Genomic DNA, 243,793 nt, shown 5'->3' with positions numbered 1-243,793 from the left:
TTGGGCCCTGATTCAGGTTAACAAGATGCTAGTCCTGCAGTAAAGACCAGTGGCTACTAGTTTGGCCTCTTGAAATGGTCTGCCTCAAGTGTGAATCCCAGCTCTACTACCTAGCCATGTGACCTAGAGCAAGTTACCCTGAACTCTTTAGGCCTATTTCCCTGCTGTAAAATGGCAGAATGTTTACCAGGTTGCTTACATAATCCATGTAAAGTGCTTAGTATATACCCAGTACTCTGTAAATACTAATTTATGTTGTGACATGTCCCTTTTAATAATAGCTAACGAAAGTATCAGTGCTTATAACTAATGACCTGAAAACGTATTTGGAAAAAATGAATCCTTAATCCTAGGGATTCCCTGCACTGAACCCAAATCCAGACTATGTGTTACTGATTTGGGAACTTGTTTTCCTAGGATGTAGTGGTGGTTAAGGAAGTTGTGCCAGAGACTGATTCTGTATAAGCACGTATGCACATTTTCTTAACTTTGATTCCCTACTTTGGAACAATTATTATACTGTTCAACAACGATACCTTGAACTAACAGAATACAGATTTAATATGTCTATTGAAATACTTTAGTAGGAAAAATGTTAAACAGTTCTTAGACGTAAAGCATAAAAGCAAACTCAATGGTGAGTTTAAGGGGTAAAGCTATCAATCCGTTGAAAAAGAAACTATTTGCATAAAGGCAATTTCCTTTTTTTCTTTGAGACAGGGTCTCACTCTTTCCCAGGCTAGAGTGCAGTAGTGTGATCACAGCTCACTGCAGCCTTGAACTCGGGTTCAAGAGATCCTCTCACCTCAGCCACTCTGGTATCTACGACTACCCGCAGGTACCACCACTAGATAATTTTTTATTTTTATTTTTGTTGAGATGGGGATCTAGCTTTGTTGCTCAGGATGGTCTCAAATGATTGTCCAGCCTTGGCCTCCCCAAGTGCTGGGATTACAGGCATGAGCCACAATGCCTGGTCTGGTAATTTCCTTTGTGACACATACTGATGAGAAAAGTACAGAAACACAACTATCAACTTCCTGACCACATGAAACAGTCTTTATGGTATAAAAACACTTATTCTAAAAGAAAGATTATTTTTCAGATTTTTAGTGAGGTAGTATAATTATGCTATTAAGAGTATCTTTTATTTTGGCCTACAAATGAGTGTTAATAGACTAATTAAAAAAGATAAAAGTTGATGGGGGTTTGAGCATAAGAGTCTTAGAGTAGCACAGGTTAAAGAAAGAAGGCAGCTGCAATAAGACACGATCCTAAAGGCATGGGGAAGGAACAATGTCAACATGCAAAGGCTTAAACTCCCCTTTCTTTCTCAGCTAATTTTTACAAAGAGAACTTAATTCAAAATTCAATTCTAATACATAATATATATATAAAACCCAATTTGACAAAATGGAAAATCTTTCATGTCACAAATATGGTACTTAAGTATACTCAATAATTTACTAATGATTTATACTAACTGAAAAATATGGTATTCATCATTTAGAGTTTACTCAGTATTTCAACAAAGTTGCTAGTTTATATTAATAACTTATTATAAAAAACAACTAAGGGTAATTTTATTAATTTTTACCATAGAGTTCAGATAACTGGTATTGACAAGTATGGATAATGAAATAAAAATAAGCTCTTACAGCTAATGTGAAAAACTAATCTGTACTAAAACCAGCAGATTACATTCCCACAGACTGCAGAAATGATCTATTGTGCTATAAGGGTTGAGGACAGTGGGTAGGAGAGTAGGGACAATGTACCCACTCTCATTTTAGAGGCAAGATCATGCATATTATTAGAAGAGTGATTCACTGTAACACAACCATAACATTTCAAGTACATTATAGAATTTTCAATTAGATTTCTAAAATTTCAAGTAGAAAAAATTCCAAAATATTTTCAAATCAATATCAATATCCAAAAAGTTCAGTCCCCATTCAGAAACAGATAAACAGTATATTTATTAAATGAGTTAAGACAAATAAACTTTACAAATAGACAAATAATAAAAGGCTCAGTGGCTAAAATAGATGGTAAGCATCATTGAAAGAAATCAACACCATCACGGTATCTCAGTTGGCTTACACGTGTAAAAAGAAATTTTCAAAGAGCAATTTCACAGAAATGAAGCCAGTTTTTTTCTTATAAACAAATCACCAATTCTTGGTTCAAAACTGACATGTTATGAAAATTACCATATCACATATTTGTAAGATGACAAGGAGTAACTCATCTTCAAAGTGCAAGTAAGTCTATTTACAACCACAAAAAAGGCAATGATGAGGAGAAAAGGATTTTTAAAAAATATACAAAGATTAAAAACATTTGGGATGCAAAATTAAACAATTTTTTGGTTAGAGGATAAAAGAGAAAAAGTGATTGAATTACAGATTTCAGCTATACATACTATATAATGGGATCCAAGATCTTTAACAGCTTGCTTGCATTTTTTTCTACTTACATAATGCTCTGGAAATTTCTGGTAGAAATTACAGTGTCTCAAAGAGAGAAATACACACTAAGCATGTCTTGCTACTACTTCATGGATGTCATAAGACCCGTTTATGGATTAGAGTTGGTGTAGAAAGCCATTGCCTTGAGTTGAAAAATGAATACTGTAAAAGCTCAATACAAATCCTCCAAAGCACATGCACTTCTAAATCTTTTGGTAATTACATTCATATTTAAGCATAACCAAAATAAAAAAGAAAACTGAAAACATTCCCTTTTCTCTATTCCCTATGCCTTATAGGCTCTCCAGTTGATAGGGTCAATTTTTAGAGTTGAAAGGGTTCTTCAAGATAGTCCACCACCCTTATTTAGGGTAAATGATTTTCCCAAGATCATGCAGCACATTAATGGCAAAACCAAGACTAGAAACCAGGTCTTGACTCCTAGTCTAATATGCTTTCCAGCATATCATGCTACCTCTTTTTTACAGTATGATTCACTATAAATACCTGATGAATAAATGTACAATTAACAAATGCTGACAGAGCCAATGTGTTTCTAAGACCTGCAGAGGATTACTGCAAAGATTTGATGGTGAGAAAAAGATTTCCCCCACCCACCAAAAATATCAAGCACCATCAACTAAATGTTTCTTTGCTTGGTCAGCACTCTCAGTTATAGTAGCAGTCCTCATAAACTTTATGTCAGCCTGAGGATTGTGTATCTGGTGAAATCTGGGCCCTAACACATGCCAGTTTCTAAAGGGTAAGGACAGAGGCAAAAAAGGGAAGAAGGTAGACAAAGGAAAGAAAAAGAGAGCTAAAGAATCCAATTGGCTTAGAAGTGGGCATTCTAGCATATGGTTAATTATTGCATCTAAATATATCATTTTAGAACCATTTCATGTAATCTCATTTTACCTAATCTGTTATTTGGCCACTTAAGAATTAAAATAAATGTATCAAAGACAATGGTGGTCATTGTTATTATGTTTTTTTTACCTGTGAGACTATTTTAGACAAACTAAATTCAATGAAGAGCATGTCAAATGGCAAAATTGTGTTAATTTCCTTAATCTGATTCTATTAGATTACCAGCAAGGAATTAAAGCGGTACTTCATGGGGCTGTTACCATCTTGAAATGTATTCCAATTGTGGTCAAAGAGAACAGACTGATGCACTGTATATGCAAAATTGAGTAAAGAAGCTGAAATGTCTTTTAAAAAAACATTGCCATGAATTTATTTAATAAAAGGGCATATTTATTTATGTTTACAAACAAGTTTCAAAAACAAAAGGAAAACATGTATGCTTCTACTTATTAACCTTTTTCAAAATGCCAACAGCCCTCATGCTGTGTGAAGGTCTCTAAAGATTAGAAAAATCAATACAGTTCACTCACAGTTCACCAAGACATCACTGAACTAACATGTTTAGACAAAAACAAAAAGGACTAAGGTTCTCTTGTAGTTTGATAGTCTGATTTAATTTGATTTGCCTGAAATAACAAAAGCATTTCAAGCATCTTTCATTATGTAGTTGATGTCCTGCATTAAACAATCTACTAAATTCTGAACAAAAGGTTATTAGCAAGTTTTCAAAAATTTTAAAAATTAAACAGTTGCTTCAAAACCATTAAGTAGTAAATGTATTTAAGAAACTAATTAGGACAGATGTCATAACTTCATTAGAACACCACTGCTCATGTTTTTTTGTTTTGTTTTGTTTTTTTTTTTTTTTTTTAAACAAAGCATTAGTGTTATCTATTTGGCTATTAGTATTAGCAATTTATCTATAATATTTAACAAGGTAAATTGTAGGCAAAAATTTAGTACAGTTTCAATAGAAACACCCCTTTTTTTTTTCCTGAAAATACAGCAGTATTTGAAGGACTAATTTTTCTCTGCATCAGTTATAAGGAAGCTTCCCATCTATGAACAGGAACAAAAAAAGTATCTACAAACCTTGTAAACAGATCTGTATCATTTATAAACATAAATAATCCAAATTATTAACAGCCAACAGCAGAAATTAAACTATCAATTCAACGATCCAGGGCTCTTTGTCTTGCCCAGTTTTACTCCTCCCTCTCTCTCATCCAGGACTGAGATAAACTAAAGCTCTGCTAATACACTGTTCAGGACCATGCTTGGGTACTACTGATGATCCACGGGGTCACTTAAGCTGAGTTACTGTTTATCTGTCAGTTCATTTCTCCCACCCCCCAAAAAGCACCCTCAGTCTGGCAGAAAGCTTTGCTTTTTTTTTTTTAAAAAAATAAATCTACATTCGTACAAGTGTGTCTTCTGTTGAAGTCCAAAGACAAGAATACTAGCTTGTCCATCACAATATGTGAAAAGACCCAGTTTCAATTTGTTTCTTTACAATGCAGCTAGTGTGTTAACATTCAGCTTACAATCAGAGTGATGTTTCCAAACTATGTAGTGGGCTTCCTGGGGATGAAGAGGTAGCAGACTTGTTCATTTCTATTGTAAGGTGAATTCCACTGTCAACAGCATTGTTATTTTTGTTGGGAGAGGGTGGAGGACTGGAGTTACGTTTTGTAGGAGCATCATCTTCAGCATCAGTGTCATCAATAAGGGGGATATGAGGCTCTGAATCTTCTATCCTAAACTCAGGATGTGTCATAAAGTTGTGAATCGAACTTCTTGATTCCGGTTTTTCTAACCCTTCATATAAAGAACTACGAAATGCATTCACCACTCGAATCTGTAAATATCAGAAAACAGAGAAATATGTCAGTACGCTATTAACAACTTAAAAATGGTTCATTTATGAGTCTGAATCCACAAACAGCTAGGTATGAGTGAATCATATTTGCATGTAATGCAGTGGAACTTGCAATACACTGTAAAAAAATGAATATTTTAGTAAGACACTACAGAACAACAAAACCACATACTCTAAGAATTAAGAGGTAAAGAATTCAAAGTAATATTAAGAAAATCTCATTGTCATTGGCTAAAGATTTAATAGCCATTTTATAGGATTTTTTCCCTAAAAGAACAAATCAAACACAAAACAAAACAAAAACTTAACCATACACAAGCTTAGCTGATTTTTTAAATTAAAAAGAATGTATTTTGAAAACAACTCAAATAAGTTAAACAAAATCAAGCACAAAGGGTTACTATTTATCATGCTAGGAATTAGGGTGTCACCGACCATGAAAAAGCCAAGCAAATATAAGCTGAATGCCACAATGAACTCACATCTATCCCACTACTCCCTTAATTAAAAACAAAAATAAGAACAAAACCCAAATAAATGTCTATAAAATGCCATTAAACAGCTATAAATATTTGAGTATATGCCATTTGTCTATCATTTGTCTATAAAGTGTTAGTGTTTTTCTCTGTAACAGATTAAAACTTAAATCAATTACTACAGTTATCTGGAAAGAATACATCAAAAACAAAAACAAATCCTCTGGGATTCTTCTGTGAAAAATTTCCCAAGAAGACAAAGTGTTAAAAGTTTTCTAGTATTTTCACCCCTAAACAGATAGCTCAACAATTCACCTTCCTTGTCAGTCTGCTGTATAAATGAAAAAGATTAATGGCCAATCAAACTTAAAAACATCAGTGCACACACTGACATTAAGTGCTATTAACTCAAGCGTCATTCAGATTTAGAAAAAAAGACAAAATCCAACTAGTTGAGCATTTACTATGTATCAATTCAAATACAGTGTTTGCTTTGGCTTTGATTCTAATAAATCCTGTTTAGTAATAAAGACATCATCTACTCATTGTTAAGAGAAGTAAATAACACTTTTGACATTCTAGAAAAAAGATGTGGTCACCAAATTCATCTCATAAGACAGCAATAATCAATAAATTAATACATTTCTTCAAATGAACATGTGAATGCATTTAAAAAATGTAATGTAGAGTTTAGGGCCATGCACCCACATCTCACCTTCAAGTTGTCTTTCCTTATTTACCAAGCCCTATTTGTAAGCTGCTTTAGTCCATATTCACTTAGCCCTTTATATAGAGAGTACAGCATTGTCAGTTGAGAAATACAAAAGCAAAATGTCGGTGTAAATTCCAGCTCTGCCACTTACTCCTGAGGAACCTCGGTCAAACAGGTTTCTTCAACTATAAAATGGGAAACAGCAATGGTACTTGCCTTACGGGGTTGTTGTGGGAGATTAAATTCGTTAGCACACTACAAACTTAAAACAGTGTTAGGTCACAAGTATTGAGGCCAGGGCTTCTCGAACTTTAATGTGCATATAAATTAGTTGGGGATCTTGTTAAAATGCAGATTCTGATTCAGCAGGGGCCTGAAGTCCTGCATTTCTAACAACCTCCAAGGTGATGCTAAAGCTGCTGGTCCATGATCCACACTTGGAGCAGCAAGCATCTATTCTATGATGTCTTGCAACTTTACCATCTTTTATAATTCTATTCTATTTGATTGCTTGTACTTTAGTTCCTTAATTTGACTGATGAATAGCAGTAAATATTTTTCAACTTCTTTTATTGCTCTTGTTCCCCCCCTTCCCCTTTACTAAGATGTAGTGTTCTACATATGGAATGTAAACAATGTTTGCTAAATATAACGTTATAGTAATTCATTCAGTGTTTTATTGTGAAGTCTTAAAATTCACATTTTATACATGTGAACATTCAGCAAGTATCCTGAATGTCCTAATAACAAACTGTAAAGCTTAAAATGCAAAAAGATAACTTCCTAAAAAAAATTTGTTGGTATCAACAGCCCGTAGGCACAGAGGAGAATACAAATTAGAGGATCAGCCAGCAAACTTGATGGGTGATGAGAACTGTTCAAGACAATCCTGAAGATGTTGCTTATTTGATAAGGTTGCTGGTGCTGCTGCTACTGAAGATAGAACAACAGTTAAGCTTTCTGTGTATGTGTGTGTTTTCCCTCTGTTTTTCTTTGTAATCAGTCTGGGTATAAAAGTGAGCAGTGAAGAATCAGGGGGAAATAAATCTACTTTTTTAAACATGTTAAATTTGGAAAATATCTAGAACTCAGAAGTTAGAGATTTGAGAGTTAGTGAAGCTCTAAGAGGGGCAGAGTGTAAAGGTGAGGGCAACAAGTATATGTGCACACAATTACACACATACACCGGTAGCAGGCAAAGTCAGATTAAATCCCTTCTTAGCAAAACTTCAATTCTGCGAAGATTTTTCCTATCTGAAAGAATTTGTTGGCCGGGCACAGTGGCTCAAGCCTGTAATCCCAGCACTTTGGGGAGGCCGAGGCGGGCGGATCACGAGGTCAGGAGATCGAGATTGCCCTGGCTAACACGGTGAAACCCCGTCTCTACTAAAAACACACAAAAAATTAGCCCGGCGTGGTGGCGGGCACCTGTAGTCCCAGCTACTCGGGAGGCTGAGGCAGGAGAATGGCGTGAACCTCGGAGACGGGGCTTGCAGTGAGCGGAGATTGCGCCACTGCACTCCAGCCTGGGCGACAGAGCAAGACTCCGTCTCAAAAAAAAAAAAAATAATAATTTGTTGCACAATATTAGAGATTTTTTCTTTCTAACCACTTCATAAATAATAAAACTGAGCAACAGAGAGGATGGGTGGCTGACTTGTTAAGGAACTCTTAATTAGTGCTAAAGAGTCTTAAAACCTAGGTTTCTGGGCTCCCAATTCCAGGTTCCTTGGAAGTCAAGAGAAGACAAAAACATACGAACATTTACTTTATCACTAACTTCACTTGAATAAAACATTCCATAAGATTAGGGTTAATGCTTCCTTTGTCTGACACATCTATTTAAGCCACGACTGGTTAGTTTCAGCACCTTAATAGGTCAGCTCAGCAATGCTCGAAAGCAATTCAATTTTCAAAGAACAGTTCTCGAGATACATACAATAAAGCTCAGATTAACCAGGAATCATCGAATCAGATTTGTTTTACTTTCTACTTATAAAGAACATAAGAAAGCACTTTTGATCTAAGGCATGACACTGAGCTGGCTTACACCTGCTCTGATCTTTATTACTTTCTGTATGTAAAATTCTCACAGTACAGTAACTGTGAGGAAAATAATAATTTTGTGCACAATACTTTAGGTAGGAAGGAAACAATATTAATAATAATTCGATTTAAGTAGAAATATAAGAAAACTTAATTACAGGCTTTTGAAAATCCAAGCCTATTTATTTTATCCAGTTTTAAAATTCAATTCCTATTATTTATCTATTTAAACCTACTCTGTGGAGCATACTTATACCCCTCGAAATTATCAGAATTAAGAAAAATTCAGTCCTACTGAAAAATTCAATTCCTATGTCAAAAATATTCTGTAAAAGTAAATTATTCAACAGAGAAAAAAACAAAAATACCGCATGAAGCATATATGGTAAACAAAAAAACTGAAGTGATTATCATAATCATGAATTTTAAGAAACTGAAAATTATTATCAAGGTAAATAATATATGAAATGTAACAAATCCAAACAAGATCATGTACCTACAAAACCAATTTTTCTAAATACCATCCTAACTTTTGATAGCAGAAAATAACATTGTTTACTGCCCAAAACGTTGTACAGAAGAGAGAGCTCTAAAATACTAATCACAAGCCAATAAATCTTACCTTCTACAACAAATTGCCCACTTCTGAAATTTGTTTTCATTACTACTTTTCTATGTGCACTAACTTAAAGAATTGCAATGGTACAGTAAAAGATACTTTGCAACTAGAAACAAAATTCTACGATTGTTTTCCAAAGTTGGGTACTTGCATATTAAATTTTCTCAAAAGGAGACCCACTGATGTAATGTTCTTATCTATCTGGAACAGGGGTTGGTAAACTTTTTCTGTGAAGTGCCAGACAGTAAAATATTTTAGGTTTTGTGAGTCATACAGTCTGTCATAATTATACAACTCTGCCCTTATAGTGAAAAATCTGCCACAGGTAATACTTAAATGAATGGGCAATGCTCCATTCCAATAACAACTTATTTCCAAAAATAGGCAACAGGCTAGATTTGGCCCATAAGCTGTGGTTTGCTGATCCTTCACCTAGAAAACCAAATTTTCTCTCAATTTCTCATTTCCAGAAATGTGTATTTATTTATTCAGGAAAAAAAATCTACTAATGGCAAAAACGGGTGTTAGAATGATATACTTTATAAACAGAAAAAAACTACAGAATGTTTTCTCTAGAGACCTGTTAAGAGTGAAGATCTGACTAATAAATGAAGGGAAAAAGGTCTCTTCAGAGATGTTTGAGTCTAGCATTTGACAAAGTCAAAATGGATTATTTCTTCTATTTTAGCTAAGCAAGGTCACCCAATAAGGGTTAAAGAAATTTGACACCCATAGGTAGTTCTAAAACTATTCCATATTAGGGCAGAAACACAGTGATGAAATGAAATCTTTCATTAAATATATTAACATAATTCTATATTTTGGCTGATGTTCTGTACCACCTAAGACAATGCTCCACCAGCAAGGTTGAAAGATGTTTATGGTAACAGCAACATAATTACTGCAACTCTTGGTGTATAATGACAACTGTATTAACGAGATATGATTTAGTCCTTGGATAACTCCAAGAACATAGGACATAGCATAAAGAAGTAAACATCTCAAACCTTGATAAAGCAACAACTACAAACCTTCCTTTGCCACTCTCTTAAGTGCACCTTTACTTCCCTGAAGTATCAGCTCCCCTAGCCACATGGGCTCAGAAACTCAGAGGTTTCATATGTAACTGTGCATCAGAAAAAAAGAGCCTGGGGTGGATGTGCAGAGGTGTGTGCATATATGTGTCTGCCTGCCTGTCTTAGAACAGTTTACGATTGCTTTGATATTTAATATAAAGCTTGGAACACAATCAGACTGAGAAATATAATAAGTATAGTATACCTAAAGCCGTCTGATATCCCTCCCAAATGAAAAAAACAATTACTTAAAATATTGGTAAATAAAAACGAATGGGATACACATTACCCATGAGATAAACTTGTCGAAAAAGTTTAATATGAAGCTAATCTAATCAGTAGGAATCAATCAGACAAATCTGGAATGCAGAACTCTTCATAAGACAATTCACCTGGATTTTTCATAAGTCAATGTCATAAAAAATAAAGGCAGGGAATGAATATAGGTTGGAGACTAGACTCATAACACACATACTATCAATAATTATTTCTTGGATTAAAAAAGCTATAAAGGAAATTTTGGGGACAACTAGAGAAATCTGAATACTAACTGTCTGTTAGATAATATGGTATCAATGTTAAATTTCTTGGACAATAAAGTATGATTATATATGGGAATTCTTAGGTACATGCTGAAGTATTTAGGGATAAAACACTGTGGTATCTGCCATTTTCAAACGGCTCAGAAAAAAAGTTATATTAATATACAGATAAAGTAGTGTCATAAAATATTAAGTGGTAAATCCAGGTGAAAGATTTTCATGTATTAATTTTTCAACTTGTCTGTCAGTTTGAATTTTTCAAATTTAAAATTTTGAGGGAAGGGGGTCTATCAGGATAAAGTCTTAGTTTGGCTCCTTCTTGTGGGGTATAAACAGATGCTTACTTCCCATTTCAGCTTCCCTTAGTTTATTACTCTTTCAGTACCAGACTATTATTAATCCCTTAGTTTATTCCTCTTTTAGTACCGGATTATAATCACTGAGGCCTCATTTGGTGAATTCTGTCAAGGGTCATCTTGGCAGTCACCTCCTTCAGGCAATTTTTCTTGACTTTCCAGGGTTTAGCCTAAGGACCCTGTTAAGACAGTTTGTGTTTTACTGCCATGTAGAAATTTCCAATGATTTGTTTTTGTCCTTTACTAGGCTGCAGGTTCTGGAGGTTCCAGCATAGTTCTGACATATGGTAGGCCTTCCATAAAGGCTTGTGGAACATTTACCATCTAGGGCTAGGTGGTAAGGAGCTCTAGAGAGAGAGGCATAGTTTGAAATCCATAGATACAGGGAGGGAGAGGCATTTTTATCAGGCATAAGGCCAGGCAATTTATGGTTACCATTTTATTCAGGTAGGTAGTTTTTAAAAGGAAGAGTTCTAGCTGTCCCTGTATGTAAATTTAATATCTTAATGTTAGAGAGTCACTTGGAACACTTTGCTTTACATCATGTAGCCTCTGCTTATTAGCCGTAGACAAGTTATTTAAACTCTAAGGCAGTTTTCACACCTGTAAAACAGGGATAGTTCTTACTGTGCCTGTTTCACTATTTTTAAAAATATCAAATGAAAATATACTTAAGTAAATAGGGAACAAACAGGCATTAAGTGGAAAGTCTGCACTGTTTTCTACCTTAATTCATCCTCTCTGCAGCTTCTCAAGGTTCCTCTAGTCCTTTGCTGGCTGGAGACCAAATGGAAAAGATAGGCCTCTGTCTACTTCAAGGCTAACCTTAGGTATCTCCGTAAATTTTTGGGGTGAGGTTGGGTTTACATCTTTAATGCCTCCAATATATTGAAAATGCACCATGAATTCTCAGTAAGATTTATAGCTTGTAAGGCTTTTAGAAAGTTTGCTATTTACTAAAAACCTGAAAGAAAATGTTATTTTAGTCAATTATTGAAAATTACAACATTTATTGGTTCAACAATTAATCAATAGTATACTTTTCCTACTTCTACTGAAACTTAACAGAACATTTCTTATCTATGATGCAATTTTTAACTAAATTGACTATACAAATGGAAAAAAAACCACCCCAAACCATAAATACCACAGAAACTTTTTAAATTTACACAGTGATTTCCCCTGAAACCACCCCACAAGCAAAAAAAACAAACAACAACAAAAAAAATTCAAAGCAAGGCAAAGTTCAGGTTAAGAAGGCAAGCAACTGGCTATACATACTGAACACTTGTCTTCAGGCTACTAACTTACTTTCCAAATCAGACAAAAGTCAAAATGCTAAGTTTATTCTTAGCTTTGAAAATGTAATTTCCTGGTTCTGTTAGATGAGTTTCAAATCACATGCTTTTAGGAAACATGCAATATAAACATGTTTAAAGGCATATACTCAAAAATTTATAGTAGTTTCACAAGTTCTAAGCCACAGTTTTATTCCCCATATTAACTATCAGAGTTAGCAGAGACAAGCTCACAGATTGCATCTAATCTTTGGTTGCAATTGTTCCACCTGTTATCTAGCCCTCTAAGAAATAAAACAACAACGACAACACTTTGAGGTCTCAATCCACTTTACGAAAAGAAAGCTTTATGAAAAAGCCTGAACAATGAATTCAAACATTAAGGAGAAAATGAGAAACGTTAGGTGTGTGAAGTAGGAAATGTTAATTTCATGCACTTAGGAACACACACTCACACCCCACAGTAGTAGAAGCAGTAGAAGAGGAAAACACTACATGTGTAGGGGTAGAAATATTTGTTACATCATGATGCTGGCTGGCGATGGAGGGTTGCCGCCTTAGAGCCCCCTGAATGGAACTTCCACTCTGGAAAGCATTCACTACATCCATCTGCAAGGAATCAGAGATTGTGACAGCTTGCTCAGCAAGAGAGAGAGAGAACAAGAGAAAGGACCATTCCATCTATCAACATATAAAAAGAAAAAGGCACTTTTTACACAGCATATAGGCAAGAATAGCATTTTGAGATGAAGTGGGGGGTGGGGGAGCTAGGAAAAAAGGAGCTTAGGGGCATATAGACACATTCTTTCATAATCAGTTAAAAGTCTCACTCATTCCAGGCATCAGTATTACTTTTCAAGAGAATACAATTTGTGGGTTGGGAAGGCTAGAGAGGAAGTTTAAGGAGCACACTCGAACCTCCTCCCCAGGTCAAAAAAGCCCTGGCTCCCATCATCTCTCCTACCTCTCTACCAGGCCCATACCTGTGTTTGGATTCTGTTCAGACCTCTAAACCACAAGATTTGGCCACGCCGCAACTCCCTTTCAGCGTGATCAATCTCTTCAACGTCCTCTGCTAGTTCCTCCTCAGGTATTTCTTCCTTTTGTGTTCCATGACCAGCTTCTTTGAGGAATTTTAAACGGCTAGTTGGAATTGTTGAAATAAGCTACAACACAGGGGAATGAACTTAGAAATAAATCATATCAAGTAAAGGTAAGCTGATCAACTGTAATACTAAAGGTATTAAAAGTGGTGACAGTATCCGACTATCTTTACCAATGAAGTAATGGGATCCTGTTGATTAGTCTCTCTCCCAGAGCAAAATACATTCTTCTCTTAGCTAAACAAAAGATTTCAGTTTGAAGGATAAAAAGTTTTCCTAAATGGAAATTAACCTGATTACATTTTTCATATTTTCATCAGGACATTCAAGATAGTACATTGTAAAACCATGCTCTGATATTATGTATTTACTTAAAAAGTCCTATTTATTTCGAATACAATGAAAATGGCCGGTGGTCTTACTAGATGCAAAACACGCTTACATTTCATTAATGCTGTCAGAGTTCAATGAGAAAAAATGTATAAAATTTTTTAAAAAATCATTAAGGTTACACTGAAAATAGTTTTGTTGATTAAGTATTTTTTTTTAAATGCAACAGTTTAAAATTAGATTAGTACTGACTGATGACGCCAAACAAAAACAGATGCCCTAGAAAACACAAAGGATACAAGAAACACCAATACACATATATTAGCTTATGTGTTAACATCCATTCTCTAAGGCAGCAGTTGGGTTTATCAGGGAGAAACAAGCATGTAGTCAGCTACAGAATTCTGCTTGAAGAACTTCTAGTACACCCACCTCATTTCACCAAGGTGAAATAGGCTTCAAGGCACAAAAAGTGACTTGTTCATGGAGTGACTAGGAAGCTAGGTCTCCTGACCACCAAAGACAGTGCTTGTTCTACCATGGGACACTTAGTATGGGTCTTACTTAAAAGATGATCTCTATTAATGAGGTACTCAAAACAGATAAGAAAAGAAACCTCAGAATCTAGAAACATAGTTAAGAAAAAGAAGAGATAGAAAGATGTAAAGATTGGGCTAAATTTAAGGAAAACCTGAAAGTCTGGTTTCACTGATTTGCAGAATGACAATAAATTAGCTCATGCAAATTATATGCCATAATATATATTAACCTTCATCTATGAAAATGTTAGTATAGATTTTCTATAACTTAGTTTTATAGTAATGGGCTTAAAATGAAGAATGCATAAATCATGTCACATTTAAAAAACGACATGCATTTGCAAGTAAGCTGCCTATAGTAAATATGAGGTGTATCTCTTATTTCAGGCACTTTATTTTATATATACACTGTTAAAGCTATTGAATTCAAATTTAAAACATCATTTTGTGACCCCTTTTTCCAGGTAACATTACTTTTATAAAAACATTCTCTAAGGTCAGTTTTTCCTATGCTGCATGCTGGATTAAATTACAGAACAAAATGACAATGTATTTTTTTTTTTTTTTTTTTTTTTTTTTGAGATGAAGTCTCGCTCTTCTCTCCCAGGCTGGAGTGCAATGGCACGATTTTGGATCACTGCAACCTCCGCCTCCTGAGTTCAAGCGATTCTCCTGCCTCAGCCTCCCAAGTAGCTGGGATTATAGGTGTCTGCCACCATGCCCAGCTAATTTTTGTACTTTTAGTAGAGACGGGGTTTCACCATGTTGGCCAGGCTGGTCTCGAACTCCTTACCTCAGGTGATCCGCCCGCCTTGGCCTCCCAAAGTGCTGGGATTACAGGCGTGAGCCACCGCACCCGGCCATGTATTTTTTACATTTTTGTAAAAAATTTTTTTCTGAAAATGTAAAAATAGGTTACAGAGTAAAAGATACAGATATTAGCATCCTAAGCAGTTATAAATACATCATTTTTAACAACCGCTACAAAATTTCTTCTAAAAAACAAGTTAAAAAAACTACATAAAAAGTTAGGATAGTATTTTATAGTACAGGCATAATCATAATGAACAAGTGACATACTGGAACTAATACGACATTAAAAAAACTTATCTTTGAATCCCCTCTCTTTACTCACCACGTTAACGATTTAGAATCAAGTAATGAAACTGTTAAAGAAAATATACACTAGAAATTAAAAAAAAAAATCACTTTAGGTTTAAACAAAAACTGATGAAATTTTTACCTGGCCCCAGAGTAATGTTCCCATTCCTAGGAATATTGACCATAGCCACTGTTCTATTGAAAGTTCTGAACAACTGAAAGGTTTTCCACCAAACTGCACAATTATTATCTGGAGGAATAATCAAGAGTAAACTTACTTAAATCTTAAATTTTAAAATTCATATACTTAAAAAAATATCAAATTTATGTCCTCTAAAACAAGGTGAACAACCACTATTCTGATGAATTGTATTACATTAGTCACAACTGAAAATAAGACAACTGAAATAGATCTTTCCTCTTTCCCCTCCAGTCCACTTTCCCTCTTAAAAAAAAAAAAGACAACTGAAATAAAGTAAAATCTCTGCCCAATGTTTTTAATGCATGCGTATTTCATGTTTAAATTACGCTTACTAAAAAGTAAAATTCTTATGACCAAGAAGAATAACTTATACTGTTTCCAATATAACCCCAAGCAACTACATTCCCCTGTATTTAGTACAATTCTTCAAATAATTTATGCCTTTCTCAAAATATAGTACTCTTTTGTAGAAAAGACTGTACGCTACTGGAAAAATACGCAATATTAAAAAAATTCCACATAGCTGTTTATTTCTAGTTAACATTTAGACATACTAAAATAAATACAAACAGACTGTAAGAGAAGAAAGGCAACTTGGAAAGTTCTATGAAATATGGGCTAACTCAGGTGAGGTGATCTCAGATTTGCTCTCCTTTATGAAAAGAGTGAGGTCTGATGATGAATATAAAAAAATTCATAATACAGTGCTTATGTTTTGCTTGTTATTCTAAAAGGCCTAAAATAGTGTGCACGGAAATATTAAGAATTAACTGGGGTTGGGTGTGGTGACTCATACCTGTAATTCTAGCACTTTTGGAGGCTGAGGTGAGAGGATTGCTTGAGCCCAGGAGTTCAAGACCAGCCTAGGCAACATAGCAAGACCCCATCTTAATTAAATAATAAATAATTTTTTTAAAAAGAATCAATTAACAATATTCACCCTCCTGTGAGTCTGACAGGCCTCTCTTTGATATGGCAGTTAAGTAGTTCCCAAATATTAAAATCAAAAATAATTTTGGTAGTTAACATTTTAAAACCTTAAAGTTACAATTCCTTTCTTTTTAGCTCTACTTTATTCAAATTCAAGTGATTTTTACTTCTTGGTTCCACTATTTTTTAAGTTAATTTGTGCACTTGTACAGATAGATTTCCAACTGCTTTGTTAGTAGCCCAATTAGATTACAACTGATTTGACAATCAGGTCTGGATTTTAGTAGAGATATAAAACTGAAGTAATTTTCTTTTATAAATCAAGAAAACAATGAGCATGAAAACAGTTCAATATGTATTTGTACAAGTGGTCTTAATTTTTTTTAAAATTTAAACCTGATCTTTTTTTTGGTATAATGTGGGATGTAAAAAGAATACTAAAATGCTGGGAAACAATTAATGTGATTGGCTGACTTTGTTTCCTAAGAAATAATATCTTTCACTTTATAGTTGGAAGAAATAAAACTGTTTGTCTAGCTGGTTGTGGCATTTACTTCTGAGAACAGGAGATTCAGTTCCCATATTCTTTAACATATACCTTAAATCACCATGATACTATATATGTCACCAAGGCAGTAGTTCCACACATGTTCCACACAAGTGATTGCTAGAACAAGCTGTTTACCTAATGTCTCCCATTTAACAGGCAAATTTGAAACTATCTTTTCCAATTACCCACCTGTACCACAAAAGTGCCTAAAACAATTGTGCAGAAGATGGCATTGTTAAAGATTCCTTCAAATACATTTCTTTCACCATGAATTTTCCGGGCATTTATTTCGTTGAAAAGTTGCATCAGCACAAAGGTATTAAAAACAATAGTATAATGTTCTGAAGGAGGAGCATGCAAAGGAGCATTTCTTCCACTATCAATGTCAAAAAACTTTTCTCCTGAAAGAATGAGAAATGACTATTTTGTAATTATCATACCAAATAAGATTTCAAGTAGGTATACAAATTAAAACTTAGCTAGACCTTTTATTTGATCTGAAATGGCAGCATGGAAGGAACTGGAAGAAACCTCGGATTATCTAGTACAACTCTCTTGTTTATAGACAAGGAAACAGAAGCTCCCAAAACTATGGTGATAATCTCAGGATCACATATCTAAATTAGTGGAGAGCCAGGATAAGACATCAGGACTCTTTATTCTCCCCTACTATCTAGCTTACTGTCTCCCCAAGTTTACTAAGCACTCACTGATTAAGAAAAAATTAAAGATAAATGGGAAGTCAGGAATAGAATTTAGGCTCTTGAAAATTTATAACATTATAACATCTTGGATGATTAGCTTGGAAGAGAAACAATTAACTGAAGCTTTATTAGACACTGAATTCTTACCAGCAAATAAGAGTGTAAAGACTACTACAAGTTGATAGAATGCATGACCCAAAATATTCTTCATCATTGTACGTGAGATGAGAGGCTTATTTCTACCATAAGGTTTCCGAAGCAAGAGAGATTCAGTGGGTGGTTCCGTTGCCAGAGCCAGGGAAGCGAGTGTATCCATTATGAGGTTTACCCACAGCATCTGCACAGCCTTAAGCGGTGAGTCCTAGAAAAGATATGTTTCCTAATAGACATTCACAACTACTCAGGGGCTCAGCAATTCTCAGGAAGCCTTTAGGGTTTAAAAACTTGAGAAACAGAACAGGATTATATTTTTATATCAACTAACCTAAAATATTAAGCTTCAGCTTAAATATTAAGTATTTTTTAAAAGGCATTTAATATACTTTTTAAATTTAAAGTAAACAAGTTTTGATAGACAAGTCATCACCTACTTGAGTAATGCAGGCGCCCGTAAAAGCAACAATCACTGCTACTACATTAACAGTAAGTTGGAACTGAAGGAATTTTGAGATGCTGTCATAGACGTTTCGTCCCCACATAACTGCTTTAACAATGCTTGTAAAGTTGTCATCTGTGAGAATAATATCAGATGCTTCTTTAGCTACATCAGTTCCAGCAATACCCTATTAAAAAAAATTTTGTGAATTAGACTAAATGTTTTAAGTATAACTTTTGAATAGTCAAAAAATACACATTTAATAAACAAAAAGTTTACCATTATACCTAATAAATATTACTTAAATTTACACTAAAAGAAGGTAACAGAGTTATTCTAAGATATTACTAGGAAAGACATTCTGGTTTAGCAGAAATCAAACAAAGAATGATGTATTAAAAATAAGGTTCAAGTTGGGTTAAAAATGGAGGAATGAATGAAGACATTACCTAAGTTCCTTCCAAAAGCCAGACAAAAAGCCAAAAAAAAAAACCTCTTTTAATAAAAAGCAAACAAACTCTATGAAGACAAAGTTAGAGGAAAAGGAGATTCTACCAAAAAAAAAAAACAAAAAAAAACCCATAAAACCTTAGAGGCTAGAAAGCAGATAGCCGAATGGTAAGTAACTCAGCAGACACAAGAAAGCTGAATCCTAATCCAAGGGTAGAGAAAGTAGAAGTAGCCCCCTTTCCCCCCGACAACAGAACCCTCCTGTCAGCTCCGGACTTGGCAGATTTACGTGGCACTGGAAGTAGGGGTGAAGGTAGGAATAAAAAAAGGAAGATCTCTTGAAAGTCTACTGAAGACACATTTAGAAGCTTCAAACTAATAACAATGTCATCAACAGGAGAATGGGGTAATTAATAAATTGTGGATTAATAAAATGAGTGAACTACAACTATATTAACATAAATGACCTCACAAACATAATGCTGAATAAAGAAGATGAACTCAACACATAATGTATGATTCTTCTGTACAAAGTTCAAAAACAGGCAAAAGGAATAATCTTCAGGATACTGGTTTATCTTTGCAGAGAGATAAGGCAGTAATTAGAAGGGAGTAGGATTCACTAAAAAATTATCAAAAAGCTTAACCTCATGAACCTTGCCATCAGCTGAAAGCATTCCCCAAATTCATGTGTTGGAAACATAATCTCCAATCAACCAAGTGCAGACGTGGAAACTCAGAGGTGATATCATGATGAAGGCTCTGCCCTCATGTATGGATTAACGTCATTATTTTGGGAGTGGTTTCATTATCAAGAGTGACATCGTTATAAAGGTGAGTTTGACCCCCTCTTGCTTTTGTGCTCACTTGCGGTGTTCTCTTGCCCTTCTCCCATGACACAGCATGAAGGCCCCCACCAGATGCTGGCACCCTGGCTCTTGGATTTACTCACTTCCAGAACCTCAAGTCAAATAAACTTTTATTGTTCATGAATTATTAAGTCTTAGATATTCTGTTATCACAATACAAAATGGACTAAGACAAACCCTTTCTCAGGAAGCAGCTGGAAGAGATGACTCCACCAGATAAGGGAGTAAACCAAAGATGATGCCACCGAATTCATGAAGTACAAGATCCAACACAAAGGAGAGATAAAGAAAATCCTCAGGTATGGAGACCAAGAAGAGAGCTGTGCAGCAAGGCTAGCAAACAGCGAGTGCAGATTAAAGCACACTGAAAGATCCTGAGAGACGTATCTGTTAGAAACTAAAACTGGTAAGAGTGCTAAAGGTCTCTGATGTATGGAACAGAGAATTCGGGGATGAATTAGTTAAGTACATAAAAAAACTAAGCCAAAAAAATTCAAACAAACCAAATAAAAATTAAAAGCAAGCAAGTAAAAGACAACAAATTATAGGGAACATAAAAAGTTGTGTAAGGAAGGAAAAGTAATTACAGTAGACCACATAGATTCAGGTTGAAACAGCATTTACAGTCACAGTAAGGACTGAATATTGATTGAATCTAAATTATGATATAACTGCTGGCAGATGGGATAGGTAGTGAGCATGAAGGTATATAGGTTGAATGTGGTCTATATGCTTATGAAAGCACTAAGTCCTCATCTTCATTAATGAAAGTCAGTGGTTAAAGCCTTATATTAAAAAAATCAAAAAGCACCAGAATCATGTGATTTAGAGATATAAAGGTACATAACTAAGGAAAAGCAGCAGCTAAAACAGCTTCCTTTGGGAGCCAAAAATTTGGTATGTGGCAGGGGACCTGGTATTAGGTCTTATAGAACTACTTGACCTTTTAAATGCTGCGCATACATTGTTTTGATAAACACGAAGTTCAGATGAAATCTTTCTCAAAATACTCAATGAAGAAATAATCTTATTTTAGAATCTTAGTCTGCAGCTCCCAATGTGAATATTTTACTTTTAATGTCCCACTTTTTTTCTTTTTTTTTTTTTTTTTTGAGACAGAGTCTCGCTCTGTTGCCCAGGCTGGAGTGCAGTAGTGCGATCTTGGCTCACTGCAAGCTCTGCCTTCTGGGTTCACACCATTTTCCTGCCTCAGCCTCTGGAGTAGCTGAGATTACAGGCACACATCACCACACCCACTGTTTTGTATTTTTAGTAGAGACAGGGTTTTACCATGTTGGCAAGGCTGATCTCGAACTCCTGACCTCAAGAGATCCACCCGCCTCGGCCTCCCAAAGTGCTGGGATTACAGGTGTGAGCCACCATGTCTGGCCAATGTCCCATATATTTAACATACTTAAACTCCATGGGATTTTAAATGCAAATCTCACCATTCCCTTGCTCAAAATCCTTAAATTTCTAAAAATAACTCTAAGGTGTTAATTGGTATTCAAATAAAAATTAGTTCTATGATGAAACAAGTCTAGAAAACTTTCAATCACAAAAGGTTAAACTGCTTTTAAAAAATGAGCTTCTAGGAGTCATATGATATCGCATAGTGTCTCTCTAAACTTACTTCATCAGAAGTAGGCTTGGCAAATGTTCATCTATAGGAAAAGAGAAACAAAATTCCTTATCTTGGCATTCAAGGCCTTTTTAATGTGGCCCCCTGTGAATTCTTCTAGCTTCGTATCTCATTATAGCACCGCAACCTCTTCTAGTTAGATTGAACAACTTGTACATAATTTGCTGATGAATGAAGGCCTCTTGGTTCATCTCCTTCCCTCAGCTAAACTGGCACCTCTTCCAGAAAACCTTTCCCAGTCTCTACAGGCAGAGTCAAAGACTTCTGCCTGAGACACCTGTCACTGTCCTGTGATTATTTCCATGTGCTGTGAATTTTTAGGAGACAGCAACTCTTCACTTCTAATGTTTCTGGACTGGAATACTGAACACAGTCTCTTAATATTTGGAGTCCCGCATTAATCCAAATAAAATTTAAAATAAAAGTATTTTAATTACCTTAGGTTTTACTACCATAGATATATTTGATTATTGGATTACACCACGACATTCAGTCTTTGATGTTAGCAGTATGTCTATACATGGTTAACTAATTTTTGGCAAGAATAATAACATGTGACAAGGATTCTCTCCTTTGACCAAAACTTGCTATGTAGATAATTATTATAGTATGTTATTTAGGGAATCATGACAAGAAAAAGTCTGCACATGTTCACTACAGATGCAACCATCCATATTTTTGTCCTGAATATTTTCGATCCACAGTTGGTTGATTCTGCGGATGCAGAATCCATGGATACAAAGGGCCAAATGTACAAGCAGAACACACACTTTATCTATAGATCAACAAATCAAGGAAGTATGCTGTAAAATGCTGTATCTGCCTGAAAAATAGGAGATACATTTAGAAAGAAATTATGAACAGTGATTTCTTGTAACTAAAAAAAAAAACTCTAAGACAATATGTTTGTCTTTAAGTTTTAACTGTACAAATGCAAAACCAAAGTAAATTCAAGCTTAAACAAGAGTAGTTTCAAGTCCAAGCTACCAAGCACTTACAGTTTCTCTATGTTTTTAAACTAAATTTATTATTTGAGACAGTCTTGCTCTGTCACCTAGGCTGGAGTGCAGTGGTGCCATCTTGACTCACTGCAGCCTGCGCCTCCTGGGTTCAAGTGATTCTCATGCCTCAGCCTTCCAAGTAGCTGGGATTACAGGTGTGACCACCACACCCAGATAATTTTTGTATTTTTTTTTTTTTTTTTTTAAGTAGAGATGGGGTTTTGCCATGTTGGCCAGGCTGTTCTTGAACACCTCACCTTATGTGATCCACCCGCCTCAGCCTCCCAAAGTGCTGGGATTACAGGCGTGAGCCATCATGGCCAGCCTGTTTTTGAACTAAATTTAGACTTTCGATGTTATCATAAAAAAAAAAAAAAAAAAAAAAAAAAAAAAAAAAAAAAAAAAAAAAAAAAAAAGTGGTACAACTGGGCCTAAAACCGTCAGGAGCTTAAAAAACACTAACCAATCAGCCACTGTATTGTGTATTTGTTTGATTATATTTACCTGTATTTATTTAAAGCCCACTGTATCTGTCTTACATTCAAGTTTTGGGAAGAAAGCTTTTTTTATTTTAAAATTCATTTTACATAACTGCCTTTCTGGTCAGCTGTCAGAATGTAAATAGCACTAAGAATCCTGCTAAATGCTCAAGAGCAGCAGTGAGTGATCCTATGTTCCTAAAGGGAATGAGCCTGTTTGCCTAGAGCAAAAGGAAGAGCACTTAATTATTCCATAGACCTCTTCAGCTATGCTTCACATGTCTTCAGAAGCTCCTACCAATGCAGCTGCCAACCATTTAAATTTGGGATGGGGTAGGGCGGGGGATCTTTGGATTCACTGCTTTTGATTGAGGGAAATTTACCCATAATTTCCTTTCCTCATCTCTCTCACTCCTGTTGAAAGGCTGCCACCATGGTAGATCTTCTAAATTTCCATTTTAGCAGCAAAATATCAGGGGGACAAATTATGCAAATAAACATTTGTACACAAAAACAATCTCTCATCTGAAAACCTTAGGGCCAGATTGTGATTCAGAATTCAGTCTCTCATAGTTTGGAAAGATAATGAGACACATAACCTTATATCTCAATTTTCCCAAAAGAGCTTAGCACCCCATAAAAATCACATTAAAATCTCCACAATGGCTATGAATATTCACACTAAGTAGGACAAATAACAGCCTCACATCAGTTCAGAACAAATTTTGCAATCAAATGAGTCCACTGCAAAATTTAGGTTAAAAATTTCAGTTTCCTGATAGTTCTGGATTTGAGAATTGTGATTATGAACCAGTTATTTCCAAAAACAAAAATGAAACTCAAAGAAAATAAAATACTTAAATTGAGGACTTTGGGGAAAACAAGTAGGTAGACATTTTTCAATCAAAAAACATTATATATAAAAGATGGTATTCAATTACTGTTTAAATAACTGAAGATTAACTGAGTAGATGAATGGAAGAGTTTCAATTATATTTTTAATTTAAATACACACAACTGTTCTAAGCCTGTGTCCTGTGTAAAAGGGTTATTAAAAGGTTCAGGTAAGTTGACAGACATTAAAAAATTAACATAATACAAAGCCAACATACAATATTATTAAATTGTTCAAAAGAAACAATCTAGTCAGATTTCATGACATCAAATAAAGCTAATGCATAAACTAATTAGACTTCTAAACCAATTTAGGCTTATTAATTATCCCTCAAACTAATCTTGAGGGGCAGTGTTTAAAATCCATAGTAATTCAGTCAACAAACAAACAAACCAGTCAGTAAATTACGTTTGGATATTTGAATGAATAAATTCTTACCATTGCAAATCCAACATCTGCTTTCTTTAGTGCTGGGCCATCATTTGTACCATCACCAGTTACAGCTACAACCTGGCGTTGGTCTGAGACAGTGCTGTCAATTATACCTTAAATACAAGCAAATATTTGTGTTGTAAAAACATTACTCTTTAATAAGATGATTCTGAAGAATATCCTGACTAGTCGGTTTTATAGACTCAAGGTTAAAAATAAATAAACAAACATAAAAATGGAAATTGCTTAGATGTTGGGTGAGAACCTACTTCAGAAACTATGGGTATATTCAGAGCAATATCCTGTTTTAAACATTTAAGATAATCACTTAAGAACACAATTTACCTAAGGTATCAAAGGAAATGTATTTAGACTTTGTTAAAACAGATGATATCCATGACTCAATCTAATATTCAGTATCCATTACTATTTTGGGAAGCAGAGCACATTTCTGTATTAAGAAATTGTGAAATAACTGAAAAATCTACTTACCTTTAACCAGTGTATGCTTATCAGTAGGAGATGATCTTGCAAGTACTCGAAGCTTTGGCCAAATCTTGTCTATCCTCTCTTGCTCAATCTGTAAGTGTTTATCAAAGTTAAAATATGCCCATAGTTTCTTAAATCCTAATGAGCTATCTGGCATATTTATCAGTAGCTCTCAAAGTGTGGTCCACAGAACAATACTATCAGAAACTCCTGGGAACTTGTTAGAAACTCCTGGGAACTTGTTAGATCTTGGGCATGGACCCAGATCTATCTTAGTGAATACTGTGGGGCAGGCCCAGCAATCTGTGTTTTAATAATCTTGCTAGGTGACTCTGATGCATACTCAAGTTTAAAAGCCACTGTTTTTTATATATCATTATAAGACCAAATTTTAAAAATCCCCCCACTGCCTATGAAAATAGAACTTCCTTAATTTAGCATTAAGAAGTTCAGAGAGTTTGGGGTTCCCTAAAATATGCTCCATACCAGCCTTTCCAACCCATCTCCCATTACTCCCTTATACATATTGTACTTCTGAAATTGGCCTAGATTCACTGCCGCTACTTTCATATAGCATTCATAGCAAGAAATGCTTACTCTCTTTAGTACCAATTTATTACTTCTCTCTTTTATCCCTTAGGACACTAGTATTTTGCTTCCTAAGATATAGACTGCATTTATTTCATGCATGGTGCCTAACATAGTGCATATTCAATATGTGTTTGTTGAATTAAATTCCTAATATATTAAACATCTGTCAACCAAAAACAAAATATAATGAATCTTTACCTCTCCTTTTTCATTTCGTATTCTTCTGTTAAAATCTTTACCTTCTAGGCACAGAAAATCTTCCCCAGGATGTAAAATACCACATTTGGTAGCAATGGCCCGAGCAGTATTAATATTATCACCAGTGACCATCCGCACAGTAATTCCAGCCCTCTGACACTTTTTAATTGCATCTGGCACCTGGTTTACATTAAAAAAAAAATTACAAAGTTAATTTGGTATTTTTAGAGGGAAAAATATTTCACTGCACATAACTGCATTACTTTATAGTCTCCCAAATGATGACAATGATACAATGACTTAATAATGATTGATTTCATTTCCAATACTCAACATTTCTTGCACTATTTTCAATAATCTCTTTCCAATTCCACTGCCAGACTTAGCTCAGGCTTCATTTTCAGCTGTCATCTACTAATTTGTTTGCAGTATTTATTTACAGAAGGCTTTTTAAAGCACCCTTTCCCCTGGCAACCATTAGGCAATCTTTTCTGGTTGGCTTTCTACCTTTCTGGTTTTACTACCCAGATTACACCAGAGTAAAATGTTGGTATTCTTCGTTTAGGGTTAAGGGTGGCTCACAATCCATATCTTTTAAGGTGTTACCTTACCTACTCCCATACCTTCAATTTCCATCTAATTCCATCATATTCTAATGACTTTAGAATCCACATCCTGCCCCTACCTCACCATAAAAGGATTCATAGTTCCACCTGAAAAGTGGATATCGATGCAGGTGTCTAAAAGTGAAACCATGTTTCCTTTACCTATCTAGCAGAAACCTAAGAGTCACCTGTACCTCTTCTTTCAGCTCTCTTATCCTACATCCTTAGAAGCCAGTAAATCCTGTGGATTCTACCTCAAACTTGCCCTGCATCATGTCTCTGTTGCTTGTTGCCCAACCTACTGCAATGGCTTTTTAATTGGTACCCTGCCTTTAAGTTTGTTCCTCCTTTAAAACATATGATATACTTGGTAGAGTTTTTTATTTTATTTTTTAAACAGAAATACCCTTTCTTAAAATATATGCTGATTCCTCAGCTGTTATACACAAACCACAAAGTTCTCAGTATAACAGAATCACTGTTTGTGCCTGTGCTACTACAGTTCCTTTCACCTAGAAAATCTTTTCCTGCTTTTCTATAACCAGAAAATCCACATGGATCCTACTGGAGCAGGGGTTGCATATTAAAATGCCTACAGGATCATGGAGGTAACATACATGAAGAAAATATGCTGAAAATGACAAACTCCCGAGACAAATGCCTAATGAAAGAGCTATTTAGCTCTAGCCTATTTCTGCCATGATGGAATGAGAGCCCAATGTTAACAGAACCTGTAACTGCAAAAGAAAGAAACACAGATTTGTGCGTAATCTCTTCATACTTAATGTTTCTAACTCCCCCCGCCCAACAAAGATAACTTGACTGAAGGCTAACTTTGGACTGCAGCCTAGCTGTTTGTGAAGTCTATCCTAAATCCAGTGTAAATCTAAGTTATCTGGAGCTTTCTTGGTGTACCTAGACAAACCTGCACCTTCATCTTATACATACCTCTGTTACAGGTCATTAAGTCATACTATAGTTGTTGTTTACCTGAATCTTCAATGAGCTTCTTGAAGATAGGACCTTTACCTTATCTTTGCATCACCAATACCTAGTACACCTTTTGTTCATTTAACAAATAAGCACCAGGCATGTAACTGGAGCTAAGTATTTACTGAACTGCTGAATTAAATATCTTTGGGATAATAGCAAGGTACATTTTCTAAGGGGTGCACATTCCAGACAAGGTACTTTTTTTTCAAGATGGGTCTCACTCCATCACCCAGGATAAAGTGCAGGGGTACAATGTTGACTCACTGCAACCTCTGCCTCCCAGGCTCATGTGATCCTCCCACCTCAGCCTCCTGAGTAGCTGGGATCACAGGTACATGCCACCATGCACAGCTAATTTTTTGTATTTTTGGTGGAGATGGGGTTTCACCATGTTGCCCAGGCTGGTCTTGAACTCCTGAGCTCAGGCGATCCATCTGCCTCAGCCTCCCAAAGTAATGGGATTATAGGTGTGAGCCACCATGCCCAACCCAGGGTACCATGTTTTAAAACATGTATGCAATGTAATTAATTGCAATTTAAATACATATTTATCTGTAAGTTTTAAGATTTATATCATAGAAGTTATTTCCCTCTACCCAGTCAACTCTTAGTGATTCAAATCATTGGAGGGGGACATCATATGCATTTACTCAAACTAATATTTACTGAATGCCAGGCACTGAGCTTAGGTCCTAGTGCCAGAGTGATGAGCAAAAGGACAGGGCCTGCTTAAATTATTTTTTCAAAAAAATCAGTATTTGACACTAAAAACACTTGTCTGTTTTATAAATGTATATATCTCCTGTTATCTCATTTGAGATAAAATCTATCTTAAATTTTTATATCTAAGCAGTCCTTGATTAGGTAGTATCCCAGGATCATCTGGACAGGGAAACAATGAGTAAAAGGGAGAAATTGGTCTCAGGTTAAAACTACGTGGCAAATAATACATAAGAAAGGCACACTAACATTTATTAACTGCCTACTAATCATCAGATGCTTTCAGCTTAAAACTCACAAACTATCTCTACTATTAACATATAAGAAACTAAAGCAAGGCCAAGTACTTATACATATGTAATAAAAACTGGATTTGTTCTAGACATCTAATTATTCAAGAATCCCTCCACCAGAACTGCACTGTACAAAATAAACTCAGAGAAAGCTGTTTCATATTACATCGTCTCAATTTAGTATATAAATACCCATCTCATTTTGTGATACTGAAAAACAAGTGTCATTTACATGCTTTAAAAAAGACAAAACTCTCCATCAACTGCAATGCCAAGAGCATGATAATAGACTGATTTGTCTTTCAAAGAATGAAAGTTGCAGATACCCTGATTTCATGTTAAAGTTTAAACTGTAAGTCAATATATAGAACTTTGAAAAGCCAGGCACAGTAGGGCATGCCTGTAATTACAGTTATTCAGGAGGCTGAGGTGGGAGGCTGCTTGAGGCCAGGAGTTTGAGGCTGCACTGCACCATGATCTCCTGCCTGTGAAAAGCCACTGTACTCCAGCCTGGGCAACACAGGAAGACTCCTTCCTTAAAAAAAACAAAAACAAGACAAAATAAAAAAACAACCTTTGAATGATTCTCCTGTGACCACATGGCAAACATTACTCACCTGGCTATTTTATAAGCATTTGAAATTACAAAACCCCAAACCAAATTTATCTTAATCTCGCAACAGGCTGCTGTTTCTGGTTCTCTTATTACATTGGTAACCCTCTATCAGCTACCAAGTTATACAAGTTACAGACTGGTTCTCTAACTTGTATAGAGATAGTTAGCGACCACCTCCTTTATAAGACTTCTAATTGTGGCAACCTCTTAGTCATAAAAGCCTTCTTCCCTAGCTATACACTTTCTCTAAATATCTTGTTTCATCAGTGATTTCTTCAGACTAGCCCACTTTCAGGCTCTGAGGTCCAAATGCTTGACATACATTTGGATGTCTCAGATACCTCAATAATGTCAAAAACGGCATATCCAAACCCAACATATTACTTCCTACTGGTTCTATCCCCACTTACTTTGAAATCATTCCTTTCTTTCCATCTCCTATGCCACAACTGTAGGCCAAGCCATGATCATCTCTTGCCTGGGATCACTGTAATAATCTCATTAGCTTCCCTGCTTCTACTCTTCTTCATCTCTAATCCCTGTCTTACATGTACCCAAAATAGTATTTTTATAACATAAATCATGTCACTTCCCAGCCTGAATTTCAGAAAATTCAGAGCCCTCACAGCCCAGTAAGGCAAGAGATCATCTCGTCTCCCCTTTCTTCTTTACACTTATAGCCACACTGGGCTCTTTTCCACCTTTAAAATAGCTAAATACTTTTCTCACTCTCACTTGCATTTACATGGCAGACCCACTGTGAACCATCAGATTGCATCTCAAATGCCACATCCTCAGAAATTCTTAATGCAGTCTCTCTCCATTACTTTATTTCATTACACTGTGCATATCTTATATAGCCCTTTTGCACTTGTAATTGTCTTATTTAATATCATCCCCCCGATACGCCACCCTGCCACCCAGAATATCTTACGGCCTATGAGAACAGGGACCAAGTCTTATTCCTCCCAGAATTCATTTTTCACTTGACACGGTGTCCATGTATCTATCATTCTACCTACTTAGCTGTCTTCTTCCTCTAGAATATAAATCTCAAGCCTATTCTGGTCACTGCAGTATTTCCAGTTCCTAGAAGAGTGCTACACATTAGGTTTTGAATCAATTAGCTGATAAAGTCACTGAACAAAAGTGGTTTTCTGTTAGTGCTTTTACTTATATTGCTTTTTTGCTCAGAATGTACCTAACTGCTCGCTCTCTTTCTTGGTTTAGATAATACTTCCTCCTTCTTTAAGAATCAGATCAGGTAATTAACCTCTAGGAAGTCTTACCTGACCCCTCCAGTGGTCAATAAAGCACAGTAGTCTTTTAGGCATATGTGTTTTAGACAAAGCTGGTATTTTAACACACTAGGTCTATGCTCTATACATTCTCCATTTTTAAAAATGTATTTTTACACATGTCTAACGCTCTATACATTTTTGATTTTTAAAAATCTGCCAAATAAGAGTAATAATATGCATACCTCATACAGGTAGACATTTAAAAAAATTACTTGTAAAACACGTGGCTTAAGTATATGGCACACAGTGAGAACTCAATAAAAAGATGCTATTAGGCTAGGTTGAGAACTCCTGTTCTCTGCTCATATAACATGCTCTGTATATACCCAGCAAGGTACTAATATCCTGGATTGCAATAATCATGTGTTTGGTTCATCCCACATAAGACAGTAACTCCTTTGAGGCCGGGGATCAGATCTCAAAACTCTTAAGTCTCTAGTACCTTAGGATAGTGCCTGGCATACAGTAGTTGTTCAACAAACTTAAAAAAGGCGAAAAACCAAACAGCGAAAAAAAAATTAAAGAGGGAAATCAGCCTAGAGCTGCACGCCATCCAATATGACAACTACTAGCAAGATATTTTAATTTGAATTAAATAAAATTTAAAAATCCTGTCTTTCAGTTGCACTAGCCACTGAAAACTAGAAGTCAGTAGTCACACATGGCTAGTGGCTACTGTACTGAACAATATACAGAACATTTCTATTATCACAGAAAGCTCTACTAGACAATGCTAGTCTAGAGACTGTGAAAACAAATAATGGCACCTATTATTTAAGATAAATAATAACTGAAAATTCTGCCCACTGCAAGGCACTGTGCTAGGTTATGGTGCTATGAATACATAGGATCCCAAAGACAGGCTGTCTTTAAAAAGCATAAAAGCTAGCATATGTACCGTAGGTACTATTATTTCATTTATCTTGGGCTCACACAGAAAAAAAAGAATCACAAACACCAAGAATTTTACTAGAAAACTGGTTACAATTAAGGCCTAGGTCCTCTATAGTTATGAGATTCTGCACATGCAGAACACAGAATGTTTCACCACCTCAGGTCTCACAGGATCTTCAATCCCCACAACAGCAATGCATGTAAGGCCGGTGACAATATCATTTTCATTATCCCACTCTGGTTCTGGTTCTCCTGCTGGAAAATCTCTGAATGCAAGACATATGGTTCTCAAGCCTTCTGATGCCATCGGTTCAATCACAGTTTTTACAATATCATCACGGTCCCTTGGTCTGAACACTTTTGCCTCACCATTAGCACTCAAGATTTTGAAACACCTAAAAGGAAATGTTGAATCCAAACATCAATAATTTAAAAAAATAATGGTTAATGCCATTTAAGTGAAGTGGCAGGCCTAGAAATCATGGGATCTGATATCTGGAATTTAGAAAATTATATATAATTCATTTTTATAGACTTAAATTCACTTTTCACCCTCCCCTTTACAAAACAGAACTAATATGTATGGTTCTCATTTGATAGTTCTCCATTTATCAGTTACTCTAGAACTTCTCTAAACCTTCTCTTTTGGAAATGCAGTGCTTTCAAACTTTCATAAAGAATCCCTGGGTGGCAAAGGAGAATAAACTATATACTTCACCATTTTGGTACAGAATCAGACATTAGTTTGAAATAACACCAAAATCACAAATGTTTTCTTCTTTTAAGGTAAAAAGCCAAGTGTAGTCAACCCCTTACCTGAGATGTTGTTTCATCACCTATATTGTTTTAACCATGAAAGAAAAAAAATAACTTATTGTTAAAATAAGCATTCTATCAGAATGGGAGTTAATGCCAAAATAGTTATTTTCAGTGACACTACCTTTTCTTTCATTACGTAATGAATAAAAATCATACTATATACCTATTTAAAGTATGTTTTTCATAATGCCTCTCTATACTCCTCTCCCTTGATGATGCCATCTCTTCCTGCTTCTAGGGAGGTAATTCCCAAATCCCCATCTTCCGTTTTGTTTTTCAAAGCCTTCCATCACTGCTGAAAAATTCTACCCAGATGTTTTATCAGTACCTAAACCTTAATGGATGAAAGACTGGAAGCCGCCTCTTCACTGCCCATGTAATGTGCATCAACATTACCCTAATCATTTTGATATAAGTCTAAAATTTCACCTTAATACTTATTTTTCCTGATCATCTCTCACTATTAACTCCTAAGTCCTATACATTTCTCCTCTGAACAGCCTCCTCAATGTGTCCACTCCTTTTTATTTCTCCTGCTACTAATTTCTTCTGGTTCTTACTTCAAGCTACAAAGCTACAGCTATTGCCATAGCAATAGCCTTTTAATTGGTATCTGTCTCTAGTTGATTGTTTTTTTTTTTTCCCTCTAACCCACCTTGTTCCCTGATGCAAGAATTATCTTCAATCACAGCTTTGATGATTCTACTACTTGAAGAAAAAAATACTTCATTTGCGTTATCTGGCTTACTTCAATTTTAACTGCTCAGCCCAACATTTAAAAAGTCTCCACAACAAAATGCAAACATTACCGTGGGAACACTTGCTGTATGTTTACTGTCCACCAGGCTTCATGCTAGATAGTTGGTATGCATTATTTAAGTGCCACAGAGTTGGTGGTCATCACCCCCTTTCTCAGACAAGGAAAATGGAAGTAAGGGAAGAATCTGCCCCATATCCAGAAGCTAGTTAGTTGCAGAGAAAGAGTCAATGCCTGATCTGTTTTGATTAAAAAAAAATTCTCTCCTAAACCATCTATCTACTACCCAGCAAGCCAGGGATGAAACAGATTTCTAACCTTTTCAATGAAATCAGGTAACTGAGCATACTGTGGCAAGAAGAAAGCTGTACATGGCCTGTGTGTCACAAAAGCCCATCACTATTCAGCTGAACTATACAACCAGATATCCCTCTCCCCAATATGACCTGCATATTCCCATCTCCTTTCCTCTGCTGTGTTTTCTCCACCTTGAAGTTATCATTTCATACCAAAATCTATCTTAAATGCCACATCCCTACAGTGTGATCTCTCACCCAAAAACTTTGTACCAATTTATTATATGCTGCCTTCAGTTATTTATTTATATATTTGTCTCTTAAACTAATTGTAAAGTGTTCATTAATACTGGCTTATAATCCACATGTAAGCAAATTAAAAGTATATTTTAAACATTTACTTTAATATTTTAAATATTATAATTTCAAATGAGTTCCAATTTTCCCAACTTGCTCTTAACCAGTATTTTTTTTTTTAACCAGTTCTCTACTTCTTTAATGGAATTAAAGAAACCAAAATAATTTCACCACCTTTAATAACAAATAAACATCAGGGGAATTATATGTGAACATGTAATAACAAAATTAAAGCTACTGGTCTGTACAAGGACAGTAAGAAAAATTAGTATTCAAAATGACAGGAGATATTTAAATATGATACTGCAGCAGCATAAATATGATAAATCTCATTTTGATATAAATGGGGAATTTCCAAGATCCAGCTTTTATGCTTTGCTATTCTAAAAATTACTTCATAATTCTCCAGTAACCACAATGAGCACTGAAGATCTAAACTTGAGGCCAGGTGCGATGACTCACGTCTGTAATCCCAGCACTTTGGGAGGCCGACACAGGCAGATTACTTGAGGTCAGGAGTTCAAGACCAGCCTGGCCAACACTGTGAAACCCTGACTCTACTAAAAATACAAAAATTAGCCAGGCGTGGTGGCAGGTGCCTGTAATCCCAGTTACTTGGGAGGCTGAGGCAGGAGAATCCCTTGAACCCAGGGGTGGAGGGTGAAGTGAGCTGAGATCGCGCCACTGCCCTCCAGCCTGGGTGATACAGGGAAACTCCATCTTAAACAAACAAACAAAAAAAAACAAAAAAAAACCAAACAAAAAAAAAGACAGACATAAACTTGATTTTCTTCCCAGGAGGCTTTTCAAGATTCTACATATTAAATAACAAGTAAATCAACTTCTAAAAATAAACCATCAAAGTATACTTCATTAAACATACCAAATTGAATGTAATGGGCTTATTTTCCCTATAGCAAAACACTAAGAAATTAAGAGAAGCTAGAGTGTGAAAATGGCAGAATAGCAGGGGCAAATATCTGGATACCATAAAATATGCTAAAAAGCTCTGAGGTCCTATCAAATGCCTGATGTTCACAAAAAGACAACAACAACAACAACACAGTAGATACTCCATAAAGCAACTATAGTCAGTAATTTATTCATCCAAGCATTTTACTCTTACTTTTTCAGAATTATCTCAGATGCACCCTTGCTGAATATTCGATAACTTCCATCTGAATTTTTCAGGACAGTACTCATGGACTTCCTAACAGAATTGAAGGTATAGACTTTGTACAGTGCTTCTTCTGGTATTTCATTTCTAACATCCTGATAATCCCGTTTTAAATCCAAAAGAAGTCCCAACAAGGCACATTCAGTTTTATTACCAACGTGACGAGGTAATCCACCCTCTTTCTCTGGTGGCTATAAGAGAAAAAGGTTTAGTAGCTAGTATCTCATTTCTCTATGAACATTTAATTTATAATGTAAAAAAGAATGTGACATTCTAAAATAAAATTACAGAGCAACTGTCTAATATCAACATTTTAAAGAAGGATATAGAAAAGTAAGGTAGAAAGCAGCCTGGGGTGAGAATGACATGAATTCTAATCTCAGTCCTGCCAGTTAGCTATGTGAAATTTGACAATTACCCAACTGCTGTGGTCCTTGGCTTCAGCATCTGTAAAACAGGAGCACTTATGACCCCAAAATTAAGTGATATAAGATGTATAAAGTTTATAGTTGGTTCCTAACACAGAGTGGAACTTAATTTTAATTTCCTTTTCCTATTTTCACTTAACTTTTATACTAAATCATTCAAAATTAAATCTACTTCACCAATTTTTATGGCTTAAAAGTACATGCATTAAAATATTGTTCTCTTAAACGCAGTGAGAAGCTTCATTTCCTTCATAGTGCCTTCAGAAATACCACTTTACATAATTATCACAATGGTATTAAGGGCAGATGTGATCATCTTTACTCAGTAATTAAAGAAGGTAGCTCAGACTTTCAGCTAGTAAAAGGCAAAGCTAGATGTAGAACCAAGATCCCATAACTTTCCAATGCAATCATCCAATTCATGTATGTTTTCCCTAATGAACAGCTTGCAATATTATTTTTGTTAATGACTGCCATCCATAAATCACTAGAAGAGATTAAGTCAAACATAACATCGCATGCTTTCTGTTATAAATAAGATTTTTAAAACTTGTAAAGTTGAAAATTTTTTATTATATGGTAGCACAAGTCTAGAATTACTTTACTGCATTAGTTCTAAAAAGGTCTAAGGACCACCTTTTAGGTAGGAACTACTGAGAAACCAAACAGAGCACATGGCAACCATATATAAAACATGTTATTTTAAGTTGAAATTGGCTTCAAAATTTTCTCTAAGTTGAGAGCTGACCTCCTATAGTAAGACAGTTTGATCTTTCTCAAAAATGAGCTTAATAAGAATTTAAAATTAAATACATGCTCTGGTTATATGGGTCGAGAGTTTCTGAACACAGGAAATTCAAAATATAGGAGAAAAACATAAGTAAACAATGTTTATGTTGATCAGCAGACCTCACTCATAACACAAATTTAAAAACCATTATATAAATAAATATATGCCTTTTAAAAACTTAACACAGTTCAGTTTACATACAGTAATGGTGGGTCTGAAGACTTACATATAGTCTGATCATTATAGATTTAAAAATTAATTTTCATATATATAAATTATTTCAAAAACCTTACCAATATTTTTGATGTATAAGCACAATTCACAGAAATTCCTGTTACAAGATAGGACAAAATATTTGGTGGAATAGCTTCTGGTTCAGGAACCTTTTTATAATGTTTTTCATTTATGTAAGCTTGAACGACTGTCATTCTGTTCATTGTCAAAGTTCCTGTTTTATCTGAACAAATGGCTGTAGCATTTCCCATGGTTTCACAAGCATCCAGATGCCTTACTAAGTTATTATCTTTCATCATTTTCTACAGTGACAAAAAAAAAACAACTAGTTAAGCTGCATATAAAACCAATCACCTCATTACATTAAAATGATTATAAATTGTTTTAAAATTAGAACTAAAACTCCCAGCTTTCTATAAATACAATGTATAAAGTACCAATGTAATACTAAAAATTATTTTTAGCATATTTGACCTATTAAAATAAGCTAAACACAGTACTAGAGCTTTCTGGGGTTTCAATCATTTTGTTGCTGCATAACATAACCTAGTAAATCAATTCAGGTACCTACATCCGTACACAAATAACACTGAATATATGTCTCCAACGGTTTTTGCAAAATGTCCTCACATTACAAGAGCAATGACAATCTGTACTGTTAAGTACAGTGGTACTTATAGTAGTCTAACAGTATATTAAAGGATTAAGCCTCCTTATTAAGTGGAAAACAAAAGATTCTTACATCAGCGCCAAGGAAAAAATAGCCCTTAGCAGCTAAAATAAAGAGCTTGTGGGTATGTAGTTGATTTTTTTTTTATTATTAACTCTGATAGAGTTAACATATCAAAACTAGAATGAGTCATTTTTTAGCTATTCTATATGCTGGCAGACTTGGCATTTTCATCCTTAGCATCAAACTGTGTCTCACTTCTTTCTCTCATTTACAACAGAAAAGATCATTTCTAAAAAACCAACAGTTTTCACAGTAGTCTCACAGGGCATTTAAGTTAAAATACCTTATCATTAGTCCTCAGCACTTAATGTGGAATGGGTTAAAAACTATATGGAGTTATTTTACAAAGTGTTTTTTGTGATGACTAATATGCAAGATACTGCAAAAAAACTGGTTCCTTGAAAAAATATGTGAAAAAGGGATGTGTATTTCCTAAATTACTTGTGATTTACATATTAAAGATTAGAAAAATGAAGTTCTGCAGTAAAGAAACCATGTTCAGTTTTGTGAAACACTAACAGAGAATCCATAAAGACTATACCTGTGTGAAAAGAACAGTAATTGGTAACATTAGAGCTAGATAAACATCTAATAAAGGCTTAAAAAAGTAGTTAACTTGTTCTTATTAATTTTCTGTTCAAAAAACATAAGTCAATCCTACCAGTATCTTTCTAATCAATTGAAAAATTAGTATAATTAATGACTACTCAAAATGAACTAATGACAGTTCGGTAAAATGACTGTTCTATGTGTCAAAAACTTGTATTTACCCCAATATTTCAAATTACTTTAAAATATCAAAAAAGGACAAATAGATGATTATACTGTATCTTATCACTTCAATACATTTACCAATTTATTTTTGAAACGAAAGTTGTTAAATGCCTGAAAAGAAAATAAACTCAAACAGTAAGCAAAAAACATTCTTATCAAGACAGGTCTAATAATGAAGAATGCAAAGGTAGAAACGATGACTAATTAATTAGTATTGCTCACTGTCAGCAATGTTTCTTAAAGAGAACTAGTAATTAACATTTGAAAATTTACAAAAGCAGCATTCTTCGTTTGGTTATAATTTTTTACCTGCAAGATCATTTTGAAAAAAACAAAAAAAGTTCAAAACTGTCCAAGCTACATCTTTTTTTTAAAAATCCAATCCACCTTTTCCGTAAGACAGAAAATTGATAAAAATAAATTAATAATCTTCAAAAGGATTATTACTTTAAGGTAAACAGCAGTAAGCAAAGCCATCAAAGCTCATTTCTTAGCATTCTACTTGGAAAACAAGAAGGACTGAGCTACTGTAAATCAAGTGGTCAGAGGAAGGTGACATTTGAAGAGACCTGAATAAAGAAAGACAGCAGGTTACTCAAAGGAAGGAACAAGTGGGCCCTGAAGAAAGAATACAGTTGAGATGTTTGAAAATCATCAGGAAGGCTGGTGAGGCTGGGCCAGAAGAGAAGGGAATTGAGCACTGAGAGGTAAGCAAAGGCCAGATTGGCAGGGCCCTGCAGGCCATGGTAAGGAGTTTGCATTTTACTCTAATTGTCATGAGAACTGACTGAAAGGTTTCACACATAGAAATCATAATTTTTAACTTTTTTTTAATTTTTAGAAACATTAGCCTAACACGCTCACCTTAATTTTACAGATGGGAAAGAGGAGGTGACGTGACTTGGCAATACAACTATCACGTAGAGAAAATCATGCTAGAACTTTGCCCAGCAGAGTCGTGCTTAGTATTGTATCAAGGTTGACCTATGTGGAATGCACAGGTCTCCTACAGAGATATTCAACTGGTGGGAGGTACAGGGCATCAATGACAACATTTCTAGAGAAAATAGTGTATTTATGAAAGTCCTCACTTTCAGAAGCAGAAAAGGAGTAACTAGATGGGCATTTTCTATACCAGCCAAGGCTTTAAACATAACAACGTCTACTGAACTATTTTCTACTTACTTTGACTGAATAAGCCAGTGAGATCGTAACTGCAAGTGGAAGACCTTCTGGCACTGCGACCACTAAAACTGTAACTCCAATAATGAAGAACTTCACAAAGTATTGTATATAAATTGGTGTGCACTCAGCAAGCCATGGTCTTTTCTGAACCCAGAAGGTGTCAATGACAAAATATAATACTAGAATGATAACTGTGATGGCAGACATCAACAGACCTTTCAGAATAGAAATGAAAGAAAAATGTGATTATTAAATTTCCAGACACTACCACTGCCAGATATATATTAAACACTGTAAAGAGTTATAACTTGCTTGACAGTATTGAATTCCTCTGAGAAATTACTTCTTTCTTGCACCTAACTTATAACTTGACATTGTCAGATTTAATTTTTTGCTTCCAAGTACAGTCTTATCCCCAGGAGAACTGAGAGAAAAACACTTAGGATTCTTTCTTAGACTTAATTATATCTTTGGCCTTGTACTGAAACTAAGACAAAATAATACACAATGATAAGGAAGTATCCAAAGCTTAGAATAAACTGGTGCTTTACATGTTCAAGAGGCAAGCTCCCTAATGCTTAAAGAGAAACTGGTCTGATCAATGGGGGGACCTAGAATTAAATACTCAACCCATGTTTTAAAAAAATAACATTATAATAAATAAAATTATATAACACGAAGTATTATTTCTTCAATTTGTTTGCTCTATCCTTACTGCTTCATTAACTTAGTAAACCAAGAGTTAACCATGTATCTTGTGGGATACTCTGCTCTTTGACATGTGTATTAAAAATAGGGCAGCTGGCTGGGCACAGTGGCTCACGCCTGTAATCCCGGCACTTTGGGAAGTCGAGGTGGGTGGATCACCTGAGGTCAGGAATTCAAGACCAGCCGGACAAACATGGTGTAATCCCATCTCTACTAAAAATACAAAAATTAGCTGGGCATGGTGGTGCGTGCCTGTAATACCAGCTACTCAGGCTGAGGCAGGAGAACTGCCTCAACCCAGGAGGCAGAGGTTGCAGTGAGCCGAGATTGCACCACTGCACTCCAGCCTGGGTGACAGAGCAAGACTCTGTCTCCCACTCCCAACCACCCCCTCCAAAAAAAAGAGGCAGCTGGGCGCAGTGGCTCACGCTTGTAATCCCAGCACTTTGGGAAGCTGAGGTGGGAGGATCACTTGAGCCTAGGCATTTGAGACCAGCCTGGCCAACACGGTGAAACCCTGTTTCTACTAAAAATACAAAAATTAGCTGGGTGTAGTGGTGTGCATCTGTAGTCCCAGCTACTTAGGGGGCGGAGGCAGGAGGATAACCTGAGCCTTGGGATGTCAAGGGTTCAGTGAGTTATGATCATGCCACTGTATTCCAGCCTGGGTGACAGAGTAAGACCCTGTCTCAAAAAAAAAAAAAAAAAAAAAAAAGAAAAAAAAAGGTGTAAGTCCACATATCTGGTTCTAACATCCCAATCTAATGTCTACTAAGTGGATTTACCACCTCAAATCCACCTTTTCCCCCAACACTACATGAGTCAGTATTACCACTTGGCTACATATTACAAAGAGCAAATACTTGCTATTAGATAATAAGTGTACTGAGGACAGAAGCAAAAACGTCACTTTTCCCATCAGACTCCTAGAGAGCAGTAAAATGATGCAATTTAAGCAATTTTAATAATATATGCTTATTCATCCACACAGTGTTCTTCCAAAAAGATGCTACTGCTGGAGGTCATGCTGTTTCTAACCTCAGAGCTCTGCTTTTTCCCTTAAAGAATGGCTGTATTAACAGGTATTTTCTAGTGATGGCAGTAATACAGTAACTTCAGCTGCACTACAATGACTCCATTCAGGGCAGAACTTTAACATTAGAGACATAACTAAAAATTCTCATAACCAGTAAAAAGATGAGCAACATGTGTGATGAAATTTTATTAAAATATAATTAGTTCATCTTTACTGAATAACCTCACAGGTTGCCTTTTCTCCACTTAATGCAGAAATTCAGAGAAGAGTGCATAGGCTTGTAACTGGACAGACTTAGGCAGTAATCCTAACCCGACCACTTATTAGCAAATTATAAGTACCTATAGTAGTAACTCAAAGGGCCTGGTGCATTGTAGCTAGAACTGAAAATATTTCAAACTCCCCTTCTATTCACAAAGCAACAATTTCCAGCCTTAAGTGTATCAAAAGACAATTTTTAAGCAGAAAGCATATTTAAAAATAAAACACTTTATTTTCTTCTCTGTATCATACCTGCTTTGCCAATCTGAACAGCCAGTTTTGTAAGTTTCCCTTGTAAAACAGATTTTTCCTTTTTTGGCAAATTTGCTTTCTTTTTATCTTTTTCATCACCATCTCCACCTTCCTCACTCTTCAATGGCTGCATTTCCATGGCTGCACCATCCTGGGCTTTTGCTACATTTAAGAGCAAATAGAACTTCACTATACTTTAAAGGCACATATCACTATTAACATTTTAAAGAAATTTTAAAAATCAGTTTCTTACAGAAACCAGTAAAGGTATAAGCATTCAGCTTTGTGAGTGTGTGTGTGTGTGTCTACACAGAGAAAATAAGACAATAGTGACATTAGGTTGTGAAACTTTGTACCATATTTGAAAATGTTGTGCTAGGTAATGAGGATGAGGCATACAAGGTCCTTAAACTGAGAACTAAAGAATACTAAACTTCTTTTCCTGTGTGTTATGTTAGGTAACATCTAAACAACATAAATCCCTCCCCTACAATTTATGACCATAATGTAGAGATCATGTATAACCATATGTATATAGAAATATGCATATATGACTCTTAAATAAATGCAGTAACATTTATGCTATATATTTTGTTTCTTATGCATTTTTGCTACTATTTAATAACCAGTGTTCAAATACTTGAAATACTTAAGTTGAAAGTTAATCTACATAAATTTACCCTAATCCGAAAATCTAAAATACCCCAAAATCTGAAACTTTTTGAGCACTGACATGACACAAGTGGAAAATTCCACACCTGACCTCCTGTGATGGGGAATAGTCAAAACTCCATTTCATGCACAAAATTATTAAAAATGTTGTACAAAATTACCATCAGGCAATGTGTAGAAGGTGTATATGGCAATGTATAAATAAATTTCGTGTTTGGAGTTGGGTCTCATCCCCAAGATATCTCATTATGTACATGCAAATATTCTAAAATCCGAAAAAAAAAAAAAAACCCTGAAATCTGAAACACTTCTGGTCCCAGGCATTTCAGATAAGGGATACTCAACCTGTACCACAAATCGTACTTAAAATCTTACTAACATTGTAGTGACAACATGACTAAGACACCGGCAGGAAGAAAGGTTAACCCAAGATAACATATATTGTTGATTTTCCCTGCCACGTGTATCTTACTTTTGAATAAATATGGTATACAGTAGATTTTTGGATATAATGAAAACAAGCTCACTATACTTTTGTCCTCCTAAATTTACCTTTGTTGCGATTCTCAATAGCTCCATCTTGTTTCTTATCTGTAGGAACAAAATGGGAATTAAAGCTTTCCAAAAGAAATGAATACAGCCATGCTAAATTATGCAGAAGTAGTTCACATTTCTATAACAGTTGTTACACAATGGTGTGTGTGTCTACAGATTAGAAAACATTTGACTTGTGATGACCTGCTGGGTCAATCACTCCCTAAGTCTTACCTATGGGAGAATACCGCAAAATAATTTAGGGTGTCTATATTTGTTTTATTTTTCCATAAGACTTCACTATTTTATAAGCTGTAATAAACCTAAATATGATACAAAAGGTTTTAAAACTAAATACAAATATAACCCTAAGAAAGCAGAAAAGGGCAGAGGTGGAGAGGGAGAAAGAAGGGCAGAGGTGAAGAGGGAGGAGGAAGGGATGTTATAAAAAGACAATGGGCAGCCGGGTGTGGTGGCTCATGCCTGTAATCCCAGCACTTTGGGAGGCCAAGGCAGGTGGATCATCTGAGGTCGGGGGTTCAGGACCAGCCTGGCTAACATGGTGAAACCTCATCTCTACTAAAAATAAAAAATTAGCCGGGTGTGGTGGCATGCACCTGTAGTCCCAGCCAGTCAGGAGGTTGAGGCGGGAGAGCTGCTTGAACCCGGAAGGCGGAGGTTGCAGTGAGCCAAGATCATGCCATTGCACTCCAGCCTGGGAGATAGAGTGAGACTCCGTCTCAAAAAAACAAAAAAACAAACAAAACAAAACAAAACAAAAAAGACAACTGGCACACAGCAGAGTGTTGATGAGAGTGAGGACAAAAATTGTACGTACAAAAGATAGGAGAGGCAACTTAGTAAACTAACTAGAATACGAATGTATAGAATAAGCCAGTAAGACTACCAGGTAAGGTAGCTCTCCAAAATCAGCTTATAGTTGGAAAACACAGAAAGATGAGCATATCTGAAGCAATAAAGTAACGAAGGAAGGGACAGGCCTATTGTCTGGAGTAGGCACTACAATATTAAAAATGCCAAAGAGCAGCAGAACCATTCAGCCTATATTCTTCTAGCTTCTTTATCGAGGAGAACTATCTTCAAACGGAAAACATGGAACAAACATGGTCAAGAAGGAACAGAAGCTCAAGATTGATGAGGAGATAGTAAGATAATACCTAGCTAATTTTAATGAGCTCAAGTTTGGAGAGACCAGACGGCCACAGTCCAGGCCACTGAGGGAACTGAGACAGATTACCCTGGACTGCTTCTGAGTAATCGCTAAGGCAGTCAAGGGAATGGGAGAAGGGCTGGAGGTCCACAAAAGAAAAAATGTTGCCCTGTTCTTTTAAAAACAACAACAACAACAACAACAACAACAAAAGGGAGTCAACAAATTAGATGTTAATTTCCAGGGAATGTTCTTGACTAGATTAATAAAACCAGTGTATAAGAATCAGGGGGAAAAGGAGCTTACTGGAAAAGACACTGTGGAATAAAGTGAGGATGCAAACTTTCCTTCAGCGTTCAGTGACTTTCAACTCCTGTGGATTAGGATGGAGCGTGGCATAGAAGGGTAGACTCTTGAGCCAGAGAAGAGGGTGTGACCTGCCACTTACTAGCACTTTGATCTAGAGCAAATTACATAATCTCCATAAGCCTCAGTTTACTCTTCAGTAAAAAAATAATAATAGTCTTTACTTTGTACAGTTGTGAGGATTAATGAGACAGTGAATGTAAAACACTCAATAAATAGAATCATTATTGTGCTGGTTTTCAAACCGCGTTCTACTCAGCCTTAAGAAACCTATGGAAGCACATTGAGAACTAATTCAAGGAGGACATAGAAAAAAAACCTAGAATGGGGGGCTTGCCACCTGGATCTGCATCCAGAATTTTTCACATACATTTTTGTTTCGAAATAGAGATTTTATAGCTAACGGCAAAACTCAAAGAACAAAGCAAACCACTCAAATATTAAAAACACTGCTGTAGTTATAGCAAACCAGGATTTTAGCCAGGCAGTTATTTTAGAATGTTTCAAAATATTCATGTGAGAAACAACAATATGGGTTTACTATCCTAAATAACATCAAATAAATCTAAGTGGCTAAAGCACCGTAAAATGTTGTCAACCTAAAGGGAAAAGACTCCAGAGGGGTAATCCTGAGTGGGAAGGAAGGGTGGTACAGCAGACACTTAGAAGCAGGGTGGGGAGGGCTTTTTAAAAGTGGCATGCCCCTAACTAGGAGATTCTGAGATGTCTCTTGTGTATAACAGTTTCTTGTAAGATCCTTGCGGATAAATGGTATGTAAGATTATCAAGTTTGCTGATAACAGAACACTTGGAGGGACGGCAGATACAACGGACCAACATTTTAAAAAGATTTTGATATCTAATGATGGGCTGAATATAACAAAAGAAATGTAAGGTGTCAAAGTGAAGTCCTAGTCTTGTGTTCAAAAACCAAGCACATTAAGTATAGTAGAATAGAAACGTGAATAGTTGAAGAAGATTAAAAGAAAGCTCAGTGAAACCAAAATATAATATGGCTGATAAAGCTACTGCTAAAGTAGCAGAAAAAATCCGCCGTGAGAGTTCAATTCATTTTGCTGATCAGATGACAGGGGAAATTCTACACCTAGAGAATAAATGCAAGAATGCCAATGGAAGTATTCAAGTAGATGCTGAATTTCTCTGGCCATGGTAAAGGGGACTGATGTATTCTCTTAAGGCCCATGCTATTAAGTCTAAAAGAAAAATCTTCTTTTAACCTTTTGTGGAATTTTTCATACCAGAATCTCTTGAAAGAAGGTACTAGTTCTTACGAATTACTTGCCCTATTTCCAAATACCAATTATAGAAAATTGTTATTCTTACTTTTCTTTTCCTTTTTCTTCTCATCTTTCTTCTCTTCCTCTTCACCTCCAGCTCCAAGTAAGGTAAAGATAATTCCAGTTTGAGAATTTACACCTACAGCTGTAACTACCATTCTTCCAGAGCCTTCCATTACATGAGTACCTATAACCAAAAACATAGTTTGTTTTTAAAAATACTAATAGATTTCCTTGCTACCACCAAATTTCAAATTTCAGTAATATTGTTTTTAACAGCCTCAACATCTAGGAAAATATCTATAGATATATCTATATATCTATATCTATATCTATATCTATATATATTTTTTTTTTTTTTAAAGGCAGGGTCTTGGTCTGTCACCCAGGCTGGAGTGCAATGGTGTGAACATGGCTTACTACAGCCTGGATCTCCTCAGCTGAAGTAACCCTCCTGAGTAGCTGGGACCACAGGTACACTCTGCTAATTTTTTAAAAAAAATTTTCTAGAGACAGGGTCTCACTATAGTGCTCAGGTTGGTCTCAAACTCCTGGGCTCAAGCAATCCTCCTGTCTTGGCCACCCAAATTGTTGGGATTACAGATTTGAGCCACCATGTCTGGATCAATAAAATAAATTTAGTAAGACATTAAATAAAACTTATTTCTTGTGCTTAAGGTTTTAACTCTAATCAGTCATATCCAAGTTCAAAGCTCAATCTACTACTCACTTACCATGTAATATTAGGTAAATTGTAACAACTCAGTTCCCTGTCTGTACACTTCATAGAAATATGAGATTTACATTTCTCATATAAACCTATAAATGTCAAGTGCTTAGCATACTGCCTAGAATTTGTAGGGGTTCAATGAATGCTCATTAATTGTAACCTAAGGTATGAGGGACATTTCTCTGAGAAAAACACTGCTTATAAAGAAACAACATATGTATCAATAACAACCAATGTCACACTTCCCACACCCAACCTCATAACCTCTATCTAACACAAGCTTTCATTCCAGCCCGCCTTCATAACTGCAATAGCCCCCTACCTAGTCTCTGTGTCTTCCCAGTTCATCCTGAAATCCGTTTTAATCTTCCTAAAATGTGATTTCATCATATACTTCTCATGGCTGAAAAATTTCTGATTCTTTGTTGCCTACTGGATTGAGTCCAAAGTCCTCACCTTGAGAACGACCCAATCTTACAAACTTCCTCATCTGCTACTCTTAACATAAAATTTCATTACAGAAAACTAGGAATCAGAGATGGGAACATGGATTAAATTCTATGTCCCTCAAAACAATTTTGCAAGTTGACAGGCATTATTATTCTCATTTTCTAGAAACTTGCCCAAGGTTATACAACTTTTCTTTTTTTTTTTTTTTTTTTTTTTTTTTTTTGTAGAGACAGGGTATGTGTTGCCCAGGCTGATCTCAATAATTGTCTCCCGTCTTAGCCCCCAAAGTGCTGGAATTACAGGTGCGAGTCACCGTGCTCGGCCTGAAGGTTATACAACTATTAAATGTCAAGACAAAGATTCAGTCCAGCTCTGTCAGAGGATAAAGAGTGTATTCTTCTTTAGTTATAATGCTGATAAGTTTGCTTACGGTTCTCCAACTTGTACATCCACATCTCTATATCTTTCCTTATTCACTAAAAGGCTTCTAATCCCTCTATTCTAATCTTTTTGTTAGTTTTAAGCAGGCTTTAAAGCAACTTTTTTTTTTTACACTAAAGTCTTCTTTACAGTTATTGATTTGTATTTTATTTCCTCGTTTACAATCTTCTGGAGCAGCATCTACCATAATCTTATGAACCAAGTTTATGCTCAAGGATTATTTGCTAAGTACGCTCATAAAATATTTGTACTTACTCAAGTATTTAAGAAACTATATTTGGCTATTAATTACTGAGTAACTTATCCAATATTGTTTTTTAGGCCTTTGCTTTCTTGCTTTTAAAAATCCATATTGATTATTTCACTAGTTATTAGCTTCTTTGCCAGTGAAAGTGCAGGGAAAACAAGAAATATAATTCAAGATAGTGAAACAGTAAGTATTATGCATAACAGATAATTTATTTCTTTTAGCAACTCTGGTTTTCTCCAGATTCCAATTTTTTAGGTTCTATTTTGCCTTACCACAGGTAATCAGATGTTGGCAGTGAATGTGCTCAGGCAAAGTAAACAGTTTTAAGTCTTGGTCATATCCCCACCACTAACTGAATACTGCTTTTAAAAATCTAAACTTAAGAAGCCAAGAACAGCAGTCAGAGATGGCATCATGAGAGTAAATTTAAAAATAAATGCATGTCATGCTTTTTAGTACATTTTTGGAATAGGGAAATAAATGCAGAAAAACTTTCCCACCCATACTGCGATAAGGGACTCTACAAAGTTATTTCAGTCTTTTCTTAAATGTGGAAAATTTATAGAGTTCTCCTGGTATACTTGGTGTGTTAGGAACCTGAGTCTACATAAAGCTTACCAGTCATCTCTGTTAAAACAGAAAGGACCAAAGTTCAGTTAGAGGAAATCAACCTGAAGAGCTAAGCACTATGTAAATAAGTGAGATGTACATAAAAGTCCATGCAGTATACATAGCAAACAGGAGAGACTATCTTAGTTTGTTACACATTGTGGTCTGGTGAATCTGTGATGGTAAGGTATGATTAGATAGCTTCCCTCTCCTTTGGAAAGGTTATAGATTTTATTTGGTTAACATTAACTACAGTTCCTTAGAAGCATGGCAAGGTAAGTAGAAAGAGTTAACACATTACACTTAAATACATTATATTTATATATCCAAGCTCTTTCTGGCTATTTGGTATAAATGACAAGCACACCAATACAAAGAAAAATCCAAACGGTGTGAATGTTTTAAGTGGCACAGGATACTGAAGGTATACACATCTCAAGATTTTTTTTTTTTGATGAAACGTTAAGTCTATATTAGAATTGGAACTTTTATCCTATTTATAATGGTGTTTATCAATGTAATTACTCTGATTTTTTTGCAATAAGATTTTCTGGCCAATATAAATGTGTCTGGTTCTTTGCAATAAGCTTCTTTTGGCATGCATTTATAAATCTTAAAAAGTTACGGTTAAACTTAGGTTTTGCTCTAAAGTTGTGATTCTAACTTAACTGACCCTTGCGGATATCACAGGTTTGACACTGGTTTCAGCAGCAATCATCTGACAATGTATAAAATGTTGGCAATCTATCAACACCTGACAATGACAGAAGACTACATGTAGAAGGTTACATTCAGCTTTCCCAAAACTCTAGTATAAATTCAATCCAACAAGTACAGTTGTGATAGACAATTTCATAAATTCCATATAGAATACTGGGAAAATAAGAATAGGAACCTTAGAACCTAAAAGTTAAAAGAATTAATATGACTTGGGGGTCAATTTGTGATACTATAGCTTTCTCTCATTCAGTGTTTTGGAAGCAAACTTGTAATTTTTCCCACCACCCCTTCCATTTCATATTTACTTAGTTCAACTTAGTTCAAGCTATCACAATGAGGTTACTACAAGAGCCTCCCAAGCTGTCACCCTCCATTTCAAACAGTATCCTCACCTATCCTTCCCTTCTCCAAACCCAGAACATATCTTAACCATTTGCAAATTCAGTTCTGACTAGATGGAGGTGTGACTGCTAGATCTACTCTTGGTTAGTCATATAATACTAAATAGTTTATATCTCAAACTCATTCTTCAGCAGTTAAAGGAGCTGGATTAGGAAAACTTTAGGGATTTTACCAGTTCTCAAGAAAAAACAACCTGTCCTTTGTAGAGCATCACAGAGAATTCATTAATTTGCTTTAAACATATATTCATTCTTTAATTTTATACTTCAATAGGCATTAAAAATGGTCATGATACAGAATAACAGACCAACTCAAGAGGTATCATTAGGCCTATATTTCAGTTTTATCATTACACTAGCATGCATACTGAATCTCAAATCTCTTGATTTTTTGGACTCTGGTCCCTCATTTGTAAAATATAGCTCTGCATTCAAAGATTTCTAATGTTTTTGTCAGCTTACCAAAAAAAGTCTCCAAGGATTACAACAGTAGAAGGTAGCATAAAATACAGATTCGTCTTTATATTATTGACTCTTAGGAAAATGGTGTTTGCTGACAATGGTACATAGTTGCGAAAGAGGAAAGTGTTCAAAGATACAAAAGAAATTTTTACCTGACAGAAGTAAGGGATCCTTATCTAAAGACTTTTTAACATGATCTGATTCACCAGTCAATGAGCTTTCATCAATTTTAAGATCGTTGCCTTGAATAAGTATGCCGTCAGCTGGAAGAAGATCACCTAAAATAAAAAGCATGATATACTAAACTATAAACAAGATTACAGTAATTTTATGTTTATTGTCAGATGTATTGCTCTTTTTACTTACCATATTTCACTTGAGCAATATCTCCAACAGTAATGTCAGCTACAGGTATCTGAATGACCTGACCACCCCTGATGACAGTGAACTTCTGTTCTTGTTCAATTCGGCTCTGCAAACCTCTAAACTGTTTTTCCTTACTCCAGTCATTGAAAGCTGTTACTAACACCACACACACTACAGACAAGAGGATTGCAGCTCCTTCAATCCAACCAGTTTCACCTTCACCTTCTTCCTCCCCAACAGAAACTTCTCCACAAACTATTTGGAAAGAAAGAAAATACTTATCAAAAAGATTCTGAATTGATGACAACATACATATAGTAAGTCTAAATAATATTTTTGTGTTAATTATGTTTACTTTATCAATTTTACCTATAGCAATAAATACTTTATTAAATTCAAAGCATTCCATAAGAACTCTACGTCACTTTCAAGTTCCCTGCTTCTGTGATTCTCAATCTCAGGAGAGGGGGGCAGTCTAGGTAGGGAAGCAGTTAAGAAGTAAGGACACTGAAGGAGATGAAGTATCAGTCCTGAGGCAAGTTACTTAATTTTTGAGACTTGGTTTCTTCATCGTCAAATTATGATACCACCAGCTATTCCAGAGTTATTGTGAGGATTAAATGTGAGGATACTGGTAAAGTAGGTACAGCAGTGGCTAAGGCTTTCTTCACACTCAACCAAGGGCTAACCATATTAATTATTACATATGATAGATAAGATATACATGAAAAGTTAGTATTATGTGAAACCCATGAATCATGCTTATTTACTGTGTCATTTTTACTGAACTGTGATCAAAAATTGGCTTTTATAACATGAAAAGTTAAGCAAAGTGCTACTTGTTATTCCAACCATTTGAGCACATGCTAGGTGCCAGACACTATTTTAGGAGCTAGAAATACAGTAGTGAGTAAGACACACAAGCTCTCTCTCCTCATGGAATCCATACTCAGACTGGGGACGGTGTATGAAGAATTCAGATAATAATACACAAATAATTAATTTCACATATCGACAAGTGCCATGAAGAAAAACATAGTGATGTGTTACTAAATGAAGAAAGAGGGGTAACTGAGGTTCAGTGAGCAAGGAAGGCCTCTTTGAGGTATGCATGACATTTGAGCTACAAACCAAATGTTGGTAGAGAACTAGCCATATAAATCTAAGAAAAAAAAAATCCAGGGAGAGATTAAAGTCAGTACAAATGGCAGAATAGAGATCAGAAAAGGATGCAGGGTGGGAGGTGGGGAGTGGGGAGAGAATGAGCCAAAACTCTATAGTCAATAATGGTGAAGAATAACAGAACAGTGCTTTTTGACTTCAGGCTGTAATCTAGTTGTGAGTCCAAAATCAATTCAGTGGCTCATGACCAGCATTCTGAAAAATGAAACAAAACAAAACAGAAAGGATATGTGTGTAGTAAGGATAAGTATTATTTCCTGAAACGCTGATCACTTATAAATTCACATGAAGGAATACAGGCTTCTGGGTTGCTATGTGAAGTTATTTCTTTTTGAATTGAATTGAAATGTCTGAAAGCCATTGGTTCTCTTAAACAGACAAAGCAGGAGAATTATTGAGAAGAAAAGAATGAGTAAATAAATAACACTAGAAATGACTAAAGCATGTTCTAGCATGGTGAGCACAGACTGAAGAAAAAATCTGAGGTGTGAGGGTGCTGACTAAAAAGCAATCTGGGAGGGAAGACAGGGAATGAAGTTAAGATCAATCGGGGATGAAATGGAAGACTTGATGTGAACAGTTACAAAAAATATCCTGAGAACCACCAGCAGGATTCAACTGTGAGGTACAAGCAGGATAATCCAACAGAACCCCCTCCAACCCAAATACCAGAATTTCTATTTTAATTATTTTCAAGCTCAAGAAATCACCATGTGTCATTATGTATAATAACCAGTTAAGTGATTTTATGATTTACATTCTGTTTAACAGTCAAGGCTGTAAGAATGACTCTCCCCGCTCCATTCCTCCCTCTAGCCAGAAGACAGGAGATTAACTCTGAATTAGAGCAACTCTGGACTCAGGATCAGATGATAGAACACCATGCTGACCACTTTCACCAACTTGGAAACACAGCTAACATATTATCCAAGTGAAGCATTTTACTGGGTTTTGATGTCATTTATTACACAAAAAATGCAATACTTTACAATAGCATACAAAAACAACAGATTGACATCAGACAATGGAATTTACCAGTCATATTTTAACAAATACCTTTGCATAACTGGTGGGTAGGTATCATGAAAATGAGTATGATTTAGTAACTACACTTTTCCCACTTGGATTTATATAATGTGTTTCTTTTAGCTATGAGACATTAAAGCCAACTTCTGAAATTAATCAAACTTAGACCTAAATCAGGTTAACAATAATGTTTTATGGCTACAAGAAGAAAGCAAACATTAAATTTTCATTTTTTTTTTTTTTTTTTTTTTTTTTTTTTTTTTTTGAGACAGAGTCTCACTTTGTTGCTCAGGCTGGAGTGCAGCGGTGCCAATGTGGCTCACTGCAGCCTCAACAGCCTGGGCTCAAGCAATCTTTCTACCTCAGCCTCCCAAGTAGCTTAGACCACAAGGCGCATGCCACCACACTCAGCTCATTTTAAAAATTTTCTGTAGAGATGGGATCTCGCCACATTGCCCAGATTGGCCTCGAACTCCTGGCCTCTTGCCTCAGCCTCCCAAAGTGCTGGGATTACAGGTATGAGCCCCTGTGCCCAGCTTTATCTTTTACTTTCAGTTTCTATTTTTTCTATATGCTGAAAATATACAAATTATATATAGTTATAAATATAATAAATGCATCATTTGGAGGTATGTGCTCATTTTTTTCCTGATAGAGTAAATAACCAAAAAAGTTTAAAGACCAACACAACAGAGGTTAAGGAAGGGAAAGAATTATGGACAACTATACAATTTTCAGCTCTGAATCTGACATGGATATCCATCACTAAACTACTGAATATTTCAAAAGAGAACTTGAAACAAATTAATGACATATTTTATTTCATATATAGTTCTACTCTACATCATACAGGTAAGACCAAAATAATCTTGAAATAGTACAAAATATAAATCCTTTCCTACTGACAATGATTACAAATTTTTAGAGAAGTTACAGGGGAAAAAGGATCAAAGCTACAAAATGACTACAGCTTAGTTATATATATGTATAAATATATAAAGAACTTTAACAATGTTTTCAGTAAAGTCCAAGCTCAAATATAATAATAAAAACCTATATTATCAAAGGTGTTCTCTTGTAAATATATTCAACTGAGAGACAGGCACAGTCTAAATTCAGTCAATACTCTCTACCACAAGGCAAATATTCCATTTTAAAACCTCCTAGTTGAGCTATTCCTTGGGTGATGTATCAAGTTTGTACATTAATAGTATAGAGAAGTAGTTCTCAAAGTGCTGTCATGAAACCTGAAGGGGATTCCTATTTTCATAATTTGAAGGCATAATTATTGGTCTCATATTTCATTAATGTATAACATAATTTTCCAAAGATTACACTGCATGTGATAATGTGACATAATAAATACAGAAGCAGATAGGAGAACCGAGCTATCTTCAATTAAGCTGGGCATTAAAGAGATATGACACCACTCTTTATATTATTTCATTTAAAAATTCATTATTGGGGGAACACTTTTCATCAAAATGCTATCTATGTGAATATACAATAGATTATTATTTAAAAATGCATTGATAGATATTTTGTCCAGCTTTACTGCAGTATGATTGATAAAACTGCATATATTTAGGGTATACAACAAAATATTTTGATATACGTATATGCTGTGAAAAGACTACCACAATCAGTTAACATATCCATCACCTCATATAGTTACTTTTGTGGTGAGAACACATTAATATTCAAAAATTTTTCCATTTTAATTTAGAATATACTAAATATTTATAGGAATAATTCACATATCAAAAGCTCTTTGGAGTCCTCAGTACTTGAAGAGTTTAAAGAGGTCTTGAGACCAAAAAGTTTGAGAACTCCTGTTAAGTGCAGATACCAGTAACTATAGATTTATTTATGGTTTGGGCTATAGCATGTATTTTCACATCAAGTAATATTAGTAAGATATTTTGATCATTTAGATTTCTATGACTGTAGATTTACAAATAGATTCCTTTTAAGCAAGTTATCACACCTCAGTGTTGAGATGTAACAAGACAAAAAGATACACGTAGTGTACTAATAAATTATTTGTTAAAATGCAAGGCTGGGCACGGTGGCTCACGCCTGTAATCTGAGCACTTTGGGAGGCCAAGGCGGGCAGATCACCTGAGGTCAGGGGTTTGAGACCAGCCTGGCCAACATGGTGAAACCCCGTGTCTACTAAAAATACAAAAATTAGCCAGGCATGGTGATGCATGCCTATAGTCCCAGCTACTCAGGAGGCTGAGGTAGTAGAATCACTTGAACCTTGGAGGTGGAGGGTGCAGTGAGCCAAGATAGCGCCACTGCACTCCAGCCTGGGCGACAGAGCGAGACTCTGTCTCTCTCTCTCTCTATATATATAGTCTCTCTCTCTCTATTTTATATATATATATCTGTCTCTCTATATGTATTTTATATATATGTCTCAATATACATATTTTATTTTATATATATAATAAAAATAAAAAATAAAAAATGCAAATACTAAATAACTTTTCACCATGGAGCAAAAAAGTTTTTATATGTTTCATTAAGAACTTCTAGTGAACTCTGACTCTTTTAAAAGGGCCTTACAACACCGACAGCTCTAGATTATCTTCTCAGTTGGATTTTAATACCTGTATCTCCTTCAACAAATTTAGGGAAGGACCTGTCACTACATCTTACAAAGGAAGCAGTTTGAATTCCAAAAAGATTTGTCTTGGACTTTGCTGGTAATAAACTCCACTTCTTCAAAGTATTTTTCTTTTTTTTTCTAAGAAAACTAAAATGTTAAAGTAAAAAGCTTTTATTAATCTGCTAACTCAATTCTAGAAAACCAATACCCAATATTTGATAGTGACAGCTACCTAGGTGGAAAACTGACAAAAATTCAGCTGTATGTTGCTTAAGATGATATGACTCCCCTTTTCAGATAAACACATATATCTATCTATGCACTGTCATACCTTTACATGTATTAGTGCTCATAGACACACGGATACGTATTTAAAATCTTAAAGGATATACACATAAAAGGGTATAGCAGGAATCTCTAAGAAGTGGGATTTCCAGTGAATATTATTTCCTTTGGACTGTCTTTGCCCACCCCCATTATTTTTTTTAAACAGTAAAATAGGTACTACTTATTTAGTAAAAATAGAGAAAAGTTTAAAAAATAATTTAGCTCAACACTGACAAGAATATTGTCTAAGCCTCTTCTTATCTATAGTGATTTTCAACCAGAGGCAACTTTGCTCCCTATGGGACACACGGCAAAATCTGGAGACGTTTTTGGTTGCCTCCCTGGGGGTGGGGTGCAGGATGAATATGGCGACAAAGAATTTTGTTGCTCAAAATGTCAGTCTTGCTGCTTCTAAGAAACCTTGATCTATATTAATCTCAGATAAACTGGTTTATGTTGTGCCCAAATTTCTTTAAAGAGAAAGAATACAGTCTTACATGAGCCTTGGTACATCTTATAAATAATTACATAATTATTGATAGAGTTTGGATGTTTGTCCCCTCCAAATCTCATGCTGAAATATGATCCCTAGTGTTGAAAGCAGGGCCTAAGGGGAGGTGTTTGGATCATGAGGGTGGATCCCTCATGAATGGCTTGGTGCCCTCCCCATGGTGACTAGTTCACACAAGAGCTGGTCCTTGAAAAAGCCTGGCCCCTCCAGGCCACCTCTTGCTCCCTCTCTCTCCATGTGTTCTGCCTGCTCCTGCTTCGCCTTCTGCCATAACTGTAAGTTTTCTGAGGCCCTCACCAGAAGCAGATGCTGGCACCACGTTTCCTGTACAGCCTGCAGAACCTTTTCTTATAAGTTAGCCAGTCTCAGGTATTCTTATACAGCAATGCAAACAGACTAACATAATTACCTTACCCAACTTTTAGAGTTAGCAAGTATCTCTTCACAACTCAAAAGGGTATAGGAATGAAGCTTTCACAAAAATATTTCGGTGAATCAGCCTTTTGATACATAAAATACTACTGGTTTGTTTTATATTATAGCTACTTAAATATAGTAACCAAAATGCATGCTAGATTTCCTACCAGTTACAGAATCTACCAGCAGAACTATTAATTTTAAACAAATTTTTTAAAAGGCAGAAAAAGAAATTTAAAAGAGAAAGGGAAAGATAGGAGAAAAAAACATTGGTAGCTACAAGTTAAAGCAAATCTACCACGCTATAATGTATTTCTCTGTTGGTCAGGATACTCTGCACAGGTTGAGTATCCGTTTTCTGAAATACTTGGGGCAAAAAATGTTTTAATTTTTTCAGATTTGGGAATATGTGCATATACATAAAATCAGATATCTTCGGGATGGGACCCAAGTCTAAATATCAATTTATGTTTCATATATACCTTATACATACAGCCTAAAAGTAATTTTATACAATATTTAAAAAATAGTCTTGTATATGAGACAAAATTTGTGGTAAGTACTTATGTGTGGAATTTTTCCACTTGTGGCCTCATGTTGGTACTCAAAAATTTTGAATTTCAAAGCATTTCGGATTTTCATATTAGGGATGTTCAACCTATAGTATAATGGCAAGGAAATTTTCCATAATGGCAAGGAAATTATCCAAATGGTGTATATAGCAAAACACTTTAAGAACTTGACAAATAATGAATTTGGGAAGAGAATAGAATTTTGCTTTCATAATGACATTTTCCAAAAGAAACCAAAAATTAAAAACTGGAATTGTTTCATAGTATAGTGTTCTAAAAAACTTAAAAACTGTGATAGCAAAGACCACGTCATATACATGGCATAGGTCTGTGCCAGACACATAGTAAGCATATACGGATAGGTTATTTAACCTCTGTGCCTCACTGTAAAAGGGAAGGAGGCCGGGCGCGGTGGCTCACGCCTGTAATCCCAGCACTTTGGGAGGCCGAGGCGGGCGGATCACAAGGTCAAGAGATCGAGACCATCCTGGCTAACTCGGTGAAACCCTGTCTCTACTAAAAAATACAAAAAATTAGCCGGGCGTAGTGGCAGTCGCCTGTAGTCCCAGCTACTTGGGAGGTTGAGGCAGGAGAATGGCGTGAACCCAGGAGGCGGAGCTTGCAGTGAGCAGATATCACGCCACTGCACTCCAGCCTGGACGACAGAGCAAGACTCCGTCTCAAAAAAAAAAAAAAAAGGGAAGTAACACAGTCTAATTCACAGGGTTACTGTGAAAGTTATCTGAGATAATATAAAGTACTTAGAACAGAGCCTAGCACATAGCAAACATCAATAAATGCTGGCCAGCTATTATTATTGTGCATTAACTAAATGAATTAGTTAATCTGAACTAGCATCAGATATGTCTTTTTTCCCCCCATTTACTTACGTGCATTATCCCCTTCTGGAGGCTGATAAAAAGAAAGGCCCAATGATACTATGGCTGCAATTTCTAATATAATTAAAGTGACATCTTGTAATGCTTCCCATACTAATTGAAGAAAGGTTTTTGGCTTTTTAGGAGGTATAAAATTCTTTCCAAACACTGCTTCTCTTCTTTCTAAATCTGCAGGGTTTCCACTTAAACCTAATAAAAAGAAACAAGTTTCAGTGAACAGTTTTACTTCTTACAAATGAAAATATATAGTTTTATTCAAAATACCTTAACTCATCACTCTAGATTGTAATTCCTAAGACCCTACCAAAATGTTTACTTTCATGCTTTAAGTGTACAGAATTTAAATAACTGAAAAACATGTGCAGGTCTTTAAAAGAACACTTTAAGTAGATAAGTTAGGACTGGACTAAGAATTTTCACTTTCCCAACTGCTTAGTTTTGTTTTTTGTTTTGCTTGTTTGTTTTTTTGAGACAGAGTCTTGCTCTGTCACCCAGGCTGGCGTGCAGTGGCACAATCTTGGCTCGCTGCAACCTCTGCCTCCCAGATTCAAGCAATTCTCCTACCTCAGCTTCTTGAGTAGCTGGGACTATAGGTGCATGCCACCACACTCGGCTAATTTTTGTATTTTTAGTAGTGACAGGGTTTCACCATGTTGGCCGGGCTGGTCTTGAACTCCTGACCTAAGGTGATGCACCTGCCTCAGCCTCCCAAAGTGCTGGGATTACAAATGTGAGCCACCATGCCCGGCCAGAACTGCTTATTTCTGATCGTACTATCTTGTACCATCTTGTAGATGTTAGCAATCAGAACTGTTATGACAGTCTGATGGTTTTCATATTGGAGTTAAACATTTCCCTGACCTTAGGATATTGCCCCCACAAAACTGGGAAGTTTATATATAAAGATATATACATATACACACACAAACACATATATATACACATACATATATATTTGGTTTAGTTATTGCACCCTGGACAGCTGTGCAAGTCTGATTTTTTACTCTCATTTGCTGAGTAACAGTGAAAAGTTAATCTATCACAAGCTCTAAAAGCTTCTCTACTAAAATGTCTCTGTTATACTTCGATTGATAAAAGATTCACAAGTCACATAACAGGATACTTAGGATGATCTTTCTTAGAAGTAATAGGTGGTGCTATTGAATGTACCTATTGTCACTTAAGGTAAAAGGTATACTGTAGGAGGTATACTGTAGGATGTAACATTTATTGTCTGGAGTATGGAATTAGAAAGATATGAGGAGGTTAAAACAGAGCTAGTTGGATGAGCATCCATTTTGCCATTCCTTCACCCTACCCAGTAAGTCTTTAACCTTGTTGATCCTGTCAAACCCAGATATAGCCCAATTAGTTAATGCAAAGTGTATACACATGTACATTATTGTGGGAGTGTAACAATACAGACAGCAGTGACAAATGATATTTTTCCTTAGTCTAAGAACGCTAGAGAAGCCAGGCACAGTGGCTCACGCCTATAATCCCAACACTTCGGGAGGCCGAGGCGGGCAGATCACCTGAGGTTGGGAGTTCAAGACCAGCTTGCCCAACATGGCGAAATCCCGTCTCTACTAAAAACACAAAAATTAACCGGGTATGGTGGTGGGTTCCTGTAATCCCAGCTACTCAGGAGGCTGAGGCATGAGAATCACTTGAACCCAGGAGGCCGAGGTTGCAGTGAGCCAAGATCACGCCACTGAACTCCAGCCTGGAGGACAGAGCAAGACTCTGTTTCCGAAAAGAAAGAAAGAAAAAGAGTGCTAGAGAAGAAGGCAGAGATAACCAGGATAATATCATTTTTGACTTCTCATATTAAACCTAACTTCTATTTGTTTTTTTGGCAAGAGCTTATTCCAAGAGAACATCAAAGGAGGAAGACAGGAAAACAGTAGATTACTGTAAGGCTCTCAGCTTTAAGTGCTTTAACTATTAATCTCACTGCCCAGGCAGGCAAAGAGTAGAAGAGGGAATATAAATACATTATTAGAATAAATAATGAGAAATGAACATATAGCTTTAAAGTAATTATTTACTTCATGGAAGGATTCAACAAGATTCAAAGATTTCAAAAAATGATCTCACTAGCAACTATAACAGGGTCCATACTGGGTAATACAGAAAGTATTTTAGATTTCTCAGTTGAAAAAAAAAAGGAAAAAAAAAAAGACTTATCAGTTGAAAGCTTCCAAAGAGCTCTAATCTTTAAGACAGAGTCAATGGAAAGCAAAGCAGCAATGGACTGCAGTAATAAAGATGAGATTAGTCTATGGGTAGGTTTGTCTTGTCTTGTGTTTGAATGCTCTTACTAGCAAAAAGAAAAAAAAAATGGAGATAGTGGTTATATCAGCCTAACTCACACTGTATAAAGACTACCATTAATTGCATACATATGACATACCTGTAACAGCTGATAATTATCACCACGAAAAAATAATTGGCCAAATCTTAACTTATATTGGTTGTAACAGGAACCAATATTTTATGTTACCACTGAAAAGAACAGCCACAGAGCTAAAGGTAGCTTTAAAACGTATCTTGGAAAGAATATGGGAAGTAAAGGTCTTAAATGCTATTATAATTCCTCTAAACTACCAACACACACAAAAGCACACACCTAGGACACTATACCAATAAAACTATCTGGTATAGGAAGTAGAAGACCTAGGTTCCAGTTCACCTACTGAAATCTTGTGCAAGTCACTTAACTCTTTGGGAGTCAAGGGAGGGCACTAACATCAGTTGGCCAAACTTACAAGGTTGTTTTGAAGAACCAAAAGAGAAGGTATACACAGTTCATAAATCATAAACAGGGCAACTCTTAAGTTAAATAAGTGGACCACAAATTATAAACTGACTGAACACTATAGTTATTAATTCAATTTTGGGGACAATTAATTTCTATTAATAATAAACTTACACAATCTAAATACAATAAAACGAACAGTTTTGTAACAATAGTCTGTTTCCCAATAGATATTTACTGAATGTTTACTACTTCTAGGGACTGTTCTACATGCTGAGGAGTCAGTGAGAACAAGAACATTCAATAAGTTTATACTATCCTGGAGGCAGACAGTAGACAATTAAAATAACTACAGACAAGCACTATGAAGACAATAAAAAAGGGCCACTAGAACTCTCTTAGTGGGCTACATTACCCTTTCTAAGGAGCTGACATTTGGCTTCAGCCTGAACTTCCAGGGGTCAAGGGTGAGAAGACTTTCGAGCAGAACATTCCCAGCAGCGCAAAAGCAAATACAAAGGCCCAGAGATCAAAACAAGATTAGAAGATTTACTAGCCAGAAGCAAAGCCACTGTAGCTAAAACCCGGTGACCCTGGAGGAAAGAAGAGAGGGTCAAAATGGAAAAAGTGGCCAAAGGTAAGAACATGAGGGCTAGGGAGAGGAGAATGGCATTCTCACCTTAAAGTGCAATGAAAACCATTAAAGCAGAGTAGTGGTAACTAACCTGCATTTTAGAAAAATCACATAAATTGCTATCTGAAGGAAATTGAAGAGAGCAAGAGTGAAGGAAAAAGACCAGTTGGGAGGTTGCTGCTTATAAAGTATAGATGATGGTGCTTGAATTTGGGTTTTAGAAGTGGAGGCAGAAGGGGATAAGTGGATTTGCCAGGTATTTTGGAAGGAGATCAGACGACGTACTGAAGGACTGGATGTAGGATGAAAGGGAAAGAATGTTTTTGTTTTTGTTTTTTTTGCGAGGGGAGGGGTCTTCAAGCACTTAAGTGGGTGGATGGTAGTCATATTCCAAGACAGGCGATTTTGAGAATTGAAAAATTAGGAGGAAAGGGGAGGGAGGAGTTAATGGTTGTTTCATAGATTTAAACAAAACAAGTGGAGGTGTCTAGTAGACAGCTGGCTATCCATTTTCAGAACTCCAGGAGAAGTCTGAGCCAGAGTCATCAATATACAGATGATTCTGGAGCCACAAGCCCAATGAGAGCTCTCAGAAAGTTAAAGTAGACAAGAAGTGAGCTAGGCTGAGGCTACAGCATTGGAGCACCCAACACCGATGTTCAAATAGGGCAAGAGGAGCCCAAGGCACCTAAGAAGAAACAGCTAGTGAGGGAGGCAAGGAAGGCAGGGGAGGGGTGAACAAAACAAAACATGTTCAGGTAGTACTACAGAAGCCCAGAGACGAAAAGAGGTTTTAAAAAGATGATGTGGCTGACTATGACAAATGATGTTAAAAGGATAAGTAACAGACCAGAGAATGGAACACTGTCTTTCACTAGATAGAGGCTGATGACCTTGTAAGGAATATTCCAGTGCAATAGTGTGGAAGAAAGTCTGATTAGGAAAAAGCTGAACGGAGAGTGGGAATGAGCAAGTGGCAACAGTAAGTATAGCTAACTTTTTCCAAGAGTGTGATCCAGTGGGCAGAAATAAATCAGTGAAGATGAGTTCAAATGGGTTTTATTTGCATTTTGTTTTTTAAAAGTAGGGTGACAGACATTAAGACAAGTGACTTAATGACAATGATCAAGTGGAGAAAACAACACTGATGATACAGGAGACGAAGGGTAATACCACAGGTAAGCTTTCGAAGAGGCCAGAGGCCATGGAATTCAGGGCCGCAATGTTTGTCTAATACAGATGCAGGAAGAGGCTTCTACTGTAAGGAGGGAGAAAATAAAGTATGAGATATAGCTAAGCTGGTGGAACTGGCAAAGAAATTACTGGTCCTAGTTTTAAAAAATATAAATGATGATATCAAATTATTAGGAATAACTTGTAAGAAAATATAACAAGAACTCTTCTGCCTAATTGGCTCAGTTAATTGTAGTGTAGTGGCAATGAGGCCAAGGTCATGCATGGAATTGATCTTCTTATGGCCCAGTTAGCTTCACAAAGAGAAAATACAACCAAAACACATCAAAAGTAAACTCAGAATTACATGCTTTTGGGGTCTGACTCCATCATTGTTTGGAGTAATAAAAGTCTATATTTGATCTATGAGTAGATAATAGCTCAGAAGTACTGTCTTTATATTTGAAAAGAACATACTATGAAATAAGATGTCATTTATATTAAGATCTTAATGTTTTACAAGAAAATGTAGCATCCCAATTGTGGGGACTAATAAAATTATGTCCCAATTTAGGAAATACAGTGGGGGGGATTTACTGGAACGTTGGATGTAGATTTAACCGACAATCACAGCTAACACACAGCACATACTACAGTCTTATCAAATTATGTACTAGAAATTTTGTATTTGTGTATATATCATATGTATATGTGTGTCTGTATGTGTTTATATTACATGTACATCTATGTACGTCTGTGATATGGTAAGGATGTTTATCCCTTCCAAATCTCATGTTGAAATGTGATTCCAAATGTTGGAGGTAGGGCCTAGTGGGGTAATTGGATCATGGGGGCGAATCCTTCCTGAATGGTTCAGCATCATCCCCTTGGTAATAAGAGAGTTCTTGCTCAGTAGGTTCATGCAAGATCTGGTTAAGGGTCTGGGAACTCCTCCTTCTCTCACTCCCGCTCTCATCATGTAACGTGCCTGCTCCTGCTTCACCTTCTGCCATGAGTAAAAGCACTCTGAGACATCCCTAGAAGCCAGGCAGATGCCAGTGCCATGCTACCTGTATAGCCTGCAGAACTGTGAGCCCATTAAATCTCTTTTCTTTATAAATTACCCAGTCTCAAGTATTTCTTTATAGCAACACAAAAATGAACACACACAGAAAACTGGTACTGAGGTGTGGGACACCGCTATAAAGATACCTTAAAAAGTGGAAGCAGCTTTGTAGCTGGGTAACAGGCAGAGGCTGGAAGAGTTTGGAGGGCTTAGAAGACAGGGAGATGAGGGAAAGTCTGGAAACTTCTTAAAGACTGGTTAAATGGTTGTGACCAAAATGCTGAGAGAGACATAAACACTGAAGTCCAAGCTGACAAGTTCTTAGATGGAAATGAGAAACTTATTGGGAACTGGAACAAGGGTCACCTTTGTTATGCCTTAGCAAAGAACTTGGCTGTATTGTGTCCATGCCTGAGGGATCTGTGGAAGTTTGAACTTAAGAGTAATGACCTAGGGTATCTAGCACAAGACGTTTCTCAGCAGCAAAACATTCAAGAACTGGCATGACTGATTCTAACAGCCTACTATTAGCAGGAGCAAACGAATGACCTGAAGTTGGAACTTATAATTAAAAGCAAAGCAGAGGGTAAAGTCTGGAAAATGTGCAGCCTGGCCCTGTGGTAAAGAAGGAAAACAAGTGGGCTGTAGTGCAATCAATTTCTAGAGAGATTAGCATGACTAAAAGAGAGCTGAGTGTTAACAGATAAGGCAATGAGAAAAAGGCCTCAAAGGCATTTCAGAGATCTATGGGACAGCCCCTCCCATCACAGGCCCAGCAGCCTAGGCGGAAAGAATGCTTTCAAGGGCTAGGCCCAGGGTGCAGCTGTCCTGCTCAGCTTCAGGACACTGCTCCCGGCATCCTGGCTGCTCTGGCTCCAGCCTCAGCTCAGAGGGGCCCAGGAACAGCTTGGGCCACAGCTCTGGAGGGTGCAAGCCATAAGCCTTGGCAGTTCCTACGTGGTATTAAATTTGCAGATACTCAGAATGCAAGTGTGGAGGAGGCTTGGCAGTTTTCCCCTAGATTTCAAAGGAAATATCGGAAAGCCTTGGTGCCACAAGAGAAGCCTGCCTGGGGCAGAGCCCCCATAGTGAAACTCCACTAGGGCAGTGCCAAGGGGAATTGTAGGGTTGGAGCCCCCAGAAAGTCCCCCGGCTAGGGCACTGCTTAGTGGAGCTGTGGGAAGGGGGCCATTGTTTTCTAGATCCTAGAACAGTAGAGCCACTGGCAGTTTGCATCCCAAGCCTAGAAAAGCCTCAATCACTCAACTACAACCTAAGAGTAGCCACAGGGGCTGCACCTACCTTATAAAGCCACAGAGGCGGAGCTGCCCAAGGCCTTGGGACTTCACCCTTTCTATCAGTGTGCCCTAGATGCAGAATATGCAGTCAAAGAAGATTGTTTTGGAACTTTAATGACTGTCCTGCTGGGTTTCAGACTTGTCTACTACTCCTTTCTTTTGGCTGATTTTTCCCTTTTGAAATGGGAAGGTATACCCAATGCCTGTACCATGATTGCATCTTGGAGTAAATAGCTTGTTTTTGATCTCGCAGGCTCATAAATGGAAGGAACTCATCCCCAGATGAGATTTTGGACTTTGAACTTTTGAATTAATACTGGAATTACTTAAAACTTTGGGACACTATTGAGAAAGCATGATTGTATTTTGAAATGCGAGAAAGACATGAGATTTGGGGGGGCCGGGGTGGAATAATATGGTTTGGATGTCTGTTCCCTCCAAATTTCATGTTGAAATGTAATTCCAAATGTTGGAGGTGGGGTCTAGTGGGAGGTGATTAGATCATAGGGGCAGATTTCTCATGGACAGTTTAGCACCATCCCCTTGGTGATAAGTGAGTTCTTGCTCAGTTAGTTCACATGAGATCTGGCTGTTTAAAAGAGTCTGGGACCTCCCACTTGTTTCTCTTGCTCCCTCTCTCACCATATGATGTGCCTGCTTCCACTTTACTTTCTGCCATGAGTAAAAGCTCCCTGAGGACTCACCAGAAGCCAAGCAGATGCTGATGCCATGCTTCCTGTACAGCCTTGCAGAACCATGAGGCCAATTAAACCTCTTTTCTTTATAAATTACCCTGCCTCAGGTATTTCTTTACAGCAGTACGCAAATGGACTAACACAGTCTGTATCATAGTGGACCTATAGCAGCAGCCAAACTGACTTTTCTAAGTGTGGGACACAGGAAAATGTGCAGACCAAGAAAGTACATAAAAATTTATGTTTATGTTTATTCTTCTTGGAAAACAATCTAATATTCTCATAACTTTCTCAATTTCAAAAGAGGAGGCGATCCCTTCCCTAACTGCAAATTTAAGAGACACTGTTCTAAAGTCAAACTTACACATTCTTTCCCAAATGCCTACTATGTCACTGTGCACTAGGCATACAAAGGGAAATGACTCAGGATGCCTTTCCCTACCACTTGCCCTCAAAGAGCTCAGTTTGGTGGGGGAGACTGACAAGCAACCAGTTAAACACTCTGGGTTGTGTGTGTTTTGGGCTTTCAAACCTAAAGTGCAGGAGAAAATCCTGGACTGAATTTCAGCAACCACCACTTAAAAGCTTAGTGTCTCATTTGCTTTCTTGCCCTTTACAAGTCCATGAAGCCATGCCTCTTACGGAATACCACTTGGCACCTGCCTTTAACTTTTATGAATTCATTTATAAAAATGAATTCCTTTTTTAATGTAGAACTCTGAATAACAAACATGATCCTAGGGCTGGAGGCCTGTATACCAGAAACCCTATTATCAAAAAGTCTAGCATTCAATATAAAATATAACATAGATAACACAGGACCACAATGAGATGAAAGATACACCAAAAGCTAGTGTAAAAATATAAGGGTCAAGGAATGTGACTCAGAATATGAACAAGAAAGTCAATGCAGGAAAACAACAAAGATACAGAAGAAAAAAAAACTGTGAAGGTAATTTTATGCAGTTACGATGTTATAAGCAGGTTATTTTGGTATAAAAGTGCATTCTTGGATTCTGAAGACTGTAAGACAGATGCTTTCTCTAACAGAGCCAAAAATATGAAGTTATAAGCCTCAATTCCAGTTCACCTTGAAATTTACAGTTCCAATTTCTTTAGGAGTTAGGATGGTTAATCAGAACCACTGGGAAGTTTTTAATATGAAAATTACATCTGGTCAAAACACTTCCTATTGACCAGTATGCATATGATATTCTTCAAAACATATTGTTAGAAAACAAGTGATAAATGGGCAAGACAAACAGGAATCACATAAATACAATTTCTTGAATAGGGAACTCTTTTTGTTCTTGAGACAGGGTCTCACTCTTTTGTGGGATCACACACGGATCACTGCAGCCTTGACTCAGGCGATCCTCCCACACTCAAGCGATCCTCCCACACTCAAGCTATCCTCCCTCCTCAGCCTCCTGAGTAGCTGGGACCACACATGTGCCACCACTCCTGGCTCATTTTTTTAATGTTGCCCAGGCTGGTCTCAAATTCCTGGGTTCAAACGATCCTCCCACCTCAGCTTCCCAAAATGCTAGGATTACAGGTGTGAGCCACCATACCTGGCCAGGGTATGTTTTATAAATAAAGAACAAATTGATAAGCAGAACCTTAAACCAAAATTTTTTTCACTATGTAATTCCAAAAATGTTTTTCCCTATCAAAAATTACTATTGAGAAGAGGGAACACAGCTACCTCTTTCTTCATATTGCAACTTTTTTACAAGCTATGTGAACTGAGCTTTTGTAACAGGTAACATACAATGCAGTGGTTAAAGCATGGTCTCTGAAGCCAGAATAAGACTGGAGCCAGAGTGAGACTCTGGGTAAACTGCTTAACTTTTTTGTCCTGAGGGTTCTTTGGCTGTAAAATAGGATAAACTTGTTAAAACATTCTTTTAATATTTTCAAGTGCTAATAGCCAATATGGCACAAAAAGTGTTATCCATCATAAGGATAGCCTATCATTTTTGTGGTTATTGCTTAAGAAATGTCTTGGGTTGTTCCTCCATACTTGACAGAAATCCAATATTGACACCCCCAATATTTCTGATTTCCCTTCTCCATTCATTTTTTTTAAAAGTATCGCCAACACACTACACATTTCATTTAGTTGTCTTATGAACTGTCTCCCCATGTGAACATGTGAAAATTAGGCAGAGATATTTGTTTTATTCATGGATGTATACCCAGGGCCTGGAAAAATGCCCACTGCATGGCAGATGCTAATAAATACTACAAAATTTCAGCAATTCTAAGATGCACATATTGTTACATAAAGTCTCTAAAATTGTGATGATTTAATTATACACCTACAACTGCCTTCCAGTAACTGCCAGGCCCCACCACCTTTTTTAGGGGAAGTATATAAAACACAGGACAATCAATATCCCAAGTCTGAAGAAAGTGTATGTCAATGAATTAATCAATAAATGAATGAACTAAAGGGACAGGTAAGACAACTTCAGTTTTACCTAATTGAAATTCATGTACTTTGAAGAATCATTTTAATTCTCACTTTCCCTGACTATAAACAGGGTATTCTAACAAAGGACTACTTGCTGTCTAGTTCATTTCCTTGGACATACAAACTCCTAATTGCTTACTGCTGGTCATGTTTCAGTTATTACCACTTGTATACTTGATCAGTGACAAAACGCTTCTGAGTGAATTATTTCCACTAAGTTAAACTAAAACTATGAATATTCCTTTGGAAATAACATTCTTGTGAAGGCTGCTGCTGTTTTTTTTTTATTTTTGAGACAGGGTCTCCTTCTGTTACCCAGGCTGGGGTGCAGTGGTGCAATCATAGCTCACCACAGCCTCAAACTCCTGGGCTCAAGTGATCCACCTGCCTCAGCCTCCTGAATAGCAGAGATGCATGTGCCACCACAGTGGTTAATCTTTTTATTTGCAGAAATGGGGTTTTGCTATATTGCCTAGGCTCGTCCTGAACTCCTAGGTTCAAGAAAACCTCCAGCCTTGGCCTTTCAAAGTGTTGGGGTTACAGGTGTGAGCCGCCGCACTGCTGTTTTCATTTGTATTTTCAACTGCAAATATAAGTATAATGCTTAAAATGGCTTGCTTCACATTCTTTTTAAAATATTTCAAAAAAACAAATTGTGTATATATAAACAGTGAGGACAACAGTTTATACAAATTTTAGCAAATATTAAATTCACAATACTAGGAAGAATATGAGCAAAAACTTTCTACGAATTAAAGAGGGGATAATGCATGAATTTATCTAATAGTCCAAAGCAGCAACAATTCACATAGAATTTTGAGTGGTAAGTGGATATTTCTAGAGATTATCCATAGCTTCCAACATACTGTCAAAAGGGTACATAACTATCCCCTTCTCAAATTTTAAAAACCACTGTACTAGAGGCAAAATTTTCAGTTAACTTAACTTCACTAATTAAACCAATTTAAAAGGCACTGCTCCAAATAATACCGTGAAAGAAACTGTAGTGCAAACTAATGAGAAATCATGTCTATAAAAATGAGAAGCCATTCTCATTCTCAAAGGGTGGGGTATTCAGTTACCAGAAGACAAGAACTTTGATTAATAGAGAAATGCAAGGACCTGGTTAGGGGAAGTACAGTTGAGTGAAGATTTGAAACTAAAGTTCAATATTGCTTTTATGAACAAACTATGTTGTTATATTGAGGGCTCCTTAATGTTAGTGTCCCCTATCAACTTGATGATGATAAAACAATGAGATTTTTAATGGTTAAGCTGAATTAATAGATCTACCAGCTGAGAATAGCATACTAATGTACAAATCTCTAAGACACTATATAATATCTCAGAGTCGGTTTGCATAATGAACAATCTTCAAATTTTGTCAAATTACTGTCTATTAAAGTCCATGGGAACTGTTTCTGATACTCTTAGTTATACCTTAAGTATGCAATCAATTTTGTCAAATTATTGTCTATTCAAGTCCATGGGAACTGTTCCTGATACTCTTAGTTATACCTTAGATATGCAATATCATTTTAATGCATTAATAGTTGGGATCGATCTTGTAGTAATCAAACCCGACTACATTAAAATGGTATAGCATATCTAAGGTATAACTAAGAAGCTGGTGTTTCTAGTGGTTCCAATTTGAAAAGATCCAGAAAACCTTGAAGAGTTAACAGGTCTTGCAGGAAAAGAACATATTCCAAATAGTCTAAAAAAGCCCTGTTGGGACACGTGTGAATACTGACTGTGGCTTCCTCAAGATCATGCTACTTCAGAGAAATCAAAGTAACTACCTATCATTAAAATAATTAACAATTCACAATGAATTGCATAGGTTACACAGGTTTTAAAGAATTTTTAAATATAATTTAAAGTTATTTAATTTTGGAAAAGACTTTCTGCTATTACATTATATATTATCTAAGCAATAGCATGGCATAAAATGTTTCAGGAAAAATATTAAGAAAAATACTTTTGCTTAATTTCTCTAGAATTGGCTTTGGAATATATACTAATATACTTTAAAATTTTACATTAATAATTTCTCATCCTTAATAAAATAAATTGTAATCCCCATTCATCCTCATATGTATCCCTTCCCAACCCTGCCTTTACAATTTGGAATTGCTTTCCTGAAACGTCCTAACCTTTATTTTATGTTCAATCTGATTAATTTATAAAAGGCAATCTTCTGAAATTATTTCAAAGGCCATAATGCCAGAAAGTTATAATGAATTTTCCTTTTTGATTCTCAAAAAGAAAACCTGCCACAAATACAAATTTCTGAAACCAAAGGCTTCTGTGAACACAGGGATATTCAACATAATTCAAAGATTAAAAACTAGTTTCATTAAAGGAAATGTCTGTCAGGTGAAAAACTAACTTCCATCTTATCTATTTCATTTGCTTTAGGAACTCCTGAGCTAATTATTAAAGGTTAGGCTAAGCCTCATAAGCTAAAACCAACTCAGTCAACTACTGAGAGTGACAACTATTTCAAGCCACCCAGCAAAATGAAGGATAGTGATCCGAGAGTTTATTTCCACCAAATCCGTGGGAGGCATCCAAGCCTGGTTCCTTCCTCTATAGCTCAAGGGAAGACAATCTTTTTATCATGAACAGGCAGCAGTAGTATGTATAATGGAAGAAAATATTTCATCCCACCAATCTAAAACATATAAATTAATTTGCAACATTTATGTGTTAATATAAAAATACCTTAACTGTACTAATCTGATAACTAACCCATTTTTAATGTCACTATAATTATGTCATAATCTTACAATCGCCAAGATAATATAAGCATGCTTATTTATAAGCCAAATATATAGAACTCTTTGCACAAAGAACCAAAAACAAGCATAATAAAACTCACCTTCATTGGGAGATGTTTTCAATTTGGTGCAAATTCCATAGACGTCTCCATAGCTTTCCTGTATTTTTCGTAATGCGTCTGTGGACCTGAGCTCCATGAGAGCCCGCAGCTCTGCGAGCGTAATTCCAAAGTCTCCATCATGATTAGCTTCCTTCAAAGAGTTTTTCACACCACTGTATGCAACTGAGTTGTTTGCCATGTCGCCCATTACAAGTATAATATATCAGAAGGAAAATGTTTCCCAAAAGAATTTAATTTTCACTTGATGTATTTCCAAGATGAAAATCTTTTAAATATGAAAATCTTTCTTAAACCAAACACTCATTGTATGACTTTGTAAAGCAGCATCAGCAGCAACATTTCCCAGAGAAGTATCTTGACCTTTGGCCCATGACTAGTTTCTCCATATCAATCATGAGATATACACACCTGTAAGAAGAAAATATTTAAAAGTTAATAAAATCTATCTTAGAGTATTATGCACATAAGCATATTTTCTAAATGTCATCAGGTAGCTAAAGTACATTGTTTAATAATATAAATATTTTTGAACTCCAGTCTTGTGCTTTTAAAGTGTTTTGCATGATAAAAGATCAAAGTACAACTTTTAAATTAAATTGTATATCAAAAGACATTAGATTACATTATTAAATAAAACTGCACTTCACGACTGAATTTTATGATCCACTCAGCATTACTGTTATTGTTCCAAACACTATGCTAGTTGTTTTAAATTCATTCTCTCACTTAATCATTACAATTTAATCCCATGAGGTGCTACTCCTTCTTCTTCTACTGATAAGAGCAGACTTCAAGAAAGTGAGTTTTCTGCCCAGCTAACAAATGGCTGAAACGTCTGAGGTGGACTGTCTCCAAGCCGAAGTTCTTTTAACATTATACTTAGATCTCTCTCTCCAAGTCTTTCATATGGAATAGCCCCTGAAAGGACAAAAAGCATAACGGATCCTTTAATATTATTTCCTGTGATTCTCATTGGCCACTCTGTGACTCTACCATCTTCCGGCTGTCAAAAACTATACTCTATATGATTTGTCACATGTTACCACCTCAGGTTTTCCTTTGACCCCCATCTAAAGAAATTCTCTACTCTTTTGTTTTCCTTGCCCAGTCTTATTACCTGAATTTATCTTGTTCATTTGTTTATATGTTATTTTTTTTCCTCCATCTACAGTATTAGTTCTGAGGGCAGAGTTTGCCCATTACTACATCTTGAGAACCTAGAACTGTACCAGACACATGGTAGGCACTCAGTAAAAGTTTGAGGAATGAATACATGCATTACATTTATTTCTTCATCATACTTTCAAGTCCTCCTATTATACTAATCTGCCTAAAGATAAGCTCTCTTCTCCATACAATCACCTCAAAGTTAACATGCCCAACAATGGACTCATCTCATTCACTCATTGAACAGCTCTGCCACCACCATTATCCTTATCACCTCGGCTAGGAATCTTAAATCATCTTTGATTCCATCCTTTCCGGCTTCAGTCAGTTACTAAGTTAATTCTACCTTTGAAAAGTCTCTTCTGTATATAGCCCCTTTTCTTCCTGATCTTCAAGTTCCTCTATGCAAATTATAATCACTAACCCCTTGGTTCTTCCTCATTCTAATGTCTCACACATACAATGCCCTAAGCATTTTGCTGCCAAATTTAGTTTTTGAAATAGGCATCGTGCCACTAAATCTAAACCTACAAGATGAAAATGCAGTTCCACTGCTCATGACTGTCTGGCTCCATTTTACAGATTCAATGTCTTCCCACCTCAAGCAATCTACCTGCACTCCAAAATATTTTTAAAAATGTTTGATGATTAGAACTAGAAAAGATTAGAATGGCAAATGCAATAAATCTTCAGCTATGAAATTGCTATGAAGATGTCTGTAAGTCATGGTGTATGGTCCTCATACTTCAGCATACATCAGAATCACTGGGAGAATTGGTTAGATTGCTGGGCCCCACACCTCAAGCATCTTTAGATTCAGGGAGATTAAGGTGGGGCTCAATAATCTGCATTTCTAATAATTTTTGGGGTGATGCTGATGCTATCAGTCTAGTGAGCACACTTGTGACAACAACTGAACTGGAGAATGGGCTAAAAAGAATTCATATGAGTGAGTTGAGGATGGCTGGGTGAGAAAAGTTTGCTTGCCTTAGGTTTAACTTGCAAAGATGTGATAGTTATAGATTCTGCAAGACATTTTCTTGCATTGCCTCCTTCCTCCCACTTCACAAATCCTTATGCTTGTCTAATTATTACCAATTTTACTCATCTCCTAGGCAAAGTGGGTCCCCTCCTACGCACACATCAATTATTATAACAATCCAACTTGAAAAACTGGAGAGGGTGGTTATTTGATAATCTCCTTAGGTTTCTATATCCAGAATTTGTTGGCCTGAACATCACACTAACCTTAAAATAGATTATTATTTAACAAATAAAATAATTAAGAAGTCTGTGTGTTGAGGGCATGTTTGTTCATCTGTCCTCTGGTTTCCACAAAGAGGAATTTTCCTCAACAACTCCTGGCCTGCTACTCCATCAATCACCATGGACGTGAAATGACCTGCCTGATAGGAGATTTTCCTAGAGAAAATGATCTTTATTATGTAGCTTCTTCACCTCTGCCTTCTTTGGGGAGCCAGATAACTGTAGGACTCATGTATTCTGGTTTGAATTTTTAGGGGCAGACCCCAAGGTTTAAAAGCCTACTGGAGTGGAGGTAAATAATTGCTTAGTTCTGGGTTCAATACTAGAGCCTTGTTGTTGTCACACAAAAACCAAGTCATCCATTCCAGCTTTTATCAGTAATAAAACTGGTTTTTTTTATTCCTATGTGCCAATCTATCTTTTCTCTTCACAGAATTCAAACAGGAGAAAAGAATATTATTCATTGAATGCCTTTAAATTCCTCAACAATAAGGATACATAATACAGCTAAGACTGGAACTATTATCCACTATACAGCCTCCACGTTAGATCTTCACATTTAATAGGTCAAAATGGAAGTTTTTGTAGGTCACAAAATCGTGAAATAATACCAAATGTACCAATTTATACAATAAATCAGAACTGAAGGAGCACTGCTGTATTTGCCATTTGCCATCTCAGCATCCCTTTCCCTATCTTTCAGCAATAGCCTCACTTTTCATTTAGGAATCTGTGCTTCCCCAATGCTCAACAGAGTCTGAGCAGAGTTCTATCCCCATTCCCAGATATCCCCAGCAGCCATTCTGATCATCCGTTCTGGAATGTGCATGTGACCCAACAAGAGCCAATGGGTGGTAACAAGACTTCTGCTGTGACTCTGGGGCAAACGCTTGTTTATACTAATTGAACTTAAATCTGAGAGACACATGAAGAGCTACTGTGGTCATCTGGTACCACAAGGGAAAGCCTCTGAAAATGGATCCAACAGAGAGCATGTGGAGGGGAGAGAGGGGGAGAGAGAGAGAGAGAGAGAGAGAGAGAGAGAGCGAGCTAGCATGTGCCTGTCAATCCTGGACATCAATTGAGCCCCTGGGTCAATCAGTGACTAAAGTTTGTCCTATCACTGATCTTTTCCGTAATCTGTCAATAAATGCCCTTCAGGGGTTGAGTTTTCTATTACTTTGCAAGCCACAGAGTTTTGATAAGCACATGACTATTAATCATGCTCAATTCCCTCATTGTTTAAAGAAAAGGAAATCCAGACAAAAGCACCAAACGCAAATGAGCCACTTTCCCAAAGTGGACCTATTTGAATTACCAATCACCTACAAATTATACAGCAGGTTGTTGTCTATTTCTAGATCATCTATAGCTCCTTTTACTATTTTCTTCTTTACCTACTCTTCCATTCATCTAACTGGCTGGTTGACAAAAATACTAAGGACAACAAAAAAGTTTTGCTTTTCACTTGTTAGCTACAACATGACAATCAAGTTGAGACACAGGCTATTTGGGATTGATATACAACAGAAAGCAGAACATCTATTTTGCTTCTCTTTGTTCTCTAATAGAATTTTACCTTCTATTTGAAAAGTCTAAGGAAAAATGTTGTTAAGTGCAAGCTGAGGCCCAAGAAGAGGGAGATTTTAAAGAAAGCACATGTAGGCCTCCTGGCTTACAAAATTTATCCCAGAATAAATGTTGTCTCTGAACAAACCACTGTTGGTAGTCTTTGAGGTATTACAAAACACACACACACACCCCCATACACACACACACGTAGCTGAAGACTGGAGTTGGGCAAAAATGGTTACAATATTCAAAATGAACAATAAGGTAGATTTTTACTGACATATAATCTTTACTGTGAATGGGTAGGGCCTTAGAAAAAGACAAAAGGATGATTATACCCAGGTAGTTAGTAGAGCTCATAAAGAGGTTGGTTAATAATACAATTTCAATTTCTTCTTTCATAAGGTTACTTTATAGATCAAGGAAAAGTTGTGTGAAAGTTATCCAGACTTGGTCGGCGCGGTGGCTCATGCCTGTAATCCCAGCACTTTGGGAGGCCGAGGCAGGCGGATCACGAGGTCAGGAGATCAAGACCATCCCGGCTAACACGGTGAAACCCCGTCTCTACTAAAAAATACAAAAAATTAGCCGGGTCTGGTGGCGGGCGCCTGTAGTCCCAGCTACTCGGGAGGCTGAGGCAGGAGAATGGTGTGAACCCAGGAGGCAGAGCTTGCAGTGAGCTGAGATTGCGCCACTGCACTCCAGCCTGGGGACAAAGTGAGACTCAAAAAAAAAAAAAAAAAAAAAAAAAAAAAAAAGAAAGTTATCCAGACTCAACAATAAAAAATCAATTATTAGAAACACTAAATAAATATAAGAAAATAGCAAAGTAAATTAACAGATAAGACATGGAGTGCTAAAAATGATTATTAATATTGTACATCAGCATGAGATTTTTGCAGGCAAGACAGAAATATATGCTAATACAATTAAATATATTAGATACAAGAGGACCAATCTAGAAAGAGGTGTTTTCTTAACGCATTGTTGGGTTCCTAATTCCTGAATGATTCGAAATTTTTGTTAGAAATTTGAAGACCTAGAAGTAGTATTTATCCAATCTATAAGCAACTCAAAGCTAGGTAAAAATTGGCAATATGTTACACGACAGAATTGGGATCTGGACAAATGGGAATGAGAGGTTAAATTTAATTGGTATAAAAGTATGGCCTCTTACATTTAATTCCCAAAACATAACCGTACAAATATGGCATACAAGAAATGCAATAGCATATATGCAAAGACAAAAGTTCAGTTTATTCAAAGCTAAAAAATGCATTAATTTGGTGTTAATTAGCATGACTGATGTTAAGTGCCTTCCCTCACTCCCAAAGCATGTGTGTTCTCAGGCAGTAGGGACACGAACCTAATATCTAACAAAGGGAGGTAACAGACCTATTTTACTTTGCCTGGGACATACACACCTATTATGTAACAGGCTCATCTGTAAAATAAAGATACAAAAACAGTACACATCTTATTAAATGTGCAAATACATGTAAAACACTTTGAACTTACCTTGACACACAGTAAATGACAAATACATTTTAGCTATTTTTACTGTTCTTTAAGAATATTTGCAGATACATTCTGCAGAGAACAGCCTTCTCCCACCCCAGATGAGGAAGACCTCAAACGATTTCAGATGTGGAAGGTTTAATAAGATTTTTAAAACTAGAGGAAAAGAGAATCAGTATATGATGATATACTGAAATAATTTAAATGTTAAGTCAAATTTTGATTTATTAGTTTTACTACATGTCTCAGCAAAATTTTTAAATCCAAAACTAGTATTTACAAAGGGTCTTAATCCATGACTGGTTCTATATGAACACAAATTATTGATTTAGGGTTTTTAAAAAAAATCTTCTAAAGATAAAGACACTTTATTTTCATTCATTTGATGAGAATACAAAGTTTTAAGTTTCAAATTTTTAGTTCTTTGGTGTTTACAAGTCAATGTGTACCACCTCATAAATTAATATCAACTTTGACATAACTGTACACAATTAGAGCTTATTCCCTGGACCAAAATATACTAATATGATACCTTAATCAGAGTAATTACTCATTTTTTGGAGTGATTAAGCAAGTATTACTTTTTATAAAAGTTACTAAATCAAAATCAAAATAAAACACTATTTTAAAAAAGACTTGTCTGTTAAATCATGGTTACAAAGCAAAGAATTCTAGAATTTAACAGCTAAAGGGATGTTGGAGATCAAATCCAATAGTTCATTTTATGGCCATTAAAACCAAACACTCATAATCGTCTACTTCCAAAATGGATAAAGATACTTATAAAATAAAGCAAGCATTAAATACTCACAAAATCATTAAAAATGAGAGTAAATAGCTGAAATTTAAATCGCAGGATAAACAATACGCAAGTTTTAAGGAGGCTACTACTATCAGGGAAATAACTGGCACTGTACTTTAAAACTGGTACTGACACCCTGACCATTAGATGCACCATTTGACTGACAAAGAACGAAAAAATAATTTTTGACTACAGGCTTTCAAAAAAGAACTCAAGAGATCTCCATTTTCACTGTGTGTTTTTTTCTGTGTGTTTTTTTCTTTAACATAAAATCAATTCCACTTCCTTTGCACACAGACATAGTTACAGCAACAGCGATAGCTAGCCTACATAGCTATTTCTCACTGTGGTTGCTATTGGCATTTTGACAGTGACAGCTACCTCACGAGTTTAAAAATCCAGCCCTACCCCACCCAGTCCTCCTAGATATCAGCAGTGATTCTCAGTGTGGACAATCTGAAACTTAGCACTGCAAATGTCCTATAGGTTTGGATAGTATACTACATAACTGAGCCTAAATTTATGGTCCATTACACCGAAAAGTTATTAAAGGCAAAAAACCATGCTTTATCCATCTTTGATCTCCATATCTTATCGAGAGACTATGATCTTTCTCTTTTTTTAACACGAGACTGGAGTTTTATTATTACTCAGTCTTCCAAAAAGACTATGATCTTTTAACCTTCTTATATAATCACTTTCTGCAGAAAGACAATAACCTTTTACCCGATTCACATCCTAAAAATTTGAAGTCTTTCAACCATGATAATTTACTGTAAACTTAAATATAAGTGCTTGCATGTAATAACTCACTCTCATGGTGAAAAGAGCAGATGGTCTATTATTATACATATCAAAGAGACACTACAAGATTAACAATGGTAAAGAGTTTATTCTACAAAGTTTTGATACATTCAAATTATTTCATTAAAATGCTTTAAAGAAATCAAGGAATGACTCAAATTTAAATTTGCTCTTAAGTCACATTTTTCACTTTTTAAGGGGCTTAAAGAAAACATACACACTCACATAAAAGATCATTAAACCTATACTGCTTGTTTAGAAAAGTAATTTATATTAGGTGAGTAAAGAATAACATATAAACAAAAGTAAATTCACCAAACAGGATTTTAGTTTTATAGAGCTGATAAAGCAGAAAATAAGCATTATCTAAAATGCCTGATTTATTAGTCTCAAAGGATTCCTAAATACCATCACTGTGTCTGTGTTGACTACAATTAGTCCTACTCCCCTAAGTAACTTACTTATCTAGTAGACTCTTCCAGAGGCAGAGACTAAGTACAGTACTTTAAAGGGCAAGTTACAGCTGCTGTGTTATAAACTTGGCATAAACACTTTAGCGAATCTCTCAGGGTGGGAAACAACTAGATTAGAATAAGGAAGGCATTAATTTGTTCTTCTATTATAGCCTTTATCACACAGCTGCAATGATTTGTTTACCTCTCTGTCTTTCCCAATGAACTGTAACTCAAGGGAGAATCTGTGCCATTCATTTTTAACCCCAGCACTGTCTGGAACATAGTAGGTACTCTTGAACCATAAGCTAAAATAAATTTGAAAAACAGATTTTACAATGGAAGCAACCACAATTTAAATAGCAGAGCTAAACAAAACTTCCTAACACTTTGTTTAAAAGAATATGTTAGGTGTTAGATGAGTTAAGAGAAAGTCACAGCATTCAAGGAGTTTTCAAACCATGTTGGTATGCCAGATATATTACAGCTTTCCTTTAAATCCTTTTAGACAACAGAATAAGTTAAAGGATATTTCAGATTTTAAAATGAATTACACGCCTGCTACATGGCAATGTTTTTTAACCAGGGTCTTAGATTCTTGAGGGTATGCAAAGAAATAATACTGAATTATAATATTTCATACAGCCTGAAAGAAACAATACATTTATTTGAAAAATAATTTGTTAGGGTTACCCATGCTAAATAAAAATCTGCCAAATCAACATGGTAATAAAGTTGGCAAGTAGGTCTAAATAATAATGAAAACAATCTTACCCAGTAAATACCATTTGGTGAAAAAAACACTTAACTCCACATCTAACTATCATCAGTTCCAAAATTGGCTGTTTCTACACTATCTCCCACTCATAAATCAACCTATTACAATCTAGCTTCCTCTTTTATGCTGCGTTGAAACTCCTCTTCCAGGTGACCACTGACCTCTCGTGTTCTTAAATCTAATGGACATATTTAGCCCTAATCTAACCTACTAGCAACCTTTGCTACTGTTAACCACTCCCTGACTATTGAAATGTTCTGCTGCCTTCATTTCTCTGATGTTTGACTCTTATTCCCACTACACTGTCATCTCTAGCTGCTTGTTTTCACTTTCCACTGTTTGTCCCTTTTTTCGAAGAAGTCAAAGCAGTCAGTAGGGAGGGGTTGGATGGCACAGCAGCCTTTATAATTGCTTTCATCTGTTTTTAGTCAGCGGAAACGAGATTCGTTTATTGATAATAATAAAAATTTATTTGCATGTGCATTTACAGGGCCTATTTGTTTCTCTCATATTTCAGAATTCCACAATTCAATTAAAATGATGAAACCACACTGTAACAGTCTGGCTCACTTCAGTGAAAGTGTAAAAAAAAAACAAAAAAACACCCAGGTTTTCTTATCCTAAAGGCCCAAGCACAGCTCCTGTTTCCCACAGCCTTTAGTCTATAAAGAAATATGCCAGCCCAAAGCAGAAGAGGTGACTCGCCTCCCTCCCTGGGGCTGTTAGATAACTATTTTGGCTTTTGATAGCCGTCATTTTCAGTACAGATTATTCATTCATGCCAACAAAGTACTTAATTAAGCAGAGTATATGATAAAATTTTAATGTGAATGATCTCAAACACAGGTATCTTGAACTATAGAAATTTTTGGTCTATGGTCAAGTCAGTTGGTATCATCTTATCCCAAACATTTATGATACCTGTCTCTTGGGAGGTTGGTCTAATTTTGCAAGGTTATACTTATGAAACAAAAAACAATCCCTCTGAATTTACCAAAACCAGAACAAACTTAAAAGTTAACACACTAGAGATTAGTGGTTCTTAAACTTCAGCATGCATCAGAATCACCTCAATCACCTGTGAAAACACAGATTGCTGAGCCTCACTCAGTTGATGGAACACTTCATGAGACTGTCTAACAACTTCTCAGATATCAGTGATGCTAATGCTGCTGGTCTGGAGAGCTACTATTGACAGAAAGTGTAGCCTCAACCTTGACTAGGGAACAAACTGCTGGATTGTCCCCTTGATCCAAAAGTTTCCTCAAACAAATATAGGCAAATTACTCATGGTTCTTTATTATGCTATTTTTTTTTTTGAGACAGAGTCTCGCTCTGTCGCCAGGCTGGAGTGCAGTGCACTCGGCTTACTGCAACCTCCACCTCCTGGGTTCAAGCGATTCTTGTGCCTCAGGTGGGATTACAGGCATGCACCACCATATCCAGCTAATTTTTGTATTTTTAGTAGAGATAGGGTTTCCCCATGTTAGGATAGTCTCGATCTCCTGACTTCGTGATCCGCCCGTCTCGGCCTCCCAAAGTGCTGGGAGTACAGGCATGAGCCACCACACCCGGCCTATTATGCTATTCTTGATGTGCATGGATAACTGAAAGCAGACTACATTCTAAAAATATTACTTGAGTTGATTTTTTTGTGTGTTTTGATTTTTAGTACCAAGTATACTAATATTTTTCCATTTAAGCCTTATAATACACAAATATACATAAACACTGCAAATAATTTCTTTAATTCAAAAAATGTGGAGACTCATATTGATACATTCTGAACATATGTTAAATTACTTTGAACACCTAAAAAATATTAAATTTTTAAAAGTTTAACAGAGAAAGTTAGGTACCTACTTTCTCTTGTTCTACCACAAAATAAACTACTTTGTTTTCTCCTATTGTTCTATTTAGGCATTTTAGAAACCTTTCATCTTTACAGTAAGTTTCCTAGTAAAATAAGCTTTTGAAAAGCTCAAAAAATAGTTAATTTTATATAATCCTGTGCAGTTTACCAAATATAAGAACATACTATATCTCCAGTTAAATATGAGAACCAAATGTTCTATCATTTTCCAGTCTCGCTGGTGTTGAAATTTTCAGCTATAGTCAAAGAAGAGATTTCTAAATTAAAACTGTGTTTTTCCTTCTGTTCAGGAGCTAGGAGGCAACATGAACACTTGAATGTCACACCAGCTGCTCTGTCGGCCTACTCAGTTCTTAAGAGCTTCTATCCTGTCAATTCACAAGAACCTACACTTACATGCTTAAGGAAACAGGATGCTCATTATGTCACTGAAAGAGCTCACAAAAATAAAGTTGGCAATATTGAGGGAGGCATAACTCTTATCTGTAAATTTAACATGAGCTTTCTGTTTTCTTAATTAAAAACTCTAGATTTCAATAAGATTTATTCCAGTTCTTCGCCAACTGAATAGAGAACTAAGGGAAGAAGGCACTTTCCCATTTCTTTATCTCTTTTTATTTATATAGTTTCATAGTTGATGATCTTTTGCAATTTCCAGCTGTGATTATTAAAGAACAGTTCAGTAAATCAATACTCACTTTTGCAAAATATTTAAATAATCTGGTTGGAAAATAAGGTAAATTCTATTTTAAGAGGATATCAGACAAGAATTTATTTATGGTTAACTCACCAAAGTGCAAAGAATAGGGCAACAGCGATGTGCTGAACTGTAGCCCGCTCATCACAACATGTTGATGATCCTTCAAACTCTCTGGTTTCACACACTCCTGACCTTTCATTCTAAGACTTTCATCTGTATTCTCTACCTGCTATTCAAGAGGAGGCCACAAGTTAAACTTACCATCCCTCGGAATTGTTCTATTTTCAAAATTTCCTCTCCAGTGAACAACTTATCTCATTTTCTCTTCACTTCTACTGAATCTTGTGTATACATTCTGACCTTCAAGCTCAAAGGTAGTCAAGATCCTTTCTGATCAACACTTGCCTCCCTAAAAATGCTTACTTCTCAATGGTCAGCGACTCCAGTTTTGCTCTTATGTCTCACTTGCTCTTTATCCTCCTACCACCCATCTGGTTAATTAGCTACCCCTGAATAGACATACCATCTGGCTGAGCAATGTTGGTAAAAGTTTAAAAACTGAGTTCTTAGTTCCATCAGAATTTTTTCTCAGTCATATATGATCCACGGACACATCTCTAACTTCCTGTCATGTTCCTCTTTCAATTCCAAGCTTTCTTAAATTACTCCAGCTCTTTCCAGGGTCCTCAAGTCTGCTCCAAGACCTTGCTTCCTTGATTGCCACTGCAAGCTACCACCACTTCCATCCCCTTTCTCTTGGTTTCCTCAGACTAGCCAGTATTCAGATACATTCTACTACATAAAAGACCATTTTTCTCTACCCACCTCCCCGCCACAAAAAAAAACCAAAACAAAAAACAAAAAAACCCAAAAAACATGTCTCTCCTGGATTTTGATAACCCATCAGGCTATCCTTCTTTTTCTCCCTCCTTTTATCCCACTTCTTAAAAAGATCTATTCACAATGCTTCTTCCTAATGGTCCACTCTCACCTTGACCCTGACAAACTGAATCCATTCTTCTGTCCACACACTACTAAGATGGCTCTCTATGAAGAGCCATCTTCTATTAATGCTTCTATTAGCCATCATCTATTAATGATCTCAGGCTTTTTATCAGTCCTCATCCTCCTGTTAATTCTGTGTCATTTGACAGTACTGTTCCCTCCTGTCCATTGTATCACTTACTTATTCTCACAGGTCTCTAACCCATCCTCCTCTGCTCACATTCACCCCCTTTTAAAATCTTAACCACATCTTAAATGAGGGTATTACCCAGGGATCTATCCACAGGCCTCTTGGCAACTCATACCATATTATAGCCTACATCTACCACCTTGATCAAGTGCCAGGCCATGTTCTGTTAACAGACATTTCTATTTGAGTATCTTGCTGCACTTAAAATGCAATCACCAATATTAAACTTATCACTGTCCCCCAACACCTGTTGTTGTTCTCCAAAGTTCTTACCAGTCCCAAAGGTATCTGAGTAAACTCTATGTCGAAGGCTCTGTCTTCAAGGAGTTTACAGTCTAAATGAGGGAGAAAGACAAGCATACTAGAAAGTACAATTAAGTGTTGTACACTGCTAAAAGAAATCACAGATGATACAAACAAATGGAAAAACATTCCATGCTCATGGATTGGAAGAATCAGTATCGTTAAAATGGCCATACTGCTGAAAGCAATCTACAGATTCAGTGCTATTCCTATCAAACTACCAACGCCATTTTTCACAGAACTAGAAAAAATCATTCTAAAATTCATATGGAACCAAAAAAGAACCTGAATAGCCAAAACAAGAAAACAATTAAGTGCTGCAGAGAACATCACAAAAGATACGATGAACACAACGTGTTAGCCAGGTACGTGACTTCAAGAAGAGCTTCACTGTCTAGGATATATCTAAATTGAGGCAGAGTAGTGCACAGCTGGGGAAGGGGCTAAAAACTGCAGTGTGAATGGTAGTTTAATATAGCTGAACACAGGAAAACAAGAAGGCAACACAGAAAGAAGCTGCTACCATGATAAAAACGCATTACCTATTTGTACCTCCGGAGGTTTTCTTAAAACTTCATCTTCTCAAATACAACTTAAGCTTCCTGAGGGCAGAGCAGTAGCCACAACTCATGTTCTTTTATAGCCCCTACAGAGGCTAACAGATTGCTTCACTGTTTATTAGAATAAAATTTACATTGCAAAAGACTAATGCTATTAAAATCCTCAAGCTCTCCTAACAGAAAACTAAAATAAGATAACCAGCACACACATAAAAAAGAAACGTAACCAAAACTCTGGGTTATTTTTAGACTGAGGGAGAAAAAACAGAGTTTTCAAAAGCTCCTGACTTCCTAATTCTTTCTGGTAACTTTTTAATATAGGCAATTGAAATTATTTTAGAAGCCTAAAGAGAGATTTGCACCATCTTTTGAGAAGATGTTTCCATTCTACCAACTGCAAAAGGTAAAATGAATGAACCAGGGAGATAATAAGGAGGGATTACTTTCAAGATGGTGATAGAAGCTGCACAGCATCTAGCCTATAAACATTTCCCCTCTCACGAGGTTTTCAACAGATCATACATGTAGTAGATCAACAGAGGAGGTACTGATACTGACAGCTTCAGTATGGGTGTCATGTCCCAAATCAGCATCCCTTCTCTCATCCATTTGTTCCAATATACCTCTTAGATTTCCCATCTCCTTTTTTCTCTCTTTGGACAAGTTCCAAGTAACAGTCTCCTACTGTCATACTAAAGAGTTTTCCCTAATGAAAGCTAGTCAATTCCCTTTGCCTTTCTATTAACTTCTTCAAGGAAGAATTAAAATGCTCCTTCTACTCTGACTCCATGGCATGGAATTAAAATATGTATCTATGCTTCTATAATCTTTCTGAGCTTCTACAACACACTCAGTATGTACTGCATTTTCTTGTGTACATAGCTTTCTTCCTGATTAAACTGTAAGCTGAGGGCAGGATGGTCTTGTTCATTTCTGTATCTCCTAGTGACCACTCCAGCAACAGTACCTTGCCCACAGAAACTGCTCAACACAGGGTAACTTAACTGAACTGGAGAACATGTGGCAATGATATTGAAGACAAACAGATGTCCTTTAGCGAGGCCCATCTCAGGTGCCAGCAAAAAAGACTGTCAATCCCAAAGCAGCAAAGATTTTTTTCAGCACTCAAGAGGATGCCTGACCTGACACTAAATCATAACTAGGATGATGACAGGTCCACAGCTTTAGATTTCCTCCCAGTACTTTCTCGTACTAGCTGAGTGACCCTGAACAATTTACGTAGTGCTTCAGCTTCCTCGTTTGTAGAATATGGATATCACCCCCATCTCATAATTTTTGAGCAGATTAAACGAAATTACCATACAAAGTATCTTAGAATCATCCCAATGTCTTAGAGCTAGGGCCTGGCACTTAATAATAAACAGTCATGAACTGTATACTGTATATTATTAAATGTAATAACTATGGTAATAATAGTAATATTTTTGTTTCTAACAAACTATTTTGCATACATTATATAATGCTTAAGTTAGCTTGGTGATATAGAAGGCACATAATATATATTTGTTAAATAAACAAAAATATTCAGTTCAGTATATGAATGTGATGTCCTTATATACGATATCAAATAGTATTTAAGAATTAAAAAGCAAGAGGGATGTATTATGTATCTATAATTTTATAACTGCTGATCTCCAAACCAGAATTGTCGACTTTAAGAAGAAGAGAGTGACAACACCAGTGGGAGAAAAAAGTTTTCTTCTCACAATTAAAATCAGATGATTAACTGTTTAAGATTCTTAGAGATTTAAAAATAATGACTAGGAAACTAAATACCAAATTGGAAAACTCTTTGTGACACAATATTCAGGGGGAAAGCACAGAAATCTATCTACCCAAAGATAGATATAATCATGTAGAACTGACATACTGTAAATGGACAAGAACCAGAAACAGGAGGGGAAAAGGAGCTAATCTGTCAGAGGAGCAATCCAACAGATTCTTTTCTAAATAATAATAAAAATAATAAATACATTTAAAAATAAATAAGAAATAAATACAGACTATTTCCTAAATGCAATTGATGTTATGTGCACAAAATAAAACTGAAGTGTTTTTTTTTTTTTCAATTGTTACACATTCTGACTTTTTGTAGTTGTTGTTGTTTTGGTTTGTTTTTTTCAACTTTTATTTTAGATTCAGTGAGTACATGTGCAGGCTTATTACCTGGGTATACTGCCAGATGCTGAGGTTTGGAGTATGAAAGATCCCATCGTGCAAGTATTGAACAGAGTATCCAACAGGCATTCTGACTTTGATCTATCAGCATTACACTGAAATTCTAGTATAACAGAAGAAATCTGCCAATCCTGGTACTAATCCACAATATCCTTACCAAAGCTGTGAAGGTTTTAAAATTAATGCTTATGTCCTAGGATATCATAAACAGAATGTATACTGAGCAGCAAACTTTGGCTCAACAATCAAAAAAATTAATAATAAATGCAAAACGTAAACTATCGGTTAAGGAAGTACAAGTAATCATTCGCCTGGTTAATGCTGGTCTGAGCTAAATGTAAAGAGAAAAGGAAAAATGATACACTACACAAAAGACACATGCCCACATACAACAGAAGAACCTTCTTGGAACCTGATCACAGGGAAAGAAGTATAACAGTTCAGGCCTTACACATTAAAAAAAAAAAGGGGGTGAGGGGGCTCAGACCTCATCAACTGACTTAGAATAGGAACTGCTAGGATCATCTGAAAGGAATTAAAATTTAAAATCATTATACATTATATCGGGTTAAACCATATGACACTGCCATTTTTGTGGATGAAAACCAGTAGAGTATCAGCAATTTCATAAAGCTCAACCTAATAAAATGGATTGGGCAGAACATTCAAAATGGGCAACCTAAAAAGAGCAAAATGGAGCCCAGGACTCAAGATCCGAAATTAGGTAGACTGAATGAGTCAGTTTAACTCAAAGGGAGAAAAAAAGCATTTAACAGTCAGAAATGGGTTGGTCAAACACGAAAGCACAGGCAAAGGATAATCATTAGAAGAGGAAAAGAAAATCTGGCCTTTCTCATTCAAGCAGTATTTAGAAGGAAGAGTTTTCTACGTTCACAATGAGGTTACAGTAGTATTTGTATCCTAACTGAGGGATTAAAATGTTGACTACTTACCAGAGTTAAGAGGAGGACACCTGTGCCAGACATTGTATTTAGCAATTTACAGTATACTCTACATGGATCCTTTCACCTAATCTTCCCAATGCCCTATGAACAATGTAGTATTTAATATTATTACCCCCAATTGCCAGATGAGGTAACTAACTGGTCTTTGAGAAGTTAAGAAAAGCCTGAGTCCATCACACATTCCAAGCATACCGCTTGTTCTGCCTACATACTCACTAAGCAACCTCCTAATTATAACATGGTTTCCCATGTGGTAAATCTACAGGGAAGAGAATGTGCTAGCCAAGACCTGAGAGTCTGTTTCCCAAGGCAGTTTTTTTTTTTTTTTTTTTTTTTACTGTAAATTAATAGACATTCTGATTTTTATATCAAGCTCATGAACTCTGTAAATATGAGCCTGAGATAAAAAATTAGGTAACTGTAGAAATACTAGGCTTCAGGGTCTGCAAGTTTCAGACTCTTTACTATGGTAAACTAAGAGATGCAATCCCTATCCTGAGAGGTCCCTTTAGAGACAGCAAGTCTCCTTTACCCCAAGAGAGGAGATACCTCAGTATCATCATTAGCAATCTCTTCCTTTTTGAAATCTCTAGAGTAGAAAGAAGCAACAACGAAACGACAAAATTCTAATTCTGACTCTGCTGTGCTAGCACTTAATCCTAAGCAAATTGCTCTATCTCCCTTGGTTTCATTTTTCTCATGTATAAAATAGAGAAACTGGCTGGTGCGGTGGCTCATGCCTGCAATCCCAGCACTTTGAGAGGCTGAGGCAGGCAGATCACCTGAGGCCAGGAGTTCAAGAGCAGCCTGGTCAACATGGTGAAACCCTGTCTCTATTAAAACACTCAAATTAGCTGGGCATGGTGGTGGGCGCCTGTAATCCCAGCTATACAAGAGGCTGAGGTGGAAGGATTGCTTGAACCTGGGAGGGAGAGGCTGTGGTGGGCCGAGATCACGCCACTGCACTCCAGCACGGGTGACAGAATGAGACTCCCTCTCAAAAAATAAAAAAAAAAAAATTTTAAAAAAGGAAGAAAAAGAAACCGGGCCCTCTGATGTATGTATATTCCTTTCTATTCCTTTCTTATCTAGCATATATGGCTGCCTATCGCGTGAAATCGTCTTGCCTTGTACATGTCTCTTGCCTTCCGTGTACAATTCTAATTTTATATCTATTTCTCTGACCCTTCCTTCTCTGTGTCTCTGACTGGCTCCTCTATGTACTTTCTGCCTCTCTCCCACCCAACCACTATCTCCACACCCACCACAGTAGAGTCTGGAGTCTTCTGTTTTCATCTCACTGGCACTCAAACTTACGACTCTAGATTTCTATCTATAAACACTACCTGTACCCTTCATTACCCAACTACTGTGAATCATATTAAGTCTAGTGCGATATCTGCACACACTTGAGGTACTGAAATATTGTGCCTTGTCTGAAAGACCCACATGCAATTCAATAATGGGTTCAGGAATACAATTGGATATTTGTATTTTCCTTTCCAAGTTTAGCCTGTTTCCACTTAGCTGAATTTACAAAACTATAATTCTAAGCCTCATTTATCTTTCATCTCCAAAATCTTGACAGTAATCTTAGTCCTATCCTCAAACTGAAACACAAAAACTCTATTCCTATTAAGAACTTCCAAATTCCTCTAGACTAGACTTCCAAACTGGTGAGCTGGAGAAGCTATCTCATAGTATGTTAATAGTTGGGCTGTGAAAAAAGGTGTTTTGTGTTCAGTACAGTTAAATAGGTTTCCTTCAGCCGATACTTTTCGTAGCCTTGCATATTTGTGAACCTACAAGAGGGAAATATTATATGCAACATTTCCTGAACTTGTTTTTACCTACTTTTTTTTCCCACAGAGCACCTATTAATATCACTTCAAACTACTGTTTCACAGAATAATATATGCTGCTCTCATCTTTCCTATTTCAAAGTATCCATCACTTAAATATAAAAGCACTTCTGATTTCTCACTGTCTCCCAATATCCAATAAGTAGCTAAGTTCCTTTTTCTTCTCAACTTACCACATTCATCTTTTCTTTTTATTCCCTCTAAACCACAAAATTTCAGATCTGGTCATACATAACAATTACAAATCCTGTCCATAAAATATTAGATACACTGCTATCAACACTGTGAGGCTGCCATGAGGACTAAAAGACAACAAATATGACATCTTGCATACAATCTCCTTCATAAAGACCCAACATTTCTACCTGATGGTTGCAAAATGTTCTTTATTATGCCAAATTTTAATTTGAAGTGTATGGATTTTCATCTCCAAGATAAGGGCAGCAGTGGTGGGCAGCAGTGGTCTTATACATATCAGCTATGATTGAGGGCTGATGAGGTAATTAGGAAATGTTATGAATATGACATGAGTAAAACCAGTCGTAAGGGGCTGTCACAGCTAGCACTGGATCATCATTCCCTCTAAAATATAATCAGGAGATAAACATCAAGTAATAATTTACAGCTAGTTTTTTATTCGAGCATTTCAAGTTGGGTTTTTCTAGCTCTTTATACCTGTATACTGCATACCTCAATTAATTTATATGTTTCTGAAGAGGTGAAGACTGCCTTTCATGTCGTTTAACCTCTTACTGACGTGGGCAAGAAAAGACCAGGTATTCATATAATATTGCCTCATTCAAGGCTTATCTGCATGGTAGGTGTTGGGGACATAGTGGTGAGCAAGACACAATAATTCCTGTCTCCATGGAATTTATATTCCTTTGAAAGAGGTATCGATCAATCAATCAAACTACTAATTACACAATTTAATTACAATTGTGGTAAGTATATATTGGTTGATTCTTTTTTTAATCTTTTATTATTCATAGTTCAGTAAAAGAGGAAAAAAGTAGGCATGAAGTTCACACAGGGTTCAAAGCTGTGTCTGATTAGAGCCTTTTAGAATTGGCAAAAAAAAAGGAAAAGAATCTGGAGAAAGATAAGGATGGGTAAATGGGAAACGTCTGGTCACAAGGCAGTATTAGAAACAAATTCTTTGAACTTGTACCTATACTAGCAAACACATCTCAAAGTACTGCCTCTGGCTTGCTGCCAAATCTAAATGAAAAACCACCCAATTTTGAATGCTTACTATATGGAGAGCACTATGCTGCCAGTTTTACATACAGTGAATGATTATTAATGATGACGGTAACAATAGCTAACATTTCAACAGCGTTTTTGGTTTATTGTGTTCCTATGAGACTGGTATTAATCAGCTTTACATTTTACAATAGAGGAAACTGAAGTGAGGCAGGTTAAGAAATTTGTCCAAGTTCACACAACTATTAAGGGGCAGAGCTGGGGGGATTCACACCCAGTCAGTGTGGTTTGCTCCTCAGCACTCTGCCTTTGCATGTATGTTATGGAGGCATGGAACCACACCTCTCTGAAACAATCATCTATTTGGAAAAGCAATGCATAGAATTAAAAACAAAAAATAGACTACCAAGTAAATGTAAAATATTGTTCACATACTGAAAACACTAGCCTTTACATAAAGCGTACTTGCTTGAATCAGATATTTGAACACTTAAAATTGTCACATGCTAAGATTAACCAAAATCTGAAAAGCTCTTACAGGTATTCCAGAAACTCGAGATATTATGTATTAAGAAGCTGTCACCAAAATTCTTGGGAATTTTAATCCTGAAGTATCCTGTGTTTTAGGGATTTTTCATTATCATCAATGAAAATAATGATGATGAATTGTTAATGAAACCATTATCAACAATTTTCATTATCATCAATATTTAATAAAGCCCATTATGTGAAAGGCATCATATTACACTAAGGAAACACAAAGAGACTGAAAAAGGGAAAAGACTCCGTCTAGTTTACAATCCAAGAATTGTTCATTAAAAATGAACTAGAAAACCTCAATTTGTTCTAGCAATAAGCTTACACTTTTCACACGTAATGCGTAAATCTAACAGTATAGAGAGAATCACGTTATATAAATGTCAACTTACGTCTTTCAGAATCAAAATATTCAAGACAAGTTAATTAATCTATTCTAATGGATGACTACCTGTATTCTGAAAGCAGAATTACTGTAGTTCCTCAATCTTTAAAAATTATTATTTTGAATTTTGAGAACATGTCTTATTGCTATATTAGCAATGAGCCTAAGTATGTGGTCAAACACAAGTTAGGCACTTATATATTTGTTAAATGAATAAATGGCACTGCTAGAAAAACACAGAAATATAAAATCTGCACCCTCTCCATATATATTGCTGTCACGTAACTTACAATTGAAGCAATGAAGTGCTTTTACTACATTCCAAAAAAAAGTGACCACAACTCAAGTTCAGGACCACCAAAATATTTCACATGACTGATAAAACAGGTAAGAGAGGAGTCTTTTCTGGATTGCCCCAGGCACATTTATAATTCCAGTGATAGGTGTTCTGTTAACTTTCTGGGGAAAGATACTACTTTTACTGTAAAGTTTCCTGACAAGCCAGGAGTTATTTTTAGTATTATTATTTCAAAAACAAATAATAAAACATTCCCAGAAAATAACATTACTTAAAGAATATTTAACAAATCGATTTAGACTGGAAGAATTTCCTTTTAAACAACTTCAGGAATTTGTCATCAAATGTTTCCTCATTGGGGGAGGGGGTTAATTATGTCTGATACATAAAACACAAAATCCAAGCTAGGAGTTTGGGTGAGGTGGAGGTTAGGGAAAGAAGTGCAGTGATGGAGAACCTCCCAATCTTAGAGAACCTCCCAATCTCCTCTCTCCCATTGTAGGTGCTCCTGGGAGGCTCTGGGAAGTACAGATTACAAGGTTAAAACCGAAGGTGTTCAATTTACCCTCAACAATAAATAGTTTCTGAATTTACCTTGGATGTACAGAATCATGTAAGGTATTGCAAAAGAAATTACAGACAAGGTTTACACAATTGATGGTTGCTAGAATTACTGGTGATGTATTTCGTCAGACTTTGTGCAGCATCATATACAACTGCATATGCCTTAGAACACTCATCTTAAAGTCATAATTGTCTAGAAAAATAAATATTTTCTCCCTCTCTCTACATATATATATAAAATATGTATATTAGGTAGAGACAGGGTCTCACTACGTTGCCCAGGCTGATCTCCACCTCCTGGTAGCTGGTATTCCCAAGAAGCTGGGATTACAGGCATAAGCTACCACACCCAGCTATATTACAATTTTTAAATGAGAAGAATATTTCTACTATTGATGTGTATGTAGGTAATATCTGCTTTAACAGGATAATAAAGTAGTATGCAAAGTTTGGGGAATGCAGTCTTCCCTAAGTGAAGACACTTTTACTTAACTGAGTATAAAAATTGCAAATAGATACAGCTTATTCATTTTATAGCTGTGCCACACATATAAAACAAAACGTTCTGGCTCCACAGTCTTACAAGATAATTATCCTAAATTCTCATTGTTAAAAGAATAATTCCCAAATTTATAAAGCAGACTTTTTAGTTATTATTATATAACACAAACAAAAAAAGTGAGCCTTTTCTACACGGTGGCAAATCACATTCTTTCCTCAGAAGAAAACTCTGTAGGAACTAGTATGCAATTATGGACCAAAAAATTCAGAAGTCACTCTCTCAAAAATGAAAACCACCACCACCACCACCACCACCACCACCAAACAAAGAAACAAACAAAAACAATCACAGTGCTATTCTGAAAAGCATTTCGCAATTTTAAAGATTAACAACTACTTTGTATATGTGCAGGGATACACAAGGATCAGCAGACAGAAGCTTCCTTTGTCACTGCCAAATTATACTGAATACAGACCCTGTAGGATATTAAACACCTTGTATTTTACATGGATCTAGGGCCCAGCTTTTGAGACACTCCTAGGCAGAGCCCAGCTGTTTTAAGTGATTTATCCACAGGAGTTTAATTTCAATTGTATGCTGGGAAGTGGGAGGTAGTGATTATACCTTCTCCCAAATCTTTCTAGCACACTAATGAACATTTTAAGGAACAGTCTCCAACTGAGATTAATTTGTCCTTCAAATATTCTCCTCTTAATTCACTAATGGCAATATCTGATTCGCCACACTTTAAATGGAAGAACACAAGACCAAGCTTATAATGAAACTTACGATTTACTCATTTTACAATTGAAAATGCCACAGAACAAATGCACCCTCTCTGCATCCTCCTCTACTACCTTCAAAGGAAAACTGTACTGGAAGTAACATTATACTACTACTTACTTCCATAAAAATACATAAACTGGTTCCTTCAACTCTTTTCATTTGCTTATTTCTCCTGATACCAAGCCTCATACCAATGTTCATTTCTTCTTAACAGTATCATAAAATCAGGTGTGACTATTCAGAATTCCACCAGTAGTAGAATACCAATTAAATTATATGTTCATCCTTTTCACTCTTTAATCAAAAACCTAAAGGAAAGCATAAAAGACAAGTTTCAAATACCGTAACTAGAAGTTCACAGAATGGGACAAAGAAAGGAACAAATGACATTTTACAAATACTAAATCCCGCCTTTAGATTTCAGGGGGTTGGGAGCATGCAGGAATTATATATATATACATACACACACACACACACATATATACACAGAATGGAGAAATCATTTAAAAAAAATCCAGGGGTTTTAGTTCACTACAAACTAACCTAACTGGCCCCTATTTAACAAAAGATTTTTACACACTGACTACACATCCATGAATAACGAAGATAAAATGACTGGTGACCAAAAAACTAAAGATGCGTAACATACTGCCTTTCTTTTCCCTAAAAAAAAACCAATAACCCATACTTCAAACCATAGTGATTCCATAATAGAAATCAATCCCCTCGTGGAATACAGAAGGATTAAATGATATTTTTTGAAGTGGCCATTTGGCCTCCACTTCATGTTTTCTTCTTGTGGGTGTAGAGAGAACCTGTCAGTGAGTGACATTCAGAGGTGCTCAATGACTAATGAGCCTGCAGACTAAGCTTTATCTATTCTCAACACTATGCTGTTATTCATTTTATTCACCCTTCTGAAATGATCTCTTTGGCTCCTTGAGTTTTATGACTGTTTACTACTGCTGCTGGGGAAAATCAGAAGTAGTAAAGGCGGTCACACACAGAGTAAGATTTCACACACTTTCTCCATTACATTTAGACAATGGGATGCAGCTTCAAGACTAAGGATATACCTTCTGGCCATGGCAAATAGGAAGCTATTTTGCGTGTGTCTTACTAACAAAAATCAAGACTTGCCTTAAGAAGCAATTGAACCTGTATACTGCCAGAAAGGCTCAATTTCAGCCATGCAAAAGTCAAAATCGTTTTGACATAAATTTTTAAAATTTAAACAAACAACTCTGGAGGGCCATTTGCAACTTATTCTCCAAGAACTTCTCATTCGCACATTTACATGCATACTAGCTGCTAATCATTGTGGTGGTCAATATGCTAGGCATCCACAGTGTTCGTAAAGTTAGGTGTTTTACAGGAATAATATAAAGTTCCTCTGTTGCTGAAGCATCTAACTGGTAACAACTACATTTACATTTCCCATTTCATATTGTTACTTCCATGTTTTCTAGTTTGTACCTCTTGGTTTATACTCCAGAGTAGATCCAAAGCTACTTAAGGCATTAACAACAACAACAAAAATCACTATTTCAGGCTCTCAGAAAAAGGTAAACATTACAATAACTTTTAAGCCAAGCTTTTGAAAAAAAAAAAAAAAAGGACTTTTGAAGGTGGTCTAAGGCAGAGGTTGGCCAAAATCACCCACAGCCTGAGTTTGCACAGCCAAAGACTAAGAATTTTTATTTTATTATTTCACATTTTAAAGGCTTAAAAATGAAGAACACACAACAAAGACAGTCCTCAAAGCCTAAAATATTTAATATCTGACCCTTTACAAAAATACTGGCCTCTCCCTGGTCTAAGGCAACCAGTTGCTAAAATTAGCTCTAGATCCACATAATGGAACTAGTCTTTTAAAAATTCACTTCATACCACTGGAATCAGTCTCCAGGACCAAGACTTAAGAATCTTGATTTTAAAAAGCTCCTGTGGAACTTCTGAGCCAGGAGGATAATGGCAGTAGCCTGATCTCAATCTCTCTTCTCCCCAAAAAGCATGGTATCATAAGAAGTACAAATAAAACCACAAGTAGCCTCCAGTATGAATAGCAGATGGAGTACCACAAACTTCAAATTACCTGTAAGTAGAGAAATAAATGCCAAAATCCAACAAATCTCCCTCGGCCAATGCAAGTCTGAGGATACATCGTAGGAGAGGGGAGGCTTAAGACTCTATGACAAAAGAGAAAAAGGGACCAAAGGACATAGAGGAAGTACGGACAAAATCACCCACAGAAAAGAAAGTCCAACACACAGTGACAAGATACTAAATACTAGAATTTGATATTTCACAATATCAGCTATATAAGAGATTGAAAGGGAATAGCAGCGGAAATGGCAGGCACAATAAGGGGTTCTGGGGGAGAAGATAAACAGAGAAGGGAGGGGTCCCTTGGAGATATGGCAGTGAAGGAAAAGAAGAGAAAATTAAGGATCTTATAGAAACCAAAGAGAAAGACACATAAATTCCTGCCTCCTCTTCACCACCACCATTATCCATTAAAAAGATGTACTTCACTATTTTGACAATAGGCATTCTTAAACTAAGAACCTAGTTCACAAACTACCAAGGAATAAAAGAAAATAAAAATCAAGCCAACTCCATAGAAAAGGAACTGGAGGAAGAAAACAGAAAATGCAAATCACATTTCAGCTGATGAACATTCTCTCCACAAAACAATTACCGCTCGCCCCACACACACTCCACAAAATGGAAGAAAACTGTAAAGCAATACTTCGAATTGAATTAAATACTCAAGCATTTGCAGATATTAACAACAGAAACAAAAATCACCTGGAACCAAAAATTCAAAAACCAAAAAGAGAGATGAACACAAATCCAGGAAGAAATACAATAACATCTGATCATTCTCAGGGAGGAAAATGAAAGAAAAAAGACAAAATTATTTTGGAAATTAAGAATTACAAAATGCTCATTGGAGAATGGATTTCGAGTAGAAAATCTAGCAAGGGTCACTGAAGAAATTAAGAAAAATAAGAGAATGAAAATTATATTTTTTAAAAAAGGAGTAAGGGTCAAGAGGTAGTAGCTGAAACAGAAAACGTGCAAGAGATCCAACACTGTATAACTGGAGTCTTTTCAGAAACAATGGAACAGAACTAGTATTTAAAACCATAATTCAAGGAATCTTTCCAGATAGAAGAGGCAATCTAAACCAGCATAATGAAAGCATCCACTGTATATCTGGAAAATTGGACCGAGAACAAACTACTTCAAGACATGTACTAGTTTACTTTAAAGATTTAAAAAAATCCCCAGAGCATCAGAACAAAAAAAAAAAAAACATTACTTTAAAAAGTAAGAAAATGAGACTTCAAAAACAATATATAAAGAAAGATAACCGTGAAACAGCATTTTCAAGAAACTTCAGAATGTGGGAGCTGAGCTTTCCTTCAAGCATTAAGTATACAAAAAGAAAAACAAACAGTTTTGAATGTACAAGAACTCAGCAATACACTGGAGCATTCCTGAGGAATTTATTAGAGAGTGAAATTCATCCAACCAAGAGCTAATCTGGGAAGCTTCAGCAAAATGACTAATGGCAAGCATTTAATATATTTAATTGTAGGACTAAAACAAGAGTGGAACACGGTAAAAAGAAAAGAATGCATATGTTACACATATGCTGATAACGTAGGAAAAATGCACAGATATACGGAATAAAAGGACAGAAGAGGAAATCCCCCAAAATAAGAGATTAAAGACCTCTATGAAAATAAATCTTAAAACCTAAATGAAGTAATTTCTTAATACAGCTTACCAAAACTGACCATAACAGAGACAGATGAAACAGAAAATGTTGCAAAGAAAAATCTCTATAATTTTTTTTGTTTTTTTGAGACAGAGTCTCACTGTGTCACCCAGGCTGGAGTGCAGTGGCATGATCTCGGCTCACTGCAACCTCTGCCTCCCAGATTCAAGCGATTCTCGTGCCTCAGCCTCCTGAGTGGCTGGGATTACAGCCGTGTACCACCACGCCCAGCTAATGCAAGTTTCTTATGAAGCAAATAAAACACTGACATCTAAACCTAATAAAGTAAGAGAAAATTACAGACCAACATTACTTACAAAAATTGATGCTAGTATTTTAGTTAGGATTTCTGCAAATAGTCTCCAAATGGCATAAAGAAAAAATATGCCACGATCAAGTGGAATTTATACCAGGAATATATAGTCCAATATTAGAAAATCTGGTAAACAGAAATGAGTACTTTACATTATAAATTATATCCACCTCAGTCCTAAAGTCAATTATCTTAATTAATGGGGAAAACTAGAGGCATTTAATATACAAGGCAAAGGATGCCTGCTAGCTCCACTACTATTTAACATCATTCTAAAGATATCAGTAAAGAATAAGACAAAAGAAAACAACTAGAAACATAAGAATTAGGAAGGAAAAATGACCTCTACAGATGACATAATAGTAGACCTTGAATATCACGGACTGAGAGCCAATGAAAATTAATTCAATGAAACAACCGAGTAAAGTATAAAAATTAAAACATACATAAAATAGCCTTTATATACACAACTAATAACCAATTACAAAATATAACAGAAAACTCCACCACAATAGCAACCAAAAAAGATTAAAGACACTTAGGAATAAATTTAACAAGAAATGTTCAAAATCTATATAAAGAAAACTGTAAAAACACCTGAAATATAACATGGTAGACTTAAACAAAGAGAGACATTCTTTGTCATGATTAGGACTTCTCTAAGTCAATTTGTAAATTTAATGCAAGCCTAATAAAAACAACAAGCTTTTTCCTGAAACTAAACAAGCTGGCGTTTATAGGGAAAATGAAACACGCAAAAATAGCCAAGAAACCACAGCAAAGAATAAAGATGATGGAAATATTAGCTCTACCAGATACTAAAATACACTGTAAAGTCCCTATGAATAAAACAGTACAGAACTGATAGATAAAAAGACCAATGGACTGAAATAGAAAGTCCAGAAACAGATCTAACTACATACAGAAATAAATATATGACAATGGTAGTAGCTTAAATCATTTGTGAGGGAGAGGAAGCAAAGATGAACTTTTCCATAAACTGTGTTGGGACTACTGAACAGTCATTCAAAGATAAAATTAGATCAATTTCTTATATCACATAAGAATAAATTCCAAATGGAACAAAGCAATGAAACTACACAAGAATTAGAAGAAAACATAGGTGAACCACTCTGTAATCGGAGTATAGGGTAAGGTTTTATTATGACTTAAAAATCAGAGGCATTATATAAGCGTGATAAATTTGACCACAAAATTAAACTTCTGCATGGCAAAACACAACATAAGTTGTGTGACAGAAGTTAACAAATTTGAAGACAATATTAGCAATATCACAGAAAAAGGGCTACTTTCCCTAATACAGTAAATAAATGTTTTAAGTTGAGGGAAAAAAGAATCAAACATCCTAAAGAAGAATGATTGAAAGCCATAGACAATTCACCAAAATATAAAAATAGCCATTAAAAAATAAGAAAAAATGTTCAACTTCACTCAAAAGAGAAATGCAAATTAAAACTATGCTGAAAATATCCTCTGTCATCATTCACATTAATGAAAGTTCAAAAGCTGGAAAATACTGTTTGGCAAGGTTTGGGGGAAACAATCAATTCACCAGCAATGTACATAAAACGTCATATGGCAATTTTAAAACTTACTCACAATTTTTCTTTTACACAGCCATATGGAGAGGTGTAGTCTATGTCCCTACACTTGAATCTGGGCAGACTTAGTACTGCTTTGGCCAAAAGAATATCACAGAAGCAACATTATGGGACTTGAAGCCAGGTTAGCTTCTGTCTGATTGTCTTGGAATGCCCACTCTTCAGATATGCCCTATCAGAAATCAGGCTCCCAATTCCGTAAAGAAGCGTAAGCTACAAAGAGAGGCCATGTGTACGTGTCTGGTTGACAGTCTAAACTGAGCCAAATATCAGCAGTCATCCCAGCCTAGGCACCAGATATGAATGAAGAAATCAACATGTAATTCTAGCCCCTAAAGATTCTAGCCAGCTCCCGGTCATTTGAGACTTTCCAATGAAAGTTCCAGACAGTGTAGAGGAGAGAACAAGTCACCCTGATGTCCCCAACCCAAATTTCTGACTGAGGATCCAGGAGCATAATAAAACAATTGTTTTACACAATTAAGTTTGGGGTGGTCTGTTATGTAGTAACGGATTGCTATGGAAGGGAATCAGACAATAGCTAATAAAACTACATATTAATTTACCCTTCATTCCAGCAATCTCAATTCCAGGAATCCACTTCTAAGATAAACCTTAGCACTATGAAAATACAAATGAACCAAGTTTTTCATTGCAGCATTATTAATAAATTCAAAATGCTGGAAACTACTTAAACATCCTAACGTTTGGAATATGCAGAATGGCCAAATACCATAAAGCTGTAAAAAAGAATGAGCACAATGTCTACAAGTCAATATGGTGGAATCTCCAAGATATATCCATTGGGGGGAAAAAGGCAAAAGCAAAGTACAAAATACATGCTACTTTATGTGTAAGAAAGAAAAAATAAGAAAACATACATGTCTATTTTCGGAAAAGAAATACAGAAATAATAAATCAAAAAACATGAAAATTGGCTACTTACAAAAAGAGCAGGGACGGGAAAGTAGAAAAGGAAAGGACTGACTGTACATTTTTTGTGTAGGCAGATCTGAACTTTTAGAAGCACATTAATGTTCTACATATTCAAAATGTAAAATTGAAACAAATTGGGTTGGGGCAGAGGGCCAAGAATTAAATGTGCTAACGCTGGGAGCTACCATTCTCACTATGGAAGAATAAAGACAGAAATGGGATGAGTGGAAGGCAAGGAAGAACCCGGTAAACTGGACTGGAATTGGAGCTATCAGTATGAACTCATGTTTCATATATATTTATACATAGCCATACACACATATACAGACAACATACACATGCCTATCCACTTCTTAAAATACAAGAACCTCTGAAGGATTAGGGAAATAGTGGTCATTCAGACTACATAACAAATTAGAACTGTTTCAGCACTCAGCTAAAATCAGCCACACCAAGAAAAGAGTAATTTTTAAATGAAAAAAAGTGAGTTATTTTAGAGCAGGTAATGCAGAGCTTTATGTTTACTGTCTAAAACTTAATCTTTTCCTTTTGGTCCATTTGAGATTGGACAGGGGAGAGAAACTTGGCTTCTCTCCCTCTTGCCTATTAACCCATATTAATCTAAACAGGACCCCCATGTCTCATTTTACTAATACAAGCAATTTCATTTCCTTTTACAATTTCCTTGACCATTGTTTACAGTTGTATTTCTACAGAAAAATTCATTTCAATTTCTAAATCAACGAAGGAGAACTTCTGGAGCACAATCCAATTTTAGTAACTACCTATACTTTAAACTCAAAAAGTTTGTTGAAATTAAGTAAACTCTAAATTCCAAGCTTCAGGCCCCAGTCTACCTAATTTGTATTTCTCAATGTAGCCTCGGCCATTGCCATATTTTATTGTGACAGTCATTCATAGATGCAATTTAGCAGGATGATCAAGGGAGTGCCTCACCAAGAGTGGGACATTTGACCAAAAATCTAAATGAGGTGATAAGTAGTCTGGGAATTAAGTTCCTTAATAATAAAGCCTAGAGTCATTTTCCCTCTTGTAACAGACAACAGAAGTGCTTGCTTTTAACCTCCAATCAAAGTATCTCTTCAACTCACTGATTTGGGAAACGTAACTGTGGGTAAGCAAAATCAATGTTTCACCAACATGCCCACTGTGTCTTCTATTTCCCACTGCAATCCCTCTGGTCACTATCCTCCCTCCCCCATCATCAGGACAGTTTCCCTTATTTCAGGGGCTTTCTTCGACAACTTCTTTCAATCCAAACAGTAAATATGAAATCAGTGACTCTCAAAGTATGGTCCCCAGACTAGCAGTATCAGCATCACCATGGAGCTTGGCAGAAATGCAAATTCTCAGACCTGCTCCACCCGTCTTGTCTTAAGTCAGAAACTCTGGGGGTGTGGCCTCACCAAGCCTTCCAGGTGATTCTGGTGCATGCTAAAGTTTGAGAACCATGTTTTAGTTGACTAAAATTACATTTTAGTGTGAATTTCTTTGCTTTCTCTATTATGGACTGGATTGTGTCCCCCTAAAATTTCTATGTTAAAAGCCTTAAATTCCAATGTGACCATATTTGGCAATAAGGTCTTAAGAGGTAATTAAGCATTAAAAGAGGTCTTATGGGTGGGACCCTAATCCAATAGAACTGGTGTCCTTAAGAAGAGATACCAGGGAAAAGGCCATATGAGGACACAGCAAGGCCATCAGCAAGCCAAGGACAGAGGCCTCAGGAGAAAACTTACCTTGCTGATACCTTGATCTTGGAATTCCAACCTCCAGAACTATGAGAAAATAAATTTGTTGTTTAAGCCACCTCATCTGTAGCATTCTGTTATGGAGCCCTAGCAGACTAACAGATCCACTTTTGCTTCAGGCATTATTTAATTTTAATATACTTTTTATCTCCAGGTATGGAATGAAAACACTACCATTTTTAAAGAAAGAAAATTTTCTAAAATTTCCTTCAGCATGTGTTCTTCAAGGCAATCTTTCACCATTTTTAGATGATAGATTATTTTATACCCTAATCCCTTGAGAAGATAAACCAAAAGTATATCCAGCTTAAGCTGTTAGAAATGTATTTCCAAGTACTAAATAATGCTGTTCCAATATCTACAATCCATTGTAATTTGACTTACTCTTTACCCTAAGCAAAGACCAGACCCCCTTCTCAAATTCTTTCCCTCTCTTCTCCCCTACTACAAGAATGCCAGATACTGATATGCTTTTGCGTACACTCATTTTTATTTTACTTTGTAGTTAGAAATTTTAAAACCATAACTGTATTTTGCCTTTTATCCAATGTAACGGAACATATCATTAAACCTTCCAAAAAATTTCCCAAGGAAATTTTAGCAAAATTTGTTTTACAGTGAGTATACTCTTCATTAAGAAATACTACTGTAATAAATGAATGTTATGGCCAACCAATCATACTGATAAACAACCTAACTGGTCTAAGAGCACTCTCTGGACAAAGGCCATTTCCATGTTTCACTATGCCTACATCGGTGCATGGCATATTTATGTTCACTCTCAACATGAAATTACATGATTCATGTATATGGTGTATATACATGCATAGATGCACATAAATTTATATTAAAGTGACAATAAGTGTTATTACAGTGGCCACATACACATTAAGAGAAAACTGAGTATTAGTCCAGATAAAAATATATAGATCCTGTCTCTACCATATATCTATAATTCCTTTAATATAATACTCCTTCTGGGGTTACTAATACAGTTGACCCTCTCTATCTGTGGGTTCCGTATCCAACCGACCACGAATAGAAAATATTCGGGGGAAAAAAAGAGGATGTGTCTGAGCATTTACAGACATGTTTTTCTTGTCGTTATTCCTTGAACAATACAGCATAACAACTATTTACATAGCATTTAATTATGTTAGGTATTATAAGCAATCTAGAGATGATCTAAAGTACAGCCATGCACTGCATAACGTTTCGGTCAACAAGGACAAACCACAGATTTGATAACGGTCCCGTAAGATTATAATACCAATTTTTACTGTACCTTTTTTATGTTTAGATACACAAACATTTACTGTTGTGTTACACTGCCTACGATATTTAGTACAGTAACATGCTATATGGGTTTGCAGCCTAGAAGCAATAGGCCATGCCACATAGCTTAGGGGCTGCAGTAGGCTATACCATCTACATTTGTGTAGTACACTGTGTGACATTTGCACAATAACGAAATTGCAATGCATTTCTGTATATGGGAGGATGTGCGTAGGTTACATGCAAACATATTTTACGTGAGGTACTTGAACATCTGTGGGCTCTGCTATCTAGGTGGGTGGAGGTGGGGTGGTCCTGGAATCAATCCCCCATGGAGACTGAGGGACAACTGTACTTTCAACTTACTAGGCAGTAAGGCCAAGAAAGTGGTCAGATCATCTAGTGTCTTTCTCATTACAAGAAACATTAAGTTTTATTCCATACACTCTATTTACTAAAAGAGAAAGATACTAATATTTTGGGATTAAATTCAACATGGGATTAAAATAAATGCTGCTTAAACGGCAATGTTAGTATTTTACAACTTACAATAATATTTACTTTTTAAACGTTTAAATCAAACAAAATATATTTCATATATTTATTTAGGAACCATTAAAACATATCCAAGAATTCACTGGACTGTGAATTAGGAGGCAAAACTCATACAGTATGTGCAATATCACCTTTTCCATCAATTTAGTTATATGTAGAATGCTAAATCAGATAGTTATTTAAAAACAAAAATGAAAGTAAACTAAAACCAAGAACATATAAGAACACTCTCCTCCAAGTGAGGAGAGGAAAATCAAGACCACAGTGCTGACAAATCGAGAGCTCCTATGTAAGCACCCAAAGGCACTCACTTTCTTATAAATTAGACATCATTCCACACCAAGGCTCTCAGCAGGCAGGAATCTAACCCAAGGAGAAGATACAGCCTTCAGCCAAGGTCAGATTTTTGTCTGTTCACTGTGCCAGGTGATGAATTTACAGCACTTTATTTCATGTAACTGTTGAGGTCTCATCAATGTTACTCTTCATTACTGAGGATAACTGAGTGAACTATAAATAAAGCAGCAGTTCAAACTATTAAATGCACAAATGTTTTAGGTTATAAAATATCTGGAGACCCACATAAATTTTTTCACAACTATTATAAACTGCTGAATAGGGGAGTGAGCTCCAGGGATCAGGAGTCAGATTTCTAGCTCTGGACTGTACATTTTAATGAAACTATTTTATCCTAAGTCTTGCTCATTTAGCACTAACTATGATAAATAAATGGACAGACAATAAATTTCAATTTATATAGGACAGAGACTACCTGCTTTGGCCAATATTATCCCCAAAATTCAGCCTAGTATCTGAAACTATAGGTGACACTACATACAGCTGGCACTCAAATTCTTTGTTGAATGAATACTACTTTTGCCACGGTTTAGGAAAGCTGAACATTGAACAGTGGAACAGGCACTAAGGTGGGAGTCAGATCTGGGCTTTCATCCTTACTGTAGGATCTTAGGGCAGGTTGCTGTGTACCTGGGACTCAGTTTTCTCATCTGTAAAAGAAAGGGTTGGACCAGGTTTTCAAAGCAGTTTTCTAGCTCTAAAATTCTTTGTCTACCCCCAAATCCTCCTTGTGTCTCCCAGTCCAAGTATAAAATATTGGTTTTGCCATCCATAAGCTTAGGGTTAATCATATCTTTCGCTTATAGGTTCCTTTACCAAAAAATACACAGGAAGAAGCCTCAACCTTAGTTGTTATTTAGATTCATTATCAAATTCTCTTTGATAGTTCAGAACCTTAGTTCACCACATTCACTGACTTCGGTGAATCTAAAAACCACCTATTCTGATTGGCAATAAACAGATGTTCTTTAGATGTTGTTTCCAATGCTAGCACTCTTTTTAAAACTTATGTACAGTCTGTATTTCAGCTTCTCTTGTCAGGTCCTAACAGGGCTACAAAATAAAATACAAGCCACCCAGTTAAATTTAAATTTCAGATAATCAACAAATAATTTTTTAATTGTTGTATGTCCTATACAATACTTACGACACTCATACTAAAAAAATTATTCACTGGCAACTTGGTCCCGATTTCCTAGTGTCAAAAATTAACAGTTTCCAAAGAAATGTAATTTTATAATGCAGGTAAACACGAAATAAAACTTAAACTTTCTTTGATTCAGAAGGAAATTGGGTCTTCCAGCAGCTGAGTATAAACTCACTCTGGTCTCCCAACCTACCACACTTACAACATTGGAAATGAACTGTAAAATGGCGTTTCCATCTGGCCTGCCTTTCTGGCCCCAGACAAATGCACTAACAACCATCATGCCTCTGAGAGGGAATTTAAAAACATTAAATTCCCAATTTGCAGCTCCGGGGCTGCCTTATTCCACATCTGGCCCATATTTAATATGGCTTCTTACTCCTTATCTATTTGTTAATTTGCTATTTATTTGTAGACTTCTGTCTGTCTATTTTAAACACACATATTATAAACTAGTAAGGGACATACCTTTTGTATCCTCACCTTCATCTCCTATCCTTCCTCATACACATAGTACACACAAAGTCATGTATACAGAAGTTTAGCAAATATTTTCTGAATATCAAAAGTTTAGCAAATGTTTTCTAAATATTAAATGTCATTGTAGAATACTGTAAATACAGAAATTGTAATGGTCTGAATTGAATTCCTACTAATCCTAACACAAACCTAGAATTTAACTATTGAATAAATTCCTATAAATTGCTTTACTTTTCTACAGTTTAGGCATAAAATGTACAGAAACCCCAGTTATAAACTTTCTGTATGCTAGGATTCTTTGTGGTATTTACTGTATAGCTAAGATACTCTAAACCCTGTCCTATATGCTGCTTACTATGTGGTATGACTATAAAGCAGTAACAGATACTTCAAAATAAATACCAGAACATATATAGCCTAATAAATGTTTATTTTTCTACCAAGAATTAACTTAAATCATTCTAATAATGCTGCCATTGCTTAAAACATTTGCTCTCCTTTTTTGAAATTTCCTTTATACTCTGGGATACTTTTTAAAGAAAATATCCTCAATGACAGCAAATCTTTATTTTTTTGGAAGATTTATCATTAAGAGTAATTCTGTATAAAAGGCTTAATAAAGTGGGTAGCTCACACATTGTAAGTATAGGGACATTGGTAAAAATTATATCACAAATATTGTTATCAGAGGCAAGGCAATAAAGTGTCTTGCAATACAGGATCCCCTGAATCAACTCAGAATGTCAACAACTTAAGTCCAAAGAACTTGCTCATTCTTGTGAGTTGAATTAAACAGTTTTGCTTTAAAAAAAAAAAAACTAATAAACACGTATTTTACCATTTATTACTTACCACTTACTAATTTTGACATGAATGCTTTCTAAGATCTTGATTATTGTGTTTTTCTACTACAGACCTTAACTATTTTCCCCTGCTATCACTGGAAATACCACATTTAATCAACAATTACTATTTTCTCCTAAAACTTCTGGTAGTATAAATTCTCCCTTTAAAATCAGGATAATATCAAATCTTCACTGCTTGTCACTTTAAGTGTGTGGCACAATATTCCCACAACCTAAGGAGAACTGGATTTAAATCTAGCTTTTTTGCAGTCAATATTTAGAATCAATAAGAATAAACCAAATCCCTAGCCTCTTGTACATTTTCCATCAATCTTTGGGTAAATTAGGCAAGCACTTTAAGAATCATCCAAGAACATTTTAATTCCAAAAAGGAAAAACAATCTAGCTCTTGACATTATTTCAAACTTCTAGTAACATGTGAGAGGCTCAACTGTGTACAGCAGAAAGAGCAGTGGACTAGAGTTAGACAGCTGGGCCCACATGCCTTTCTGCCATTCAGCATTTGGGCATGTAAACTGACTCATTTCTCTGTCTATAGGGGAAAAAATCATCATCCTATTTAGAGGGCTATTATACAGATTAAATGATACCAACTGTTACATGCAACATGCTTCTGATACAATCAGTCCTCTTCTAAATAAAAAAGAAAATCAGATTCTTTATCCTTATGACCTCAAATAGTAAAGCCTATAAGCCAACTTCATTTTCTTTAAGGAAAGCAATGGTCTGAAGTCTGTGACTGTTATTAGTATAATACTCAAACTCTTCTCCATGTCAAAAACACTTATTTATTCACCAGAATTGGGTTATAAGATATTTGCCATAAGCTAAAACTTATCATTATAAAGACAAACCTTTATTAAATATTTTACATAAAAATCTTCTGTCAATGTACCACATAATTTATCCTAGACAATTTGTAAAAGTCAAACATAATTAACCAGAAAGTGATCACTCAGGATTATTACTCAGTTAAGACTTATAATACATGTCACATACTATGCTAGGTCCCAACAAAGAACTCAGTCTATCTAGAGAGACAGATTTGCAAACAGATAAACTTAAGAGCCATATTTCCGACTCAAATAATCATTCTTTCCGCTTCCCAGCATTCTTAGCCCACAAAACAGGAAATTCCACCCCTTTTTCCATGTTGAGTCTATGGGAATTTGAATCCCTAATTTTTGTTTAAAATATCTTTTAGAAGCCTATAATTAAGAAGTAACACTGAAACCAAAAGCTAGCTTATACACAGATTGCCTGTCACAAGTCAGGCAAAGCAATTAAAGAATTTGCCAACTCAGAAAACCACAGAATTTTCAAACTAAGAAAGGACGGTGTTTCCTTTTCATGCATTAGTACTCAGGGTCACTATTACATTAAGGACAAAAATAAAAATTAAAAACACAAAGACAATTAAAAAGCTGGGATTAACCAGTAGGAAATTCTAATGAAACCTATACACTTTAAGTTTCAAAATTATAGGTCAATGACAAAGCTGCTCAAGAGATTAAGATCACAGAACATAGGTTAAAAAAAAAAAAGAAACATGCTACCATGATGTTATTCTTAATCAATGGCCAAAATGATTTAGTTGACTTAAAACTCAGGCTAAGACTCAAATTTTTCTATACTGAAGAAAGTAAACTATGCCTAGACGACAGCAGATCCTTGAATAATATTTCATTTAACATGGTTTCATTATGACATTGATGAGAAAAAACAGAATCAATTCCAGGCTGGGATGACCGTGTGGAATCTTCGCTTTCTCCCTGCATCTGCATGGGTTTTCTCCAGGTATTCTGGTTTTCTCCCACATACTAAAGATGTGCTTCAGGGAGAGGTTCTGGTCACTCATGACCCTGAACTGGAATCAGCAGATCAGAGAAACGAATTAATAATTACAAATCATTATCAAATAAAAATTACTAAAGTACACAATAATCATACAAATGCTCTACAATAAATGATGTGGTATGAGAGCAATCTGCAAGCTTGCTGTGTTTATAATTGTTTTTGAACTTCGTGTGGTAGGAGGTGCTCCTTACAATTTTCACTTAGCAAACATTTATTCTTTGATTTAAACCACTACCTACCATGACCACTGTCACTCACTGATTCACCAAAAATTGGGTTACCTTGTTTTATTAATCTTTCTTAAATGTATATATGGAATTACACTTATTTCAATGTTTAATATCAGATATTTGCTAATGTTTTTATGACCAGAAATATACCGTAAGAACTTAACTCTTGTTTATATCGACTAGTCTATGGTAAAATTGGTTTTGTTACACATCATTTCACTTAATGTCGCAGTGTCCAAGAACCTATCGACCACACTGAGGATGTACTGTATGCTTCTGTCAGTAAAGTATTTCTGAATGTATACTTAATTTTTCATTTTACTCCCTACAACTAGTATTAAGCCAATAATTTATTTTCTAACTGTTATTTCAGAATTAAGTAAATACTGACTTAATATGAAATGATGGCAACACAGACAAGGAAATGACCGTGCCTAGGGAAGCTGCAGCAATGCCTTATCAAAGAACTGACCTTTAAAGTGAGTCTTGAATGAAGAGTCCTATTTTGTAATATTTAGGCAAGAGGAGTATGATTTACAAAGGCATAAACAATGAAAAGGTTGGGAATGTCTTTAATACAGGAAGAACTCCTGCTATGATACGAAGTAAACATTGTGACAGCAGGAATGGAGCAGTATAGAGGGCTGAGTTTAACTGGACACATGCATTTATTAAGTACTAACTTAATGAATAATCTAAATGACAAGCATCTAACTTTCTGGAGAGGACAGAAGAACTTTATGAAGGAGCTTCATAATGAGTCCTAAAAAAATGACTAGTTTGGATGAGGATATTCTAGATAGGAAGAGCAGCACACAGCCATTGCTTTTTAACCAAATTGTCCATGCCTATTAAGTTTTGTGAATTCTTATTTTTTACTTTAAAAACCTTCTTTTCCACCACTAAAATGTAAATTTTCAATTAGTTCCTATGATACTTGTGCTTGATCCTAAATAGTCTTTCTAGTTTCTGAAATTTGCTCTCTTTCATCTGCAGTGTGCTGGCAAATCAGTTATCAAAATGTATTTAAAATATGAATAAATACAGCAGGTAAACACTTAAAGTGGAGTAAGGTGCTGAGAGTCTTGATTCATGAACTTCTGGCGGCTTAGAGGGCTTTTCTGCCAATTTCCTGGTTCTCTACTTTGTTTTACATGGTTCAGGAAACTGGATAAATAATAGCCTTAGGCTGGGAGAAAAATTATCCTACACCTCTCTCCATTCTTCTTCTATTTCTGCTTTCTCTTTGATTCCTCCCCATTCCAGTTGCATTCCAGATAGCGATTAGTCCACTAAGTTACATTCCAGGACAAGAAGACTGGTTTCCACTGACCTCAAAATTAGAGGAATGTCATGGTACAATTAATTTGATACATTTCGCCCTTTTATACCCATAACTATTCTAAGTAATTAAGAATTACTTGAGTAGCCAAAAGAAATACTTGCACTGAATGTTCAAATACATATATATAGAAAGAGAGAGATGTGTATCTACTAACTAGATATTAAAAAGTTATATTCAACTACATAATCTGTCCTATTCTCTCTTCCTCTCATATCCCACTTGCAGCTGTCACCTTAATTTAAAAAAATCCCCAATGCCACTATAATCTATGACTTTTAATGACAACCTCAAACTCCTTCTGTGCATGTGCAGATCTAGATTAAACTATAATCTCTCAACATCCCCCAAACCACTCAAAGTTTCCTCCTTTCAACTCCCTAGGGTATCTGCTTACGGGGCGGGGGGGTTACCTGGTATCAAATACATTGGAGGGGCACGGCCAAAGAATCTGCTCAAAAGAGCTTTCCCTCCACTCGGGAATAAGGCCTTCAACCAATACAGTTCCCACTTGTGGAAACATTTAATTTAAATCTAGGGCCACAGGTATACTTCAGGACGGGAGACAGGAGGAGCAAGTCCGACATTATGAAAAACTGATAGCCTGGCTTGCTACCTAGGCTGTGTGCAGAAGTGCAGAAGTACAGAAGTACAAACAGAGCTCAGCACAACTTAGAAAACCCTCCAAATGTAATTGTGACAGAAGGCCAGAGATCACCATCAAGAATTCTAAGAACTGGCCAGGCGCAGTGGCTCATGCCTGTAATCCCAGCACTTTGGGAGGCCGAGGAAGGGGGATTGCTTGAGCCCAGGAGTTTGAGACCAGCCTGGGCAACATGGCGAAACCCTATCTCTACAAAAAGTACAAAAATTAGCCGAGCATGGTGGCACATGCCTATAGTCCCAGCTACCTGGGAGGCCAAGGTGGGAGGATCACCTAAGCCCAGAGAGATCGAGGCTGCAGTGAGCCATGATCATGCCATTGCACTCCAGCCTGGGCGACAAGAGCGAGATGCTGTTTCAACAAAAAAAAAAAAGAAAAGAATTATAAGAATAGGATACAATGGTAGCAAAACTACTGAAGTTTGAAGGTTTGACAGCAGATTCTAGAACGTTTTTCTTCTTTACTTGTATAAGAATAGCTGGAAACAATATACCCCTATTCATTATAGAAGAGATCACAGACCAGGAATGGGACATGTGCACACACTTACACTGGTTCTGGAAGCATACGGCACCTGATGAATCACTGCACAGAAAAGGAAACCAAGAAGGAACACCAGACACACTGAGCAAGGCTGACTTAAAGCTCTGCATAACAGTCTCTCCTCTCGGCAGGTCACAGTTGTTACTGTCTACCATAGCAATCATATAAATATTTTTTTAAAATAAAATATTTACCTCAAATCAGAAATTTTCTACTTGAAAAGAGAATTTAAAAAACGAAAAAAAAAAGTCATATATGATGTCACAGAAAGAGCCTGCCAAGATGCCTTTAAATTTCCCTAAAGTTCTACCTCGTTTACAATACTGAAACTTAACTTATTTGGACTAACTCTTTAGCTGTAGTTGTATTTAAGTTTAGATGTCAAACTTTTGAAGTTTTCTCCTCTATTAAAAAAAAAAAAATAGATACATTAATCTGTTAAGCAACATTTTACAAAAACATCTACTCACTGGCATTTTTAAATAATAATACCCATTTACATCGGCTGCTTCTTAGTATTCTATTATATTTAGTAAAGTCTATCCTGCTCTTTAGAAGCAGGGATAGTAAAATCCTTGTTTCACAAAAAAATTAAATTTATATAACATAGTTGTAAGAAAATATTTCCAATCTTTGTGTCATTTACCTGACATATCATTCAGCTCAAAGTTAAAAGAAACAGCATCTGTGATAAATTCTCACCCCAAGCACACTAGTTTCTATAAGATGCAGAAGTCCAGTGTCAGTGGATTCAAGCTCAAGACCAGACACAAGAGGCTCATTCAAGAATCATTAACAACCTCACAGGTATAAACAGGGCACTGTGCCAAGGGTGAGTGATAAAAAGATGAACAGTCCCTGCTCCCAAACTGAACAGCTCACAGAAGTGTCAAACATGTAAACAACAACATATGAATTCTTAAAAGTGCTATGGAAATTTGGAAAAGTAAAGCAGAGACCTAGAAATGAGTGGGACATACTATAGACACAGCAAGAAAAGACAGACTCCCCAAAATCTGACCAGCCTCAGAGAAAGGACACTGGAAGAAAATTTTAGTCATAAGATCACAAACTACCAAAATCCTTTAAATACAGTAATTACAGAGAAACAATCGTAAATGAAGACAAACATCTGCAAATAAAGATGCTCACTGAAGATTATTTAACAGAAAAGAATTAAAATCAAAACATCCAATAACGGGACTAGCCAGAGGATAGAACATTATTAAAATGATGTTAATGAAAAAATTTAATGACATGAGAAAATAATACAAAGTTTCTAAAAAGCACACAATTATACCTACATTATCTGAAGGATGTTAATAGGTAAGTTTTTCAAAAGATAAAAATTATTAGTGTTAAAACTAGCTATTTCTCAGATGGAGGATTATGAGTGATTTGTTTCACTTTTACATTGTCCTATTTTCCAAACATTATATAGTGTTAGATTTCTAATTGGTAAAAAGGTTATGTAAGTCACTGTATTTTAGGGTATCCCTTTAAAACTATTCATAGCCCTCTTCATCTCTTTCTATAGAGAATATCTTATCCATATATTACACAGAACCCACTCATTTAAATGGGTTAATACGTGTAAACTGCTTTGAACAGTACCAGCAGGTAGAAGGCAGCTACACAGGTGTTCATTTTATTCAATAATCTTACATTCCCTTTAGTCAAAGTAACTAGTGTGTTTTGGAGCTAGTCTATTTTTCATGGCATGTTAACAAAAGAACATTAGTTTTGTTTTTTTTTTCACCCTCTAAATTCTAACATCTCTTAAGAAATGACTGCTGTTTTCCCGAGATTCTACTTCCTTCAAAAAAAAAGCAAGAAGTAATTCAAATATCAAGTTCCTTAATAGGAACGCAGAAATTTAATGAGTGGAATGGAATTTGGCCTTATCCAGATGAAGAAACAGAAATCACACACCGGACTCTTATCAGGGAGTGGGCTATATGTAATTATTTGGAAAAAATGTCTTTATATGTCTTTATGAGCTTGGGGTATGGCGGGTCAGAATCCCAGGGGAAGACTCAAGAAACCAAACAAGGCAACCAATTGTTCTATATAATAAAGGAATGAGGAATCTGGATTTGCAAAGTAGAGGATGACTGGAGGGAGAAATTAAGGAAGGGGACCCTTGAGTTATCCATAGACTGTCTTCACTAAAGAAATGTTCCTTCATGTCCACATTGCTCACTTCTGCTTTTGTAAAAATGGATTATTTTACCCAAAGTAAAATTGAGCTGTGTATCTAAATTGCACAAGACTGTACAAAGACTGTACATCTCCTGTACAGGAGATGAATGACAGATGACATATCTGGGTTATCCACACATTTAAACTTATTTCATACATGTATTCATTTTCAGTTTTGACAAACTTATACATGCATAAGGTCTGTTTAGGAAAACAGATCCAAAAGGCTTTTTTTTTTTTTTTTTTTTTTAAATATTAGCAGTCCTCTTAGTTCCCCCCCACCCCCACCCTTTTTTAAAATATCAGCAGTCCTCTTAGTCCCCCATCCCATTTTCTACTCTGAAGCGACTAGGAACAGTACCCTCAAATCCTTCATCTCTACAAATAATGCTTACAAAGCTACTGCTTGCTTTTTCAGTTTCAGGCTTCATATATATCTTTCCCCCACCCCCCGAGATGGAGTCTCGCTCTGTTGCCCAGGCTGGAGTGCAGAGGCACAATCTCGGCTCACTACCTCCGCCTCCTGGGCTCAAGCAATTCTCCTGCCTCAGCCTCTAGTAGCGGTGATTACAGGCCCATGCCACTACGCCCGGCTAATTTTTGTATTTTTAGTAAAGACGGGGTTTCACCATTTTGGCCAGGCTGGTCTCGAACTCCTGACCTCAAGTGATCCACTCATATCTTTTATCACCATTCTTCTTCCCATCCCCAGTACAAACACAAATGCTTCCTAAAGTACTTTTATCAAGAACATATTAACAAATTACAACTCGATAATAGGAAGAGACTATACGTTACTGGAACCAAAATGTCCATCAACAGGCGAACGGACAAACTGTGGTGTATCTATACAGTGAATCCTCATCAGCAATAACAAGAACTATTAATATACACAACACGGATGAACCTCAATTATGGTGAGTGAATGTCAGACCAAAAAAGAACACATACTGTATGATTCCATGTACATAAAATGCCAGAACAGTCAAATTATTCTACAGCAACAGAAAGCAGATCAGGGGCTGCCTGAGGAAAGGAGGAGCTAGGGGAGGAGAAGGGAAGGAAGATAACGAGGCACAAAAAATTTAGGGGAATGATTACCTGACTGTGGAGGCGACTGTGGAAATATATACATGCCTCAGAACTCAAGTTTTTCACTTTAAGTGTAAAGTTTATTCTATGCCAATTATATCTTAGTAAGACTATAACAAATTTGTTTAATTATGAGAAAAAAAGGACACAAATAAGCTAAATAGAAGTTCTGGATTCAATATGGGTTTCACAGTAGGGTGAGCTGACCAGGACATTTTCTTTGGAGACGCAGACACAGCCAATGTCCGATTCTTGAGGTCTTTTACCTTGAGCTGGTCAGGTTAGATAAGACAAGACACTTCTATTCTGGCCAGAATTCTGAAAGCTGGGTGAGGGAAGAAGACTGGTGATCTTAACATAAACAGGTAAACACTCGGTTTTGAGTGTGGTACCCTGGTTTTCAACTGTGTTCCCAGTGTGCATCGCCTTCTCCAGAAAGTAAGCTTCCAGCCTTCTGCAAGGATGAAGGAAAAAGAGATCACAGACTACAGACAGAGGGAAAGATATCTGGGTATCAAATTCCTAAAATTTCAACCAGTTCTCCCGTTTTGCCCCCGTCCCCTCTTCACCAGGGGTACCATGTTTTCCCAGCTCTGAGCTCTCAGGGAATTCTATAAACTGACTTGTTTCTGGGCTTTTCTATTACTTAGAGTTCAGCTTTTTAAGTCTACTAAATCGACTCCTTCTAAAATTTTGGTGTGGGTTTCTCTTCTCCCTTGCGGATTTATGGCTTTTTAAAAAAAGAATTCCCTTATTCTCATTTTAGTATATGTTTGGCAAGGAGCAGAGTTAAATGCTAGTAATATGCCACTTGTTTAACTGAAATCTTAGATAATTTAGCTTTTCAATAAATGTATTTATCCTCATAAATCAAACACAGCGTATCACAGATGAAACGTCAAAATGATGACAAAGTAGTTAAAAGACAAAATTGGAAGGCAAACCTAACAGAATAAAGAAATAAATGGTTGAAAGTTTGGGGGGAGGGGGTAACCTGTTTTTGCTATACAAATTTTGTTAAAAGCCAAATTTCCAAGAGAGAAAAATCAAAATCCCCTGACTTTGTACTTTTTGAGGAGTTAAAGAAACCAAGTGATTTATCCAAGACAAGCGGGCTTTTTAGTGGTGAAGATAAATTTCACATTTAAATCTGGTGAGTCCTTAACATATCAGAGTAAAAAACCAAAACCAAAGGAGACACAGGCTCTGAGAAAGGTGGGTATTTCTAGCAAAAGAAATGCTGTCAGCAGGAGGACCGGAGGTGATCAAGTTCCAGCATTAAATTATGTACATAAAAACAGTAGTGCTTAAGCTCAAAGGCAGGGTCATCTATTTTTTGAGACAGAGACGGTCTCCCTCCGTCGCCCAGGCTGTAGTGCTGCGGCACAATCTCAGTTCACTGCAACCTCTACCTCCCGGAATCAAGCAATCCTCCTACCTCAGCCTCCCAAGTAGCTAGGACTACAGGCACACGACACCATGCCTATTTTTTTTTTTTTTTTAAGTAGAGATGAGGTTTTGTCATGTTGCCCAGGCTGGTCTCAGACCCCTGTGGTCAAGCAGTCCTCCTGCCTCAGCCTCCCAAAGGGCTGGGATTACAGGCAGGAGCCACTGCGCTCCGCCAAAGACAAGGTAACATAAATTTTACCCTAAATCCACTGTGCATGCAGAAAGGGGTTGACTGACGAATCCTTGTTTTTCTGAGACTCGACATGCAGACAGTTTGATGCTTCAGGAGCTCCCTTTCCTAGGCTTTGTCATATTTCTTTCCCATTCACTGACTGACCTTCCTTGTTTTCAGCCCTCTATTTGCACTGGTACCCTTTAACTCAGCAGTTCTCCGCTATGGTATTAGTTGTCAGGAGTGTCCATACTTAAGTACCTTAAGTTCATGAGTCACTTTTTAAGCAAACAAAAAAGAGTAGTTATAGCACTTACTTGCTTTTAAGCATGAATAGAGAAGAAAAAGACAGAAGTATAGCAAAGAAATTAAAAATCTCTTAGTATTAGAGGTATTAAAAAATCTAGATATTAGCAAGGGAGCATGGAGTATATGCCAGTATCATCCATCAGTGTCCCAGTAGAAAAACAACTTACTAATCTAACCAATTTCACTTTTGCTGATTCCATTCATCTCTACCTTCAGATTTCTTTTTATTTTCTTCACTACCAAAACCACTCCTGTGCTACTCTTTGACCAACAATTTTATTATGATTATTATTGCAATGTCAATTAAAGCAGGAGCAAGTCTTAGAACTCCCTCCACAATACCTTACCAACAATTAGACCTATAAAATTTAAAAGGTTGGGAGAATACTCAATAGCAGTGCACCTGTAAGGTCTCAGCTGTGCTAATCATAGGAAAATGAATAATTTTTGGAGAACAACTCTTATTTTTTCAAACATTTTAAAATATAACAGCTTACATACTAAAGATATATATATAGTTACTTAAATGTCTAAAATTACTACTCTATATATCACTCAGGCATTCAATAGAAATGATAAAGTCAAATACAGGCTTTCCTTCCTGACTTCCGGAAGGCAGCTGGAAGAATAATCCATTGCTATACTCTAACACAGACCATATACCTACTCTTCTTCCTGATGCCTGGTGATTCTGTAGCAGGTCATGAGCTAACAGTTTGCTCTCAGTTCATGGAACCGCAGCAATGATATGACGCTCAGTCTTTGGTCTGTCTAAATGTGCTCATTCTTCAAAACTCAGCATTACTCCACCCTTTCCCATTATCTCTCTTTGATTTTCTTGTCTGAAGTCCTCTGGGTTGTACACTTCCCAATTATTATCCTTTTGTCTTAGTAATTCATTTGGAGATAACATAAAAGAACTGAGATAAGATACAGGGTTCTATATGACAATATACAGAACTTTATCCAGCAAATGTTCAGGTACTATTTTTTTGGCATATTGGTTTAGGATTTAGACATTGTGTAGCTTCTGTTAAGGTAAAGCAGAGAAGGTTAAGGAAATTTTTCTGGGAGATTTTTAAAACCTTTTTACCTTTGGAATTTTAACTTTACTCAGATGGGTTCATAAGACAATGTTTTATTTCTGGAAGATAGCTACATACATTTCACAGAATGTTACCAGGACAGTAGAATTTAGCTTCTCTACAGGCAGGACTTTTCCACCTCTGAATTTCAATGTGGCAGTTAATTTGTTTTTTTTTTGCTTGGTAAACAGGTTCTCTGCTGTGTCACCCAGGCAGCCTCGAACTCCTGGCCTCAAGCGAACCTCCTGCCTCAGCCTCCCGAAGTGCTAGGACTTATAGGCATCAAACACAGCATCTGGCCCCTAAAGGTCCTACCAGGTGAGAGGAAAAACACATAGACATTCACAAAAAAAAGGATGAGGGACCACCAGACTCTAAAACCATCACACAGTGGACAGTCAGCAATACTACAGTATGCAACACAGCTCTCAACTCCAGGAAACACAATTCATTTTGTGTTGTATGTGAACAGCACCCCCTGGAGTTGTGCAAAGCAGTGATCCTGGTACACAAAGTTAACAAGGTGAGATGTTCCACTAAAGGGAGTTTTGTGAAAAGAGAGGACAAAACACTAAACACATTTAGATTCAGCCCTTATTAGCACATTGAAGTACCAGAGAAGTTCCAAACTGCATAAACCAGCACTTCCTGGAGTTTGGTTGTGCCTCTTTCCCCCAGGAAATCCCTATTAATATTTTTTTGGAACCAGCATTCTAAAACACAATTTAGAAAACACTGAGCTACTTTATAAAAGGCTTTCAGAGTCAAGTTGTGTTTCGATAAAGAGAAAAATTTAAAAAAATGAAAGTTTTAGTGAAGAAACTGTGGTTTAAAATAGGTTATTGAAAAACAAAATTCTGGCACAAATATGAAAGGTAGATTAAAGCAGCAGATCTGAGAGTTTTGAGAGTACGAGATTATTATTTAAAATCCTCCTGAGACAGAACTCACTCACAGGGTTAATATAATGAATAACAGATCCACATTGCTAATAAAAAAGTATTTAAAAAGCATCTTTTAAGTTAAACAGTCAAATCTTCTTTAAGACCTATTTTTTCAGAAAACATAAATTTGACTCCTAAATTTATCAGGTCTGTACAGCAGTCATGCCAGTTTACAGTTAGGCAGTGTAATCTCAGATTTCACAGTGTAAGCAAGCATTGGTCCATTCAAAACTACCTTTATTTGTTCCCTCAGAGGCCCAGGTGACAGTAGTATTAATACAAAAGCAGGTATCCCATATTTTAAGAAACCATATTGTTGGAAGTTACTATACTTAGAAATACCAAATATTCTTATAACTAAAAACACCACAACTATTTGGAATAGCTGACACTGTCCTAGGAAAAATTTAATAGAAAATAGCTTTTAAAAATATGGCAAAAAAAAAATGTGCCCATAGTTTATTTGGACTTCTCTGCCAAAAATATTTCTTAATTTAGATTACCATAAGCTTTAGTAAATTACAAGCTATGATTCCTAAATATACTTTAAGGTGTAGCCAACAAGACTAAGTTTTGGAACAAACAAAAACAGGTTCCCAACAGTCTTGAGATGAACCTGCTTTGAAATTAATTTTATTATAAAATATATTTTAAATGCAGATACAGGCTATTTGCTATATTGTTATAAATGAAGCAAAAAACAACTGCATTTCAAAACTGGTCTTAAAGAGGAAAATTATTAAAGGCAGGTAATTCACGTGGTATATGGTATTAGATAAAATAGTGCCAAAAGTCAGAGTAGATTGGTGAACTACACAAACTGTTATTTAACATTTAAGTGAGACAGCAGTAACTTCTGTTTTAATGCATCAAATAGTAAATTATCAATTAGTATGCTATCACTAATATTCTTGGAAGATCTACTTGCTGTTTTTGAAAGAGCAACTGCTTGTTAACTAAAATTAAAGAGAGCTATCTATCCACTAACTTATGTCCTTTTAGTCTGAAGGAATATCCAATCTTTTCTTCTAACAAAGAGCTAGACTAAAGGATAAACACACACTACTGTAAAGATACAGCATGCATTATTTTTATGAATATAAACCCTGGTGTCCAAGTCATTTGAAAATGGCAGACATTAAGACATGAAAATAAAAGAACATTCTCTAAGAGTTTACAGTGCTTAATAAGTAACTTAAGTAACCACAGATGGATCTTCTGAAAGACTGGGCATACACAGATAACAGAAATATTTTCAATTTATCAGTTCTAGGATTGTCACAAAAACCACTGACATCAACAAATCAAACTTAGCTACTGATTTAGATATCTCTACCACGTAACTTTAACTTAGTTATAAATGCAATGTCAATGTTTCTCAAAATGCAGACTACTCTAGCATTTGGCCCCACCTCAAATCTGCTGAATCAAAATTCCAGGGGCAATGCCAAGGAATCTGCACTTTCAGTAACTCCCCCAGGTGATTCTTCATGCACATTAATGCTGGAGAACCACACCTTTCTTGTGAGATTTATAATCAGGTTTTGGATTTCAGGAACTAAAACCTCCTCATTTGGAACCTTTTAAACTAAATTTCATTACAGAACAAATCAGTATTTCAAAGAGATTTAGGTAATAAACATGTTATAGTATAAAAACCAATGCATAAAAAGCTACAGCAGAAATTAAAAGAAGAAACTTTTAGTATAGCACATTTTATTTTTATTCAAGATTTAAGACACCCCTAGGCCAAACAGTTCTTTGAAATCAAAATTCCTAACTTAAAAAAAATCCACAATATTAAAAATACAGTATTTCAGATACGTTCACATTCACTCAGCTGTTAAGTAAATCAAAACACAAACTGTTTGTATTACACCAAATATAAATAATGATTAAATTTATAAAGCTCAACCCAAACAAACCCATTCATATTTCTCTATTAAATTTACTCTGATCAAAACTGATTTTCCATACATAACTTTCATAAACTTACATAAACGTGTATAATGAGAAGAGCAATGAGCAAAATCTAGAAGCCACCTAAAGTCCAGTTTGGAATAAAAAAGCTGCTAGCTATATAACCTTAGGGCCTAGACAAATCACTTTACCTACCAGAAAAAAAAGAACAACAAAAAAAGTACAACTGTCTACCTTACCACACAGGATTATTGTGAGAATCAAATGAGGTCATATGTAAATACATTCTGAAAACTGTAAAGTAGTTAATAACAATGCCTATGATTGCTGAAGACGGCAAAATTTGAGAGACACTATCTTTGGGTACCTGCTGTAAAATACACAAACTATCACCAGAAAAATTAAAATGTATATGCCACTAAAGAATGAATGAAGAACATAAAAATTGACCATTCAGATTTAATTAGATATTGGACACTATTGAGTATACAGCATTCTGAAAATTACAAATACAAAAATTCGATTCGATTACCTGTCCTATGTCCCCATTTATAACAGAACCATTTCTTGTGTTAAGATATAAATGAAATTTGATGGACCATGAGAGTTGGTAATTGTCAAAACTGGCCAGTACGTATATCATTCTCTCTACTTTCTCATGTTTGATAATTTCTATAATAAAAAATTTTAACAGGACAACAATTTATGTGGTATGTATAGATAACATTTCTAAAAGCTAAAAAGTGAATTTTTTGAAGTTATTTATCTTTATGAAAATTATTTCCATAACCACTGTATGTTATTTTCCTTGCAATGTCACCTCAGATTCTACCTAGTCCCAAATAAGCCACTATTAGTACCTTTATTACATATCACGACAGCTACTTGAAAATAATTATTCCCTTCCAACTGGTCAATACTCTTGCCCGAGATGCAAAAACTTAAATCTTTGTTTCTGCTTTCTGATCCTCAGTCCTTTTATTGATTTTTGCTCATTCATTACAAAATTCCAGAATAAAAAAGTGAAAACATCAATTTTACTGTATTCATGTGTAAAATGTAAGGGAAAAAAACCAAATATTATGTTGTTCAGTATTACAAAAGACCAATAGTTATAAGTGGCCGTTCCTTTTAAAACTCATTTCCCATGGTAAGAGACTGTTTCATCTGAAATGAAGTTAACATGTCTGTCAGACAAAGGAAATTAGTAAATCTCACTCTAAAATCAAGGATTCTATCAAAGTATATATAACAACATATAATTACTCTGCATGCATCAATCTAATAGCTCAAATAATGTCCTTTATCCTGGGGCCATATTCCGCAGTTTGACAGAGAACACACAGCAGTAAGGGCATAAAACACCTTCCATCTCAGAGTTTTTGGCTAATTTTAGTTAATAAAGACTTATCTACAGCTCAGTAGCCAACGCTTTACATTGTCTATAGAGAAATTGCAAGTGTTGAATGAAAACTTAAATGCAGATAGAGGGGCAGTAATATTTTGTGGTTTGTAAGACTATATGTAATAATATCCACATCTTAATTCATTACTTGGGAGCGAAATCCCTTTTCTCACGTTACATCAAAAAAGGAGCCTGTGCCTAAAGAGACAGTGATCCTTACACTTATGATTTGGGAAGGAAGGGAAGGGAAAGAAATCTCAGCTGTCACTATAGTATCTAAGTATTAAAATCTCCATTTATTTTTATATGAGATGCACCTGAGAGGAGCCATGTATACAAACCACTTTTTCTTAAACTTTGAATATAAGTATACCTGCTCGAAGTGTTCATCTGTATTATTTAAGAACAAGCAACTGTAAAACAGTAAAATCACAAAAGGTAAGTTGTTGGAAGACAACAAAAAAGAATTACTATATCTGATCCTGCGTGTTTCAGAATCTGTTAATAGGTCTACAGCTAAAAAATAAAATAAAATAAAATAAAATTGTAAAGCCACTGTCATACTGGTAGGTACCTTTATTTGGTGGCAATGGCTAGTTTAAACCACCTATTAAAAGCAGCTATTACTTTCCTTCTTTTACGAAGAAGATCCAGACCATCAATATTATTATAAACACAAATCAAAACTAGTTTGTCATCTCAGAATGCTAAAATCCCAAGCTTCAATTAAAAAAAAAAGATTTCCCATATAACTGCAGAAATTTCTCTCAAAAGAGAAATGAGAGAATACAGAAAAATGAAGACAATTCCCCCTTACACATCAAAATGCGGATGCCAATAATGACAGCTGCGATAAAAATCAAGAAGGCGTACCCCGAATTTTCACTTTAATAAAAGAAAATTACGAAATTTTAAATTAAAGGTGGCGCTCTGTCCTCAACTCACCCGAATGTGACTCACTTTTGCAGACTATATGGTAGGAAATAACAGTTATTTTTCAAAGATCTTTGCAGTTACACCCAAGCCAAAATCAGGACAGAGATCAACCCTTAATTACAGCAATTTAACTGTCTTATCTAAAGCAAGGTAAAAACTAAAACGTCCTCCTGAAATCATAGCTAAATAAGCCCATTTCATATACTAGCTATCAAAGATTCCCAATTAAAAAAAAGTTTCTATTTACTTCAAATTTGAACTTACCAGGAGGATAAAGAAAAAGAGAGGGGGAGGAGGAGGACCCAAATGAAACGCACAAGTACAAAAAGCAGATTCTCCTCCAATCCCTCTTAATTCCCCCAATCCACCACTGCCACACACAAGGACAGGGAATCTCGGGAAGGCTGGCATCGGGGCAAGTGGTGAAGGCCCTCCATTCACTCACGTGGGCCACCATCCAAAGGGTTACACACCCTCTGCCAGATGAGAGCCTCATACAAACCAGGCCCTTACAAGTACTTCTTATTATAAAATACACCCACGCTGAACAAGAGCCTTATTTTAAAATAAGACTGTCCTCAGGTGGGGGAAGTTAAACACAACAAAGGCTTCCATGTTGACAGGCAGACAAGTTCAGATATATGCATATACCTACACACGTATGAAAAAAATCCATGTAGCTAATTTATCACGAACAGCAATCGATACCAACAGAAGCCATTAGATTATTAATAAACCAAGAAAAGTAGCGGGTACAGAAGCGAAAGGTGGCTGTCTGCAGCGCTCTAACCCAAGGAAAGGGTAAATATCAGCCTGTCGAGGAGGGTCGAGCCCTCCAAGTATCTGCAGACCCCCTTAGCCCACCCGGACGCCCTGCCCTCCCCTCCGCGCCAAGCAGCGCACAGGGTGCGAGCACTCCCAGCGCTGCGAGTCCCGCAGAAAACTGGTGAATGAAATGCGCACAGAGACCGACCTGGCTGGTGACCGCGGCGCAGAACCAGGGGTCGCTAACCAGCTTAGCCACAGGATTCTCCCGCAGGATGGGATAAAGAGAGCACAGCCCCCACCCCACACCCCTGCCACTGAAACGCAGTCCTCCTACAGACTCCTTCCCCAAAAAGGGAGGTGGGGGCGCAGGCTTTTTTCTCTTAAACTAAGTGAATAAACACGAATCGGAAGCAAATGTGAACATCCTCGGGGGCCAGACGGAAGGCGTGAGGAGAAAGACCAGGCGGCTGTCCAACTCCCAAGGAATCACCGTCCTGACACGCCAACAATCAACCACCCGGGCCAGGGGCCGACTAGGGGCCCCCGCTCCCCTCCCGCAGTGCGTCTGGGGGGCCGAGGCCAAGGATTAGAGGGGTGACCCTCCCGGGGCGCGGGGAGAGGGAGTGCCGGGCACGGTGCCCTCAAGGTCACCACGCGCCGTGGCGGGGGCGACCGGTGGCGGGATGGGCTGTGGCGCGGCCGAGGCAGCTCCGTGAAGCCGAAGACCTGCGGGTGTAGACCAGAAGCCCCAACGAGCCCCATCCCTCGGGCCTGGAGCAGCGACTCCCAGACTGACCAGGCGCTGAGATGCACTGCGAGAAGCACGCTCACCTTTACAATCTCCCGGCAAGAGGCAACCTGCGAGGGGCCCCGACCGTCCCCGTCAGCTTCTCCCGAAACCCGCGCAACCCGCCGGGCACCCAGCTGTCAGGACCCCCGCCGCGACGCCCGACCTCCTTGCTCCGCCCGGCCTCCCCCGCAGGTGACCTGCCCCGCCGCCCCCGCCGCGGGCGGGCGGCGGCCGCCACTCACCTCGCCCGGCAGTGGGAACCATTTTCCGAGGGGGAAGAAAAAGCAGGCTGCAGGAGGGTCGCGGGGCGGTGAGGGACAGCGGGAAACGCAGAGGATGGGGGCTCCGTCCTCAGCGCGTCCGCAGCCGGCTCGCAGGACTCGGGGCGCCACGCGGAGGTGCAGCTGCACCTCGGGGATGGGGCGGCCAAGGAGCCGAGAGGTTCGGCGTCCACCAGCCGGGGCTCCCTACTCACGCTGCACTGCGAGGAGGCGGCGGCGGCGGCAGCGAAGGAGGAGGAGGCGGCGCCCGGCCGTCCCCGCCCAAAGCCCGGCAGCCACCGAGTGGCCGCCCGCGTCCCCGCAGGACCCGCCTCCTCGGCTCCGCAGAGCCGCACACAGGGCGCGCCGCGCTCGCTCGGCACGGGCAGCTCAGCCGGCCTCACGCCGCCGTCCGCAACAGCAGCCGCGGGCGGGGTGCAGCCACCTCCGTGAGCGCCGCAGCCCGCCCCACTCGGGGCGGGGCCCGCGGGCACCGGAGAGCGGACTGCCGAGCACGAGGGGGCTGCGCGCAGCTCCGGGCAGGGACCCCGTCTGCACCGGGTGGCCCGCAAGATTGCCGGGGTAGGCAGGGGGAGGAGAACGCTCACCCGTTCCGGTCTGGCGCTCCTTTCTCTCCACACCCACACGCCTCCCGCTCCACGCTGGCGGCGCAGCTGCTCCCGCTTCCACAGCCGCCACCGCCGCCGAAGCTCGCGCCGCCGCCGCTGCCGCCTTGGCTGAGCGCGGTCACGTGACGCGGTCCGCGGGGAGCCTGGGGGCGGGCGGGTGCGCGCGCGCGCGCGGAGGAACCGCGGCTCGGACCGGGACTGGGAGCTAAGCCGCACTGGGAGGGCGTTTAAGGGGAGGACCCGGCGAGCGCGCCCCCGGCTGGCGAGCGCGCGCCCGGCGATTAGAACTTGCCGCGCGGTGGGGAAAGGGTGGCCGGAGTGAGGGGCGGGGGTGGGGACTTGCGCCTCCGCACGCCCCTCCCTCTCTTCCTTCCCCTGAGCGCCTCGGCTGGCCGCTGCCCCCGCCCCCTCCAGCGCGCCCCTTCCCTCCTGCCGCAGCCTGCGATTGGCTGAGAGGCTCTGACGTCCGTGTTTCCATGACGTGTTAGTGCGGGAGGGAGCGGCGGGGGAGGAGGGGGTGGCTCAGGCGCGCGGGGAGGTGACTCCGTCAGTCACAGCTGCTGTTTCGGCGCGGGGCCGGGCCGCTGCCGCGACGTGTGGAGGCAGGAGAGTGATGATTGCCGCAGGAGAAGTGCGGGCGCCCTTCACCTGGGGCCCCTCCCGAACCGCCCCCGGGCCCATGCTCCTCCAGGGCCCAGGAGCGAGCCAGCGGGAGGGCGAGGGCGAGCGCTCCTGGCGAGGACAGATTAAGGCGAACCCCCAGTCAGCGGACATTTGAGCGGTTCCTCGCCGCGTCTCTGCCCCCACTCCAAACCGGACTCGACGCCTGTCCCGGGCCGTGACGCACGCACCCGACGACAAAAGTGCTTCTCGGCTCGCTCCCTCTTTGGGGAAGAGAGCTCACTCCCCATGCGGGCGCGGGGCACGCCATCTCTGTTCCTGCCGGTGGGGTCCGCAAACACCGGGGATCCCGGCTGCAGCGCCCAAAGGGTTAACGCAGGCGTTCGGCCAGTGCAAACCGGCCTCACAGGATCCGCGCTTAAAATCCGGGTGTTTTCATTTTGGGTTTGTTTCTTCTACTGTGCCAAGCTGGTGGTTCTCTTTTAATTCTCTTGTAACATCTCAACCCTGCACCCATCTTTCCTGAGGGGAAAAGGAAACGGGATAACTTGCGGTATTTCGATGCTCAAAGGTAACCGGCGGCTCTGCTCCAACCTTCAAGAGATTTTGCAAGTTGAAAAAAAAAAAAAAAAAACCATCCTTCGTAACATCTACTTAAAAGCAAGTTTTCCTTCTTGTACACACATATACACAGTAAAGATGTGTATCTTACCTAAGATACCGCGCTTCATCTTCATCTAATCTTTATTTGAACTCACCGTCGCCACTGGCCCAGAGACCTTGTCAGTGTTATTTTCAGTATCAGTTAATCAGAACAAAAATATAAGTTCTGCAATCTTCTTTCTCTTAATTCCAGAACTGGAAAATTAATATTTGTATAGCCTCCTCAAAAGCATACAGGCAATAGGAAGTATGGTATTATATTCACGATCTGTTGATAGAATTTGTTTTAAAATATTTTAAAAGATTAGACACAAAATGTGTAAAAGACATTTAAAAGTGAATAAATATAAATCAATGCTGTTGCAAATAATTTTTTTATCAGTTTATGTATCTCACTAGGCTAGACATTAACCAGCCTTCTGAGCTGTGCCCTTGATGTGTAAGATGAACAAACATTGGACAGAATGATAGCATTTTTCCTCTCTTCAGTCACTGATGGAGAATTGGTTAATGTGGTACAATAAATAGCCCTTCCTGAAACTATTTCAAATCTTTTTAACAGAAGAATAACCTAAATTTCACCTAATAAATTTCAGTATTATTTCCCCCTAAAATATCTTTCAAAACGATTCAGAGACATTTAAGAATCACTGGCTTTTTTCCAACGTTTCCTCCAAGGAAGTCACAATACAATGTTGAATTATGTATTCTACTTTAATCAAGAATTTGACATTAAAGTAATATGTGAATCATTGCTATAGTACACTAGCAAAATGGGTAATAGATTAAACTAGAATCTGTTCACTTTGTGGGTTTGTTCCAGTTCCAGATTATAAAATGAATGCTCTTAAAGTGTTGTGGTCATGAAACAATTATTGAGCATCTTTAAGAACACGATTCAATTAAATTTTCATTTATATCGATAAATCTATAAATGAAACATACGGAATATATATTCATGTATATCTATAAATGAAAACTTGTGTGTGTGTGTGTATCCCAGAACATATTTGTATGCATTTTAATGAAATGTGAGTCATATGCAATGACAAACTTTTACTGTCATAGTCAAGAAAATTGTACTGTAGTTTGGCTTTTATATTTTTGTTCTTCAAATAGGAAATAAAGGGTGAAAGCAATATAGAAATAACTGTTCACATTACATTAAGCAATTCAATTTTTTTCTCCCACAGGCTTAGTACTAAAGCCCCCTTCATACATATTTTTCAATGTAAAAATCAAGAAAATATTGCATTGCTTACTGTTTCCTTGAAAAAAAATTGAACTATCTGAAATCAAAGATGCCACTGTATGTAACAGTATTCTCTTAATCTTAGACCTAACTTATCCCATGCGTTTAACTGATGTAGAGATGTATCTATGCATAGGGAACAATATAATAATACAATTTACTGAGGAAATAATATTTTAAAGTTCTTTTAATATGCATTTTAGCTACAATGCAAAACTTATAAAAGTATTTAAATCCAGTCAGGTGCGGTGGCTCACGCCTGTAATTCCAGCACTTTGGGAGACGGAGGCAGGCAGATCACGAGGTCCGGAGACTGACACCATCCTGGCCAACATGGTGAAACCCCGTCTCTACTAAAAATACAAAAATTAGCTGGGCGTGGTGGCGCTTGCCTGTAATTCCAGCTACTCAGGAGGCTGAGGCAGGAGAATCGCTTGAACCAGGGAGTCCAAGGTTGCACCGAGCCGAGATCGCACCACTGCACTCCAGCCTGGCGACAGAGTGAGTCTCAGTCTCAAAAACAAAACAAAACAAAAAAGTATTTAAACCCTATGACAAGTTACTATTAGGGATGTTAACATTGCATTGAAGAGTGGCTGCAGATTCAAAATAATATATTTGGTATTTTTAAGGTATGCTCTTTTTCATAGAGTAAATCTAAACAACTGAGATATTTGCTGAAAAGTTGATCGATTCAAGATATATAACACATGAAGACAGTTTTCTAAAATCCTCAATGTAATTAAGTGTAAAGACAAAGAACTTTATTCTGTCACATGCATCTAGCAATAGGACGAAATAAAGACATATCAACTGCAGTGTATTTTAAAAAACATATTCTTTCCCCATAAACACATTTTACATATGTGAATGCGTCAGTCCTGATCATTACAGAATCCTAAAGAGGACTGATGAGTACAGGGAGGCAGAGAAGGAGGATATTAAATTCTTCATTTAAAATAGTTGTATATGTTCTCGAATTTCTATTAACCTGAATCACCAGAGAGAGGTGTCAAGAGAAAGATTACTTAGCTGAAACCCACAGAGAACTGTTATCTATTAGTAACAAATTAATTACATTTGCTGAATTAAATGGAGTATAATTATATGTAAGCCTAAAATAAGAATTTTCAAGTCACATAATGGAAAATTTTTATAGGTGAAAAATGCAAAATCGTTAGATGTCATTTGACAGGAATTATTAGTGCCTACATACAATGTACACTTCTAGGTATAACACATTTTTTTTAACCGTAAATGTTCTAACCCACATAGTATGGTCCTAAATCTAAATTCCAGAGAAGCGAAAAAGACAGCTCATACCTAAATGTTGAGGAAGTTTTTCTAAGGAAGATTTGGACTTGATTGGTGATGGAAGAGATATAGGATTTAAATTAATGCAAAAGATCCACAGTAGTAATGCCAGGAAACGTACCTGGGAACTAATAAGTTTACCACATTTATTTTTCTATCCTTTAATATTCAAGAAATGTGTTTACTACCTTTGATATCCCTCACCTCCCGAAGTGAAACTCGTTAATTTTCTCACTAATAGTGGTGAGTTATGATGTTTCATAATCATCAATAATGGTGAGTTATGATACAGGGTTATGAGGTTTGGGTGAGATATTTATATAAAGTTCTTAACATAGTGCTTGATGTATAGTATATGCTCAGTAAATGTCATAATTATCATTCATAAACATTATCTACTTTTTATTACTTAGAAGATATACCAACAGCAGCAAATGTTACTCATTTTTACTTGTTTGATGTATTAGGCCATTCTTGTGTTGCTATAAGGAAGTTTCTGAGGCTGGATAATTTAAAAAGAAAAGAGATTTAAATGGCTGACAGTTCTGCAGCGTGTACAAGCATGGCACTGGAATATACTCAGCTTCTGGGGAGGCCTCAGGGAGCTTTTACTCGTGGTGGAAGGTGAAGCAGGAGCAAGCACATCACATGGCCAGAGCAGGAGGAAGGAGAGAGGTGCTACACACCTTTAAACAACCAGATCTCTTGAGTACACACTATTGGGAGGACAGCACCAACCTATGAGGGATCTGCTCCCATGATCCAATCACGTCCCACAGGCCCCACCCCCAACACTGGAGATTACAATTCAACATGAGATTTTGAGGGGACAGTATTCAAACTATATCATTCCACCCTGACCCTGAAAATCTCATGGTCTTCTGGCACTGCAAAATATATTCATCTGTTGCCAATAGTCCACCAAAGTCTTAACTCATTCCAGCATGAACTCAATTAAAAGTCCCAAGTCCAAAAGCTCATCTGGAGATGAGTTCCTTCCACCTATGAGCCTGTAAAATCAAAGCAAGTTATTTTCTTTCAAGATACAGTGGGGGTATAGGCATTGGGTAAACACTCCCATTTGTAAAGGGAGAAACCAGCCATAAGAATGGGGCTACAAGGACCTACACAATGAAATCTAACAGAGCAGTCATTATATCTTAAAGCTTCAAAACAATTCCTTTCATTCCATGTCCTGCATTTAGGGCATACTGGCACAAGGGTTGGGCTCTCAAAGCACTGGGCAACTCCACCCCTGTGGCTTTGCAGGATTCAGCCACCATGGCTGTTCTCACGAGTTGGAATTGAGTGCTTGTGACTTTTCCAGGTGCAGGGTGCAAGCTGCCAGTGGATCTACCATTCTGGGGTCTGGAGGATGATGGCCACCTTCCCATAGCTATACTAGGTAGTTCCCCAGTGGGTACTCTGTGTGGGGAGTCAGATCCCACATTTCCCCTTGGCACTGCCCTAGTAGAAATTCTCTTTGAGGGCTCTGCCCCTGTGTCAGGCTTCTTCATGGGCACACAAGCTTTCTCATACATCCTCTAAAATCTAGGTGGAGGCTGCCAAGCCTCCTTCAGTCTTTCACTCTGTGTACCAACAGGCTTAACACCACATGGAAGCTGCCAAGGCTTATGGTGGAAAGCTTACACCCTTTGAAGCAGTGGTCTGAGCTCTATCTGGGTCCCTTTGAGCCAAGGCTGGAGCTGGAGCAGCCAGGATGCAAGAAGCAGTGTTCCAAGGCTGCACAACGCAGCAAAGTCCTGGATCTGGCACATAAAACCATTCTTTCTTCCTAGACCTCTGGGCCTGTGATGGGAGGGGATCCCTCGAAGATCTTTGAAATGCCTTTGAGGCCTTTTTCCAATTGTCTTGGCTATTAGCACTTGGCTCCCTTTTAGTCATGCTAATAACTCTAGCAACTGGTTGCTCCCCAGCCTCCTTGAATTCCTCTCCTGACAATGCTTTTTCTTTGCCACATAGCTAGGCTGCAAATTTTCTAAACTTTTATGCTCTGCTTCCCCTTTCAATATAACTTCCAACTTTAAGTCATTTATTTGCTCTTACACCCAAGGATAGGCTGTTAGAAGCAACCAAATAATTTCTTGAATGCTTTGCTGCTTAGAAATTTCTTCCACCAAATACCCTAAGTCATTACTTTTTAGTTCAAACTTCCACATACTAGGACATGAACAGAATTCAGCCAAGTTCTTTGCTAAGGCATAATATGGATGACCTTTGCTCCATTTCCCAACCATTTCTCATTTGCATCTGAGACCTAGTCAGCCTGCACTTCACTGTTCATATCACTATCAGAATCATAACCATTTAACCAGTCTCTAAGAAGTTCCAAACTTTCCCTCATCTTCCTGTCTTCTTCTGAGCTCTCCAAACTCTTCCAACCTCTGCCTATTACTGTATTCCAAAGCTGCTTCCACATTTTCAGGTATCTCTATAACAATGCCCTACTTCTCAGTACCAATTTTCTGTGTTGGCTTGTTCTTGCTTTGCTTTGAAGGCATACCAAAGACTTGGTAATTTATAAAGAAAAGAGGTTTAATTGGCTCACAAGTCTGCAGGTTGTACAGGAAGTATAGCACCAGTATCTGCTCAGCTTCTGGGGAGGCCTCAGGGAGCTTTAATTCATAGCAGAAGGTGAGGCAGGAGCAGATATGTCATATGACAAGAGCAGGAGTGAGAAGCAGAGGAGGTGTCACACACATTTAAACAACCAGATCTCATGAGTATTTACTACTGCGAGAACAGCACCAAGCCATGGAGATCTGCCCCCATGACCCAATTACTTCCCACCAGGCCACAACTCCAATGTCAGGAATTACAATTCAACATGAGATTTGGAGGGGACAACATGTAAACTGTGTCATTTGGTCAAGTACACTATTATCTTAGAATTATTATTTTTTGCATCCTGTGAGACAGACACTATTTGTGATACTTTTAAAGTGCACCAAATTTAGTCACTAATCATCACTTAATTTGACTGATAAAGTCTGTGCCTCTTCCTAGCAAACAAAATCTTAATCTGAATCAGTAAGACATGCTTTTGGCTGCAAGTAACCAAGAGCTAAACTAGTAGTGGCTTTAATGAATAGCAGTTTAATATTCTTAAAATTATGGTATGGTTGATTCAGCTGTTAAACATAGCCATCAAGGATCCAGGCTCAACCATCCCTGTTATATGATATCAATAAGACCATCAACAGGATTTTCTCACATTTGTGGTTTTCTAATGCTTATACTTTTATATAATTTTTCATTGTTGCCAATTTTTCTTCAAAACTCCACTTTTGAGGGTACACAAAAGAATCACCTTTATGAGTTTACCAATGCAGATTCCTGGGTCCCACTCCCAGAGCTTCTGATGGAGTCTGGACTAGAGCCAGCAGATCTGCATTTTTGACAGTCTCTTTAGCTGATTCTGATGCACCACATTGTCTGTATCCCTCCTCTGTTATAAGGTAGGAAAATGAAATGTCTTTTTAGGAGGCATTGGCAATAAGAGGATGGTTTATCTATTCATCTATACAAAGAAACTTATTAATCACTTATTACATGCTGATATGGTTTGGCTGTGTCCCCACCCAAATCTCATCTTGAATTGTAGTTTCCATAATCCCCATGTGTTGTGGGAGGGACCTGGTGGGAGGTAATTGAATCATGGGGGCAGTTTCCCCTGTGCTATTCTCTTGATAGTAAGTTTTCATGAGAGCTGATGGTTTTATAAGGGGCTTCCCACTTTGCTCGGTTCTCATTTTTCTCTACTTGCCACCATGTGAAGAAGGACATGTTTGCTTCCCTTTCTGCCATTATCATAAGTATCCTGAAGCCTTCCCAGCCATGCTGAACTGTGAGTCAATTAGATCTCTTTTCTTTATAAATTACCCAGTCTCATGTATGTCTTTATTAGCAGCGTGACAATGGACTAATACACATGCCATGCCTAACTGAAACTGGCACATAATGGGCACTTGAAATAAAGATTTGTCCCAAATGAATGAACAAACAAATGAACTATCACCTCCCTGATGATGAATTCTAAATTTATACCCACATCCTTGTTCCTTTATTCTGATGACCCGACAAACTTCTTCCAGGGTCAATTCTTTTTGTCTTTCAGATAAGAACAATGGAATGAAGCCAGTTCACCAATCATCAAAAGAAAGTCACTGAAAACAAATTTGTTGACCTATGTATTGTTGGTGTCAGAGGAAAAGGGGTCAAGCGAGGAAAGCTGAAAAGTGCTGGCGAGTGAGTGGAGAGTTAAAAGGAAGGTAAGATCTAGAACATATAGAGATAATTCACCATGAATAGAAAAGGAAACATCTCTTTCTCTGAGGCAGAAAAAAGGCAAAAAAAAATGTGAAGAAAGAGTAAAATTTGAAGTTTCAGGGGTGGATGACATAGGCACATAAATGTCAGTCTTAATATTCCTTATATAATTGTTGCTTATGATCATTAGCCAGAATTGAATGAGGCTAAGGACTGAAATGGGCAGATTAAAGAAACTGAAGGACGAGCAAAGGATAAAGAAAATGTTATCCAAGGCCCAGGTAAATAAATAGAGTACAATTTTATAGCAATATAGGTTTACATGATATTCTCTGGTGGCTCAAACTTGGGGCTCCCTTTATAGTTACAGCTATTAAGAGTTCAGGATATTCTGGTGCAGAGGGATGGAGTTGGGCACTGATTACCAGGCTGTATTACCAGACTGCTTATGAAGTCTTCTCAGGCTTCCATAATAAAATACCATAGACTTGGTGGCTAAAACAACAGGCATTTATTTTCTCACAGTTCTGAAGGCCGGATGTCCAAGATTATGGTGTCATCAGCATTGTTTTCTGGTGAGGTCTCTTTACCTGGCTTGCAAATGGCCACCTTCTGCCCTGTCCACACATAGCCTTTCCTTGGTGCAAGTGCATGGAGAGGTATCTCTTCCTCTTCTTATAAAGATGCCAGTTCTTTCAGATTAAAGACCCACTCTTGTGATGTCATTTAACCTTAATTACTGCCCTAAAGGCCCTATCTCCAAACAGTCACTTTGGAGATTAGGGCTTCAACATATACATTTTTGGAGGACAAAATTCAGTTCATAATGCAGACTCATTTGGTTAGTATTTTTCAAAATTCACATAACAAGGTCCTTCAGATCCACTGGATTAGATTTCCTGTATTATGCAACCCCACTCCTCAAATGTTTGTTTATGTATGTATGTGTGTGGTGTTATGTGTATGAATGCTGGGACAAATATATGAAACAATGTTAATAAACAACTGAGTACAAAAACAGAAGAAATATGCAGTGCTAGAAATAGAGAACTCAAAGGTAGAGTGAGTATACAATAAGCAGATATTAAGCCCAGGGGATTACCATACTCAGAAATAAGTCAGAAATGTGTAAGCATGGAGTTTTAAAGATAGGAGATGTGGCTGGATCTGAGTGAGGCAAGGAGCTGAAATTGAACCTTCATGTGCTATGGTCTAAATATTTATGTTGTCCCAAAATTCATATGTTGAAATCCTGACCACTAAGGTGATAGGATGAGGAGGTGGAACGTTTTAGGAGATAAGGCAGAGCTCACACAAATGGAATTAGTACCCTTTTAAAATATAGTAGACCCAAGGAAATTATTTTGCCCCTTCCACCATGTGAGGACACAGCTATAAGGCATTATCTATGATACCTGGAAGTGAGACCTCACCAGACACCAAAACTGCCTCCACCTGGATCTTTCACTTCCCAGCCTCCAGAACTGTGAGAAGTAAGTTTCTATTGTTTATGAGCTACCCAGTCTATGGTACTTTGTTGTAGCAGCCCAAATGGACCATGACACCACATAAAGCCAGAATCCTGCTTTATAGCTAGTGGTATGCTGGTACTACTTCCTACCAACTTACCTAGCTCAGGAAGTGTCACAAAAGCATCAGGGAATCTCATCTTCTTCCTAAGACTTTGGGAAAGAGGTACCAAAAACAAAAGACATAAAATAAATCTACCCTAGTCACATCACTGAGAAACTTCATGACACTAAAAGACAAAGAGAAGTCTTAGCAGCAACCAGACAGGATAAAACAAACAAAAACAATTTAGGATGACAGCCACCTTTGTATTGGCAATTGTAGATAGGCCAAGAGAAAAACGAATAAAATCTTTAAAGTTCTTAGGGAAATAACTGATATGGTTTGGCTGTGTCCCCACCCAAATCTCATCTTGCATTGTAACTCCCACAATTCCCACATGTCCTGGGAGGAACCCTGTTGGATGTAATTGAATCATGGGGGCGGGTCCTTCCTGTACTGTTCTTGTGATAGTGAATGGGTCTCATGAGATCTGATGGTTTTAAAAAACGAGAGTTTCTCTGCAAAAGCTCTCTCTTTGAGTGCCACCATCCACATAAGATTAACTTGCTCCTCCTTGCCTTCCACCATGATTGTGAGGCCTCCCCAGCCATGTGGAACTGTAAGTCCAATAAACCTCTTTGTTTTGTAAATTGCCCAGTCTTGGGTATGTCTTTATCAGCAGAGTGAAAATGGACTAATACAATAACTCTCCCAGAATGTATATTGAGGTAAAATATCATAGGAGTGAAGGTGAATTTAACATTTTCAGAAAAATACTAAGAACATACTTCTCACAAACCAAAAGAGCAGAGTTCCCATCCCAGCACTTTGGGAGGCCGAGGTGGGTGGATCGCCGAGGTCAGGAGTTTGAGACCAGCTTGCCCAACATGGCAAAACCCGTTTCTACCAAAAATACAAAAAATCAGCTGGGCGTGGTGGCGCATGCCTGTAATCCCAGCTACTTGGGAGGCTGAGGCAGGAGAATCACGTGAACCTGGGAGGTGGAGGTTGCAGTGAGCCAAGATCGTGCCACTGCACTCCAGCCTGGGCAACGAGCGAAATTCTATCTCAAAAAAAAAAAAAAAAAAAAAAAAGCAGAGTTCCCAAGAGAGTCGCTCCTTTTCATAAACATTTGAAGTTTCTGCGTACCCTGTTGGATGTCTGCATAGGCAGCAGATGTGTTGACCAATACCTGTTTTTAACTTAGGAGAGTAAAGAGAAATGGAGAGGGGAGCCAGAGTGAGAGGAAGAGTGGAAGGAGAGTCATCTTTTTGTCCCCACCATGTGGCTTGGTATAGATGCTGAAGTTTCCTTGTAAGACAGCTTGGAATGAAGCTGCCAGCCAGGTGAGAGCACCTATCAGGGGACTACAGGGTGTAGCTCCAGAGAAGAGAGTTAGAATGAGGAACAAGAGGTTGGTAAGAAGCCTATCTCATATGATAGGAGACAGCAGTAGAAGGCCTTGCTGAGCTCTTCCAGAAACTCCCATATAGACCCACAAAAAAGTCAGTGTTTGGTTGCCTGCCACATTAAAAGTATTGACAGCCAGAGGGGATTTCGACAGAGTCTAGCCAAGCAAAGGGACTGCCCTTTTCTTCTCCACCCTCCGTGCCCTCAACACTGGAAGAGCCACAGCTTCCAGAAGGGAAAGGGGAAGGGAGTAAAAGTGCAGATACTGAGTGAGCACTCTCCACCCCTCAATACACACAGACAGTGATGGGGGAGAGAACCTTTTACTCAGATAGAGATTTAAGATTTTAACAGTAGTAGACTAAAATTTCATTGATAGGCAGTAGAAGCTTTGCTGGCCTCTTCTAAAAACTCCCAGAAGAGTTCAAAGGTCCCAGAAAGTTAAAGACTCTGCTTCACATGTTGTTGAGGAACAGATGTGGAGTATTCATTGGATCATGGTTGAAATCAGTTGTTCAAGAAAAATACCTCATTGAGCTGAGCTTGAGGCCCTAACCAAATAGGTAGGCAAATGAATTCAGAGTAGGAATAAGCACATGAGCGAATTGGAAGACATGAAGCAATTACAGATCATAGATACACGAAACAGAGCTTAGGTAGCTTTCCAGGGAAGAGGGCTGATGTGACAGGTAAGGACATACTTGAGCCAGAGACAGGGCGGGAGAATCAATTTTAAAATTTTATATATAAAACTGCTAAATGATTAACACCATGAAAACCTGGCAATGAGCTATGTCTGGTCAGATGCACCTTCCTATTTCTACTCTCGAGACCTACAAATGCTGATTTCTTCATGACATTTCTTTATGGTAATGATGGAGAAACTTCTGGAGACAGCTTGTCACAGAATTAAGTTGTCCAACTTACTCTCCCCATCGGCTATTGTGAATTTCCTGGTTCCCTACCACCTGCCAGGTTCTGAGCATTTACTTCCTTTCCTCTTTTGGAGCCCGTATCCTCCAGGTCCGCTTTGTTTGCCGTGAACTCCAGTAACTACCCTCTTATTCTTCTTGCTTGCCCAATTGCTGGCCCAGTGATTAGACTTACTTCTCACATCTATTTATACTCACTTCTGCTTACTTGTTGCTTAGTTTCTGACCTCACTGGCTCGTCTTGAACTTTATTTATGCCTGTTTCTGAAAAAAGAAAAAGTCCTGATGACTGATTCCCTTACCTTGTCAAAATTCTCTACTCTGCTGAATTTCTGGCTTTTCCAGTTCCAAATTCTAGCCAATTTGTAATGCTTGGCTGTCCTTAATCACAATCACAGCATTAAGAGTTAACTGTATTTTTCTATTATCAATTTCATTTCTTATTTTATTCAACTAATTTGTTTTTTAAAAAGTACACATTTCTCAAATGCCTTGTTTCAATGTAAGCTATAGAAAGTCACTCTACTATCAAACACAAAGTTTACCAAGCAAAATTGCTTTTCCCAATATAGTCTTGTTTATAGGACTTCAAGAACACTTCTACCTAAATAATCTATCAAAAAGAATGAAGATTTAATCATTTTGATTTGGTCATAATAAGTTCTCTTTGGGCTCTTACTGATATAAATATATACCTTCTGTATTTGTGTTAACGTTTTGGAGGGTGGCCCTAGTCTAACTAAAAATTATATTTTTAGTTCTTTGATTTTCTCACATATTTTTTTTTTCAGATGCAATCGGGGCTCACTGCAACCTCTGCCTCCCAGGTTCAAGTGATTCTTCTGCCTCAGCCTCTCGAGTAGCTGGGACTACAGGTGCACACCACCTTGCCCAGCTAATTTTTGTATTTTTAGTAGGGACGGGGTTTCACCATGTTGGCCAGGATTGTCTCCATCTCTTGACCTCATGATCCACCCGCCTCGGCCTCCTGAAGTGCTGGGATTACAGGGGTGAGCCACCATGCCCCACCTATATATTGTTTTAATGCTTGTTTTGCATACATGTTTACATTTACATTTTGCATCACTTTCCAACAGTGATATAAATTCTCATTCTCCTTAATCATTTCTTTTTGTGTCTCTAAAAATGAAGTATTGGGCACTTAATATCCTCATATTTTTCTTAGTTCTGTGTCTTAGACATTTCTCCCAGATTTTTAGAACCTTTCACATTACTATTATAAATAGAAAAATAGTAAGATGCCTCCCTCATTTAACTCTTGTTTTTAATCTCCAAGAATTCAAGTGGTAAAACTAGGTATATTATATAAATGTGTATATATTCTTTGTGTTTGTTTTTTTTTACATTGGACATTTATCATTAAGTTTTTAAATATTAGGTATAGATAATTATCTGTATGTATGTATGTGTGTGTGTGTTTTTCTAATTCAAACAATACAGATATATATAGTGTAAAAAGTGAAAGATCCCTGTAATCATACCCCAGCATAACCAGGGTAAAAAGCTGTTATTTTTCCAGAGTGGTTCTTGCTGTGGGGACATACAAGGAAGTAGAGGATACAGCATACAGTGTCTGGACTTAGGGAACATATACATCTAGTGGTGCTGACAAGTCATGAAACAGCAAGAGAAAGAAGTCCAAAGAAAAACGTAAATATGTGACAGTGTAATACACGCTGTATCAATTCATGCTGAAGGAATTCAAGTTAATTGGAAAGAATATTATGAGAAAGGTGAATCTGAAACTTAGCTTTGAGAAGGAGGCAACATAATGTTAGAAAGAGCCTGAGCTTTGATGTAAGGATTCCAACTCCAGTTCTGAAATTTATCAGCTGTGTGATCTTGGGCAAGTTCCTTAACTGCTCTGATTTTTTAGTTCCTGTCTGTGTAAAATGAGGATAACCTTCTAAGGTTCTTGTGAGGTTGAAATTAATGTAGTTTTTCATGATAGATACTCAGTAAATAGGTGTTTAAATTCATTATTTACCCACATAATCTGCCACATTTGATATTGTCTTAATATTCTCTAGTGTGTATAAAAACAATATAATGTACGGAAAAATGTAGAAAACATAGTTATAATTTATACAGCCTCAAAGGGAATTTTTAAATTTTATCCATATTCATCATTTAAAAGGAGATTTAAAAAATTTAAAGAATTTTGAAATAGTAAAGAAATTGAGATTTAGGCTCTATCGATGTGACATATATTAGTCAAACTAATAAGTCAGATAACATTTTTTATCTTATAAGATCCTTCAATGTCTAGAAGATTGCCACAGTTTGTTATGTTAGGGTCAAATCAATGACTACACAGGCACGGCAAGAAAACTAACAAGTGTTTCTGAGTAATGATTATGGTCTTCCCTGAAAACAAAGACAAGCAATTCTTTAAGAAAGCTTAAAACGGACATTGAACTCTGAACCAGAGCCCAAATAATGAATATCAAGCTACCTCCTCAACAAGAAATGTTATCCCAGCAGTGCAGCTGTGAGCTAATTAAACAGCCCAGATCATTGTGCTAAACTTTAGTACTGCATTTAGAGAATTAATTCAGAGGACATGTTATTAAACTCTGGGGTTTATCAGAAGAAGGCAGCCTCTTTTTTTTGAGCAGCATTTAAAAAATTAACATACTGGATAAGCTGCTTATTATAGATGGAGCCTATGACATCCTTCATGTACATGCAAAAACTAAGCAATGAATTTCTAAGCAAAATAATGAAGCTATTGCACTCTGAGACCAAAATGTAAAAATAGTACTTTAGATATCCTGAGAGCACTTTCAAAAAAAATTATATTCTATATGATTATTTCTAAAGTCCTGAAAGACATACTGATGATGACTAATATGCTAGAATCTAGCATATATGTGTGTGTGTGTGTGTGTGTGTGTGTGTGTGTGTGTGTGTGTGTGAGAGACAGAGAGAGAGGGAGAAATATGTAGCAATTCTGTATTTAACTTGGAAATCAATAATAACTGGCATGTGTAAGACAAGAATATTTTAAATTATTGTGAAGTATAACACTTTCCCTCTTAATTAGTCTTAATAAAACTTGGGCTTTAAAATTTATGTCTAGAAATCTAAATCATAAACAAAATTCCTACTTTATGGTAAATGCTGATGGCTGTCATTATTTAAGTTATTATGCATGGGCAATAATGGTAGGAATAAGATATGGAGACATTTATGACTGGAAACTTTGTGGAGGGCATAAAATATGTTACATTATTTTAAGTTTGTTGATGTAGTGGACTCAAGAAGATAAAACAAATCAGTGAATTCTTTACAATCCTAGTCACTCATCTTTAAAACAGGGAGAGCAACACTTATCTTACATTATTTTCACTACTGCAACAAAATAAGATAGCAGTTTTTGAATAGTTCAATAATTCTAATACTTGTAAAGTAATGGATAAAAATAAGAGAGTCCTGAAATAAAGCAGCATACCTACAACCATCTGATCTTTAACAAAGTAGACAAAAACAAGCAACAGAGAAAAGATTCCCTATTCAATAAATGATGCTGGCAACACAAAAAGAAAACTTAAGGCCAATATCCTTGATGAATATCAATGCAAAAATCCTCACCAAAATACTGGCAAACTAAATCCAGCAGCACATCAAAAAGGCCTTATTTCTGGGATGCAAGTTTGGTTCAACATATGCAAATCAATAAATGTGATTCATCACATAAACATAAGACAAAAGCCACATGATCACCTCAATAGATGCTGAAAAGCTTTTGATAAAATTCAGCACCCGTTTATGTTAAAAACTCTCAATAAACTACGTATTGAAGGAACATACCTGAAAATAAAAAGAACCATCTATGACAAACCCACATCTAACATCATACTGGATGGGCAAAAGCTGGAAATGTTCCCTTGAAAACTGGCACAAGACAAGGATGCCCTCTCTCACCACTCCTATTCAACATAGTGTTGAAAGTCCTGGCCACAGCAATCAGTCAAGAGAAAGAAATAAATAGCATCCAAATAGGAAAAGAAGTCAAACTATCTTTATTTCCAGGTAACATAATTCTGTATCTAGAAAACTCCATAGTCTCAGCTCAAAAGCTACTTAAGCTGATAAACAACTTCAGTGAAATCTCAGGATACAAAATCAATGTACAAAAATCACTAGCATTCCTATACACCAACAACAGCCAAGCTGAAAGCCAAATCAGGAACACAGTCTCATTCACAATTGTCACAAAAAGGATAAAATACCTAGGAATACAGCTAATAGGGAGGTGAAAGATCTCTGCAAGAAGAACTAGAAAACATTGCTGAAAGATATCAGAGATGACACAGACAAATGGAATCCATACTCATGGATAGGAAGAATGCATATCATTAAAATGGCCATACTGCCCAAAGCAATTTATAGATTCAGTGCTATTACTATCAAACTACTAATGATAGTCTTCACAGAACTAGAAAAAACTATTTTAGAATTCATATGGAACCAAAATAGAGCCCAAATAGGAAAGGCAACTCTAAGCAAAATAAGAAAACTGGAAGCATTATGCTACCCAACTTCAAACTATACCACAGAGCTTCAGGAACCAAAACAGCATGGTACAGATACAAAAACAGGCCCACAGACAAATGAAACAGAATAGAGAGCCCAGACAGAAGGCTGCACACTTACCACGCATCTAATCTTTGACAACACTGACAAAAACAGGCAATGGGGAAAAGACTCAGGACTCCTTATTCAATAAAGGGTACTGGGAGAACTGGCTAGCTATATGCAGAAGATTGAAACTGGACCCCTTCCTTACATCATATACAAAGACCAACTCAAGATGAATTAAAGACTTAAATGTAAAAACCCAAACTACAAAATCCCTGGAGGACAACCTGGGCAATACCGTTCTAGACATAGGAAATGGCAAAGATTTCATGATGAAGACTTCCAAAGCAGTTGTGAAAATTGATAAATGGGATCTAATTGAACTAAAGAGCTTCTGCACAGCAAAAGAAACTATCAACAAAGTAAACAGTCGACCTATAGCATGGGAGAAAATATTTGCAAACTAAGCATCTGACAAAGGTCTAATATCCAGCATCTATAAAGAACTTACATTTACAAGAAAAAACCAAACATCTCCATTAAAAAGTGGGCAAAGGACTTAAACAGACACTTTCCAAAAGACATACATGCAGCCAACAATCATATTTTAAAAAGCTCAACATCATGGATCATTCGAGAAATGCAAATCAATCTATGTCCATACCACCCTGAACCCAACCAATCGCGTCTGATCTCGGAAGCTAAGCAGGATCAGGCCTGGTTAGTACTTGGATGGGAGAAATGCCAATCAAAACCACAGTGAGATACCATCTCACGCCAGTCAGAGTGGCTACATTAAAAAGTCAAAAAATAATGTGCTAGCCAGATTTTGGAGAAAAAGGAATGCTTATACCCTGTTGGTGAGAGTGTAAATTGGTTCAATTATTGTGGAAAACAGTGTGATGATTCCTCAAAGACCTAAAAACAGAACTACCATTCAACCTAGCAATCCCATTACTGGATATATACCCAAAGGAATACAAATTATTTTACCATAAGGACACATTCTTATGTATGTTTATTGCAGCATGATTCACAATAGCAAAGACATGGAATCAACTTAAATGCCATCAATAGTTAGCTGGATAAAGACAATGTGGTACATACACACTATGGAATACTAACAAACCACAAAAAAAGAATGAGATCATGTCATTTGAGAGAACATGGATGGAGCTGGAGGCCATTATTCTTAGCAAACTAATGCAGAAACAGAAAACCAAATATTGCATGTTCCTACTTATAAGTAGAAGCCAAACGATGAGAACACATGGACACATAGAGGAAAACAACAGACACTGGGGCCTACTGGAGGGTGGAGAGTGGGAGAAGGGAAAGGATCAGAAAAAATGACTAGTGAGTACTAGGCTTAATACTTGGGTGACAAGATAATCTGTACAACAAACCCCTATGACGTGAGTTTACCTATGTAACAAACATGCACCTGTACCCCTGAACTTAAAATGAAAACAACAAACCACCAAAACAAATATTATACTAAAAATAATTTTTAAATGGTGCTTGGATAACTGGCTAGCCACATGCAGAAGATTGAAACTGGATCCCTTCCTTACACCATGTACAAAAATCAACTCAAGATGGATTAAAGACTTAAATGTAAAAACCTAAAGCTGTAAAATCTCTAAAAGATAACCTGCGAAATATCTTTCTGGACATAGGCCCTGGCAAAGATTTCATGAAAAAGACATCAAAAGCAATTGCAACAAAAACAAAAATTGACAAATGGGACCTAATTAAACTAAAGAGCTTCTGTGCAGCAAAATAAATTATCAATAGAGTAAACAGACAACCTATAGAATGGAAGAGAATATTTGCAAACTATGAATCCAACAATGGTCTAATATCCAGCATCTACAAGGAACTTAAGCAAATTAACAAGCAAAAAATGAAAAACCAAATTAAAAAGTGGGCAAAGTACATTGGCAGACATTTTTCGAACGATGTACATGCGACCAACAAACATACGAAAAAAAGCTCACCATTAATCAATAGAGAAATGCAAATAAAAACCACAATGAGATACCTCTCTCATCAGTTAGAATGGCATTGCTAAAAAGTAAGAAAATAACAGATACTAGCAAAGTTGAGGAGAAGGGGACGTTTGTACACTGCTGGTGGGAGTGTAAATTAGTTCAGCCATTGTGGAAAGCAGTTCAGTGATTTCTCAAACAACATAAATCAGAACTACCATGCAACCCAGCAGTCCCATTATTGGGTATATACCCACAGGAATATAAATCATTCTGCTATAAAGGCACATGCACTCATACGTTCATAACAGCACTGTCCACAATAGCAAAGCCATAGCATCAACCTAAATGCCCATCAACGGTAGACTGGATAAAGAAAATGTGGTATGTATGCACCACAGACTGTTACACAGCCATAACAAAGAATCAGATCATGTCCTTTGTAGCAACATGGATGGAGCTGGAGGCAATTATCCTAAGCAAACTGATGCAGGAAGAGAAAACCAAATATCGTATGTTCTCACTTATAAATGGGAGCTAAACACTGAGTACACATGGACACAAAGAAAGGAACAACAGACACCAGTGCCTGCTTGAGGGTGGAGTGGGAGGAGGGAGAGGATCAGGAAAAATAACCGATGGGTACTATGCTTATTACCTGGGTGATGAAATATTCTGTATACCAAACCCCCATGACACACAATTTACCTATGTAACAAACCTGCACATGTACCCTTGAACCTAAAATAAAAGTTAAAAAAAAGGTAACAAATGATAGTATTTCTGAAAAGCCAAAAGAAGCTTAGAAAAACACTTCATATAGACACACAAACCTCATATACAACACATGCTCCTACTGATAAATTTCATAGGTAAAAGAAACTAAGTAAGCAGCTGGATAATGTGAGTGAAATTTTTGACATATCTTTTTAAAAGTAATTTTTAGTTTTCATTTTGATTTATGAAAATTTTAAACTTACAGATAAGTATAGAAAATAATATCCCAGCCACCGTACCTACTTTTGAACTAGAGTGGCAAAGAAAATCTGATGGCAACCTTTTTAGCAGGGTTAACTCAGCTGACCTTAAACCAAAAAAAAAAGGAAGTAGGGGCTGGGCGCAGTGGCTCATGCCTGTAATCCCAGCACTTTGGGAGGCCGAGACAGGCGGATCACGAGGTCAGGAGATCGAGACCATCCTGGCTAACATGATGAAACCCCGTCTCTACTAAAAATACAAAAAATTAGCCGGGCGTGGTGGTGGGCACCTGTAATCCCAGCTATTCGGGAGGCTGAGGCAGGAGAATGGCGTGAACCCAGGAGGTGGAGCTTGCAGTGAGCCGAGATCGTGCCATTGCACTCCAGCCTGGGCGACAGAGTGAGATTCCATCTCAAAAAAACAAACAAAAAAGCAAGTAGAGTACACGATATCTGCTCTTATCATTTCACATGGTTCTGTCTGAAAATCAGTTTCTAGTTGGGCCATCAAGTCTGTCTTCGCAATGGGAGTACATACTTTGGTCAAGGAGTTGATTTCCTCTCTTAGAGCTTCCAAACTCCTTTCTAAATAATTGTAAGTGGGAAGGAAAGACTTTTTTAAGGATTGGTCTTTTAAAGCAAGTTAAAAGACAACAAAGAGAAAGTTAATTAGCTTAGTAGATTTTTGTAGCAGTCTTAACATTTTGAGCCAAGACAGAATTTTACAAATATCCACCCTAGCTCACCCAAACCAGACATTCCCTTGATAAGATGCAATAGTATACTCCTGCCTTTGTCCTCAAACCATTGCTGCAGCTGGTTGATCAGTGGTTGTCTTACTGAAGACACTGAGTACACATAGACACAAAGATGAGTACTCTTCTTTGTGATGAAGACATAAATGAGGGAAGTGGTTGTGGTGAAGATAAAGGGAAATATTAAGGAGTTTGTCCCTATAGGATTCTGATATCAACTGCCACATTTAGGATGTTTCCTGGAAGAAGGTTTTGAGGCAAAGATTAGATAACTTGATAAAAATGATGTTAGCAAGTTTTTTTGTGAAGAAGATAGTTTTGGGAGTAAGTGATGATAGTGGAAAGGCAGTGTGAAGCCATCATGGAGTCTTAAGCAGCAGGTGCTTGGATCAGATTTGTTTTTAAAAAAGACTCTGATGGCATTATGAATTAATGGTAGCAGGGGGCAGGAATGACCCTCCAGCAATGCTAGGCTATTTCAGTAATGCAAGTGGAACTGATGAAAACATAAACTAGGCAAGTGGTGGTGGGGGTGAAGGTGAGGAGAAATAAGAAGTTCATCTTGATAGGATTCTCATATCAATTGAATCATCTAGACATGAGTAACCATCTAGACAGATTAAATGTCTTAAGACGTTACAGTTTAAAATGTGCATATACTTTTATTCATAAAAGTTATAAGCATAATATATACAGAAAGATAACAAATGTTTGAATATGGCATATATAACATTGGTAACAAGCAAGAAAATAATTGAGGCCAAAAATGTCCAATTTAATGAGTAAGACAGAAAAATAGAATTTCCCTTTAGGTGAAATTCTTGGACTATATATATATACACACACACAAACACACACATATATATGTAACATATATATATAACAAGGATATATATATGTAGTGTATTTAAAAGTTGTATAGATACAAAAATGTTTATTATATATGCATATGATTTCTATAATCACTCTGTCTGAACCAAACCCTAAATATTTAGGTAAAAATCTTGCATATAAATCTCTCTCTATTAAGGCATTTAGTCCATCTGAGGCTAAAATTGTCACATTCAATCAATACCCATTAATGGTGATTGGAAATAAACTGATCTGGAAAGGAGCCAAATGGCAAAATCACTTTCCAAAAAGAAACAAAGCATTTATAATAAATACACAAAACACAACTCAGTAAGCATCAAAAATAATTGAGGCCAAAAATGACCAATTCAGTGAGTAATATCTTACTCACTGATAGAAAATATCGAACTCTCATTTCCTTTGGGCCAAATTCTTAAAGCTATTTTTGGTGCCTTTCCGTTTGCCCCTTGCTGACCTTTCTATGTCATCTTTTGAATACTAAACACTCTCTCACTGCCCAGGCTCCCTCTTCCTGGTTTACCGTGGCCCCATTTTCCAACAGACCTAGAGTCTTCCTTTCCATGCTGTAAGCCTAAAGTGGTAGGTGATAATGTGAATTTCAGATGCCTCAATCAGTGGGACACACAATTTTTACTTAGAAAGCAGGCACCCCTTTGGGTGTGTCTCAAATCATAGAACATACAGGGAACTACCTACCTTTATATGTGTAACACTTTCCTACTAAAAAGACCAAATGGGACATTATATCTGAATTGCCATTCAATTCTTTTTCTTTATACAAACATTTATCTCTCTACTTGGCCCATAAAAATAAAAAATAAAAAGTAAGAGGATGTGTAGCAATCAGCCCCTTCACATTCTTGCCAGGATGATGATTCAGGGCCCTAATAGGCACATGACTTTCAGGCTTTCCCCTGTGTCACTTTTCCACTGCATCTCATTTAGTGTGTGTGCTAATCCCCGAAAATCCTAAGTGCAATAATTTGTGAAATTTTCTATGACTGTAAATATGCATAGAGTTTTAATACCCTCCATGGACAAAAGTCCATTTTCTTTTTTTTGTTTGTTTTTTTGTTTCCTTGTTTTTGCTGATAGTAACTTAATGAGCAAAGAGTAAACTGTTATCTCTTTAATTGGTCTCCACTGGTTCATTCATAGGAGGCTTTTAGAAATGCACTTATTTTATAATTAACAGAGATTTGTGACTCTTTTGTAAGTCATTGGCCATAAAAGGCTTTGTTTAATAATCACAGTCATGTTTTCTGTTACTCTGTGTCAACAGCGCAGGGTCACACTCAGAGACTGCTTTCTTACAGTGTCAGCAGTCTCTTTGGTCTTCTATGCCTCTCCTTAAGTTCTCTCAAGAGCCGTTCTCTTCAAGATCCAGGTGCTTCTGCTGTTCTACTCAATTGTTAAAAGAAAGAAAGAAAGAAAGCGTCATAATTTTTGAGAAGATTGGAATCACCAGGACTTGTTTTCTTACCCATTTCTCTCTTACTTCTATAATACTCATATTCTGTGGCTTTAGCAAAGTCCTCCTACTCTGAGATTAAAAACTCTAATTTGTAACTTAGGCCATTATAAAATGTATGCTAGAGGACTACTCTGGTTTTTAAACATGGTACTTATAAATACAGCATTATTAGAAGTCAAGAATGTTTCCAACTTCTGTGTTTGTCATGTATGTGTCTAGGCCTCTATCGTAAACTGCTTTACCCTTGACCTCTAGCTACGTTTTCTCCTCCTCCTTCTAATTGCACCAAGCTTTCTTCTTAGGTCATTGCAAGCTGTCCTACTTCTTCCCTGGTACACTTATGTTCTGTATACTTGGACTGCCTGCCTGTTCTCAAGTTTATTTCTCATCCTTATTTGGAAAGTACAGAACTTGAGAATGGTAAACAAAATCGACATTCTTTGTTATTTGGTAGGCAAGTAACTAATTTAAGACTTAAAACAGAAGTATAAATTATTATAACAGTTATAAGTGGTTGAGTGCCAATTTTGTGCTTTTAGCTGTAGAAAAGAAAATCATTTTCTTACAAAACTGTGACTATACACTGTTGGTAATAAAATATTCATGCTAATCATGTTCATAAGATTGTAACAGAAATGCTGATATTCTAATATCTCCATTTCTCCCCCTATGGTACTTAGTAAACTATGGAACTAGATACTAGTCTAGAGCATTTTTTTCTTTCTCATATTATATTATAGGTCATTTTAATACTAATTGTAACTAAAAAGTAAGCATTTTCTAAAACTATTTCTATTACCAATGAAAAATTGTGTTGAATGCTAATACTAATTATTTGTCAGTGGTAACCTTTTGTTAAAAGAATTCGTTTGTTCATACTAGGCAGGACAGAAACTGAACCGGCAAGAGAGACAGATAAATCTAAATTTCTGCAGCACTTTTTTCTCTCAATATAAATATTTAATTATGTAATGAGAAATTCTTATGAAAAATTGTGACATACAATGGGATTGATTCTTTCTCTGTAAGTAGGGCACTAGTCATGTATCTGAGAAAGAAATTAAAACTTTTAAAGTATTTTTAAGTGATGGATCTATTCTAGGCACTTTAAAATATTCTCTTTAATTGTCACTGTACCCTACAAACTAGATATTATCATCCCTATTTCACAGATGAGTAATTAAGGTGAAATAACTTGCCCACAGCTGCACAGTTAATACTAGGAAGAGCCAGAGGTATGACACAGGGCTGATTCTAAAGCTCATGTCCTTTCCATCTTCTTAAAATAGGCCCCTCTGCTCATTCTTCAGGAGAAAATCAGCCTTGCAATATATTATAATACCTACCACGAGAGCCTTGTGGTTTGGTGGATAAGGATGTGGGATCTGAGGTTAAACTGAATTTGGAGCTCAATCCTGTCACTCATTGATTGTGTAATCTTGAACATTACTTGATGTCTCTGTGCTTCAATTTCATCATCTGTAAAAAAGGGGTGATAACAATAATATCCACTTAGTAGTGTGGTTTGTAAGGACTACATGAGGGAATACACATAAAGTTCTCAATAAAGTGGTCAATACATAGTGTTCAATGGACATTTTCCAGGAGTTTGTTCTCCCTATAAAAGTTGGTCTTTTTGTGGGTAGAGAAAAGATGTATGGGTTGTAAATTCCTTTCTTCTTAGCCACTTATGTCTGGCTGATTTGGAAATCACTGCTTGTTTTAGATCCCTGCCAGATTTTACATGTTCATTTTTTGTTCCTTTCATGCATCGTAGAAGATTAAAAATGCCCATAAATTATTTGCTAATTCACCCTTTGAGAAGATTTTCCTTCTCTTGAATATATGCTAGACTTAGTGACTTACTTGATAAACAGAATATTGCAGAGTGGGACTTTTAAGGCTAAATAAAAGGAGTCTTGCATCTTTTGTCCACATCTCTTTGAATGCTTCTCTGGGAGTCCTCAACCATCAGGTGAGAAGTCTGACCGCCTTGAAATGTTGGAAAGGCCATGTGTAGGCACTCTGGTCATCAGATCCAGCTAAGTCCAGTTTTCCAGTCATCCCTGCCAAGGTGTCAGACATCCAAGGAAAGCTGTCTTGGACCCTCCAGACCGATCTGGATATCACTGAAGATGCTTAGTTGACAGAATAGTCTCCCAGCTGAGCCCTGCTTTAATTCCTGACCCCCAAAATTATGAGATATAATGAAATGGTTGTTGTTTTAAGCCACTACATTTTGGGGTAATTTGTTACATAGCACTCGATAACTGAAACATGCATTTATTTATTTTCAATGAAACTCTTGTGCAAAAAACTGTTCTAGGTAGTGGGGAATGATGCATCTATGAACAACTTTAGCATGATCACTGATCTCATGAAGGTTACTGTCTTAGCCAGGGTTCTCCAGAGAAACAGAACCAACAAGATAAGTATATACAGATATGTATACATAAAAGGAGATTTATTATAGGAATTGGTTCACATAGTTATGGAGGTCAAGAAGTCCAACAATCTGCTGTTTGCAAGCTGAGGAACAAAGAAAGCCAGTGGTGGAATTTAGTCAGAGGCCAAAGACCTGAGAATTGGGGTATGTGTGAGGGAATGAGCAGATAGTGTAAATCCCAGTCTGAGTCAGAAATCTCAAGAACCAGGAACACCAATGTCCAAGTGTAGGAGAAAATGGATGTCTTAGCTCAAACTGAGAAGAAAATTCACCCTTCCTTTGCCTTTTTATTCTATTCAGACCCTCAATAGATTGGATAATGCCCGTTCACATTGGGGAGAGTCATCTGCTGTACTCAGATTGCCAGTTCAAATGCAAATATTGCTAATACCTACTATTTGAATTAAAATTCCTTTAAGATTCAGTAAATATGTCTGATAAGAAAATATTTCTGGCTACTTTCTATTCCTTTCCTTTGAGTCAAAATGGTCCTATAGAATATGATCATTCATTCCCCTTACTCATCAGACTTAGCCCTAATTTTTTTCCCAATCAAATTCATCCTGAAACAATGAGGATTTTCCAGTATTTAGGATATTCAAAAGGATATATTGTTCACTTTAATGAAAAGACCAAAAAAGGAAATGTTTTTTAACATTTTTAACATTACTGTTAAAAATGTTTTTAACAGTAGTAGTGGCAAAGCCAGCATGGGTGCAGAGCCTCCTGAGGTGACTTGTTTGAAAGAAACATCATTCATTTGGATGTTCAAGTAATGTTATATTTTTTAAAGAAACATATCATCATGCCATATTTTGTGGGTGTTCATGCGTGTGAGCTTGATTTCATTTGTGCTCATCTTTTCGACTATTTTCCATGCGTCAGTGATTTTTTCAAATGTGTCTTCTACTTCAAATTTCTGACTGATCTCTTATCATTTATACCTCTGAATTTCCCCAAGCCCTGAAATTCTGTTTATTCTATCTAGGCTTAGCTAATTTTCTCCTCTTCCCAAACATTTACTTCTCCTTTAATTTCTACTGAATGAATGGTATGGTAACCAGCTTGGTTGCCTAAGGAAAAATGTGGATGTCATCTTGGATACATTCTGCTTTCTCAACACTCACAATGAATTTCTCATCAAATCTGGTTGATTCTACTTTAAAAATATATCTTGAATTTCCAGTAACCCTCCCCAATTACAATTGCCTTGATTCATGATTTTATTTCTCTTGCTAGACTACTGTCCCTTCTGCCTGGAATGCTGTTACTCACTTTGACTCCATGGTGAACATGTTTTTCAAGACTTAGTTTAAGCTCATCCCTTCTGTATTCCATAGCATCATGTTCATGCCTCTGAAGCAGCCTTAAGCACATTTTAGTATTATTCATTTATATTGAGGTCTATCTTCAACTTTTTTTCACAGCTTAGTATAGACATGGCATTTTATTTATTCATTCAACAAGTATATATTAAACATGGGACAGGCAGACTGCTTGATCCTGCTGCACAAAACAGATAAGATCTCAGACCTTGTGGGTCATACAACACAGTGAGGGAGATAGATAATAAAATAAGTAATTACAGTAAAGGGTAATGAAGATAATAATAGGTGGATGACAGGAGGCCATGACAGTATGTAATATAATTATATGGGATAAGAAAAATGTTTACCTGAGGCGGTAATATTTAATCTGAGACCCGAAAGGTGTGTTAGAGTCAGCCAGATTTAAGGATAAGAAGATGGGACTAGGAGGGAGCATATTTCTTTCAGAGGAAATAACACATGCAAAGACCCAGAGGTCACAGAGTACTGATCAAAGCCATTGAAGGTTTGCTTGATATCCTGTCTTATAGGAAAAAAAAAATTTTTAAATGAAATCAAAGCCATTGAAGGGATTGGAAAAATACTGTAAAGCTATCAATAAATATTTATTGAATGAATAAAGTGTGGGGACATGAGTCCATCTATAATACTGAGTTTACTAAAGAGCATTAAACTTTTTTGAGTTAAACTGTACAAAAAACTTTTAAATTTGTTTGTGGACTTCCCTATACTCTTAAACAGAAATCACCTAATTATACTTTTATTTGAAAATTTAAGCAAACCAGTAATAATTCCAGTTTGCATTGATGCAGCAGCCATTTTTAGTGTCTATCTCATATCCACTCTAATCTCTGTTCTCCCTTATTAAGAAAACCTCCTTTTCTTGGGGTTGCAAAATGCTCTATCTCAGGCAATTGACTGTGATTGCTCTAGAGTTGTGATATCTAATATACTAACCACTAGCCACATGTGGCTGCAGAGCATGTGAAATAAGGCTAGTCTGTGGCTGGCTTCACCACCTGCTGATTGAAGAGCCCCAAAGTCTTAAGGAAACATAGGCAGTAGCCAGGTAGTGGTTATAGTAAGCCTTGGGCAAGACCCAGTGCTGTGTTGACAGGTCTGACCCAGTGCAGTCCCAATGGTGGTGGCCATAGAAATGCTGTGACATCTCTCCCCCAGCCCCAGGCAGCTCAGCAGAGAGAGAGGGAAATTCTGTTTGGGAGAAAGTAAGGGAAGAAAACAATAGTTTCTGTCTGGCAATCCAGATAATTCTTCCTGATCTTATCCAAGACCACCAAAGCAGTACCTCTGTAAGTCTGCAAGAACTACAGTGTGACTGGGCTTGGGGTGCCCCCTAATGCAGATAGAGCTGCAGTAAACAAAAACTTAGATAACAATTAAGTCCCTTTGAATACCTGGAAAGCCTTCCTTCCCAAGAAGGACAGGTACAAACAAGCCTAGACTGTGAAGACTACAACAAATATCTAACTCTTCAATGCCCAAACACTGACAAACATCCACAAGCATCAAGACCATCCAGCAAACATGACCATACCAAACAAATGAAATATGTCACCAGGGGCCAGTCCCGGAGAGACAGCGATATGTGACCTTTCAGACAGAGAATTCAAAATAGCTGTTTTGAGGAAACTCAAAGAAATTTAAGATAACCCAGAGAAGGAATTTAGGATAAAAAGAATCAAGTAGAAATTCTGGAGTTGAAAAATGCAAATGACATACTGAAGAATGCATCAGAGTCTTTTGTATCAGGAATGATCAAGCTTGGAGTCAGGCTATTGGAAAATACACAGTCAGAGGAGACAAAAGAAAAATGAATAAGAAGGAATGAATCACATATACAAGATGTAGAAAATAGCCTCAAAAGGGCAAATCTAAGAGTTATTGGCTTTAAACAAGAGGTAGAGAGAAAGATAGAGATAGAAAGTTTAGGATAGGCCAGGTGTGGCGGCTCATGCCTGTAAGCCTAGCACTTTGGGAGGCCAAGGTGGGTGGATCTCTTGAGGTCAGGAGTTCAAGACCAGCCTGGCCAACATAGTGAAACCCTGTCTCTACTAAAAATAAAAAAATTAGCAGGGCATGGTGGCATGCACCTGTAATCCCAGCTACTCGGGAGGCTGAGGCAGGAGAATCCTTTGAACCTGGGAGGTGGAGGTTGAAGTGAGCTGAGATTGCCCCACTGCACTCCAGCCTGGGTAACAGCTGAGCGAGACTCTGTCTCAAAAAAGTAAAAATAAAAATAAAATAAATAAATAAATAAAATAAACATATAAATAAAATGAAACATAAAGCATAAAACAAAGGGATAATAACAGAGGACTTTCTAAACCTGGAGAAATCAATATTCAAGTACAAGCAGTTTATAGAACACTAGGCAGATTTAACCCAAAGAAGACTACCTCAAGGTATTTAATAACCAAAGTTCCAAATGTCAAAGTAAAGTAAGGATCCTAAAAGCAGCAAGAGAAAAGAAACAAATAACATAAAATGGAGCTCCAATAGATCTGGCAGTAGACTTTTCAGTGGAAACCTTACAGGACAAAAGAGAGTGACATGACATATTTAAAGTGTTGAAGAAAAAAACCTTTTACCTCGCAATGTTATACTGGTGAAAGTATCCTTCAAACATGAGGGAGAAATTATTTCCCAGACAAAAACTGAGGGATTTGATCAACAACAGACCTGTCCTACAAGAAATGCTAAAAGGAATACTTCAATCAGAAAGAAAGAAAAGCGTGTTAATGAGCAATCAAAATCATTTGTAGGTACAAAACTCACTGGTAATAGTAAGTTCACAGAAAAACAGAGAATATTGTAGCACTGTAATTGCAGTGTGTGAACTACTCATATTCTAAGTTGAAAGACAAAAAGATATCAATTAAGAATAATAACTTCAACAACTTTTCAAGACATAAACAGTACAATAAGATATGAATAGAAACAACAAAGTAAAAAAGACAGGGAGACCAAATTACAGTTTTTATTAGTTTTCTTTTTACTTGTTTGTTTGTATGTTTATGCAATCAGTGTTAAGTTGTCATCAGTTTTAAATAATGGGTTATATAATTTGCAAGCCTTGTAGTAACCTCAAATCTAAAAACATACAATGGATACACAAAAAATAAAAAGCAAGAAACTAAAACATATCACCAGAGAAAATCACCTTCACCATAAAGCAGTCAGAATGAAAGAGAAGACCACAAAAAAAACAGATAACAAATAAAAATGGCAGAAGTAAGTCCTTATTTATCAATATATTATTGATAACATTGAACATAAATGGACTAAACTCTCCAACCAAAAGACATAGAGTGGCTGAACATATTTAAATAATGACCCAATGATCTGTTGCCGAAAAGAAACACACTTCACCTATAAAGACACAGACTGAAAATAAAGAGATGGAAAAAATATTCCACACCAATGAAAACCAAAAAAGAAAAAAAGAGCAGGAGTAGCTATATGTATATCAGACAAAATTGATTTCAAGATAAGTATTAAAAGAGGCAAAGAAGGTAATTATGTAATGATAAATGGGTCAATTCAGCAAGAGTATATAGCAATTATAAATATATATGTACTCAAACACTGGAGTACCAGATATATAAAGCAAATATTATTAGAGCTAAAGGTAAAGAGACAGACCCTCAATACTATAATAGCTAGAGACTTTAACATTCCACTTTTAGCATTGAACAGATAATCCAGACAGAAAATCAACGAAGAAACACTGAACTTAATCTGCACTATAGACCAAATGGACCTGATAGATATTTACAGAACATTTCATCCAAGAGCTGCAAAATATACATTCTTCTCCTCAGCATATGGATCATTCTCAGTAATAAACCATATGTTAGGCCTCAAAACAATTCTTAAAAAAATTGAAATAATGTCAGGTATTTTCTATGACCACAGTGGAATAAAACCGGAAATCAACAACAGAAGGAATTTTGAAAACTGTACAAATACATGGAAATTAAACAATAGGTTCCTGAATGACCAGTGGGTTAATGAAAAGATTAAGAAGAAAATTAAAAAATTTCTTGAAGCAAATTATAATGGTAACACAACATACCAAAACCTATGGGAAACAGCAAAAGCAGTACTAAGAGGGTAGTTTATGGCTATAAGTGCCTACATCAAAAAAGAAAAGAAGAAAAACTTCAAATAAACTACCTAACAATACATCTTAAAGAACTATAAAAGCAAGAGCAAACCAAACCCAAAGTTAGTAGTGGAAGATAAATAACAAAGATCAGAGCAGAAATAAAATTGAAATGAAGAAAACAATACAAAAGATCAAAGAAACAAAAACTTTTTTGAAAAGATAAACAAAATGGACAAACTTTTAGCCAGAATAACTAAGAAAAAAAGAGAGAAGACCCAAATAAATCAGAGATTAAAAAAGAAAACATTACAACCAGTACCACAGACATTCAAAGGATCATTAGAGGTTACTATGAACAACTATATGTCGATAAATTGGAAAACCTAGAAATGGATAAATTCCTAGACACACACAACCTACACAGATTGAACCATGAAGAAATCCAAAACCTGATATGACCAATAACATGTAACAAGATCAAAGTCATAATAAAAAGTCTGCCAGCTAAAAGTCTGGACACAAGGCCATCACTGCTGAATTTTACCAAACACTTAAAGAAGAACGAATGCCATTCCTAATAAGAGTATTCCCAAAAAAGAGGCAGAGAGAATACTTCCACACTCACTCTGTGAGGACAGTATTACCCTGATACCAAAACCAGACAAAGACACCTTGAAAAAAAGAAAAGAAAAATGAAGGCCAATATTTCTGATGGACATCGATGCAAAAATATTCAACAAAATACTAGGAAACTGAATTCAATAACACATTAAAACAATCATTTATCATGAGCAAGTGGGATTTATCCCAGGGATGCAAGAATGGTTCAATATCTGCAAATCAATCAGTGTGATAAATCATATTAACAGAATGAAGAACAAAAACCATATGATCATTTCAATTGATTCTGAAAAAGCATTTGCTAAAAATCAACATCCCTTCATGAAAAAAACTATTGAAAAACTGGGTACAGAAGGAACATACCTCAATATAATAAAAGCCATATTTGACAGACCCACAGCTAGTATCATAATGAATAGGAAAAAATGAAAACATTTCCCCTAAGATCTGGAATATGATAAGGATGCCTGTTTTCACCACTATTATTCAACATATACTGGAAGTTCTAGCTAGAGCAATCAGAAGAGATAAAGAAATAAATGGCATTCAAATTGGAAAGGAATAAGTCAAATTATCCTTGTTTGCAGATTATATGATTTTATATTTGGGAAAACCTAAAGACTCCATTAAAAAGTATTAGATCTGATAAACAAATTCAGTCAAATGGCAGGATACAAAATCAACATACAAAAATCAGTAGCACTTCTATATGTCTGCAGCAAACAATCTGAAAAAGAAATTAAAAAGTAATCCCATTTACAATAGCTACAAGCAAAGTTAAATACCCAGGAATTAACTTAACCAAATAAGTGAAAGTTCACTATGATGAAAACTATAAAATATTGATGCAAGAAATTGAAGAAGACAGAAAAAAATGGAAAGATATTCCATGTTCATGGATTGGAAGAATATTGTTAAAGTGTTCATACTACCTAAAGCAATCTACAGATTCAATGCAATCTCTATCAAAATACCAATGACACTCTTCACAGAAATAAGAAAAATAATCCTAAAGTTTATACGGAATCACAAAAGACCTAGAATACCCAAAGCTATCCTGAGCAAACAGAACAAAACCAGAGGAATCATATTATGTGACTTCAAGTTAAACTACAGAACTATTATAACCAAAACAGCATGGTGCTGGCTTAAAAATAGACACATAAACCAATGGAACAGAATAAAGAACCCAGAAATAGATCCTTACATATACGGTGAACTCATTTTTTACAAAGGTGTCAAGAACCTACCTTGGGGAAAGGACAATCTCTTCAATAAATGGTGCTGGGAAAACTAGATATCCATATACAGATGAATAAAACTAGACCTCTATCTCTCACTATATACAAAAATCAAATCAAAATGGATTACAGACTTAAATCTAAGGCCTCAAACTATGAAACTACTGCAAGAAAATATTTGGGAAACTTTCCAGGGCATTGGACAGGGCATAGATTTCTTGAATTATATCCCACAAGCATAGGCAATCAAAGCACAAATGGACAAATGGAATCACATCAAGTTAAAAAGCTTCTGAATGGCAAAGAAAACTATCAACGAAGTGAAGATACAACCCGCGGAATGGGAGAAAATATCTGCAAACTATGTATCTGACAACAGATTCATAACCAGAATATATAAGAAACTGAAACAACTTAGTAGGAAAAAATACAATAATCCAATTAAAAAATGGACAAAAGATCTGAATACACATTTCTCAAAAGAAGAGATAGAAATGGCAAACAGTGATATGAAAAGGTGCTCAACATCATTGATCATCAGAGAAATGCAAATCAAAACTACAATGAGATATCATCTCACCCCAGTTAAAATGGCTTTTACCCAAGGCAATAACAAATGCTGGTGAGGATAAACAGAAAGGGGAACTTTTGTACATTGTTGGTGGGAATGCAAATTAGTACAGCCACCATGAAAAACAACATAGAAGTTCTTCCAAAAACTAAAAATAGCAATATCATATGATCCAGCAATCCCACTGCTAGGTATATTCCTCAAAGAAAGGAAATAAGTATATTGAAAAGATATTTGCACTCTCATGTTTATTCCAGCACTATTCACAACAGCCAAGATTTGGAAGCAACCTAACCAACGGATGAATAGATAATAAAAACGTGGTACATATATACAATACAGTACTATTCAGCCATTAAAAATGAGATTCTTTCATTTGCAACAACATGGACGGAACTGGAGGTCATTATGTTAAGTGAAATAAGTCAGGCACAGAAAGACAAACTTTGCATGTTCTAACTTATTTGTGGGAGCTAAAAATTAAAACAATTGAAATTGTGGAAATAGCAGAATGACGGTTACCAGAGACTGGGAAAAGTAGTGGGGCTTGGGTGGGGGCAAAGAAGTATGGTTAATGGGTACAAAAAATAGTTGGAAAGAATGAATAAGGTCTAGTATCACAACAGGGTGACTATAGTCAATAATAATTTAAGCGTACAATTTAAAATAAAGAGCATAAATAGATTGTTTGTAACACAAAGGATAAATGCTGGAGGTGACGAATACCTCATTTACTCTGATGTGATTATTACACGTTGTATGCCTGTATTAAATTATCCCATACACCCCATAAATATAATACACCCTACTATGTACCCACAAAAATTAAAAAAAGAAAGCAAAAGAAATAAATAAGGCTAGTCTGAAATGATATGTTGTAAGTATAAAATATACACTGGAGTGCAAAAACTATAAAAAGTAAAATATGTTATTAATAACTTTTAAATTATTTGCTTGTTGAAATATTATAAATGTTAGATTAAAATATATTATGAAAATTAATTCACCTGCTTCATTTTACTTAAAAAATGCCTACTAGTAAATTACATATGTGGTTTGCATAATATATGTATTAGGAAGCACTGAATTAGGCCATTCAAAACAATCCTGCTTTTCTTTTCCCTTTCCCAGCTTCCCTCAAAGGTAAGGATGACCATAGGATCCAATTCTGGACAATGAGACCTGAACAGAATTCTGCTATGTGTGTTCTGGGAAAGTTTTGTTTTGTTTTGTTTTTAACTCCTGGTAAGGATTGAAACTGCATTGCCCTTTTGCTTTCCAGCTTCTTTCCCCCATTGAATTGTGGAGATAATAGCAAGTGGACACATGGGTTATTAAAAATATTTTAAAAACGTTTTTAATGATTCAATATTTTTGGGAGAAAGGCTAATAGAATCGCATCGATTTTTGTCTTTGACAATATTGATTCATTGCTACTATATAAGAAAAATGGCATCCTATTTATGTAAACTACTGTTGGTTCTGCATTCGATTTCTTATAGCCAGACAAGTTATTAACTAATACAGTTGTATCTAATATTATCCTCAGGGTGGATTAGATTGTGTGGAACCATTATGCCTGTTCTCAGCACCCTCTGACTGCTATGTATTTACATCTGCTTTTTAAACAACAATTTTTTAAAATTATCTTTTGTTGGGTACAGTATTCTATAAATGCCAATTAGTTCAAGTTGATTTATAGTGTTGTTCAATTCTTCCCTATTTGCACTGCTTTTATCCATTAATTTGATTAATTATTGAAAGGGAGGTGTCAAAATCTCCAGCTCTAGTTGTGATTTGATTACTCTCCTTGGAGCTCCATCAGTTTTTTGCTTCATGGATTTTGAAGCTTTGTTATCAGGTACATAAAAGTTTGGTGTGGTTATATGCTCCTGATTAATCAATGCCTTTTCTTATGAAATGATCTTCTTTATCTCTGATAATATTTTTGTTCTAAAAAATCTACTTTGTCTAATATTAATATAGCCACTTCACCTTTTTTTGCTTAGTGTTATCATGGTGTATCTTTTCCTATTGTTTTACTTTTAACCTATTTATGTTTTTTATATTTAAAGTGGGTTTCTGTAAACAAGTGGTTGGATTCTGCTGTTGTACTCAAACTGGCCATCTTGGCTGCTAACTTAGGATGTTTAGGACATTTACATTTAATGTGATTATTGGTATGGTTGGGTTTAAATCTGCCTTGTAACTATTTCAATTTTCTTCATCTGTTTTCCACTTCTCTTTTTCCTTTTTTTGGTTTGTTTTTATTTTATGTTGAATATTATTTTATGCTTTCATTTTATCTCGTTTGTTGCTTATATTACCTTAACTCATGAAGACCACAAGTCTCTACTCGTTTCTCTCCCACTGGGTCATGACCTAGAAACTTTTTTAGCCAGTAAGCTGGGGCAATAACAGGGCTCAACTCGTTTGTCTCTTGTCTCTCAGAAATCACTGCCTTTCATTGCCTGGTGTTTAATGTCTTGAAAACCATTCTCATATATTTTGTCTGGGTTTTGAATGGTTTCAGGTGGGAGGGTAAATCTGGTCTGTGTTACTCCATTTTCACTGGAAGTGGAAGTCTCCTTCATTATCTTTTTGATATAATATTGATTACATACAAAAAATTGGCACGTAAATAATGAAATGTAAGTATCCACTTGTTTTACTTTTTTCTGTTACCTCCCTTCTTTTCAAGGGGTGTGTGAGCTTTCACTTGTAATGATACAATTGTTTCTTCTCTTTCTTTCATACACCACCACCAAACAATTCAGATGTTCTGCAATTCCAACTTGAAAAATATACCCCAAATTGATCACATCTACTGTCAGTGCTTCCCAGGTTAAGCCACCATCATCTCTGGAAACTACTGCAATGGTCACTTAACTTGTTTCCTGCATCTATCCCTCAGCTCTCCCAGTCTGTCCCCAAATATCAACCAATTTTTTTCTTATGTTTAAAATTATATTATAATTTGTAGTGATAAACACATATATTTAATATACCATTCTGTGAGTTTTAACAAAGGCAGATATAAACATTTCTATCATTTTAGAAAGTTCTCTCATGGGCCTTTTTAGTCAGTTCCCACTCCACCCGCAAGAGACAATGACTGTTCTGATTTCTATTAGATTAGTTTTGCTTTTTCTAGAATCACTAATTATGTATTATTTTGTGTCTAGTTTCTTTAACTCAGTAAATTTTTTTTAGATTCATTCATATGGTTGTGTGTATTGGTTGTGTTTCTTTGTATTTTTGAGTACTAATCCATTGTACAACTACACAATAATTTGTTTATCATTCTTTTAATAGTGAGTACCTAGGCTGTTTTCAGTCTTTGGCTATCATAAAATTGCTATAAATGTTTGTATAAAAGTGTTTTTGTGAACATATGCTTTTATTTCTCCTGAGTAAATATCTAGAAGTAGAAATTCTAGGTCATTGGATAGGTATATGTTTAACTTCGTAAGAAACTGCCGAGCCATTTTAAAAAGTGATTGTACCATTTTACTCTTCCATTGATGATTTATGGGGGTACAGACCATTTCATATTCTTTGCAACATTGGATATTGTCAGTCTTTTTAACTTTAGTCATTCTAATGGGTATGTAGTGCAATCTAATTTTGATTTAAGTTCCATTTCTTGATTGATGATGTTGAATCCTTTTTTATGTGCTTACTGGCTATTCATATTTGTCCTTAATAAAGTCTCTTTTCAAATCTTTTGCTCATGTTAAAAAAGGATGTGTGATGTCTTTTTATTATTGAGTTGTAGAAGTTTCTTACAGACTCTAAATGCAAGTACTTTCTTAGATATATTTTGCAAATATTTTCTCCCAGTCTGTAACTTGCTTATTTTTGTTGGTGTCCTTTGACAAGCACAAGTTTTTGATTTTGTTGAAGACCAATTTATCAAATTTTTATTTTATGGTTATATTTTCTGTGTTGTGCTACAAAATTCTTGCCTATCCTATGTCATACAAATATTCTGCTATGTTTTCTTCCAGAAACTTTAGAGCATTAGTTTACATATGGGTATTTGATCCATCTTGAATACAGTTTTGCATATGATATGAGGTAGGTTTAAGATTTATTTATTTCCATAGAGATATGCAATTTTTCCAGCAACATTCTTTAAAAAGAATTTTGTTTCTTCACTGAATTCTTTTTGATGCCTTGGTCAAAAATCAGTTGACCAGGTAATTGTGGCTTTATTTGACTCTCTATTCTGTTCCACTGGTATATTTGTGTATCCCTACACTGATACTACTCTCTTTTGACCACTGTTGCTTCATAGTAAGTCTTGAAATCAATTAATGTAACTTCTTCGATTTTTTTCTCATTTTTCAAGATAATTTTAGCTAGTTTAGATTGTTTGCATTTCTATATACATTTTTGAATCAGCTTGTCAATTTTGTTTCTTTTTTTGAGACAAAGTTTTGCTCTGCAACCCAGGCTGGAGTGCAGTGGTACAGTCTCGACTCACTGTAGCCTCGACTTCCCAGGTTCAAGGGATCCTCCCACCTCAGCCTCCCTAGTAGTTGAGACCACAGGCACATGCCACCACACCTGGCTAATTTTTGTATTTTTTGTAGAGACGGGGTTTCACAATGTTGCCCAGGCTGGTCTGGTCTTGAACTCTTGGATTCAAGTGATCCACCCACCTCAGCCTCCCAAAGTGTTGGGATTACAGACACCTGGCAGCTTGTCAAGCTTTATTAAAAAAAATTCCCTGGGGGGTGGAGCCAAGATGGCCGAATAGGAACAGCTCCGGTCTCCAGCTCCCAGCCCCAGCGACACAGAAGACGGGTGATTTCTGCATTTCTGCTTGAGGTACTGGTTTCATCTCACTAGGGAATGCCTAACAGTGGGTGCAGGACAGTCGGTGAAGCGCACTGTGCGCGAGCTGAAGCAGGGCTAGGCATTGACTCACTCGGGAAGCGCAAGGGGTCAGGGAGTTCCTTTTCCTAGCCAAAGAAAGGGGAAACAGAGGGCACCTGGAATATCGGGTCAGTCCCATCCTAATACTGCGCTTTTCCAACGGGCCTGGAAAACGGCACACTAGGAGATTGTGTCCCGCACCTGGCTCGGAGGGTCCTATGCCCACGGAGTCTCGCTAATTGCTAGCACAGCAGTCTGAGATCAAGCTGCGAGGCGGCAGCGAGGCTGGGGGAGGGGCGCCCGCCATTGCCCAGGCTTGCTTAGGTAAACAAAGCAGCCAGGAAGCTCGAACTGGGTGGAGCCCACCACAGCTCAAGGAGGCCTGCCTGCGTCTGTAGGCTCCACCTCTGGGGGCAGGGCACAGACAAACAAAAACTCTGCAAGAACTTCCACACACTTAAATGTCCCTGTCTGACTGACAGCTTTGAAGAGAGTAGTGGTTCTCCCAGCACGCAGCTGGAGATCTGAGAACGGTCAGACTGCCTCCTAAAGTGGGTCCCTCACCCCTGAGCAGCCTAACTGGGAGGCACCCCCCCAGTAGGGACAGACTGACACCTCATTCAACCCGGTACTTCTCTGAGACAAAACTTTCAGAGGAACTATCAGACAGCTGAATTTGTGGTCTCACGAAAATCCGCTGTTCTGCAGCCACCGCTGCTGACACCCAGCCAAACAGGGTCTGGAGTGCACCTCTAGTAAACTCCAACAGACCTGCAGCTGAGGGTCCTGTCTGGTAGAAGGAAAACTAACAAACAGAAAGGACATCCACACCAAAAACCCATCTGTACATCACCATCATCAAAGACCAAAAGTAGATAAAACCACAAAGATGGGGAAAAAACAGACCAAAAAAACTGGAAACTCTAAAAAACAGAGCACCTCTCCTCCTCCAAAGGAACGCAGTTCCTCACCAGCAACGGAACAAAGCTGGATGGAGGATGACTTTGATGAGTTGAGAGAAGAAGGCTTCAGACGATCAAACTACTCTGAGCTACGAGAGGAAATTCAAAACAACAGCAAAGAAGTTAAAAACTTTGAAAAAAAATTAGAAGAATGGATAACTAGAATAACCAATGGAGAGAAGGGCTTCAAGGAGCCGATGGAGCTGAAAGCCAAGTTTCGAGAACTACGCGAAGATTGCAGAAGCCTCAGTAGCAGATGCGATCAACTGGAAGAAAGGGTATCGCTGTTGGAAGATGAAATGAATGAAATGAAGAGAGAAGGGAAGTTTAGAGAAAAAAGGACAAAAAGAAATGAACAAAGCCTCCAAGAAATTTGGGACTATGTGAAAAGACCAAACCTACGTCTGATTGGTGTACCTGAAAATGATGGGGAGAATGGAACCAAGTTGGAAAACACTCTGCAAGATATTATCCAGGAGAACTTCCCCAATCTAGCAAGGCAGGCCAGCATTCAGATTCAGGAAATACAGAGAACGCCACAAAGATACTCCTCGAGAAGGGCAACTCCAAGACACATTATTGTCAGATTCACCAAAGTTGAAATGAAAGAAAAAATGTTAAGGGCAGCCAGAGAGAAAGGTCGGGTTACCCACAAAGGGAAGCCCATCAGACTAACAGCTGATCTCTCAGCAGAAACTCTACAAGCCAGAAGAGAGTGGGGGCCATATTCAACATTCTTAAAGAAAAGAATTTTCAACCCAGAATCTCCTATCCCGCCAAACTAAGCTTCATAAGTGAAGGAGAAATAAAACACTTTACAGACAAGCAAACGCTGAGTGATTTTGTCACCACCAGGCCTGCCCTAAAAGAGCTCCTGAAGGAAGCACTAAACATGGAAAGGAACAACCGGTACCAGCCACTGCAAAAACATGCCAAATTGTAAAGACCATCGAGACTAGGAAGAAACTATAGCAACTAACGAGCAAAATAACCAACTAACATCATAATGACAGGATCAGATTCACACATAACAATATTAACGTTAAATGTAAATGGGCTAAATGCTCCAATCAAAAGACACAGACTGGCAAACTGGATAAGGAGTCAGGACCCATCAGTGTGCTGTATTCAGGAAACCCATCTCACGTGCAGAGACACACATAGACTCAAATAAAGGGATGGAGGAAGATCTATCAAGCAACTGGAAAACAAAAAAAGGCAGGGGTTGCAATCCTAGTCTCTGATAAAATAGACTTTAAACCAACAAAGATCAAAAGAGACAAAGAAGGCCATTACATAATGGTAAAGGGATCAATTCATCAAGAAGAGCTAACTATCCTAAATATATATGCACCCAACACAGGAGCACCCAGATTCATAAAGCAAGTCCAGAGTGACCTACTAAGGGACTTAAACTCCCACACAATAATAATGGGAGATTTTAACACCCCACTGTCAGCATTAGACAGATCAACGAGACAGAAAGTTAACAAGGATATCCAGGAATTGAACTCAGCTCTACATAAAGTGGACCTAATAGACATCTACAGAACTCTCCACCCCAAGTCAACAGAATATACATTTTTTTCAGCACCACACCACACCTACTCCAAAATTGACCACATAGTTGGAAGTAAAGCTCTCCTCAGCAAATGTAAAAGAACAGAAATTATAACAAACTGTCTCTCAGACCACAGTGCAATCAAACTAGAACTCAGGATTAAGAAACTCACTCAAAACCGCTCTACTACATGGAAACTGAACAACCTGCTCCTGAATGACTATTGGGTACATAATGAAATGAAGGCAGAAATAAAGATGTTCTTTGAAACCAACGAGAACAAAGACACAACATACCAGAATCTCTGGGACACATTCAAAGCATGTGTAGAGGGAAATTTATAGCACTAAATGCCCACAAGAGAAAGCAGGAAAGATCCAAAATTGACACCCTAACATCACAATTAAAAGAACTAGAAAAGCAAGAGCAAACACATTCAAAAGCTAGCAGAAGGCTAGAAATAACTAAAATCAGAGCAGAACTGAAGGAAATAGAGACACAAAAAACCCTTCAAAAAATTAATGAATCCAGGAGCTGGTTTTTTGAAAAGATCAACAAAATTGATGGACCGCTAGCAAGACTAATAAAGAAGAAAAGAGAGAAGAATCAAATAGATGCAATAAAAAACAAAAAAGGGGATATCACCACCGATCCCACAGAAATACAATGTACCATCAGAGAATACTACAAACACCTCTATGCAAATAAACTAGAAAATCTAGAAGAAATGGATAAATTCCTCGACAAATACACCCTCCCAAGACTAAACCAGGAAGAAGTTGAATCTCTGAATAGACCAATAACAGGTTCTGAAATTGTGGCAATAATCAATAGCTTACCAACCAAAAAGAGTCCAGGACCTGATGGATTCACAGCTGAATTCTACCAGAGGTACAAGGAGGAACTGGTACCATTCCTTCTGAAACTATTCCAATCGATAGAAAAAGAGGGAATCCTCCCTAACACATTTTATGAAGCCAGCATCGTCCTGATACCAAAACCTGGCAGAGACATAACCAAAAAAGAGAATTTCAGACCAATATCCTTGATGAACATTGATGCAAAAATCCTCAATAAAATACTGGCAAACCGAATCCAGCAGCACATCAAAAAGCTTATCCACCATGATCAAGTGGGCTTCATCCCTGGGATGCAAGGCTGGTTCAACATACGCAAATCAATAAATGTAATCCACATATAAACAGAACCAAAGACAAAAACCACATGATTATCTCAATAGATGCAGAAAAGGCCTTCGACAAAATTCAACAACCCTTCATGCTAAAAACTCTCAATAAATTAGGTATTGATGGGACGTATCTCAAAATAATAAGAGCTATCTACGACAAACCCACAGCCAATATCATACTGAATGGGCAAAAACTGGAAGCATTCCCTCTGAAAACTGGCACAAGACAGGGATGCCCTCTCTCACCGCTCCTGTTCAACATAGTGCTGGAAGTTCTGGCCAGAGCAATCAGGCAGGAGAAGGAAATAAAAGGTATTCAATTAGGAAAAGAGGAAGTCAAATTGTCCCTGTTTGCAGATGACATGATTGCATATCTAGAAAACCCCATTGTCTCAGCCCAAAATCTCCTTAAGCTGATTAGCAACTTCAGCGAAGTCTCAGGATACAAAATTAATGTACAAAAATCACAAGCATTCTTGTACACCAATAACAGACAAACAGAGAGCCAAATCACGAGTGAACTCCCATTCACAATTGCTTCAAAAGAATAAAATACCTAGGAATCCAACTTACAAGGTATGTGAAGGACCTCTTCAAGGAGAACTACAAACCACTGCTCAATGAAATAAAAGAGGATACAAACAAATGGAAGAACATTCCATGCTCATGGGTTGGAAGAATCAATATCGTGAAAATGGCCATACTGCCCAAGGTAATTTATAGATTCAATGCCATCCCCATCAAGCTACCAATGACTTTCTTCACAGAATTGGAAAAAACTACTTTAAAGTTCATATGGAACCAAAAAAGAGCCCGCATCGCCAAATCAATCCTAAGCCAAAAGAACAAAGCTGGAGGCATCACGCTACCTGACTTTAAACTATACTACAAGGCTACAGTAACCAAAACAGCATGGTACTGGTACCACAACAGAGACATAGATCAATGGAACAGAACAGAGCCCTCAGAAATGATGCCGCATAGCTACAACTATCTGATCTTTGACAAACCTGACAAAAACAAGAAATGGGGAAAGGATTCCCTATTTAATAAATGGTGCTGGGAAAACTGGCTAGCCATATGTAGAAAGCTGCAACTGGATCCCTTCCTTACACCTTATACAAAAATTAATTCAAGATGGATTAAAGACTTATATGTTAGACCTAAAACCATTAAAATCCTACAAGAAAACCTAGGCAATACCATTCAGGACATAGGCGTGGGCAAGGACTTCATGTCTAAAACACCAAAAGCAATGGCAACAAAAGCCAAAATCGACAAATGGGATCTCATTAAACTAAAGAGCTTCTGCACAGCAAAAGAAACTATCATCAGAATGAACAGGCAACCTACAAAATGGGAGAAAATTTTTGCAACCTACTCATCTGACAAAGGGCTAATATCCAGAATCTATAATGAACTCAAACAAATTTACAAGAAAAAAACAAACAACCCCATCAAAAAGTGGGCAGAGGACATGAACAGACACTTCTCAAAAGAAGACATTTATGCAGCCAGAAAACACATGAAGAAATGCTCATCATCACTGGCCATCAGAGAAATGCAAATCAAAACCACAGTGAGATACCATCTCACACCAGTTAGAATGGCCATCATTAAAAAATCAGGAAACAACAGGTGCTGGAGAGGATGTGGAGAAATAGGAACACTTTTACACTGTTGGTGGGACTGTAAACTAGTTCAACCATTGTGGAAGTCAGTGTGGCGATTCCTCAGGGATCTCGAACTAGAAATACCATTTGACCCAGCCATCCCATTACTGGGTATATACCCAAAGGACTATAAATCATGCTGCTATAAAGACACATGCACACGTATGTTTATTGCGGCACTATTCACAATAGCAAAGAGTTGGAACCAACCCAAATGTCCAACAACGATAGACTGGATTAAGAAAATGTGGCACATATACACCATGGAATACTATGCAGCCATAAAAAATGATGAGTTCGTGTCCTTTGTAGGGACATGGATGAAACTGGAAAACATCATTCTCAGTAAACTATTGCAAGGACAAAAAACCAAACACCGCATGTTCTCTCTCATAGGTGGGAATTGAACAATGAGAACTCATGGACACAGGAAGGGGAACATTACACTCCGGGGACTGTTGTGGGGTGGGGGGAGGGGGGAGGGACAGCATTAGGAGATACACCTAATGCTAAATAACGAGTTAATGGGTGCAGGAAATCAACATGGCACATGGATACATATGTAACAAACCTGCACATTGTGCACATGTACCCTAAAACCCTAAAGTATAATAAAAAAATAAAAATAAAATAAAAAAAAAAATTCCCTGGAATTTTGATTCAGATTACATTTAGTCTATTGATTAAATTTGGGGAGAATTGCCAGCTTAACAATGTGAATTGTCCAATTCATGAGCATAGCTTATATCTTCACTTATTTAGGCTGAATTTCTCTCAGAAATGAGTTTTGGTTTTCCATGGGGAGGACTTATACACCAACTATTAAATTTCTCCCTATTTTATATATTTTTGTTACTATTATAAATGGTATATTTAAATATTCTTATTTTTAATGTTTGTTACTAATATATAGAAATGTTATTAGTTTTTTGAACATTGATATATCACGTGAACTTGCTTAATTCATTTCTGACTCTAGTAGCTTTATTTATTTATTTATTTATTTTTCAGATTGCTTAGGATTGTCTATATACACAATAATGTTGTGGCAAATAAAGACAGTTTTACTTCTTCCTTTCCAAAATGTATGCTCTCTTTTTTTTTTTTTCTTGACTTATGACAGTGGCTAGAATCTATAGTACCTTGCTGAATAGAAGTAGCAAGAAAGAACGTCCTTGCTTTTCTCTCAATCTTGGGGCAAAAGCTTTCAGCCTTTTATCATTAAGTATGATGGTAGCTTATGCTGGACTTACATATAATTACATATTGCAAGATTTGATTTGTTAATGTTTCTATAGAATCATTTTTATCTTCATTCATGAAGGCTATTACCTGTACTTTTATTTTCTTCTAAAGTTCTTGTCTGATTTTGAAATCAGGGTTATTCTGGCTTCATAAAATGGCCTCTGAATTATTCTTTCCTCCTTTATTTTCTGGAAGGGTCTGTGTAACATCAGTGCTATTATTTTTTTAATGTTTGATGGAATTTACCAGTGAAGCATCACAAGTTTCAATTGCCTTAGTAGCCCTCGAATTCAATCTCTTTTTCCTCCATCTAGCAAAAGACTCTGTTCAATGTTTGGGCTCCACTTTGCTGTGCTGGGTTGAGAAAGTGCCCTCAGACAGAAAGCTAGGGAGAATGGAGGGTTCACTTTGTGTTTTCCTGCACTCAAGGATTATAGCCATGCAGGCCTGATTGTCCAATGCCTGGAAAACTTTGCTTCATATTTTCTCCAGTTTTATGGTTATGTATGGCTGAAGCATAAAGCCAGTGGCCATTTTTTCTTTCATAGTCAGAACTGAAGGTTTAGAGTGATGTTTTGTAATTAAAAACACATTGTGTTAGTTTTTGGCTCCAAACTCACCAACCAAGTGGAGTGCCAACTTATTGCAAGCAAAATTCAAATTTTTTTTTCTATGGCCAATAAGACCACACATGAGCTGGCCTCCTGCTACCTATCTATCTCATCTACTACCATCCTTCCCCTCACTTTGCTCTAGCCATGCTGGACTTCCTGCTATCCTTTAACGTACCAAGCTTTTCCACTTGTTCGCTCTGCCTGTAAAGCTATTCCCCAAGATGCTCCTGTGATTTACTCACTCACTTTATTTGTGTCTCAGTTCAAATGTTAGCTCCACAGTGAGGCCTTCCCTGAACACTATGACAGAGAACTCTTGCACCATTTTCATACTCTATCATCTGATCATGCTTTACATATGTTCATAAGTCTTAGCACTTTTTGAGCGTATATTATACATTTTCTATTTACAACTTTCTGTTGCAACTTTTCAACTGTATTTTTGTAGCTCAAAACAGTCATAGACAGTATTTAAATAAATGTATGTGGCTATGTTCTAACATAATTTTATTTACAAATGAAAGCGAGCTGTAGTTTGCCAACTCCTGGTCCAGACAAGCAATACATTTTCTCTGACTTATACGTATATGACCTAAAGTTATCTCATATGTAAAAATGATTTTTTTTTCTTTTTTTCTGAGACGGAGTCTCAATCTGTCACCTGGCTGGAGTGCAGTGGCGCGATCTCGGCTCACTGCCAAGCTCCACCTCCTAGGTTCATGCCATTCTCCTGCCTCAGCCTCCCAAGTAGCTGGGACCACAGGCGTGTGCCACCATGCCTGGCTAACTTTTTTGTATTATTAGTAGAGACGGGGTTTCATCGTGTTAGCCAGGATGGTCTCGATCTCCTGACCTCATGATCCGCCTGCCTTGGCCTCCCAACATGCTGGGATTACAGGTGTGAGCCACCGTGCCTGGCCAAAAATGATCTTTTTTATAAGCACAGTAGCTTATCCACCATGGTTACAGACAGCCCTGGTACAATCTCCAGACCTCTTGTAGTTTCTACTGCAGAAATTCTGTACTTAAAAAAAAAAAAATTCTTGTTTTTCTTTTATTCATTCCTCAGTCCTATGGTAGAAAAATACTTTAAGCTTTCCAAAAGACTTTAAAGGTAATGTTAAAAATACATCACTCACATTTTGAACTTCTGTGGATATATCAATTAGCAATGCTTTCAGCTGCAAGTAACAGAAAACCAGACCAACAATGACTTAATCATCAGTACACTTTTTGTTTTCTTAATGAAATTCTGTAGGTAGGTGGCAGTTCAGTGACTTAATGAGGATCTCGGATTTTTTCATTCTTCTATTCCACCAATCTCAGCTTGTTGGCTTTTGTTTTCCAACTTAAAGCCTCAAGAGGGCAAGACGGCTGCCACAGCTTCAAGCATTGTTTCCTTACATAAGTGTGCAAAGCAGAAAGGGAGGGAAAGGATCAAAAGACCCTCTCCTTACATCCCCTCTCTTTTATCATGAAAGAAAATCTTTATCAGAAACCTCCTGGCAGACTTGCCTTGCTTCTTACTGAGATAAACTAGTTCACTTACCTCTGCTTAGGTCAATCACTTGGACAAGGAAATGGAGGTTCTGTGACTACTTTAGTTGAGGGGTTGACAAACTAAGGTCTGTGAAACAAACCCAGCCTTGGGCCTGTTTCTATAAATAAAGTTTTATTGGAACACAGCCATACCCATTCATGTTTATATTGTCTATGACTGTTTTCGCGCTGCAAAAGTAAGGTTGATTAGTTGTGACAGAGTTGTATTTACTACCTGGTTCTTTACAGAAAAACTTTGCTGTCCTCTGGCTTTGACTATAATTCAGCCCTAAGGCTAGCCACAAAATCAGGACTCTTTAAACAAACAAAAAAATTAGGAGTGGCTCGTAGGAAAGCAAATAACAGTGATCCCTATTATTGTTTATAGTCATTTATATGGTATGCTAATGCATATTTTAACAAATGGCTAACAGATGTACTTTTTGAAAACTCATTTTCAAATTCTCAGTTTGGGCCCTTCACCCCTTGTTCCTGTTGTCATTCTACCCAAATCTTTTTTTTTTTTTATATACAGCATATCTATTTTATTGTATTAGTTTATTTATTTATTTTTTTATTATTATACTTTAGGTTTTAGGGTACATGTGCACAATGTGCAGGTTTGTTACATATGTATCCATGTGCTGTGTTGGTTTGCTGCACCCATTAACTCATCATTTAGCATTAGGTATATCTCCTAATGCTGTCCCTCCCCCGTCCCCCCAACCCACAACAGTCCCTGGAGTGTGATGTTCCCCTTCCTGTGTCCATGAGTTCTCATTGTTCAATTCCCACCTATGAGTGAGAACATTCGGTGTTTGCTTTTTGTCCTTGTGATAGTTTACTGAGAATGATGTTTTCCAGATTCATCCATGTCCCTACAAAGGACATGAGCTTATCATTTTTTATGGCTGCATAGTATTCCATGGTGTATATGTGCCACATTTTCTTAATCCAGTCTATCGTTGTTGGACATTTGGGTTGGTTCCAAGTCTTTGCTATTGTGAATAGTGCCGCAACAAACATACGTGTGCATGTGTCTTTATAGCAGCATGATTTATAATCCTTTGGGTATATACCCAGTAATGAGATGGCTGGGTCAAATGGTATTTCTAGTTCTAGATCCCTGAGGAATCGCCACACTGACTTCCACAATGATTGATCTAGTTTATAGTCCCACCAACAGTGTAAAAGTATTCCTATTTCTCCACATCCTCTCCAGCACCTGTTGTTTCCTGACTTTTTAATGATCGCCATTCTAACTGGTGTGAGATGGTATCTCATTGTGGTTTTGATTTTCATTTCTCTGATGGCCAGTGATGATGAGCATTTTTTCATGTGTTTTTTGGCTGCATAAATGTCTTCTTTTGAGAAGTATCAGTTCATGTCCTTCACCCACTTTTTGATGGGGTTGTTTTTTTCTTGTAAATTTGTTTGAGTTCATTGTAGATTCTGGATATTAGCCCTTTGTCAGATGAGTAGGTTGCAAAAATTTTCTCCCATTCTATAGGTTGCCTGTTCACTCTGCTGGTAGTTTCTTTTGCTGTGCAGAAGCTCTTTAGTTTAATTAGATCTCATTTGTCAATTTTGGCTTTTGTTGCCATTGCTTTTGGTGTTTTAGACATGAAGTCCTTGCCCATGCCTATGTCCTGAATGGTATTGCCTAGGCTTTCTTCTAGGGTTTTGATGGTTTTAGGTCTAACATGTAAGTCTTTAATCCATCTTGAATTAATTTTTGTATAAGGTGTAAGGAAGGGATCCAGTTTCAGCTTTCTACATATGGCTAGCCAGTTTTCCCAGCACCATTTATTAAATAGGGAATCCTTTCCCCATTGCTTGTTTTTGTCAGGTTTGTCAAAGATCAGATAGTTGTAGATATGCAGCATTATTTCTGAGGGCTCTGTTCTGTTCCATTGATCTATATCTCTGTTTTGGTACCAGTACCATGCTGTTTTGGTTACTGTGGCCTTGTAGTATAGTTTGAAGTCAGGTAGCGTGATGCCTCCAGCCTTGTTCTTTTGGCTTAGGATTGACTTGGTGATGCGGGCTCTTTTTTGGTTCCATATGAACTTTAAAGTAGTTTTTTCCAATTCTGTGAAGAAAGTCATTGGTAGCTTGATGGGGATGGCATTGAATCTATAAATTACCTTGGGCAGTATGGCCATTTTCACGATATTGATTCTTCCAACCCATGAGCATGGAATGTTCTTCCATTTGTTTGTATCCTCTTTTATTTCATTGAGCAGTGGTTTGTAGTTCTCCTTGAAGAGGTCCTTCACATCCCTTGTAAGTTGGATTCCTAGGTATTTTATTCTCTTTGAAGCAATTGTGAATGGGAGTTCACTCATGATTTGGCTCTCTGTTTGTCTGTGATTGGTGTACAAGAATGCTTGTGATTTTTGTACATTGATTTTGTATCCTGAGACTTTGCTGAAGTTGCTAATCAGCTTAAGGAGATTTTGGGCTGAGACCATGGGGTTTTCTAGATATACAATCATGTCATCTGCAAACAGGGACAATTTGACTTCCTCTTTTCCTAATTGAATACCCTTTTACTCAATAATTGAATCCTACACTATATTCCCTCCAGAGCCTTCAATGCTGATGAATTCTTCTTAAATTCCTAAAGGCTGAAAGGAAGTTTTGAGAGAGACGAGATCAGACATTAGGGATGGTATTAAGATTTGGGTAGATAGGGCATTCTACCCAAATCTGGAGGGAATATAGTGTAGGATTCAATTAGTGAGTAAAACTGAATTTCAAACTTTTTCATTCTGCAACACATGATAAGGGTGCCTCCCTGCTTTGCACAACTCTCTGTAGATTTCCTTCCGTGGCAGGGCGCTGTGGGCCTGGCTGCTGTTTTCCTTGAGTCTGAGTTGATCACCTCAGAGCTGAGGGAGAACACCGGAAAAAAGTGTCCTTTAGAGATTTAGAGACATTGATGAGCAATTAGAAGATATGCCACCAAATGCTGGTTAAGAAGATAAGTCAATCTTTTAGAAAGTTCGAAGCAGGTGAAAGGAGATGCTGGAGGAATTTTCTGAGCTCCATCAAGTTCGGGTTCCATAACTTTGTGCACTGCTTGGGTTGTAGCCAGTTATAGGAGCCTATGAGAGTACACGGTTTTTTCTTTTTTAAAAATATATATATCACCACACAATTTCCTACTCCTTTACCCTCCCAGATCCTACAGCTTTTCATCTAGATATAACAACAGAAGTGTTTAAAAATAGAGGCACTGGGAGAGGAAAAAGGGTCTGGGATGTGAAGGAGACAGTTTTACTTTTGTTCAACAGCCACTAGAAATTAGTTTCAACTTTTCAGATCTAAGCTTATTGAGAGGTTTAACCTGCAGTTTGATGAAAAATTCAACCAGTGTGAAATTTTGGAATACAGAATATCTGTGAGTGAGGACACACAGACCTTCTATGATCCATTTTGTGGCTGAAACTTTGATTCAAAGAAGAGACAGTCCAGGCCAGGTGCGGGGTTCAAACCTGTAATCCCAGCACTTTGGGAGGCCGAGGTGAGTGGATCACCTGAGGTCGGGAGTTCGAGACCAGCCTGGCCAACATGATGGAACCCCGTCTCTACTAAAAAAATAGAAAAAATTAGCCAGGCATGGTAATGGGCGCCTGTAATCCCAGCTACTTGGGAGGCTGAGGCAGCAGAATTGCTAGAACCTGGGAGGCGGAGGTTGCAGTGAGCTGAGATCACCCCATTGCACTCCAGCCTGGGCAACAAGAGTGAAACTCCATCAAAAAAAAAAAAAAAAAAAAGAAAGAGACACTGAGTTTGTGCCTCTAATTGTGCTTCCCCTTTCTTGGGAATAATAGCCCTGTAGGGCAGGGGAGGATAAATAAGAGCTTCTAGGGTTTAACTTAAAAATCAGACTATTTAAGCCCCTGGACCTCTGAGCCCTCCCATGTCCCCTTGCTCATGCTCTCTCTAGTTGGCTGTCAAAGATCTGCTCTTGCTGCACTGTCACTCTCCATTCTCCTCCCCCTGCTCAACTGGCTTCGGTCTATCCACCGTCCTCTCACTGCAGCTGCTACCACTGCTGCTCTCAGAGAGGTGTGGAGGGGTTTCCTCCTCACCACTGCTCACAGCTCTGTTTTAGGATCCCTCTGTTAGCCTGCCTCTTAGCTTACAGGCATTCTGCCAAAGAATCTAGAGCATTTCCTAAAGGATGGGTAGAAGTGAGTTTGGGTGACACAATCATATGTCTCCCTAAACGGTTTCTTCTTCCCTACTAATAATAGGTATCAATAGGATTCTACGCATCTTGACCTTCTGCTACTTTAGGTGGGATCTAAAGAAAAGGGCATCTTCCCTTTTCTTTTTGGTGGAAGGGTATTCATTGTGGTTTCATAGGTTTTCCATCTCAATATTTCTCTCAAGAACACTAGCAGGAGTGTGCTGAGCCCTGTACCCTGATGGCCCTGTGGGCACTGACCTGCGCTCTGCACTCTCTGAGCCTGGCACCCCCGACCGTTGCCACTCCTGTCCCGAGTCTGTTCCCTGCCTCCCAGGTGATGAACAATGCCCTCTTCCAATGGCCCTCTGCCTTGATGTTGCTCCCCTGCCACCAAATCCTTACTTCTATGGCCCTTAGTGCCAACTTTGTGTCTTGAAAGAGTCATACCAAGTACACCATTAAACCAGTGAAGATGAGGAAGTCTGGGGGTGAAGACCACACAGGCCAGATCTGGGTGCATGGTATTGGCAGAGGCCACAAGCAACATTATTGCATGATTGACTTTTGTGTTTCTGGCCTCAGGAGGAGACCAAGTCAGGACCCTTTGAGGAGAAGGTTATCCAAATTCACTGTGATCCCTGTAGGTCAGCAGACATAGGTCTGGTTGCTGGGGGCAGCCAGAAACACTGGATCATCGCCACAGAAAACATACAGGCTGGAGATACAATCCTGAACTCTAACCACATAGGCCAAATGGCAGTTGCTGCTTAGGAAGGGGATGCATATCCACTTGGGGCTCTGCCTGTGGGGACCCTCATCAACAACATGGAAAGTGAGCCAGGCCGGGGTGCCCAGTATATCTGAGCTGCAGAGAAGTGTGGTGTGCTACTGTGGAAGGTGAATGGCACAGCCATTATCCAGCTGCCCTCTAAGAGGCAGATGCAGGTGCTGGAAACATGCATAGCAACAATAGGCTGAGTATCCAACACTGATCATAACAAACAGGTCACTGGCAGAGCAGGTCACAACCGTTGGCTGGGCAAGAGGCCTTCCAGTGGGCTATGGCACTGCAAGGGGTGTTGGGCTGGCCGAAAGATTTGGCCACTACCCTTCATGAAGAGTTATGTGAAGCTGCCTTCTGATGCTGCCCAAAGCTGATATCCCTGTACTGTAATAATGTGCCCCCATCCCCTGAAAAAAAAAAAAAAAAAAAAAGAGCACTAGCAGATTCTTGAGCAGCTGGAACTCTTAGAAACTTGTTGTTTTACCCCAAGTTTCCAATATGAGTATGGTGATTAGATTCTCCTTCTCATCTTTTCTCTTTCACTGGCCCTCAAGGCACTTAAAATAAAGCCATTAATATTTCATGTTAAACCTTGGTTTTTATCATGCTCTCTTCAGCAACACATATACTAAAACTGGAATAGTACAGAGAAGATTAGTATGGATGACATGCAAATTCATGAAGTGTTATATTTTTAAAAGAATGAAATGCTGTCACTTACAGCAACATGGAGAAACCTGGAGGGCAATATGTTAAGTGAAATAAGCCAGGCACAGAAAGACAAACATCGTATACTCTCATTCATTTTTGAAATCTAAAAAGTTGTTCTCGTTGAAGTAGAGAGGAGAATAGTAGTTACCAGAGGATGGGGAGGGTAGGAAGGAGAGGGAGATGATGAGAGTGGTGGTCAACGTGTACACATTTACAGTTAGATAGGAGGAATAAGTTCTCATGTTCTTTTGCATACTAGACAGGAGATGACAATAAAATAGCTAAAAGAGAGGTTTTTGAACGTTCTTATCACAAAGAAGTAATAAATGTTAAAAGTGATGGCCATGTTAATTACCCTGATTTGGTCATTACACAATGTATACATGTGCAATCAAAACATTACATTGTATCCCATAAATATATATAATTAGTATGCATCAATTAAAATTTATGCATAATTAGTATGCATAAATTAAAACTTTTTTAAAAACTTGTTTTTTTATGCTATTGAAAACATAGTTCTATGCATTTTCTAAAATGCCACCTATGCCCTTCCTATTCAGAGCCTCTTGGCTTTAACACGTATTGGCCAACTTGGGACCATAGAGGAGGAGCTAAAACATGAGGAATTGGTTTAGGAGGTAAGGGGAGATCCAGCATTCATGGCTCTGGGATTTGGTCATTTGTTCTCTTATTGGACTTTTTAAAAATAATTTCAACTTTTATTTTAAATTCAGGGTGTTTATGCGCAGGTTTATTACATGGGTATATTGCATGATGCTGAGGTTTGAGGTATGATTGATCCCATCATCTAGGTACTGAACATAGTTCCCAATAGTTAGTTTTTCAAAATTTATCCTCCTCCCTCTCTCCCTACCCTCTCTAGTGGTCCTCAGTGTCTAATAGTAAACATTTGCTACATCTAAGATTACATGTTAATGATACTGGAGATTACACATGTGCAAGAGGCATAGCTAATGCTTCAAACAGTATAGAGATGGGAATAATTTATATAAAACAGAGGATCTGGGATAAAATCTATGTGCTTAAATTATAAATTTGGAATGTTTCCCTAAGGAGATGATATTTGAAGTTTTACAAGAGGCATTCATTCATTTAGTCATCAAAAATTTGTTAAGCACCTATGTAATAAACACTTCTAGGTGCTATAATAATAAAATATGAGTGAATGGGAATGGGGAGTTATTTGTTAATGACTCTAGAGGTTCAGTTTTATAAGATAAAGAGTTCTGGAGATGGATGGTGGTGGTGGTTGCACAACAATATAACTGTTTGCTTTTTTTCATTTGTTTTATTTTTGAGATGGAGTCTCACTCTGTTGCCCAGGCTGGAGTGCAGTGGAATGATCTCGGCTCACTGCAACCTCTGCCTCCTGGGTTCAAGTGATTCTTGTACCCCAGCCTCCTGAGTAGCTGTGATTACAGGCACCTGCCACCACACCTGGCTCTTTTTTTTTTTTTTTTTTTTTGTATTTTTAGTAAAGATGGGGTTTCACCATGTTAGCAGGCTGGTTTCAATCTCCTGACCTCAAGTGATTCTCCTACCTGGGCCTCCCAAAGTGCTAGGATTACAGGCATGAGCCACTACACCCAGCCGTAACTGTTCTTAATATCATTGAACTGTACATTAAAAATGGTTAAGATAGTATATCTTATATTACATATATTTAAGCACAATAAAAATTTAAAACAAAACAATAACAAAATAGATAAATGAATAAATAATTTAAAAACATGAGGAAAAAAAGACCTTTGCCCTCTATGGAGCTCATAATCTAGCAGGGGGCAATAGACACTACATATTATATTATTTATACATTAGAAGGTCATAAATGCTAGAGGAAAGGTAGGGGGATTAGGCATCTCTAGGTTAGTTGCTATTTTTAAAAGAATTGTCAGAGTAGGCCTCTTACTCTTTGATCAAAGACATGGAGATGATGGAATTAGCTACATAAATATCTGGGTTCCAAAGCAGTGAGAACATCCAGTGCAAAAATCCTTAGGTAGGAGCATGCCTGGCACGTTCTAGGGATGTCAAGGAGGCCAGTGTGGCTGGGACAGGGTGGGGGCAGGGAGAGATAGGTAGGAGTTGAGGTTACAGTGGTAAAGGGAATTCAGATCGTATGGGTTCCTGAGATCATTGGAAGGACTTTGGTTTCTACTCTGAGAGAAATGGGAACCATTGCAAAGTTTTAAAAAGGAGAATGGATGATGTGACATATTTTGAAAGGATAATTATTTACAGAGAGAATAGACTCAAGTGAAGAAGCAGGGTACCTGCTTAGGAGGCTGTTGTATTAATCTTTGGGTGAAAGATGGTGATGGCTTGGACTAGAGCAGTAGCAGTATTCGTGGTGGGAAATGGTTAGATTTTTACATATTTTAAAGGTAGAGCCAACAGAATTTCCTAAAGGATTAGAGGTAGGGTGGAAAAAAGAAAAGTCAAGGATGACTCTAAAGTTTTTGACTTGAGCACCTGGACTGTTGGAATGCCATCATGGGAGAGGCTTTGAGTGAGCAGTTTTTTTAGGAGGAAGATCAGGAGTTCAGTTTTGAACACATTGAGTTAGCTCTGTTATTACAATTTGGTTTTTTAAGTTGCACAAGTGAGGGCCATGGAAAACATGAGTCAACGGTATAGTATCTTTCACATAGTATTGGCTCAGAGTAGGCGTGTCCTTTAGATGTGGAAGAAAAAAGAGGATGTAAGATTGTAAGAGCTCTGTCGCTGACTCATGTTTTTCATGACTATCACTTGTGCAACTTAAGAAAATTAACTGTAATCATAACAGAGCTAACAATATTGAGCTGTTACTATGAACAAATAGATGACATGTTAACTTATGCTAATGTGTATAATTGAAGGAAATGTTAAATTGCAGTTAGAGGGTAGTGAGATTCCCATTCAAGTTCATGGAATCTGTCTTCTGTCCTTGGACTCCAGGTTGAGAACCCTGCAGTGATTTTTAGTTTACAAATACCCCTGGGCCTAGATTGTTATCCTCACAGCAGTCTTATGGAATAGGTCAGTGAGGTTATCCCTTTCATACTCAAAAGTCGGAAGTTGCTTGCCCAAGATAAAAACATGAATTCAACTTCCAGGTTCTCTGACTTCAAGGCCAACAATTTCTCAATATTCCCTGCCACCCAACTTTTCACTGATCATTTAAAAACTTACAAAAATGTTAGAATAGTATAGTACAATGAACACAGCATACTTTTAACCTATTTCACTAACTGATTATTGTGCCACATTTGATTTACGTCCTTACAAACACACACACACATACACATACGCACAAACACACACAGGAGTTTTTTAGTGACATTTTAAAAAGTAAATTGCAGGAATTCTGTCACATCCAAGTATGTTTAACCTGCATCCCTTAAGAATAAGAGCATTCTAGAGAACCCATAAATAAAGTCACACACCTACAACCATCTGATCTTGGACAAAACTGCCCAAAATAAGCAATGAGGAAAAGACTTCCTATTTAATAAATTGTGCTGGGATAGCTAGCTAGCAATATGCAAAGGAATAAAACTGGATACCTACTTTCACCATATACAAAAATTAACTCAAGGTTGATTAAAGCTTTAAATGTGAGACCTCAAACTATTAGAATCCTAGAAGAAAACATAGGAAACACTATTCTGGCCATTGACCTTGGGAAAAAATTTATGATTAAGCAATCGCAGCATAAACAAAAATGAACAAAGGAGACCTAATTAAACTAAAGAGCTTCTGTACAGCAAAACAAAAACAAAAACTATAAACAGAGTAAACAGACAACTCACAGAATGAGAGAAAATATTTGCAAACTCTGCATCCGACAAAGGTCTAATATCTAGTATCTATAAGAAATTCAAATAACTCAGTAAGGCAAAAACAAATAACCACATTAAAAAGAGGTCAAAAGACAGAATGGACACTTCCCAAAAGAAGACACACAATTGGTCAACAAACATGAAAAAGTGCTCCACATCATTAATCAGAAGAAATGTAAACCAAAACCACAATGAGATACCATCTCACACTAGTCAGAATGGCTATTATTAAAAAGTCAAAAAACAATAGATGCCAGTGAGGCTGCAGAGAAAAGAGAACACTTATACACTGTTGGTGGGAATGTAAATTAGTTCAGCCACTGTAGAAAGGAGTTTGGAGATTTCTCAAAGAACTTAAAAAAGAACTACCACTTGACCCAGCAATCCCATTACTGGGTATATATCCAAAAGAAAATAAATTGTTCTACCAAAAATACACATGAAGTGGTATGTTTATCATAGCACTACTTATAATAGCAAAGTCATAGAATCAACCTAGGTGCCCATCAATGGTGGACTGGATAAAACACTGTGTGTGTGTATGTGTGTATATATATATGTATATATATGTGTATATATATGTATATATAAATACATATATATGTGTGTGTATATGTAAGTGTGTGTGTGTGTGTGTGTGTGTGTATATATACACTTTTTTTTTTTTGAGACGAAGCCTCATACTGTTACCCAGGCTGGAGTGCAGTGGCACCATCTTGGCTCACTGCAACCTCTGCTTCCTGGGTTCAAGAGATTCTCCTGCCTCAGCCTCCCAAGTAGCTAGGATTACAGATGCCCATCACCACACCCAGCTAATTTTTTGTATTTTTAGTAGAGATGGGATTTCACCATGTTGGCCAGGCTGATCTCAAACTCCTTACCTCGTGATTTTCCCACCTTGGCTCCCAAAGTGCTAGGATTACAGGCATGAGCCACCATGCCCAGCCAGAAAATGTTACATATATATATGTCCATATATATACACACACACACACACACACACACACATACACACACACACGTATATATGTATATATGCCATATATGTATACCCACACACACCATGGAATACTATGCAACCATAAAAATAACTAAATCATGTCCTTTGTAGCAATATGGATGCAGCTACAGGCCATTATCTAAACAAATTAATGCAGAAACAGAAAACCAAATACTGCCTATTCTCATTTATAAGTGCGAGCTAAACATTGGGTCCACATGGACATAAAGACGGCAACAATGGACACTGGGGACTACCGGGGGGGGGGAAGGTTTGAAAACTTAACTATTGGGTACTATACTTACTACCTGGGTGATGGGATCAATTGTACCCCAAACCTCAGCAGCACACAATTTACCCATGTAACAAACCTGCACACATACTTCCTGAATCTAAAATTAAAGTTGAAATTTGTTTAAAAAATGATTAAGGATATTCTCCTAAAAAACACATCTTTTCATACCTAAAAAAACTAATAATAATAATCCAAACCATCATCTAATATAAGATCTATGTTTAAATTTCCATAACTCTCACCAAATGTCACTTATAGCTGTATTGTTTTTCCTTGTAGGAACCAGTCTAGGATTATGTATAGCATTTGAGTATGGTATCTTTCATCTCTTTTTACAGAATAGTTTCCCACTTTTTTTTTTTTTTTTTGCTTTTCATGCTATTATTTTTTTCTGAAGAGTCTAGGTCACTTGTAATAAAAAGTATTCCAAATTTTGTATTTAATTGTTTTCTCGTAATTAGATTTAGGTTAAAGTATTTTTGGCAGAAAGAGTACACAGGTGAATGACAGGTTGCTCCATTGTTGGTGATATTGAGTTTAGTCACTTGATTAGGATAGTTACTGCCAGATTTCTTCATTGTAAGGGTAAACTTTCTACTTTTTAATTGATAAGCTATCTGTGGAGTAATACTTTGAGTCCAAGGTTTTAGCATCCGTTGATGATCCTTGCCTGAATTAATTACTACACTGGAGAGTACAAAATTCTCGTTCTCCCTATACTGCCTGTAGACTAGGAATCTTCTGCTCCTAAAGCTGTACTTCCAGTGTTGTGAAACCAGTGTGCCTAGTGTGCTCCACTGTGGATACCACCATGCAGTGGTAGAAGGAGCAAGAGGTGAGTCATGCAATCAGATAGCAGATAAAATGGCAGATCAGGTACTCACTGTGTTCCAGAAATGCTGGGCATGGCATATTATTGAGAAGCAAAAGAGCTAGTCTGGTGATACTAAAGTTTCAATTCTGTATTTTTTGGGCGGTCACACTTTGTATTTTCCATTTGTTAGCTAACTTTCCTTTCAAAATAGTTTTTTTAGGGGGGAAGGGAAAATAGTTAAACACATGTTTGATATAAATCTATTTTTAATCCCTTTATTATAGTTCTCTCTTCTCTTTGCATTTTTCCTCTTGTTTTCTATTCTCTTCTTTTCTCTCTTTAGAGACCTTTCTTCTTTTCAAAATATCTGCTCAAAATTTAACTATGAATTTTCTGTTTTCTCAATTTACCTCTTCCAGTTGATCAGATTCTACTTTTTCTTCTAGTTGATCAGTGCTTTCTGCTCTTCTAGGTAGGATGAGGCCTTCAGAAATTATATGGCAACTTTTAACTCTCACATGTGATACCCCAGGCTCAACTCTTCATGTAATAAAACACCTTATTTTAGAAAATATTAATTTAAAAAGATATTACAACATATTTTCAAACAAACTTTGATGAGCTTAGTTGTCTCAGCACTACTCTGGCTATTTTAAAGTACATTATTTTGTTAACCACACCCTTTCACCTTTTATAAAGATGAAAAATAGGAAGTGTTTTTTTCTTTTCATTTTTTGTCTTGGTGGCTTGTAACCACATTTTTTGCACTGTGGTTTCATGTAAGCGGTTGTTGATAATCAACTGATGAGTGTTGTTATGTACAAAAGTCATGCTTTTGAGGCACGGAAGTGAGTGAAAGAACATTTGAGACAATGTATATTTAACTCTACAAATAACATGTTCCTATGGTATGGAAGACAAATGATTTTCTCTAATTTTTCACCTGTCCAACAAACAGCCCTTTGGTTGTTCAAAGATTATTGTCATGATCCACTTTGCAGTTTAAAATAAAGATTAGATTTTTTTTGTCTTAGTGCAATTTAATTACTTATTTAAAAAAATCCCAGGAGGCTTTAGCAATTCTCTCTTGAATAATTTACAACTCAAAATGGTAATAGTAATACTATAGTATATGACATTATTTTAAATTAAAAGATGTAAGTTTATCGATTGATAGGATTTTAAATTCAATTCTCTGAGCTAAAGTTAGGAATTAAGCTCACACATAAGGATTGGAGAAGGCCTTCTGTGGTGGCAGTTGTTAATGTCTTTCAGTGCTTTGGAAGAAAATTGCTGAAGGAGACTTTGGCTCTGCCTCAGGGATGTCCTTGACCCTGCACCTGCCACGTGATTTTTCCAGACAAGGAAGGCTGTTTTCCTCAAAATGTGAATTTAATCCCTCTGTAAACCTTCTGAGGCTAGAAATTCAGGCACATTATATAGTATAAGTGATATTTTAGAAGAATATGTTGTTTGAAGAAGATCAGTTTTGAACCTGTTTAATATTAACAAAGAATTTCCTAAACTTAGTTGCCCCTGGAAATTATCCTTTGTACTGAACAAACCCCAAAAACACAAAACATGTTAAAACAAAACAAAACAGTGGCACTTGTGTTCTGTAGAATTCACTTTGGAAATTGAAATTTAGTGACTTTATTTTGGAAGTTAAAAGTCTATACCAGATAGTTTTTGAAGGCACCTTCAATCCTGTAACAATAAAATTCCAGCATAACATGTTAGCAAGATCTTGTGTTCAACATTGTGTTATAATATACTGTAGATACAATTTCGCTGTAAGTAAAAAAAAAAATGCTGTTTACTAATGTAAATGCAGTTTTAAGGGGAATTAAAATGAGTTTTCATTACATGATATTTTATTGGATGACTAAAAATGAGCTCATTTTAAGTGGAAAGACTGGTTTTATGACTCAGATATTTTTATTATAATTTTAAAAAGCATTTCCTTATAGTTTCTTTGAAAGTAAAAAACAAGAAAAAGTCAAAACCTGCCATTGAAGATTTTCTGATGTCCTGGTGGCACTTTTCAGATGAAACTTTGAGAAACATTATTGTGATTTTTTAAAATAATAAAATGCTAACATGGTGCTATTGTATAGTCAAAATATATAAGCAATTGGTAAGGCCACAAATGTTACAGAATAGTTGAAAATATATAAGACATTTATTTCATTGTTCCTTAGAAATTTTTTTTCATCAACCCTTGTTTCCTGAGCTAAACCAACCGAGGGACAAAAATAAGATTACAATGACAGAAAATAGGAATTGTCTTTTTTCCTATGCCTTCTTCTTAAGCAGTACAGTCCTCATATATTCCTCTCAAATAGTTCTGGACATCCCTAGAGCGTGGTCTCACAAAGGTCAGGAACTAGTCCTTTTCACTTCTATGTGGGTTACTTCATTTTCTTCCTTTTTGGGTTATTGTGATGACACCAAAAGTGGCAATTATATCACCCCTACTCACAAAGTCACCAGTGTTAAAGCTACTAACGTCATCCTCTTTAGGTTGCTCGATGTTGTTGCTGTTGGTCAATGTGGATAAGTAACAGCTGCCTCATCCTGCTATTGCTAAAGTTTCCTACAGTGATAATGAAGTTGATCAGCACTCTCAACGACCCATTGAGATTTTGGTGGATAAAGTTGCTTCTTCTTTTTAGATTTGACCCATCACAGTATACAGGACTCCATGGGGCTTAGCTGGAGGAAAATTATTAGTGACTGCTAGTATCTGATTGGCTTTTGATTTTCTCTGCCCTCAGGATGAATTGTTTTCCCGTAGACTTATCACCTTTCAAATAAATAATAGCCTAGAATTCCTGTCCTACAAGTTCTTCAAGTACGTCCAGACATAAATATTTGCCAAATATATTAAGAAATATCTAGCAAACTTATGGGAGGACTACTTATATTCAGCGCAGAACAATTAAAAAGGAGAAACTAACTGACTCCGTAATACCAATAAAGTAAGTTTGTGTCATTAGACTCCAAAATTATAATGGTCTTTATCTAATCCCCACAATTCTTATTGACATTGTTTCCTTTATTCTTAACATTCCTAATGTCTCTTGATCACTTTTCATTTCTGTTGATTCAAATATTTATTTATTCAAAATCATCTTGGGTGTCATAGCTCTAGATTTGGTGGAATAAATTTCTGCAATAATTTTTAGCAATATGAAACATTCCTTGAAATCCAGAGTTTCTATGGAACCTCTTAAGTGAATACAGTGGAGAACATATTGTTGAAGATTAATTGTAAGAGATGTTACAATTGTTAGTACTCTTGTTTAGAAGTTAGAGTCCTGGCTGGGTGCAGTGGCTCATGCCTGTATTCCCGGCACTTTGGGAGGCTGAGGCAGGCGGATTGCTTGAGCCCAGGCATTCAATATCAGCCTAAGCAACATGGTAAAACCCCATCTTGGCAAAAAAAAAAAAAAAAAAAAAAAAATACAAAAATTAGCCAGTCATGGTGACATGCACCTGTAGTCCCGACTACTTGGGAGGCTGAGGTGTGAGGATCACCTGAGCCCAGGGAGGTTGAGGTTGTAGTGAGCCGTGATTGTGCCACTGCATTACAGCCTGGGTGGCAGAGTGGGACCCTGTCTCAAAACAAACAAATAAACAACCCCAAAACCCAAAACCAAAAAACCCTACATACACAAAGTTACAGAGCCCTATAAAATGAAAAGAAACCTTGGAAAGGGCAGGCGGGTTTGAGGCTGGGCCACAGGTATATTTGGAACCAGGAACTCAAATTATGCCATCATGAATGCATTGTTGCTGATATTTCTCTGTGTGCTAGAAAACGTGTTTGCCAACAGCACTTGAATTTTGCATATGACCACTTTAGCCATCCGGACACTCTCAGTTCTATTTCTAAAAATCCCCAGAAAAGACTCTTATTTTTTTATTTTTATTTTTTATTTTATTATTATTATACTTTAAGTTTTAGGGTACATGTGCACAACGTGCAGGTTTGTTACATACGTATACGTGTGCCATGTTGGTGTGCTGCACCCATTAACTCGTCATTTAGCATTAGGTATGTCTCCTAATGCTATCCCTCCCCACTCCCCCCACTCCACAACAGTCCCCGATGTGTGATGTTCCCCTTCCTGTGTCCATGTGTTCTCATTGTTCAATTCTCACCTATGAGTGAGAACATGCAGTGTTTGGTTTTTTGTCCTTGTGATAGTTTGCTGAGAATGATGGTTTCCAGATTCATCCATGTCCCTACAAAGCACATGAACTCATCATTTTTTATGGCTGCATAGTATTCCATGGTGTGTATGTGCCACATTTTCTTAATCCAGTCTATCGTTGTTGGACATTTAGGTTGGTTCCAAGTCTTTGCTATTGTGAATAGTGCCACAATAAACATACGTGTGCATGGGTCTTTATAGCAGCATGATTTATAATCCTTTGGGTATATACCCAGTAATGGGATGGCTGGGTCAAATGGTATTTCTAGTTCTAGATCCCTGAGGAATTACCACACTGACTTCCACAATGGTTGAACTAGTTTATAGTCCCACCAACAGTGTGAAAGTGTTCCTATTTCTCCACATCCTTTCCAGCACCTGTTGTTTCCTGACTTTTTAGTGATGGCCATTCTAACTGGTGTGAGATGGTATCTCATTGTGGTTTTGATTTTCATTTCTCTGATGGCCAGTGATGATGAGCATTTTTTCATGTGGTTGTTGGCTGCATAAATGTCTTCTTTTGATAAGTGTCTGTTCATATCCTTCACCCACTTTTTGATGAGGTTGTTTGTTTCTTTCTTGTAAATTTGTTTGTGTTCATTGTAGATTCTGAATATTAGCCCTTTGTCAGATGATTAGGTTGCAAAAATTTTCTCCCATTCTGTAGGTTGCCTGTTCACTCTGATGGTAGTTTCTTTTGCTGTGCAGAAGCTCTTTAGTTTAATTAGATCCCATTTGTCAATTTTGGCTTTTGTTGCCATTGCTTTTGGTGTTTTAGACATGAAGTCCTTGCCCATGCCTATGTCCTGAATGGTATTGCCTAGGTTTTCTTCTAGGGTTTTGATGGTTTTAAGTCTAACATTTCAGTCTTTAATCCATCTTGAATTAATTTTTGTATAAGGTGTAAGGAAGGGATCCAGTTTCAGCTTTCTACATATGGCTAGCCAGTTTTCCCAGCACCATTTATTAAATAGGGAATCCTTTCCCCATTGCTTGTTTTTGTCAGGTTTGTCAAACATCAGATAGTTGTAGATATGCGGCATTATTTCTGAGGGCTCTGTTCTGTTCCATTGATCTATATCTCTGTTTTGGTACCAGTACCATGCTGTTTTGGTTACTGTGGCCTTGTAGTATAGTTTGAAGTCAGGTAGCGTGATGCCTCCAGCTTTGTTCTTTTGGCTTAGGATTGACTTGGCAATGTGGGCTGTTTTTTGGTTCTATATGAACTTTAAAGTAGTTTTTTCCAATTCTGTGAAGAAAGTCATTGGTAGCTTGATGGGGATGGCATTGAATCTATAAATTACCTTGGGCAGTATGGCCATTTTCACGATACTGATTCATCCTACCCATGAGCATGGAATGTTCTTCCATTTGTTTGTATCCTCTTTTATTTCATTGAGCAGTGGTTTGTAGTTCTCCTTGAAGAGGTCCTTCACAAAAGGACTCTTATTATCCAGCTTGTGAAGCCTTAGATCTGTTACAGGTTGAATTATGTCCCCCTAAAAGATGCTAACGTTCTAACCCCAAGTACCTGTGAATGTGATCTTTCTTAGAAATTGGGTCTTTGCCAGTGATCCCATTACTGAGTATATACCCAAAGGATTATAAGTCATGCTAACATAAAGACACATGCACACGTATGTTTATTGCACCACTATTCACAATAGCAAAGACTTGGAACCAACCCAAATGTCCATTAATGGCAGACTGGATTAAGAAAATGTGGCACATATACACCATGGAATACTATGCAGCCAGAAAAAAGGATGAGTTCATGTCCTTTGTAGGGACATGGATGAAGCTGGCAACCATCATTCTCAGCAAACTACCACAAGGACAGAAAACCAAACATCGCATGTTCTCACTCATAGGTGGGAATTGAACAATGAGAACAGTTGGACACAGGGTGGGGAACATCACACACTGGGGCCTTTCAGAGGGTGGGGGGCTGGGGGAGGGATAGCATTAGGAGAAATACCTAATGTAAATGACTAGTTGATGGGTGCAGCAAACCAACATGGCACATGTATACCTATGTAACAAACCTGCACTTTGTGCACATATACTTAAAGTATAATTAAAAAAGAAAAAAAAGAGAATTTGGGTCTTTGATGAACGGTGAGAACACATGCACACAGGGAGGGGAACAACACACACTGGGGCCTGTCATGGCAGGGAACAGGTGGTGAGGGAGAGCATCAGGATAAATAGCTAATGCATGGGGGGCTTAATACCTAGGTGATGGGTTGATACGTGCAGCAAACCACCATAGCACAACTTTACCTATCTAACAAACCTGTACATCCTGCACATGTATCCCAGAAATATAAAATAATAAAATAAAATATCAAAAAAAAGGAAATTGGGTCTTTGTAGATTATCAAGTTAAGATGGTTCATTAGAGTGGTCCCTAATCCAATAAGACTATGGGTTTGTAAAAAAGGACAATTTGGATACAGATATAGGCAGGTATACAGGGAGAACACCATGTGAACGTGAAGGTGGAGATTGGATGATACATCTACAAGGCAAAGAGTGCCAAAGTTGTCAGCAAACCACTGAAAACTAGGAGAGAGACATAGAACAGATTCTCCCTCAAAGCCCTCAGAGGGAGGTAACATTGCTGACACCTTCCTTTAGCCGCTAGAAACTGTGAGACACAAATTTCTACTTAAATCATTCAGCTTTTGAGACTTTGTTGCAATGACCCTAGCAAATGAATTCAGAACCACTTAATAGTGGCTTGAGTACCATGGGAACCACATAGATGGGTGAAAGTTGATTCTCAGAAATTGGTTCTGGGAAGACAATCTCATAGATTTTCACTACAGTTCCCCCAAGACAATTTGTCTTGACTTGAAATTCAACTATGTACATTTTCTTTTGAATAAATTAGTTTGCTTAGCAATTGGGTGAATAATTAAAAATAATCTAAAAATTAATTTGTGGATATCATTTTCTGATTGGCATTATCTGTCTCAGCACACAAGTTGCCATAATGGTGGAGAAAGTAACAAGTAACAAGCCTGCTTTGCTCTAGAGCAGATTGATATATGTAGATAAGTGGAATTTTTATGTGAAAGAACCAATAATGTGTAAGAGTCTGCTGATAAAAGATGACGTTGAGTAAAATGATGGATTCCTGTCTCAAAGGGGTAACTTTTCTTATTATTTTCTTAGGCTGTATTGTAGTTTTTATTTATGATACGCTCCAGTTGAGGCATAATCTTGTAATTATTGCTCCCTCTACTCTTTCTCAACTTATTCTTCACTATGAGTGTTAGTATTCACCAGTTTAGACTTCATCAATAAGTAATTTCCATCAGAATGAGCAAAGACTGGTCCTTCTCTGTTTAGGTTTTCTAATCTTGGAATGAGGTACCTTAGACTAAATCAGGGATTGGGTAAATTATAACCCTCAGGCCAAATTTAATCTACTACCTGGTTTTACAAAGGCAGTTTTATTATAGCACAGCCACACTCACTCATTTACTTACTTTCTGTGATAGACTTCATGCTACAGTGGCAGAGCTGAGCAGTTGCAACACAGACTCCATGGCCCAAAAGCCTAAACTATTAACTATCTGGACTTTTACAAAAACAGTTTTCCAACCTCTGACCTAGGTAGCTATGTAAAGGGAGAAAAAGAGGTTCTGTTTTTGTTTTTGTGTTTTTAATTAAGTCTACCAGGTACAGACTTATTAGCCTTTAGAGTAAAACATAATCCCCACGTTACTCATAACATGAACTCCACATTTAAAAAATGGACTACATGGTTTAAAATTCTTCGTTTAAACTCATTTTTTCCTTATTTATAGTTGTTTGTAATTAGTAATTATTCAGCTCTTCTAGTTTACTTTTTCTTTTGCAAATAACTGGTTACAGAAGTAAAAAATAGAAGGGTTGTCCGAAGGCATCATGTGTTTTTGAGAGTAGTTGATCTAATGTTTCTTGAAGCCAGGAAGATATTTGTGCTCTTTGTGGCTTCATTTCCTTAGAGGAAATCAGCTGGGGCAGATAACACCAAGCTCAGTGTATTCTTGTCACTCAGTTGATTAGTTGATTGATTTGAAATAACAGAAATAATGAAGAAAGATATTTCTATTTGGGAAAAAAAATTTTTTTAAAAGTTTATAATGTGACACTAATAAGTTAGTTAATCTCTCTGAACTTCAGTGACCTTCTCTGTAAAGGTACTACCTATTACATAGGGTTATGAGGATTAAATGAAATGGTCCATTTAAAGTGTTTGATAGAGTATCTTGTGTATAATTAGAGAATAATACATTTAATTCTTCTTCTTATTATTATTATTGCTATATTTTTAGCTACTGCTTTAGGCTGAATATTTGTCCTTTCCAAAATTCATGTGGAAATTTAATCCCCAATGTGGCAGTGCTGACAGGGGGCTTTTAAGAGGGAATTGGGTCATGAGGGCTTTGGCCTCATGAGTGGATTAGTCCATTAATGGATTAATGAATTAATAGGTTAATAGATTAATGAGCTATCGCAGGAATGAGACTGGTGGCTTTATTAAATAAAAAAAGGAAGAGAGATATGGGCTAGCATGCTCAGTTCCCTAAATACTATGATGTAAATTTAACAATACTTAAATACTGTGATACAAAGTCAATATATTTTGTTACATGATAAATGAATGAGAGGGAAGAAAACAAAAGATATTTGCTTAATATATATTAATAAATAAATATGCTTATACGAATATGTATAGTTGTACACACAAACACACTAATAACAAAATGAAGGTGAAATGTTTACGACAATTACAGTCCTCATTTCTGTTACTGGTCACATGGTTATAGCTGGTACTTAGACCTCCATCCACTACCCATTCTGTATTCCCTTTGCCTTCAGCAAGCACTCAGCTGACTGTGGTTCTTTCAAATGACACAAACCTGCATTCCTGAAGGGTCTGGGCCTTAGTGGTCCTGCCTGGATTGGGTTTTTCACCGACTTTAATTACAGGGTATGGTAATACTAAGAAAAGTCCTAAGGGATCACCTATATTTCAGATGTACTCTTTCTTATCTCCATTGTAGAATAGCAACTTAATTTCTTCTTGGTAGTCAAGATCAATCACTCCAGCCAGCACAGTAACTCCCTTCTTTGGCCTGTTTTTTCAGTGGCATGGGGAGTTCAAAGTGGCCAGGTGGCTGTCTTAACTTCCAGTTCAATGGAATCATTGTTATGTCTCCTGGTGGACGCATTCTTCCTGTTGGAGCTAAGACCTCTAGACCAGCAGAACATAAGGTTGTGGGAATAGGAAGCAAATATTTTGCTAGTAGATCACTAGAGATAATAGTGAGAGGTGCCACTCTCATTTTCACCCCTTGATTACTAGACCTGTGAATTCTAGCTGTGGGTGTAGCAGCACTATAGATTGGATGCTGATTCAGAGCATATGCAGCCTTCTGGAGAACACTGCCCCAGCACTGTAAGGCATTGCCACTTAGCTGGAACTGTAATTGAATCTTCAAAAGGTCATTATATTAACCTAGCTTATTCAGGACAATGGGGAATATATTGTACAGAACCATCTGCAAACTAGGCCTGAGTTTTCCTCTGATTATAAACTGATTATAATATTATAATTGGTCAACTGATTATAGGGAACTCCTCATGAGGCCATAGGTGCCGGCTGGGAGACAGAAGGCAATGTAGCAAGAGTAGGGACTGAGGGCATTTGAGTCACTTTTTCTTGTGACTCACTTGTGGCTTCAGGGCCTGCTTTGGCCCAATCATGTATTTACCATTGACATTTGATGATGAAATCCTGCTGTGCACAACTAACTTTATGGCTTGGTGGGTCATATAACAACCAGTTCAGATTGGCAGCTCAGATCAAATGGTAAGTTAGTGACTCATGGTTAAGTATTCAGTCTCTATTAAGGCCCAGTAGTAGGCCAAGAGGTATTTCTCAAAAGGAGAGTAGTTATCTGAAGAGGATGGCAGGGCTTACTCCAAAATCTTAAGGTCCTGTGCTGCGATTCACTTATAGGGGGCTATTAATGGCTCCAAACAGCATCCCTATCTGCCACTGACACTTCAGGTACCATTGGATCTGCTGAATCATATGGTCCAGGTGGCAAAGCAGCTTACACAGCAGTGTGGACTTATTGCAAAGCCTTCTTTTGCTCTGGGCCCCACTTAAAACAAGCAGCTTTTTGGATCACTTGGTCAATGGGCTGGAGAATACACACAAATGAGGAATATGTTTCTTCCAAAATCCAAACAGCCCCACTAGGCATTGTCTCTTTCTTGGTTGTAAGAGGGGCCAGATGGAACAACTTATCCTGTACCTTAAAAGAAGTATCTTGACATGAGCCATGCCACTGGAGTCCTACAAATTTCACTGAGGTAGAAGACCTCTAAATTTTCTTTATTTATTTCCCACTCTCTGATCTACAATTTTTTTTTTTTTGCCAATATGTCTAGAATAGTTGTGACTTCTTATTCACTAAGTCCAAGTGGAATAATGTCATCAGTGTAATGGACCAATGTGATATCTTGTGGAAGGGAAAGGCAATCCGGGTCCCTGTGGATTAAACTATGGCATGGTGCTGGAGAACTGGTATACCCCTGAGGTAGGACAGTGAAGGTGGACTGCCGGACTTGCTAGCTGAAAGTAAATGGCCTCTGGTGGTTTTTACTAACAGGTATCAAGAAGAAAACATTTGCCAGATCAATAGTTGCACAGCAGTCACCAGGAAATATGTTAATTTGCTCAAGCAATGCAACCACATCTGAGACAGCAGCTGCAATTGGAGTCACCATCTGGCTAAGTTTACAATACTACATTGTCATTCTCCAAGATCCATATGTCTTCTGCACAGGCCAGAAAGGAGGGTTGAATGGGGATGTGGTGGGAATCAGCACACCTGCATCTTTCAGTGATGGTGCAACCTTGATAGTGGCCCTAATCTCTGCAATCCCTCCAGGAATGTGGTATTGCTCTGGGCTTACTATCTTCCTAGGTAGAGGCAGTTATAGTGGCTTCCACTTGGTTTTTCATACCATGATAGCCCTCACTCCACAGCTCAGTGAACCAATGTGGGGATTCTGCCAGCTGCTAAATATATCTATTTCAATTATGCATTCTAGAACTGGGAAAATAACCACAGGATTGTTTCAGGGACCTATTGGACTCACTGTAACATGGACCTTGGTTAAAACTCTATTGATCACCGGACTTCCCTAAGCCCCTACTCTGACTATTGTTGGGCCACAGTGATGTTTTGGATCTCCTGGAATTAGTCTTAGTGTCAATTTGGAGTTAATATCCAGTAATCCTTGAAAAGTTATATTATTTCATTTTCCTTAGTACACAGTTACCCTGATAAAAGGCCGTATGTCTCTTTATGGATGGTTAGGAGAAAGATTACAGCATAAACTTTTGGCAGTCTTTCTTCAAGGAGACCTGGCTTCTCCTTCATTTAAGTGGTTCTGGGCCTATAAATTGGCTCAATTATTGGAATTGATTGAAGGGTTGTGACTCTCTGATTTATGATTCAAAGTTTTGTTCACTTGACCTGGAACTTTTCTCTTTATACAGATCAAGTAAGAATTTAGTAGGCTTCCTATCTATTTCACTTCTAGGTACAGCATGATAAACCCATCAATTGCATAGGTCTGCATGAGTCAAACTACTCTGATTGCTGCTTTGACTCTGATCTCCATTATGATAACCACACCCACTTTGCCTTTGGTAGTTGAGTGCTGCCACTTGACTCCTGCCATCCTTGGGATACACTTTCTCCCATTACACTTACATTTTCCAGTTCAGTGACTATAGTTCCCACTGTAAGGTCTGGCCTATGGAAAAGAATAATCACAGAGCTCTTCAAGGATGCCAGGGCTCCCCTCATGGATTTACTTTTCATAGTCGTGGTGAAAGGTATGTCTTCTGGATCCATTCAGTGTGGAAAAGTAGCTGTTATATGAAACTCCTACTCTCACATGTCTCACATTCCAGTCTCCCTAACCTTTTTTTTTTTTTTTTTTTTGAGATGGGGTCTTGCTGTGTCGACCAGGCTGGTCTTCTCCCAAAGTGCTGGGATTACAGGCATGAGCCACCACACCCAGCCTTCCCTAAGCCTTTGAATCTCCTCCGCTGCATTAAACCAAGGCAGATTTGGCTTTCTAATTCACTCTCTGTGGGCTGCCTTTTGGTCTGTGTTTCAGCCAACCTACTAACCAAACCTTTAGGGCCATCCCTAACTCCCTAAGCTACAGTGTTAAATACAGAATTTCTTTTAGTGAGACTGTATTAGTAAATTCAGCCTGATTCAGCTTCATGTTTTTTCCACCATTTTCCTACACTCTCAATATCCATTCTCACACATGTTCCCAGATTTCTGTCTGTATAAATTAACAAAACTCAAGTCATTCTTTTACTGTGTAGTATACCTCATTACGGGTAACACTTTGAACCTCAGCTTTAGGGTCCTGCTGGGCCTTAAGTCTAGTTATAGGTCTAAAAGCAAAGGGAGTGGTAGGGTGGGTCCTAAGGAGAACCAGCAGTTGTCTTCTATGACTATTGCCTCAGGGGAGGCAATTATAATTTCCCTAGGCAATATAGACCTCTTTACCCCACTTCAGATTGGGGTGGAGAGGCCTCTTCTACTGACAAAGAAGACTCTTCAGAATATAGAGGCTCAATGTCCCCAGTTTCATCAGGGTCTTCCCACGTGTACCCATTCCAACATACAGGATACCATGTTTTTTCCCAGTCAGTGCCCTCATTTTAACAGTAGACACCCTGAAAGGCTGGAAGTTTAACTTGTGTTGTAATTCAGCTAGTTTCAAGTTGAGATTCTCTGTTGGATTTTTGAAAGTCTCATCCCTACAATTACTGAAATAAGAGACTCCTTCAGGGTTCACAGAAGTTTTCAGATTATTTACGCAGTACTTGAGCTGGCCATCCAAATCCTTGGGTTCATCCTTTTCTTTCACCACTTTGTCTAGTGATGTTAGGAGCAATCAGCCAACCTCATATTTGTTAGTTTTCAAAAAATATTTGAAAGTATCATACATACAGTTCCCTATTATTTGCTTCTTATAAGTGGTTGATTAGGAGGATCCAGTGGAGATATCTTGTATATATCCATTGCCAGATTACACCATGGGCTATCAGCGCTCTATTTTATTGCTAGAAACAGAGTCCTTAGCATTTTTAAACCTAATCAGATTAGAGAACCAATTCCAGAAACCCCAGAAGCAATTCAGAAAACTCATCCTTAAAATATATTCCTTTAGAACCACTCTTGTTCCCAAAATATTATATATATTATATATTCTATTGGTTCTGTTACCCTGGAGAACCCAGGCATATAGAAAGATAAGATAGATAGATAGATAGATAGATAGATAGATAGATAGATAGAGCAAAGAATAAGTAACTGTATGTATGATACTTTCAAATATTTTCGGAAAACTAACAAAGATAATGAGATTGGCTGTTTGCGACTGATGTCACTGGACAAAGTGGTGAAAGAAAAGGATGAGCTCAAGGATTTGGACTCCCAGATCAAGCACTGCATAAATCATCTGAAAACTTATGTGCACCCTGAAGGAGACTCTTATCTTCAGTACAGTAGATATAGATTTACATATATACTTAAATCTATTCTATCTCTGTCGCTCTCTATCTATTTATCTAGATTTATTATAAGTAATTTGCTCATATAGTTATAGTGGCTGACAAGTCCTAGGATCTATAGTGAGCAAGCTGGAGACTCGGGAGAGCTGGTGATGTAAGTTTTAGTCTGTGCCTAAGCCCAGGGGCAGGAGAATATGATGTTTCAGCTTGAAGACGGTAGGACAGAGAGAGCAATTCTCCCTCGCTTTGCCTGTTTGTTCTACTTAGGACTTTAGCAGACTGGATGAGCCCCATCTACATATGGGATAGCAATCTGCTTTACTCAATCTGATTAAAATGCTAATCCCATCCAGAAAGCCTTCACAGACATGCCCAGAATAATGTTTAATGAAATATCTGGGCACCACGTGATCCAGTCAAGTTGACATATAAAATTAACCATCACCCTTACTATGTGCCAGCCACATGGACATATAGTAGTAAACATGACAAAAGCCATTGTTGCCCTCAGGGAGCTTACATTCTAGTGGAGGTGGCAAAGTTTCATGATAAGTTGTATAAACAAAGTAAAGCAGAGTTAATGGGTAGAGAGAGACGGGCTAGGGTAGATGGGGCTCAGTTAGACAGGATGGTCCTAGGAAGTCCTCTTTAAAAAGGTGACACATTGGCTGGGCACGGTGGCTCATGCCTGTAATCCCAGCATTTTTGGAGGCCGAGGCAGGCTGATTAAGAGGGCAGGAGATCGAGACCATCCTGACTAACATGGTGAAACCCCGTCTCTACTACAAATACAAAAAATTAGCCAGGTGTGGTGGCGGGCACCTGTAGTCCCAGCTACTCGGGAGGCTGAGGCAGGAGAATAGCATGAACCTGGGAGGTGTAGCTTGCAGTGAGCCGAGATCGGGCCACTGCACTTCAGCCTGGGTGACAGAGCAAGACTCCGTCTCAAAAAAAAAAAAAAAAAAAAAGGTGACGCGTTAGCAAAGACTTGAATAAGTCAAGGTAGCAAGCCATGTGAATATCTGAGGGGAAACCAGTCTAAGCAAAAGGAAGAGCTATAGCCAAGGCTCTGGGAAGAGAATGATTTCTTCTGACATCAGTGGTCATAAAAGTAAAGTAGGATTAGTTGGCATGTTTTGGAGTTTTTTTCCAGTTATGTTCAATTGACAGTGTTCGGGCATGGAATAGGTAGAGAGTTGAGTTTAATCAGGGCTTTGAGCAAATGAGGAGTAGCATGAGGGAGTTGAGGGTATTTGTAAGTGGGTAATTGGTGTAACGAGGGAAGTGAGGTGATGCAAGTAAGGAGACAATGAAGAAGTGCTAGGGATTGTTAATTGCTAGGAGATCTCAACAGGAATGAAGAAGTTTTAGAGGGAGGGTTCCTAAGGCAAGTGTACAGGAATGGTAGGAGGTGGTATTCAGGAAACAATGCTTGAAAACTTAAACTTGAGATTTCAGAGGTGTACGCAGTTATTGTAATGACAAGGATAGAATGGTAGGAGTGGGAGCTTGGAATAATTAAGGAAATGGTTGTTGGAAATGGAAAGCCTAGAGGCCCAGGCAATTAGACAGATATCTGCTGGTCTGTTGAAGTTATTAAGAATGATGACAAGGGCGGTGACAGAGAGAGTCAGTGAGCCTTGTGCTAAATATTCCACATAGTTCTCACTTTTCCCGGAACGTGTTATGGTTTGCTTGTTTATGAGATTTGCATATTTCTATTTGTAATATTCTTTCCATTCATTCTTCCAGTTTAGATGCTACTTTCTCTGTAAGGCCTACACTGACTTTCCTCATATAGATTTATTTTCCTTTGTAATTATTTTTTAATGACTACAGTTTTTCATGACACCAAATTGTAGAGGAAATTTTTGTTCAAAAATCTGCCTCTTCACATAGACAGTAATGTCTCAGAATGCAGAGATTACATCTTATGCATCTTTGCATCCATTCAATAAACAGCTGTCAAGCAAATGCTTTTCTATTAGAATATTAGCAAATTAAAGGTGTGGTTGTGTCCCAGAACATAGCACAGTGTCTAGTAATCATTTTCTAAAGGAAAAAAAAAAGCCAAGATTCATTGACAGTAATTACTCTTAAATGTCTACAGTAGTCAAATACTAGGTAGCATGCACAACCCAGTTAACATTTGATTACAGTAAAACTTGGACCATATCTGAGCTTTTTTATCTATAAATGTTTAAACCATACCAGCTGACTAATATAAGACAAATGGAAAGTTGAACCGAAGTGAACATTTATAGTTAAACTTTAGGAGAGGGTTGAAGACATTTAGATTCAAAGGCTGGGTCAGTTTGCATTGGAAATATGCTTGGAATTTATTGCAGCTGCTGAAAGTGGGATAGCCTGGAGGTGTACAGATTGTGGAATGACAGCTGTTTTGTGGAGCAATAAAATCGAGGTAGCTCTTAGTGTCAAGTTCTCCTTATCAAGAACGCTGAATTTTTTTTTAAGTCTGTATGGCAATATTCTAACTAATTCTCCTCAGGGAAATCTCATCAAAGAACTATTTATGGATTGCTTACATCTGAATTCTCAGTCCTGCTTGTGCATTACAGTTATTTGCAGAGTCTTTTTTCAGACAAATAAGCCCAGGCTGCACCTTCAGAGGTTCTGATTCAGCAAGTGTTTTTGTAAAGTGTTACAAGTGATTCTGATGCCTGGTCAAGAAGGAGGACCACTGAAATAGAGTCACATTCCAGTGAAGAACTGTATTGTGAATTATTTATTCTCCAAAATCCAAATTGACTGAAATCTTTAGTGCTTATGAAATTATTAGAGAACTGCACATTAAAAAGGAGTCAAGCTCTTTTTTGAGAAGGTCTGCATTATATTATGATTCATCCATTAGAAAGAAGCACTTTGTTTTCTGTAGCGCTGTACGGGCTAAACGTTCATTTATGTGGACGATTCCCTGAGTTTAAGTTGTTGAACCTCAGACTAAGCTGTGAGATAATGATGGTGGTACCCTGAGGTAAGCACTAAGAAACGACCTGTTTACTGAAGTAGAGGGGGAAAACACAGCATTCGGCACTCCTAGAAGAAAACACGATCAAACCCAATTTCTAAATATATGGAAAATATTAAATTTCCAGATTTAAAACATTTTATCATTTATTTTAATTTTTTAACCTCAGGAAATACCCCTAATGGTATAGCAGAATATGATATAATTTTTGGATTCTATGTTAACACATAATAGATTCAAAACAATCATGTCACTCTGAGTACCTCTTGCCTTTATATCTTTTTAGCATTTATTTAAATGCTAAAAAGCTTATACTTAATCATTTTACCTTAAAAATATTTTTATTTTCTCTATATATTTACTCTTTAAAGATAGTGGTATCCTTTCCTATCTTGTTCCTTTTCCTTCTTTTATTTCTTGTAAGGACATTTTATAGCAGGTCCTTTTCTTTTTCTACCTGCATATTTGGAGAAGAACCAGGCCCTTTTACAAACATTAAATTTGTACCAGAAGAACTAGGTTTGAATCCATATGCTGCCATCCACGTGCGACCTTACTCAGTTTCTTTGAGGCTCAATTTTCACAATGTTAAAACTCCTTTCAATGGTGATTATAATAAGGGCTCCCCAGAAATGTAGGATGATAAGTGCAGAGGCCCCATATCCATAATGCCTGAGCATATTAATTCTTGAAGTCAGTGATCAGATGAGGAGGAGTAGGGCAAGGGAGTTGAGGGTATATTTAAACAAGTAATTTTTGTAAGGAGGGAAGTGTAGTGATATAGGTAAGGAGACAATAAAAAGTGATAGGGACTGTCAATTGCTTGGAGATCCCAACAGGAATAAAGAAGTTTTAGACTGAGGGTTTCTAAGACAAGTGTAAGAGAAAGGCAGGAGATGGTGTCCCATCTTTCCTTTGTAAGGAATCTTTGGGAATACAGTTCTTTCCAGGGTGCCTGGATCCTTGGTCTTGTTTCTACAGTGTCCAAACAATTGCAATTTTCAAATTTTAAAACTTTGGACATATGCCCCAGGATTGTATTTTAAAGATATAGTGGGAAATAAGGCATTTTATGAAGGATTCAAACGAATAATTTATAAATCATTCTTTTGTCTCCAACTTAAAGAAACTATCCTGAATTAGGACATAGCCTGCTTTCAGTAAAGCATTTTACAATTATTATCAAAGTCACTTTACAAATATTTTATCAAAGGTATCTTGCAAAGCCATTTTACAAATATTAATTGCACCCCTGTTTACTCTCAAATACATGCTCAACAGTCTGACAGATTAGCTTTCTTAGTCAATAACACCATCAACATACAGGTCACTCTAATCTCCAGGATCACCTTTGTCTTTTGCATTGAATGCATATCAGTCTTTGGTTTCTTTCTTAATGTCCTAGTGCCATCCCGAATACAGGGCTTCACCATGTTTATCTCATTTGCATGGCCTCTACCCTTCTAGTCCCTCTCTATGGGGTTGGATTATCTTTTCCTTTACTCCAACTCTGTGTGGTTTCTGAATGCTTGCTGCATCTAGGTCACATTTCTTGCCTGACATAAAGCTCTCTATTATTTAATCTCTTCTGTTTTGTCTACCACTGATATGGTTGGTCGCTGTGTTCCTACCAATAACTCGTCTTGAATTGTAATCCCCACATGTCCAAGGAGGGAGGTGATTGGATCATGGGGGGTGGTTCCCCCATGCTGTTCTCATGATAGTGAATGAGTGCTCATGAAATCTGAGGGTTTTGTAAGCTTCTGGCATTTCCCCTGCTTGCACTTCTCTCTCTTGCCTGCCATCATGTAAGATGCGCCTGCTTCCCCTTCCACCATGATTGTAAGCTTCCTGAGGTCTCCCCAGCCATGCAGAACTGTGAGTCAATTAAACCTCTTTTCTTTATAAATTACCCAGTCTCAAGCAGTTCTTTACAGCAGTGTGAGAGTGGACTAAGACAACCACTATCACCTACTATTTTCCAAGGAGAGAGAAATTCCCACCCCCACCACACGCCAGGCTGATTACCATCTCACTACACCCAGACAGATGTCTGACACTACTATTTTACATGTGGAAATATTTACTATGGTCACATGTGGAGTCCAGGCTTTTTCTCATCTGCCTCTGCACATTTTAGAAACACATGAAGGTTCAGGTTAAGTTATAATTCTCATAGGAAGGTTTTCCTTTCCCACCAAAAAAAGGCCACAAAGGAACTTTCTTGTTTTCTAACTTGATAAGTGTCTGTTATCTTTTCTCTTCATTTAGGCAACTACCTCTTATTTATTATCTGTCTTATATCAAGAGGTTTTAAGGTAACATTTTTGTAAACCTCTTGCTGCATCAATGAATCTGTAGGCTACCTTAGAGTGGAAATTGTTTGAGTCTCAGATCTGCAATTTGCTACTTAGGACCCTAAAGCAAGTACTTAAATTTTTTGTTTGTTTGCTTTGTTGTGATGTTTAATGTCTAAAATGAGGACAATATTAAATAATACTACTATCTATCCAAACTATGACACAGGATTGCTACATATGACTCATGAAACTTTGTCATTGAAAACGCTTTGTAAGTATTGATCACATACACATATTTAAAGTATGTTAATTTTTATTGTTTTCCGTCTGCCAAAGTGCTAGTACAATGGTAACTGAAAAGCAATTACTGTAAAGTCATATATTAAGTTGGTGCAAAAGTAATCTCGGTTTTTGCCATTGAAAGTTACTTAATAATTGAATTAAAGTAATTCCAGTTGGTGCCTTTGATATACTAACAGACACCCATGAAATTATAGCTCTCATTAGTATTAGGATTTATTTTATTAAAAGGATGAAAGGAGTGAGTATTAGCCATTATTAAAAATTCACTGAAGCATTCATGATAATATGGTACACTTCCACTGGTTTTATGTTGTAGTGTAGGCATTCAGGTTTCTATTACTCCAATATAGTAGTCGCTTATTTGAACTGGTAGTTGGAAATCTGAATTTGTCTGACTACCTTAGCAACAATGGCAGGAGTAAAGGTATAAATGGACTCATCTTTACTCTGATGATTCAGTAACTTTCCTGACCCTCACCTCTTTCCTCTGCATGATGCAGTTCTTTACATAATGAATCACTACAGACTAATAAACTTTATTATATGTTCCCAACTAGCATCTGCAGGAAGTCAGATTAAATCCTAGGTGAAGTTCTCAATGGAATCTCAGCCTTTGATCACACCACCAATGTTATAATTTTAGAAGTGTGACAAGATGATTAGAGCATTTTAAAATCTTGGTACTAGGCACAATACAAAGTTGAAAGCTGCCATGAATTTTGCTGCTTAGGCAGGATACCATCCTTTGAGACACTAATTGACAAAGAAGTAGAATGTTAAATAAAGAAGTTGAAATTCAAATAAAGAAGAATACAGCATATTTGGAATGCTGTCAAACATACTATAAACTTTATTAGGCATTAGATATTGACCCAAATTAGGAAAAAGTGAAAAATGTAAGGCCTAGATTTAATAGTGGTCTCATATATAACTGCAAGTAGTTTTATAATTATTTTCCCATCTGCCATATTTAATGTTAAATTAAAAAATGAATAATGATATTTCATAATTCCATTAATATACTTGAGTTAAAGATATATATATATTTTACTGAATAAACATCCTGGGAGAATTGCGGGTCAACATGAAGATAGTTGTTATATCTAAAATAGGGTGGACCAAAATGATGTCATAAAGCCACCACCACCATCATCACCAATATGGCATAAAATACCATTAAGGATGGCATTCAACAAAATTTTAAAGTGGAAGGAAATTTTAAAGTGGAAGGAAGGAAGCTGTGTGCTTCCTTCTTGTTGATTCCAACCTTTTCTAGGCTTTGGTGTCCCTTGCTATTCAGTATTTGTCACTGTAGCCCCTCTCCATCTTCTTTATCCAGCAGTTAGACTTGCTCAGTGTCTCCATTTCCCTGAGAACTAGTTATCAGTTTTCAGACTGTAGAGTGGGTTATTGATGTATGTTATGTTACCATCCCTCTTCCTTCCTTTATATCATTTGCTTTTCAGTAGGATCTTTTTATTGCATAATAAGAATATAATAACAGTAGCCAATTTAATAGCAGTTACTATGTGGTAGGCTTTATTCTAAGCACTTTATATGTAAACACATTTTTTTGCTTGTTTTTTTATACAAGGTCTCACTCTCTTGCCCAGGCTGGAGTGGAGTTGTGCAATCATGGCTCACTGCAACCTCGAACTCCTGGGCTCAAGCAATTCTACTGCTTCATTCTCCCAAGAAGTTAGGACTACGGGCTTGTGCCACCACACCTGGCTAATTTTTTATTTTTATTTATTTTTATAGCGATGGAGTCTTGCTATGTTTTCCAGGCTGGTCTCAAACTCCTGGCCTTAAGCAATTCTTCGACAGCCTCCAAAAGTGCTGGGATTACAGGTGTGAGCCACCAAGCCTGGCCTATGTTGACACATTTAATCCTTATACCAACTTTACCTGGCTACTCGGGAGGCTGAGGCAGGAGAATGGCATGAACCCGGGAGTTGGAGCTTGCAGTGAGCCGAGATTGCACCACTGTGCTCCAGCCTGGGCGACAGAGCAAGACTCCGTCTCAAAAACAAACAAACAAACAAACAAACAAACAAAAGTTACATACTAGTATTATATCCGTTTTACAGATCATGGAACCAAAGCACAAAGACGCTAAGTAGGTCATAAAGTAAAGTGGCAGAGTCAGGATTTGGAAACCAGACAGTTTCACTCCAGAGTTCCTACTCTGAACCACTAAGCTATCCTGCCTGAACATGGTGGTGGGGGATATACAGGATATAATGAGAAATGCCAATGCACTGAACTCATAGACACCTATTCAAATCCTGTCTCTGCCCATTACTGGTTGTATGGCTTCAGCAATATATTTAATTTCTCTGAAATTAATTTTCTAAGATGTAGAATACTGACAACAGTACTTACATTCAAAAGCTTATTGTACATAAATAATGCACATAAAGCATCTACCACGAGGGTAAAGCATGCTTCATATGTTTGAATGTATGACTGGGTGGAAATGAGGAAGATATTTTTGTGCAATGGGATTTTGCACAACCATTCAGCTGCCCTTCTCAGTCTGTGTATAGAGTAGGCCTATGTGGAACACTTGCAGCAGCAGTGTCAGATAGGTCAGCCCAGTGTTGTCAGTCAGAATTGGCAGAATGTTAAGAGCAATATGAACTCAAGAAGCAGAGATGACAGGCAACATACTTAAAGACTAGAGGATACCTAGGTTATAGTGTGCATGAGATCCCCATATTGACAGGCATTTGTTAGTAGTCAAATTTTAGGTGGAGATAATGAAGTTATTAAGCAGAGGTTATGAAGGAGGTTGTGTCCTGAAACGCAAGTATATATGATATACTTACTTTCTATGTAGGGATAAAATTTACTCATACATAGAATATAGAAATCCCGATATGTTTGATGTATCAGGTTAAAAGTGACATACTTTTGTTTACTTCTTCCATGTGGTCCCCAAATATAAAATTTGAGCTTTATTTATCTTTGTGTGGGTAATACTTTTTAACTTTACTTGCTTAAAGATAAATCTGTGAAGCAGCTCCATTCATTTTTCCAATTTTGTAAACATCAGGAAAGATGTTATATGTAAAAGATTGTCGCATTTAAGGAACCATGTCAAGAAATTCACATCTGCCAAATGATGTCATGAAGGCTGCACTCAGAAAAAGTAGCTACTTTCCAAGTATTGATATTGAACCAACAATACTTAAAATGTTTATCTTTCAAAACCAAACTCCAGTGGACAAAATGAGTCTGTTATTTTAAACATTATTTGGAAAGAGTTAGCATTAAGAACATTTTGCAACTGATACATGTCATTAATAGTTTACATTAGCTTCCCACATAAGGGAAGATACTATCGTACTTTATAAATAGGTCTTGTGGGAAAATCGCTTCTTCCTTGAGGTTAAACAATCTGATATACATTTTTAATGTAGGAATAGTTTAATGCAGTTTGAAAGGTAAACCATCTGAGGTTGTAACATGCCAAAACCCCAAAATCATTCATGGGATGTTAAAAACTCATTAAATGTGGTCTCCATAGTTTCTGGGATAAACACAGAAGCTAGAGAATATATTTACAAGACTAAAAAATATTGCTCAAGAGTGAAAAAGCAGACAATGGCTAAAGGAGATAAATTGTCATGTGGAGGAGAATGTTTAGGTGTAAATAAATTCTAATAAAGTTAAATATATGAAAGATTATAAGAGGCAGGTGACAGTGATTACCAGCTCCTTTCCTAATTCATTAAGGATGGAAAAGGAAGTGGTTTGAAATTGCAGTAGGAGAGATTTAGGTTAGATATCAGAAAGAACTTCCTAACAGTCAGGCTGATCATTTTTTAGAGAGCTCCTTAGAGACATTTAAGAATGGGATACAAACCTTTTCTCCAGGGATTTGTTTTTCTCATTGTTTTTGAGACAGGGTCTCCCTGTGTTTCCCAGGCTGGTCTTGAACTCCTTTCTGAGCTCAAGCAATCCTCCTGCCTCAGCCTCCCAAGTAGCCAGGATTACAGGCATGTACCACCACACCTGGCAGCCCAAGGCTGATTTAAAAGCAGTCGTGCCCAGTCGTACCCAACAGTGACATTATTAAGATCATATTCTGAAATCTTTTTTATATTCATCACTGAAAGTTGGTGTGTGTGTGTGTCTGTGTGTGTGCGTCTGTGTGTTTAAAGTGAATAGATGTGACTCATGATTACAAAATAAAGCAATTGATTCTACAGCACAGTAATGAAGCTAGGTGGCATGGTAAAACTCAGATACCTTGTGAAGATGCAGAGTGATGAGAGACAGTCAGAAATCCTTAGTTTATGGAAACTAAGTCTTGACTTTGAGGTTAGTTTAAGTGAAGCAGTACATTGGTAGAACCATCTGTTTTTATGAAAATCAGAAAAAATCCCCTTTGCCCTACAAAATATCCTTTCAAAAACTAAATTTATAAGCAAAATAGGAAATTAGAATACTTCTTAAAACAAACAGAATCCACAGTGTATCAGTAAGAACTTAGCTCTCTCATTGTCCTTGCGTCCAAATAAGGAAACAAAAGCTTTAAAAGGCTGAGTGGATTGTTCAGGTTCCTGTAAATTCCTAGTGGCAAAACCAAGGATAGAACCTGTAGTGGCTGCTGTGGCGCACTGCTCAGATGCCTCCTCCACACCCCTCCTCCCCACCACAGTTTTATGTCTGAGACACTCATTCCATCTGTCGACAGCTGGGAGTGTTAGTTGCTGAGACAAACAGCCAATTTCCTCTCCAGGAATTATCTTCTTTCTCTGGGCACTGTCCTCTGCCAAAGGGAGTTGCCTTGCCTAAGTTTATACCTCCTCCCTAGGCTAGGGGCAGCCTCTGGGGAAGGGGAAATTAGAAAGATCAGCCTCTTTACCTCAATTCAGGACAACCCTGAAGGGCCATTTCAGCTCCAGAGCTCCCTCAGAGAGCAGCTGAGGTCTTCATTTCAATTACATCACAGTTCAATTTCTCCTGTTCACTCACTTCTGGTTGCATTACTCTGTCACAGGTTTGTCCTGTTGGTACTTCCCAAAAAACTTCCTGCATGCAATCTACATCTGAGTCTGTTTTCTAGGGAGCTGGACCTCAGTTAGTCAGTGCCAGGAATGCTCTGAGGTTTTGGAGCTAGATTATTCATTGGCCAGCTGGTAATGAGGATGTCAACACTGTAGTAAGTGGAGGACTGAATGCCTCAAGGATGCTTTATTGGTCCAGTTAATATATTCACTGTTGGTGACTAGGAAGGGATACTACTGAAAGATAATGCACAGAGGGCTTTGGAGTAGTAATTATCGTAAGTCAATGAAATCAGATGATTCTTCGTGAGTGTTATCAGTGCATTGGAAAAAGACAAAGACTGAGGGTCATTAAATTACCAACTTAAGGTCACTGTGGAAGTTAGAGTGTTTCTTAGGCAGGATATAAGGACTCTCTCCTTTTTTATGGCTATAGGAGAGCATTGTTGAGGATCACATACAAAATTTAATTATAAGGCTAGTGAAATTTCAGAAAAAGTCGAATTCCAAACTCTGGCATGTCTATTCTACCAAGATCGGGGCCCTGAGTGAAAAGGAGCAAAATGCTGAGGCTTGAGATGGACACTTGGATGGAAACCTCTTAAGATCCAGATTGCCCTGAATCCGCAAGGGCCTGCCAAAGTGGGCCACTCCTCCTTACTAAAGGCTAGAAGACCACTTCCCCCACCCTTTGCTTGAAGATAACACAGAAGGTTTTTTCTTATAAAGCTTTTACATCAGAGTCTACTGCCAGCTTGCTTGCAAAGACAGATGATCAAGAGACGAAGGAAGACACCCCAATAACAAATCATGTCTTGTTTCTGGATCTATGTCAGAGTTGGAACCTACTGACTAAAGGAGTGTCTGGGTCCCCATAAGGAAGAAACTTACAATATCATGATGAGTATACATAGCCATACTCCAATTACTCAGGATTGCACTATGGCCAGTAGCTACCATACTGGATACAGCTGAAGTATAACATTTCTATCATCAGAGAAAGTTTCTGGACAGTACTGCTCTGGAGTATGGGAAGACCCCAAGAAGATTTAGAGTATTTCTATATTGGTGAATTTTTTAGAGGTTCAGTAACCTGGGGAATGCAGGGACATTTTCTCCAAAGTAAAAGGAAAATTATTGTATCTTGCATCTCCCACCACAAAGAAGAATGCAATGCTTTGTAGACCTCTTTGGGTTTTAAATGCAGCACATTTCACACTAGACAATCCTGCTCTGCCCAGTGGCAAACTGATACGTACAGTAATGACCTGAGAAGGTCTTGGTCACAGAGGCTTAGGCCTCTCAGAAACTGGGGTGTAGGTTAACCCAAAAGGTAAGTCATGTAGACCAACAGAAGTGTTAGCTGTTGATGAGGAAAATCTAAAATGGGTAAATGACCAACCAGAATCTGGAGTGGCTATTCTCTGAAGGATGAACTCACTATACAAAGTAAGTAGATCCAAACAGTAGAATTAATGCTATGGCACCCTATCCTGATCCCTCCTTCAGGAGCAAGGCCCTCATTCTCTCAGCTTTTGGGAGCTGATATGGTTAGGTTTTGTGTCCCCACCCAAATCCCATCTTAAATTGTAATCCCCAGGTGTTGAGGGAGAGACCTGGTGGGAGGTGATTGAATCATGAGGGCAGTTTCCCCTATGCTGTTCTCATGATGGCGAGTGCGTTCTCATGAGACCTGATGGTTTTATAAGGGGCTCTTCCCCTTCACTTCTCTCTCTCTTTCCAGTTGCCTTGTGAAGAATGTGCCTGCTTCCCCTTCTGCCATGACTGTAAGTTTCCTGAGGCCTCACCAGCCATGTGGAACTATGAGTCGATTAAACCTCTTTCCTTTATAATATAAATTACCTCGTCTCATGTATTTATAGTAGTGTGAAAATGGACTAGTACAGTAAATTGGTACTGCAGAGAGTGGGATACTGCTATAAAGACACCTGAAAATGTGAAAGTGACTTTGGAACTGGTAACAGGTGAGATTGGAACAGTTTAGAGGGCTGTTCCAAAGACAGGAAGATGTGAGAAAGTTTGGAATTTCTGAGAAACTTGTTGAATGGTTTTGACCAAAATGCTGATAATGATGTGGATGATGAAATCCAGGCTGAGGTGGTCTCAGATGGACATGAGGAACTTCTTGGGAACTGGAGCAAAAGTCACTTTTACTATGCTTTAGCAAAGGTACTGGAGACATTTTGCCCCTGCCCTAGTGATCTGTGGAATTTTGAACTTGAGAGAGATGATCTGAAATTGGAACTTATGTTTAAAAGGGAAACAGAGCATAAAAGTTTGAAAAATTTGCAGTCTGACTATGTGATAGAAAAGGAAAACCCATTTTTCTGGGAAGAAATTCAAGCTGGGTGCAGAAATTTTCATAAGCAAAGAGGAGCCAAATGTTAATTTGCAAGACAATGGGGGAAAATGTCTCCAGGGCATGTAAGAGATCTTGGTAGCAGCTCCTCCCATCTCAGGCCCAGAGACTTAGGAGGAAAAAATGGTTTTGTGGGCCAGTCCCAAGGCCTCCCTGCTCTGTGCAGGTCAGAACTTGGTGCCCTGTGTCCCAGGTGCTTCACCTCCAGCCATGGCTAGAAGGGGCCAAGGTACAACTTGGGCTGTTGCTTCAGAGGCTGCAAGCCCCAAGCCTTGGCAGCTTCCACGTGGTGTTGGGTCTTCAGGTGCACAGAAGTTAATAATTGAGGTTTGGGAGCCTCCATGTAGATTTCAGAGAATGTATGAAAATGCTTGTTTGTTTCCAAGAAGACGTCTGCTGCAGGGGTGGAGCCCTCATGGAGAACCCCTACTAGGGCAATGCAGAAGGGAAATGTGGGGTTGGAGCCCCCACACAGAGTCCTCATTGGGGTACTGCCTAGTGGATCTGTGAGAGGAGCGCCATTGTCCTCCAGACTGATCCCAGAATGGTCATTGTCCTCCAGACCCCAGAATGGTAGATCCATTGGCAGCTTGCACCATGCACCTGGAAAAGCTGCAGATACTTAATGCTAGCCTGTGAAAGCAGCCAAGAGGGGAGCTGTACCCTGCCAAGCCACAGGGGCAGAGCTGCTCATGCTCACCTTTTATGTCAGCATGACCTGGATGTGACACATGGAGTCAAAAGAGATCATTTTGGAGCTTTAAGTTAATAATTACCCTGTTGGATTCCGGACTTGCATGAAGCTTGTAGCCCCTTTGTTTTGGCCAATTTCTCCCTTTTGGAATGGGAGAATTTACCTAATGCCTGTACGCTCATTGTATCTTGGAAGTAACTAACTTGCTTTCGACTTTATAGGCTCCTAGGTGGAAGGGACTTGCCTTGTCTCAGATGAGACTTTGGACTTGGACTTTTGGGTTAATGCTGGAATGAATTAAGACTTTGGGGGACTGTTAGGAAGGCATGATTGGTTTAGAAATGTGAAAGAGACATGAGATTTGGGAGGGGTCAGGGCAGAATTATATGGTTAGGCTTTATGTCCCCACCCAAATCTCATCTGGAATTGTAATCCCCAGGTGTTGAGGGAAAGACCTGATGGGAGGTGATTGAATCATGGGGGTGGTTCCCCCATGCTGTTCTTGTGATAGTGAGTGGGTTCTCACAAGATCTGATGGTTTCATAAGGGGCCCTACCCCCTTTGCTCACTCTATCTCCTGCCACCTTGTGAAGAAGTTGCCTGTTTCCCCTTCTGCCATGATTGTAAATGTGAGGCCTCCCCAGCTATTTGGAACTGGGAGTCAATTAAACCTCTTTCCTTTATAAAGTACCCAGTCTCGAGTATTTCTTTATAGCACTGTGAAAATGGACTTCTACAGGAGTATTGGCTGCTGTTTGTTCCTATATGATAATTCCCCTTGACCAAAGAAATCTGTCTGTATGAGTCCATTTTCTATTGCTTATAACAGAATACCTGAAACTGGATAATTTATAAAGAAAAGGAATTTATTTCCTATGGAAGTTGAGAAGTCCAAGGTCAAGGGGCCGCATCTAATGAGGGCCTTCTTGCTGGAGGGGACTCTCTGTAGAGTCCCAAAGTGGTGCAGGGCATCACGCAGTGAGAGGGCTGAGCATGCTACTTGTGTTTCTCTTCCTCTTTGTATAAAGTCACCAGGCCCACTCCCATGATAACCCATTACTCTGTTCATAAGGGTAGAGCCATTATGACCCAATCACCTCTTAAAGTCTCCACCTCTCAAAACTGCCACATCATGGATTACATTTCAATATAAGTTTTAGAGGGGATAAATATTCAAACCAAAGCAATGTCATCCAAGAGTGCATCTCTTCCCTTGATGTAGGTCACATCCAGTGGCTGGCAGATGTAGGTGAAAAGGTGCGGCCCCTTTGCCTTCATGAGTATAACTCCGAAGGGCCAGCCCAGCCCCAGAGCTTCCCATGGGATCTGCTGAAGCCTTTGTTGTAACTACATAAAACATCAACTTCTCATTTTTGACTAATGTTATTTCCCTGTCTCCCTCCTATGTATTGTTCTCATGTGTAATCATCATCAAGAAATATCACACTCCCAGCATTTTTCCTGCACACAAATCTTCATCTCAGCATCTCTTTCCCAGGGCAACTGACTTAAGACAGAACCTAAAGCAAGTGACGTGTAGTCTTGGGCTTAATTCTAGCACAAATATATATGAGATACATATATATTTACATGTCAACTATGTGTATATTACAAGGTCTTTATGCATGGGCTGAATTATTTAATTTTTTAAAAAGATAACTGTAGTTGCTATTAAGTGAGTAAAAGTAATAGTATATTCACTGTTAACATAACAGCCATTTTAACTTCTTTTACTTCTAGGCAAAACCCCCTGATCCCAGGTCTTGTTTTCATATTGCTTCCCTCTAGGTGTGTTATAGGATACTTAATAGTTATGTTGATCATCATTGCAGCCTACCTCTTTTGAAGGCTTTGAAGGAAGTAACCTATGAACATAAATTTTTTTTTGTTATTTTGGCAGCAGCAAATATAGGTGAATTTACAACAAATATAGAGGATCAAAATATAGTATTAGACACTTTTATATTAAAAGATGGAATTGCTCTCAAGACTTTCCCCATTTGGACTCTCAGAGGAGGATTTTTGCATAGAGATATTTGGGTGTTTCTACCCTGAAAATATTGGCCTGATTTGGAGCAGCTTCCTAATAAGGAAGGCACTGAATAAGTAATAGTTACCTTGGAATACTATGATTCTAAGCTCTCTAGTCATTTGAAAAAGAAAGAAATGTGATTTGGTAGAAACAGCATTGGATAGAAGCTGCCACTGGTTTCTTTTATGACCCTGAGTAGGCTACTTAATTTTTTTGTGCTTTTCTTTCTTTGTCTGTGAAAAAGGTAACTGGGGCCAAACATGGTGGCTCACACCTGTAATACTGGTACTTTGGGAGGCCAAGGAAGGAGGATCGCTTGAGCCTAAGAGTTAAAGATGAGTCTGGGCAACATTGGGAGGAGACTCTGTTTCTAAAAATAATTACAAAAATTAGACAGGCATGGTGGTACGCACCTTGTGGTCCCAGTTACTTGGGAGGCTGAGGTGGGAAGATCACCTGAGCCTGGGAGATCAAGGCTGCAGTGAGCCATGATCACACCACTGCACTTCAGCCTGGGTGACAGAGTGAGACCCTGTCTCAGAAAAAAAAAAAAAAAAGAAGAAAAACAGATAACTGGGAGAAATCTCGAAAAAACTCTTTGTTTTTCCTAGTTCCATAATTATATGTTCAGTTTATTTTCCAATCAACAAATTATTTCTTGGTTTTAGAGAATTGTCTTTTGCATGCCACAAAGCATCAAATGATTACTTTTATTTTTTATTTTCATTATTTAGTAACCTGAAATCATTGTTATGAAAAACATGCACGATTTTCTTTAGTTTATTAGACTAAAAAAATTGTGCCATAAATATTTTATGTAAAGAAAAATTCCAGAGGTTATTTAACATTTTGGTTTTAACCACTTACATGTAGGTGAAGCTAAGTATAGAACATTCCTAGTTACAACAATAGCATATTTTAAAAAATGTGAGTTCTTGGGGAGAATAATGAATGTTTTGTATGACTACAGCTTAGGGAAGTTTTAGAAATCTGGCAAGAAATATGACTAGAATGTTGCCACAGGCCAGATTATGAAAGACAAAAAGACGTTTCCAGCGTGCCCATGTCACTTTCTCTGCTGTCAGTGGAAGAACACAGGGGAGGGAAGCAGTTAGTCAAGGGAGTAAAACTGGAAGTGAAGTAGAGTAGATGAAGAAGGCAAAAGGAGGAAGTGAAATCAAACTACTTCCTTTTTCCTTTGTCTTAAACTCCACTTGTATACAGAAACTTAAAAGAAGGACCTGAATTTTTTCCCTGATTGGAAGATAATCTTTGTGTAATTTATTTAAAAATGCAGAAACTGATAACTTTTATTTTTCAGGATTTTTAAAGTAAAAACATTTATTTTATTGTTATTATTGTATGTGCTTGACCATGGCCAGGCTTTTAGAGTCTTCTATGAACTCTGTACATGAACAATCTGAACTCATTGTCCACCTTTCTTTGATGAGTACCTTCTCCTTTTAACCTGAGCAGTCCCCTTACATTTCAGGAATATTATTATTTTCAGAGTACAGCCTGTGTGCCACAATTTGCCATTTAATAACATTCCCTTGAATAGCTGAATGACATTTTGTACTTGTTAAAGGACTTACTAAACACTTACTGGTTGCCTGAAATCACACCAAAATAAATTTAAATTGTGCTTTTAAATTCCATTGGCAAGAAAGAAGGCTAAAAATATTATATTTTCTGGAAAATACAAAGTGACATGTCTTGTCTTAAGTAAGTATTAATCATATTAGTATCAAATTGCTAAGTACATCTTTAGAGAAAAATTGTTCAGTGAGATAACTGATATTTACCATGGTATAAATTTCCATTAGCACTCCACCCATCAGGTAATACATTTTTTCTTACAGCTTTAGCTGAAAGTGTCTAACTGCGGGCAAATAATATTCTCAACATGGTAAGCTTCAGAAGAAGTACAAAAAAAAATCAGAAATGCAACTAAACTTTGGCTTTTCCAAGGAAGCTTTGGAAATAATTCTTCAAATATGTCAGTCTTAAATGTTTCTAATGGAAGTGTGGGTGGGAAAGAGGGGAAAAGATGCAAGACAGTAAATGCTGGGTTACCTTTCAGAAAAAAGATAATCTATTATGAGGAGAACATTGACTTGAGCTTACAGCAAAACAATTTTAGTCCATTCTTTACCTGTCCTTTACAAATATCTTATCCTCTTTGATCTTCATTTTTCTCCTCTGTAAATGTGAATAATGGTAACTGTGGAAGACAAAATAATACTCTCCTCACCAAAAGATGCCAATATTCTAATCTCTGGAACCAGTGAATGTTACTTTACATAATAAAAGGGCTTCTGTAGATGTGATTAAAAATATGCATCTTGAGATGGAAAGATTATGCTGGATTAAATGGGCCCAATGAGATTATATGAGCCCTTATGTGGAGAATTTTTCCTAGCTGGAATCAGAAATATGCTAGGACAGATGATGTAGGAGAGATTTGAAGCATGAGAGAGATTCCTCCTAATGTTCTGGCTTTGATTAGGGGATGAAGCCACGAGCCAAAGAATGTTGCAGCCACTAGGTGCTGAAATGGCTCTCAGCTGACAGCCAGCAGGAAAATGAGGACCTTTGTCCCACAACTGCAAGGAACTGAATTCTACCAATAACCTGAATGAGCTGGGAAACAGATTCTCCCCTAGGGCCTCTGGACAGAAAAATATCCCTGTTGACACTATGGCTTTAACCTGGTGAAACTCTTGGATTTCTAATTGACAGAAATAACAATTAAATAAATTTGTTATTTAATCCACTGTTTGTGGTCATTTGTTTAGTAGCAATAGAAAACTCATAGAACAACTCTGTCTCACAGAGTTGTGTGATAATGTGTATAAAATGTGCAGTCCATTGTAAAATACTATACACAGGCTAATTGTTATCATTGATGCTCTCAGTATCATCATGCTCTATTCTGCTTGTGAACTGCCAACCTTTAAAATGCCACTCTTAGAAAATAATAACTACTATTTACTGAGCATCTACTATGTGCAAGATATTCAACATTTGCCATATCATTTCATCTGTATGAAACAAGATAGAAAGCATTAGCTAATTTTACATATATGCTACCTGACAAAAAATTTGACCTTGTTGGATTTTATAAGATTTATATCTCTATCTGTCTTAAGGATAACAGTGTGGGAAAAGTTTAGAAATGTAGTTCCAGTCAATGACAAAGTGCTAGGAGAAAGTTATAAGTTTGTGTTCTTTCCTCTTTTTTGATTACTGCAGATGAAAATTAAAATAGAAATTAACAGAGAAAGAAATGCAGCATTTGAAGTGATTAAATGTAAGCTATTATCCAGTGGTGTTCATGAAAATATGCACAGTTTACCTTTAGATATTGGCTTTAGAAGATCCCTCCTGCTGAACTGTGGACTGTGATCAGACACAGGCCCCAGTGAGCTGTCTACTGTGTGAGCATTTTGTTTGATGGGAGAAATCGAAGAAGTATGCTCAGTTTGAAAACGAGCCTTAAGGTACAATGCTTTGAGTCCTGACATCTCAAACATATCTCCATGGACAAAAATATTCTTTGAAAATTAATTGAAGATGCTCAGCTTCATGCTTGGATATATGCTTCCAAAACAGCTACAGTCTTCAGTGATGTTCTTTCATGTAGTCAGAATAAAACTGTTTTTGGCAGGGAGAGGATGCTACAAATGGCAGGTCACAGGAAGGTAAGGAAATAAGGAAGGTAAGCAAATATTCTGGATTACTTAATGATTTTGATGCTATTTCACACATTTAAAGGATGATGTCAGTGGAACATATGCTTTAAGAATTTCTGTAAAAATGTTGAGTATCTGCATCCTTGTTCATCAACTCTCTTTCTGATACAATATGTTTGTTTGAGTTTGTAGATAGAGGCTGTGACTTTGGAAGAAAATTTCTTGACTGGACAAAGTTAAAGAAAACACATGCAAACACTCATGACCTTAGTTCCAGGGCTGGCCCTAGCCAAAGCTGTTAAGTAGGCAGATTGTCATTTTTCCAGGACTCTGTACTTCTCTATTCTGTGCCCTCTCCTCCATTTCAAAATCTTCCATTGCCAGACACGAAAGTCTTTGTCCCATCCTTCATGGTGTTTAATGATCTAATTTACCTTGGTCTATTATAGACATAGCTGAGGATATTTGCATTTTAATGGAGCATTTAGTAGGTGTAGTTATTTTAAAGGAGATTTCTAATGGTAGCATGACCACATTTATGGGTAAAGATGTCTTCTTGGAGCCTCTCAAAAAGATATCAGTTAGCAACCAGTTGCCATTTCATTTCACAATCCTTTTTCCCTCAGCCCAGGTGGTGGGTGCAGCTAAGTTCCCTGGGCACTAGTTGCTAGTTGTTCAATAGGAACCACTCATATTTATGTTTTCTAGTTATAATCAATATCTCACTAGGGCTGTGAGTGAAAGAAACAGATTTAACTCATATGTGTTAAACATTTAAATCCGTGTTTACAGTTAGTCCCACAAAACCTACACTATTATGAGAAATATGGCAAAAATGCTATCTCAAGGCCCTTGAGCCACTGTTTTCTGTAGAGAAGTGTGGATTATACCTACCCATCAATATGACACTGATTATCAGGCTGATACTAATGGTTTGTGTTTAGTACATGTTTGTTGAACAGACCAAGGATTTGGACCCTGGGACAAGACACATAGGAGGATCAGGAAAATGGTGCTAATTTCTTGTATAAGAACTATTAGTGATTGATAGAAGCCTATGAGACATGATTTTTCAAGTCTGTGCTGGAAAAAAGAGTGTTTTACATGAGGGCAGAAGATTTTGGAATGTTGTTTCTTCCCCTATCCGTTCCAGATCATCACTATCTTGTAGGTTTGAGTTATTTTTGTATCCTAAATGTCCTTATGCTGCTTGAAAGATCCTAACTAACTCTACACCTCAGGGAAGACTGGAAAAGAGAGACTGATTTGTCAGGGGCATTCTTTCTTCTCAGGCTGGGTAAATCCACGATTGCCTGCTTTTCCTGGGGGAAAGAATTAAATTCTCATCACTATTGATAAGGTACAAATTTAGCATTCTGTTTTGGATCCACTAATATTTAATTGACTGTGTCACACCAATGTCAATGCTAGAGAAAGCCTTGTAGGTATTTGGATTCTTTAGCCAGGATACAATTAAAATATCACTCAGATAATTTAGCATTTCATGCTAAGTGTGACCACAATGACAGCTGCATTGCATGGTATAAGTCTTACAGTCATTGTAGACCCTTCACATATCATTCATCACTTAAATATTAACGATTTTACCTCTCACATATTTCTTATATACAGCCCTTTCTCTATAGTCCTGTTGCTAGTTGCTCCAGTTCAATCTCTTATCATTCTAATTTTTATTTTTTGACATAATTTCAGACATGAAGAAAAGTTGCAAAACTAGAAAAATAACTCCAAGATGTCCTTCATCCAAATTCTCCAAATATTAACATTGCATCTATATATTTTTTATTTATATTTTCCTGAATTATTTGAGAAGCAGTCATAATGACTTAGTACCCCCAAATACCTCATTGTTTATTTTTTAAAACAAGGGGCTTTTAATTCCATAACAATAACACAATAATCAAAATCCATTGTGAAATTAACATTGGCATAATACGATCATCTAATTTATAGATCTTATTGAGGAGTCCAGTTTGTCATGTAATGTCCTTGAGGCAGAAGAAAATCCCATGCCATGCCTTGCATTCTCTGGTCATATCTCTTTAGCTACTTTCACCAGTCTTTCTTTGTCTTTCATGATATTGACATTTTTGAAGTGGACAGGCCAATTGTTTTGTAGACTGTCCTTCAATTTGGGTTTGTCCAATGATTATTCTTGATTAGATTCAGGTATGTATTATTGGCAAGACTATTGGGGATGTGATGTTGTGTCCTTCTTAGTGCTTCATATGGGGAGGCACATCATGGCCATTTGCCCTATTACTGAGATGTCAACCTTGATCACCTAGTCGAGGTGGTGTCTGCTAGTTTTGTTTTGTTTTGTTTTTGAGATGGAGTCTTGCTGTCACCCAGGCTAGAGCATAGTGGTGTGATCTCAGCTCACTGCAGCCTCTACCTCCCAGGTTCAAGCAATTATCCTGCTTCAGCCTTCTGAGTAGCTGGGACTACAGGCGCATGCCACCACACCTGGCTAATTTTTGTATTTTTAGTAGAGATGGGGTTTCACCATGTTGGCCAGGCTGGTCTCGAACTCCTGAGCTCAAGTGATCTGCCTGCCTCGGCTTCCCAACGTGCTGGGATTACAGACATGAGCCACCGCACCAGGCCAGTGTCTGCTAGTTTCTATATTGTAAAATTACTACTTTCCCTTTTGTAATTAGTAAGTATCTAGAGAGGAGGCCCTCCTCATTTTTCGCCAAAATTATGTGGTCCCTCTGTGCTGTATATTGATGGTTAATCCCACTGCATTTCCTTCCTTCCCTTCTCCATTCTGCTTTGGGCTTACTAGGTTTACTGGGGTGGACTATGTCAGTCTGGTCCTCTGGTGTCTGGTTGGGTTAGTCAAGGGGGAGTCAGTCCTGCAGGAGATCTGAACAGGGTGAAGAATGAGGTCCAGGGCTATTTCCCCTTAGTTTCCTCCCCATAGTTTTCCCTCCTCTAGGACATGCTCTGTTCCTCAATGGAAGGTCAGGAAGACTGTCCCTCAGGCTGAAGCTCTGGGTTTTGTAACTGCCTCTGCCCCTTGTTTGCCTCAAGATTAAGGATGGAAAAAACATCCTTTGTAGTTTCCCTACACTCTTTACATTCTTCCCAAACCTTTGTAAACTCTCTTCACATTTCCCAATTTGAATGTTGTATTCAGCTGTTCTTGTGTTGCTATAAAGAAATACCTGAGACTGGGTAATTTATAAGAAAAGAGGTTTAGTTGGCTTATGGTTCTGCAGGCTGTATAGGAAGCATACCATTCGTCTGCTTCTGGAAAAGTCTCAGGGGGCTTGCAATCACAGTAAAAGCCCAAGGGGGAGCAGGCACATCACATGGTGAAAGCAGGAGCAAGAAAGAGAGAGAGAGCATAAGGTGCCACACACTTTTAAACAGCCAGATCTTGTGAGAACTCACCCTCATGAAGACAGCACCAAGCTATGAGTGATCTGCCCCCATGATCCAAATACCTTCTACCACGCCCCGTCTCCATCATTAGAGTTTATGATTCAACATGAGATTTGGGCAGGGACAAATATTCAGACTTCCCACTAAAAGCCTTACAACGCAGTCTTCTACTGCACTGTTTGGAACTTTCCTCCCTGTTTTCTCTCAGTTGCAGATACTGCTCACTGGTCTTCAATATAGTCTCAACCCTGACTTCTTCTTGTATCAGACCTGACCCAGGCAGAAAGAACACTGGATGCCAAAGGCATCAGGGAACTGGATCTAAGATGAGCTGTTCTGCTCTGCAGCTAGTCCTCCAGCGTGCCTGGGGATTTTCCTTTACTCCCACATCACTGGCATAGCTTGTGCCAGCTGAATTCTGCCTTGGTTTTCTGCTTAGCTTTCTCATCTCCATTTGGGATGGAGTCTTTCACTGACCCAGTACTTTTTTTTTTTTTTTAGTAGGGCTGTAAGGCTGTAAAATATTGCTTCACTCTGCTGGTACCCTTCTCCAGAATGTTGGACCCTCACCCTCAGATCCCCATTTATTTTCTGAAATCATGTTTGGGATAGAATGGTTCTCCCAGGTGGGCCATCTTTCTTCAGTTTGCCCTTCCACACCCCTCTCCACCCAGTTCTTCTTTGTTTTCCCTTCCCCTCTCCATACTGACCCATGCAAACTTATCAGCCCTTGCTTTCTGGCTTCTAGCTGGGTTTGGCTAATGGGGAATGCTGGCAGGAGATTCAAGGGAGTGACTAAGTGAGATAGGAATATTTATACTGCTAGCTTCCTCCTTTTGGGGTTACCTTAAGCTGCTCACTTCTTTCACTGAAGGTCAGAGCTCCTCTCCAGGTGGTCCTCTGCTTCCAGAGGAAGTTCTAGGAACTGTTCCCACTCTTCACCCTTTCTGGCCTAGGGTAGATTACAGCCTAGCTGAGCACTGGGGTATTGCATTCTTTGTTGTGGTCTAGTCTTACATTGTTAAAAATAGTCCTTTTATCAAACCTTCTTTAATTATCCTAACCTGACTGTGATGAATGCTTCCTTCTGTGACCTTGACTGAAGCAGCTTCTATGGACAGCCCTTTCTGCCTTGGTGGATCATCTAGTGTCTGAAACATTTTGCCAGACTCAGTGAATCTGATACTGATGACAGCTGCAACCAAGCTTGAGGATCACTGTGCTCTTTTGGAGTGGTCATTTGATTGTAGACTACTTCTTTGGGCACCAGCCCTATACCTGGGTCAGTTTCTCCTGGCTTTGTCCCTGCCCAGTCCTAGACTCATTCCCCTCATCACTTACCCTGTTAAGGTATCAGCATGCCTTGTGCAGAAGCAACAGTTGCGCAAGTGAAAACACCAGTCTCCCTATCTGTAAGCTACATGAGACAGACTTTTGGTTTAGACCTGTCCCTTGTGATATCAGGACAGATCCTAGAAAAGTCTTCTAATCCCATGCTACTATGGATGTAAGGATGTGTCTAAAATATTCATACATATACCACCAAAGACATGCTTTTTAATATGAAAGTACAATTTAGTTTGCTAATTTAAATTTGCAGTTGGTTTAGATATTGAAACATTAGTATAATAAGCTTAATTCTGCTAGCATTTACTGTCAAGAATATCCTGTACCTACTTGATTATCCTGTAAATCCCTCCATCTATGGAGATATTTGAAAGTGTTTTAAAAATTGAGCTAATAGATTACTAGTCATGTTTTAATATTTTCAGCTTATCATTGTTTTTAGAATAATAAAATTTTCACATAGTTGAGAAATGTTACTTTGTGAATATCTAAAGTTGTGTCAGATTCAAAGGATAATTCATAGTGAATTGCTCTAAATTGCAATATGTTACTTTGAAGCCTTTTTTGAGTAAGCTTGTGTTATGAGGTTATTACATTTGGAGTTTTCTAGTATGTTATTTTTGTAGCATATTAACTCTACTTGTTGGTAATGTTTGAACTCTGTAATTTTTGGTGGGATATTACCAATTATGATGTTTTGGAATTGCTATTTCTACTTAGTTTTGAGTTGGTATATGCATGATTTGACAGGCTTTGCTATTTGGCTTATGTTAAATGACTGATTGTCTTGGTCATTTCCTAATAAGCTTGTGTTTATTTCTGTTGAGGTTGGCATTAATAGACCTTCTTAGAAAATATGCCAAGGACTGACCTGGAATACACTCTAAGTGAATTTTCAGCTTTGAGGATGTTTCTTCTACGTCAAGATTGAGGTCAACTACCACCACCGTGTACTAGGACAGAATTGTCAATGACCATCGTTTTCCTATTCTGTGAATTAAGGGGACCATTGAAACTACTTAGTCAAAGATATTAAATAAATTTATTAGTTAGAAGACAAGCAACATCTAGGATCTCATTTGGAATATTCTAAGGCCCAATTCACTTATTTTATTTTATTTTATTATTTTATTTTTTTGAGACAGAGTCTCGCTCTGTCACCCAGGCTGGAGTGCAGTGGTGTAGTCTCAGCTCACTGCAACCTCCACCTCCTGGGTTCACGCCAGTCTCCTGCCTCAGCCTCCCGAGTAGCTGGGACTACAGGCATGTGCCACCACACTTGGCTAATTTTTTGTATTGTTAGTAGAGACAGGGTTTCACTGTGTTAGCCAGGATGGTCTTGATCTCCTGACCTCGTGATCCGCCCACCTCGGACTCCCAAAGTGCTGGGATTACAGGCGTGAGCCACTGCGCTCGGCCCAATTCACTTATAGTAAAGACAGATAGAGGAAGAATTTTCAGTAGAGATCATAAACAGTTGTGTGAATTCCTGCTTCTAGCCAATGTTTTAATATTGAGGGTTAGCTGTTTATTTGCTTATTGGTTATTCTTTTGTTGTCATCTATTTGACCCTTATTTGCTATATATGCAGTTATTAAAGATTAAAAGAAGAGAAAACATTCAGAAGAAAAGCCAGAAATAAGTTGATGAAGTTAAGTTTTAATTTCATCCCGGTTAATTAGAGCTGTCAGTATCCCTTTGCCATTTGAAGTACATAGAATATTAGTGCTTGGAGAGACCCTAGAAATGATTGGTTCAACTCTGATTTATTGATTAGGAAAGTGCTTGAACAGTTTACAACTTTACTAGGGCTTAATTTGCTAATAATTTTATACTGTTTTGTAAAAATAGCTGTGATAAAATAATGTAATAATTCTGCTTACAGATACGTTTTTAAAAATTGCTGGGAGAGGCAGTATACCATTTTGTTTGCTGTTGTTTTACGTGACCAAACTCATAATAATAAAATGAGGATAACTGCACAGATATCAAGAGACTGAAAGAGGTCTATCTAATTAAATACTAGGATTTCTTGCCCCTACTCCCTGAGTTTTATTAAAATTTCTGCTTCTCTACTGCTAGATTTCTTGTTGACTTGGTCTAGTTTATTGCTAGCCCTTGACCTGGGAATCTACGCTATTTAACTTTGTTGTGTTATACAATATAGAAGGCAAGTGGAAAAATGCAAAGGAGCCTCATGGCAAATGAGATTTGGACTTCCCCAGACATCTTTATCTAGCCATGCAAACCAACCTGTTAATGGAAACACCCTAAGTCCTGTGCCCATATCTTAGCTTCCAGATATAATGTGGCTGTGAAGTAGCAGGGGCAGGGAAAAGTAATCAGGTCATTTGTAGAAACATTTCTTCTCACTTTGATACCTGAAAATTGAAAGCTGACAATTTAACCACTGACAATGAGAATGCAGTCAAGATGCTAATGTTCAGGCAGGTTCCTTTCTAATAGTCATGTTTTATTAGAGCAGTACCCCTTTGCTCCCCAAAGATGGGGAAAACATACAGTGATGCTATGGACTTCTGAGAAATACCTTCTGCTCAGATTGAATACCTAGGTGACAAAGTGGGAATTTATTAATTCATGGACTAGGTACATAGTTGGCCCTTTTGATAACTGAATCAAGAGACTACCTTGATAGTCTACCTTGTCTCCCTTAAAGTAGGTTTATAGCTTACCTTAAGGCTAAAATCAATTTAAATAAAGGTAGTGAGAACCCTGGCTGAAAATCTCTCCGAACTCCTAACATTGACTTAGCCTGCCTAAAGTAGCTGAGCACCAAGTGTTTTCACCCTGCCTCATTTTTCTTATCAGCCAGCCTCCCAGGCTGTTAACTTATGACAGTTGAGACTCTTCAATATTGAGGTCAGAGGAAAACTGGTCCAGGACTGAAGCTGAATATTATTAGCATGCTGCTGATACCATCCTGAGGTATCAACTCACTGACCCCAGCTTTAGAAAACATTAAATAGTTTTCAGGCCTAAGGACAGGACACATGGTTTGGGTCTTTGAAGCTGATACTTTTATGTCAAATTTAGCTTTGAGATATAAGTGAACTGACATAACTAATTGCCTTAGTTGCTGAAAATGTGGCTTTAAAGCAGGAAAATATCAATTACTATTTAAGTCAAATTATACCATGAAAGCTTTGCACTTACAAAATGATTTCACATGCATTGTCTCCACTGATTCGCCTAATAATCCAGCACGGCAGGCCAGGAGATAGTTTCATTCTATTTTACAGATGACAAATTGGAGAGCTATAAAGGCTGAGAGATTTTCCCATGGATATTGTGGAGTTGATATCTGATCTTCTGGCTCCTAGTCCAGCACTCTTTCCACCGTGCTACACTGTCTGTCTGAGACAGATAGACCTTCAATCAGCCAGCCAGCCAGCCTATCAGCTAAGTGGGCTGTGCACATAGGGGATCCAGAGCTATGTACTAGTCATTGTACACCAGGCACATACTGTTTTTCTCTTTGTAAATCCAAAATGACTAGGTAAAGAATTTCATCTGTTTGGTAATCATGTTGGTTAAAAGGTACACAATGCAACAAATTTACAAATTAATTATCCTGAAAACTTTGGATGAAAATTACATTCCACATTGTGCTTGTTTATTATAATTTAAAAATATATTTATTGTAATTTTTCTATGGGTTATTATTTCCATTTCTTTTAGGTGAATGAAACAACTCATTTACTTTGAACTTCTTGAAAGACTGACTGTAAGTATATATACACACACACACACACTAAATGTCCTATGGTCTGTTTCCACATTTGAAAAAAAATCTATTTAGTGATCAGAAAGGCAGTGCATTTTGGTGTCTATAATGCGAAGAAGGGAAACATGAATAGAACTAGAGTGATTAAAGTTAACCCATTATTATCTAATCCTATATTATTAAAAGAAGGAAGAATAAAAAGAATAAAGAGAGAAGGAAAGGAAGAAAGGGAGGAAGAAAAAAATGGAAACTGGACAAATAGAAGCCTGAAATAAAGAATAAAGGATAAAGAAATAATAAAGCCTGTGTCAACTATTTATTTTGTGATTTCACGTGCCTGCTAATGTAAAGATACTAACTTTGCTATTGTAGAGCTCTAAGGCATATATTAACTCTGTTTTCCTGTATTCTTGCTCATTTTTGCTCTCTGAAAGCTTCCCCTTTTTTCTTCCACAAATGTGGTTTCATATCTGGTGTAGCATAAGTATTACCTGTACTCCACTTAGCCTACCAGACATTCCCAGTATTTAGAAATAGTTTAAATTTTTAGTTTTTATTTTGTCCTATTGCTTTCTCCAATAACAGCCCTAACTTCAAAGATCACAGAGATGAGTTTTAGAGTTGAAAAAATAAACATAGGCATCCCCTAACTAAGGTGGCTGCTAGTACTAAATACGTAAATTTTATGCTCAAGACATAGATATTGAAGAATAAATACCCTAAGGATGGCAAATATTAGGATGACTGGCCCTTCTGCCCACTTTTTTTTAGTGGTTATGGCTCTTTGGCGGTTCTTAGGAAACAAAGAAACACAGAGACTATTTAGCAGGAAAAATCTTAGGAAATTTTACTTACCATACGGTGCTTATTATATAGTAGAGTCAGACACTAACCTGGATTAAACCTGATTCTAAGGCAAAGTTTCATAAAGATTTTGAATTTATGCTTCCAGTACAGAAGCAAAAGATATATGATTGGCACCTCCAGCAAGAACTCTGCATGTTGAGACATTGTGATATTAACACAACAGTTCAGGGATATTATCAGTTAAGCAGATTTTTGTAGGATGCCACAAGGACTTAACTGTCAGGTAAAACATTGATAGATCATGAAAGGGGAAGGTTGGCAGTTTCTCATGGACTGTATGCTGTTATGTATGTAAAAGCACAATGGCTGAACATTGAGGGAATGAAAAATTATGGTTATAGTGCTATGGAATTTAAATGAAAGACAGTACTGATCACAGGGGAGGAGGTAGAGATGAACATTAGGCCTGAATACCAAACTTCATGGTAGGATATGGGCTGGGGAAACTCACTTGGATTCTAGGCCTTGCTGTAGACCATCCAAGAAAAATGTGTCTTTTGGCCATCATTTCAGAAATAGCACACATCAGAAATTCCAATCAATTGGGTGGGGCACATTGGCAGATACTATGGTGATCAAAACTCTTCTTTCATTTATTTGCTTGTTTATTTAATTTTTATAGCAGCAGACCTTGGGAGTCTTGGGTTACTTAAAAGGACATGGAAACTGTTAGAATGAAATTTTTTCAGCCATATGACATGCATCATGTCATGGAAGTCAGGTAAAGCCCTAATTCAAGCTAATATAAAATTTTTACCAAGAATTTTAAAGCTCTAATATTGAAACATTTTTCTGAATATATAATTCCAACCCTCTCCTGGTTATCTGGGCAGCCCATTTAACAAAAAGAGCAATGTTTCTTGTCCAGGGACTTTGAACACTTCTTTGTTACTTACGGACTTTCAACATTATGAAATCTTATCAGAAGCTTACATATTACTTCCATCAGAGACAGCTGGAGATAGCAGAAATGTTCAAAAGTGACTACTTAGGGCAACAGAAACAACCAAAGGAACACAAAAATCAGTATCTGGCTATTCTTGGCCCTTTGCTTTAGGGTGACAGCAAACTTCTGGTAGAAGAGTGGAGACAAGTTGGTTTGCTATTTCTTTTTTGACTGTTATAAATTCAACCTTTGGGCCAGGCACAGTGGCTCATGCTTGTAATCCCAGGACTTTGAGAGGCCCAGGTGGATGGATCACTTGAGCTTAGGAGTTTAAGACCAGCTTGGACAACATGGTAAAACCCTGTATCTACAAAAAAATACAAAAATTAGCAGGGCATGGTGACGCATGCTTGTAGTCCCATCTACTTGGGAGGCCAAAGTGGGAGAATTACTTGAGCCCGGGAGGAGGAGGTTGCAGTGGGGCCAAGATCATGCCACTGCACTCCAGTCTGGGCAACAGTGAGAGATCCTGTCTAAAAAAACATAATTCAACCTCTGTAAACCTAGATCTATGCAACCTTAATTTAGCAATATCATTCAATATCAAGAATGTCCAAAATCAATCTATAGTGATAGATCCCAAGTGACTGCTCTGGGCTTAACCTCAAAATACTTAGGTTTGATGCAACACTCATTTGAAGGCACAATGAGCAATGGGCATGTAATTATATAGAAATGTATGCTTTTGGGATTGCTATTTTAACTGGCGCTGCAAAGACTGCAGTGCATTTGTGGTACCAGGGAGCAAAAATGTCTGATGGATGTTGAGAGTTCTAAGGAAGCCTGCTTGTATTTCACTGTGTTCTGTGTAACGTCTCTGGCATCTGTCAAACAAGTAAACGGATCAGCGTTTTCCAGCTTTTTTTTTTTTTTTTTTAACTTAAACACATGTCAATGAAATATGTAATCTATCAAAGTCCCTTAGAAATTAAAAAAATATTATTTGTGTGATATATTATAATGAAGTGATTTTAAAGGCAAGGAAACTTTTCAGATCAGTATGTCTTTAAAGATTATGGTATAAATTTGCATTCCTTTTCTTCACATTGTTTTTATATGCATTGTGCAATAGTCACTATATATTTAAATGTACCTTTAAGCTTTAGAAAATGTTTAATTTTCCTGAATTTTATTGTAAGAGAAAAGGTTATGCAGATAGCCCTCAGAGGTGAAATATAAGCAGGGAAAAAACATGATTTACTGATAAATCAGTTAAAAATAATGGTACATCATGTTTCATTTGGGACTAAATAGATATTGCAGCATACACTAAAATTTAACTTCATTTCATGCATCAAACCTTGACAAAAAAGTGCTTTTGTACCTATACTTAGAATTCTTACATTTTGCTTTATAAAAAGCTAGCTTATTTTTGTAATCTTTGTCTTTTGTTTCTAAATGGTAGGGTAAGAGAGAAATTTTCAAGCTGCTATTTCTAAGCACTTATCCACAAATAACATATTGAGGGTTTAGAAAGTCTTTATTCATAACAAATTATGAGTCAAATTGAATAAAATGTTATCGTATTTTCTTTTTCAACAATGGTTTTTAAAATGCTAGAAGTACATTGATGTGCCAGCTAAAATTTTTGATCAGATGCATGCAATTTATAAATTCAGTGTTGATTATCTTGAAGAAAATTTTCAGAATTATCATTTTTATGCTTCTTATCAAAATTATACATTGCAAACTGCTAAGATTTGAATTCTCCCTTCAAAACTCATGATGAAATTAAGTTGCCAGTGTAACAGTTTTGGGTGATGAGGCCTTTAAAAGGTAGGTCGTGAGGACAAAGTCCTTCATTAATCCATTAATGGATTAAAGCCTTTATTGAGGGAGTGGGCTATCGACAAAACGGTGAAGTTTGGCCCCCATTTCTCTTTCTGTCTTGTGCGTTCGCTTGCCCTTTTGCCACAGGATAACACAACATAAAGGCCCTCAGAAGATGCCAGAGCCATGCTGTTGGACTTCCTGGCCTCCAGAACTGTGAGAAATACATTTCTTTTCTGTATAAATTACTCAGTCTTTAGTGTTCTGTTACAGTGGCAGAAAATGGGCTAAGATAGAAATAATAGAATTCTATTCTTAAAAAAGAGGTAAAAAGAGAATTGACTAGATTATTCTGGGGTGGCTCACAACATCAGAGAAATCTCAAGGGCCAGGTTTATAAAGGAGTAAAAACCTGGGACCTCTTAAGAGCTTGTGAGCAGTAGCTAATTAATAGTTCTATCACAGTGTCATCACAGAGATGAATCAGCATCTGTGATTTTTTTTCCTATCCTTGGCCAATTCACTTTCCTGGGCAAGAAAAAGGATTGGCCAAGGGCAACAGTAACCCAGAATAGGGCAATCCAATTCCCTTTCCTGCTTAGGAAGGGAAGAGGATTGGATTGCCCTATTCTGGGTTACATGCTCACTGCTTGGCTATGGGAGAGAGGAGTGCCTTGATTGACAATCTCACTTTTATTGTACACATTATGGAAGAAGTATTGGTATTTTCCCACAAAGAAATTATGGTGCTATCATCAGAAGGTGCTGTGTGAACATGAATAACATGTGCTAACACGTATGCCTTTCTGTCCCCTGTCAGTCATTCATTACAGGTGTTAAGTTATATAACATATGACGAAGAATAAAAATTAGAATAAGTAATTGAAGAATACGTACAACATTTGATTAATAGTATTAACCTGGGTAATAAATTGACTGAAGAATATCTATCTCATTACCATTGGGTGCCATGAATGTTCCATTAATAAACTTCTTGGGGACTATAAGAAGCTTCTTATTTAAAGAAAAACTATTTTAAAGAAACCATTTTGAAGAAAACTATTATTTTACTTATTAGTTTAACATGCCCCCTCCCACTGCTGTAGTATAATTTTTAGGCTTCTTGACATTCATTGCACTTTCCCATGGCAGCATTACCCCAGTTTTCCATTTGTCTCAGGGGAAAACAACTTCATCTCCAGCACCGTGGTTGGGCCCTGATGAACTGAAGCCAAGATCATTCACCTGACCTCAAGGATTAGGTCCCACTAGACCAACCTGGGCCAAAGACAAACCAGTCTATATTTTCTGGGGACTTCTGGGGAAGATGAATTCTTGTTTCTTCCTCAGAATTTATGTGAAAAGACGCATTTTTTTTTCCTCTGGGTGGTATGCATGCAATGGTTTGAATGTGTTCCTCATAAAGCATGTGTTGGAAGCTTAATCTCTAATGCAACAGTGTTGAGAGGTAGGGCCTAATGGGAGGTATCTAGGTCATGAGGGCTCTATCCTCATGAATGGATTGAGGCCAATGATAAAAGGCTCAAGACTGTGAGTTTTACCTCTTGCTGTCTCTTGCACTCCCTGTCCCTCACCTTCTGCCATAAGATGATGCAGCAATAAAGCCCTCATCAGATGCTGGCCTTTTTATCATGAACTTCCCAGCCTCCGGAACCATGAAAAATAAATTTCTGTTTGTTATAAGTTGTCCGGTCTCAGGTATTCTATTATAGCAACACTAAATGAACTAAGACAGTAGGTTACAGATATGAGCCTAACACTGCTGCAGCATTTTGTTAAAATGAGAGGTGTCAAGTCTAAAGTCAAAGTTGAAACAAGAAGGAGAGTAAATACAATAGAAGTACAGAGAAATGGAGTTGGGGCCCATAGAATCAAACTGCACCTGAAGCTGTCATTGCTTGTGGGCCTTGAATGAGCCCCAAACATATTTTATTTATTTATTTATTTATTTATTTATTTTATTTTTCTATTTTTTTGAGACAAAGTCTCGCTCTGTTGGCCAGGTTGGAGTACAGTGGCATGATCTTGGCTCACTGCAACCTCTGCCTCCCGGGCTCAAGCAATTTTCCTGCCTCAGCCTCCCAAGCAGCTGGGATTACAGGCGTGTGCCACCATGCCTGGCTAATTTTTGTATTTTTAGTAAAGACGGGCTTTCACCATGTTGGCCAGGCTGGTCTCGAACTCCTGACCTCAGGTAATCTGCCCGCCTTGGCCTCCCAAAGTCCTGGGATTACAGGCGTGAGCCAGCGTGCTTAGCCTTGATTTTTTAAGCTAGCTTGAGTTGGGGTTATTGTTATTTGCATCTGAAACCATCATAACTGCTACATTGTCAGAAAAACTTTGTGAAACCAGGGTCCATAAATTACTGGCCGCAAAATGCTGGATTACATGATATCAAAGGTCATCTCTCACAATATATACTTTGTGATATTAATCTGGTAATAGAAGGTAAAATTGAAGACAAGTTGGAGAAATACGTGTTCAACGTTAGACATGCATTCTGCAGTGAATCTCAGCCTTATCGTCGAAGTATGTTTATTATAGTTAGCTACTTTTAATTCAGAAAGAGGAAGTTTCTTGATTCATTTTTCTTTTTGTGTTTTGTGTAACTATATTTTTCTGGCTTCTTCAACTTTTTTCTTTTAATACATCATCTTTATGCATAGTTTCAAATTTTATTAATGGTCTCAATTTTTAATTTTTGTTTGGCAACAGGAAATTACAAAACATAATACATATTTAATAAATGTATATTGAATTAAGGTTATTATTTTATGAGCAATCTATTCCTAAACCAGTAGTTTTCAAATTTGGCTGCCTATTACAATCACTTGGGTAATTTTAAAATAGTGGTTCTCAAAGTTTAGTGCACCTGGTGGACTTGTTAAAAGATATTTAGGCCAGTCACAATTTTCTGATTCAGTAATTCCAGAGCGGGGGACCAAATTTTGCATTTCTAACTAGTTCCAGGTATTACTGATGCTACTGGTCTAGATTGTTCTTGATTATTTGAAACAAAATCTTCTAGGTTGGGATGGTTTTTAAGGCTCCCCAGATAATTATAACGGAGGGCCAGGCTGAGAACAACCAATTTGAACGGAGGAGGATGACTGGCTTTTATTTTCTGTGTAAGCCCTTATACAGGCCCTTTTATTATTCCAGTAAAAAATTCCCTTTCATATCTCAATGAATTATTTGATCCACTCTATCTCACTAGAATAGGCTGATAAACTTTTTTTTTTTTCAAAAAAAGAAATACTGCAGTTGATTACTCAGGAGAATCATAAGCCAAGTATCAACTATCTCCTGCACCAAGAAGAACTGTAGACTAACTTAAAATAATTTATGTAATAATTTTTATCATTCAGGGTCCAACCAGGAAAACAGAAATAGTATACTTTAATATGGGGAATTGCTTACACAGGTCATGTAAAAGATTAGCAACCACTGGAGAGACCAAGGAAGAAGGAGATGTTATCAGAGCCCAGGAGCCTGACATACCTGAAGAAAGCTGCAGCTGGGATGGGCTTTCCCACGGGGTAGTTGGAGCTAAGGAGGAGGAGATGTAGCTGTTGTCAGAGAAGCTCCCCAAAGTAGAGAGGGAGAATTCTGTCCTCTCTCGTCCTTTTGTGTCTTCCATCAACACTTCTCATTGGCTAAACCCACCAGAATAGCAGCTGACATGGGAGTTTGGGTCAGTCCCTCTGGCATACAGAACAGAACAGATGAGAAGAAAGGGGAGGAATGAATGGATCCGAGGGCAAATATGCCAGGGACCAATACAGTGTTCTTATTTCTGGGACAATTAAGTCTCTTACTGACGAAACTGAGAGAATGAACATCTGTGGATGTCACTTCACTCCTAAGAACACTTGGACTTTTTAGTTACTTCACTGGAATTTTAATTTAACTTAAAAATGTGTGTTTATGTATGGGATATATGAGTTTGCTATATATATGTGTAGCTTCCTTTGGTCAATTGACAACCTACTTCAAACACTATACAGCTAACCCTTGAACAACGTGGGTTTGAACTTCAAGGATCCACTTATATGCAAATTTTCTTCTTCTTCTGCCACCTACTCAGACTGCAAGAGCAACTCTTCCTCTTCCTCCTCCTCCTCAGCCTACTCAATGTGAAGACAATGAAAATGAAGACCTTTCGGATGACCCACTTCCACTTAGTGAACAGTAAATATATTTTCTCTTCCTTATGATTTTCTTAGTAACATTTTCTTTTCTTATCTTTACTATAAGAATACAATATGTGATAGATGTAACACACAAAAAAATGTCTTAACTGGCTGTTTATGTTATCATTAAGGCTTCCAGTCAACAGTAGCTGTTAGTAGTTAACTTTCTGGAGACTCAAAAGTTACACATAAATTTTCTACTGTGTGGAGGGGTTTGCATCCCTAACCCCCACATTTTTCAAGGGTCAACTGTAGTCACCTTTTAAAGTAAAACCTAAGTCTCCAGAATAACAGTCATAATGTTATGATGTGATATATACTTATATTAAATATATAATATTATTAACTATTACTAATCATTGACTTATCATCAAATTCTACCTCTTCTGAGAGGATGAGTTTTAGGAACTCTTTCAACAGTTCCACATTAAGAAATTAATAACCATGATCGCCTTAGTCCAGACCTGAATGTTTGGATGACACCATCTGGGTCCTGTTAGTGAATTAGAAGCTATAACATTATTCAGACTTACCTTGAGATATTGTAGATTGGTTCTAGACTAGCACCATAAAGCAAATATTGCAATCAAGTGAGTCACATGAAAGTTTTGGTTTTCCAGTGCATATAAAAGCCATGTTTATACTATACTATATTAAGTGTGCAATAGAAGTGTGTCTAAAAAATACCTTAGTTAAAAAATATGTTATTGTTAAAACATGCTAATGATCATCTGAGCCTTCAATGAATTGTAATCTTTTTGATGATGAAGGGTCTTGCCTCAATGTTGATGGCTGTTGATTGATCAGAGTGGTGGTTACTAAAGGTTGGAGTAGCTGTGGCAATTTCTTAACATAAGATAGCAATGAAGTTTGCTGCATTGATTAATTCTTCTTTTGACAAAAGATTTCTCTGTATCGTGGAATTCTTTTAGATAGTATTTTACCCACAGTAGAATTTCTTTCAAAGTTGGAATCAATCCTCTCCAAACCTGCCACTGCTTTATTAATAAGTTTATGAAATGTTTAAATTCTTTGCTGTCATTTCTACAGTGTTCACAGCATCTTCCCCAGGAGTAGATTGCATCTGAAGAAACCAGTTTCCTTGCTTATCTGTAAGAAGCAACTCCTCATTCATTCAAATTTTTATCATGAAGTTGTAGAAACTCAGTACCACCTTAGGCTCCACTGCTAATTCCAGTCCTCTTTCTGTTTTCACTACATCGCAGTAACTTCTGCTGCTGAAGTCTTAAACCCCTCAAAGACATCCATGAGGGTTAAAATCAACTTCTTCCAAACTCCTGTTAATGTTGATATTTTGACTTCCTCTCGTGAATCACAAATGTTCTCAATGGTATCTAGAAAGGCAAATCCTTTTCAAAAGGTTTTCAATGTACTTTACTCACATCCATCAAAAGAATCACTTTCTATGAAATTACTTCTTGATCCAGGGGCTGTGGAATGGATGTTGTGTTAACAGAGAAGAAAACAATATTAATCTCCTTGTACATCTCCATGAAAGTTCTCGTGTGACCAGGTACGTTGTCAATAAGCACTAATATTTTTATTTTTTATTTTTGAGACAGAGTCTTGCTCTGTTGCCCAGGCTGGAGCACAGTGGCCCAATTGTGGCTCACCGCAACCTCCGCCTCCTAAGTTCAAGCAATTTTCCTACCTCAGCCTCCAGAGTAGCTGGGATTACAGGTGTGCACCATTGCACTCTGCTAATTTTTTTGTATTTTCAGTAGAGACGGGTTTTCGCCGTGTTGGCCAAGTTGGTCTCAAACTCCTGGCCTCAAGTGATCTGCCCGCCTCAGCATCCATAAGTGTTGGGATTACAGGCATGAGCCACCATGCCTAAGAGAATGTAAAATTTAAATCACTATAACAAAGGCTAAGAATATGAAATAGTGGAAGAAGGTATGTGATAGGCTTGTTCCCTTACAGCCAGGATACACTGAGGTACTCATGTGCAAGATTTGGAAGTTAGAAGTGATGGGGAAGCTGTGCTTCTGTTTTTGCCAAGGGTAAACTTGATCATGGAACAGTTGGCTTTCTGCACTAAGGGAGGCTATACTAAATTCTTGGGTGTTGAGAGATGAGACATGGAGCTTCCATTTTGCTGGTGTGGATTGTGGATAGAGTGGTGTGTTCTTGGGTGTTGAGAGATGAGACATGGAGCTTCCATTTTGCTGGTGTGGATTGTGGATAGAGTGGTGTGTTCTTGGAATGAGCATTTGCATTTTCCCTGTTCTCCAGATTTCTGTTATATCTGAGGATCATATCTGGAAGCTATGGCTAAATCTTGCTCCTCCAGCCCATCCATTGCTAGGTACGTTTCTATTTCTCTATATAAATGACTTTTCTGATTAGATAAGCTGGAGGGATTCTATATCGTCAACTAAATCTTAATATACTACTAAATGCTAAAAAGTACAAATGGTAATGTTTCCCCTGACTTCCAGAAATATACTTCACATTTGTTAAAAATCTCACCCTGGAAGGTGGCAGAAAATGAACTAGATTCAAAGATTTTGGACTGGTAAATTTGCTTATGGGTTTTGGTTTATGTTATTTTGAAATGTAATTTTAATTAATTATGTATTTTTATCTCTACACATATACATGGCTTAAGTCAAATTTTTACTAGGATTATAACATAAAAACAGACACTATGTTAATCTACCTTTCTATACCTCAGATTCCTACTCCTTATAGATGTTTTAGCAATTTCTTCTGGAATTTACATTTTCTTTCTAAATAGCATGCCTATGTCACTATTTCTTGAGTTATTCCACTTTTATTTATTATCTTTTTACTTCCCTTTGTGGAAGATGAAAGCTTAGCTTTTCTCCACTCTTCCATGACCAATATAAACATCTTTGCACTTTCCTTTTCTCACCATTTTCTTATCTAGATAGCAAATTTGTATGTCTTTAGTGTTTACATTGTCATGACTATACAGACATTATTACAACTGAATCATGTAGTAAATAAGAATCACCTTTCCTTTCTCAGACACTGAATTTTTTTCCCCTGAGGTAATAATTACCTTACTTTTGCTTAGCTTTCTATGTACTTCTGTGCTAATTTGGCCAAAAATTTCCTGCAGAGGTATAAATCTCCTGCAAGATATTAAAACACATCAGGCCACTTTTTAATTTTTTTTTCTTTCTTCTTTCCTTCTTGGAAATACTCATTTGAGAGCCCACAGTCTTTCTGCTCCTAGAAGGAGCAGGCTAGGCCTATTGCACAACTGTCAACTAGAGCCCTCTCTTATGTTAAATCCCTGATTTCCTGAATCTTGGGTTTTCAGGTTTCTTGGTTTATTACCCCATTTTGGTAGTACATTTCCTCTAGTAGCTTTCTGTGGTAAACGTTTTTTGGAGGGAACTTATATTTCTTTGTTCTATATTCATTTGAATAAGTGAACTGGGTGTTAATATAATGTAATATTATTAAATGCTAGTGTGATATCCCAGCCCTGAGACATGCCTGGTGCATCCTGAACTAGAATTCTTCTAGTTAGTCTTTCTTGAGAGTAAAAACTCTAGTTCTTTCCTGAGGTCAGGAAGGGCAGTTCTGTGAATGCTTGGAATTGCAGAGAAGATAAATTTCTTATATAGATGATCAGTTTGTTCAATTTTCAGCCCCACCTACACCCTCTCTTTCAGAAATACCAGGTGTCCCCAGTTTCTGAGCCTTCCTGGGGTCCTGCATTGTGAGTTGCAAGATATTTCTAGTCTGCTAGGTCAATAACCACTCATCCATCTGCTTTTTAGCTTTTAAAATTTTGTTGATGCCATCATGCTCTCTTTGTTCTGACAGGCTTATGCTTTTTTATTCCCTTCACTGTTAATTTAGAGGGATTTGAGGAGTGGGGAGAAGAGGTTGATATGTATATACAATTTGTCATATTTCACTGGAATTTCTTTGATCATTGGTTTTATTATTTACTTATTTATTTTTTTGAGATGGAGTCTTGCTCTGTCGTCTGAGGTGGCATGTAGTGGTGTGATCTCGGCTCACTGAAACCTCCGGCTCCTGGGTTCAAGCAATTCCCCTGCCTCAGCCTCCTGAGTAGCTGGGACTACAGGCACATACCACCATGCCCAGCTAATTTTTGTATTTTTGGTAGAGACAGGGTTTCACCGTGTTGGCCAGGCTGGTCTCAAACGCCTGACCTCAAGTCATCCACCCACTTTGGCCTCCCAAAGTGCTAGGATTAGAGGCTTGAGCCACCTCGCCAGTCAAGGATTTTGGTCCTTTTAACAAATTCAGAAACTTAATAACATAATTTTGTTAGATGTAAAAACAGACCAGTTTCACAAAATTCAGTAACTTCAGGAGAATTTTTTTTTGAGTTACCTGAAATATCCCATAATTGTTCCCTTTAATTTTAACTTAGCTAACTAGTAATAATTATCCATGTCATAATTTGCCTGTTTGCCTTCTCCTCTCTTTAACATGATTCACACATGGTCTTTTGTTGACTGGTTGTTTTCTCGTCCTCTTGATATTTGTATTTCAGGTATCTATTATATTAATTCACAAAGGCATTGCAGGGCATTTCTCTGCTAATATTAACTATACTTTGGATTAAACTCTCATCTAGGAAACATCCTAACTTAGAAGATGGTTTTCCTTTGGGTCACTGCTTCAGGAATGCCAACTGAGTCTAAGAAGAAAGATATAAATCCTCATAATGTAACATTGTTAAATGCCAGACAATAGGATGCCTGGGTGAGTAGGAGGGTCTTAGGTGACATCTCCAAATACGAGGCTGATATTGACTTTAAAGTGCCTGCTTTTTGTGCTTATAGAGGTAACATAAAATTTGTAGAAAATTAACCTGAAGAAAAGTATAAAAATGAAAGCAAAATTTATCATGAATTCCACAATTCAGACATCATCTTCTGTTAATCATTATTGATATATTTAGGTTTATTTTATCCAGCCTTATTTCATGTATGAATGTGCATTAAAAATATTTTATTATAGAAAACCTCAAATGTGCATAAAAGTAGATAGAAGAGTATAATGATCTCAATGTACTTGTTGTCTGTCTTCCACAGTTAGCATTTTGCCAATCATGTTTCATTTATTTCTCACTTTATTATCTACTCATCACTCACCTCCACTTTTTTGGCTATAGTATTTTAAAACAAATCCCACAAGTCATTTAATTTTACTCATAAATACTTCAGTGTGTATCTTATCAGATAAAGTTTTTCTTTTGGTTTTAACATGAGTGCATGCTATTATCAGCCTCATAATAATTAAAATAGCAATTCTTGGCTGGGCGTGGTGGCTCACTCCTGTAATCCTGGCACTTTGGGAGGCCGAGGGGGGTGGATCACCTGAAGTTAGGAGTTTGAGACCAGCCTGTCCAACATAGTGAAACCCGTCTGTACTAAAAATACAAAAATTAGCCATATTCCCAGCTACTTGGGAGGCTGAGTCAGGAGAATCGCTTGAACCCGGGAGGCAGAGGTTACAGTGAGCCGAGATGGTGTCATTGCATGCCATCCTGGGTGACAAGAGTGAGATTCTGTCTCAAAAAAAAAAAAAAAGAAATTCCTTAATATCATCTAGTATCAATGCATATTTAAATTTTTCTAATTATCTCAAAGATTACTTTTTTTAAAAAAGTGAAGTCTGTTAACAAGGATCCAAATAAAGTTCACATATTAAAATACATTGGGTTGATATATTTTTTAAGTTTCTTTTAGTCCAGTTTCTTCTCCTTTTTTAAAAATGCCATTCCATTGTGAAATAACCCATTTGTTTTATAAATTTTTTACATCTGCATTTGACTAATTGCTTCCTCATGGTGTCATTTAACCTGTTTCCTGATTTCCAATATTTTTTGATAGATTGGTAGTTGAATTTAGAAACTTGATATAATTCTGGTTCACTTTATGTGTTATTTATTTTTTGACAGCCATATTTCATAGGCGATACTGTGTATTCTATTATGTCACATCAAGAAGCACGTGCCTGATTGTCCCACCTTTAATGATGCTGAGCTTGATCAATTGGTTTTCATAGTATCAGACTGATCCGCCTACTGTAAAATTCCCTTAATGGTTTAATCATCAATTATAAACTTTTTTTGTACTTGCAAAATAGTGAACCTCTGATTCTATTATTCTTTTTGCACTTGTTAGCAAGAATTCTATGAAGCAAGAACTTCCCAGGCCGGGCACGGTGGCTCACGCCTGTAATCCCAGCACTTTGAGAGGCTGAGGTGGGAGGATCGTTTGAGGCCACAAGTTTGAGACCAGTGTGGGCAACATAGTAAGACCTCATCTGTAAAAAATTAAAAAATTAGCCAGGCATGGTGGTGCGTGCCTATAGTTCCAGCTACTCGGGAGGGTGAGATGGAGGATTGTTTGAACTTGGGAGGTCGAGGCTGCATTGAGTCGTAATGGCACCACTATACTGTAGACTGGGTGATGGAGAAAGAACCTGTCTCAAGAAAAAAAATTTTAAAACCCTAAAGCAATCATTAAATTTAATGTCTATATTATATTTAATAGTAGGAATATATAATAATTTATGTAATCATTATTTTCTTCCGGTTGCTGATAGTCTTTGTTTCTTTGTTGTTATTAATATATATATAAAGCCAACATAGACAACTTTGTACAAATTCATCCGACCAAATGTCTGATAAATTCTGAAAAGCAGAATTATAAAGTCAAAGAATGTGAAGGTTCTTACTATCTATTGTCTGGGTTAATATTATTATTTAATATATAGCCATTCTTTAATTGTCTTCATTCTTGAGATAGAAAACTTATCTGAAGTTGATGGCCATTTAACTGCTCTTTCTTTAGAATAACTTTTATTGAATATAACTCTACCCATAATTCGCATGATAATACCTGGGGTATTGAGAAAGCTGAGCTGGCAGGAGAGATTCTTGATGAGTAACTTTCCATAAAAAGAAGTAATATGCTTCTCATAGTGACTTTTGAGTAGAGTATTGTCTGCTAAGTAGGTGCTGTGAAATCATAGCCAGGAGTCCTATCAGCCTCCTGGTTTACTGGGACTGCTCATCATATCTTAGTTTGGTGGAGATTGCTAGAAAGACAGAAAAGGCTGCTATGCAAAACAGTACTTGAAGTGAAACTCAGAGGAAGTTACATAGACACTTGAAAACTTTTGCTCAAAAAGAAGCAGTTTGTTTTTTGCTTGATTCTCTTGGAAAGACTATATATTGAGATATAATTTGTATACTATAACACTCATCCATTTTCATTGTAGCATTCAATGAGTTTTAGTGAATTTATATAGCTGTGAAATCATCACCAAAATCATGTTTTTGGAGCACTTTCATTATTTATGTAGTTTAAAAAATAAGATTATCATAAATCTCAATGAATTCCTTGCTTTTGATATAGTTATTTTATGTTCACAATGTTATACAATCATCATTTCTTATTTAATTCCAGAATATTTTAATCACTCCCCCAGAAACCCTCATATTCATTAAGGAATCACTCATTGATGGACTATTTAAAGAAAATGTGGTACATATACTCCATGGAATACCATGCAGCTATAAAAAGGAATGAAGTCATGTCCTTTGCAGCAACATGGGTGCAGCTGGGAGGCCATTATCCTAAGCAAATTAACACAAGGACAGAAAACCAAATGCTGCGTGTTCTCACTTATAAGTGGGAGCTAAACATTGAGTACACATGGATATAAAGATGGGAAAAATAGACACTGGAGCCTACTAGAAGGGGGAGGGACAGAGTGGGGAGTGGGCTAAAAATCTTTCTATCTGGTACTATGCTCACTATCTGGGTGATGGAATCATCCATACCCCAAACCTCAGCATCATGCAATACACCCATGTAACAAATCTGCACTTGTACTCCCTGAATCTAAAGCAATAGTTAAAATTAAAAAATGAAACTTAAAAATAAAGCAATGGAACAGCATCTGCAAAGTGACAATGAGGAAAAGAAAATGGACCCAAGAACATTTACACACAGTGAAGTTGTTATTTGTTGCCTTTTTAAGACAATAGGCATACATGAAATAATCAACAGATACACAGTCTGTTCTCTATATCATGCATGTTCTTCATCTGCAGGTTTCAGAGATTAAATTTTATTTATGTATTTATTTATCTGGAGACAGAGTCTCGCTCTGTCGCCCAGGCTGGAGTGCAGTGGCACGATCTCAGCTCACTGCAACCTCTGCCTCCTGGGTTCAAGCAATTCTCCTGCCTCAGCCTCCCGAGTAGCTGGGATTACAGGCACACACCCGGCTAACTTTTTGTATTTTAGTAGAGATGGGGTTTCACTGTATTGCCCAGACTGGTCTTGAGCTCCTGAGCTGAGGCAATCCGCCTGTCTCAGCCTCCCAAAGTGCTAGGATTACAGTCGTGAGCCACCGCACCCAGCCTAAATTTTTTAAAAAATAAAAAGAACACTACAATCATAAAAATAATATAAAATAAAACAAATTAATGTAGTTATTAATGAAAGTCAATTTTGGATTATAAGAGACAAGATGATCCAAATGTATATAAATATAACACAAAAATTTTGAAGGCACACGTTTATTGATAACTCGCAATAAATGCTCACAAACTGACAGCTCTACTATGAAAGTTATCGTAGCTTCATACAATGAAGTAAGTGCAGAAATTTCTATGCTTTGAAGCTTCATATATACCATGGGGATAGCTTTTTCTTTTTCTTTTTTTTGGTGGTGGGGGCAGGGGTAGCTTTTTCTTAACAAAAATATCCTCTTTCCCCAGAAACGAAACTCATTGACAGTATCAACTGTTCCACAACATTTTTTTTTCTTTTCAGCCTGAGATTTCCACATTAACTGGGATTGATCATGAAACTTCTATTTTTCTAGATAATAATTTACTTTTTCAAGATTTTACAAGCAACTAGTAAAGAGTTTTGCATAGTACACTGCAGTTAAAAATATTCTCTGCAATTATATCTCCTTTGCATTCCTTATTTTGTACACTTGTATACCTTTTATTATATCCATAAGAAATTAGTCTATTACTATTTTTTGAATAATTTTGAATTTATTAATTTACTTTTTCTTATTTCTATGTTCTAACTTCTTTAATTTGGAGTTTAGTTTTCATTCTTTTATTAAATAAATTATGGTAATAAATTTACCTTGTGGTAACTTTTGATATGATAGGTTCTCATTTTCATTATTTACAAAGTGTTTATTTTTAAAGTTTTGGGTTGCTAATCTTAATTTTTAAAAATAGAAGACATTTAAAACAATCTAAACGCTGATAGCTTGGAAAAAGTAGGTTTTTCCAACTTTATATAGTGTGTTAAATAAAGTCTTGAAAAAATTCTATGAGAGTTTTCTGGATCCTTTTAAAAATTTTGTTTATGTAAATTTGTTGTGCATTATTAAAAATTTTTGATAAGGTAGAAAATGACTAAGCAGAAGACAGAATATCTGTATTCTGCAAAAATACTGTTAACATTTGACATTAACATGGAATGTTCCTTTAACATTCCAATGCATGGCTATATTTTAATTTATTTAACTGTATCTTTATTGATAGATATTTAGGTTGATTTGGGTATTTTAGTTTTATAAACAATAAAACTGTGAATATCTTTGGATGTATATTTGTGACTTGTCTAGTTTTTTTTAAGGGTTAAAACATGGATTATTGGATGCCAGTAGAGTTGTTTTCTATTAATAATTAGTTCTGGTATTTGCTTTTACTTTTGTGCAATGATAATTATAGTAATTATTTATATAATTTCATGTCTAACTGGATTTAATGCTCATTGTCAGCCCCACCTCTTTATTTTATTTTTTAAACAAGGCTTGTGGTTTCTATATTTTCTGATTTGCCTCTGTTGCCTCTGCATATGAATGAGTCCTTGGCTGATATGCTTTACCTCACAAAACTTTATAAACATCACACTGTTGTCTTAAGATATTTAATATTGCAGAGCACTCTGAGGCCAGAATGATTTTATTTGATAGTTATAAACCTGTTTCTATCTACATGAATACTTACAGGTTTTGTTTATCTTTGTAATAAAAACCTGCTACAATGTGTCTTGTTATGACTCTTTTTACTATTTTTGTAAGACAAGTAAATCCTTTATATCTGAAGACTTAGGACTTCATTTCAGTCAGTAAAATTTTCTTCGACTATATTTTCATGTTTTTGCTCTATTGGTTATTCGTTTATTGAATTTCTGTTTCCTGCAATTTGTATTTATCATCTTCATTTTTATTTTCATCCTTCAAACTTTTTCTCTGCATTTTCAGAAAAAGCTTCTAAATTTTGACCTTCAGGTCACTAATTCAATCTTTTTGAATTAGCTTTATTAATGATTAAATTTTATTATAGCCTTCTACTTTAATTCTGCTCTTTCATTTTCGTCTCTTAAAATATATTAAAATGCAGTTTAAATCTTACCTTATTACAACTGTTTTCACTCTTATTTTGTTTGCCCTTTTGAAATCTACCCCCATTTCAAAGGTTGCTTATTTTTTGCTATCTTATTGAAAAGTACCTAGATGTTTTCTTATCTTTTGTTGTGGTAAAAATTCCCCTTGTGCCAAAGAATTTGTTGTAAGCCCCATGTTTGTTTGTTTGGTTGCTTCCTGCTTACTCATCCCATTACTAGATGTTTGCAAGTAGATGGGGTCTATGGCTGGCTTCTCATCTGATTTATGGTTTATTTGCTGTCAGTAGATTTCCAGTGGGGGAACAGATTAATGTTCACAAGTCCTAGACTATTTAATTGGTGCAGGCTTGCTGGATTGAGATGGACTCTGTGCCACCCACAATTTCTGTTGTCTGATACTTTGAAGCGAGGGAGTAAATGCGAAACTGGTTCTCTATAATTGGCAGAATTGTCCTCATTTTTATTTCTGCCAAACGTACTCTACTTGTTGAAGATGTGTCTCTAAGCATGCAGTACATTTACTGTTACCACCACCTCCTCCTCCTCCTCCTTCACCCTGCACACATACATGCACGTGCACGTTTACTTTTTGTGTTTTGAAAGTCTCATTCTCCGAAGAAAGAAAGGTAAAGATGAAGGCCAGGTTGGGGTAATAACACTCTCTCTGCCTCCAAGGTAATTTGTGTCCTGGATGGGATAAATTGCCTGGTCTTCTATTTAGTACTGATCCTGAGTCTTTGATCTGTGTGATAGAGAGTGAAGGATGAAAGACAACTCTTCCTGTATTCTTTCATGTTGTCAGTTTTCTCTATTTCAAGTAGCTGCTGATTATGACTTACAATTCATCTCCCTAGATCCTGCAGCTAATGGAATTTTCTCTGTTTTTGGTGGATGGAAGACTGTCAGTTACAGTTTTTGGTGTCATTAATTTTTGTTTTTCCTCTGCCTCCAGAGGTATTTTAGCGAGCAGCTGGGACAGTCTGCAGCATGGACTGCTAGTTAGGTGCCAATTTTTGAAATATTCCCTTGTATTCCAATTTTAAACATTGCTATACAGGTCATGTCCTAGCATCTCTTAATCGCCTATCTAAATATCACTCTGACAAAGTGGCTACCTATCTTCCTGTCTTAGCAAACAGGACACTAGTAGCATCCTCCTCTATTCTAATGACATGGTTTTATTCTTATCCAGGGCTAAGAATAAGAACCAACTGCAATTAGTGACTAATTACTCTCAGAAAGTGCATTTTTCATGTAAACTGTGCCAAAATTAGAATCATGATTTTTGACAGTGATTCTTCAGGATTCAGATTGACCAGACTAACTCTATTCAACAGGTAGTTTCTTATAGTTTTCAGAAGTATGTTTTAAAACTAATTCATCTTTCTCAGGCAAAAGGATGTAATGTCACTCAAATTTGTATTTAGTTTTTTATTCCTGAGTTACTTCACTTAGAATAATGGTCTCCAATTCTATCTAGGTTGCTGTGAATGCAGTTATTTCAATTCTTTTTATGGCTCAATAGTATTCCATGGTATAACCAGTCATCATATGTTGTCAGCCATAAGTGGGAGCTAAGCTATGAGGATGCAAAGGCATAAGAATGATGCAATGGACTTTGGGAACTTGGGGGAAAGGGTGGAAGGGGGGTGAGGGATAAAAGAGTACAGATTGGGTATAGTGTGTATTGCTCATGTGATGGCTGCACCAAA

At 37.2% G+C, this 243,793-nt stretch overlaps 1 protein-coding gene, 1 long non-coding RNA gene and 2 pseudogenes across 7 annotated transcripts; 3 read left to right on the top strand and 1 right to left on the bottom strand.

Moving 5' to 3' along the window:
• Positions 1 to 1,954: 1,954 nt before the first annotated feature.
• ATP2B1 (ATPase plasma membrane Ca2+ transporting 1) lies at positions 1,955 to 123,834 on the bottom strand. 6 transcript variants are annotated; one of them, XM_030819874.1, is made up of 22 exons: positions 123,061 to 123,144; positions 69,683 to 70,111; positions 56,684 to 56,881; positions 49,145 to 49,399; positions 48,931 to 49,056; positions 44,762 to 44,902; positions 41,899 to 41,937; positions 40,675 to 40,836; positions 38,418 to 38,632; positions 35,785 to 36,027; positions 34,223 to 34,464; positions 31,025 to 31,262; positions 25,446 to 25,625; positions 24,660 to 24,747; positions 24,174 to 24,280; positions 18,395 to 18,586; positions 17,952 to 18,165; positions 17,290 to 17,501; positions 15,561 to 15,668; positions 13,329 to 13,511; positions 12,841 to 12,954; positions 1,955 to 5,199 (listed from the first exon to the last, which is right to left on the bottom strand). In XM_030819874.1, the coding sequence occupies exons 2-22, from the start codon at positions 69,888 to 69,890 to the stop codon at positions 4,888 to 4,890; spliced, it is 3,777 nt and encodes a 1,258-aa protein (XP_030675734.1). In that variant the 5' UTR covers positions 69,891 to 70,111; positions 123,061 to 123,144; the 3' UTR covers positions 1,955 to 4,887. The 6 variants fall into 6 exon arrangements, with proteins under 6 accessions (XP_030675734.1, XP_030675729.1, XP_030675733.1 ...); XM_030819873.1 differs by lacking the exon at positions 123,061 to 123,144 and adding an exon at positions 123,687 to 123,834 and having other exon boundaries at positions 1,961 to 5,199; positions 12,803 to 12,954; XM_030819872.1 differs by having other exon boundaries at positions 1,961 to 5,199; positions 12,803 to 12,954; positions 123,061 to 123,303.
• A 2,864-nt stretch (positions 123,835 to 126,698) lies between these two features.
• LOC115836918 lies at positions 126,699 to 149,306 on the top strand. Its single transcript, XR_004031929.1, has 3 exons — positions 126,699 to 127,800; positions 131,696 to 131,849; positions 146,245 to 149,306. It is a non-coding gene; the product is annotated as an uncharacterized LOC115836918 (long non-coding RNA).
• A 25,572-nt stretch (positions 149,307 to 174,878) lies between these two features.
• Positions 174,879 to 175,798, top strand: LOC100591835 (annotated as a pseudogene).
• Positions 175,799 to 176,028: 230 nt separating this feature from the next.
• On the top strand, positions 176,029 to 176,122 carry LOC115837108 (annotated as a pseudogene).
• Positions 176,123 to 243,793: the final 67,671 nt, after the last annotated feature.

This window comes from Nomascus leucogenys, chromosome 10 (genome assembly GCF_006542625.1).
Source record: "Nomascus leucogenys isolate Asia chromosome 10, Asia_NLE_v1, whole genome shotgun sequence".
Lineage (NCBI taxonomy): Eukaryota > Metazoa > Chordata > Mammalia > Primates > Hylobatidae > Nomascus > Nomascus leucogenys.
Note: the sequence above shows the minus strand (reverse complement) of the source record. Positions and strands in the feature narration are given on the sequence as shown.

Excerpts from the sequence above, each read along its gene's own strand:
- ATP2B1 (XM_030819874.1), bottom strand. The coding sequence starts at position 69,890 with ATGGGCGACATGGCAAACAACTCAGTTGCATACAGTGGTGTGAAAAAC. Across the intron at positions 24,281-24,659 it reads TAAGCATACACTGGTTAAAG|GTATAATTGACAGCACTGTC; the intron begins GTAAGTAGATTT and ends CTTGTATTTAAG. Across the intron at positions 12,955-13,328 it reads TGAACAGAATCCAAACACAG|ATGGATGTAGTGAATGCTTT; the intron begins GTATGGGCCTGG and ends GATTCCTTGCAG.